A 288,358-nucleotide genomic window follows, 5' to 3' on the forward strand; every position below is an offset into this window, starting at 1 on the left:
AAACAAAATCAAAATCAAATCAATACACAGTACAAAAGAGAAATCAGGGAACTACAAGATCAGTTGACGTAGGTAATACAAGAATTACATATTTCAGAGGACACTCGCGCTCCAACACGGGAAGAGGAACTTAGAAATACGGAAAAGCCACAAAATAATAGCACAGGGCATTTCGGTAATTATGAAAGGAATTGGCAAGGTGCACCGAATTTTGAGATGGAACCGCCAAAATGATGTAACAATGACCCACATGCGACTCGCCGACATGATGATTTTGATTATAAGCTGTTCATTACTACACGTAAATTCAAAACGTTTAAGAAGTCTGCCAACGACATTCATCCACAAGCGTGGCTCCATCAATTCTCTCATTGTTTTCCTCCCAACTGGTCATTAGAACACAGATTAGAATTTATTTGTGACTACTTGGAGAATGAACCAGCTGTAAGAATGCGATCGGTCATTCACGATTGTCACAGTGAAGGAGAATTTTATCATGCCTTCCTCTCAGCGTATTGGTCTCAAGCTACACAAGACCGAGTAAAACATAGCATCATAATGATGAAACGTTTCGAACAATCTGAATTTTCCAGTCTTATGAAATAATTTGAAGACATGTTGCATAAGAATCAGTATCTTTCAAACCCACACAGCCCCTCAGAACTCATTCGCATCTGCTTAATCAAACTGCCTGAACATTTAAGAAATATTATTTTGGCAGGACGTTGCAAAGACGACATTGAAGCTTTTCAGGGACTCTTACAAGAATTAGAAATTGACACAGACAGTCGCGGGACGCGAAAACAGGAACACAACAACTACAGGTCACATCCGTCTCAATTCCGTGATGAAAGAAATAATAACTGGACACGAAAAGGTTATTCTTACAACGCAAATCGTGACCAAAACAGACACCACCCATATGACAACCACTGGTAGAGTAATAGTTACAGAGAAAGATCGCATTTCCGTAGTAATGAATATGACAGAGATAACCATAGAAACAGACAATATGGTAATCAGAACTATTATTATCAAGGCAGACAGAATAATTTCAGACGCAACAGTTCAGCGTGCAGTTACGATTCAGGGAGAAATTCTCCACTACGTGACCGACACGAAAGAAACTGTGTAAACTACCGACAAAACGACAGACCTGAATTCCATCAGAACTGGCGAGCTTTAAACAGAGCTGGGCCCTCTCGACGAGGCGAATTTGTGGAAGTTAGGCCTCCTAATCCCAGTAACGACGCACGCCAACAAAGAAACAGACAATGACTCACACCGCAGGCAGCCGCGTGCGCCGGCTGGGTCAGAGAAAAATAACATTGACGCTAACCTTGAGAAAAATTCCAGTATTCTTTATGGACGAATACCGCATGATAATTGCATTCAAGTCGAAACTCTGCGTACTAGGAAGAGTAAAGGTTTACACCACATTTCACATGTAAAACCGTTTATTGAAAGATAATCTGCTTTTTAACTTTGTCTTTGCCATAAAACGTTTCACTTCACGTTGCTAGTATGCTTTAGAAACTGTTACCATGCAACAATGTTTAAAGTTAAATATCCAGTCAAGAACAAAGAGAACTTATTTAAACAGAAATTACGAATGCATTGTTATTGTGAACAGACGACACAGTGTTATTGTGTGTGTACATACTTGCTTGTTAGTTGCACGATTACGTAACGACTATAAGGCTCACATACTTAGAACATATACTGGTACTGCTAATGAGATTTTAATGCAACGTTTTGGTTTACTTGAAAATACATTCTGAATTAAAGTACTTTCTGAGAGATACCAGATGACACAGTGGTTAGTTTATGTGACAGCTACACGATTATATCACGACGTTACTAATGTGTGACACAATTGACATTGTTGCTTTTGCGGAGTATCTGTTTTATATCTGCACGGTTTTTCTGAATTCTTCTGGAAAGCAAATTATGTTTTAGTAGTAACTTTTGTGGTATAGCTACAAGGAGACAGCCTTTTCCGTAGCACAACAATACGTTACAGCACAATAATTTCTTCATCACAACAATAAGCGTAATAAGTAAGATATATATACGCAAAGCATTCCACTTTTGTTTATCATGAGGTAAGTACATTGACTTCTGCAGAACTTAGCTTTCGGAGGACAATAACTACGACACTTTCACAGAGATTATCTTACAGCAAGACGCACATTTAGCGCTACAGGACACGTATTTGAGTGATTAATTTTGTACTTAAAACATTTATTTTTAAAGATTTTTGAATTACAAAGAAAGTTTTCCGTGATACATTTCATTCCATTGCTGTAATCTGTAACGGCTGAGGGTATAATTACAATAATCCTCAGGGGGGTACACGCTTACTTTGTGTACCATGTGTTTGGCAAGCACAAGGAGCCCTAGCTAATATGGTATTTGCTTACATAACTTTACACATCGGTACCATATTTCTCTAATACAAATTACACAGCTATCTGATCATTTAACTGAGAGAGACAAACTTTTTTATTACGTCAGTGACAGATGTTTCGTGATTACACCGTTGCATAGCTTCACACTTACGAAATTGTATTTTGTCTACTTTGTGAACTGTTCATATTTTTTCAGAACCGTTGTGATACTATGAGAGCTTTGAATGATGTATTTGGTATGAGATCATGATTTTTAAAGTACGTTTGAGGTAGATGACACTATTGAAATGAGCAGAGAATTTTCTTTAGGTTTTGAAATTATTGCAGAAAGCTACGACGTTTTTGAGATTTGACTGAGGTGTTATGATATTATTACGACGACGTTGGGTATTATGCTGCTGAGGTATGTTTATGATTAATAAGCTGAGGCTATACGAGTTATTTGATTATGCTTCATATTTATACTGATGAAATATTGAAGGGTGTCGATGGATATGTATATGTATAATAAGGTAAGGAGTAATGAATAGTGAGTAGGAACTCTTGACTTGTAAAAAGGATGTTGGAAACCAAGAATCGTACTTTAAGAGTTATGAAATGTGTGTAAATGCGTGAATGTATTACAATGCCGAAGAAAATTTTTGGACACTGTTATATCAATAGCATTTTGTTTCTACACATTTGCAACGTAAATTCTTGACCTGTGAAATATTTTTATTTGAGACTGTCACTGTAGCGGAAACTGCTGTCGTAAATATTTCCGTAAGAAAGTTAAGTGACCACCTGCACGTGCGTCGTGGGCACACAGCTGTGTCAGACACCTGGAGAACAAGCCTTTTCAGATGCTCAGGTAGAAAAGAAAAAAAAAGGGAGGCCATTATCCTCGCTTTTGGCATACCTTTGTAGAAAGCACCGCAAACGCGACACGCTTACATCTGCACACCTGATTATGACAAGCGTCTTTCTCTAGAATTGAGGGAATTTTTACTGCGTTATGAAATGCCATATGGCTAATGAATGATGTTTCATGCCGTCCTTTGTACATATTTGCTCATTTTCTTTAATATCTAGTTTCTAGCTGCACTGCAGTATTGGTTCAAATAAAATTTAATATATGTACTAATATAGTCATTTTATGCCTACACATCCAGTCAATAAGAAATTTATGATCTACTTCCAAGAAAACGAGGGCACATAAATAGGCATTTCCCTTTACAGGAATTGCATAAATAATTTCTTTACGATTTGGTAACTTATCTGCTAGTGTAAGTTCTCGTGATGCATCACTTTAGTGTTGAGATGTGACATAGGTATTAAACATGGCCATTTTTACTATAATATTTTTTCTGCTTGAGCTTTGTCATGTATAGATATAAGTTAATACTTCTGCTGCTGCTGTTTGCCAGGCATAGTGCTACTGAATTTTAAATTGTGTTACTCTGTTAAGCTAGTTTTACTATTGATTTATTTTTATTGCTGCTGCACATTGGCCCATATTATTTGTAATGTTGCATTGCTTGGTAATTTAGATTTACTGTAGCTTGCTTTGCGATTTTCCATTTTTTTTGTCATTGCTGTTTGCGTTAATTGTTTTGCGCTGCTGCATTGCCTCGTCCCTTATTTTAGCATCTGAGCTCAGTAGATTTAAGTTAGCTTAAGAGGGGGTAGCCGATAAGAGAATGAGTTGCAATGAATTGGACGAAATGTATTGAGAAGTTATACGAAAAAAGTACAGAAAGCAGGTATAGGTAGGACTTTTGGGAATAATGATGAACCAAGGGAGATCTCCATGCAAAATACTGCAGTAAAACAAACCCTGTCCTTTCCTTTTGTGTTATCCCACTATGTGTTTGGGTACCCATGTGTAATTATGTTCCTCCTGTCTTTATATGTTTATCTGATAAGACTTATGTTGTAGAATTTTTCTAATACTAAGCTACATTCACTATGATGAGGAATACTGTTCTTCTCAAATATAATTGGCATTAATACTATGTTATTTACTTTGTAAAGATGTTGAGACATTATTTATTCTGTTTTGTTTTAATGCTCATATGTGAAGTTGATGTTTCGAAAGTTATTCTGATCTTTATGTATTTACTTATGTCATAATTCCTGTAACCCTGATGTATATGTTTATTTCTATTCTTTTGTAAAGCTTGTACTACAAATGTTATCTGTATTGTTATGTTCTTTAATGATGTATTTTGTATCTTTGTAATTGTATTCTCATGTTATAATATTGTAATTGACACCAGTTCATCAAATTAAGTAACTTGTAAGCATTCATTTCACTGCACACATTTCTGTGGGTCATAGTAATGGACAATATGTGAGAAGTAGGGACTGTTAGTGTTTGCACGTGTGTTCATAATTCAGCAAGGGACTGGATAACAGCATTGCTGGTTCTAAGGACAATTCCAAAAACTTTGTGAGTGCAGAAGTGGTGGTTATGGACTTACTATATTACCCGCAAGACTCTTCAATGGTGATTGTGCACCTGCACAGTCAAACAGATGGTTGCTGGCCATCTCTACAAGGACTACAGTGGGCCTACACCTTTGATGACCCAACAATACCATTATTTCTACAAGGACTACAGTGGGTCTACACCTTTGCTGACTCACCAGTACCATTATTTCTACAAGGACTGCAGTGGGTCTGCACCTCTGGTGGCCCACCAATACCAATACTCTCTACCAGGACTACAGTGGGTCTGCTCTGTGATGACCTACCTGCCAATATTCTTCAAAACTTCGACTGACTCTGCTGTGGGTTTGCTCTGTTGTGGCCCATTACCTGTCTGCATGTCAAGAGTCAGCACTGTCTTTCCGTTGGAAGGACAACATTACTTCTACAATACTGCATGGAAATCCAGTACTTCCGTGTGCATTTTCATTTACTGCTCAGACTTTGGGCATAAAATGGTAATTAATACTGTGATGAATGATCAGGACTATCTTTATGGACTGTGAGAAAATTTTAGCTTTTGATCAACATTGTATTAATAAGTGTGTGCATTTGATATCTTTCTTACTGTAATTATGAAAAAAATTTTCAAATCTGTATTGGCCACTGCCCAAAAATATTTGGTAAAATTTTTTGTGGAGAGTATGGGGGCTATGTAAGTAGGCTGTTTATGTTTTCTTATTGGTAATGCCATGTAGCGCTCTGTATGAAAATCACTGGCTGTGCTGTGTGCAGTATGTGGCTAGTTTGCATTGCTGTCTGCCATTGTAGTGTTGGGCAGCGGCAGCTGGATGTGAACAGCGCGTAGCGTTGCGCAGTTGGAGGTGAGCCGCCAGCAGTGGTGGATGTGGGGAGAGAGATGTCGGAGTTTTTTAATTTGTCATGAACTGCTATATATATTATGACTATTAAGGTAAATACACTGTTTGTTCTTTATTAATATCTTTCATTTGCTAACTATCCCTATCAGTAGTTAGTGCCTTCTGTAGTTTGAATCTTTTATTTAGCTGGCAGTAGTGGTGCTCGCTGTATTGCAGTAGTTCGAGTAATGAAGATTTTTGTGAGGTAAGTGATTTGTGAAAGGTATAGGTTAAAGTTAGTCAGGGCCGTTCTTTTGTAGGGATTTTTGAAAGTCAGAATGCGTTGCGCTAAAAATACTTTATGTCAGTTTAAGCACAGTCGTGTATAAATTGTTTCTAAGGGGACGTTACAATATTTGCGTTTTTCCCATATTTGGTTAAGGTCATATTTGCGTTTTTCCCATATTTGCGTTTATCCCATATTAAGTTTTGTCCATATTTGTGTTTTCCCATATTTGCGTTTTCCCCATAATTGCGTTTTTCCCATATTTGCATTTTTCCAATACATGCGTTTTTTCCATATATGCTTTTTTTGGCCTATATGCGTTTTTCCCATATTTGCGTTTTTCCTACATGCATTTTCCCATGTTTGCGGTTTTCCCATGTTTGCGGTTTCCCCATGTTTGCGGTTTTCCCATGTTTACGGTTTTCCCATGTTTGTGGTTTTCCCATGTTTGCGATTTTCCCATGTTTGCGGTTTTCCCATGTTTGCGGTTTTCCCACGTTTGATTTTTTCCTGTATTTGCGTTTTTTTCATATTTGCGTTTTCGCGATATTTGCATTTGTCCCATATTTGCGTTTGTCCCATACTTGCGTTTTAACAGATTTGAGTTTTTCTATATTTGAGTTTTTCCCACATTTGCGTTTTTCCCATATTTGCATTTTTCCCATATTTGCGTTTTTGCCATATAAGCGTTTTTCACCTTCGTGCGTTTTTCACCTATATGCGTTTTTCACCTATATGCGTTTTTCCAATATTTGCGTTTTTCCTGTATTTGCGTTTTTCTTATATTTGCGTTTTTCCCATATATGCGTTTTTCCCATATTTGCGTTTTTCCCATATTTGCATTATTTCATATTTGCGTTTTTCCCATATTTGTGTGTTTCTCGTATTTGCGTGTTTCCCATATTTGTGTATTTATTATATTTGCGTTTTTCCCATTTTTGCGTTTTTCCCATACTTAGGTTTTGTCCATGTTTGTGTTTTTCCCATATTTGCGTTTTCCCCATAATTGCGTTTTTCCCATATTTGCATTTTTCCCATATTTGCGTTTTTGCCATATTTGCGTTTTTCCAATACATGCGTTCTTCCCATATATGCTTTTTTCGCCTATATGCGTTTTTCTCAAATTTGCGTTTTTCCCATGTTTGCGTTTTTCCTACACGCGTTGTCCCATATTTGCGTTTATTCCATATTTGCGTTTTTCGCATATTTGGGTTTTTACCATATATGCGTTTTTCCATATAAGCGTTTTTCACCTAGATGCGTTTTTCACCTATATGCATTTTTCACCTATATGAGTTTTTCCCGTACATGCCTTTTTTCCATATATGCGTTTTTGCCATGATGCGTTTTTCACCTATATGCGTTTTTCCCATATTTGGTTTTTCCCATATTTGCGTTGTTCATATATTTGCGTTTTTCCCATATTTGCGTTTGTCCCATATTTTCGTTTTTCCCATATTTGGTTTTTGCCACATTGGCGTTTTTCCATATTTGCATTTATCCAATATTTGCGCTTTTCCCATGTTTGCGTTTTCTCCATATATGCGTTTTTTCCCACATCTGCGGTTTTCCCATATCGGCGTTTTCCCCATGTCTGCATTTTCCCCACATTAGAGTTTTCCTCATATTTGCGTTTCCCCCATATTTGGATTTTCCCAATATTTGTGATTTCCCCATATTTGCGTTTTCCCCATATTTGCATTATCCCCATATTTGCGATTTTCCCATATTTGCGTTTTTCCCATATTTGCGTATTTCCCATATTTGCATTTTTCCAGTATTTGTGATTTCCCATATTTGCGTTTTTCCCATATTTGCATTTTAGCCATACTTGCGTTTTACCCATACTTGCGTTTTACCCATACTTGCGTTTTACAGAGCTGCGTTTTTCCCATATTAGGGTTTTTCCCAATACTCATGAACCCATCCTACCAACCGTTACCTTCTTCTAGTGAAGGTTTGCCACAAACGTCTCTTCTCCCATATTTGCGTATCTCCCATTACTCATGAATCCATGCTACCAACTGATTCCATCTTTTAGTCAAGTTCTGTCGCAAAATTTACCTTCTCCCACATTTGTCAATGTCCCATATTTGCATTTGCCCCATACCTGCGCCCCCCCCCGTACCTGCGCCCCCCCGTACCTGCACCCCCCCAGTACCTGCGGCCCCCCCGTACCTGCACCCCCCCGTACCTGCGCCACCCCGTACCTGCGCCACCCGTACCTGCGCTCCCCCCGTACCTGTGCTCCCCCCGTACCTGCGCTCACCCCGTACCTGCGCTCACCCCGTACCTGCGCTCCCCCCGTACTTGCGCTCCCCCCGTACTTTCGCTCCCCCCGTACTTGCGCTCCCCCCGTACTTGCGCTCCCCCCGTACTTGCGCTTTTCACATATTTGCTTTCTTCCCATATTTGCGTTTTACCCGTATTTGCGTTTTTCCCATACTTACGTTTTTCACCAATTTGCTATTTTCACAAATTTACGTTTTTCCCATATTTGCGTGTTTCCCATATTTCGTGTTTCCCATTTTTGCGTTTTCCACATTTTCGTTTTCTTCATATTTGCGTTTTTGCCATATTTTCCTTTTTTTTGCTTTAATCAAAAACCCAGCCTACCAAAGGAGCCTTTCTTCTACTCAAGTTGTGCCAAAAAATCCTCATCTCCATATTTGTGATTTTCCGATATTTGCGACATTCCGATATTTCCAGTTCTTCGAATGTTGCAATTTTCCCATATACGCGTTTTTCCCATATATGCGTTTTCCACCTATACGCGTTTTCCACCTATATGCGTTTTCCACCTATATGCGTTTTTCCCATATTAGCGTTTCTCCCACATTAGCGTTTCTCCCATATTTGCAGTCATCCCATAATTGCACTTTTCCCAGATTTGCATTTTTCCCAGATTTGTATTTTTCCAATACATGCGTTTTCTCCATATATGCTTTTTTCGCCTATGTGCGTTTTTCCCATATTTGCGTTTATCCCATATTTGCGTTTATCCCATATTTGCGTTTATCCCATATTTGCCTTTTCCCATATATGTGTTTTTCCCATATTTGGTAGGATGGGTTCATGAGTATTGGGAAAAACCCTAATATGGGAAAAACGCAGCTGTGTAAACGCAAGTATGGATAAAATGCAAGTACAGGGAAAACGCAAGTACAGGGAAAACGCAAGTACAGGGAAAACGCAAGTACAGCGAAAACGCAAGTACAGGGAAAACGCAAGTACAGGGAAAACGCAAGTACAGGGAAAACCGCAAGTACAGGGAAAAACGCAAGTACAGGGAAAAACGCAAGTACAGGGAAAAACGCAAGTACAGGGAAAAACGCAAGTACAGGGACAAACGCAAGTACAGTGACAAACGCAAGTATAGGGACAAACGCAAGTACAGGGACAAACGCAAGTACAGGGACAAACGCAAATATGGGACAAACGCAAATATGGGACAAACGCAAATATGGGACAAACGCAAATATGGGGCAAACGCAAGTATGGAACAAACGCAAGTATGGAACAAACTCAAAATTGGAACAAACGCTAATATGCAACAAACGCAAATATGGAACAAACTCAAATATGGAACAAACGCAAATATGGAACAAACTCACGTATGGGACACACATCAATATGGGACAAAGGTAAATATGGGACAAACGCAATTATGGGACAAACCCAAATAAGGCACAAACCCAAATATCAGACAAAAGCATGTATGGGACAAATGCAAATATGGAACAATCGCAAATATGGGACAGTCACAAATATGGGAGAAGATATATTTTGGAAAGCGACTAAGAGAAGGAATCTGTTGGAAGCATGGGTTCATGAGTAATGGGAGAAATGCAAATATGGGAGAAGAGGATTTTGTGCATACCTTCACTAGAAGAAGGTAATGGTTGGTAGGATGGGTTCATGAGTAATGGGAAAAACGCAAACATGGGATGAACGCAAATATAGGAAACACGCAAATTAAAGAAGAATGCACATATGGAAAAAACGCAATATGGCAAAAAGGCAAATATGGCAAAAAGGCAAATATGGGAAAAACGCAAATATTGGATAAACGCGAATATTGGATAAACGCAAATATTGGATACACGCAAATATTGGAAAAACGCAAATATTGGAAAAACGCAAATATTAGAAAAACGCAAATATTGGAAAAACTCAAATATTGGAAAAACACAAATATTGGAAAAATGCAAATATTGGAAAAACGCAAATATTGGAAAAACGCAAATATTGGAAAAACTCAAATATTGGAGAAACGCAAATATTGGAAAAACGCAAATATGGGAAAAAGGCAAATATTGGAAAAACGCAAATATGGGAAAAAGGCAAATATGAGAAAAACGCAAATATGCGAAAAACGCAAATATGGGAAAAACGGAAATATGGGAAAAACGCAAATATGGGAAAAACGCAAATATGGGAAAAACGCAAATATGGGAAAAACGAAAATATGGGAAAAACGCAAATATGGGAAAAACGCAAATATGGGAAAAACGCAAATATGGGAAAAACGCAATTATGGGAAAAACGCAAATATGGGAAAAACGCAAATATGGGAAAAACGCAATATGGGAAAAACGCAAATATGGGAAAAACGCAAATATGGGAAAAACGCAAATATGGGACAAATGCAAATATGGGACAAATGCAAATTAGGCACAAATGCAAATATGGGACAAATGCAAATATGGGACAAATGCAAATATGGGACAAATGCAAATATGGGACAAATGCAAATATGGGACAAATGCAAATATGGGACAAATGCAAATATGGGACAAATGCAAATATGGCACAAATGCAGATATGGGACAAATGTAAATATGGGACAAACACATATATGGGTGAAGAGAAATTTGGGGACACAATTTGACTAAAAGAAGGAATCGATTGGTAGCAAGGGTTCATGAGCAATGGGAAAAACGAATTTATGGGAAAACGCAAATACGGGAAAAACACAAATACAGGGAAAACGCAAATACGGGAAAAACGCAAATACGGGGAAAACGCAAATATGGGAAAAACGCAAATATGGGGAAAACGCAAATATGGAGAAAACGCAAATGTGGGGAAAACGCAAATATGGGGAAGACGCAAATATGGGGAAAACGCAAATATGGGGAAAAAGCAAATATGGGGAAAACGCAAATATGGGGAAAACGCAAATTTGGGGAAAACGCAAATATGGGGAAAACGCAAATATGGGGAAAACGCAAATATGGGGAAAACGCAAATATGGGGAAAACGCAAATATGGGAAACACGCAAATATGGGAAACACGCAAACAGAAGAAAAACGCACATATGCGAAAAGCGCAAATATGGGAATATCGAAAATACGGTAAATACGCAAATATGGGGAAAACGCAAATACGGGGAGCGCGCAAATATGTGGAAGACGTGAATATGGGTAATACACAAATATGGGAAACACACAAACATGGAGAAAACACAAATATGTGGAAATCACTAATATGGGGAAAACGCAAATATGGGGAAAACACAAATACGGAAAAACGCAAATATGGGAAAAACGCAAATATGGGAAAACCGCAAATATGGGAAGAACGCAAATATGGGACAAACGCAAATACTCGACAAACGCAAATATGGGACAAATGCAAATATGGGACAAACGCAAATATGGGACAAACGCAAATATGGGACATCCACAAATATGGGACAAACGTTAGTATGGGACAAACACAAATATGGGAGAAGAAAAATTTGGGGACACAATTTGACTAAAAGAAGGAATCGATTGGTAGCAAGGGTTCATGAGCAATGGGAAAAACGAAAATATGGGAAAAACGCAAATATAGGAAAAACGCAAATATGAGAACAACGCAATTATGGGAAAAACGCAAATATGGGAAAAACGCAAATATGGGAAAAACGCAAATATGGGAGAAGAGAAATGTGGGGCACAACTTGACTAAAAGCAGGTATCAGTTGGTAGCATGGGTTCATGAGTAATGGGAAAAACGCAAATATGGGAAAAACACTAATATGGGAAAAACGTAACTTTGTGAAGAAAGCAAATATGTGAAAAACGTAATTATTGGAAAAATGCAAGTACTGGTAAAACGCAAATATAGGAAGAAAGCAAATATAAGAAAAACGTAAGTACGTGAAAAACACAAGTATGGGAAAAACGCAAGTACGGGTAAATTGCAAGTACTGGTTAGACGCAAGTATGGGTAAAACTTAAGTACGGGTGAAACGCAAGTACGACTAAAATGCCAGTACGACTAAAATGCAAGTACAGGTAAAACGCAAGTACAGGTAAAATGCAAGTGCGAAAAAAGCACAAAAACGACTAAAACGCAAGTACGGCTAAAACGCAAGTGCAAGTAAAAGGAAAGTACGGGTAAAACGCAAGTAAGGGAAAAATACTAGTACCAAAAAGACGCAAATATGAGAGAAACGCAAGTACAGGAAACACACAAATATGTGAAAAACGCAAATATGGAAAAAACGCATATATGGGGAAAACGCAAATATAGGAAAAACGCAAATATGGGAAAAACGCAAATATGGGAAAAACGGAAATATGGGAAAAACGGAAATATGAGAACAACGCATAATGGGAAGAACGCAAATATGGGAAAAACGCAAATATGGGAGAAGAGAAATGTGGGCCACAACTTGACTAAAAGCAGGTATCAGTTGGTAGCATGGGTTAATGAGTAATGGGAAAAACGCAAATATGGGAAAAACACTAATATTGGAAAAACGTAAATTTGTGAAGAAAGCAAATATGTGAAAAACGTAAGTATTGGAAAAATGCAAGTACTGGTAAAACGCAAATATGGGAAGAAAGCAAATATAAGAAAAACGTAAGTACGTGAAAACCACAAGTATGGGAAAAACGCAAGTACGGGTAAATTGCAGGTACTGGTTAGACGCAAGTATGGGTACATCTTAAGTACGGGTGAAACGCAAGTACTACTAAAATGCCAGTGTGACTAAAATGCAGGTACATGTAAAACGCAAGTACGGGTAAGATGCATGTGTGAAAAAAGCACAGAAACGACTAAAACGCAAGTACGGCTAAAACGCAAGTGCAAGTAAAAGGAAAGTACGGGTAAAACGCAAGTAAGGGAAAAATACTAGTACGAAAAAGACGCAAATATGGGAGAAACGCAAGTACAGGAAACACGCAAATATGTGAAAAACGCAAATATGGAAAAACCGCATATATGGGAAAAACGCAAATATTGAAAAAACGCAAATATGGGAAAAACGCAAATATGGGAAAAACGGAAATATGGGAAAAACGCAAATATAAGAACAACGCAATTATGGGGAAAACGCAAATATGGGAAAAACGCAAATATGGGAAAAAAGCAAAAAATGGGAAAATCGCAAATATGGAAGAAACGCAAATATGTAAAAAACGCAAATATGGGAAAAACAACAGAATGGGAAAACCGTATATATGGATAACGCAAAAATGGGAAAAACCTAGATATGGGAACAACGCAAATATGGGAGCAACGCAAATATGGGAATAATGCAAATATGGGAAATGACGCAAATTTGGGTACAACGCATATATGGGAAAAACGCAAATATAGGAAAAACGCAAATATGAGAACAACGCAATTATGGGAAAAACGCATATATGGAAAAAACGGAAATATGGGAAAAACGCAAATATGAGAACAACGCAATTATGGGAAAAACCCAAATATGGGAAGAACGCAAATATGGGAGAAACGCAAATATGTGAGAAGAGAAATGTGGGGCACAACTTGACTAAAAGCAGGTATCAGTTGGTAGCATGGGTTCTTGAGTAATGGGAAAAACGCAAATATGGGATAAACACTAATATGGGAAAAACGTAAATTTGTGAAGAAAGCAAATATGTGAAAAACGTAAGTATTGGAAAAATGCAAGTACTGGTAAAACGTAAATATGGGAAGAAAGCAAATATAAGAAAAACGTAAGTACGTGAAAAACACAAGTATGGGAAAAACGCAAGTACGGGTAAATTGCAAGTACTGGTTGGACGCAAGTATGGGTAAAACTTAAGTACGGGTGAAACGCAAGTACGACTAAAATGCCAGTATGACTAAAATGCAAGTACAGGTAAAACGCAAGTACGGGTAAAATGCAAGTGCGAAAAAAGCACAAAAACAACTAAAACGCAAGTACGGCTAAAACGCAAGTGCAAGTAAAAGGAAAGTAGGGGTAAAACGCAAGTAAGGGAAAAATACTAGTACGAAAAAGACAAAATATGGGAGAAACGCAAGTACAGGAAACACGCAAATATGTGAAAAACGAAAATATGGAAAATACGCATATATGGGAAAAACGCAAATATTGGAAAAACGCAAATATGGGAAAAACGCAAATATGGGAAAAACGGAAATATGGGAGAAACGAAAAAATATGAGAACAACGCAATTATGGGATAAGCGCAAATATGGGAAAAAGGCAAATATGGGAGAAGAGAAATGTGGGGCACAACTTGACTAAAAGCAGGTATCAGTTGGTAGCATGGGTTCATGAGTAATGGGAAAAACGCAAATATGGGAAAAACACTAATATGGGAAAAACGTAACTTTGTGAAGAAAGCAAATATGTGAAAAACGTAATTATTGGAAAAATGCAAGTACTGGTAAAACGCAAATATAGGAAGAAAGCAAATATAAGAAAAACGTAAGTACGTGAAAAACACAAGTATGGGAAAAACGCAAGTACGGGTAAATTGCAAGTACTGGTTAGACGCAAGTATGGGTAAAACTTAAGTACGGGTGAAACGCAAGTACGACTAAAATGCCAGTACGACTAAAATGCAAGTACAGGTAAAACGCAAGTACAGGTAAAATGCAAGTGCGAAAAAAGCACAAAAACGACTAAAACGCAAGTACGGCTAAAACGCAAGTGCAAGTAAAAGGAAAGTACGGGTAAAACGCAAGTAAGGGAAAAATACTAGTACCAAAAAGACGCAAATATGAGAGAAACGCAAGTACAGGAAACACACAAATATGTGAAAAACGCAAATATGGAAAAAACGCATATATGGGGAAAACGCAAATATAGGAAAAACGCAAATATGGGAAAAACGCAAATATGGGAAAAACGGAAATATGGGAAAAACGGAAATATGAGAACAACGCATAATGGGAAGAACGCAAATATGGGAAAAACGCAAATATGGGAGAAGAGAAATGTGGGCCACAACTTGACTAAAAGCAGGTATCAGTTGGTAGCATGGGTTAATGAGTAATGGGAAAAACGCAAATATGGGAAAAACACTAATATTGGAAAAACGTAAATTTGTGAAGAAAGCAAATATGTGAAAAACGTAAGTATTGGAAAAATGCAAGTACTGGTAAAACGCAAGTATAGGAAGAAAGCAAATATAAGAAAAACGTAAGTACGTGAAAACCACAAGTATGGGAAAAACGCAAGTACGGGTAAATTGCAGGTACTGGTTAGACGCAAGTATGGGTACATCTTAAGTACGGGTGAAACGCAAGTACTACTAAAATGCCAGTGTGACTAAAATGCAGGTACATGTAAAACGCAAGTACGGGTAAGATGCATGTGTGAAAAAAGCACAGAAACGACTAAAACGCAAGTACGGCTAAAACGCAAGTGCAAGTAAAAGGAAAGTACGGGTAAAACGCAAGTAAGGGAAAAATACTAGTACGAAAAAGACGCAAATATGGGAGAAACGCAAGTACAGGAAACACGCAAATATGTGAAAAACGCAAATATGGAAAAACCGCATATATGGGAAAAACGCAAATATTGAAAAAACGCAAATATGGGAAAAACGCAAATATGGGAAAAACGGAAATATGGGAAAAACGCAAATATAAGAACAACGCAATTATGGGAAAAACGCAAATATGGGAAAAACGCAAATATGGGAAAAAAGCAAAAAATGGGAAAATCGCAAATATGGAAGAAACGCAAATATGTAAAAAACGCAAATATGGGAAAAACAACAGAATGGGAAAACCGTATATATGGATAACGCAAAAATGGGAAAAACCTAGATATGGGAACAACGCAAATATGGGAGCAACGCAAATATGGGAATAATGCAAATATGGGAAATGACGCAAATTTGGGTACAACGCATATATGGGAAAAACGCAAATATAGGAAAAACGCAAATATGAGAACAACGCAATTATGGGAAAAACGCATATATGGAAAAAACGGAAATATGGGAAAAACGCAAATATGAGAACAACGCAATTATGGGAAAAACCCAAATATGGGAAGAACGCAAATACGGGAGAAACGCAAATATGTGAGAAGAGAAATGTGGGGCACAACTTGACTAAAAGCAGGTATCAGTTGGTAGCATGGGTTCTTGAGTAATGGGAAAAACGCAAATATGGGATAAACACTATTATGGGAAAAACGTAAATTTGTGAAGAAAGCAAATATGTGAAAAACGTAAGTATTGGAAAAATGCAAGTACTGGTAAAACGTAAATATGGGAAGAAAGCAAATATAAGAAAAACGTAAGTACGTGAAAAACACAAGTATGGGAAAAACGCAAGTACGGGTAAATTGCAAGTACTGGTTGGACGCAAGTATGGGTAAAACTTAAGTACGGGTGAAACGCAAGTACGACTAAAATGCCAGTATGACTAAAATGCAAGTACAGGTAAAACGCAAGTACGGGTAAAATGCAAGTGCGAAAAAAGCACAAAAACAACTAAAACGCAAGTACGGCTAAAACGCAAGTGCAAGTAAAAGGAAAGTAGGGGTAAAACGCAAGTAAGGGAAAAATACTAGTACGAAAAAGACAAAATATGGGAGAAACGCAAGTACAGGAAACACGCAAATATGTGAAAAACGAAAATATGGAAAATACGCATATATGGGAAAAACGCAAATATTGGAAAAACGCAAATATGGGAAAAACGCAAATATGGGAAAAACGGAAATATGGGAGAAACGAAAAAATATGAGAACAACGCAATTATGGGATAAGCGCAAATATGGGAAAAAGGCAAATATGGGAGAAGAGAAATGTGGGGCACAACTTGACTAAAAGCAGGTATCAGTTGGTAGCATGGGTTCATGAGTAATGGGAAAAACGCAAATATGGGAAAAACACTAATATGGGAAAAGTTCCATCTAGTATTTAGGGTTACTTTGGATTAGTCTTAAAATCTTATATGAATGAAATTCAAGATATGCCTTGTGACAGCTGAACCCAAAAGAAATAAAACTAAGACAGATTTCACTGTAATCTCCTATATACTTCAAAGGCATTGAAAGTGAATAACTAGTTCCGACTGGGTAAAACAGAGAAAGGAACACGCCAGAGTGCTATAGAAAGCTGTTTTGATTGTTTACATAGGCACTGTGTTGAGTGCGTTTTATTGATATAATTTTGTTTTCATTTTATTTGTTGCCATGCAGATTCCTAAGACTGATAAAATTACACAATAAGAACATCGTTAATTGAAATTTGTCTAAAAATTAAGTTTTTAAACCATCAGTAGAAAGTTTTCTTTTTTGCTTCATGATTTAGATATGTGTCTATTGTATACAAACGACTGCCATTGCTGAAGAAACTTAGAACTATACTATTCTCTTGCACTTATCTCATTTACTTTTGTACATTTATATTTATTAAAAACAGACTCTGTTGACTTTATAAATTTACACTACTTTTCTTTCTGCAGCTCTGGGATTCAAGCCACCTTTAGGAGGTATGTATCGTCCACATAATCAAACTTTTTGTTATTGTTGCGGATATGTTCTCAGTTGTGCAACAGTGTCTTTACAGCATTATTTATTATGTGAGATGTTATATCAAAATTCAGTTTCAATGAGCATGCCATGTAATCAACTGGCATCAATTGGTTCAAATGGCTCTGAGCACTATGGGACTTTACATCTGAGGTCATGAGTCCCCTAGGACTTAGAACTACTTAAACCTAACTAACCTAAGGATATCACACACATCCATGCTCGAGGCAGGATTCGAATCTGCGGCCGTAGCAGTCCCTCGGTTCCGGACTGAAGCGCCTAGAACCGCTCATCCACCGCGGCCGGCTCAACTGACTTCAAAAGTTTTTATGTATGTCTACTGAATCATTACTTCAGAATGTCTTGGCCCATCGTTCTGTTCTTCTACCTGAGGTCTCATTCCAGAACAGTACTCACCCAGTACGCTGGACATGATGATTGTACAAGAATTATGCTGTAATAAATAATACAAAGGAACTGTTAACATCATGACAATTGCTATTCTTATAAAATTCTCGTTACAAAATGGACAGAATTACCACAGACTCTGAAAAGAAGCAAGAGGTTGGCAATTATTAAATTAAATCTTTAATGCTTGTTCTAATTTTTTATTAGAAAATAGTCACAGATGCGACTGTTGGGGTGAATGTTAGTTTGACACTCTTTGAAAGGAGATGAAAAGAGACATTTCTCCCTTCTGTGGAAGAGTTGTTGGATTCCTTGATAGAGTAATCCCCCACCCCACTGTGTCCCAGCATTGCCAGCTATTGAACCCAGCAAGGTGGCGCAGTGGTTAGCACACTGGACTCGCATTCGGGAGGACGACGGTTCAATCCCGCGCCCGCCCATCCTGATTTAGGTTTGCCGTGATTTCCCTAAATCACTCCAAGCAAATCCCTGGATGGTTTCTTCGAAAGGGTACAGCCGACTTTCTTCCCTAATCCGATGAGACCGATGACCTCGCTGTCTGGTCTCTTCCACCAAACAATCCAACCCAGCTATTGATATTACTTTCTACATAAGACGCAGTTGGGAATTCGCAGGCAACATTTTATGTAAGGCTTTTCTGTGACAGTTGCTAGTCTCTATTGAAACTTCAAGTTTCCAGTACACAGTCACAATAAGTTTTACATTATTTCCACTCTGTGTGGGCCGCCCACTTCGAGGTGCCATGTCCCGAATTATGCAGCCCCTCCCACTGGAGTTTCGAGTCCTCCCTCAGCCATGGGTATGTGTGTTGTTATTAACATAGTTTAAGTAGTGTGCAAGTCTAGGGACCTCACCAGTTTGGTCCCATAGGAATTCACACACACACACACACACACACACACACACACACACACACACACACATAACGAGAGAGAGAGAGAGAGAGAGAGAGAGAGAGAGAGAGAGAGAGAGAGGGAGAAAGAGACACTATGATGTATTAAATCATGATTTGTAAAGCAGTCAACTAAAAGAGGAAAGGTACAATGAAAGATTTTAAATGGAGCAGCAGGAACTGCAGCTGACTAAAGGTTGTACTGGTAAGGGATGAGACACCGCTCTGAAACTCGTTCAACCTAACAGCTTAGAGTGTAATCTGGTCAGTTCAACGAATTTCAGAAATGGAGAAAACGCCACCCACAAAGAGCAACGTCCAGTACGGTGACGAGTGACAAGCCACTCACCTTCCCATTCACGCCTGACCTTCTGGCTCAACGGTGACTTCACAGGTTCCAAGGGAATGATGCTTTCTTCAACTGCCACTCCCTACAGGCCTCCTTCACCTCTATATCTACCTGTTGGTTTCCAGCCCAGGTACCTGGCAGAACACCACCATCTATCCGCAATGTGGCCGCAAGAGAAATGCGGTTCGTATATTTTACGAAACATTTTCACCTAAATGCCTGTAGAGCACTAAGGGTATTGGATCAGTTTAGAAACATGTTTCCTTTGTATCATCTCATACGATACAGAGCCTTCCAAATATCCTATAGCTCAGCATGACGGATTGTGAAAGCATCTGGTAGGCAGACTCTGAGGACACAATCAGAGAAAACCATTGAGCACCCAAGGGATCCTCTCTGTCTAGATACATTTCAATAAACAATCTTAATATTCATGTGTTCATGTAAGACGTTAGTAAATATACCTAAAAAATTACGATCTTTAAAATCAGTCAAATTTAAAATAAGTAATGGCTTCTAAACGTAATATAGTGGGGAATTACTCCACCTGTGTTGTAAGGCTTAGTATTCGCCACAACCACTTTTAAAATACAGCTCTTTGTTCGGTTCCCAAATGGTCCCACTCCTCACAGACGATTATCGAAAAGCCACTCTGTGAGTGGGAGAGAATCAGTATGGTATGCTGGCAATTAGATTTTACAAGACATTTTGTAAGCTTGTTGCGCAGTGAGTAGCTTCTTTTTTTCTTTTTATTTACAACGTGATCCATTACAATATTTGTAATATTCCATTTATGTATTGTGTGTGTGTGTGTTTGTTTTGTATGATGATGACAGGGGAAAGGAGAGGGTGAAAGCCAGTGCTGGCACATGGCCTGCTCCTCATGATTGGCACAAAGGGGGCCACCAGGCTAAACATCCCCATCCAGCAGATAAACCACCATCAACAGTGTTGCATGCCCCCACTTCGTGAGACACTGCAGACAGCTTTGGTATTCAAACGCGAACACTGGCGTAGAGCCTGGTGACCAGGAGCTTTACGCCACCACCTCTCCTACCCTCGCCGCCCAAATACTGGCAGTAAAAACTTTTTCCGCCACCAGAATCCGAACTGCATTACCATCTGGTCAAGCGCCACTGCACAGGATTGCAATAGCGACCTCAGCCGTGGAGATTTGTTACGGCGAGCAGCTGTCATCAGATTAGAAGTGGTGGCTGGCGAGCTTCGGTGAAGAGGCTCTAAATGCACCTGTTGCCAGTCTAATGCCCACCCACTGGACCTCCAAATATGATGGTCTAGAAGGTCTGATCATCAATCCATCATGAAGCTGGGACCAGACAAACGCTCTTCAAAACTGGATCAGGCCTGCTCGATCTTCTTCCCAAACACTGTGTGCCGCACGCTTTAAAATTCCAAGGGCTCTGATGGATCGAGGGCAAAAGTTCCTCAGATGTCGCAGGCACTTGAACGCCTGATGAAAATGGATGCCCATATACCTCACCGACGCCTTCAAATTTAAAATGATGTCCCTCAGTTTCAGTTCTGGAAGACGGAAAGGATGACGGGAACTGTTAACAAGCAACACATGCAGTTTATTTTCTGACAATTACTTGAATCCAGCCAGGTCTGTGTGGCCAGTTCTCTAGTCATCTGCAGTTGGTGCGTACTTGCTGCAATTGTGAAAGATGTATTGAAAACTGGAAAACTCTCCGCAACTAAAGCCCCCGAACAGCCCATTGAGGTATTGTTAGTTATAGCCATCAGACACCACGTCACAGTTGAAACATCTCCTTGAGGGATATAGTTTTCGTCCATAAAAGTATTCGATAAAACTTTACTAACTAGATACCTAAACTAATGTGGGGAGAAGAAACGTGTAAGAACATGAAGACGTTCCAGTATGTCTTTTCTGTATAAACATGGGACAACCTCTAGCACTGTCTGGTAGCAGAAGACAACGAAGCACAGCTTCAGTACAGGTTTTATGATGAACTTTGATTGCAAATGTCAATGGAAATTCAAATATATTCAGTAGTCAACGCTCTCCTGAATTCAAATATATTCAGTAGTCACGCTCTCTTCCCCCCATGAACCATGGACCTTGCCGTTGGTGGGGAGGCTTGCGTGCCTCAGCGATACAGATAGCCATACTGTAGGTACAACCACAACGGAGGGGTATCTGTTGAGGGGCCAGACAAACGTGTGGTTCCTGAAGAGGGGCAGCAGCCTTTTCAGTAGTTGCAAGGGCAACAGTCTGGATGATTGACTGATCTGGCCTTGTAACAATAACCAAAACGGCCTTGCTGTGCTGGTACTGCGAACGGCTGAAAGCAAGGGGAAACTACGGCCGTAATTTTTCCCGAGGGCATGCAGCTTTACTGTATGATTAAATGATGATGGCGTCCTCTTGGGTAAAATATTCCGGAGGTAAAATAGTCCCCCATTCGGATCTCCGGGCGGGGACTACTCAAGATGATGTCGTTATCAGGAGAAAGAAAACTGGCGTTCTACGGATCGGAGCGTGGAATGTCAGATCCCTTAATCGGGCAGGTAGGTTAGAAAATTTAAAAAGGGAAATGGATAGGTTAAAGTTAGATATAGTGGGAATTAGTGAAGTTCGGTGGCAGGAGGAACAAGACTTTTGGTCAGGCGAATACAGGGTTATAAATACAAAGTCAAATAGGGGTAATGCAGGAGTAGGTTTAATATTGAATAGGAAAATAGGAATGCGGGTAAGCTACTACAAACAGCATAGTAAACGCATTATTGTGGCCAAGATAGATACGAAGCCCACACCTACTACAGTAGTACAAGTTTATATGCCAATTAGCTCTGCAGATGATGAAGAAATTGAAGAAATGTATGATGAAATAAAAGAAATTATTCAGATAGTGAAGGGAGATGAAAATTTAATAGTCATGGGTGACTGGAATTCGAGTGTAGGAAAAGGGAGAGAAGGAAACGTAGTAGGTGAATATGGACTGGGGCTAAGAAATGAAAGAGGAAGCCGCCTGGTAGAATTTTGCACAGAGCACAACTTAATCATAGCTAACACTTGGTTTAAGAATCATGATAGAAGGTTGTATACATGGAAGAACCCTGGAGATACTAAAAGGTATCAGATAGATTATATAATGGTAAGACAGAGATTTAGGAACCAGGTTTTAAATTGTAAGACATTTCCAGGGGCAGATATGGACTCTGACCACAATCTATTGGTTATGACCTGTAGATTAAAACTGAAGAAACTGCAAAAAGGTGGGAGTTTAAGGAGATGGGACCTGGATAAACTGAAAGAACCAGAGGTTGCACAGAGATTCAGGGAGAGCATAAGGGAACAATTGAGAGGAATGGGGGAAAGAAATACAGTAGAAGAAGAATGGGTAGCTTTGAGGGATGAAGTAGTGAAGGCAGCAGAGGATCAAGTAGGTAAAAGGACGAGGGCTAGTAGAAATCCTTGGGTAACAGAAGAAATATTGAATTTAATTGATGAAAGGAGAAAATATAAAAATGCAGTAAATGAAGCAGGCAAAAAGGAATACAAACGTCTCAAAAATGAGATCGACAGGAAGCGCAAAATGGCTAAGCAGGGATGGCTAGAGGACAAATGTAAAGATGTAGAGGTTTATCTCACTAGGGGTAAGATAGATACTGCCTACAGGAAAATTAAAGAGACCTTTGGAGATAAGAGAACCACTTGTATGAACATCAAGAGCTCAGATGGAAACCCAGTTCTAAGCATAGAAGGGAAAGCAGAAAGGTGGGAGGAGTATATAGAGGGTCTATACAAGGGCGATGCACTTGAGGTCAATATTATGGAAATGGGAGAGGATGTAGATGAAGATGAAATGGGAGATACGATACTGCGTGAAGAGTTTGACAGAGCACTGAAAGACCTGAGTCGAAACAAGGCCCCCGGAGTAGACAACATTCCATTGGAACTACTGACGGCCTTGGGAGAGCCAGTCCTGACAAAACTCTACCATCTGGTGAGCAAGGTGTACGAAACAGGCGAAATACCCTCAGATTTCAAGAAGAATATAATAATTCCAATCCCAAAGAAAGCAGGTGTTGACAGATGTGAAAATTACCGAACAATCAGTTTAATAAGCCACAGCTGCAAAATACTGACGCGAATTCTGTACAGACGAATGGAAAAACTAGTAGAAGCCGACCTCGGGGAAGATCAGTTTGGATTCCGTAGAAATATTGGAACACGTGAGGCAATACTGACCTTACGACTTATCTTAGAAGAAAGATTAAGGAAAGGCAAACCTACGTTTCTAGCATTTGTAGACTTAGTGAAAGCTTTTGACAATGGTGACTGGAATACTCTCTTTCAAACTCTAAAGGTGGCAGGGGTAAAATACAGGGAGCGAAAGGCTATTTACAATTTGTACAGAAACCAGATGGCAGTTATAAGAGTCGAGGGGCATGAAAAGGAAGCAGTGGTTGGAAAGGGAGTGAGACAGGGTTGTAGCCTATCCCCGATGTTATTCAATCTGTATATTGAGCAAGCAGTGAAGGAAACAAAAGAAAAATTTGGAGTAGGAATTAAAATCCATGGAGAAGAAATAAAAACTTTGAGGTTCGCCGATGACATTGTAATTCTGTCAGAGACAGCAAAGGACTTGGAAGAGCAGTTGAACGGAATGGATGGTGTCTTAAGGGAGGATATAAGATGAACATCAACAAAAGCAAAACGAGGATAATGGAATGTAGTCGAATTAAGTCGGGTGATGTTGAGGGTATTAGATTAGGAAATGAGACACCTAAAGTAGTAAAGGAGTTTTGCTATTTGGGGAGCAAAATAACTGATGATGGTCGAAGTAGAGAGGATATAAAATGTAGACTGGCAATGGCAAGGAAAGCGTTTCTGAGGAAGAGAAATTTGTTAACATCGAGTATAGATTTAAGTGTCAGGAAGTCATTTCTGAAAGTATTTGTATGGAGTGTAGCCATGTATGGAAGTGAAACATGGACGGTAAATAGTTTGGACAAGAAGAGAATAGAAGCTTTTGAAATGTGGTGCTACAGAAGAATGCTGAAGATTAGATGGGTAGATCACGTAACTAATGAGGAGGTATTGAATAGGATTGGAGAGAAGAGAAGTTTGTAGCACAACTTGACCAGAAGAAGGGATCGGTTGGTAGGACATGTTCTGAGGCATCAAGGGATCACCAATTTAGTATTGGAGGGCAGCGTGGAGGGTAAAAATCGTAGGGGGAGACCAAGAGATGAATACACTAAGCAGATTCAGAAGGATGTAGGTTGCAGTAGGTACTGGGAGATGAAGAAGCTTGCATAGGATAGAGTAGCATGGAGAGCTGCATCAAACCAGTCTCAGGACTGAAGACCACAACAACACAACGCTCTCTTTCCTGTCGTTTGAATATCAGACACACTTTCTATTGGCAGAAGTAAGCAAGAATGCCAGTTAAAAAGGCCAACAATCTTCTAAATCGCCATCGTTTCTTTTCGTTGATCAATGTCCCTACAGGTTTTCCAGTGGCCGCAACGGTTCCCCCTCCTGTGCCAACTTTTCGTCCCAGAGCAGCAGTTGCGCCCTCCGTCCTCAGTTGTTCTTTCCGTATATATTCCAATCTCTGTCTTGCCCTACGATTTTCATACTCTGTAATTCCTTCAAGCATCATAAAAGTTATTCCTTGATTCTTAACACATGAGCCATCATCACGTCTCTTCTTTTTGTAAATGTTTTTCATATAATCTTCTTCGCTCCCCATTCCGTATCTTATCAGTCCTCCTAATTTTCAACATCCTTCTATAGCACCACGTCCAAACCGCTTTGACTCTCTTCTTTCTGGGATTTCCTCGTCTGACATTCGGTTCCACACAAAGCTACAGTCCATGCACACATTTTCAGAAATATCTTTCTCAAAACAAGGAAAATTTTTTTGATAACAATAGACTTTCTCACAAACCACGTTTCTTCCGCACCTCACTATTTTCGCCTTTCTTCGATTTACTCTCAGTCCATTTTCTGTGTTCTGTAGACCATTCTATTCAGTATGTTCTGCAAATATTCCTTGCTCTCACTGACATGAACAATGTCATCTGCGAATCTTATCCCTGGTGATCTTTCACTCTGTGGTTTAACCCCACTCCTGGACCGACCTGTCACTGCTTCTGCGATGCACACGTTGAACAAAATGTTCAAATGTTTGTGAATTCCCAAGGGACCAAACTGCTGAGGTCTGGGGTCCCTCGACTTACACATTACTTAAACTAACTTATGGTAAGAACAACACACAGCCCCATGCCCGAGGGAGGACTCGAACCTCCAGCGGGAGGAGCCGCGCAATCCGTGACACAGCGCCTCAAACCACGCGGCCAATCCGCGCGGCCACATTGAACAGTAGACACGAAAGATTTCATCTCTGTCTTATACCTTTCTTGATACGAGCACTTCGTCATTTGTCTTCAGTACTAATTGTTACTTGTTGATACTTATACATATGTATATTTCACGTCTTTCCGTAATGCTCACTGTTATTTTCTCAGAATTTCGATAATCCTTCACCATTCGACATTCCCTAACGTTTCTCCTGGGTCTGCAGATCCCAAAAAAGAGCCTTAATTTTTCTTAAGTCTTGCTTCTTCAGAACTGCCTTTACCTTTTCTAAAGCAAAACCAACTATTTTTGCATCCTATGCTGTTTGTTTCTGAAACTTGCATTCTTGAGCTACTGTACTAATTGTGCAATAAGTCTCGCATCTATTTCCCTTTACTACCTTTGGAATTGTACCGATGATATTTTCGAAAGTCTCCACCACAACATGAAAAGTCGTTTAATCCCAGCGCATTTAGGAATTGCAAAACTTGAGTATCTATGTCTTTTACCTTATTCAAGCGCAAGTCCTCCATAGCTGTGTCAGACTCTGACTGTGATAATGAACCCCTTATTGACGTCTTATTCTTCTTCCAGCTCATCACTGACAGCTCTTTTCCCTCCTAATGCCATTAAACACCGTCTTTCCACATATCCTCTCTCTCCTCTGCGTTTAACATCATAACTCTTTCTGCACTATCAATGTTGACACTCCTCCATTTAATTCAACGGATGTGGTTTTGGTTTTTCTGTATGCTGAATTTATCTTTTCCGACGATCATTTTTTTTTCGATTTATTCACAATTTTCGTGCAGCTTTCTTGACATGGTATCCCTGTGCTTAGTTCCTAAGTACATATTGCTTTATTCCTGTCTTTTCCGGAGTATTTTCCTGCTTCTTTCATTCGAATATCAGTTTAAATACTTCTTCAAATGGTTCAAATGGCTCTGAGCACTATGGGACTGAACTTATGAGGTCATCAGTCCCCTAGAACTTAGAAATACTTAAACCCAACTAACCTAAGGACACCACACACATCCATGCCCGTGGCAGGATTCGGACCTGCGACCGTAGCGGTCGCGCGGTTCCAGACTGTAGCGCCTAGAACCGCTCGGCCACTCCGGCCGATAATATTTGTTCCATTACAGAAAGTTTTTTCTCAGTTATTCTACTCGTACCTACACTGATCAGCCAGAACATAATGGCCTACTATCGATATAAATCCATCCAGACGATAGCGGCGTCAGCCGGCGAGATATGCCTGCTGAACAGACACTTACGGTGCATGTGGTATCAATGAGTGTGCTGCCTGTGTGTAGAATTGTGAAGGCTCGCGTTCTGTCTGAGTTTGACCGAGGGCAGACTGCGATGGTGTGGCGGTTAGGTACGAGCATTTCAAAAACTGCAAGGAGAGCTGTGGTGAATGTCTTCAACGCCAAGGACAAACCACTTCCAGACGTCGTAGGGTTGGGCGGCCATGTCGGATGTAGTAGGCTGGGCGGACTGGCAAAACAGGACAGGCTGCCAACTGTGGTGGAACTAACACGGGACTTTAATGCTGGACAGGGCACAAGTCTGTGTGAACTCACAGTGCACCGAACACTCCTAACGATGGACCTCCACAGCCGGCGACCCATGCTTGTGCTAATATGAACAGCACGACACTGACGACTTCGCCTGGAATGTTCAGCACTGGGCAGTGCAACAGTGGCAGAGTCTTGCATGGTTGTGTGAATCCCGATACCTTGTCATCCCGATAGCAGGGCGCGAATCTGTCGCCTTCCAGCGGAACAGCCCCTTGACACCTGTACGGCCGTCCGGAGACAAGTTGGCGGCGGCTCCATTATGCTCTGGAAACCATTGACGCGGGCATTCATGGGTTGAATGGAGCTCGTGAAAGGCACCGTGACGGCCAAGGTGTATCGTACACTGGATGGCACAAGTCATACATCCCTTTAGAACGAACATGTTTCCCGACGGCAGTGGCATTTTTCAACAAGGTAATGCCCCACCTCACAAGGCCAGGACTGTGACGGAGTGGTTCGAGGAACACACTTCCAGCTTCTTTGGTGACCCCTTTCCCTTTAACTGAACTACCTACTGTGATATTCACTACAGCCCATCTACCCTTTTTTTAGATTCTCCTCGTTATTGCCACGTTTACTGTTCTTGACAGTTCTCTTTATATTCAGCTTATTCTTCATCCTCATTTCATTGTGGTCTTAGTCTATATCTGCCCCTGACTAAATCTTACAATCCATTATCTCATTTCGGAATCTCAGGCTATCAGTAACGTCATCGAGCTGATATCTAGCATCCACTCCAGGCTGCGTCTTAGTATACTTCCTGCTTTTATGGTTTTTCAGCGGTGTATTCGCTACCACTATCTAATGTTTATCACTGAACTCTAGTATTGTCTGGGCCCGTCAACACCGACATTGGACTGTTGATGACTGGAAACATGTTGCCTGATCGGACGAGTCTCGTTACAAATTGAATGTCGTTTGAAATGGACGTGTATGGGTATGGAGACAACCTCAAGAATCCATGGCCCCTGCATGTCAGCTGGGGAGTGTTCAACCTAGTGGAGGCCCTGTAATGGTGTGAGGCGTGTGCAGTTGGAATGATATGGGAGCCCTGATACGTCTAGATACGACTCTGACAGGTGACACGTACTGTATGTAAGCATCCTGTCTGATCACCTGCAGCCATTCGTGTCCATTGTGCATCCATACGAACTTCGGCAACATGCGACATCCCACAAGTCCAGAATTGCCACAGAGAGTGGCTTCAGAAACACTCTTCTGAGTTTAAACACCTCCGCTGGGCACCAATATTCCCAGACATGAACATTGTTGGGCATATCTGGGATGCCTTCCAACGTGCTGTTTAGAAGAGATCTCCATCCCTTCTTACTCTTACGGATTTATGCACAGGCTTGCAGGATTCATGTGTCAGTTCCCTTGAGTACTAGTTCAGACATCAGTCGAGTCCATGCCACCGCGTGCTGTGGCACTTCTGCTTGTTCGTGGGGGCCCTACACGGTATTAGGTAGGTGTACCAGTTTCTTCAGCTCTTCAGTGTATTAAAGCAACTGTTGGAGCTACCCTACATTCCTCTGAACACAAATCCTCGTCGTTCCATTTCACTTCGCTGACTCCCACTGCATCGAGATTCGGCCTTTGAATTTTTCCTTTCGAGATTTTCTAGCTATGCTTATCGTCGTTCCACTTCACTTCACTGTGTATCCAGAGTAAGCCTCTGCATTTCTGCTTTCAGGCTTTGAAGCTTGCCTTCCAAACTTCTGACATTCCACACTTGGCTCATAGAATGTTACCGCTTCGCTGATTTTTCAACATTTTTCAATAGTTATCCCGCCATAAGATGATTTTGACTTAACTGTATGCTGATTCTGTCCTTCTGATGATCATTTCTTTTTCGATTTCTTCTCATTTTTCCTGCAGCCGTTTAGCCTTGACTGCTCCTGGACTTCCTATCTGTTTCGTTCCTAAGTGACATGTTGCTGTACTAGCTGAGTAGAAGACGTCGGTCGGATATGTGTTTGTTCCAGTCAGCCGAGGCAGGCAGCTAAAAGAGTGTGCTTCCATGTGGTAACAGCAGAAGCCAGAAGACACTGCTAGTAACAGCTAGCGCCTCGACAGCCATGCCAACGGACGACGTAGGGCGATATATTCACCAACCATTGAGTATAGCTGGGGTATCACCTGTGGAACTCTACAAGGACTTCGTCAGTTTCCTTCAAGAACCAAGAATGTTCTTGTTGTTGCAACAAACGAACTGACGTAGAAAGTATCCACACGGGCTATGTTTCGGTCCAGGTTACTTGGACAGATAGAAGAACTGCGAAAGAAAAATGAAAGATTACACCAAGAAATTTCCATATGAGATTCGGGAACACCGAAAGCCCGTGTTGAGCTTCTAGGGCAGCAGAACTGCAAGCTGACAGACTACGTCTATTCCTTTATATGCCGCTGTCGCAGCTTCGCAGAATCCAAACCTAAGTACAATAGCTAAGGTAGAGTAATCAGCAAACAAAAAAACCAACACGCTCTTTCTTAGATTCACCGAGAACGAGGACGCTAAAGACGTAAAGAAGGAACTTCAATAAATCCGAAGATAGGTAATATTAGGATCAAACCAATCAGTACAGCCAATCGCGTTGTCACAGGGGAAACGGAAAATGACGGTGACTGCAAGAAACTCAAGAGAAAGCAAATCATATGCGTGACATTAAATGTGAACCACCGGCAAAGGAGAGGCCTCTAGTAGTTGTGTACGATGTGCCAAAGGAAGTGGAAGGGAAGGAGCTTCTCGAAGAAATTTGTGAGCTTCACTTATCTGAGCAGATGCAAATGAAGGAGTCTGCAGAAAAGTTATGAGAACATATGTCAGCCACGTAATAGAAATCACTCCTTGTGCTCGTAAACTTCTGCTACAAAAGGAAAAGCCGTGTCTCTGTTTTCGTTCTTTAGGAATAAATGATTACGTGGTGGTACCAAGATTTTATAACTGCTGTGGCTTAGGTGACGCCAATAAAATCTGTAAGAGTAAAGAGCGGGTGTGCTCCCACTGTGGAGCAGAGAGACACCAGAAACGTGCATCCTCCAAAAACCGGTGAAAAACTTGTCTGCACCCCTTGTTGCAACAGGAACAGAAAATGTGACTCACCTGGTGAAGACTATACAGTTTATGCAATGCTTCCAGAACGTGAAATAACTAGAAAAGACTGTAGACCCACATAAAATACAATTAAGCGTAGAGTGGTCAACCCCATATCAAATCTACGTAAATCAAGCAACAGAGGATATGTTGCAGAGGAACGGAAGCACAAGTCGCCGTCGACAGTACACAGGAATTGGCACCGTGCCACAACCTGGCGTCAGCAACTTGGGCTTGTATTTCCAGGGAGAGGAGTGTCACATTTTCACTATATTCCAGTACCAATTGCTACAGAGTTTATGGAGAAGCAGCATATTGACCTCATGAATATCTTAGACGACATGATACTGCAGAAGAGATTAGAGACAACAGTTGCGATGGAACTTAGAAGGCAGTCTCTTAAATGGGTAATAACCCAGACAAAGATGTGTTGCATGAGAAATTAACTTGAGCTACAGTAGTTTTGTGCAAGTGAAGCTTAACATTCAGGAAGCCTTACCGCAGACAGCACAACTCATAATGACCTGAGAAGAAGTCACTTCCTCGTCACGTGCGAAATCACAGCAGATGAAGTTCGTGAACTTCGTTCAAGGACAGACCCGTTGGCAGCACCTGAATCAACCCACGCTGCAGAGGCTGCTGTCAGAAGAGATGTTCCTGGTGCAGCAACGCCTGTAAGAGAGGCTTCCCCGCTTATCATCTGCCCAATCCGACGTCGCATCTACATGGAACTCCTGCCAAAGCGTATGATAAAGATGGTGATGATCATGACGACATCGACACCGCATCTGCAGTAGCAGCAGACACCCACGCAGCTTCGATGTCATCTCCAGAGTCTCCCCTGTAGAGTGAGGTGACCGTAATAATACAAGAGTCGCACTACAGTGAAGTGCAGTGAAAACTAGGTCCTTCTATCAAACACAAAAAAATATTTCTAGCATTTAGAGCCCTACCAAAAATGGGTTTCAGTCACTTCCAGGCCAAATTTATATAATAATTTAGTTCATGTCCAGCGGCTACTGCCCCCCAACCCCCCCCCCCCCCCCCCAACGGAGGTTCGAGTCCCCCCAACGTTCAGCCGTGGGTATGTGTGTTGTCCTTAGAGTAAGTTAGTTTAAGTTAAATGTTCAAATGTGTGTGAATTCCTAAGGGACCAAACAGCTGAGGTCATCGGTCACTAGACTTACACACTACTTAAACGAACTTATGCTAAGAAAAACACACACACCAATGCCCGAGGGAGGACTCGAACCCCCTGCGGGCGGGGCCGCGCAATTCGTGACACGGCGCCTCAAACCGCGCGGCCACTGCGTGCGGCTAGTTTTAAATTAAGTTGTGTGTAAGCCTAGGGACCGATGACTTCAACAGTGTGGTACTACCACACTACTTACCACCACCACCTCCAGTTCAGTCGATTGGAGGATCTCGGTGTACTTCAATTTGCTATGAGGCATATTACGAGTTGGGCATCGTAAAGGGAAATATATTATGCACCCTACACCCGGGGCATTGAACAGGATGCTACTGAGAGTAAATAATTTGCCAACAGAGTTTAAACCATTATGTGATCTCCTTCGGCAGGCGTTCACGGGAAGAAAAGAATCATTAGATGTAAAGCATTTATATGTGGATTTTGTAAAAGCATATGGACGCGTTGTCTTTGACCCAGCCCACCCCTCTCTGAAGGTTTCACTCGAAACACGTAAAAGGGTAAAGATACTACAGGTAAATGCTGCTTGAAGTAAACTGCCAGTCATTGAGATACGAGAACTAATTGACGAACTGAGTGTTGATATAGTCTGTTTGCAAGAACCATACAGTAGAAACAATAAGCTACCACATATGTTTGCGCATATGCTAACATTTCCTGGCCACGATGAAGTAATGTCTGCCATGGTCGTTTCAAGTAGGAAATTCACTGTGACAGAGGTAGCATAGCTGTGTGACAAGCACGTGGTCGCAGCAGAAGTGAAGGTCGCGCAGGCGCAGTGGGTTGTAGTAAGCATGCACATGCAGTATTCTCATCCCATTGTACCTTACGTAGAAGAAGTCTGGGAAATTACTCTACATGAGCGAGGTGCGTGTCTCCATCTCGCAACAGATGCGAATGCAAAATTCTCTCTGAGCCACAGTTGGCAAAACTGACGAACGAGGTGAGATACTACAAGACGCAATACAGGGAGTGGACCTCATTGTTTTAAATCTAGGAGGTCTGGCGAGCACATTCGAGGGACGAGCAGGTGCGGCCACTAACGCAGATGTCACTTTAGCAAACAGCACGGCAGCGGCTAAGATTAATAGTTGGCAAGTGCTCCAGTACCTAACATCCAGTGACCATAATGCACTTGTCATCGAAGGGGGAAAAGACAATAACACAGGAAGCCAAGCAGTGGAAAGCAGGATTGGGTTAGACATCAGGAAAAACAGATTGGGATGGATGGTTGCCTACCTTGCAGCACTGCCAATGGAACTGCTTCCAGTACACGTAGACTAGCGTGTGTCCTAATCAACTGAGCTCTTGCAAAGGTAAACGGTCGAGCTACAGTTCTTTGGAGCCCAGAGTTTCCACGCTGGGGCGGAATGTAGGATCCAGAAGAAGAACTCATCAACGTGCTCTAGGGCAATCAGAGCGCACAGCTAGGCTCCATAATACAGGAAAATTAACATTTCTTCAGGAAATTGAAACAACACACTGGTAGAAATTTCTACAAAGGCACCTGCAATTTGACATATGGAGAAGACCGTATAAATTACTGACTGAGAAGATTAAGGGACCAACTATCACTTCCAAAACTCGTAAGGAGGATGACTCAATGACGGATGGATGGAGGGAGTCAGCAGAATATCTGCTAATTGCCTTTCTTCCTGGTGATAACACATACCCAAATACTAAACTAGATAATGAATACGAGAATCAGGCGTTGGTGACATCTTTCGCTCAACAAGAACCTATCTGGCCCAGATGACGTCTACCCAGAGGTCGTGCTGATGGTAAGTCCACTGATACCGTCATGTTTGAAAGCATTACTAAACAAGCCGTTACGTATAGGTAGGATCTTAGCGATATGGAAAACAGCTAGAGCAGTCCTCAATAAAAAGGGAAGGATAAGGACCCGGCATCACCAAAAAGCTAAGGACCTGTGCTTTTATTAAACGTCTTGGCCACAGTTCAGGACCGTTTGCTCTGTGACAGTTTGGAGGTCCACAGGAAGCTCGTCGATCCAAACAGTGTGGATTCAGTAAAGGGAATTCTATAGATGATGCGGCTAATAGAGCCTTCATATTGTCCAAAATTCGACAACGAAATATCCAGTCGCGTTCATGATTGATATCGCAGGCGCGGTCGACAATCTGTGGTAACCTGCGCTGTTCGCACGCTTTCGAGATCTCATCGTCTCCAAATGTCTGTATGAGATGGTCGGTTGGTTGCTTTGGGGATGGGGACCAAACAGTGAGTTCATCGGTCCCATCGGATGAATGAAGGATGGGGAAAGCCGTGCTCTTTCAAAGGAACCATCTGTCATTTGGCTGAAGCGATTTGGAGACATCCCGGAAAACCTAAATCGTGATGGCTGGACGCCAGTTTGAACCGTCGTCCTCACGAATCCGAGTCTAGTGTGGTAAGCATTGCGCCACCTCGCTCGGTCTGTATAAGATCTTCATGGATTATTATAGTGGACGTAGCGTCCAGTGGCTTGTGGGGCAGAGCAAGGTAGTCAAAAAAGATTACCAACGGTTGTCCTCAAGTCTCCATAAGTGGTCGACTATACTGGGATCCTATTGCTGAACCCCTATTACGTCTGTTAGACAGGGCAGATGCTATTGACGATATTGTCGCATGCGCAAATGACATCCTAGTAGTTGTCTCTGCAGACTCGAGGGCGAGACTTGAGGAAAAGGCAAATGAAGTGCTTGTCCAGATGCAGAATTGGTGCAAGAGCAAGAAACTAACAACAGCCGTTCATAAACCACATACATACTTCCTCAGAGAAGACTTTCTCTTGCCAGAAATCCTTCCCTGGTGCTTGACGTAATACCTGTCATAGATATTTAGGCACTAGACGAGAAAATAAACTTTCTACAACAGGTAAAATCTGTTTCTCAGAAAGCAGTCAAAATCATGCATAAGGTTGCCCATGCTGGTACTGCTGATTAAAAATTACCGTTGCATGTAGTGCGGCCATATTACGAAGCTATCATCAACGCGATTGTGGGCTTTGCTGCCAGCGTCTGGGCGCATCGTTTTAGACTAGGCAGGTACAAAACAATACTGTGGCGAATTCAGCGGAGCGTTCTTCTGAGGCTCGCTGCTGTCTTTTGCACTACACCTGTAGAGGGTTTAGTTGTGATCTTCGGGCTACATGACGTGTATGTCGTGGTACGTTACAGGGCACCGCTATATTGGTAGGGACGCGAGCAATATGATCGAGTGTACAAGAACGTATCTTCCTGATAAAAGACATTTAGGACCCTGGAACTGAATGGCAGTCTGACTGGGACCCTAGGAGCACTACAAGACATGTTGACAGCGTATCCCCAAGCACCTGGAACAGGCTCAAACTGCGCGACGTTACCCCTACTTGAGGTATGGTACACCTATTAACAGGTCACTGTCCATATCCCACACATCATTGTCGAATAGGATGTGGTAACGCACCAATCTGTGAGTGAGGTGAGGAAGGTTCGGCTAGTCATGTCGTTCTGAGATGCCCCTTTTTCAGGTAGAGAGAGAGACAGCAAACAATTAGACTGCAATCTGCAAACAATCGTAGGTGACCAACACTTGTGGACTAAAGTCAATATGATAGCACATCAGATATCTAAAAGGCAACTGCTTAATTTTCGGTCTATAAGATCAAGTGGACCCTCTGAGTATCAAAATAATGTCAACAGGTCAAAGAAGCGTTACCTTAATTATAGGTCATGATAGGCACATATACATTTAATTAACAGAGACATATATATATATGAACAAATAAGAAAAAATAAAAATAAAACAATAACAAAACGAAAGAATTCTACAGTCAACCACATCGGTATGCACAGATTCGAGGATTGCCGAGCCAAGTAAGTGCCAGTGTGGGTGATGTAGAATAGTGTAGCAACAATATGTTTGGAAGTACGTGTAGTAGTTATTCGGTAAACCTCGAGTTGTTCTGAGTCTGCCAGTAACATATCTAGTAATGTAAGATGGAAGTTATTCACTTGGAACTTCAGTTAATTCCCTTTATTTTATGTTATTTTTTAAATTTATTCTTATTTTTCAACTGTTCTGTTTTATTTCTACATTAATACTACCAATCGTTGCTGTTAACATACTTAAAACATTGTACGTCACCATGATTAATGAATATGTACGACCTGTTTAGAGTTTCCAGATAACAGGTCTGAAATTCGTAGTAAAATATTAAACCAAATAGAACTGAATTTTTCCAGTCTTCTATTAGTCCATCTCCTCCTTGTTCCTCTTTCTCCATTTTCTTTACCCCCACCCTCTCTCTCCCTCTCTTTCTCTCTATCTCCTTCACCCTCAACCCTCTGTCTGCTCCTGCTACTCCTGTCCCAGTTTATGTGCTCTTCCCCCTCTCTGTTCATTTGCTAGTCCTTCATCTGCTCCTTCCACCAGTCTTCCATGTCCACCTCCCTCCATTTATCTCCTCCTTCACTTCTCTTTGTCCATCTCCTCCTGCCCTGATTCTCTGTCAACCACTTCCATCCCTCGCTCTGTCCATCTTCTCCTCCCTTCTTCATGTCCATCTCCTCCAACTCTTCTTTCACTGTTCATCTCCTCCTCCCTCTGCTCTCTCTCCATTTCCTCCTCTTTCCTTATCCTGTCCATCTCCTCATCCCCCCTCTCGCTGTTCTGTTCATTTGCTCCTCCATCCACTCTTTCTCCTCCTCTTTCCTTTCTCTGTCTATTTCCTCCTCTCGCTCCCCTCTATTCATCTTCTCTTCCTCCATTCCCCTGACCATTGTCTCCTCCCCCTCTCTCTGTCTGTCTCTTCCTTTCCCCTGTCAAGGTAAATCTCTTCCTCTTTCCTTTCTCCATCTTCTCACCCCCCCCCCTCTTTGTCCATTCCCTCCTCTTATCATTCTACGTCGTTCCCCCTTTTTTTTCTCCATCTCCTCACACACTCTCTGTCTGCCAGTCTTCTCCTGGCCCACTATCACACCCACCCCAGCAGGATGCTGCTGGCTCACACTGCCACAGTATTTATTATGTAGAGAGTAACTAACAAGTGCATCACACTTGACAGCAATAGTTGCAGGGTTTTAGGATAAACTTTCCACCTATGGCTTTTGCTTGCGTACATTCAAGTCAAATATGTTACAAGTATATTTAAAATTTTCCACGTGTATTTGCAGACGTATTTCACTTGTATCTCTAGTGAAATTCGCCCTGCACTTTCATTTTCCCACGGCTCAATGTTTGTGACGTCGTGTCTTCGTAACTGACGGGAAAAAGTCGCAGCAGCACAAAATAATTAATGTAGAGATATGAAATCTTGGGAATAAATTTCTTTAGATGAAATATTTAAATGATTAACTTTGCAGTATCACAGTTTGATATAGGTGCAAGGAAAGCAATTAGAAATGTGAAATGCTGAAACGCTGGCATACAAATTAACTGGTGTAAGCCCCTAGGATGTCGAATGTAAGCATGCAGACGTGCATGTATTGTATTGCACAGGTTCTGGATGTCAGTGTGTGGGATGAAATTCCATGTCTGTTACACTTGGTCAGTCAATGCAGGGAAGGTTAATGCTGTTTGTGGATGACGCTGGAGTGCTTGTCCAATGATGTCCCATATGTGTTCGATTGGAGATAGATCTGGCGATCAAGAAGGCCAAGGAAACATTCTGACACTCTATAGAACATGTACGTGGGCGAGCGTTATCCTGTTGGAAAACACCCCATGGAGAGCTGTTTCTGAATGGCCACACAACAGTTCGAATCACGACACTGACATGCAGTTTTGCAGTCAAGGTACTCGGCATAACCACGAGAGTGCTCCTGCAGTCATAAGAAATCGCACCAGAGACCGTAGCTCCAGGTGTAGATCCAGAATGTCTAGCACACACACAAGTTGGGTGCTGGTCCTCAACTGGGCTTTTTTTTTCTGTCAAAGGCATTCTTGACTAACACTACTCACCACGTCCAATATCAAAGGTAACTAACACTCACGACCGTCACGGCGTGTATTTAAAGGAAACTTGATTTGAAGCCTCATAGTGACGCTATTAGTGCCACTCTAATGCGACTGGCTCGAGATCCGATTGGTTGGTTAATTTTGGGGACGGGACGAAACAGCGGGGTCATCGGTCCCATCGTATTAAGGGAGGATGGGAAGGAAGTTGGCCATGCTCGCCTGACGCGATTTAGGGAAATCATGGGAAACCTGAATCAGGATGGCTGGACGCGGGTTTGAACCGTCGTCCTCCCGAATGCGAGTCCAGTGTGCTAACCAATATGCCATCTCGTTCGGTCCGAAATCCGAATAGACGTCATTGTTCAGATGTCTAAGCACGGCTGCCAACTTTCGTTTAGCTGGCCAGTGTGGACGAGCGGTTCTAGGCGCTTCAGTCTGGAACCACGCAACCGCTACGCTCGCAGGTTCGAATCCTGACTCGGACATGGATGTGTGTGATGTCCTTAGGTTAGTTAGGTTTAAGTAGCTCTAAGTCTAGGGGACTCATGACCTGAGATGTTAGGTCCCATAGTGCTCAGAGCCATTTGAACCAACTTTCGTTTATGTCGCACAACTGTTTCTTGGTGGAGCGATTTCTTTTTTTCTTTTTTTCTTTCGGCGGTGTATTTCTGTACTTATATTCGGTGGCATATGAACATACTGTCTGCGAAATGAGTAGAGTTAATAGGATAACAATAATAAATTAAAATGTCGTGCATGATGCGACAGTTTGTCACTCATCTTTGTATTTGACGTCATATCTCCTCAACGGCGTGTCCTAAATTATACATTTTTGTAGGTACTTTCAACAGCATGCGTGTTTATTATTTGGGACGTGTGTTGCGAATAGCGGTAGTAGTAAACAATTACTTAGCTTGAAACTTCATGATTTAGGTGGCACTTTTTCAGCGTGAATTTGGAAAATGTAGGAAGCTACCAACTTTTTACTATCATCATTACAGCGAGAAAAGGTTTGAGAAAGGTATGAGAAAGGTTTGAAATTATGTGTCATGTTTCTTCGAAGTCGCTAACTGTTCCCATTCTGAAATACCGGTGAATAAAGAATGGATATTCGCGCATAACGAGCTACACTTCTTTTTCACGCGTATCTCTTTGACAGGTAGGTGTTTCTTAGCCCTACAGAGATTATCTCAAGGCAATACCTTGTATGTGTGCAAAGTTCGGTTGACATCGGTCCACTATTTTTGGCGGGTATGTGGAACATACATATATCTGTACGTCCATTTTTATAGTATGTATGGATTCCTGTCTTTCCATGAACAGTTTTGTACTTCCTCCTTTCGTTTGTCAATCGAATTATTCCTTCTGTTACCCAAGGTTTCATCGTAGTTACCTTCCTTGTGCCTATGTCTGACTGCGCAACATGTGAGATTGCCGTTTTTAAAGATGTCCACTCCTCTTCAACTGAACTGCGTGCTGTAATGTTCCTGATCGCAGTACACGCCTCCTTAGCGAACTTCAGACGAGTGTCATCACTCCTGAGTGTATCATATCCCACTTCGTTCTGCTCAGACTCTTCTGTGCGAGTCTCCTAAACCTCTGTCGACTCTTCATTGTTACTAAATTATGATATAAGTCCATATCTGCTCCTAGGTATGACTCACAATTCAGTTTGATTTTGGAATCTCTGTCCGACCACGATGTAATACAGCTGGAATCTTCATGTATCTGGATCTTTTCCAAGTGCACCTCCTCCTCTTGTGAACGTTGAAAAGAGTATTCGCTGTCACCGTCTGAAATTTATTGCAGACCTCAATTAGTCTTTCCCCTCTCTCATTCTTATTGTCTATCCTATATTCTCTAGTAAACCTTTCTTGTACTCCTTCCCCTACATGCATATTCCAACCCCCTATGTTTCTTATATTTTCATCTCCCTTTACATACTGAATTACTCCTTCAATATCCTTATAATTATAGAGCCTCTGCATACTCATTTTTCGATTGCGACGTCGGTATTTATACATAAACTACCGCTGTCGATATTGATTTGCTGTCAAAACGGATGAGAACAACCCTATCACCGAACAGTTCACAGTAGCTCACTTCCTGCCTACTTTCCTATTTACGCATAATCCTTCTCCCTTTACACAGTATTCTGCTGTTGTTCTATTATCATGTATTCACCTGACCAGAAATCCTTACCTTCTTTCCGTTTCACCCCTGTGACCCATTCAGAGTTTTTACATTCCTCTCCTCAACTCGAACGATGTTACTCGTTCGTTGATTATATCTTTTTTTTTTTTTTCCTTATGGTCCCTCCCACAGGTTCCGATCGGCGGACTAGTTCAGAATCTTGGCGCCAATGTAGAGGTCATGATGAGACTTTTGCAGTTAAAAGTCACATGTCCTGCAGATATACATCATGCGTCTTTTGCCCAGTGGTTTCCATTGCTTTCTGATTCCTCATGCTGTTGATCATCGCCAATGGTTCCGCCTTTTTGGGGGCATTTTCCCACCCAATGGGCAAGCGAGTGCCCTGAATCTCTGTCCGCTACTCCGTCAGTTTTGATAAGGCCATTGGCTGAGTGAGGGTGACTTGTTATGCCGGAAGTCTTCGGCCAACTTTGCTGATGATTTTTAACCGAAATTTATACAGCGGCTGGATTTGAACAAGTAATCGAAGACGTTTTGACTACTAGTCAAAGTCGCCACCCCTGGACCACAGGTTCTAGAGAAGATGGGTTCACGTGTTCCACATCGACTTCCATTTTTTCTATCACATCATGAGACATGTCCACTTCTGCACAGGAGCCTTTACGTAGTATTTCCACCTGTCCGCTAACTCCTCGGCATTTGACCGTGGGATTCTTCCTGCCGTGTTAGTGTTGACGACTTTCCTTTTAATTCCATCTGCGTTTGTATTTGTCTTTCAAAATGATGAATCAGTCTTTTCGACGACAAGTTCTTTTTCGACTTCTTTCCATTTCTCATGCATCCACTTCGTCTTGGTATCCATGCATTTCCTGCTTATTTCATTACCAAGTGACTTTCACTGCTGTATTCCTGTCATTTCCTGAGTGTTTATATTCTTTCTTTCATTCCTCGATCTGATGTAGTATTTCTTCTGTCACTCGAGATTTCTTAGTATTACCTTCTTTGTACCTTTATCAGTCTCTAGAAGAACCAATCACTTCTGTGATTGCCCCTTCTAGAGAGGCCAGTTCCTCTTCAACTGAGCGACTTATTCTGGTATTCATTATCGAAATATTTGCAACCTTAGAGTCCTTCAGTCGTATCTAATCATTAGTCATTGGTTCAGTATTCCACTTTTTCCTCGTTGGATCTTCTGGACGATTCTCGTAAAGTCAGGCTACTCTTCATCCTTACGGATTTGTGTTCTAAGTCTACATCTGCTCCTCGGTACATCTTGCAATCCAGTATCTGATTTCGAAATGCTGTCTCATCTGTGCGTCTGGGTATTTTCCAAGAATATCCGCTCGTTATTTTTGAACAGTGTTCCAGGTATAATTATCTGTAAACTATTGCAGAATTCAATTAGTCTTTCTAGTCTTTCATTCCTACTACTGAACCAACATTTTCCCGTCAATCTCTCTTATATTTCTACGGTTCCTCTTGCTTCTCAGTCGCCCTTAATTATTATATTTTGAGCGCGTTTACACACTGCATTACCTATTCAATATTTTCATTTACTCTTTCTGTATCTTCATCTTCTGCATGTGATGTTAGCATGTATACCCTAATAACTGTTGCTGATGTTCTATTAGTATGGAGCCTGTTGTGAAACTCCTACCACTGATAAAGACAGAAGCTGAAGTAATGAATTAAAATTTTTGCTAAAGCCGGGACTTGAATCCAGATCTCCAGCTTACTATGCAGATGTGTTACTCACGTCGATGGTGGCTACTCCAGGTGCACAGTTAACCATAGTTCAACGCCCTCCCTAACACAAACTTCAGTCCATTTTAATTTTCCCTTCCTTAAGTCGTCGGTATTGCTGAGGCTCTCCGATATTGAAGTAGCACCCCAGCTTTGTATATAACGGAGAAATACTGCCCGTACCCCATGTGGCAAACCGCGGTTCAAGTCCCAGCCGTGGCATAAATTTTAATTCATTGTCTCGGCTTCTATCCTCGAGACTCAATATATCTCCACGAAAACGTAATTCCGACAGATCCCCGCATTCAACTGCGCACAGTAGCTCACTTTCTGCCTACACAATTTTATGCTAGTGTTAATATTAGCCTTCATTCGTCTGACCAGGAGACATCTTCTCTCCATCTCACTTCATTGACCTCCACTACGTCTAGACTGAGCCTTTGCATTTGTAGTTTAGACTTTCCAACATCCCTACCACATTCAGACTTCTGACATTCTACACTCAAACTCCTACACTGTTAACATTTCGTCGGTTATTTAATCACATTCTCAAGCTCAACTGCCCCTTCCCAGTTTGGAAAAATATCCCTCACACAATTCCGCAAAATGCAAGAGCTAGCAAATATGAGAATTGTAGCACAATCATTTTGACAGCTCATGCATCCTATGTTGCTGACAAGAATAACATGCAGGAGAATGGAAAAGAAAATTGAGAATGTGTTAGATGACAATCAGTTTGGCTTTAGGAAAGGTAAAGGCACCAGAGAGGCAATTTTGACGTTGCGGTTGATAATGGAAGCAAGACTAAAGAAAAATCAAGATCTTTTCGCAGGATTTGTCGATACGGATGTAAGATGTTCGAAATTCTGAGGAAAATGAGAGAAGGTTCAAACTGCTCTAAGCATTATGGGACTTAACATCGGATGTCATCAGTCCCCTAGACTTAGAACCACTTAAGCCTAACTAACCTAAGGACATCACACACATCTATGCCCGAGGCAGGATTCTAACCTGCGACCGTAGCAGCAGCGCGGTTCCGGACTGAAGCACCTAGAACCGGCGGGAGAGAAGGGTAATATACAACAGTGACAAGTGCCAAGAGGGAATAATAAGAGCCGACGACCAAGAACGAAGTGTTTGGATTAAAAAGGGTGTAAGACATGGATGTAGTCTTTCATCCCAACTGTATATCAAAGAAGACATGATGGAAATAAAAGAAAGGTTCAGGATTAGGATTACGGTGAAAGGGTATCAATGATGCGATTCGCTGATGACGTTGCTATCCTGAGTGAAAGTGAAGAAAAATTACAGGAGTTGTTGAATGGAATGCGCAGTCTAATGAGTACGGAATATGGATTGAAAGTAAGTCGAAGAAAGACAAATGTAGCGAGAAGTAGCAGAAATGAGAACAGCGAGAAACTTAACACCAGGATTGGTGGTCACAAAGTAAATGAAATTAAGGAATTCTGCTACCTAGGCAGCAAACTAACCAATGACGTACGGAGTAAGGAGGACATCAAAAGCAGATTAACACTGGCAGAAAGGGCATTCCTGACCAAGAGAAGTCTACTAGAACCAAACATAGGGCTTAATTCGAGGAAGAAATTTCTGAGAATGTACGTTAGGAGCACAGCGTTGTATGGTAGTGCAACATGGGCTGTGGGAAAACCGGAACAGAACAGAATCGAAGCATTTGGGACGTGGTGCTACTGGCGAGTGTTGAAAATTAGGTGCAGTGATAAGATAAGGAACGAGAAGGTTCTGCACAGAATCGGAGAGGAAAGGAATATGTGGAAAACTCTGAGAAGAAAAAGGGACAAGACGAGAGGACATCTGTTAAGAGATAAGGGAATGACTTCCACGGTACTAGAGAACAAAAACTGTAGAGGAGAACTGAGATTGAAATACATCCAGGAAATTCTTGAGGATGTAGGTTGCAAGTGCTACTCTGAGATGAAGAGGTTAGCACAGGAGAGCAATTCGTGGCGGGCCGCATTGAACCAGTAAGAAGACTGATGAATAAAAAAAGAAGTAGTAAATCGGCTCTGTCCTGTTCCAGGGAAACATGCCCACAGTATGAAATGAAATGATGTTGGTTGGTGGCCCTCAACTACGCGCCCTCCGACTCAGAGTTGAAACATTAAAAGTTTTGGCCGGTTTCGTTGTCTAGGGGCTGGGATACGTAGTCGCCGCATTGCTTGCCACATACTGCTGAGTCTACAGTACACTACAAGAATACACACACGAATCGAATGGTCGAAGGTTTCTATCACTCGGCAATTGCGAATTATGAAGGTAACATATAAATTTATAAATGAAAGACTGCAATTAAATAAAAACTGCAGGTACTATCTTAACGACTTTAAATGATGAGTACGGTAGTAGAAGTACTTTTGAGAGTGCGGTATATTTCTGCAAAAGACTTATTGGTGTCGTTGGTCCAGCAATTAAATAAAATATAAGTTGAATAACAGGGAAACAATAGATTCCTACTGCACGTAATTAGTTACGAACAACGGCATAGCTCGCGAGATACTCACTTCTAAGCGCATACTACGTCTTCACTGTAGAAGGCACGGAAATCTCACAAGTGCACAAGTGGCCACTACGGAATATTTCTATCTCTCGTGACCAAGCGCAGACCGCTGCACACTCTCCCAGTCTTTGCCACGACTGCGCGCCCGTCGCCGTCCTGTTCCGAACTGCCGTCTCCCGTGCGACCGTCCCTCGCGCCGCACCCTTCACCAGCTGCCCCATGTCCTCTCCGGAGACGACGCCCCCATCCAGTCTCCCCATCCACGAGCGCTCGAGCCATGTCTGCAAACCGACGCACACACACACATATTTAAGCACGTACGAAATACTGGCTTTACATTTAAATACTTGAAATTAAATAAATATTCCTACGGCTGGACCATAAACACGCTCTAACACACATTATTAGATACATAAACAAATTAAATAAACATATATCAAAGTAATAGCAACAAAAGGTAGGCCAGTAGCCTAATGTCTATGTGCTTCCTAAACCACAGTAAATATTTAAGCAATTTCTTCATGAATAGTATATATTGGACATAAACAAAGACATAGATGAATAAATATATTTATAAGCATGCTGATACCGTTTATTTGTCTAACTGTGGAGTACTTATGGCCTGACGCGATCGATAGTAATCGGCCACTTTGACCTCCAATAACTCATGTACTATTCAAGTTACGTGCCTGTAAATCATACCAATTTAGGTTTACACTCATACCATTCTAAAGACAGGGCGATCGACAAATTCGGAAGAAGCATTTATATTTTGGAAATTCGTTACTGGGTGTTACGTGTATAATTTACGGTCGGTACTGAACTTTAAACTAATAAAGATATTGAAATTCCGATCACACCATCAGAATCGACGTGCAAATAATAGTAATGTACATGTATCTTTTTGACGTATCATGATTCATCTGGCTACTATTAATTTCTATACGAACTGTGAGATGTGTGCCATTAAGGTTTCACGAAGTGCGCCATCTTTGGCCCTCCCGGCGCAGAGCGTCACCAAGAAATTCCCAGCCACGCGGCTGGACCGGCCGCTGTGAAGCATACGCGGTAGCTAAGCTAACGTTTGCGACCACGTGGCTGCTGCCGGGCCGCGGCTTTGACGAGCATCCTGTGCGGCCGCGCCAACTCCGACCATAGAATATTTCCAGGGCGCCGCAACTCGCCCATTACTTCACAAGTTGAGTCTGGATGCCATGGCGGAGACTCAAATGGATGTGATCATGGATGCGACCTCAATGTCGCTTAATTCTCTGGTACAGGACTTTTTGGTAGTAACGGCATATGTGCCCGAACTTTACAATTTTGATTTTTAAAATACATACCAATACTCGTTGTTTTAATAAGGGAAAAGTTGCTACATATTCGTCATTGTAAATGCATACGTTGTTTACAGGTTCTGCATGGGGCCGAGGGTGATCAGCAGGTACTTCAGCAATGGTTGTGCACGGATAGTGGCCTAGCGTAGCATCTTATGTACAGCTGAAGTAAGGAACTACAGTGTATTCGCTTTATAATAAATAAAAGTTGATTCCATTGTTTTCAGTGCTGCTCCAATCCCACAAGCCACGATGTTTAAATTCACAGTCCATAAAATGTCCTACGGATTCCAAACACCAGAAAGATTTGTAAAATTTAAATTATTGATTGCCCTTCATGAAGTTTACAGTGTGTTTATGAAGGCGTATATACGCATTGAAAAAGTTTCTGACAGGTTTATATAAGTTCTTTCTTTCAAAACATTGGACAATACACTATGTCATCAAAAGTATCCGGACACCCACAAAAACATACATTTTCCATATTGCATTGTTTTTCACATATGCATTTTGCTGCCACCTACTGCCAGGTACTCCATATCAGCGACCTCGGTAGTCATTAGACATCGTAAAGGAGAGCAGAATGGGGCGCTCTGCGGAACTCACGGACTTTGAACGTTGTCAGGTGATTGGGAGTCACTTGTCTCATACGTCTGTACGCGAGATTTCCACACTCCTAAACATGCCTAGGTCCACTGTTTCCGATGTGATAGTGAAGTGGAAACGTGAAGGGACACGTACAGCACAAAAGCGTACAGGTCGATCTCGTCTGCTGACTGACAGAGACCACCGACAGTTGAAGAGGATCGTACTGTGTTATAGGCAGACGTACATCCAGACCACCACACCGGAATTCCAAACTGCATCAGGATGCACTGCAAGTACTATGACACGCGGGAGTGGCTGCTCATAAGCCACACATCACGCCGGTAAATGCCAAACGACGCCTCACTTGGTGTAAGGAGCGTAAACATTTCACGCTTGAACAGTGGAAAAACGTTGTGTGGAGTGACGAATCACGGTACACAATGTGGCGATCCGGTGGCAGGGTGTGGGTATGGCGAATGCCCGGTGGACGTCATCTGCCAGCGTGAGTAGTGCCAGCAGTAAAATTCAGAGGCTGTGGTGTTATGGTGTGGTGGTGTTTTTCATGGAGGCGGCTTGCATCCCTTGTTGTTTCCTGTGGTACTGTCACAGCACAGGCCTACACTGATGTTTTAAGCACCTTCTAGCTTCCCGCTGTTGAAGATAAATTCGCGAATGGTGACTCCATCTCTCGACACGATCGAGCACCTGTTCATAATGCACGGCCTGTGGCGGAGTGGTTACGCGACAATAACGTCCATGTAATGGACTGGCCTGCACAGAGCTCTGACCTGAATCCTACAGAACACCGTTGGTATGTTTTGGAACGCCGACTTCGTGCCAGCCCTCACCTACCTACATCGATACCTCTCCTCAGTGCAGCACTCCGCGAAGAATGGGCTGCCATTCTCCAAGAAACATTCCAGCATCTGATAGAACGTAGGCCTGCGAGAGTGGAAGCTGTCATCAAGGCTAAAGGTGGGGCAACATCATACTGAATTCCAGCATAACCTATGGAGGGCGCCATGAACTTGTAAGTCATTTTTAGCCAGGTGTCCGGACACTTTTGATCACATTCTCTAGTTTCATTCTTTTTACCCTTCCCAGAAGATGTCGAGACACCTAGAGTGCCGTCCACATTGACAAGTGATTTGTAAATAAGCATTCGCCGACGGCGACGAAAGCAACGTTTACGCATCATTGTAAGAAGCAGTGCCTCAGTGGCTATTCCCTCAAACCGAGTGAATGCGCTAGACAGAACAGTGTGCTATTTATAGCATCAGTCCTGGCGCACGCAGCGGATGTGGACTCTTATCAGCTCCCGCTATCGCACCGCAGTTTGATTGTTCTGCAACACGCTCCTAGTAATACTAGGTAGCGTGTTGCTCAGACCAATTTGAATCGCGGTATTTTGAACTCACATCGCGGCGGATATCCACTCCTGAGCTTAATTACTGTTTATTAGTTTTTCGTTCTGTCTCAACCGATGGTCTCTGGAGTTCTTTCCCTATTTCCTCCAGACTTGCTTACATTTTTAGCTCTACCCATGTTTCGATGATTACTTTACTCTCCTGTCTTGTAAAAATTCTTGTAAAATTTAATTCATTTCAGATGGAATTCAAATGGAATTTCTTAACAAAAATACCAAAATAATTCTCATGCATAGAAAATATTGGCGTCACATTTCATATCCATCAAGGCAGGATCGCACAATTAATAAAACTCGAACTACGTTCTACTGGAGAGACGAACAAAGCAACAGGAGACTGGTAAGCTTTCGAGAGTACAATAACCTAGAAGCTGGTTGAATGTCGTACACGAAGGATGCCGACATAGTCTGTGAATGAGCTATACACATTATCAAGAAATATCAGCATAATTCCTGAAATGGGCCTCCAACACATAACGAGGAAAAGCTTAATCACCAGTCATTTAAAATACGATGGCACATCAGGCAGCCGAGCGGTTCTGGGCGCTCCAGTCTGGAACCGCGCGACCGCTACGGTCGCAGGTTCGAATCCTGCCTCGGGCATGGGTGTGTGTGATGTCCTTAGGTTAGTTAGGTTTAACTAGTTCTAAGTTCTAGGGGACTTATGACGACAGAAGTTGAGTCCCATAGTGCTCAGAGCCATATCAGGCATGTAACTAGAAAAGATTTGGAACTGAAGACAAACATTCCGCCAAAACGATATGTTTATTGGCTCTTGTAATTGAGACATTATCTACAACTTGTTTTAGTTCATTGAAGAAAGGGTCCACACTAACACTGGGTGATTAAGACATACGTAAAATAACTGATTTCTTGTTGATGTCAAGTGTTGTTAATTCAGAATCAGATTTTTGAAAGTGTTTCTGTTCACTTACGGTATCAAGTTCGTTCCTTGATATAACTGTGTTCCTTTTCTGATAGAAATGAACCATCCTCCAGCTCTTGAAGCAGATTTACAGGAAGACTGTCATTTCATACAATGATAATGCTATACAGGGCAGTACACTAACACTAACACATTCTTCACTTGCAGCGTTATAGGACAAAGTAAAATGTGTATCAAACAAAACCGTCTGGCAGGCAGGGAAATGCTTCTAACAGCAAACTGATGCTTCCCTTCAGCAACTGCTATACGACAGATGATCCATAATGACAATAAATGTCTGGAAGTAAAAGAACTACACACAATTCATTCAATAAGTACTTCGTAACAGCTGAGGAAATGAGTTTTTATCTTATTCATTTCTTTGTGAATGAAATCAATGGAACATATGGATAACTGACTGGCTGTCCGTAATACACTGAGCCATAGAAACTGGTATAGGCATGCGTATTCAAAAACAGGGATATGTAAACAGGAAGAATACGGCGCTGCGGTCGGCACAGCCTGTATAAGACTACAAGTGTCTGACGCAGTCGTTAAATCGGTTACTGCTGCTACAGTGACAGGTTATCAAGATGTGATTTTGAACGTGGTGCTATAGCCAGCGCACGAGCGATGGGACACAGCATCTCCGAGGTAGCGATGAAGTGGGGATTTTCCCGTACGACCATTTCACGAGTGTACCATGAATATCAGGAATCTGGTGAAACATCAAATCTCAGACATCGCTGCAGCCAGAGAAAGATCCTGCAGGTAAGGGACCAACGACGACTGAAGAAAATTGTTCAACGTGTCAGAAGTGCAACACTACCGCCGATTGCTGCATATTTTAAAGCTGGGCCATCAACAAGTGTCAGCGTAGCGTAATCAACATGGCCTTTCGGAGCCAAAGGCTCACTGTGATCCCTTGATGACTGTACGACACAAAGCTTTACGCCTCGCCTGGACCCGTCAACATCGACATTGGTCTGTTGATGACTGGAAACGTGCTGGCTGGTCGGACGAGTCTCGTTTCAAATTGTATCGAGCTGATGGACGTGTAGTGGAATGGAGACAACCTCGCGAACCCATGGACCCTGCATGTCAGCAGGGGACCAGGTTGGTGGAGATTCTGCAGTGGTGTGGGGCGTATGCATTTGAGGTGATACGGGACCGCTGACACGTGCAGATACGACTCTGACATGTGACACATATGTCATCATCCTCTCTGATCACCTGCACCCACTCATATCCATGGTGCATTCCGACGGACTTGGGCAACTCCACCAGGACAGTGCGACACCCTATACGTCCAGAATTGGCTCCAGGAACACTCTTCTGTGTTTAAACACTTCCTCTGGCTACCACACTCCCCACACGTGAACATTACTGAGCATATCTGGGATGTCTTGCAACGTGCTGTTTAGAAGAGATCTCCACCCCCTTACACAGCCCTGCGGGACACGTGGTGTCGGTTCCCTTCAGACATTAGTCGAGTCCCTGCCACGTCGTGTTGCGGCACTTGGGCTTGCTCGCGGGGTCCCTACACCATATTAGGCAGGTGTACTATGGAGATCTTCCAGAGACGTTCGTTCACTCTAATAACGCAAGTAATGGCTGCTCAGTAAAAAAAAATGTTGAAGCTGGTAGGCTTTCAAGGGCACTGGACAAAATGTTAGTGACCCCCGTAGACTCATAGCCAATACTGTGTGGCACCACCTCATTTCGTCAAGGGAGAGATTCCAGGAGTTTCTTCGGGTGCACTAGATCAAGCTAGAGACATTCACTGATGTTTGGGAGCCAAAAGCTGTGAGACTGCGAGAATGATGATTGCACAAACAGCTACAGACGTGTGTTATGGGACAGCTATCGTGTAACGTAGCGGACAATTCGAGGTACGACACACTTCCGAACTTCAAGTAACCAGAAAACCATGAGCCTGCCCTGGGAAAACAGGTGTTGCCGTATTGGAATATGCAAAGGTGAACCATGTGCTCATCATAAGGTGTAGGAGAAAGTGCAAAACTTGGTATCGATAATGTTGAAATAAAGATCAGCGTTCGTGTTCGAGGTAATGTGACTGAATGGTCGCAATCTATGGTTCGAGAGACACCCATAAAACATCACACAACCACCTCCGGCCTCAACTATACCGTCCCCACGCTGCAGGCTACACGCCTCATAGAGCCGTCGGTCCAATCAACGGCCTGCATTGTTTGAAAAGGGGCAAAGTCGAAACTCGTCGGAACGTGCTACTCCCTACAGTCATGTGACGTCCAGTTGCGCCGTTGTGTGGCAAATCGAAGACGTGCAGCTTTACATGCCGTTGCGAGGGATGGACTTTATGGACTTTAGCGAGGTTTCCTACTCCAGTTTGCCACTGCGTGGAGTTCCCTTCACAATCATGGCTCAGAAACTGACTGGGAAGGACAAGCATTGACTAACAGCTGACATTTCTGTCGGGTTTGTAGCAATTTTGTGCCGTATTACATGTTTTCGAGATGGAAATCATTCGTTGCAGACATGTTGTAAAATACGCCTTGATACGTCAACAAATCAGGCAACTTCATTCACCGTGTAGCTATTGGCAGCTCCAAACACGGCAGCAGCTTTCTGTCACATCTCCACGCAAACAGATCTTTCGGTGTTCATTCAACACAATCGAGTGGCACATATCATCGACAGTCGCGTCTGCACGCTTTGTATCGCTTCTGTTGTGTGCGCAAATCGGTAGGAGTTGTCGCTATGATACAACGTGACGTCACAGCACTGAAGAGTCTCTGACTAGAAGATGTCTCCGAGAGTGGGCTCGAATTTTTGTACCCATTATACAGTGATGGTCCAAGGCGTCACACCCTGCAGTCGTTCACACTGGTGGGCCCTCGCCTCTGAGTGATCGATGAAAAGAATTTCTGAATTTCGTGAGTATCTCTACTAGAGCGTTGAGTAGATTCGTATCTCGTTACAGACTTAGAATTCTTTTATTTTTTAATCTTTATTGAAATCACTTTGATCGTTATTTTTATTCAAATAACAGTTTTAAATATAACATTTTTTATTCCTTTGTAACGTCAATTTATTTACACTGTTCATTCTTTCAATTGCTCTCATTTTATCTTCCTAAAATTTTCTACCACTTGGGATAATTGTGCATGTGAATTTAATTATTGTGATTTATTGGTTACGATTTAATTTCTTTCCTTTTATCATCCTATATTCTCGTCCATGTTATCGCCTTCATTATTTTTATTCCTGACTTTGCTACATACAGTTTTACTTATAACCCTTCTTTCGTCATCTGCGTTGTTTTGTGCATAGTACAATAAGAATTTTTTTGTCAATGTCAATGTGGCACTTGCCATCCAAAAAAGCTATGCACCTTGTAACAAAAAATATGTTTTTGACACCATACCACAGTCAATAGGAGTAGGTTTTTTTCGTCTTTTGTTTTTTTGAATGATAAAATGGCATTTTAAAGCGTTTAAATATTATGATAGATACATTGAAAATAATGAAATTCACATCCACAAAGATTCGAAGTGGAAAAATAATGATGAGAAGAAGTAATTACAACTGAAACAATTAATACACTGATTAAAGTAACGTGATAGTGGAATAAAAATTTAAAAAATCACTTTCCTTCCAGTTAATTGAATAAAAATAACACTCAAATCAATACTCATGTTAACAAATTTCTCTTCTTCAGAAATGCTTTCCTTGCCATTGCTAGTCTACATTTTATATCCTCTCTACTTCGACCATCATCAGTTATTTTGTTCCCCAAATAGCAAACCTCATTTACTACTTTAAGTGTCTCATTTCCTAATCTTATTCCCTCAGCATCAGCCGACATAATTCGACTACATTCCATAATACTCGTTTTGCTTTTGTTGATGTTCATCTTATATCGTCCCTTCAAGACACTGTCCCTTCCGTTCAACTGCTCTTCCAAGTCCTTTGCTGTCTCTGACAGAATTACAATGTCATCGGCGAACCTTAAAGTTGTTATTTCTTCTCCATGGATTTTAATACCTACTCCGAATTTTCCTTGTTTCCTTTAATGCTTGCTCAATATACAGATTGAATAACATCGGGGAGGGGCTACAACCCTATCTCACTCCCTTCCCAACCACTGCTTCCCTTTCATGTCCCTCGACTCTTATAACTGGCTTCTGGTTTCTGTACAAATTGTAAATAGCCTTTCGCTCCCTGTATTTTACCCCTGCCACCTTCAGAACTTGAAAGAGAGTATTCCAGTCAACATTGTCAAAAGCTTTCTCCAAGTCTACAAATGCTAGAAACGTAGGTTTGCCTTTTCTTAATCTACCTTCTAAGATACGTCGTAGGGTCAGTATTGCCTCAGGTGTTCCCATATTTCTACGGAATCCAAACTGATCTTCCGCGAGCTCGGCATCTACCAGCTTTTCCATTCGTCTGCAAAGAATTCGCGTTAGTATTTTGCAGCTGTGACTTATTAAACTGATAGTTCGGTAATTTTCGCATCTGTCAACGCCTGCTTTCTATTGGATTGGAATTATTATATTATACTTGAAGTTTGAGGGTATTTCGCCTGTCTCATACATTTTGGTCATCAGATGGTAGAGTTTTGTGAGGACTGGCTCTCCCAAGGCCGTCAGTAGTTCTAATGGAATGTTGTCTACTCCCGGGGCTTTGTTTCGACTTAGGTCTTTCAATGCTCTATCAAACTCTTCCTGCAGTATCATATCTCCCATTTCATCTTCATCTACATCGTCTTCCCTTTCTACAACATTGCCCTCAAGTACATCGCCCTTGTATAGTCCCTCTATATACTCCTTCCACCTTTCTGTTTTCCCTTCTTTGCTTAGAACTGGGTTTCCATCTGAGCTCTTTTCTCCAAAGGTCTCTTTAATTTTCCTGTAGGCAGTATGTATCTTACCCCTAGTGAGATAAGCCTCTAAATCCTTACATTTGTCCTCTAGCCATCCCTGCTTAGCCATTTTGCACTTCCTGTTTATCCAGGTCCCATCTTCTTAAATTCCCACCTTTTTGCAGTTTCTTCAGTTTTAATCTACAGTTCATAACCAATAGATTGTGGTCAGAGTCCACATCTGCCCCTGCAAATGTCTTACAATTTAAAACCTGGTTCCTAAATATCTGTCTTACCATTATATAATCTATCTGAAACCTGTCAGTATCTCCAGGCTTCTTCCATGTATACAATCTTCTTTTATCGTTCTTGAACCAAGTGTTAGCTATAATTAAGTTGTGCTCTGTGCAAAATTCTACCAGGCGGGTTCCTCTTTCATTTCTTACCCCCAATCCATATTCACCTACTACGTTTCCTTCTCTTCCTTTTCCTGCTATCGAATTCCAGTCCCCCATGACTATTAAATTTTCGTCTCCCTTCACTATCTGAATAATTTCTTTTATCTCATCATACATTTCTTCAATTTCTTCGTCATCTGCAGGGCTAGTTGGCATATAGACTTGTACTACTGTCATAGGCATGGGCTTCGTGTCTATCTTGGACACAATAATGCGTTCACTATGTTGTTTGTTGTAGCTTCAAATGGTTCAGATGGCTCTGAGCACTACGGGACTTAACTACTGTGGTCATCAGTCCCCTAGAACTTAGAACTACTTAAACCTAACTAACTTAAGGACATAACACACATCCATGCCCGAGGCAGGATTCGAACCTGGGACCGTAGCAGTCGCGCGGTTCCGGACTGGGCGCCTAGAACCGCTAGACCACCGCGGCCGGCTATGTTGTAGCTTACCCGAACTCCTATTTTTTATTCATTATTAAACCTACTCCTGCATTACCCCTATTTGATTTTGTATTTATTCCTCATAGCACTGATGTAAATAATGAAACATGGCAGTTCACCATTGCCGGCCGCGGTGGCCGAGCGGTTCTAGGCGGTACAGCCTGGAACCGCGTGACTGCTACAGTTGCAGGTTCGAATCCTGCTTTGGGCATGGATGTGTGTGATGTCCATAGGTTACTTAGATTTAAATAGTTCTAAGTTCTAGGGGACTGATGACCTCAGAAGTTAAGTACGATAGTGCTCAGAGCCATTTGAACCAGTTCACCATTGGCACGTGACAACTTCACTACAGTGACCCAACAAGACAATGCGTTCATTCTTATACTGTTCCGAAAACTCTGTGTTACATCTACATCTATGTACATAAGTCAGCAAGCCACTGTATGTTGTATTGTGGAGGATACCATGTACCACTACCAGCGATTTCCTTTTCTATTCCACTCGAAGCGAGGGAAAAAAAGATTGCTTACATGCCTCCGCAAGAGCTCTAATTTATTTGGTGTTTGTAATATTTATGCAAAATATATCTTGGTCACTGTAGAATTTTCTGCAGGCAGCTGTAGCTATTTCATGGGAACTGTGCCGTCTTCCCTTTAGGGATTCCCATTTGAGTTTATGAAGCGTCTCAGTAGCAGTCTCACGATGATCAAATCTACTGCTAACAGATCTACCAGAATGCTTCTATATTGCTTCAATGTCTTTCTTTAATATTACTTTCTGAGGATACCAAATACTCTAAGAGTACTCAAGAATAGGGTTGCCTTAGTGTTGTATATGTGGTCTCCTTTTGTAGGTGAGCTACACGTTCCTAAAACTTTTCCAGTAAACTGTAGCTGAAAATCCACCACCTTACTGCTGTTTTAATGTGCTCATTAGATTTCACATCACTTTGCAATGTTATGTGTAGATATTTAACCGATGTGAATTTGTCAAGTAGCACAGCACTGTCACTGTGCTCAAACATTACAGGATTTTTCTTCCTACTTATCTGCATTAATTTACATTTTTCTACGTTTAGAGAATATGGCCATTCATCCAGACAAAACAGAAATTCTAAGTCACACTCTATAACTCTTCAGTCACACAAGGAGAACATTTCCGCATATACTACGGCTTCATCATACGGTGAGGAGTAAAAATTCTGCAAATTTTTTACTAAACAAAGGCAATTAATAACAAACTCCATTTCTTATTATGAAACGAAAGATGTTCCAGCTAATAAACCCAATATCCACCAGCCAAACAGTTTCTTTTTCTCTAAATATTATATGCACCTGCAGATATTAATGGCACTGTATCACTTGGAAGCGAGTCTGTACAGCCAAACAACTTACCGTGTTTCCATCCAGCTCGCATACTCAAAGTGTAACTACACTCCTGGAAATGGAAAAAAGAACACATTGACACCGGTGTGTCAGACCCACCATACTTGCTCCGGACACTGCGAGAGGGCTGTACAAGCAATGATCACACGCACGGCACAGCGGACACACCAGGAACCGCGGTGTTGGCCGTCGAATGGCGCTAGCTGCGCAGCATTTGTGCACCGTCGCCGTCAGTGTCAGCCAGTTTGCCGTGGCATACGGAGCTCCATCGCAGTCTTCAACACTGGTAGCATGCCGCGACAGCGTGGACGTGAACCGTATGTGCAGTTGACGGACTTTGAGCGAGGGCGTATAGTGGGCATGCGGGAGGCCAGGTGGACGTACCGCCGAATTGCTCAACACGTGGGGCGTGAGGTCTCCACAGTACATCGATGTTGTCGCCAGTGGTCGGCGGAAGGTGCACGTGCCCGTCGACCTGGGACCGGACCGCAGCGACGCACGGATGCACGCCAAGACTGTAGGATCCTACGCAGTGCCATAGGGGACCGCACCGCCACTTCCCAGCAAATTAGGGACACTGTTGCTCCTGGGGTATCGGCGAGGACCATTCGCAACCGTCTCCATGAAGCTGGGCTACGGTCCCGCACACCGTTAGGCCGTCTTCCGCTCACGCCCCAACATCGTGCAGCCCGCCTCCAGTGGTGTCGCGACAGGCGTGAATGGAGGGACGAATGGAGACGTGTCGTCTTCAGCGATGAGAATCGCTTCTGCCTTGGTGCCAATGATGGTCGTATGCGTGTTTGGCGCCGTGCAGGTGAGCGCCACAATCAGGACTGCATACGACCGAGGCACACAGGGCCAACACCCGGCATCATGGTGTGGGGAGCGATCTCCTACACTGGCCGTACACCACTGGTGATCGTCGAGGGGACACTGAATAGTGCACGGTACATCCAAACCGTCATCGAACCCATCGTTCTACCATTCCTAGACCGGCAAGGGAACTTGCTGTTCCAACAGGACAATGCACGTCCGCATGTATCCCGTGCCACCCAACGTGCTCTAGAAGGTGTAAGTCAACTACCCTGGCCAGCAAGATCTCCGGATCTGTCCCCCATTGAGCATGTTTGGGACTGGATGAAGCGTCGTCTCACGCGGTCTGCACGTCCAGCACGAACGCTGGTCCAACTGAGGCGCCAGGTGGAAATGGCATGGCAAGCCGTTCCACAGGACTACATTCAGCATCTCTACGATCGTCTCCATGGGAGAATAGCAGCCTGCATTGCTGCGAAAGGTGGATATACACTGTACTAGTGCCGACATTGTGCATGCTCTGTTGCCTGTGTCTATGTGCCTGTGGTTCTGTCAGTGTGATCATGTGATGTATCTGACCCCAGGAATGTGTCAATAAAGTTTCCCCTTCCTGGGACAATGAATTCACGGTGTTCTTATTTCAATTTCCAGGAGTGTATGTTCTGACAATTACGTCAAATGCATTTTCATCTTTAGTATGGAATGGAGATGTAGACGAAGAGAATTTTTAACGACTGTGCAGTGGCCAATAGCCAAGTAGTGCTTTTCGCAACCACACTTCTTTCATAGGTGTGGCCCTGGTGGAGTCGGGGCAGCTTTGCCCTCATCTGTAGTGTGCACAGGATCACACGGACCCACTGTCCCACCCGGACTTGTAACACTGGTCTTCTTTTCTTTCAGTGTTCAACCCTGAGGTTGGTTTGCAGCAGAGCGCCATTCCTCTCTTCTGTCTGCCTTTGTCTTCATTTCCACGTATGTGTTACATCCAACGTCATTCATGATGTGTTGCATGTGTGATATCCTTGGTCACCCCCGCCGAATGCTTCCCTCAGTAGCTCCTTCTGCTATTGTTCCAATCATTTTGTTGTGTCGTAGGACGTGCCCTACAAGTTTGTCTCTTCTTGTTTAGATGTGCCTCCACAGACATCTGGTTTCCTGTACTCTTCCAAGCACCTCTTCATTTGTTACTTTTTGTCTCTCCAGCTGATCTTCATCGTCCTTCTATAGCACCACTTCTCCAGGGCCTCTAGCCGTGTTCTCTCTACTCTTCCAATTGTCCAAGTTTCTCACCCTTATAGGGTCACACTCCAAACGAAAGCTTTCATGATACGTTTCCTCATTTTCAGACTGATGTTGTTGGTGGTGAGTAAGTTCCTCCGCCAGTTAAATGCAATTTTGGCCTTTTGTATTCTGGTCGCAATTTCTTTCCAGCTTCTACCATCCCTTGTGATTTTGCTTCCCAGGTAAGTAAATTCCTCTATGACTTCCAGCTCTCTCTTTCAATTCTCATTCTCAGACGTTCATATTCTGCTCCTGTACTGCATACCATCACTTTGTTTATTCTCATTCCACACTGATTGCATAGAATTTTTTCCATTGTTCTGAGGACTTCCCATAGATCTTCTTTTGTCTCCATGACTATAGCAATACCATTTGCATAATGTACCATGTCTATCTTCAGCCCACTAATTTTGATACCCACCTTAGTAGTTTCTCGAACTTGGTCTATACCTTCCTAGATGCAAGCATTGAATATAAGAGGAGAGAGAGCACATCCTTGTCTTACCCCTTTTCTAATATCTGCTTCTTGTTCTTGGTGACAGTCCCTAATCTCTGCCACCTCATTCTTATAGAAACTGAGTATCACACGGATGTCTTTGTACTTTATTCCACTTTTCCTCAGCACTCTGAATATCTCTTGCCAGAGAACGTTATCAAACGCATTTTCCAGGTCTACAGAGGCAATACAAGTTGGTTTATTTTTCTGTCATTGCCTTTCGATAACGAGTCTTAGTGTCAGAATCGCCTCTCTTGTTCCCAATCCCCTTCTGAAACCAAACTGATCTTCACTCAGCATATCCTCCACCTTCTCTTCAATTCTCTTCGGAACTAATTTTATGTGAATTTTTGATGCATGTGATATTAGACTTAGAGTTCGGTACTGTTCACATTTTGTAGCTACTGTTTTCTTTGGTATAGTGCAACGTAACCTTCCAGTACTGGTGGTGGTAAAAGTCTACCTAAGTAGGTAGGTTACCGTCGCTTTGACCTGTCCAACCGCTCCTGCAAGCTACCGTCTGCAGTAAATGGTTTCTTAAATTCGTGTGGACCACAAAATTACTGGCTCCTGCGAGTTATTGCTGGGTATTAACAATTTCTAGCGGAAGGTTTTAATGAACCGGTAAAAATTGGAATGCAACGGATAACGCATTTTTTTAAACCACTACAGAAGGCACCTATACAGGGCTTAATAGGCAGTATACAGCTTTTATTTGCTTTCATGACCCAGAATTCGCCTGGGGTACTCACTGCCACCTATTTTTTATGATGGACGGAGTAAAATCAGTGGGCATTAAAATCCGATACTTTTCCTAGTGGCACGAGTATTTTACTTAACGCACAACATCGCCAACAAATCAGATCGCTATGGGGGTGCACAAGAAACATCACTGCAACGCAGTTCAACCCACATGGCCAAGTTTCAGTAGCCAACAGAAACCCAGAAAAATATGGACACACACGATTATTCTTTCCCTATTTTACACTCGCTCACTATCGTATGATTATTCATCGTGTACAATATATTTTCAGACCGAAACTACAATTTATCAATGCGGCGGTTGCTCCAACCGACCACGTGGTGCGAAACCAATTCACAAAGAAAACATATGGAAAATAAATAAAAATCCCAAAAATATTACTGTAAATGGAAGAGCAGATTAAAATACATTGAATGAGTGAATTTCCGTTAAGCACAGAGCAGTAACGTGACCGTGAGCTTATGGCACATGGTGCGTTGCCTGAACAGGGCACTGACGCAAGGTCTACTGAAATTCGAGTAAATTAAGAAAATCCATTCCCTTATGGGGTTCAGTGGTAATCTCGCACCTGATTTCAACATCTGGACTTCATTACAGAGCAGATTTGAGACAATCTAATACCTATGTTAACATTACCAAAACGGGAGCTGCGTCTCCATGTCTGTCCCGCACCTCGACCCAGGAACAAGTGCTCTTCCAACCGAATTCACCTAACCGTTCCGCTTACAAACGTGGTGTGGGTGGCGTGTCAACCTGACAGAGCCAATACGCGCGCCTCCGTGTCATCTTTGCCCTGACCTGCAAACTTGGTCTCTGTTAAACTTGTTCACGCTTGGGGGGTTGGTACTACCCTAAGCCAGGACGACCATTCGTGCAGTGTTACAATCTGTGCCTAAAGCTCTGTGCTAGTTCACACATTCACTCATTTATACCGTCCAGGCCGCACTAAGGAAAAGAAAATGGGAAACGTGGTACACAACATAAAAAAATTCAATAAATAACACTGTTTAGTCCATTCCCTCCTTTTGGACACCAGCTATTACCTGCAAGAGAAGAAACTCTTGTTAGTAATTTCTGCGTGCTAGCAATTTAGTAAAACATTGGAACGGTACAACAAGTTCCGTTTCAATAGGAACAATGATACATTTGTGGAAGTCTGTTGGTATCTCTCCTGTGTTATAGATGGACCTAATAAGTTTAAGCAGCATCATTTTCGTGCTGTCACCAACGTTCTTTATTAGTTCTGCAGGGATGTCATCAATACCCGTTGCTTTGTTGTCTCGCAGTTCTTTTAGAGCTCTGTAAAATTCTTCTTGCAGAATGGCTTCTCCCTTGTCACCATCTTCTTGCTCTTCTCTTCCTATTACTTCCTCGGAAAGAGGTGCTCCGGCGTACAACTCCTCTCTGTATTCTTTCCATCTCTTCACTAAGTCTTCACCAAACAGCAATTTCCCCTCTTTATTTTCTATTGTGCCTAAGAGTGTTGTTTTACGTTTGTTAAAAAACTGATTTGCCTTTCTGTAGGATAAATCAGTTTCTTCCGTTTTGCATATTTTCTTCCACTTCCCTGCACATTTCTGTAGAGTGAAAATTTCATTCCAGAAACGTCCACCAGGCTGCGGCTAAGCCATGTCTCCGCAATATCCTTTCTTTCAGGAGTGCTAGTTCTGCAAGGTTCGCAGGAGAGCTTCTGTAAAGTTTAGAAGGTAGGAGACGATATACTGGCAGAAGTGAAGCTGTGAGGACGGGGCGTGAGTCGTGCTTGGGTAGCTCAGATGATTGCCGGCACGGTAGCTCAGCGTGTTTGGTCAGAGGGTTAGCTGCCCTCTGTCATAAAAAGACTGAGTGAATGGAACAATACCGAACTTCAATGGGCGTCAGGAGACGTCCGCCACGAACAATTGCAACTAACTATAACGAACAAAATGAGATTAAAAAAAAACAAAAACAAAAAAGATGGTAGAGCACTTGTCCTTGAAAGGCAAAGGTCGCTAGTTCGAGTCTCGGTGCGGCACACAGTTTTAATCAGCCAGGAAGTTTCAAATTTTCTTTTGCTTTCGTAGATTCTCTATTAACTTAATTCCTTAGTCTTCTGCATTCAGCTTTTCTCTGTTCATCAGTGCATTTTTGTATAATCTCTTGTTTTCTGTAAGCTCAATAATAATACAAGTAGTGCTTCATTTAAAAAAAGAAACAGAAAAACAGGGGAGACTGGTAGTGGTCAAAATCACATATACTTGTCTGCAATTGCAAGTCAAACCCTGATACATGAAATCAGTCCCTTGAGTATGGAGCATCCAAACTGACAACGTACAGACATCTGTTTGGATGTCTACCACCAGTGCTGGTGCTATGGTAATGAACTGCTAACTGGTTTTCATCAGTCATTTTTAGCCTACCATGCAGTCTCATTATCATTCTATATTTTGTTTGACCAGTACTTTAATTAACAGCTAGTCGTCTCATCGTTTCCAGTGCGAGAAACCGCCTGCTCTAATCCAATAGTTTCTGAGTCGCTGAGTTACTTTTCTGTGATTGACATTTCTCTTGGTAATTCCGCACCTCTGTGTGATTGGCTGTTAAGAGGCGGTTAACTAGATTATGTGATCAAAAGTATCAAGATACCTGGCTGAAAAGGACTTACAAGTTCTTGGCACTAGCCATCGCTAATACTGGAATTCAAAATGGTGTTGGCCGACCCTTAGCCTTTATGACAGCTTCCAGTCTCGCAGGCCTACGTTCAATCAGGTGCTGGAAGGTTTCTTGCGGAATGCAGCCCATTCTTCACGGAGTTCTGCGCTGAGGAAAGGTAGTGACGTCGGTCGGTGAGGCCTGGAACGACGTCAGCGATCCACAACATCCCAAAGGTGTTGTATAGGATTCAGGTCAGGACTCCGTGTAGGCTAGACCATTGCACGGATGTTACTGTCGTGAACCACTCCGCCACAGACCGTGCATTATGAACAGGTGCTCGATGGTGGTGAAAGGTGCAATCGCCATCCCCGAATTGCTCTTCAACAGTGAGAAGCAAAGAGGTGCTTAAATCATCAGTGCAGGCCTTTGCTCCTTTGCTGTAGGAGTACCACGCAAAACAACAAGGGGTGCAAGCCTCCCCTCCCGCCATGAAAATCCCGATCACACCGTAACACCACCGCCTCCGAATTTTACTGTTGGCACTGCACACTCTGACAGATGATGTTTACCGGGCATTCGCCATACCCACTCCCTGCCATCAGATCGCCAGATTGTGTACTGTGATTCATTACTCCACACAACGTTTTTCCACTGATCAATCGTCAAATGTTTACGCTCCTCACACCAAGCGAGGCCTCGTTTGGCATTTACCGGCGTGATGTGTGGCTTGTGAGTAGCCGCTCGACCGTGAAATCCAAGTTTTATCACCTCTGACCTGACTATCATAGTACTTGCAGTGGATCATGGTGCAGTTCGGAATTCCTGTGTGACTGTCTGGACAGATGTCTGCCTATTACACATCACGACCCTCTTCAACTGTCCGTGGTCTCTGTCAGTCAACAGACGAGGTCGACCTGTACGCTTTTGTGCTGTACGCGTCCCTTTGCGTTCGAAAACATTGGACTTAGGGGTGTTTAGGAGAGTGGAAATCTCGCGTGCAGACGTATGACACAAGTGACATCTGTCACCTGACCATATTCGAAGTTCGTGAGTTCCGCTGATATGGAGTAGCTGGCAGTAGGTAGCAGCACACTGCACCTACTATGAGAAACGTATGTTTTTGGGGGTGTCCGGATACTTTTGGTCACATAGTGTAGCAGCGCTGGCCCGCCGCGGGACCGAATGACGTCATCTGGAACGAGGGGCCGGCGCCACGTTTGAAGCTGCCACTCCCGTCTCTCTGAAAACGTCGAGCGTCCACCGTTGTTTCCTTTCAACATACAGTGCCCGCCCCCACGCCCGGACAACTGTGTTCCCCTCGTCTCTTTTAAAACTGTTGCTGTCCACTCTAATCTCATTCAAAAAATGGTTCAAATGGCTCTGAGCACTATGGGACTTAACTTCTGAGGTCATCAGTCCCCTAGAACTGAGAACTACTTAAACCTAACTAACCTAAGGACATCACACACATCCACGCCGGGGGCAGGATTCTAACCTGCGACCGTGGCGGTCGCGCGGCTCCAGACTGAAGCGCCTAGAACCACTCGGCCACACGGCCGGCTAATCTCATTCATCTCTTTTATAACGGAATCCCAGTATGTTGACGCGTGAGCTAGGACTCTCGTGTTTTCGAACTGTAGTTCGCGTCCGTTTTCCAAGTAAAGGTCAGTTATGGTCAACTTGACAAGCTCCCTGTGTTTAATATCTTATGCTCAGTACAACGCTCTGCAACTGTGAATTGTCTGACGCATGTAAATGCTGCCACATTTACAAGGAACGCCGCACATACTGGGCACATGAACAGCTGTGCTGTCTTTAAGGGGGTAGGACGTCAAACGGCCCGACTTGTAACAGGAGAGGCACCATAGGACATTTTATTCAGAAATCACACTCATAGCAGTGGAAGTTCAAAAACATAAAATAATTTTCTTTTTACATGTGCAATTTCAACATTTTTCATCCACTATTGGCTGCATTTGTTGCTATAGGTATACTTTTCTTCATAAGTAAGAGAGATTCTACTATGAATTTGGCAAAGCATACAAACCATACTTACAGCTGTATGAAGCTCTAGAGTTTACTTAATTTATGAAAAAATGAGTAAGCTGTTACATTTTAAACTTTATGTTTAGATAAAAAATCTATTTTTATTGTCAATTATCACAGTTTTTACCAGAGTTTTTATAGATTTGGAAAATTCTAGATTTTCATACACTTGTAAGCATGGTTTGTACGCTGCGCCAAATTAACCGAAGAGTCTGTCTTACCTATGAAGAAAAGCCAATAGCAAGTGAAAAAACGATGAAATTTAATTACTTTATTTTTTTGAATTTATCAGCAATAACAAAATTGGGACGACAGTCTTCGTATTAAATTCGCATGTTCTGCGCGCGGCCCCTGGAAGCGAGGCAGACTGCAGTTGGTACCTACCGGCCTCGCAGCCGTTGGCAGCACTGACTGCGAGCCACAGCCCAGGCGTCTGTCGCATTTGTAGCGAGTCGTGTCCAGTGTGACGTTCCGCGTTGGGATTTCGTGCTGCTGTTTCTGCGCCGAGAATTTCTTCTGCTACACCCACACCCTTAATAAGGTAAGGACGACTGTTTTCATGCGTTCCCGCAGTGTTGAATTATTTTCTTTGTTTTCTTTTGGTTTGTTTCTGCAAAGTCATGGCAGCTGTAAGGTTTCATTTAGGTTCACTATGGAGACTATCGCGTATAAAACAAACCGCGTTCGTTTATTACGCTCTCAAAATACTAACGAATTTCGTATTACAAATCTTATTATTTTAAAGTCCTACCGACGTTCCTATTAATTCTGCTGTTCTACGGACTTTAGGCATGAGTGAAAAGCATAGGCTCGGACGAGATTTATACTCGTATTCGCGCCATTTTGTTGAATTTTTTTTCCCGAAATGTAGGTTCGAATTTGTACACATGTGATCCATAAAAGGATTATTCTGCTTGTTAGGAATAACAGAACAGAATGATGGAACACTGCTTGTGCAAGTAGATAAGGTGCTATGGCAACTTCGACTATAGAGGAATTAAACAATTACTTTCCGTCAGGATAGTGCGTAGACCTTGGGACAGTCTGATCCTACTCCTAATGGCTTGATATCAAACCAAGCGAGACGCATTTTGACAGTTCCATAGTGGAGGATTGAATCAGATATTTCCCGAAGCAGTCGGCTCCACGAAAATTGCCGAATTTAGTACAACTAATCTGTTGGCGTCTTTCCCCCAATCCTGCATTAGCAATCGTCAGCACGTCAAGTCACGCAAATGTGCTTTAATACAGAACGCTGTTCCATTGAATTTCGATATCTTCACTTTTCTAGAGAAATGTTTTTGGTGACAAGGTAGTCTGTTGGGTAGTCAGTAAGACAGAAAATTTTATCGTCCATTTCGTCTTTGTTCTATATGTGTAAGTGCAGAAATCAATGAATTCTTACGTTGACCTAAAATTGATCCTCTTGCTGGAAATGTTGTCAAAATTCCCGGCGTTAGGGGCTTAGTCTTCACTTCTGTTAATAATCGTGCATCTCCAGGCAGTGACTGTGCCGTACACTTACCAAAAAAGTAGTCAGTTTTCTGCTAAGGGGGTATCTGGAAGAGTGAAGCAGTATCCCACGTAAAGGACCAGTACTCAAACATTTTTGCAGTAAAACCAGCCATCCTCAGAATCCTTTCTGACAAGTGTTTGTCATTGCTGAGAACGATATCAAGATACAGAGTAAAAGTTACAAATCTCACTGCAGAACTCGACTATTATATATATTCTTGATGGAACAGTCCATAGCTGTACTTTCGGTTCATAGCGTGCCCGTTGGACACTACGAACAGGCAGTTCACCTGTGGACTGTTCCATCAAAAAAAAAGTAGGGGGAAAATGAAGATTCACACACATGTTCTTGTCAAACCAAACGGGTGCTGCTGAGTAATACTTTATTAGGACAAATAAAGAATTATTAAACTGTTGTGGCTTTAAGAACGCATTGTTACATCTGTAGTTGCCTACAGTATAAAGTGTGTTGCTGTTGCGTAGAGAAAGGAATACACAGTTTATATCACAGCAAGCGGATCTCTTGACATTAATACGTTAAGAGTAATTTCATTGTCTTTTGTGGAAGTAAATGAAAAATAGCAATGCAGGTGGTTGTAGACAAACTTCCACAAAGAAGGGCTGATAAGATAGCCACCTCATCACCTCCCTGAAATATGGGTTGTGTTGGCAAATTGGTCTGCATACATACATACATACGTACATACATACATTGATCCTTGTTGCATAGAGCATTAATACATTTCGTAATGATGTGGGATGTGTCACTTTAACATAAGTTTTCTGTATACAAAATAGTAAATATTTTTATAGTTAATACTTCATGTCTAAAGATTCATCTATTCAGTAGGAGCTGTCATTCAGGAATACTTTTATTTTCTTTTAAATGTTGTTTAGGTATCTGCCGGATTTTTAATGCTATTTGGCAAATGACCAAATACGAGTATTTTTGTGGCAGCATAATTCACTCCTTTTTGTGACAAAGTGAGATTTAATCCAGAGTAGTGAAGATCTTCGTTTCTTCTAGTGTTGTAGCTATGCACTTTGCTGTTATTTTTGAATTGGGGTGAGTCATTGACAAATCTCATAAATGAATATATGTACTGCGAAGGTACTGTGAATATCTCAAGTTAATTAAATAAATGTCCGCAAGGTCATCTTCGGTGGGCTCCAGCTGTTAACCTGATGCTATGAATACTTTTCCTCTTAGTGACGAATTGCCCCCAAATAAGATACCATGTGTAAGCAGTGAATGAAAGTAGGCATAGTAGGCTAATTTAATGATGTTCATCACCAATATTTTGCAATAACCCCAGTAGCATAAGTAGCTCAACCTAATCATTTCAGCAGATCATTGATGTTTCTTCAAATTCAATTTCTCATCAGTGTACACATCCAGAAATTTTGAATACTCTGCCTTAGCAATAGACTTGCTTTCATAGCCTATATTTATCAATGGTGTTACGCCATTTACTGCACAGAATTGCATACACTTTTTCCTCAAAATTTAATGAGTCCATTTGCAGAGAACCACTTAATAATTTTGTGAAAGACAGTATTTACAATTTCCTTGAGTGTGATTACTGTACTTGTATCATTAGCAAAAAGAACTAGCTTTGCATGCATTAATATATATTGAGAACAGTAAGGGACCCAAGACTGAACTCTGTGGGACACCATTCTTGATACCTCCTCAGTTAAAGGACTCTGCTGATTTTTGCAGACAATCTGTTGTGCTAATTTCAGCCTTCTGTATTCTTCCAGTTAAATATGAATTAAACCATTTGTGCACTGTCCCACTCAGTACACAGTACTTAAGCTTGTGTAGAACAAATTCATGATTCACACCATCAAAAGCCTTTGAGAGGTGACCAAATATCCTAATGGGTGATGTTTGGTTATTCAGTGCATTTAATATTTGATCAGTGAAAGCATATTTATAGCATTTTCTCTTGAAAAGCCTTTCTGAAAACCAAATTGACATATTGTTAGTACTTCATTTTTACAGGTACGTGATGCTACTCCTGAATACATTACTTTTTCAAGACTTTTGAATAAATCTATCAGAAGTGAGACTGGCTGGTAGTTGTTAGCATCAGACCTATCCCCATTTTGGAAATACGGAAGCGTCCGATCCCGCCCGTCTGCTTTGACGTCACAAATATGGCGGAAACGACCATAAACCACGATTCCAATATGGCGCATATAAAGTCGTTACGTACACATTATGAGGACGAAAATACATCGAAAAACACACACACTTTCCACAAAAAGCCTAATGAGACTAACGGGACAAGCGCGGGAAATGGGGTGTTTTTGGGTGGGGGCAAACTAAATATAAACTAATTTAGACACCCACCCCAATACAAAACAACACAACTCTCCAGATACCACTAAACTCAATATCATCTGGAATCTGACACTTCCCTTGACCTATATAGCTCAACAGCAGCTCCCGATCCCATAAATTAGGATCAAACACTTTCCTTGGCGTATATAGCTCGAAAAACATCTCCCGATACCAATACCAACACCAACATACGCAGCCACACATTGGGATCGAACACTTCCCTTGACCTGTGCACTGTTAATTTTATCCGTCATATCCATTCCTGAACAAAAACAACAATCGATTAATTTTACTAAAATTACCGCACGATGTACAGCGAACACTAAATTAACTTTCACACAAAATCGTTAACTCACTGAAACGAATTCCACCACAAGCACAGCCGACACTCGAACAATTCTGGATAATGATCAAAAGCAAACTGAGCCCATTACACCACACGAACGAAACCCCTGAACATACCACCAGAGAGCACAACAAACCACAACACGACGTCGTCTACAAACACGCCACACTCACAAACCAAACTCTGCGCCGTCGTGACGTCACACACGACACCCTTACGTCACGGGTCAAAGCCGACGCGTGGGATCGGACGCTTCTGTCGACCCCTCATTTTTACGCAGTTTTTGAACAACAGCGTATTTCAGTCTATCAGGAAAAATACATATCTGGCTGAGACTCCTACTTATTTGTTGGGAACAAGCTTTCAGTACTCCGTAGCACAGCGAGAGGTCTAGGTTGGTGTGGAGTAAGGTGGTATGGCTGTGAGACGGGTAAGAAAATGAACGTGAATGCGAAATAAAGGGTGGGGCTACGGGGTTCGTATGTAGCATGTACTTCATCATAAGAGCGAACCAGATGTAAACAAACGCAAGCGGGATGATTGGTCAGCAGCCGTAGCTCTCTTAAACTGGTGGTGTTCCGCTCTTGGAAGTAGGTCCAACTTAAGTGTTCGGTAGCTTATTAGTATGTCATTGCGGAAGAACCTTTCAGACATTCTGACGTATTAACAGCCATCAACGTCTATCTTAATCGTATTTTACCTACGTAACTTTTATCTTAAATTGTGTACAGTCAGTGTCTCTGTAACCAGTACTTGTGCTCTGATTGTCTCGCTGTTCATACGTACCGCGAAAATGGACGACACTGCTTCCTGCTTCGTAGTGAAACACGCTCGTGGAACACCGTTAATGGCGAGAAACAAGTAGTTAATGTTCTTCACAAGATTACAGACAAAAATCAGCTTTTTACTTTTTTCGAGTAGGACTATGTATCAGAAATAAGGGAGGTGTTAACTACATGCGTGGCGTGATGGACAGGGTCGTAGACTGACCATCGTGTGTGCCGGCGGGCGGTGGTTCTACGCTCCACGTGGTGCGTAATTTTCTTTGTTAGGTTTGAATACCTAAAGCATATAAATATGAAACTCATCACATGTACATATACATCTATATGGTTACTCTGCAGTTCACTTAAGTGCCTGGCAGAGGGTTCATCGAACCATTTTCATACTACTTCTCTACCATTCCACTCTCGAATGGCGCGTGGGAGAAAGGAACACCTAAATCTTTCCGTTCGAGCTCTGATTTCTCTTATTATAATATCATCATCATTTCTTCCTACGTAGTTGGGTGTCGACAAAGTATTTACACATTCGGGAGAGAAAGATGGAGATTGAAATTTCGTAAATAGATCTCTCCTCAATCTAGACTGCCTTTGATTCAGTGACTCTCAGCCCAACTCGCGTCTCATATCAGTTACACTCTCACCCCTATTTCGCGATAACACGAAATGAGATGCCCTTCCTTGAACTTTTTCGATGTCCTCCGTCAATCCTACCTGGTAAGGATCCCATACCGCGCAGCAATATTCCAGCAGAGGACGGACAAGTGTGATGTAGGCTGTCTCTTTAGTGTCCTGCCAACAAAGCGCAGTCTGTTTCGCCTTCCCCACAATATTATCTATGTGATCTTCCCAATTTAAGTTGCTCGTAATTGTAATTCGTATGTATTTAGTCGAATTGACAGCCCTAAGATTTGTGCGATTTATCGTATACCCAAAATTACTCGGATTTCTTTTAGTACCCATGTGGATGACCTCGCACTTTTCTTTGCTTAGTGCCAATTGCCACTTTTCTTACCATACAGAAATTCTCTCTAGGTCATTTTGTAGTGGGAATTGATCGACTGATGACTTTACTAGACTGTAAATTACAGCGTCATCTGCAAACAATCCAAGGGGGCTGCTCATATATCTCCTAGATCATGTATGTAAATCAGGAACAATAGAGGGCCTATGACACTACCTTGCGAACGCCTTATATCACTTCTGTTCTAGTCGATGATTTACCGTCTATCGCCACGAACTGTGACCTCTCTCGGAGAGGAAATCACGAATCCAATCACACAACTGAGACGATACTCCATATGCACGCAATTTGATTAATAGTCGCTTGTGAGGAACGGTATCAAAAGCCTTCTGGAAATCTAGGAATATCGAATCGATATGAGATCCCTTGTCGACAGCACTCAATACTTGATGGGAATAAAGAACGATATTTTCTGAAGCCGTGTTGGTTATGTATCAATAAGTCATTTTCTTCAAAGTGATTCATAATGTTAAAGTAGAGTATGTGCTCCAAAATCGTACTGCAAATTGAGGTCATTGATTTGGGTCTGTAATTAAATGGATTACTCCTATTTCCTTTCTTGAGTATTGGTGTGACCTTTGCTACTTTCCAGTCTTCAGGAACAGACCCTTCGTCAAGTGAGCGGTTGTATATGATTCATAAGAAAGGCGGTGTTGTCTGCATACTCTGAAAGGAACCTGATTGCTACATCATCTGGAGCTGAAGACTTGCCTTAGTAAAGTGATTTGAGTTGTTTCGCAACACAAATCTACTTTTGTCACTCACGCTAACAACTGTTCTGGTTTCGAATTCTGGAATATGTACGTCGTCTTCTTTCGTGAAGGAATTACGGAAAACTGTATTTAGTAACTCCGCTTCAGTGGCGCCACCATCGGTAACTTCTCCATCGCTATCGCGCAGTGACGGTGTTTACTGTTTTCTGCCACTGGTTTACTTTACATACGACCAGAATCTCTTTGGGTTTTCTACCATATTTTGAGACAATGTTTCATTGTGGAAACTATTAAAAGCATCTAGCATTGACGTCCGTACTATTTCGAACTTCCGTGAATCTTAGCCAGTCCTCGAGATTTTGCGTTCCTCTGAATTTGGCATGCGTTTTTCGTTGCTTATGCAACAGTGATCTGACGTGTTTTGTGTACCATGGTGGATCAGTCCCGTCTCTTAACTTAGGCGGTAAGAATCTATTGCTGTCGATACTGTATCTGTGAAATTGAGCCATATCTTCTCTACACTTACATAATTAGCTTGGGAGGAATGGAGACACTCTTAGGAAAGCATCAAGCAGAATTTTTATCTGCTGTTGTAAATAGTTATATTTTGCGTTTGCTTTTAGTGGTTTTGGTTGATATGGTTTTGCGCTATATATGGCAATTAACTCATGAGTCACCAATTTTAAGAGAAATGCAGATCTTGCAGTTCACAATTACGTATCACACGAAAATTTCTGGTTTTCATTGCAAGTATAAATTCTCAATTACCGATATTTTATAAAAGATTGTAAAAGATGGTTGAAGATAAAACGTTATATAAATAAGTTTCTTGGAGAAAAATTGTAAAGTCAAGTACGCTCTTCGCATATGCCCATTGTTTTGTAGGACAGATGTGATCTAACATGAGCCAGAGTGATAAATGGCGCAGGAACATGGAAGACAATTTTGACGGCGTCGAGCACGCTGTACAAATGGATTATTTTTAGAGTTGTGGTCGTAACACTGCAGTCTGAACCCGGCAGAATTGATATGGAGCCAAGTTAAGGGATTTGTCGCGAGAAATAACAAGACATTACGCTGTCAAACGTACTGCAACTAATGCGCGAAGCTTTGTGACACGTGACTGCCTAACGATGGCGAACTGCAGAACAGCACGTCACGAAAGAGGAGGAGGAAATGTGGACATTTTTGTGGCTTGGGATTCTGTCTCTGATAGACTCGTTATCAACGTAGCTGTACTGAAGTGTGTTCAGCGGTGGCCGATGTGGAAGGAGTTCAGAGATTACCAGACAACTGACTCCGATACCTTCAGTGGCTTAGTATTTTACTACATTGCGCTTTTACGCCACACACAGCTCATGTAGAAAAATTACCCTCGTTAGTCACGAATTTTCATCACTCCTGCTTTTAATTAAAATTCTATGTTCGCTAATATCGATGGCATGTTATATTTTCCGTCCGGTCACCTGAGGAGAAAACACCTGACTTTTACCATATATTATTTCCTTCTGTTTAAAAATTCACATCCAAAGCTGTATTGTCCTCTGCTCGTCTCTGTTTACGCCTGAACCGCCACTGCTCACACCAGTGCACGTTAGCTGGACCACTTGCCCGGCCAGCGCTGTCAGAGCTAAACGCGCCGGTAAAGCTGTTGCCCCGTATTACAGCACAAGTCGATACGCACAGCATAAAAGGAACCCTCATCAATGTACTTAATTGCACTGGTGACCGCTTGGCATCTGCTCCTCCTGAAACTAAATCCAGTGAGTTTCCAGCAAACGCGGAAGAGTACATAGTCTAATGTTTACATGAAGTTTATTGTGATGAACGGACTATAGGCCGATGTCCAGATTTGCAATATATTTAATGCACTTTGCCGTATATATCATGCCTTCCAAATTAAAACCCAACACTGCTAGGGCACAACCACGTACCGTAAAACAGACTCCCCACCGAGTGTCCTAGCGATGCCACACACTGGCTTTGACCTGTGTCGTGATTTCACGGGACTCTCTTTCTACTCCCAGTGCAGAGGCAGAACACAACACTGACGTTTGTTTCCCTCCCACATTGTTGCTTGGAAGGCAGGGTGTGCTGACATTATTCTGCAGCTGAGACTGAAAGGGCAGTTCGTGATTTGAAGTGTATGAATGTGCTGTGATGGAAACAAACTAAATAGTCCTTGTTACTACACGTATTTTACGCACACTGCATTTTGGTTATTGGCTTATCCGGCATTTTCGTCGTCGGTCAAAGAAGATTGGCAGCGGTAGCAACAGGTGCGGTATTTTCTTATTCCTAGTCTGGACACATCTCGTAGAGTACTGGTCCGTATATCCTTTCACGAAATTTGTGTAGCAAGAATCGTCATGTGCTGTTAAATGTGCATTCAGTCTGTGTCGGAAAACATCTTTCTGTTCACTCTTTAGGTGTTTCTGATCATCTGATCTTCTGATGCAAAGCTGTAAAGTGTCATATGGAACCCAGAATTCAAATGATGGTTAACTCATCAGTATGCAAATGAACAGACAGTAATAAATTGGTCATCGGGATGGAAATTTCATTTTTAGCTACGTAATGCATACGAAGTTGTACGGAGAATTTTCCCGTCATTTACAATTAGCGGAAAGTCAGTGAATTCTCCCATGACTTCAGTTGTGTCGTGTCGTGTTGTGGTTGGTTGGAAACAGCAGTCGCAGTAGGCGCCAGGTTACATTCAGTTTCCTCGAAGCTTAAGTGGTGCATTTCGCAGTCCTTACTTACTAAATTGCACGCCACGAAACTCTTAGTGATACATTTTACGGTACATAGGTATTGGAAAACTGAAACGCCCTTCGCAAGTGTGCAGTCCAGGCATGCAGTACGGAGCATTGGACAGCGTTTCCAGTACTTGGAACTGGAACAACGGTTCTGCTCGCTTGGTCGGCTGTGTTCCTGTGGAGACAAAGGAAATGACGGAAGTTGAGGCTTGATGTGGGCCGCCAAGACTGGTTAAAAAAAGAAACTTATCACACTGTTACTCCGTGAGTTGACGACATTTGCACGTGACTGTTATAATTATTTATGCATCAAAAAGTAGTCATTTGTCATGGCTGCTACTGGATATGAGGTCCTGAATTCCGTATTATGAAAAAGCACCGTTTCAAGGCAACAGTACATGGAAGATATGTAAAAACACGTCACTTTCTTTCGGATGTGTTATAATCAGACGTCATGTAAGGACGTATCGGCTGCTAAAGCCTTCATTACATTCAGTTTATGGTGCGGGGGCTGATCTTCCAGCGGTTGATTGTGAGGCAGCGGTTGTAAGCGTTGAGTTACAGAGCAGAGGGTGGCTACGGAGGTGACTCGCGTCCTACCATATCACCTTCACGTTTGCAAAGGTTCCGGGACTTCTTTATTACGTTAATTGCAGTTAGTTCTTAAATATTCGATATTGTGTACATATAGTAGTTCCCTTTCTCTGCCGGCCGGAGTGGCCGTGCGGTTCTAGGAGCTTCAGTCTAGAACCGCGTGACCGCTGTGGTCGCGGGTTCGAATCCTGCCTCGGGCATGGGTGTCTGTGATGTCCTTAGGTTAGTTATGTTTAAGTAGTTCTAAGTTCTAGGGAACTGATGACAGCAGTTAAGTCCCATAGTGCTCAGAGCCATTTCAATCATTCCTTCCTCTCTCTCTCTCTCTCTCTCTCTCTCTCTCTCTCTGGGCGTGTGCGTATCAGGTCTGCGTTGTCATTGTCAATAATTTACAAGTCTACATATTAAGTGTGAAACTCGGAAATGCGAATAAATATTCACACGTTGATCATCTGGCAAAGCTAATTACCATACAAAATAAGCATAGAACTGACTGACACATTTGCAACAGAATAAAACGGTGGCGTAGTCTCAGCTATACATATAATGTAGCCATATGTGAAGTGTACAAAAGACAATTTACGGGCTAGTTTTTCTAGGCCACTTCTTTCCCAGACAAAAATCTCCCATTAAAGTACCTCTTCAACCACTTATATTACGCTTTTCTTGATTTTATTACACCAAATGTAACATATAGTGACGTGTTTTCGAGAGATGCTAGCTGTGTTTCGAAACGGCTTTGCTTACTGGACACAAGGTAAGTGAGCTGATGGTTTACCTCACTTGTTAGAGTGGCTGCCCCCCCCCCCCTTTTTTCTGACTACGGACCAACTCCAAACATCAGTTTTCAGATGTTTTAAAAATTTTATTTTGTTGAAAAACTTGAATGAGCAGGATATTGGATTCTGTGCTGGCTGGCTTGAGATTCTTTTTGCTTGTAAGTCAGTAAGTGGTCTCACTTTTGATGTTAACGAAGGTGTATTAGCAAAAGCAGTTGGCACAACTTTTTCAGTATGTTTCAGAGCTAATTCTTGCCAACGTTTTAATCTCTCTTATCCACAGCCCGGTCCACATGAATGCAAAACTACTGGCGTCAAAAATGTCACGTTTGCAGAAACTCGTGTGAACTGTAGGTTGCCCTTAACACAGCTGCAAGATCACACCACAACGCTATCTCTGCGGAAGACGAAATATTAATATTAACCTCATAGTTTTTTCAGATGATCCTGTTATCTATGATGTATTGTCTGAAAGAAGCTGCATATTCACTCAGATCTTGATAAGATTTCAAAGCGGTTGAAAGACGGCAAATTGATTTAAATGTTCATAAATGTAAAACTGTGCCTCCAGAAAATTAAAAGTAGTATTCTAGGACTATATCATAGTAACTGTTAGAATCGGCCGACACATATAAAGTACCAGGTATGAAATGGAATGACGACATACGCTTAGTTGTACGTAAAGCAGGTGACAGACTTCCGTTTACTGGTAGAATTCTGGTGGAGAGCGGTCAGCCTACAAAGGACTTTGCTTACAAATCACTCGTACCACCGGTTGTAGAATATTGCTCAAGTGTGTGGGACCAGTACCAAATACGACTAACAAGGGATACTGAACGTATACAGAGAAGGGCAGCACGAATTGTCATGGATTTGTTTGACCCGTGGGAGTGTAACGGAAGTACACAAGTAACTGAACTTCCAGACTCAGACAGACGCAAACTATCCCGAGAAAGTGTATTAGCAAAGTTTCAAGAACCGCCTTTAGATGGTGATGCTAGGAATATACTTACAACCCTCTACGTACCGCTCACATAGGGATCGTGAGGATAAGATTACAATAAGTACTAAGCGTACAAAGGCATTCATTCTTCCCGCGCTCCATTTGTGAATGGAAAAGGAACAAACCCTGACAACTGGTACTGTGGGACGCACTCTCTGCCACGGTCGCTTGCAGAGCATGTAGATGTAGATGCAAATGTAGGTGCTGTTTAGCATCGTATTATCACAGCGTCTTCCGTAGTTTCAGGCAATTCTCGTTGTCATTTTCTTTTATTTTTTCATCGCAGTGCATCATAATTTTCGTTTCATCACAGACACAGGAATTCTGCTGTAGATTTCTTCTGCACTTTCTCGAGCTGGCCTTTTCATCCACAGTTGTTCCTACGTGTACTTCGGTGGATTCAAAGTTGAGCTCCCATTTCTCTTTCAAAATTACCTAATGTTTTTTCTCATTTCAGCTCGCAAGTACTGTGGATTCCTATAAAATGTTAATGATTCCAGTTTAAGTGGACTGCCTGTAGGTATTTGTTATGATTTGCCTAAGGCCTCTGTGCATGTACTGTATTTGCAACATCGAGCGTTCCCTTACCTGTACTTTCCAGTTGGAAAACTCCTGCTGTTTATTCGCTCCCAAGTGTCTCGATAATGTCCGTACTTAGCGTACATACAGGGTGGCGCACGAAATGTGTTAACATTTTGTTTTTGAATATAAACTTTCTCAATACAATCTGAAAGAACATATACTACAATGAGGAGCCGTCCATGGAGATTTGTTCTGAGCACATGCTCTATATATCCGCCATTGGGGAGCCAATTTTGTCCGTCATTGAAGCGACCTGGAAGCCTGAGTGAAATGATCCTCACGTCGAAATGCTCGTGTAAAAACTCCAGTAGTCCAGACCTCAATCCATGTGACTTTCTTCTTTGGGGGTTCCTAAAGGAAAAAATTTCCCCGAAACGTCCACGTGATGTAATGGAGCTCAGAAGACTTATTCTTCAAGCTTGCACTGAAATTACGGAAGACATGTGCTGTAGGGTAATCACTAACTTCAGTATTCGTTTGAAGGAAGGTCGGAAACGAAATGGTGGACATATTGAGTATGCGCTGAGTTAGAACAAATCTCCATGGACGGCTCTTCATTGTAGTATATGTTCCTTTCAGATTGTATTGACAGTAAAGTTCATATTCAAAAACAAAATGGTAACACATTTCGTGCGCCACCCTGTATGTTGCCAGTGAACATGGGCATTTGTTTTAGTAGATTAAAGAATTCCCTATGATCACAGTCAGTCACATCTCCCATACTCCTGTTCTAGCCACCTGGCAAACCAGCCTTTCCCGCTCACTCTTTCCTGTTCTACTTCTATCCCACTTCACCGGTTTCCTACCTCCTCAAGTGACGATCGGTTTGAGGCGCCGTGTCACGGATTGCGCGGCCCCACCTGCCGGAGGTTAGAGTCCTCCCACGGGCATGGGTGTGTGTGTGTGTGTGTGTGTGTGTGTGTGTGTGTGTGTGTGTGTGTGTGTGTGTGTTTTGTTCTTTGTATAAGTTAGTTTACATTAGTTTAAGTAGTGTGTAGGTCTACAGACTGATGACCTTAGTAGTTTGGTCTCTTACGAATCACACACTCTCACACACTCTCACACACTCTCACACACTCTCACACACTCTCACACACTCTCACACACTCTCACACACTCTCACACACACTCTCACACACACTCTCACACACACTCTCACTCACACTCTCACTCACACTCTCACTCACACTCTCACTCACACTCTCACTCACACTCTCACTCACACTCTCACTCACACTCTCACTCACACTCTCACTCACACTCTCACTCACACTCTCACTCACACACTCTCTCACACACACTCTCTCTCTCTCACACACTCCTGACCTCAGTGATTCTACTGTAGTCATTGAGGTGCCATATTTGGCAACTAAATCTCAGTTCAGCTCCTCCTTTGACGCCAGCAAGTCTGCAGTCTGCCTTTAACTCTTCGCTATGTGCTTATTCTTTTTATCAGCGTGGCCAAATTGGCCAATCATGTTCTGCTCAGAGCTACATGCTCTGCTGCCCTCTGTTCACTTATCGTTGCTTCAGCCTCGCCCGCACTCACGCTTAGTAAGTTGTGCACTCGACCTGAAACACTGCTAGCTGTGAGTGGAGCAGGCTGTGCACATCCTAAATCTAAACATCTCCGCTGCACCACTGAAGTCTGGCTCACTCATTTGCCTCGCATCGGAGGAACCTACTGTTTCATTTTGCACATTTTCGTGGCTAAAAGTGGGGAGAATCCATCTCCCACACGTCTCTGTACCGTCGCAGTCTCTTTTTTGGGCATTTCGTCTACTGACTCCTCACCACCTTTTTTCTTTTCTCCCCGTACTGCTTTTGGAGCGACTACACGTAACTATTTTCTAATAACACAAATGAAAATTTTATACAGAAAAAACACTACCTGAAACAGTCACTTAAATAACATGCTAAATTTTTACCAAGTTCATCACACTGGCTAAACAAGAGTATTCATCACAAGCAACCTAGTAAAATGAAAATGAGCTTCACACGCAATTCCCAGCGCAAAATCATCGTCACACGAGCATTAATTACATTTAAAAAACTCCCCACTCAAAAGGATTACAACGAAAAGCTCCCAAACTACCATAAACACACTTCACACAAAATTCAAAACAGACATCAAAGACGACACTGTTTCATAAATCAACCACAATGAAGAAATTGTGAGAGATCTGTAGAAAATAAAATTTACGTGTTAGTACACCCTAACAATGTCACAGCATCAACATGAGATCCCTGGGGTGACCGAAATCCTGTGCAAAAGGGTCTCGCCATTATGAAGGCTACCTGTTCTCCGCAAAATTCAGACTTAATGGCAAAGTCGGTGTTCCAAATGAAACCTGTTGCTGACTTCAAATACCAACAGCCACCAGGCAAACAGAGGTTATTTTCGTTTCATTGAGCACGCACCAGACACACAAACTTAGATTGTGGCTGAAATTCGTTCATGTGCTGGAAAAATAGCAGAGAAAACCACCACCTGTCAGGCTGTTGTATGAGCTAAGGAATGAAATATCCTCGTACTGGATACACAAGACAACATATTACAATTTTGTTGGTTCAAATGGCTCTCAGCACTATGGGACTCAACTGCTGAGGTCATTAGTCCCCTAGAACTTAGAACTAGTTAAACCTAACTAACCTAAGGACATCAGAAACATCGATGCCCGAGGCAGGATTCGAACCTGCGACCGGAGCGGTCTTGCGGTTCCAGACTGCAGCGCCTTTAACCGCACGGCCACTTCGGCCGGCTATTACAATTTTATTGATCGCTATTAAGGGAGGATAAGAACTGAATGATTTTAGGGATCTTGACTAGGAAGCAGAGTGGTGCTGTGAGGTGGTATGTAAAGAGCCACTCGACGTTTACGTCTGAATTAAAACACACGAAAATATTAAATGGTGCTTCAGCTTCGACATAGGGTACGTGTCTCTCGAATGCAGCCTCCAAATGTGGAACTCAATCTGCCAAATATGGAGTAGGATTTACTTGATGCAGACACTGACCATCTCCATACATTATATAGTTCTGAAGAATGCTTGCTTATTCTGCTTTTAAGTACACTGGGACAGAGAGCAAAATACTTTAGACAGTCAACTTCTGAGGACAAAGGCCCATTGCAAGAATTCACTATAAATCCAATAATTAGACAGTACAGTTACTGAATAAGAGCACCTCTACTCTGTACTTGACAAAGAATTTTATGTTCGTTTTTGGCCTCTAATATGAGACACACTAACACGTGTGGGGAATGAAGTGGTTCTAGCACTACACATTCCACCCTCCAAAGGGAACTTATAATTGAAAATATTCTTTCCACAACAATATTTGTGTATAGTACAGCAGGAGCAAAACTTACAAGCGTGTCTATATTTTTACATGAAGTACCTGTACTTTTAAGTGTATTGAAGACATCGCACAGTCTCATCTGTTTCCAAATTAGCTTTTTCCAATTCCTCAAGTTTCTGGGATACAAAGTTGTTCACGCATCCTTCTCGTCTGAAATATTGCACATGTCTACGGCCTTAAGAATTATCAGAAAATTTAAAAGTTCAGCCCAAGAAACAGTATTTTTTTTGGTGTTATCCAATGAGATGATTTCAGAGGTTGAGGTGGAGAACTCTACTTTCCCAAACAAGTCACAAAAGTGTCTTAGAATTGGTAAAAGGCTCGTATTTTGACTGAGTGAAAGTATCTTCTTTTCCAAGTTAATTAAAATGGTATTATTTCTTGAAGCAAGCTGAAACCGTGGTTATTTCCAACTTTTGGATTGAATTTAAAAAAAACATTTTCAATGGGCATTGTGTGAAATGAAGCCAAAGAAGTGACTGTGGGTTCTCGAAAATTTGTTTCAGCAACGTGGGACACGTATTCTGAGATAGAAAACAAGATTTCAAAGGTTCATACATATCAATAACTTTCGTAACTCCTGGCAACAATGACAACCATCTAGTTTTAATACTACCTAGAACTTTGCCGTATCGAGTATCAACGAAATCACAGAATGATTTCAGTTGGTCCACACGTTGAGGGTAAATGTGTGTCGTGCCCAGTGTAACTTATTTTAAGTGAAAGTAGTACGTGAGCCCAGGCACCGATGACCTCAGCATTGATATCCCTGTAACGTTCTTTAACGAAAACTTGTCACACTCGTCCGTCGTTTCTGGAGTAGCAAATGATCGATACGAATCGCGAAGCTCGCGCGTAAGTCACTGGCACTCAGCACGATGACGGAAGATGTTGTGTTCACACCTCTCCTCATCCCGTGACCAAAATGCAGCGTGTTTGTTCCATCTTTGCGTTCACCAAAAGCGGTACTGGGGAATCGGTTTACGAAATCCGGTTTTTGGGGCGCCAGGCGAAGGGTGTGTGTTGCCAGCTGTATAGCGCGGTTCGAGATAACGGACTGTGGCGTGGGTGGGACGCAGGCGGTCCGGCAGTGCCGACACAGACGTAGACGCCCTGCTGCAGCCGTTCCCTCGCCTGCCGCGCGAGCTGGCAACGCCGCCCCGTGACGTCAGCGCTGAGGGGGGGGGGGGGGGGCAGCCGGCTGTCTGTGCGGTCCAGTTGTGACGCAGCAGCCTGGAGGGAAGCAGCGTGCGACGTTGTCCTGCCTGCCCAGACAGAGCTTGTGTATCTTGTGTCTGCACGGGAATACCTCAGAAAGGTGAGGCAGGAATTTATGGGAGCGGCGGATGTTCTGCACGCTTTTGTGTGGTTTTTGTCGCGTAACTCACTTACTGCTCTTGTCTAATACTTTGTCTTACTTTGAAAAATTACGACCACTACGAACAAAGGGGGTGGCTAACAGTGTGTTAAATTACCGTCTTGAGTGTTCAGTGATTTATTGGTCGTTACGTGTGGCCTTGCTCCAGTCTGTGAAAACTTGAGCGAGAAGAACGTGGAACGATTGGAAAATAACGCCACATTCAGTCGGCTAGTGTTTCGATGTGCCAGTGTAGATTTCCACGGAATTCACGTACAACAGGCATTTAAAATGAAAACCTCGCGTTCTTGATTATGTTCGTAGGACGCAAGTTTACGAAAACCATGAAATGCAGAACTTTGTAGTAAGCGAGTTTTAGTGCGACCAGGCGTGTAGCGGCTTGCAGGCGCGGCAGAAATTTATTTTTTAATGTTTCGCGTAATGTGACCAAATTCAGACATCTAAAATGTTGTCAAGATGTACTCATTCAGAGGTATAATCTTAAATTGCGGTCGTCACACAGTAAGAGAAGTACCGCAGTTGGAAACATTGCGCGTCGCGAGGTAACGTGACTAAGGGCGCCGAAATACGCGGACGTTAGTCAGACAGTATTTCAGAATGAGGGCAGTTACCGACTTCCAAGAAACTGCACGCAAGACTACGAGAACTGGAGAGATTTTTCCGCTACCCCCCTACTCCGGCCACGTTGCCGCTGTTCATGGAGTCAACTTAGGCATCAGACGTATCGTTGTAGTTTATCGGTACCTAGCGATTCGCGACGCAGTTTACAGACAGTATCCCCACACCCCGTAGCGTATCTGCAAAACTTACATCGTCGTACGGCCCACAGATCAGTAGACGTGACGTGTCAAAAATTTAGACGCGCGATAAACGGGCTTTTATTTAAAAAGCAGCGCAAATTAAGCAGACTGTGCTTACTCAGTATTTCAGAATGAGCACTTGCTTTCGAACACACATTAAGAACAATTTCAAACCGTTTGTAAACTTTTATCTCGCTTACATGCTTAACGTCAGATGTTACACACGTAAACTCGTCCGCAAAGTAATCAGACGTCGGAAGCTGTTTCGTGCGTGGGCGTTGCGGATCCTGAAGTCCATTCGCGAATCACAACTCGTGGCGTGACGCCGACACGCTTGTGGCGATGAGACGCAGCACTCGCGTTCATTTCAGTATCTTCACAATTTTCTGGAATTAAGGTTATGGTCAACGAGCAATCTGTAGCTTTCCCCAACACCCTCATTACAAACAGGCGACCATCTGCGTAGTAGTTGGCGAATTCTTGAGAATTTATCGTAATGTTTGTGCTTCACGAAATAAACATTTCGTATTTTTTATCGCTCTGTCACGTCTCCTCGTTTGTGATGTGCTCATGAAATTTTTTTTAGCACTCTACAACGCTGCATCGTTTTGTTGGGCTGTTCTCGTGTTACTATTTGTCTGATTATGATGAGAGAGCCCGGTGTGTCGACAAAGGAACGCGTCAGCGATCTGTGAGGCGCGCCGTGTTGTGTGCGGCCTGCGCTTCAGTCGTGTATTATGTGAGGGAAGGATGAAGGTCGGTGATTCTGACGCCGTCACTTACCAGCTTCTTCATTTCACGTTCAAATTACACCATTAAAGTGCAGTGTAGATTTCTATGTGCAGGCACTAACGGCGGCAGAATCTAGATTTAATTTGTGCCATTTCCAGTGCAACAGTTGCGAGAGTCAAGGTAGATTTGTTGTTAGTTTCCGTCAGAGGGTTGAATCACGTCAAAATTATAACATTTGTGGGGGCATTTTCTAATTATGTTTGACAGTAACCAACAGTAAACATTATTTCGTTTAGCCAGATACTGTTACAGAAGCCTTACCCGTTATTCATGGTAAGTCAGTTTCGTAATCGTTGGTGGCCACTGACGTCGCATTTGCAGACACTTCGGCGTGACAAAGTACTGAAGACGACCCGTCTTGAAGAGTTCAGAAATGCCATGTGTCAGTTAGACTGCACATCGTCGTAAAACGCAAATTTGAATACCAAAACCATAAAATTGACAATTTTATCTCCGGAAACAGGTAGATCAACACGACTGTTCAGTGTGCTCCCCCTCATCCACTGCAAGCAAAGAACGCGTGACGTCACGGAAAAGTGACTGTCGTCACACGTGAGGGACACGATGATTTGATAAAAGTTGCGCGAATTTTATGTATAAAAAGCAACCCGGAATCGGTGCTCTAAATGCCCTTCACTTTCGTGACATGGAACTGTGTGTGGTGGTTTTCGTATTTATACTCGCCTATCACAAAATATACAACGCAATTGATGCACGCCGTATTAAAGACCTGTTCAAAGCGTATCGTGTGTAGCGAGATAAGATTTGCTGAATTGTAGAAAACTGTGGCGTTCACGGATGAACAGCAGCGGCAGCCAAAAGTGTTTCCTAAAAAGGTCGCGATTGTGTGGAATCAGCTCTTTAGGTCACACATAGATATCCAATAATAAGGGAGTAAGGTCACTCGTGACTTGGGAATGTGTACAGTGTTTCCGGGTGCTTTCAATTCATTAGGTGTTCTGTCCACCAGTAAAATGTGATAGCCGCATAAAATTTCACATTGTGGTGTCTCACATGATACTTGGGCCGGCAGTAAACGTGACTCAGCGTGGAGACGGCGGCGAGGTGTCGCCCTGACACGTGGCTGAGGGTAGCCTGCGTGCAGGAGGAACCGTGCCCTACCACTGGCTGCTTGTAGTCTCAAGTTGAGCCACTCTGAGGTCCATCGTGGGCTGTGACTGCTGTATGGCGGCGAAACTTGGTGTGCTAATGCGCCCTTGCGGAACCTATTTACACTGGAAGGAATGTTCCCATATGTAATGGATTGGGAACGGAACGTGCACAGGAAGGGACAAACAAGTGAGAAAGGCAGAATGTCGATATTATTAACCGCCACTTGCTGAACTTGTTCAGTATGAGCACCGGAGACTTCCGCGAGGTGTTGCACAGTGACAGATTCGCACCTGGTATTGGAATTGATTTCCTCCGGCGCCAACTGGTTTCGCGTTAACGCATTAGCATGTCTACAGTGTTTCGCTGCCTTACCATACTCACAGACCACAGTCGACTTGGGTCAGTAGCTTCATTTTACTTACAAGCACCCGCTACTTGAATGTCTCAGACGGAGAAAAAAAAAAGTTCGTGAAAATTTCGCTGTCACCTTGGTGGCCCATGTGGTCATAAACCATTTAGTAGTTAATCAGTGAAGAAATCTGCAGTTTTCTCAGACTTCCGTCGTGTGTTTCACTTTTCTCAAAGCATCAAGGCTCTGCCAGTACCCGTATTTTTAGTACAGGCGGCTGCCTAAACTGGAGCAGCTCGCAGCTGCTGATAGCGGCCGTCGACATTGACCCGTGGCGTAATGGTTTGCTGCGTGACGTCACACACACACTCACGGATACAACAGAACGCGTGGCTGCTATATTATTTTCTGTAAAGAGTGTTGTGGTGGAAAAGTGATCCGTTGCTTGGCCAGAGTTCTGGTACAGGTTGTCAGGTTACAGTATGGTTGTCACTCAGCGGAGCCAAAGAAACGGAATGCTACAGTAACAATTTTTGTGTGGCACGTATTTCACGCATGTTAGCTTTCGAAGAGTGTTGTATGTCCGTTTTGGTGACGCACAGTTGGAATCGGCAGGTTCAGTGCTGGGCCCGCTTGCCCCTAGTGTGGAGGCAGGTCCACACCTGTGCAGCCGGCCGGCCAGCACGGCGCCCCGCGGCACCCCCCACTCTCCGGACGAGTACAGACCGCGCTCTCCCGCCCGCGGTGTTTTTCTGTCTGTTTTTTGTACTGCGTCTCACGGTTACGTTGCTGTGTTTCGCGCCCTTTCAAATTTTCGCAAGCCCATTGGCCGAGTGGTCTAAAAAGATACAAAATGGCTCTGAAGATCATCGTGCATACATACCTGTGGCGCGAGTTCTCGGTAACATCCAGTATGGCCTCTATTTTGTGTAATCAGTGATCGAGTGGTCTTCTGCTAATATTTCAAGTTCATTTGAGTCAGCCACAGTGCAATGAAACCCTATTTTAATCGCTAGATTTTCGAAAATAAACATTAAGAGAAACAGGGCTGTAGTACAATTATAAACATTATGACTTAAATATAGGAGACAACCGCAATTACGATACACACACACAGTTTAATTACACAAACCCGTGATCAGCTTCAGATTTTCAAACATCCCTTGTTAACTGCTTTTACAAGCTGATCAGTACTTGCGTTAACCGCCTACGGCCAATCCAGCGATGCGAAATTTCGTCGTTTAGGTAGCAACAAACATCGATGCTCCCTGAAGGAATGAGTAGTCCAAACAACCACAACTGTAACATATCGAGGTAAGATGTATCCGGCACAGTTGTCTCTCAGTATTAAAACGGCCCATTCAGCTTCGCCTGTCACACAGCACAGGATACATTAACCCTCGGCGAATCTCCTTCATGCGCCGAAATTACCTGAGGTTTTTCAGTACGGCACACTCTCACATTGCGGAGATAAACTTTTTCAGTAAAGTGTTAGTTGCTTTGTCGCTGAATATCAGCGTGGGGGCGAAATGTCCATCCTCAATTGATCCCTGCAATGTGGCGCAAATGTGGAGGCGCCGGCCGTAACAGTCCGCTTTTAATTGTTGTAAGGGATCCAGACGGTACGGTTTGGAGTGTAACCGCCGACGCACTGTCTTCCACATACTTTGCTGCGGTGTTCAGAGTTCGTGGCTTTTGCGTGCTGTTGACTTGTGTGGACTGCGTACATAAATCTCGTTCAGCCCCCCCCCCCCCACCCACGCCTTACACGGTTTTTTGCACCTGCCACATTTGGTCAAATACCTCGCATGTTACAACACACGAAAAGTCTTCCCTTGCCTTGTCGGCATTTTGGCAAGGCGCTGAATTCGTAATGGCATGCAATCATATTCGTACATCTAATATTGCGGAAAAATTCGAATTCTGGAAACGAGTGAATCGTTCATGGTAGCCCTCTGTCTCGCCTTTTACCCGTCGTCTTTAGTTTCTGCACCAGTACGGTGCTGAGCAGTCCAACTCATGATCTCGATCCCCTTGCTCATTTTACACAAGGCCAAGAAGTCTTTAAATTCTTAGTCTGGTTGACAACATTGCATTTACGAATTATTTCAATAACGTACGTAATATCTGTACACGTAATGTGCCTCCAGGAACACCCGCGAAATGTTAACCATCAAAGTACTTCTGTGCCCTAACAATGAATCACTGCAGCGCCTAATATTTAATTCACAGAATCTGGTACTTTCTGAACACGCTTGCTTACACTTCACGTGCCGACTTTAATCCCAGTACATACACTGTGTACCTTAGTCGCGAATCTTTCCGTAAGCAATGAAAGATAATGTACGTAAATGATGAGTATATGCCTACTTCTACTGAACCCATATTACTCCTCTGTGGTACACAAGTTAATTATGTACGTACATGTAAACGATGCAGTTCCGCGTGTAACTGACGTATACAAAGACGCAGGTATCGTTAATACGTCGAGTGTGTTTGAATTCTAAAATTGGATGTTGAAGTTCGTTATGTGGAGAGCCAAGTACGGAAACCACTGCATCAGTGGCTTTATTCTTCTTTCAAAATAATGCTGAGAAACTTATACACAAGTGCGTTTTAACGCGTAAATACCTAGTGTATGGTGAGCTGTCAGTGTTGCTGTTCATTAACTTGTAATTCACGCCCTACCTACCCTTAGTTCACTTACAGTATCACTGAAGCGTCATTCCTTTCCGTACGTAAAATTCGTAGTACAAGTTACGAAATGCCACAGTAGGTGAAGTAACGTTCTCTAAAGCACTGCAGGACCTTTGCTTGTCTCTGAGTTGCACACCAGATACAATGAATTTTCGTCTCTTTTATTGACGATTAAAATGCGTAATACTTGGGCAAATCTGCTGATAGCAAATGTCGTTCTGCTTACTGTTTATCAAAATATGCCCCCGACCTTCATGCCTTCTTTCTTCTGTCGTGTAAATTTTGCCAACTCCAAGGAAACAAGACGACCGGCAAGTCAGGGATTTTTGTCTCCTTATCTGTGAGTTTCAAACAGCTGTTTCTCTTTCTTTTTCTCCTACAGAAATTAGTATTGCGTATTTCTTTATACTTACCGCGTGTACAAATTATTTCCTCTTTTTTACTTATTTACATAAAAATATGCAAATAATAGTTACCACCTAGATGGACGTAGAACATGAAAAATATATCTATGGACGGTTAGTCTCTAATTTGGCTAAAAGAGAATTACTACCATCTTTGTAGCCTCTTTCATGTAGGTGCTTTAAAAATATATTCATTACATGATGAACGGTGCAGTTTTTTATAAACTCACGCAAAGATTTATTAACGTGACTTTTCTCGACCGAAATATTTCAGACAGGACTAAAGAAAACGATGGCGTCCACTCTTGGCAGTTTTTGTGTGGTGATCCACAGTGCGGACCTTACTGTAGTTAGTTTCTTACTGTGCTTAGTTTGAAGCGTCAGAAATTAAACTTGGTATTTGAACCTAAAGTAATTGCAGAGTGCGGGGATGACGTCATATAACGATATTTTGCGCGGTTAGATTGTAAGAATTCGTATATTTAACTAAGGGATTTCGAGGGATTTTTTTTCCTTGCTCTTTCTTCAGTACAAAGCCACTAAATGTGGCACCAGTGTAAAACCGAATACGGCGACCGGTCAGTCTCCTCTGCATCAACGAATCAGAGCGCAGACAACAGCCACTTACTGGGAACTGTCGAAAGTGAGCAGCGCAAATATATAAGGGTTACTGCAAAAAACACCCAGTCCAGGGTCAGCCGATGACGTCACGCGGCGAGGCTGGTGGAAACCGGCTGCAGTGAGAAACACAGCGGCAGGAAAGGGGGGGGTGGGGGCAGCAGCGAGACTGACGTCACGGCGCAGCGAAGAACGGCTTCGGTGAACAAAGTACCTCCCTCTATATTCCGCAAAGTCGTGTGAGGTTTGAATCTGTAGGTGGTTACTTAGTTTTACTGCATGCCCCATCAAGACATTAATTTTGTGGTGCTTATGTTTAGATTTTATTCATACATGAGAAGTGTGTTGGAAAAGAGCACTATAACGTATTACGGTTATGCACATGAGGGTATACAGGTACATTCATGGCGGTGCATTTTGTGTGGTTCATATCGTTTGAAAGATGTTTCACGCTGATACGGAAAACACTGGGGCGTAAAATGTGTACGCCACAGGAAGTTTTCAGGCAGAAGAACGTTTCCTTCAGCTTGTATAAATCATACAGAAGTGTACATGTTGGCATTATTTGACAACAGTAATTGTATAAATTTTTCGTTCCTGTTTAGATATATAGTAAAAGTTGTCTGTGGACTGGCGCGGACACACACACACACACACACACACACACACACACACACACACACACACGAGTGGTCCTACAAGAGTTTAGTTTCTACCGACTGAGCTGCGGAGCCATGGAAACAGAATGAGGTGGCGGTGTTGGCCGGGAGGTTTGCTCCCGGGGTTGCTCGGCCGGTGGGTGAAAGCCGTCCCGTTTCACTCGACTTGGCCCATCTGCTCGGCGGTGAGATGAGCCGAAGTTACGGGGGCGGCGCAAACACCCAGACCCCGAGAGAAGGAAATTAGCGACTCTGTCGGGAATCGAACCTGGGACGCTAACCACGGACTGCGGACACTGCTGCACCGACCGTGAACACGAGTCGGTCTGGGATACGCTGTGTGGGGCTCACCGCCTCTCTTTCCTGCTAGAAGCAGTCAGTGTTCCGAAATTCTTCCGTTCATTACCGCCTTAACAACGTCGCGTTTTGTCTCTGTGGGGGGGGGGGGGGCGCCCAGGGGGGGGGGGGGATGTGAAGATGTTCTACAAAACAAAAATCTACTCGCATTTTGACCTAGAACATGCGAATTTCTTCTCAGGTGGGTCTCTGATAAGAGCCGTGCTGTCCGTTCAACGGAAAGAAAGATTGTGTTTTGCGGCATCGAATATCCGCTGACAAGCTTCGGGGTCACGTTAGTCTGTTTACACTTGTTAATAAATGAAATGGCCATGCTAGTACTCGCAATTATGTAGGAAAATTATATTACAAATCGCCTACTTTCAAAAAGAAATTCATAGCTCAGATCCTCAATAACAGAATTGCGGAATTGTATACAAAGAAAGATCGGTTAAACGAGAAAGCTTACTTGTTGTATCTTGAAATATTGATGCACTATTCGAAGTCTTAAAATTATCGAATAGATGATTTTTGGGCACTGGCCAATGATTTCATTGGTAAGCAGAAAGAAGAAACACGCTGCAAGTCATGCGAAAAAGCGTCAAATTTGTGTAAGGGTGTTATCAGAGGTAACCAACAAGGATGTTCGAATAATAAAGTTTTAAACCCACGTTCTGTGAACGTGTTATTAGTAAAACTTATATAATATTTCCAACAGCTAAGACCCAGTTACTGTCCAAAGGGCTGAAATTCAATATCGCACCTGCGATTAAAGAACCACACGTGGTAGACAATTTCATAGCAGGCCTTAAACTAGGTTTGGAGTGTACCAAAACGCCAAAGAATGTTCAAACGCGGTTAGGCTAAGAATTCTGTGAAATCTTAGGAAATGAATTGTCTGTCGCTCAATCAAAGTATTACGTTATAGAACGGTGAAAAGTTTTAATCGTAAACTGGAGAATAATGGCGCCCTAGTTACGAAAGCTGATAACGGGAACTCGTTAATTATAGCTTGCGTATTTCGGTTACTTCGGCCGGCTTTAAACATCTAAAATGTTGTAATGTACTGATTAAGAGGTATAATCTGCCACGCAGTAAGGAAAGTATCACATAATCATCTTGTGGTGCAGCTCTTCTTGTTGTCTCCGTGCTTGCTAAGAAAATGGGATGGGAAGTTCCGCCTTATGCAAGACACCTTTCTTCTTTGTTTCACACATGCATGTTTCAGCACTTTTGTGCTATCGTCAGTGGGTTCTATGTCTCCTTTTAACTGTAAATTTGTTCTTGACGTATTAACATTTGTGTCGTTTACAACATTATGTAACAGTTGCATTTATAACTTAATTGGCGAAAAGTGGGTGTAATCATGAGTAACATGCGTTACATGATATTATTGTCCACTTATTTTGGCAGCTGTTCTGCTACACAATATACAACTTGGTTCAAATGGCTCTGAGCACTATGGGACTCAACTTCTGAGGTCATTAGTCCCCTAGAACTTAGAACTAGTTAAACCTGACTAACCTAAGGACATCACAAACATCCATGCCCGAGGCAGGATTCGAACCTGCGACCGTAGCAGTCTTGCGGTTCCAGACTGCAGCGCCTTTAACCGCACGGCCACTTCGGCCGGCAATATACAACTTGTCATCTGTAAACAGCAAAACGTAATTTATTTTAAATGCGAACATTTTTAGGTCAGGCTTTACCGTGACTGTTGCTGACATTAAATGAAACAACAAGTTCACTGTTACCAGTCACCGTTTTATTTATTTCCACGACGCGTTTCGAAGGTTTAAACCTCCGTCATCGGGTGGATTTATATTAGTAAGTATTACATTTGTGTGTTGTCTTACGATTTTTTGTTTGTTATGCATTTACGAACAGAAATAAGACTGTATCGCGTTTTCTTTCCGTAACTTACAGTTTTGAAGTTGTGGTACGTTTCCCTGTATGGTTGAAGTAAATAGGCTTACTTCTGTGCCTTTGTTCGCGTGGCAATGCAGTTTGTCAAAACATGGGCGGAGTTTTCGCTGCCATTACGTGCTGTTGTGGCTGTGTGGCGTTCATTTGTTTCGTAGCGTGTTCTGCTGGGTGAGGCGCGCGAGCTTCAATTACATTTGGCGTGTGTGTGTGTGTGTGTGTGTGTGTGTGAGATGAGTACTGGAGCGGATATATATATATATATATAGAGAGAGAGAGAGAGAGAGAGAGAGAGAGAGAGAGAGAGGGAGAGGATTGTGTGTGTGTGTGTGTGTGTGTGTGTGTGTGAGATGAGTACTGGGGCAGAGATATATATATATATATAGATATATATATATATATATATATAGATAGAGAGAGAGAGAGAGAGAGAGAGAGAGAGAGAGAGAGAGGATTTTGTGTGTGTGTGTGTGTGTGTGTGTGTGTATGTGTGATGAGTACTGGAGCATATATATATATATATATATATATATATATATATATAGATAGATAGAGAGAGAGAGAGAGAGAGAGAGGATTTTGTGTGTGTGTGTGTGTGTGTGTGTGTGTGTGTGTGTGTGTGTGTGTTTTACTTGTATAGTTCTTCTATTGTAGCGAAGAGGGTTTTGTTGCACAGTGATGTGTATTCATTGAGTACTTTGCTTCCTTGGGCTCTTGATTTTTGGATGTGGTAGTTTTCCTCTGTAGCTAATTTTTGGTGTAGGCTGCTGCTAGTTTTTAGGATGTGAAGGTCAGTTGTTGGGTGGTGGTTGTGTGCTACCAGGTGGTCTGCAAATGTTGAGTGTGTGCTATTGCTTTTCAGTGCTCTGAGGTGTTCATTATATCTGGTTCTGAAGGTCCTGCATGTTTGGCCCACATATACAGATTGACAGCAGTTGCAAGTAAGTTGGTAGATGCCGGACTGGCTGTATTTGTCAGTGTTGGCAAACAATCTAAACAAGAACCCTAAAAAGTTTTGGTCATATGTAAAATCGGTAAGCGGATCTAAATCCCCTATTCAGTCACTCGTTGACCACGATGGCACCGAAACAGAGGACGACCGAAGAAAGGCAGAAATACTGAATTCAGTGTTCCGAAACTGTTTCACTGCGGAAAATCGTAACACGGTCCCTGACTTCAGCCGTCGCACGGACGCCAAAATGGAAAATATTGAAATAAACGATATCGGAATTGAAAAACAACTGCTATCACTTAGTAGCGGAAAAGCATCCGGACCAGACGAGATACCCTTAAGATTCTACAGTGATTATGCTAAAGAACTTGCCCCCTTTCTATCAGCAATTTATCGTAGATCGCTGCAAGAACGTAAAGTACCTAGCGACTGGAAGAAAGCGCAGGTCGTTCCCATTTTCAAGAAGGGTCATAAATCAGATGCGAATAATTATAGGCCTATTTCGCTTACGTCAATCTGTTGTAGAATAATGGAACATGTTTTGTGTTCTCGTATTATGACGTTCTTAGATAATACAAATCTCCTTCATCATAACCAACATGGATTCCGCAAACAGAGATCACGTGAAACTCAGCTCGCCCTATTTGCCCAAGAAATTCACAGTGCCGTAGACACTGGCGAGCAGATTGATGCCGTATTCCTGGACTTCAGGAAGGCATTTGATACGGTTCCGCACTTACGTTTAGTGAAAAAAATACGAGCTTACGGAATATCGGACCAGGTTTGTGATTGGATTCAGGATTTCCTAGAAGAAAGAACACAACATGTCATTCTTAACGGTTCAAAATCTGCAGATGTAGAGGTAATTTCGGGAGTACCGCAGGGAAGCGTGATAGGACCTTTATTGTTTACAATATACATAAATGACTTAGTTGACAACATCGGTAGCTCCGTGAGGCTATTTGCAGATGACACGGTTGTCTACAAGAAAGTAGCAACATCAGAAGACTCGTACGTACTCCAGGAGGACCTGCAGAGGATTAATGCATGGTGCGACAGCTGGCAGCTTTCCCTAAACGTAGATAAATGTAATATAATGCGCATACATAGGGGCAGAAATCCATTCCAGTACGATTATGCCATAGGTGGTAAATCATTGGAAGCGGTAACGACCGTAAAATACTTAGGAGTTACTATCCGGAGCGATCTGAAGTGGAATGATCACATAAAACAAATAGTGGGAAAAGCAGGCGCCAGGTTGAGATTCATAGGAAGAATTCTAAGAAAATGTGACTCATCGACGAAAGAAGTAGCTTACAAAACGCTTGTTCGTCCGATTCTTGAGTATTGCTCATCAGTATGGGACCCTTACCAGGTTGGATTAATAGAAGAGATAGACATGATCCAGCGAAAAGCAGCGCGATTCGTCATGGGGACATTTAGTCAGCGCGAGAGCGTTACGGAGATGCTGAACAAGCTCCAGTGGCGGACACTTCAAGAAAGGCGTTACGCAATACGGAGAGGTTTATTGTCGAAATTACGAGAGAGCACATTCCGGGAAGAGATGGGCAACATATTACTACCGCCCACATATATCTCGCGTAATGATCACAACGAAAAGATCCGAGAAATTAGAGCAAATACGGAGACTTACAAGCAGTCGTTCTTCCCACGCACAATTCGTGAATGGAACAGGGAAGGGGGGATCAGATAGTGGTACAATAAGTACCCTCCGCCACACACCGTAAGGTGGCTCGCGGAGTGTAGATGTAGATGTAGATGTATTGTGTTGATGGTTCTGTATGCTATGTTGAGTCCTTGTTTCTTTAGTATATTACCCACCCTGTGTGTGACCTTGTTGCAAGTCATTATGTGCCATTTGTTGCTTACTGCCTGCTGATTTGTTGTGTGACGTGTGTGTTTGATGGTTATGTGCTGTTTGTTTCTGTATTTTCTGGTTTATTTTGTCTACTCTCTTTGCGTCATATCCATTCTCCTTTGCAATTTGCTTTATCGTGTTCAGTTCTTGTGTGTAGTCATGCTTGTTTGTGGGTATTTTGTTCAGCCTGTGAAGTAAATATCTGAAGCTGGCTTGTTTGTGAGATATGGGGTGATTGGATTAGTTATGAATAATGGTGCTGGTGGGGTGTGGGTTTTCTTTAGATTGTGAATTCATGTTTGTTGTTTCTCTTGTGTATAGTGAGATCTAAGAAATGAAGTTTTTCATCTGTTTGTGTTTCTATGGTGAATTGTATTTGTGGGTGGATGGAGTTTATCATGAAGTTCTTTTATGCGAGACAGTGGTTCATCTATTAAGCAAGTTATGTCATCTATGTATCTGTACCAATATACACTCCTGGAAATGGAAAAAAGAACACATAGACACCGGTGTGTAAGAGCCACCATACTTGCTCCTGACACTGCGAGAGGGCTGCACAAGCGATGATCACACGCACGGCACAGCGGACACACCAGGAACCGCGGTGTTGGCCGTCGAATGGCGCTAGCTGCGGAGCATTTGTGCACCGCCGCCGTCAGTGTCAGCCAGTTTGCCGTGGCATACGGAGCTCCATCGCAGTCTTTAACACTGGTAGCATGCCGCGACATCGTGGACGTGAACCGTATGTGCAGTTGACGGACTTTGAGCGAGGGCGTATAGTGGGCATGCGGGAGGCCGGGTGGACGTACCGCCGAATTGCTCAACACGTGGGGCGTGAGGTCTCCACAGTACATCGATGTTGTCGCCAGTGGTCGGCGGAAGGTGCACGTGCCCGTCGACCTGGGACCGGACCGCAGCGACGCACGGATGCACGCCAAGACCGTAGGATCCTACGCAGTGCCATAGGGGACCGCACCGCCACTTCCCAGCAAATTAGGGACACTGTTGCTCCTGGGGTATCGGCGAGGACCATTCGCAACCGTCTCCATGAAGCTGGGCTACGGTCCCGCACACCGTTAGGCCGTCTTCCGCTCACGCCCCAACATCGTGCAGCCCGCCTCCAGTGGTGTCGCGACAGGCGTGAATGGAGGGACGAATGGAGACGTGTCGTCTTCAGCGATGAGAGTCGCTTCTGCCTTGGTGCCAATGATGGTCGTATGCGTGTTTGGCGCCGTGCAGGTGAGCGCCACAATCAGGACTGCATACGACCGAGGCACACAGGGCCAACACCCGGCATCATGGTGTGGGGAGCGATTTCCTACACTGGCCGTACACCACTGGTGATCGTCGAGGGGACACTGAATAGTGCACGGTACATCCAAACCGTCATCGAACCCATCGTTCTACCATTCCTAGACCGGCAAGGGAACTTGCTGTTCCAACAGGACAATGCACGTCCGCATGTATCCCGTGCCACCCAACGTGCTCTAGAAGGTGTAAGTCAACTACCCTGGCCAGCAAGATCTCCGGATCTGTCCCCCATTGAGCATGTTTGGGACTGGATGAAGCGTCGTCTCACGCGGTCTGCACGTCCAGCACGAACGCTGGTCCAACTGAGGCGCCAGGTGGAAATGGCATGGCAAGCCGTTCCACAGGACTACATCCAGCATCTCTACACTCGTCTCCATGGGAGAATAGCAGCCTGCATTGCTGCGAAAGGTGGATATACACTGTACTAGTGCCGACATTGTGCATGCTCTGTTGCCTGTGTCTATGTGCCTGTGGTTCTGTCAGTGTGATCATGTGATGTATCTGACCCCAGGAATGTGTCAATAAAGTTTCCCCTTCCTGGGACAATGAATTCACGGTGTTCTTATTTCAATTTCCAGGAGTGTATTATTTTGTACTGTTTTGGTATTACTATTTTGTCAAAGATTTGTTTTTCCATCTGACTGAGGAAAATGTCAGGTAGGAGGCCACTGATTGGGGATCCCATGGGTAGTCCATCTTGTTGAGAGTAAAATCTGTCGTTGAATGTGAAGTAGTTTTGTTCTGTGATGAGCTGGAGTATGGCTAATATTTCTTGTATGTTTGTTGTGGGTATGTTTCCTTGCAGTTGGAGGTTTCTTTCTATTATGTTGATGGTTTCTTCTGTTGGGGTGTGTTTGTGTACATTGAAATTATATCAAATGAAACCAATGTTGCTGTGTTTGGTATGTTTTCATTTCTTACTTTGTCTAAGACTTCTTTTGTCAGTGTATTTGTATATTGTCTGTAGCAGAGTGCGTTTGGTGAAGTGGTATTTTGTGGCTTTATTGAAGTTTATTAAGACATATGGGTATTCTGGGTTTGTGAACTTAAGGCAATGATTTTAGGGTGGGGGCCTTGGGATTTTACTGTATCATTTTTTTAATCTGTGTTTCTGTGAAAATTGTTTCTATGTTTCTCAGGGTTTTCTGTAACTCACTTTGGTATCGGTTTGTTGGGTCACTGGTTAATTCTGTGATGTTGTTGCTTTGGATGAGTTCTAATATTTTGTGAATGTATTCCTGTTTGTTTATGACTACTATTGAATTACCTTTGTCAGATTTTGTGGTGATGGCATTTTCTTGTGTTAATTTATTCTGTAGTTTTCTGTAGGTTTTTTCTTCAGGAGTCCTAGTGTTTACTTTTATGGTGGTTTTGTTCTCTTTGATTATGTTTATTTCCTCAGCAATTAGTTCTCTTGTTAGGTTTGCATTGAATACAGGTGTGTTTAGTCTTTCTTGTTGCTTTATGATGTTTTCAGCTTCTGTTATATTTTCTACTGTCCTGTGTGACACCACTGTGTTAATGTTATGTTTAGGACGCTTTTCAAGTAGGCTGCTTTCTTGTTCAGATAATTTAATGTCTGTTAGATTAATCACTCCTTTGTGAAAGGTGTGTTTGTTGTATCGGTGGTGGGAATGGTGGGTGTTTGTGTGATTTAACATTTTTGTGAGTTTCTTTTGTTGGATTGTCTGTTTCCTGCCTATTATGGTATCTGTGTATGCTCTAACCCTGTACATTAGTTCATCAAAAAATGGTGGGTGTGTTATGTGATTAGCTAGTTCTATATGCAATCTGTATAATTCAATATTCAGAGTCAGTTTTTTGGAATACAGAGACCGGATTTCTTGCTTTATTCACATGATCTCTGCTTTACGTTTTGTCTGCTGTGCTGCTGGTGACATGTTGTTTACAGTTATTGTTATATAGTTAGGTACAATTTTATAAGCCAAACATAGTTTATTGAACTTAATGTTGAGTATGGTTTTATGAAATCTGATGGTTGTTCTGATATATGTTGAAGAGCTGCGATGGAAATACCTGGCTTGGTGTAGAAATAATCATCTTGTGGTGCAGTTCTTCTTGTTGTCTCCGTGATTGCTAAGAAAATGGGATGTATCACAGCTGGAAACTTGGCGTGTCTCGAGGTGACGTAACTCACAGTTCTGAAATACATGGTCGTCATTCCCCCAGTACTTCAGAATGATGGCAGTTAGCGACCCGGAACCAACTTCAGACAACATTTCAAACACTTGAGATAATTTCCCCTAATGTCACCCCGCCCCACACACATACACACACGCACATAAACATGCGCGCGCACTGGGAGATCGGCATGTCGAACATTTAGTCGCGCGAGACACTTCCTTTTGTGTAAAAAGGAGTGTCAACTAGCCACACTGTATTCACGCTGTGTTTCAGAACGAGAGCACTTGCCCACCTCGAACACACGTTAAGAATAATTTCAAACCGTTCCCAAACTCCTCTCATACATGCGTAACGTAGGATATCACACGCGTTAACTCATTTATAAAGCAGCCAGTCGTCGGGCGCTGTTTCGTGTGTTAGCATTGCGTGTCCTGTAATCGACTTGCGAATCAGAACCCGTGACGTCATGCCGACACGGTTGTGGTGCTGCATTCATTTCAGTTTGTTGTTGTTGTGGTCTTCAGTCCTGAGACTAGTTTCATGCAGCTCTCCATGCTACTCTATCCTGTGCAAGCTTCTTCATCTCCCAGTACCTACTGCAACCTACATCCTTCTGAATCTGCTTAGTGTATTCATCTCTTGGTGTCCCTGTACGATTTTTACCCTACACGCTGCCCTCCAACACTAAATTGGTGATACCTCGATGTCTCAGAACATGTCCTACCAACTGATCCCTTCTTCTGGTCAACTTCTGCCACAAACTCCTCTTCTCCCCAAATCTATTCAATACCTCCTCATTAGTTACATGATCTACCCATCTAATCTTCAGCATTCTTCTGTAGCACCACATTTCGAAAGCTTCTGTTCTCTTCTTGTCCATACTGCTTATCATCCATGTTTCACTTCCATACGTGGCTACACTCCATACAAATACTTTGAGAAACGACTTCCTGACACTTAAAACTATACTCGATGTTAACAAATTTCTCTTCTTCAGAAATGCTTTCCTTGCCATTGCCAGTCTACATTTTATATCCTCTCTACTTCGACCATCATCAGTTATTTTGCTCCCCAGATAGAAAATCTCCTTTACTACTTCAAGTGTCTCATTTCCTAATCTAATTCCCTCAGCATCACCCAACTTAATTCGACTACATTCCATTATCCTCGTTTTGCTTTTGTTGATGTTCATCTTATAGCCTCCTTTCAAGACACTGTCCATTCCATTCAACTGCTCTTCCAAGGCCATTGCTGTCTCTGACAGATTTACTATGTCATCGGCGAACCTCAAAGATTTTGTTTATTCTCCATGGATTCTAATACCTACTCCGAATTTTCCATTTGTTTCCTTTACTGCTTGCTCAATATACAGATTGAATAACATCGAGGAGAGGCTACAACCCTGTCTCACTCCGTTCCCAACCACTGATTCCCTTTCATGCCCCTCGACTATAAGAACCATCTGATTTCTGTATAAATTGTAAATAGCCTTTCGCTCCCTGTATTTTACCCCTGCCACATTTAGAATTTGAGAGAGTGTATACCAGCCAACATTGTCAAAGACTTTCTCTAAGTCTACAAATGCTAGAAACGTAGGTTTGCCTTTTCTTAATCTAGCTTCTAAAATAAGTCATAAGGTCAGTATTGCCTCACGTGTTCCAACATTTCTACGGAATCCAAACTGATCTTCCCCGAGGTCGGCCTCTACCAGTTTTTCCATTCGTCTGTAAAGAATTCGCGTTAGTATTTTGCAGCTGTGACTTAAACCTGATAGTTCGGTAATTTTCACATCTGTTAACACCTGCTTTCTTTGGGATTGGAATTATTATATTCTTCTTGAAGTCTGAGGGTATTTCGCCTGTCTCATACATCTTGCTCACCAGATGGTAGAGTTTTGTCAAGACTGGCTCTCCCAAGGCTGTCAATAGTTCAAATGGAATGTTGTCTACTCCCGGGGCCTTGTTTCAACTTAGGTCTTTCAGTGCTCTGTCAAACTCTTCACGCAGTATTGTATCTCCCATTTCGTCTTCATCTACATTCTCTTCTATTTCCAGAATATTGTCCTTAAGTACGTATAGACCCTCTATATACTCCTTCCACCTTCCTGCTTTCACCTCTTTGCTTAGAACTGGGTTTTCATCTGAGCTCTTGATGTTCATACAAGTGGTTTTTTCTTCTCTCGAAAGGTCTCTTTAACTGTCCTGTAGGCAGTATCTATCTTACCCCTCGTGAGATAAGCCTCTAAATCGTTACATTTGTCCTCTAGCCATCCCTGCTTAGCCATTTTGCACTTCCTGTCGATCTCATTTTTGAGACATTTGTATTCCTTTTTGCCTGCTTCATTTACTGCATTTTATATTTTCTCCTTTCATCAATTAAATTCAATATTTCTTCTGTTACCCAAGGATTTCCACTAACCCTCGTCTTTTTACCTGCTTGGTCCTCTGATGCCTTCACTACTTTATCCCTGAGAGCTACCCATTCTTCTTCTACTGTATATCTTTCCCCCATTCCTGTCAATTGTTCCCTTACGCTCTCCCTGAAACTCTGTACAACGTCTGGTTTAGTCAGTTTATCCAGGTCGCATCTCCTTAAATTCCCACCTTTTTGCGGTTTCTTCAGTTTTTAATCTACAGTTCATAACCAATAGCTTGCGGTCAGTCCATATCTGCTCCTGGAAATGTCTTACAATTTAAAACATGGTTCCTAAATGTCTGTCTTACCATTATATAATCTAGCTGATACCTTCTAGTATCTCCAGGATTCTTCTATGTATACAACCTTCTTCATTTCGGTATTTTCACAATTTTATGGAACTAACGCTGTGGTGAGCGAGAGACCTGCTGCGCTCCCCTGCACCTCGGTTAGACTGAGGCGAAGGCTGGATTAGCAGCAGGCGGATTCTCGAAGTTTTGTGGTGATGTTTTGCTTCGTGAAATCAAATATTGCATATTTCTCTTTTCGTCTGTGACGTCACGTCTCCTGCTTTGAGATTAGCTGATGAAAGGGAAGCTATCAGACACAACACTTTTTTTGTACTATGCAACGCTGCAGTGCTTTGTTTGGCTGTTCTTGTGTTAAAATTTGCGTGAGAAGTCCATGGCGTGCTGACAAAGCAAAGCACAAGGGATCTCTCCGAAACGCCTCGAGTTCTGTGTGGCTTTTTGTGCAAAAAATTTGCCGCAGTCGTGCTTGGGCGTTAATAGCATCCTTTGTTACGAAAGAATGGACGACTGACGCTGTCACTTACAAACTTCTTTACCTGAGGTTCAAATGACACGATTAAAGAGTAGTGTAAATTTTCACGTCCAGTCTACAACGACGGTAGAATTTTGTCATTTCCAGTGCAATAACGGCAAGATTAGGCGTAGACTACTCTGTTATTAGTTTTCCTGAAGGGGCTGCTCCCCACATCCAATCGTGGCAATATTCAGAACATGGTACCTCTACTTCAGCAAAAGCACTTTCCTCTGGGTTTTGTGCGTAAAACGTGCTTGGTGGTGCGTAGAGCTGGCCGCATCTTCGTCGTAAGTAGTTACAGAGTACACAGCAGGCAGGCACCGCATTCTGCATATTTTCTGTATCAATTTTTAAAGGACTGGAATGTGGAAGAGAGAGTCGGAAACACGTTCTCCACAGTTCTTCGACAACGGGATTGGGGATAATAGCAAACCACCTTCTCAGAATTTAGTACCTTGATAGGGATCAATAAAATCGTGCCTTACGCAGAAGGCATTTCTCCTGCAAAAACATACGGCAGTTTGTGACCTATGACACAAGATTCACACGGTATTCTTAACTTACTTTTCTTCGGTTTGTTGCAAAATACTGTGTTTCGCACAACGCCACCATCAGGTATCCCGTCATTGGTTCCAAAGCGTCCATAGTGAACTCGTAATTTGCGTTTACTGTTGCAAGCAGCACCATGTTGCAGTAGCCATTGTAGTTACCACTCTCCAGGAGGAGGGACGATTAATGCGCACGTGTTCGCCGTCGATATGATCAAGACATTTCGGAACTCTTTTGCATTGTAAATCCATCCATCCTGAGACCTTGCGAACTGTAACATAGGAAGGAAAAACACAGCTACATATAACGTCAACCTTTTTTTTTTTTAATTTACAACCTACCTCCATGTGTTCATTTATCAAAGCATAGAAAATTGCGGCACAAGTATCTGGCATAATTTTCGATAGACCCAGTTGTGAAATAGCAACACAATGCTGCAGATGACGGTATGTAGGGCCAGTAGCTAAGTACCTTAATGTTGGCGCTGATTTCTCATGCGGTGCCGCAGCTCTCCCCATCTGTGTCTCCCGTCTTTGTAGTAAAGGGCTCACGAAGGGGGAGCAAGTGCTGGTAAGTTTCTCCATCCATTCTTAGGTAATTGTCGAAATCACCACACTCTAAAACTGGCAACATTTCTAGGTGAGAGTCTCTCCTCTCTTCTTTGCAGCCATTTCTTCGTCGAAAATGTTGGTGTCCTCCTCCTCTTCTTGCTCAAGCAGCCGTATAGTTTCAGAACCGGAAGTGCGCACAGCGACAGCCAAACGACGTCGTCGTCCACCCTGTCCCGCTCCACACAGCAGACTGACAGTCGGTTCTGCCACCGCAAATCCGCGCGTTTTCTGCCGGGAGAAAGTGTCCTGTGGGACAGCGCTTCGTACGAACAATTTGCCCGCGGCGGGAAATGCGCGCGCTCCCGGCTACGCCCTGACAGCTTCCCCTGCCGGCAAACCGCGCATTTTCCCCCGCGGTAAAACGCCGTGTCGCATAGCGCCGACGGGGAAACTGCCCGGGACGCTGAGCGCAGAGACGTGGGCGGGAGGGAGGGAGTGGGAGCCGCTCCACGCCCTCAGGAGTGGAGGGACGGCAGTCGGGCTGGCAGAGGCCGAACCACGCAGTGGGGTCGCGAGTGCCAGTTTGTTCAGCTCTTCCAGGCGAATTGCGCTGCTGAACTCACGGATAGTAATATTCCCGTGTCACGACAGGGTGGCGAGCGAGAATGTTACCGGATCGCTGCTGAGTGGCTGTTTCTGAGACACTCGCCACTGGCCAATCTCTATTCTCAGAGTGCGTGTGTCCGTGACGTCCACAAATGCGCCAATACTTTGTCAGTTGATTTTGATTCATATATTCTGCTAGGAAAACATTATCTCATGTCTTCTTCAGTAGCGTTCGTATATGAGCAACTTACTTTCTGGAGTTCAGGTTTAAGAGTGCCGTTGGCGACTGCCCCACAGGTGGTACAGGGCGGCGCGAGGCGCACACAGACTGTTTCTGCAGCGTCGTGGCGTGTCCCCAGTCCAGACCAAATGCTGCCGAAGCTGCCGACACAGGCTGCTTGTAACACTGCAACCGGTTGTACGTAGCGTGTGCAATCATACCAAATTTGGTATATTACGTGCTATGCCCCAAAAGAGCAAACAGTCCTGTCCCGGAAAAGCCACGTATAACACTTCTGTCAAATACACCTACTGTCATACCGTAACCTCAAAACTGGACGCAGTTCGTATAATGAAATTATTTTTATTCAAGCAGTTGTAGTATAAAGCAACGGAGCAGTGTTACCTTCTGACAGGAATTTTGTTATGTTGACCGTGTTGTACCTAACGGAGGTGGTTTATCGGAAGTGAAACACAAAATTACGTAAATATTTAAACAGTAACAAACAATATCTTACCGATCTACACTGTTCAAAGAATAAAGAAAACGGTCGCCAGCCTAATTAGGCAAGAGAACGATTGACATTCTTGTTCAACAAAATAGGTGTGAGTAACTTCACGGGACAAACACAACCTATACTTCGCCACACGCGAGTGCAATGAACTCTGGCACCTGAATACAGCACGTTCACGTTAAGGCTGGAGCTACCAAATCAGAACAAACCATTTGCATAAATATAACAGATAACAAAACACACTATTACCTTGAAGACTGTAGAATCGTAAATTGGACACAGATTTAATATTACTTTTCAAACAAATTCCTATCTGACATGAAATATGGATATGGTCCACAGCAAATTTAGTTACTCTGCGTAGATTAAGTCTTTCGCTACTAAGCACCTTTCTACTTAAAATGAAAATTAAATGGAATTAACCAACAGATTACTCCTCACTGTCTTTTGAACAAAGAAATTGTTTTAAGTGGACTTTCTATGTATCGTTATCTAGCATGAGCACAATAGACAAACTGTTGCTCCTGTTACACCATTAACGGTCACTTTCAATACACAAGAGGAACCCAGTATTGTACAGAATTTCACTTGAATAGCAAGAGTAGTAGAAACTACTTTGAGTGGAGAGGGGCCCTTAATCATGACCACTGTAGCAGAGCATACTAAACACAATTTCAATACACTAAAGAAACAAGGCCTTAACAAGTATGAACACGTAACCTTCAATAGTATTAGTTCTCAACTCTTACTGCAGTAGAACACAACTCGATGTGGTTATAAGACAATAGCTCGCCTTTGGTTGATTTTCAACAGACTGCACTGTCATCATTTACTAAGCAAACTTCATAAGCCGCAGTTTTGAGGACTTTCACTTTAGAAGTTGGCAATAAAATTTTGATAAGCAGTTTTAATAGAGAAATTACTTTCAGCAAGCATTATTTACTATGTTACTCAGTTGTGCTAAAACACAGAGCTTTAATGTTCTTTCAATAAAGACACTCCGTAATCACTTTAACATGGGAAGGACCCTAAGAGGTTGTGTGACTACGGATAAAAAAATCAAGGTAGGTATAAGAGAGTACCTTGTATTTGTCCGCACTAAAACATCCAGTGAGCTGATCCTTCACCATACACTTCTACTATTCCTTGGTTCCTTTTCAGTGGCTGCGCAATGTGGTGGCGATTGCATGTAGGTAGGTGGATTTGCAGGTAGAACTGCTGGACTCTGTCATTTCTTGGTGGAGATGATACATATCAATTCAAAATTAGCTCCAGCTCTTTATGCATCCATCCATCCGAGGCATTGGAAAGCGCCACGGAAAGCCTCTCTCGGTACCAGCAGAATACACAACTTTTACATGAGCAGTTGACAGTTTGGTAGCTCGGCCCCGACTGACTCTTGGTTCCACCTTTCTGTCCATGCCCACCACGTTTAGCGCGTGCTACGGAGTTCCGTTCCCGAGGGGAACCACAACACCTTTTACATATGAAATAACTTAAGAACCCTAAATGAAGGTCAGTAGTTTACATAACAGCAAACAAACGTTTAAAAAAACAGAACATTAGCATATATTGACATTTCTACAAAAAATTATTTAAACAAAATTACAATTATATACATTAAGTTTCGTCTCCCTCCGAATGAGACAAAGAATTTAAATGATAGATACACTACATTGCATAGAATCAAACCATGACATCAGAGTTTTTACAAAGAAAGGACTATACAGTTTTGTCATCGATTCAATCAAACATCATTTACAGAAACTCGACGATCTGACATTAAATAAAACAAAAGGCAAAATGAATCAGTAGAGCATTAGAGCTATGGTGTTAGATGCTGCATATCGGCGGGCACACTTCTCTGTACGACATGCAGCCCGTCTTGTTCTCTCTAGTGTGTTAACTTTATTCGCAAAAACGTGATACCTCTTTTCGGTAGTTATATGCAGACATCAGTTTAAATACGTACAAGCAGAGACGAATTTCAAAACTATCGACATGTGCTGTGTTTTACCTGTAAGGAAGACGCAGTTTTCACATCGTTTAAGTGACATCAGAAGACATCAATGTGTGCGACACCGCCCTGCTAGCGTCATTCACGAGTGCAGTTTGCTGCTGAGCTCGGAATGGAAATGAAAGAAAATTACAGGTTGCCTTAGAAACGTCCTTCCTTCTGTGCAAGGAATGACAGCTGAAACTACCGCTCGCGAAGCAGACAGCGTAATTTCGAAGTAGAGACAAATCGCTATCAAAGTACAGGTGGGCCACGTCACAGACGTATGCGCTTGTTCGCGCCCTGACAAGACTGCTGTGGGAAATCTTAACCCAATAGTCTCCGTCTCAGTCAGTGCACGATAGTTCCAACTGCATATTCCAGTGTATTCAACTAGATCCCTAATCGAGCTAAAGTAACGCCTAGATATTCTGAAACAAATAGAACTCGATGGTTACAATGGCTGTGTCAATACCGTCTCTGTATCACATTACACTGCCCTTGGGAGATGCATACACTCTCGTCTCACGATTACAGCTGCGTAAATAAAGCGAAATGGATTCGCATTTCACGAATCTGGATTTATGTGAGCCGTTTGTGGCACATGGAAGTTTGGGCGGGATTTGGGTTCGAGTCCCGCTCCGACAAAAAGTTTCATGTTTCGCAAATAGCGGACGTCAATTCGGATTCGCGAAATGGGAATAAATTTCACAATAAATGTAAAACTCTTTCCAAGCTAGATGAACCACAGATCGGTGGTAACGTTTCTACTGAGGTTATGTTTCTCACACGCAGACAGATTGTCTATCGGAAAAACATCACAAATTGCAATTTTGTAAGTTTTTTTAGTGTGTCAGATGTGACGCTTGCATATCTTCCGTATAAAGGAGGTAACGGAATGAACCGTGAACGCTTCAGGGTTGCGTATACTGTTGTAAAACTTGCTGACATTTTAATTTTGTGACGCACGACAGATGAATCTTGCGTATCTGGACATGTTTAAAGTTGTGTCGTACGGCGTGGGCGGCTAGCTCAGCTGGCAAGAGTGAAGCTTCCGCGCTGGAAGCCTCTTTCGGGGCACAAACGACACAACAGCCAGAATACTCGGGTGCGGCTGGCGTCCTGTTGACAGACAGGCGCGGAAGTAAACACTGTGTCCGCAAGCCTGGACACTGGGGAGACACACAACACAGCCGCCGGGAGAGAGCGGTCTGCCGCCAGGGAGCGGCCGTCCGCCGGTGGAGACCTCTCCGTCCGCTGCGGCCAGCCCGGGCTGCACAGAGGCCGGGACTTCCCCGAGCAGCTGACGCAATGCGGCCACACCCGCGGAAAACTACTGGCAGTAGTGGGTGAAGGAGGGAGGGGGGGGGGGGGGGGAAGGGGAATGTGCGGCAGACAAGGCGGCGCGCCGGCGGAGCGCAGAAAGGCCCTGGTGCTGAAAGTACCCTCCACCACACACCGTAAAGCGGCTGGAAGTAGGTTACTTTCTCCTTTTGGATCACACCCCAGCTGTGCCGTCGGATTAGAATTTTCTCAGGTACTTGCCAAAGTGACTTATGACATGGAAGTTGTATGCTTTGGGTTTTCCGCAATTTTGTGATTAAACTGCCCTTAATCCACTCACTTGGCTCGTACTGCTTCAGAGCGCAATTTCCAATTATTTTACACCTTGTCCATAATTCCTTCACGTCCATCACATCGAAATTAAATGATGCCTATTCATTGCCTTAAGATACTAATACCTGCTTATCTACTATATCCATCATAGATATTCTCCTAGGCTTCGTGAAGCATGTATTAGCTTCAGTAAGCATCGTCCCTACGTTGAAACAGAGATCATCAATTCCTGTCCTTACAGTTGCAATATCTATAAAGTCAGGTCACTTTGTAGTTTCATCGTCTAAAACATTCCCAATGTGTGTGGGTTCCCGAAATAGCGGCTCAAGACAGTTCTCAGAAAAAGCGCAGTAGCACTTTCTCTTGCGATTCCACTTGGTTTTCTATCACATGGTCGCATCTTTCGATATCTGCTATTTTGACGTTTGTGCGATTATTAAAGGCGGAACTACGGACTAATATTCGTCAGTGAAACAGTTTTGGAAAAGGACGTTTAGTATTTGGGGCTTTTCTCTGTAATCCAAGTTTTTGAGGTTTTCTGAGGAATTGGATGAGGAGTTAAACGTAATGGACAGTGTCGTGGAAGGAAGATACAAGATCATCAACAAAAGCGATACAATGTAGCCAGATTATATTAGGCGATTCTGACGAAATTAGTTTAGGAAAAGACGCTAAAAGTAGTAGGTGACCTTTCCTAGTTATGCTTAACTGATGGTAGACAGAGTAGAGAAGATATAAAATGCACACTGGTAAGGGCGAAAAAAGCGTTTCCGAAGAAGAGAAATGTTTAAAATTCAAATATAAATTTAAATATTAAGAAGTCTTTCCTGACAGTATTAGTGGTAGCCTTTTCTGGAAGTGAAATGTCGACGATAAAAAGTTCAGACAGGAAAGGAACAAAGGTTTTAGATTGCAGTGCTACAGAAGAATGCACAAGAATTGATGTGTAGATCACGTAAGTAATGAGATACTGAATAGAATTGCCGCGCAAAGAAATTTGTGACACAACCTGACTAGAAGAAGGCATCAGTTGACAGGACACATTCTCAGACAGCAAGGGATCCCCAATTTAGTAGTGGAGGGAAGTGTAAAACAGGAGGGTTGGGGTGGACAGATGGTTTCGACCTATTTATTCACTTAAAGCGGGACTAAAACTTCCTGGTACCAGTACATCCTGTCAAGTTCGTAGACAGGATTTGCCTTCTAAATTCGTTGAATGCTGCACATAAGGCTCTCCTTACTCTAATTTAGTTCTGCTGTGGGGTTTTGGCCGCGCGTAGTTTCGCAGTGGAGCTGTGTTTGCCTCCTAACGCTGGTGCGGAACCTCGGCGGGTGTCGGCCCTCCGTCACCACTCTGGCCGGCGCACCCGTGCCGGAAGCGTGTCGCACAGTGCTGCCGAACTCTGCCCACTGGTGCTCAAGACAGCCGCTGGTGATATTTTCATGCTGACCCCCACATAACCTGCCGGCCTCTGTATGCGTATTTACAGCCGTCCTGAGTGATGCTGAAGGGTACAGTTACCAGTTTGATCTCTTGCTTCAGACGTTGTTGTGGAACACAACAGTGCAGTGATACTTTAGAGGTGATTAATCTTCTACTTGTTGAATATTCTACTTTGGTAAAGTAATTAGTCAGCATCAAGCCACGTCCGATGAACCCCGTACAACCACTCACACGAAGAAACATACGTAGCTAAAGACGGGGAAGTCGCACCGTTCACACCAATACTCAAGAAAGGAAATGAGAGTAAAGCGATGAAAAACAGCCTCACATCACTGGAATCATTCTGCAAAATAATTTCGAAAATGAGTTACCTCAAAGAAAGCGATTTGTTCAGAATAAATTTCTTGTAAAGCACAACTAGCTCTTTTTTTCACACCAAATAACGAGCGTTGTCGACAGAGGATCTCAAATCTATTCCATATTTATGAATTTCGAGAAGGCTCATGACAGCGGGCCTCACATGCAACTTGTAATCGAACTGCGTGTCGCCGGCCGCTGTGGCCGATCGGTTCTAGGCACTTCAGTCCGGAACCGCGTTGCTGCTACGGTCGCAGGTTCGAATCCTGCATCGGGCACGGATGTGTGTGATGTCCTTAGGTTAGTTAGGTTTAAGTAGTTCTAAGTCTAGGGCACTGATGACCTCCGATGTTAAGTCCCATAGTGCTTAGAGGCATTTGAACCATTTGAAACGGCGTGTCCAGGGAGTGCCTTCCCAGTTGTGCGACTGGATTCGTCATTTCCTCGCAGAAAGGTCGCAGTTCCTAGCCATTCGAGGAAAGTCATCGAGTAAAACAGAAGGTACATCTATGGTGCTCCGAGGAAGTGTTGAAGGTCCTCTGCCGTTCCTGACGTACGTAATTGCTCTACTAGATAATCTGAGCAGCCATTTTAGACTGTATAAAATTATGACATTTACCGTCTGGTAAGGTCAGCAGAACATGGGAACCAAATGCAAAATGATTTGGAGACGGTAACTTGTTTGTACGGATACTGGCAACTGATCCTACATAATGACGTGTTAAGCTTTATGCAAAACCGACTGAAATTTCCATTACGGACAACTTAAATTTGAAAGAACACACAGAATATCTTGTTGTGAAGGCGAACCAAAGAACGCATTTTATGGGCAGAACACTTAGTAGATACAATAGAGCTACTGGAGAGACGGCCGACACCACGCTTGTACCAAGTTACTAAATTACCAAATTGGTGATTCCTTGACGTCTCCTCGTTCGGAATGTTTGCTGTGGTGAAGGGATGCTTACCAGATGCGATTGACTGAGAACATCGAAAAAGTCCAAAGGAGGACAGTTTGTTTTGTTTTATTACTAAGTAGGGGGGAAAGTGTCACGGATATGACACGCGAGTTGCGATGACAATAAGTGAAAGGCCATTTCGTCGGGGCGAGATCTTTTCATGAAATTTAGTCACCAGTTTTGTCCTGCCAATACAAGAATACTTTGCTGCATAGTGAAATGACCATCTCAATAAAACAAGAGAATTAAAGTTGTCGTGGAACGTCTTGAAGTGTGCATTTTTCTCGCGCGCTCTTGGGAAAGTATAACGGGAAAGAATTAGTCGCAGGGTAATTCGATGAACCTTCTGCCAGGCTCTTAAGAGTGAATCGCGCCGTAATCATGTACACGGTGAAAATGTTGTGTGGCATAAATTATATGAATGACTCATCTGGAAAACTTTGTTGCATATTGCATGGTAAAATGTAAGTAAGTTCTTGATGCGAAATTGGACGAGAAGTGTATCTATACTTTAGGGGTATCTTCGATGTACATCACCTGCGGAAGTACGCAGTCTTACCTGTCGGCTCAGAATTAATTGGGGTGAAAGTCTGTCTACTTGATATGAGAATAAGGAGCTGATTTTTTATCTTTTTATTAATCAAATTTTTATTTGATGTTTATTATCTTTATAGCAGTTTACCGTCGGCTGAGAACGAGTGGTAGCAAAGCTAAACAATCGAACCAACAACGATAGTGAATAATAATGAAAAATGCAAAAATAATTCTCAGGCCCGTCCTGTGTGGCCGCGGTCCAGCAGATACCGCCACGTTCTTACACACCACGGCGGGGCGCGGATTTCTGAGCAGGAAAGCAACTGCTGGGAGAGAACCCACGACCCCTTACGCCGGTCCAGTAGTCAGGACTCTGTAGAGGACACGGCAGTCAAATACTGTCTCGACACGAGCAGAGGTCACTGGGAAGGTCTTGAAAAAAGTGTAGTAATTGGTGTGGTAGGGTCTTTTCTCGCATTATGAGATGCAATACCCACTCTTTACATGACGAATAGTACAGTGTTTCCAGCTGATGCCAAAGTTTATGAACGTGGCTTTTCTGGAACGAAATTTTTCAGGCAGGACTATACAAAACTACTATGACGTCAACAGTTTTGTGCGGTGATCCACAGTGTTGGCCTTACACTGAAGCGGCGGAAATTAAACTTGGTATTTGACCCTAAAGTAACTGCAGCTTACGGGGATGACGTTTTGATATTCGGTTATTTTGCGCCGTTGTATTGTAAGAAATTGCGCAGGTATATCGAGTGTTCGGTGGCCTTTTCTGCTTTGGACGTAAGTTTCAATACAAAGTTAGCAAATGTGGCACCAAAGCGCCGATAGTATGAAACCGGATACGACGACTGCTCAGTGTGTTCTGCCTCAGCCAATCACAGCACAGATGACACCCTCTTATTACGAACTGTTAAATATTACTACCGCTTACTGCGAAAACTGCTGCTGCAAAATAAACATTTCGACCGTCGTACTTTGCGCAGTACATAGGAGCAGACAGGAAATTTTAAGCTGTTGCATGGACACCAGGGCAGCAGGCAGTCAACTGAAACGCTATAAGATGAATGGCCAGATCATGCGAATTAATTACGTTATGTACTTGTGACCTATGAGCTTCTCGGTTAAGACTGAAATCAAAATAACTACGGAAAATACAGGCGATGACGTAGGGAGAAGCCGGCCGGAGTGGCCGTGCGGTTCTAGGCGCTGCAGTCTGGAACCGAGCAACCGCTACGGTCGCAGGTTCGAATCCTGCATCGGGCATGGATGTGTGTGATGTCCTTAGGTTAGTTAGGTTTAACTAGTTCCAAGTTCTAGGCGACTGATGACGTCAGAAGTTAAGTCGCATAGTGCTCGGAGCCATTTTTGAACGTAGGGAGAAGCGAGCGACGGAGATGTTCATTCGTTAGGCAGCGTTCTGTCGCTAGCGTTGCGTGTGCTCGCTTCTCGGAGAAGGGAATGAAACGCTGCCACGAAGCGCCAAGGTCGTGGCGTTGCTGGCGGCGGAGGGGTCACGTGACCTGAGAGCCGCTGCCCCGGGCCGGCCCGCCGCTTGTGGGACAGCGAGGCGGCGCTCAGTCGCTTTCCTACGGGAGGGTGGGCGAGTGTGCGTGTGGGCGCAGCAGCAGCAGCAGGTGGGGACGACGCGCAGTCGCCCCGTGCTGTCTGAAGGGTGCGAGATTTGTTTGCAAAAAATGTTGCAACTATTGCCGGTACTAATAGTTGAGTTCAGTATAAAGAGCGGCAAAGTGCAGACAGCTGTTACAATTGACAGTATGTACTCAGTTTAATCTCAAAACAAACAAATTTTTTCGTTGTAGTGATCTGAAAAGGCAGCAACATGCATTTCACAACTCATTTAGGTACAATAAACTCGGCTTGCTACTAAGTGACAGAATAGAAATGAAAGAAAATTACTTGCTCCCTCCGACACGGCCTCTCGCGAAACAAATTTTATTGCACGCAACTTCCTGGCAGATTAAAACTGTGTGCCGGGCCGAGAGTCGAGAACTCGGGTCATTTGCCTTTCGCGGGCAAGTGCTCTGCTGCGGAAGTAGAGCTATGAGCAGATGTTTTGAGTTGTGCTTCGGTAGCTCAGGTAAGCCGGCACGGTAGCTCAGCGTGTTGGGTCAGAGAGGTGTTTGGCCTCTGTAATAAAAAAACTGAGTCCAAGGATCAACAAACGAACCTGACCGAATGTCATGTGACGTAGTGACGTACACAACGATCAACAACGAACAAAATGCAAAAAAAAAAAAAGTGGTAGAGCACTTGCTCGCGAAAGGCAAAGGTCGGGAGTTCGAGCCTCGGTCGGGCACCCAGTTTTAATCTTCCAAGAAGTTCAATATCAGTGCACACTCCGCTGCAGAGCGAAAATTTCACTCTGGAAATTTTATTCCATGTTTAGAAGTGAAACTCTGACTGAAAGTACTCTGGTGAAGTAAGTAGGATACTTCGGACTCCGTCTTTGCTAAATAAAATTCGTTTATATCGACAAGCCTACATCAAACTAGAAATAGGCCACGTCGTCTGTACAAGCCTCTTACAAATAGTTACGTAGGTGAACCTATTTCGTTAAATAAGGCGCCTCAAACGACTTCTGGAGGCAACAAAAATTTTATTCTCAGTATTTCGCGCTGTTATCGCGCGAATTTAAAAGTTATGTCGTAAACTGCTCGCTAAGAGTGTTTAAAGCCCTCTTACAGCGAGACAAGTATTACGCTGAACGAGACAGATACGGAGATTGCCATCGCATCTCGTGGAGCCCAAATAACCCACGATACGTTCGTCCATTGTCTGGGAATGACAGCACTTGGGAACTTGCAACAAAGTTTCAACATTATCTCAAACCTTGTCAAAAGTTTCTCTCGCTTCCATGCATAACGTCAAATATTCGAGACAGTGGCGCATTTGTAAAGTAATAGATTACACATGTAGTATAAGTGCGAGTTGTAGTCTTGACAGAATCGGGCGTGGCGTGGGGTTTATACTGGATGTGACTTGTGAGACTCTGCACTATACCTCATGCCGCTGTAGGACTTTCAGCAAACTTTAACACCTAAGTCTGTATGTACGTGCCGGCAAGCCGCGTGGCAGTGTGTGGCAGAGGGTACCACTGACTGCTCCCTTCCGCCTTGGCTGTGCCGCTCGCGAGTGGTACGTGGCTGGCGTCATCGGCGGTAAGCCCGTGTGTAGGCTGCAGTTTCTCGTATTTTCTCGTCGCGCTCATTTCGCCGCAGGCCTGAAAGCGTCGAGGAGACGCGCTTGCACTGCGGCACTGCGGTTTGTCGGCAGGAAGCGGGCGTCCGCGCGGTGGGTGCAGATAAGTGCGCGTCGCCAGTCCAGGGTCGGCAGCGGCGGGAGGTGACGTCACGCGGCCACGCTGGCGATAGTCGGCGGGGGTGGGCGGGAAGCCAGCGAGGCGCAGAGTAGAATGGCCTCGGTGCACGAAATACCCTCCACCACACACCGTAAAGTGGCCTTAGGTTTGAAGATGCAGGTGGTAGCTCATTCCTGCTACATTATGCATCGCAATATTAGTTTTTAGTACTTCATGTTTAGATTTGATTGCTACGGCTAAGGGGCGATGTAACGAATTAACAGTTATGCAGATGAGAGTATACCGGTACATTCGTAACAGGAAACACTGGGACCACTTAAAATTTACCGTTTACGGGTGGAACAACAGTTTCCTTCAGATCGTATAAATAATACAATTGTTGACATGCTGGCGTACTTTGACAACACAGATTGTACGGTTTTGTGGTGAATGTGGTTCGTCGATTGGCGGTCGGCGTCCTCCTTCCTGCTCCACGCTTCCGCAGTGCGTTCCTGCCGCCACCGAGTCCGCGGCACTCCCACCAGAGCCCCGCTGGTGCCAGCCCGCCCGTTGCTGAGGAAGGGCCGTCTTTAGGCCTGGGCGCGACACGACGCTACAGCGCGACGCGCACGAATCACGCGTGTCCAGCGCAGGTCGAGACGCGTGCACGTGTTTTGCACGCGCCGGCTGACGGCGCTCCGCGCTGACAGAAACGAAGCGCGCGCACACTGTAATCTTTCTCAAACGATTTTACAGAAACTACTCGGTAACATTATTTCATTTTTTACTTGCTTGTTGCGTTATATGGCAGCTTCGTGGCCAAGTGCCCATCATCTCGCTAATTGTCATACTTATTTCGATATACACATTATAGTAAGAACTTCGAAAAGCCTGCAATGAAAAATAAGGGTCGCTATGATTTTGCGTTTGGTTAAACCATATGTTGTTGCGTTTGAAATTTAGCCAACATGCTGAATTTTTGTTTAGACTTGGGAGGAGGTCTCTATCTGCCTCCGATCTCGAGAAAACGGATCCTATGTAGCGCGCTCACTTCCAGTCTCACGCCCGCGAGAATGAAATACGCGCAACATCTCTCGTATCTCCTAAACCGCTCGAGACATCGAAACGAAAAGTTGGCGAATGATAGCACACAAGGAGAATATTTTGCTAATTCGTAAACACAGGGAACTTTATATTTGGCGATATATCAGTACTTATACTTACCTTCTTATTTTTTTGACTCCATTGGTACTAATTTGAGTTATCGACAGCTAGCGAAACAAGATTTTCCTTGTTGTTGTTGTTGTTGTGGTCTTCAGTCCTGAGACTGGTTTGATGCAGCTCTCCATGCTACTCTATCCTGTGCAAGTTTCTTCATCTCCCACTACCTACTGCAGCCTACATCCTTCTGAATCTGCTTAGTGTATTCATCTCTTGGTCTCCCTCTACGATTTTTACCCTCCACGCTGCCCTCCAATAGTAAATTGGTGATCCCTCGATGTCTCAGAACATGCCCTACCAACCGGTCCCTTCTTTTAATCAAGTTGTACCGCAAACTCCTCTTCTCCCCAATCCTATTCAGCACCTCCTCATTAGTCATGTGATCTACCCATCTAATCTTCAGCATTCTTCTGTAGCACCACATTTCGAAAGCTTCTTTTCTCTCCTTGTCTAAACTATTTATCGTCCGTGTTTCACTCCCATACATGGCTACACTCCACACAAATACTTTCAGAAAAGACTTCCTGAGATTTAAATCTATACTCGATGTTAACAAATTTCACTTCTTCAGAAACGCTTTCCTTGCCATTGCCAGTCTACATTTTATATCCTCTCTACTTCGACCATCATCAGTTATTTTGCTCCCCAGATAGAAAATCTCCTTTACTGCTTTAAGTGTCTCATTTCCTAATCTAATTCCCTCAGCATCACCTGACTTGATTCGACTACACTCCATTATCCTCGTTTTGCTTTTGTTGATGTTCATCTTATACCCTCCTTTCAAGACACTCTCCATTCCGTTCAACTGCTCTTCCAAGTCCTTTGCTGTCTCTGACAGAATTGCAATGTCATCGGTGAACCAGGAGAACAGTTTGTGCCGAACATGCGTGTAAAAGTCGACGGTTTGCGAAACTGTTAGCGCGTTACGGAGATGATAGATAAACTCCAGTGGAAGACTCTGCAGGAGAGACGGTCAGTAGCTCGGTACGGGCTTTTGTTTAAGTTTCGAGAACATACCTTCACCGAAGAGTCCAGCAGTATATTGCTCCCTCGTACGTCTCGTGAGGAGACCGTGAGGATAAAATCAGAGAGATTAGAGCCCACACAGAAGCATACCGACAATCCTTCTTTCCACGAACAATACGAGACTGGAATAGAAGGGAGAACCGATAGAGGTACTCAGGGTACCCTCCGCCACACACCGTCAGGTGGCTTGCGGAGTATGGATGTAGATGTAGAAAGAATTTTCTACGCGTAACATTTTTTTCTGTTACGCAAATTAGCCATGTGGAAAACAAGGAGTAAAATTCTACAGAACGAAAGCAACATTCATTTAACGCTAAGTGTGTGTGTGTGTGTGGGGGGGGGGGGGGGGGGTCAGCGTAAACACCACTAGTCCTGCACATTTGGTTCTTTTTCCTTTTTTTAGTCCAAAGTGAGTTTGTGAAAACGTGCCTTCACATTTTTGAGGAAATAAAATTACTATTTCCGCTGGATGGGCAACTAGTTTAAATGTTAAGTCATTTTCTATTACTTTCAAAAAATACATTTTCATTAAAACTTAATCTCCCTTTGTACTGGTTAAAGAAATCTACGCCAATTGGCATTTTTATACATCGATCAGCGATTATAAGGAAGTCATGGAGTACACGATTTATTTTCAATCGCAACAGAACTTCCTGTTTAACAGGTTTTCAACTTTTCCTGTAGCTACAATTATCTGCAGCCCCGTTACTGGCATTATTACAACTTCATTTCTATTTGGCAACGATCCTAACAAACTTTTACCCACAGCACGTAAACCACTGCCACTATCTGCCAAGCACTGCACTTCTTCGTTCCACACTTGCAGACTGATTACTGGCTGACTCAACACCTTCCCTTCATTGCTGGTGTCAGAACCCTGCTCCAAAAAATCGTTCACAACCTCTCTTCTATCGAAATCTTCCATGTTTCCAGAAATTACACAGATTTTTGCAGAATTACCCACATCACTTTTCTCCCCCATACTATTTATTCTGTTCACTAATGAGAGCTCAAAAATTTTTTTCCGGCGTTTCGCCATTCTCCGTGTTCTCCTTCCCCACCCACCCCCCCAATCTCTCTCTCTCTCTCTCTCTCTCTCTCTCTCTCTCTCTCTCTGTCTCTCTCTCTCTCTTTCATGATTAGTTGGCTGACCGCCATTTTGGTCACAATTTTCCTGCCTCTCCCTTATAGCCTCACAAATGTCATTTATAGACAATAGTATTTCTTCTATACTGACATCACCAATCTCTTGTAATTCTGCAGCTTCTGTACTTATTCCTTCCCCAGAACATGACTAGACTTCAACTTGGTTGCTAAGGACGTTCTCCGCTAATTCATCACCCGTTTCGTCTGCAATACAGTGCTTATTTTGTGTCTGTCCAAAAAATCTCCTAGACCTCCGTTAAATGTACAGATGTGTGTATATAGCTCGTTTCGTCTGTTGTTACTACCTTCTTCTGCTCCTCACTCACAGTCCCAGCCTGTTTAGTTCTAACACGTACAAAGGGTTTTGCTAGCGGGTTCAAATTACTACTTCCCATCTTGTAAACGCTAGCCCTTTCACAGACGGCATTTAGTTTAACGGATTCTGTACCATTTCTTAAGTTTACCACCATTTGCTGTCACCTTGGCGCATCATCATCCTCTCGCACCGGAGAATACGGCCGATAATTGAGCACCTGCTCCCCATTATTTCGCCTATCATTTGTTGGGTAGCGCCACCTCCTGCTGTTTCCGGGGTTCACACCAATTCTGTTAACGTTTGCATTCTGCCGCGGTTCTGCATTATTTGGTGGTCTGATGTTACGATTTGCATGCTGCTCCTCATGGAACAACTTGTCAACTCTCTCCAAACAGCAATGAATTTATAAACGTCATCCCTAGGCGCTGCAATAATTTTGTTTCGCCAGTTCATGGGCAATTTACCTTCCAGGCCCATAACAATTTCTTCTGTCTCGGCTTTGTTGTTTAAATATGAAAAGTTTGTCGTCCATTTTAACGCAAACTTTCTTAAGCTTTCCTTCCTAGGATTAAACGTTTCCCTAGCCCAGAAGCTATTTAGCAACTTCATTTGTTTTTGCTTGCCCCAAAATTCTTTAAAAAACGCCTCTTTAAATATATATAGAATATCGTACTGTTTAGTAGCAATAACCCCCCAAATTCTAACCTCTTCCTAGAATTGAGAGGTAATGAACCCTATTTTTTGTCTGTCTGGCCACAAACTAGGTAGAACTCCTTCGAAGTCATTCCAAAATTCTTTTGGATGTACATTTTCTGTTGAATCAAAACTGCCTGTTAGCGACGTATGATATTTCAGATAATGCTGCTACAAAACTACACCCACTACTGTTTGTTCCATATCTGAGGTTAGTTTCAACTTGGCATAATCTACTGCTGTACTCACCAGACTTATTTTCAACCTCTTCTACCTGGTTAGTTAGCTGAAGAACATTTTCTTCTGTCTCGCCCATTCAGTCGGACACACTTCTTACTTCAGTCATACATTTGGCATATTCAGAACTGATTTTACTGCCTAACAGTTTGTGATCTTAAAACACACACACACACACACACACACACACACACACACACACACACACACTACCGCCGTTATTTTGACCTAGTTTCTGCACTCTATCTTTTATCACATCTGCCCTTTGTTTGTTTCCAATAGCAACTTTTTTCAAGGCATCTGTTAATTCTTTCTCTACAGTTCTAGTGGATTGTTGGCAGTTATTCTCAACTTCAGAAATTTTGCCATCCACTTTACTTTCTAACGACTTCAGATCATTTTCCCACATATATTTTAAAACCGCAGTCTGCTTTTCAAGTTTTCCATTGATGTTCTGATCAGTTGTTTCAGCCAAATTAGTATGTCCATCTTTCATAGAATCCATTAATGCTGCAAACATATCCTCTTTGTTCTATTTTCTGCTTTACTGTTCCCTGTTTATCTTTTTCCTTCGGTACCATTCCGAATTTGGTATCCACATTTGATTCAGTAACACTACCAATATTGTCATCATGCAATTGATTTTTACCGATTTCATGCGTAATGTGACTTTTTTTCAAATTGCTCTGAGCACTATGGGACTTAATTGCTGTGGTCATCAGTCCCCTAGAACTTAGAACTACTTAAACCTAACTAACCTAAGGAAACCACACACATAGATGCCCGAGGCAGGATTCGAACCTGCGACCGTAGCGGTCGCGCGGATCCAGACTGTAGGGTCTAGAACCGCTCGGCCACTCTGGCCGGCTTAATGTGACTTTCAGGATCTTCATTGTCTCCACTAGTTACATCAACTGACGTACTTGAAGCAAAGTCTACTTCACCGTCCGTAAGTAACAAAGAAACATCCTCAAAAACCTCCTCTTTTACTTTAACATCTACTCCTCTCTGTTCAAGCGTGCTAGTTTGTGAAGCACTTCCACTGAATGAGAATCCTTCTTTTTTCGTATTTACAAAATCTTTATCACTTACCATGTTACTCAGTCTGCAGCTCGCTCGCGCGCGCACACACACACACACACACACACACACACACACACACACACACACACACACACAAAACAGTTCTAACAAACTCATCTTTCGTCGAATGCTGCAGCCTCGGCGTGCAGAAACTGAGTGTCAGACCTCCTCCGTCTGCCGCCGTCCCAGTTTCAGGGTCCCCGCTTGTCGTGTAAGTTGGTAGCGCTGCCCTGCCGTATTGCTGCTCGTTGATGCCGCTATGAATGAATTTATTTACCTTCACTGTAAAGCACTTTTGAGACATGTAGCACATGCAGACATGAAACTGGCAAACGACTACTTCCTTCGGAGCTCATACTACACACGACCGTACCATTGAAAGGCTGGGCTCTGACTTCTTGGATTGCTGTAAGCATTCTCCATTTGCAAGAGAGGAGATGCGTGAAGAATACTCTGTTGTGATTGCTCAGTCTGCATTAAGGCCAATACAAAAATATTATTCTCCTGTGTTAGCGCGCTTTTCTCATGACTAACAAATCAATAAACAACACACTCGAACTGTACTTTTTTCCAAAATATTTGACATTCTGATACTTTATTTATACTTTACGTTATTAACTGTTTACATTTACACTGAAATTAGCTTCCCTTTACCATAAACATACTTGACACACTATAATACAAAATTCCCCGTCGTCTTAATTCACAGTGTATTAAAAATTTCTCACGTTACTTCGTACGGCGTTTGTCACTATAACAGTGATCTACATATTTACTTTAGACCACATTCACACATCATCCACACTACTAAAAACATACACAAAACTGTACAACCATAAAAGAAAAATCCTTCAAGAAATAAACAGTACAATTCACTGTTTCTTGAATGTGTCTGTCCGCTACTGTACCCTGGTGGATGACAATTTGAACTACGTACTCGGCTGAACCCACTTCACGACCTTTCACGGTGAACGCACGTCAGTCTCCCGACGCACGGGCTTCATCCCCTGTGTGAAGCAACTCCTGCAAGGGTACACGCATGACTGCTTGTTAAATGACGAATAATACAGATTCAGGTCATAAAACAGTGTTGTTTTCTTGAATAACAGGAGAAGTAAAGAGAACATCTCGTTGAATAGAGTAATACTATAGTTCTGTACAGCCTATTTAGTATTTTGGTAGACGTCTATTTCAAACCATTTCCATACCAAATAACATTGCACTGTAGAAAAAAAGATGGAAATAATGTCCTTGCCGCTTCTGGAGCTTGTTCTCCAAATGAAATATGCTGAAAGAAAAGGTAAAGCTTGAAAATGGTATTATTAAAGATCTGCTGTTATTCACCAATGGCATCAGTCGGACAGAAAGGGTGTGATACTGCTGGAACCGACTAAGGATGGACTGTACACGGTGAGTCACCTAACGTTACCGCTGGATATATTTCGTAAACCACATCAAATACTGACGAACCGATTCCACACACCGAACGTGAGGAGAGGGGCTAGTGTAATTGTTTAATACAAACCATACAAAAATGCACGGAAGTATGTTTTTTAACACAATCCTACGTTGTTTTTTTAATGGAACCCCGTTAGTTTTGTTAGCACATCTGAACATATAAACAAATACGTAATCAGTGCCGTTTGTTGCATTGTAAAATGTTAATTACATACGGAGATATTGTAACCTAAAGTTGACGCTTGAAACATTGTCCCCACTTCATTGCAGGGGCCCAAACAGCTGCAACATACATCGCGTTTCTACAGAATGATCTGCCAACGTTCCTCGAAAATGTCCCCACTGGAAACGCGTCGACGTATGTGGTATCAGCATGATGGTGCACCTGCACATTCTGCAATTAACACTAGGCTGGCCCTTGACAGGATGTTCGAAGGGCGTTTCATAGGACGTGCAGGACGCATAAATTGGCCAGCCCGTTCTCCTGATCTTACATTTCTGGACTTCTTTCTGTAGGATACGTTAAAGGAGAATGTGTACCGTGATGTGCCTACAACAACTATGAAACAACGTATTGTGGCAGCATGCGGCGACATTACAGCAGATGTACTGCGGCGTGTACGACATTCATTACGCCAGAGATTGCAATTGTGTGCAGCAAATGATGGCCACCACATTGAACATCTATTGGCCTGACATGTCGGGACACACTATTCCACTCCGCAATTGAAAACGGAAACCACGTGTGTACGTGTACCTCACCCCTCATGGTAATGTACATGTGTGTCAGTGAAAAAGACCAATAAAAAGGTGTCAGCGTGTGGACGTAATGGGCTGTTCCAGTCTCTTCTGTACCTATGGTCCATCACTGTTCCCTTTGGATCCCTACGTAATTCGGTGCTCTCCAATACAGACGATTGAACAACAGAGGAGTGGTATTCAAGCGTCAAGTTTAGGTTACAATATCTCCGGATGTAATTAACATTTTAGAATGCAACAAACGGCACTGATTACATATTTGTTTGTATGTTCAAATGTGCTAACAAAACTAACGGGGTTCCATTTTTAAAAAAAACGTAGGTTTGTGTTAAAAAGCATACTTCCGTGCGTTTTTGTATGGTTTGTAGTAATAAATTACACTAGCCCCTCTCCTCACATTCGGTCTGTGGAATTGATTCGTCAGTACTTGATGTGGTTTACGAATTATATCCAGCGGTAACGTTAGGTGACTCACCCTGTATTTGTCAACTGTCGCTGGAGACAGATGTGGCTGTCACTCGTAGAAGTATTGTCAGTCACCTGTATGCTGAAACGGCTGCTCCGTGTTGCCGTGTTTCAGAATCGTCCGCAATGGAAGCAGTTAAGGACATCACAGAGACGGTGGCTGTGGACCTGGGGGACCTGCTGGACGCCGGGGACGACGCCATGGTGATACTCGAGGCAGGTGAGACTCGGCTGGTGGTGCACAGGGCCGTCCTGGCGGACAGGAGCCCTGTGTTCGCGGCCATGTTCGCCCACGACACCCTCGAGGCGAGCACTGGCGTGGTGAGGATTGCCGACATCGGGGGCCCGGTGCTGAGGCAGCTGGTCTCCTACCTGTACACCCAGCGGGCCCCCCAGCTGCCCGGCACGGCCCCCCAGCTGCCCGGCACGGCCCCCCAGCTGCCCGGCACGGCCCCCCAGCTGCTGGCTGCAGCAGATAAATACGGGGCGTCGGGGCTGAAGGCGGAGTGCGAGCGGCAGGTGGCCGCTCAGCTGACCGTGGAGACCGCGGCGGCCGCAGCCGTACTCGCAGTCCGCCACTCCTGCAGTGACCTCAGGCGAGCCGCCATCGAATTTATTAAGGCACGTACCCACGAGGTGATGGCCACTCAGGGTTGGGCAGATGCCATGCGGAAGCAGCCGGAAGACTTGATCGAAGTGAGCCGGTTGCTGTACGATCCACCACCACAAACCAGGTAAGTGTGAGACAACCCACTGATTAGTGTCTCTCGGTTCTAGGTGTGTGTATTTCCAACTGTGTAATTTTTCCCACTGAATTTTCGTAGATGTGTGTCTGCTGTAAAATACACCATCATAGACAGTCATTTCACGATAGCTCACAATGCTATCATTACCCTCGTGTAGCAGTTTCAGTGAACCCCTAAACTGAACAGTGTTCATTACCAGGTATGTTAGCTAACAAAAGCCATCAAAGAGCCAGTTTGTGGGCATTATATTAAACTACATGTATACAGAAAGTGGTTGTTTAGGTTTTAGCATCAACTGTCATGACAGAGGGTACACTCACTGTGTGAATAGAGCATGAGGCAGACTGCTGTGGACACAAAGCTGTATTGCCCAGCACAGGCTCAGACACAGTGACGGGTGTAGTTTGCAACCGGCAGCCTGTACTGGTTGCTGTAGCCCTGTTCCCATGAAGTGGTCTCTAAAGTTGTCCATTGGTTCTGTGGCTGATGACAATGAGACACCTTTGAATAGTGCCACACTGCATGAAGATGATGACCGAGTAAGTCACTTACAGCCGACACCTCGAGCAAGGTAGTGTACTGCAGAATGATTAGAGGAGGGCGGCAACTTATCTACAATTTTATATTGCTGATGTTGACCTGTGGAATTTTCTTTGTGTAGTAAAGGAGACTATCCGAGTAATCGTTATTCACACCTTAGTATTACAGCTTTGGCTGTTACATAGTTGTCTGTCACTTTCTTTCCACGTGCAAGCCATATGCCAGTAACTATTCCAAGATAATTCTTAGTTCTCTCCAAATCCAGACAGTACACGGAAGATGTTAATTGCTCTAAAGGCACATTATATAAAAGAATGCTCTGCTGTGAGGGCTTGTATGGAAGATGTTCAGAAAACCAGGTGAAGTAAGCATCGGTGCTCCAGTGTCTGGCTGCTCACACCTCTTGCAGCGCAGTTCCAGCTGGTCCCATAAAGTTGAGTCTTCCCACCTCATTTTGTTCGCCTCTGTACTCAGCATTACGTAAAGCTCACGCAGTTCTTGGATACGTTCCCTTCTGTGACACACAGAATACCGTGCTTTACTGTGTATTCGACAAACAGGTGTCCACCCCTGTGTGTGTGTGTGTGTGTGTGTGTGTGTGTGTGTGTGTGTGTTTCAGTGGATCTATGGCTTTACTAAAGCCACCCAGTGAACACTACAGGCTTCCATTCTCCTGTGGCACACCTTATGACATTATCTATCCCATCCATTGTTGTTGCTATTGTGCCTCTGATTTCTGTGAGCATTGAAGTCTCTCTGCGTCGAGAGTTACCTTTATTCTGCACCATTTTACAATTGTATATGTCCATAAAAGTCTACTAGCTACTAACACTGATAAATGATCATTTATTTTTCATTTAGGTTTTAATACTTACGTAATATTTTATGTGCTATGTGGCATATAGTCTGTCGGTAAACTGAAGAGCGAGCGCGCGAGTCCCCACTCTGCCTACCCTGCTACGTCACAGGGCGCTTCTACAGGCTGTTCCACAACGTAGTACCGGCCTTGCCGCGGCACGCGCTTAAAATCTGTGACGACGCCGTGTACACATACGTCCCGTCTGCGTTTATTTTTAGACAAATGCGTTAAGATTATAAGGAAAACAAAACATTATAGAGTAAATAATATTAACGTAAGAACGGAAGTCAGGATTCTACTACAAACATAGAACCGAATGCCTATTCATATGAATGTATGTTCCTCTATTCGTAAGACGAACCAGATATAGTGCATCAGTCTGTAGAATTTAAGGCTTGTTCTTACTTTGTGTTTCTACTAAAAGGTAGAAGTTTTCTTTGAAGGGCTGCCTTAAAACTTAACAATTCTCGCAACACGAAGAGTGCTTAAAAAGTAACCAGAAATTTATAATTACGTGTGTTGTATTAGTTCGATTCGCACTGCTTTTTTTGTCATTGTCTTCCTAAACACGTCTGAAAAGTATTTCCAGGTAAATCCAATTTCACGCAATGTCTTGTGTAAAACATCTTTCTGCAACGAAAATGTATTTTTTGTTTCACGCTCTACCGTATCTTCCTTCGCCGTCGGCGTTGTCGTGGTTACCGTGAGACACAGTTATACCAAGAGGAAAGGCGCGTCGATCTTGGAGAATGAGATATGATGACCTTAAGCCATAGACAACACACAACGGTCACGGTAGCACCTGATTCCAGAATAGCTGCAGTAGTTAAGATCTACGAACTATCCCCTGTTGACCAGGTCCCCAAAACTTAACTCGTAACGAGATCCCTTCAAAGCAAATTGTCATAACGATCGTCTATAAAGGCTTCGTACAACGAGAATAAATGTTACGGTTTATGGAATAATAACAGATACGACCAAACTGTCTTGTCTCTTCTGCTTTATTTAACATAACTTCGTTCACAGTTTCATTTCGCATTCACCACTCATTCACCGAAACCCTTTGATGAACAGTTTTGGTTGCATAACACCAACAGTCAATGATAATGATACAGCTTTTCTCCTTTTTATAAATTGAAGCCCGTTCTCCGTGATATAATAAAAAAAACGGTCTCAATACCGCATGCCTCGTGAGACGCCAATAGACTTATCCTGGAATTGACCACCCTGTAGGGTGTACTCAATTTAATGACCACATTTCACTGTCCGCTATTTCGCGTAACTGAATGTCCATTTGTTAGTCTGATTATACACTGTAGCTATTTAAAATTCGCCCCTATATTTTTCACAACGCACAATTAGCACTTCGTTACTTGTTTTCTTTTTTTTTTCTTCTAAGAGTAAACAGAAAAAAAAGACGCCGTATCATCGGCTTAGTCGATATAAAGCAAAACACCTTAATATGCCCAATTTTACCTCTTCTTATAGGATCGGCTACCTTACTCATTAATTTATTACATATTATTTCCAATAACGCTAGACAGGTATCGCCGTTATATTGTAATTGTATTCAAAAGCATGTTACTACTATTATGACCGACCAAATCGTAACAAATCGCGCGGCGTGCGTTTTTAACGATAACTTTACGCTATTGAAGTTCCGTTACAGCTGTCTTGACTCGTAATGTTACAACGCCAGTGAGTAATTTCCGTAATGTGGGCATTATTTTTCGGTTTATGTAAAAGTCCTCCATCGTTTGTCAAATGACCTTTGCAGCGATTCCAATAAACCAAGCGCCTTGTTTTCGCGTACCTTCCTTATGCGTCCTATTTTGGCGAGGCTGACGTGTGCATAAACTGCAGCCCTTTGATTGGGACTGGAAATATTAGCCAACCGTTCTTTTTGTGTAGCCTCCTTTAAACACAAGCTGTAATAACGTTAGAGACGATCGAACTCTCGTTCTGCGCAAGTATCTTCTTCGTATTCTGCACATTTTCTTGCAAATGCAGGGCGATTATCCGTCACTTCCGGATACTGAAGTATATCGGTGAGTTCACAGAGTCAACTGACTGAGATTGGCAACTAAGATCCCACGAACAGAAACGACGTATATGACTGCACGCCGAAGTAGACTGCTAGATAGGTAATGGGCAACTGATTTTGGGCTGCCCTGTAGGCCAGTGGCAGGTTTCTTCCGGGAAAGGCCACTTCCCCCACCAAAAGTGCTGCTCGTTCTTGAGTTTACAGACAGACTATATCAGAAATCTTGTGTTTGAGATGACACTATGTGCATTCCCTGAACCAATTGTAATGAACATAGAGCCAGTGTTGTAAATCATTCAGTGTCTTTCTCTTTTATTCTATAAAGATTAACATCAAAATTCATTGTTCAAGCAATAAACATATTACAATTGTTATTTACATTCTTGAAAAAAATGTAAAACATTACATTATTCCAAACTCGTTATGCACGCTGTGGGAAATGACTCAAACTCTTATGTTTGAAAAAATTTTTGTTAACGGGAATCTTTTTACTAACAGTTATCTTTGTGTACATTTTAAAAATTCTCTTGATGATGTATAATAGATTCTTGTCGTGATCTTCACCTAGTTCACTGCCTCATACTTCCCACACTATTGGGTGTCAGTTACAGACAGATATACAATGTTTGGTTCTGGAACTGCCTCTGTCTTTCACTGATTCCACTTGACACCCCCCCCCCCCCCCCAGCCTCTCAAAATTATACATAGTATTACACACAAATTTTATACACCACAGGTACATATGATTTTAATAATTAAAATAAGACGTATAAAACCACATGTAAGCAGAATTATTTTTTACTTCATACAGTGTCCACTTCACACAGTGAAGTGATACAGTGTTTTCCCATTTTTTGGGGAGGATGTCTCACTATCCCATGTTCATCCTACTCCCCCTTGTACCCATGCCAGCCCTTCTAGATAGACTTCAGATTCTCACGGAATTTACCATTCATACCTACTGTTTGTGGAGGACAAACTTAATTTTATTTCAGTAGCAAGTTTACAGCACAACTTACATCATCAATCACAAACATTGCTCATCACCCCCCCCCCCCCCCCCCACACACACACACACATTAGTGTGTGTTTTTCCATCACTGGGGAATGACACAGCTTACTTTAACTACCCCATGGTTTCATGTGTGCTTACACTGTGAGGATGCTCACTTGAAAAATACTTAAATTCCTGTCAACCGTATTTAATTAATGAAATTGAGATGAATGTGGTAATACTGTTATGACATGTAACTGTTGCACACCCACAGCCTCTTTCTGTTGTCAAATCACGAGTTTCACCGTGCCTTACTGCCCGCTGTACTGATTTCCTTCTCCAGCTCAATTTGAAACACGCTGTCAACCATTTCATTAGCTGTACCTTTCAAAGACCAGTTTTAAGACAGGCTTTGAACGATGTCTGATGATCAAAGTATCACATTAATTACAATACGAAATGTTTGACAATCAGACGAGTGTCGTGCCTGTCAAATTTATATGCGTGTGTTACCATGCTCAGAAGCAGCCAAATTTCCTGAACCGCGTTCCACCTGGTTTGTATGCAGGCACATAACTTTCTTGCACTTCGTCTATTATCGTCCATATGAAAACCAATACCACAGTAATGTAAATATCAGAAAGCCCTTTACCAGAGATGACGGTCCTCAGTGCTTGTAAACTGAAGTGAATTACAATAAATGAGATTTCAAAAAGCAAGATTCAGCTTCAAACTACATGCTTTTGTATTGGACTGCGATCCAGGACTCCAATCCGGTCACTACAGATCTTAACTATCATTTTAACTGCATGTGACATCATATGCACTTTTTCAAACTTGATATGATGGGGCATAAAGTTTTGTTTTGGGCAGGGATTGTGAATGAAGCACAATAAACTGTTATAATTTTATGTATCGAAATTTTTCACCGCTAGAGGGATGATGTAACTGAAATGATTATACACCAAAGTATTCCCCTGCTGCGTTTCGAACCCAGCATATATCATGTTGTTTTCTAGCCACATATAGATACACAATGTCAGTTCATTTCACCACCAGTGAGATATGCTCATGTCTGAACTAGAAATTATGCGAGGAAAAGTTCTGTGCTGACTGGGACTCTTAACCCTGTATGTGCTATCACCACTGGCTACGCACCTGTCAAATACTTTTCCACCAGCCACTAGGAGTGGAATTTATAAATCTGAAATGATAGGATAAAACGTTCTCTGCCTGTTTCATAGTCAAAATTGGCACCAATTGTTATTGTTGATGTTAGCATGCACAAATGCTAAAAATCGTAATTGCTTTCCACATGTTATTTGCAGTGCGAATGCTACAACGTGAAATCACACAGCGAAAATTTTTGTACCCAACCAGTATTTAAAACCAGACCTTCCCCTTTCATTGAAACCTCGATAACTATGGAATGTTGGGGACCCAACAAAACGATGGAACTGTATTGTCCGAAAAGTGTTAAAGATGGCAGAAAGAGATATCCAAGTTAGATTCCCAGTTCAGCACCAACATTTTCAACATTGCAAGTTCAAATAAGTGTGCTGTGACTTTACATGACAATTGTTTCAGGGATGAAGTAAAATTTCTGGTGCAAGAAAGGTTAATGGTGAGCTTCCACTAGCCGGACGTCTGCCTCTGTCATGGCCCAACATACACCGACTCTCCTCCAGCAGGTAGTGAAGGAGTGTCGGCTTTATTGTAGATTAGGAAGGAAAGTGGAACCTTATGTTGTTAAACAGAAGTCACTGGAAGCAAAGTGGGTCTGTTAATACTAGTCAAGTGTTTGGCTGATCAGTGACTCGAATATAGAGCTTAAGCAAATGAAGCCAGAGCAATTTTAACAGACCACCAAACTACTTTCAATGCAGTGCCACTGTTTTGCTGTTAACGAAGGATGCTCGTCACTGGATGAGCGTTCCGTTTCCCTGGAGGTTCATTACAGCCTTTACAAAACATTCTTTTCCTTGTTAATCCATATCAATGGTCACTAGTTGCCTCAGCTACCTAATGTGTACTTGAGTTGTTTTTGTAATCACTGAAATAAAATCGCATAATTGTCAGCTGCACTACTGGCATTATTGTAGGCTACAGAAATTTCTGCAGGAAGTGTTTTCTCCCACCTGAGCTGCTGTGATCTTGTAAGAGTTTAGGTTACACCAACATTAGATCGTACAAAATAAACTCAGCGACAAGTATCAATCAAACTTCCAGAATGTTCTCCATTGTCACATTTTTAACTGCAGTAGTGTGCCATTGTGTCAAGGAACGTTAATTATTTTCTAGCTCTTTATTATTGTGATAGAGGCTTATAATTTTACTAAAAGAAGAGAGGTCATTTGATATATAAGGAAGTCAATCGTAGGCAGTGACTGTTGTTTGAGAATGCGTCAATTGTTATTCTTGAAGTGGCTTCCCTTTATTATAATTTCAGAAGGAATTTATTTTTTACTTTAAAGTGGTATTAAGCTACTAAGCAGCCATGTTTATCCACTATAATAGTTTTTTGAAGAGATCATTCATTATTATAATTTCTTCTGTTATTATTAACACCGTCAATCTTGGCAAAGATGAGGCTTGTCTTCAGTAAATGTAGCTTATGTAGCACAGATAATCCCTCCATATAAATTCCATGTGGAAAAAGGGGGCCTAAAAATGTACTGTGCAAGTGCGTAAGAAAGTCCATCATTTTTCCTCATGTAGCATACTACATTGATGCATGTAGCCTAAAAGGACCATCCATAATTTAATTGAAACAAGTAGATTCATGCATAATATCATAGACTTTTGTCTGACGTGTTGTCATGCAGGTTGGAATAAGTATATTTATCAATCATAATTTTTTATTTGTAGCTATAAAATATTCTTGGAGTGACTTATTGAATATTGTACACTTGAAGGTCATAAGGATTGTTGTTTAAACCTTCGAAAATGCTGCATGAAGTATTTTGTGCATCTCAGTATATTCATAATTTTTACTTATGGACCATCTGACAGCAACTGAATAAAACACAATTTTAGTGCCATACGCGTTTCGAGTTTATTTTCTGCAAGGTGTTATCAGTGGCCTGGAATATGTACATATGCTAGCTATTTAATTTACATTTTTGTCACTGTGCCTATAGGTTATAAACAGTTCTGGTGGTTGGTATTTCCTATTAAGTAGTAATGTTTTGAACTGTACTTACAGGTTGTGTGGACAATTTCTTACATATTACACTCCCATTGCATTTTTGGTGTTCTTCTTATGAATGCCAATTTGCAGTTTTTCCCACATTCCACAGCACTATGAACTGAAAGATTGTTGCAATGCAATGTTTTGGTTTCTGTTGCCGACTGTCAAATGTTTTTGCCAAATATCGAATGTTATTGCGAAACTTTCGAGTGTAATTATTGAAGTATCTGTGATCTGTTTGTGTACGCATTTGTGCGTGCATGTGTGTGTGTGTGTGTGTGTGTGTGTGTGTGTGTGTGTGTGTGTGTGTGTGTGTGTGTGTGTTATGGTGTGGTATTTTTTTTTTTTATTTTGGCTCTGCTTACGTGTGTTAGTTTGTGTGTAGGTCATGGTGTACCAGCTGGTTCTTTTCTGTGTGGTGTTGTCAGTGTGTGTGTGTGTGTGTGTGTGTGTGTGTGTGTGTGTGTGTGTGTAAGTTTTCAGCTTGTGAGTCCTTTTGTATTCTGGAAATGTGTTCGTTTTGTTGTATTATTTTGTGTGTGTGTATGTGGTAAGTGTGTCAAAGAAATTACGTCAGGAAATAATTTTTTCATTTGCAGTTGGTTTGTTTTGATGTGGTGGTTTACCAGTATGGCTCAATAGATCACTGCCAAATGTCATGAAATGTGACCAATTAGCCATCATGCGGCACTTTAATTCAATAGGAAATGTTGAGGAAGAAAGAAAGAAGTAATTAAGTGTCAAACATCCCATCGACTGCAAGACCATTAGAGACAAAGTAGAATCTACAGCTCTCAAATGTTAGAAAGGAAATAGATAGTGCCATTTCAAAGGAATGGTCACAGTATTTGCATTGCTTAGTTTAAGAAAATAAAGGAAAACTTAACAGGATGGTTGGATGGACATTTGAACTATTTGGCTCCACCTTCATAAAACAAAAATGTTTGGTCCTGACAAAAAACTTAAAATCAAAGGCTAATGTGAGTCCACAGAATGTAACAGTACACATCTGGTGTAATGAAGCTCTTTTGTGTTACGAAGTTCTTCCCACGGATATGTCCATAGTTATTAGCATCCATTGTATTCATGGTTGTCTGCAAAGATTTTCATTGTGTCATGCACATAAAACCAGAGGAGAAAAGCAATTTTGATTTTTATCGCCTCTGCATGTCTTGTCAACTATGACAGCTGGTGTCGATTTCAAGTCTGTCACACAAAACTTTAAATGATTGCTTGAAAAGTTAAAACATGTACCTCGTAGCAAGTGGCGAAAAAGAATTCGATAATCAACATTATCTTGTGTGCAGTCAACAACGATGGTGCATGCAGCATGCAGGGATAGATTCCCACCCCACACAGAATGTTCCGTTAGGTTATTTCCAGTTCATATATGGGCACATCCTGCTACAGCTAAACTAAGCAGATGTTTAACATGTATTTGTGGTTAGAAAACAACGGGAGGTGGTGGATTCAGATCCCAGTAAAGGAACAAAATACTTTTTCTCGACAGTTCAGATTCTCATATTGCTATATTTGGATATGTAATGTATTACTGCACTTAGTTAACAATCCTATTAGTTGCTAGGTTTGAATCATCGAACACAATGCGAAGCCATTTCAACATTCCAACATGCACACATACACACATGCTTACCTGTGGCTGAAATGATATTTAAGATCTTTCGTACTTAGTTAACAGAGACAATAGGTGCTCAGTTGGAATCCTGGATGGTAGTCTTAATACAAATGTTTTCGTCACTTAATTTCAAGTTGAAACTTAGTTTCCAAAAAGTCATTTATTGCAATAAACTTGAGTTTACAAGCTGCCATCTAATTATAACAGGTTTCGATATTCACATTATCGTGATATTAGTCTGATTGTGGACTCAGTGTTACAAATCAGTTGCTTCAAGTGGGGTCTTTTAGTAATCGTTTTGTAGAGTGAAATGCCCATATCGAAAAGAGATCAGAGGAACTGCAAGACAGTAACATTATGTGGGTGCATTCGTCGTTCCCCTACACTCTGTCAAGGAATATGGGACTTCATCATCATCATACAATTTAGGTGGAGTGGAATTCAGGCCGTTTGGATAGTTTCGATGGCGACAGCACCTGAGCTGACCTGTCCAGTAATTCTGTAATTATGTTTTGTGCAAGTATTGGGCGTTGTATGTACCTTCTGGCTGCACTTAGATTTGAACTACCTGTTGTACGGGGTTGAGCGACTGCCGTGGAAAGCTCGGATGGTACAACTGATTGTTATTAGCTTACTGGTAATTCATTTGTATTAACTGGAGCCCTATCCCCTGTGTGGATGGTCCCTCAGCAGTGCTGGCCATAGTGAGCCACCTCCACATCCCCACGAGGACACGCCTAGCCAGCTCACACCCTGCCTCTCTGTATGTGCAGTGCACCAGTCGTTACAGAGCCGAGAACCACCACCACCAGCACCACAACCATAACGAGAACCACCACAACCACAACCAGAACCACCACCACCACCGCTGCCACCGCCGCCTCTGCCAGCGCACCTCGCCAGACACCTGCTGCTGCGCGGCCCACGACTCCTCCACCTGATGAGGCCACTGTCTCTCAAATGCGGTGAGTTCCCTCAAAACACACACGCACACGCGCGTGCACACAACATTATATGGTAGATAAGATATAAATACTGAAAAGCAAAGTGTAAATGCTCAGTCTAGATTTAATGAGGGTCAGCAAAGTGAACTGGGAATAAAATCAAAACATACAATCAGAGGTGGTATCCCCACGACTAGATCATAGTACCATGGAAGAGAGGTTAGTTAAGAATAGGTTGGTAGGAAAAATAGTTATTGTCAACAGTTCAGTGTCTTATTCATAAAGACCAGCAAACAAATGCCAACAATAATTCAGACTGAGATTTTCACTCTGCAGCGGAGTGTGCGCTGATATGAAACTTCCTGGCACATTAAAACTGTCTGCTGGACCGAGATTCGAACTCGGGATCTTTTCCTTTCGTGGGCAAGTGCTCTACCAACTGAGCTACCCAAGCACGAGTCAAGCCCAGTCCTCACAGCTTTACTTTTGCCAGTACCTCGGCTCGTACCCTCCAAACATTACAGAAGCTCTCCTGCAAACCTTGCAGAACTAGCACTCCTGAAAGAAAGGATATTGCGGAGACACGGCTTAGCCACAGCCTGGGGGGTGTTTCCAGAATGAGAGTCGTGCTTGGGTAGCTCAATTGGTAGAGCACTTGCCCGCGAAAGGCAAAGGTCCCGAGTTCGAGTCTCGGTCCGGCACACAGTTTTAATCTGCCAGGAAGTTTCAATAATTCAGACAATGTCATGCCCAGAAAATTTAGTGATGGGGAGAGTATGAGTGCACTGAATGTGTAACACTGTCAGATGAGATAAATGTCTATTACTTTAGATGCATTGGAATGGTCTAGCAGAGGTCACACACACACACATTTATGAGACCATTTTTGGTGCTTGTCAGGAATGAGAGAGGAGAAAGAACCCAATAATTTGCTATAGTTTCTGTTAGTAACAAGAAATATACTCGGCAATCACCAAACAGAAGCAAACGCCAGCAGAGCCTCAGCTTGCCAGGGTGTGCACCACCTTGGTTGCCCCACTGTAGTCTGCTGTAACAGCCAGTCTCGGTAACCACAGACATGCAAAGGGGAAACTCTGCCTTCTGTTGACAATGTGTCTGTCTGTCTGAGCAGCAGAATTGCAGTGCCATGAGCTCCCAGAGTCCACAATTATTTATGACATGCATTCCTATCTCTGTCTTTCCCTACAGTTTTTAACCTCAGCAACCACCTCTAGTTCCACAGCGGTTATTCCCTGATGCCTTCAAATATAACTTACTCTGCTGACCCTTGTACTTGTCACAGTTTTTCACATATCACACTATCCTCACCTATTCTGCAGAGATGTTCGATAGTTCTTCTGTTACGAGTTCACCTAGTTTAAACATCCGTCAATAGCACCGCATTTACAATGCTCCGATTCCCCTCTTGTTTTTTCCATAATCCATGATTAATTTTTATGCAGTACTCTGCTCCAAGCATACATTCAGGTATGTCTAACACAAATTAAGGCATATCTTTGATATTAGTAACTTCGTTTTGCGGGGAATCTCCTGTTTTTCCATGCTACATTATTCCTTATAACAACCGTGCTTTGACCCTCAGTGTAAATTAGCATCACATGTACCAGAGTCTGTACAAGTGGTCTACTGTGTGGTCCTTAATTCTGTAAACTTTGCCACCAATGTTACTTCTGCCACACCCCAATACTTTCCTCTTTCTTCCATTCATTAATCCTGATTTGGCACTCATTCAACTGTTTATTACATTCACCAATTCTGGTGATTCAGTTGACTTTCGGTGAACACAGAAATATCACCAGTGAATTTTATCAATGATATCCTTTTCAACTTCAGTTTTAATTAAATTGCTATAAGTTTCTTCAGTTCCACCAATGATTCTTCAGTGTTCATCTGAACGTGTGTGGAGATTACCTGCATCCTTATCTTTAACAATCTTTAATTCAGAATACCAATTCTTGTTGATTATTGTACATATTCTATGTTACCTGCTGTTCAATATATCTTATATGTACCTTTTAAAAAAATTTCACACACTTTCATTATTTCATGCTGTCAAATGTCATGTAAAGATCTTCAAATCCAATAAAGATGCCTTGATTTTTCTTACACATTCCTTCCACTATCCCTGGATCCTTTACTCCAAATTTATCTTCCTCAAACAGATAATCACCTTTGTCTTCCATTCTTCTTCATGTTGTTATTTTTTCAAAAAGCTCTATTCATGAGCTGTTTAGCTATTGCACTTACAAGTGCTTGGTTGCTTCTGTAGTATCTGGATGGTGTTTCTCTGGCATTCTGTTGCTATGACTCCTGTCTCACGGATTATGCAGACAAATGTGGATACTCGCTTGATTGCCGTTCATTATCACGTTGTCTAGAGCCTCGTAGAAGTTAAAATTCCCATTCCATTCCTGGGTACTTCACTATCCTATTTATTTACACACTGAATTCTCATAACAGTTCTCTTAAAATTTAGTTCACTCATTATCATACCTGAATTGTGCTCCGAGTGCACATCTGTTGCTGGATACACCTTACAATTCAATACCTGATTCCAGAGTGTGTGTCTGGTTGTGATGTACTCCAGCTGGAAATGTCTTTACCAACTAAAGCTCTGCCTTCCTCCTGAAGAGCTGAAAATGCCAAGATACCGAAGCAGCCATACAAATGTCACAGAATACGGGGCACAGCCTTGCAGAAAGTCAGCCACCCACATGTGGTGGAATTGTGCAGGAGGGCCCCTCCAAAGGGACTGCTTTTAACGGTAATGTGGCCAACCATAAAAGGCAATCAGTGCTAACCTTAAACCGCTGTGAGGAATTTTTGAGAAAGTTGTGACCACAATATAACCTAATGGGAACAGGACAAACAGACTGGGATTCGTTTCCAAAACACTCCAGCAGAGTATAACCAACACTTAACATTTGTGTGAGGAACAGATGTTCTCCAGCACAAAAGCAAGTCTTATTAATTACATATTAGTTATGTATTAATATCAGTCGCCAGCCTAATTAGGAATTCTTGTCAAACAATGTAATAAAGCAGAAGGCAGTGCTAAGGCTAACCTAACCTTCCTTGACACACACACACACACACACACACACACACACACACACACCTGTTTCATTATATCTGTTCACATTACACCAGAGCAACGTAACCTTGCAGATAAATGTAATACTAATTTGGAGGTCAAACAAATGGCCAATAAGATTGCAAACTGTAGCATATGCCTAACAACAACATGTACCTTGAATCAGGGCTTAATTTTGGCCACAATGCATTCTGGCACCTCCCAGAAACTCCCTTTCTTCTAATTCTCTCTTTTCTCCCCCCCCCCCCCCCCCCCTTTTTTTTTTAACAGTACAGTACCGGAGATTTGAAGTAGTACATGTGTATTAAATCAAACCGTAACCGTAATTTTCCGCTGCACCAGCACAAGTGAACATGACAATGGCTCGCCAACATGATGTGACGGGCAGGAGGTAGAGAGAGAGAGTGTGTGTGTGTGTGTGTGTGTGTGTGTGTGTGTGTGTGTGTGTGTGTGTGTGTGTGTGTGTGTGTGTACGCACATACAGTATACCCAAGATAATTGGAGTATCATTCTAAAGTTGTGATTGGTGCATATTGCCTTTTGTATACGACTGCCAACAACCTCGGCAATGTAGTAGCAAGGCAACATCTCATGTTATGTGTGTTAATGAGAAATAATGTAAGCCATGTTTGAATGTGAACGTCTTTATAATGTGCTTTCACGAAATCATTTTATTCCATGTTGTAATTTACGTCACAGCTAAAAATCATATGTGCGAATGGAGCAAAAATGACTAAAAGTTGGCAGCCTTGCGACCCGATATGTCCCTTTGCCCACGGCACTCTTGACCTTTGTCTTTATCTGCCCGCACCCTCGTTAGAACATGGTTGACGCTATACAGTAGAGGGGAGCTCCCACAGGGGGCAAATTTGAACTCCCAATGCAGAACGGACATGTATATGTTTGACCCTTAAGTCTGTCTGTCTGCCCCAGCATAGTCCTCAAACGAAAGTTCCAATTTTAAAGCCGTTTTTTTATTTGAAAGCTGGTTTAATGGGGACGGTTCTTAGCTATATTTCTGAAAGTCTGTTCAGCCGTTTAAATGTCATCAGCTATGTGAAGTAAAAATGTTTTCTGCCAGCATGCTCTCTTGAAATACATTACATAATCCATAAGAACTATATCACGTTATGTAGTACCAAACTGTAGAGCTCAAAAAGATGTACCTAAATAAAAGATTAAGGTTGAAGAATAATGATGATTTTTGTCTTCTGAAGTCAGCTGTTTAAACACCCACAAAGCAGAAAAATTGAGTGTGACTCAACTGTGAAAGACAAACATATGCTCTTGCTGACTTTTTGTGGTTCTTTTTGAGGTCTACAATTCATTAAAAAATCAATGATTTTGCTCTAATAGTGTAAGGAGCACGACGGCAGCCCAGTTTCTTGCGACTTGACTTACAATTATAGCCACAGCTTATTTCTTGTGCTACCTAAAGTAGCTAAATATATAATAATAGATAGTAAATGAATATATCTGTGAGTTAAAGAAAGAAACAAGTAAATCCCATAAGTGGTTCTCGCATTACAGTTGCCTGTCTGTATGTCTATGTGAATTCAGTCTTTTTAGTCCACGATTCAGACAGGTCGTGTCTATGGCTTTTTCAATTTGAATCAGTTTACCTTGTTAGCCATCGCTGCCTCACAGAGAAGCCAACAAACAATCCAACAGGCACTTCAGGAATTCACGTTCAACAATATTACTCAATCACTCTCTGTACGTCAATCGCTTGCAGTGCACTTGTTCTGCTCAGAACCGACAGCATTGTTTTGGTTTGTTCGTAGTGTTTATTTACACATTGTGACTCAGTGGACAGGAGAGTTTAATAGTAATGTGTATCTCTACAAAAATTAGTGACTTCTTTAAACCTAAAAGACAAAACGTTAGTGAGGGCAATGAAAACCACAGTTTAGATGTAGAATCCATGACGTCATCTGTGGCTGGAGAAGAAGATGCAAACAACAAAGCAGACAATCCTTCTCCTATGTCATTGTTGCAAAATGAAAATTTCTATAAGTTGGTGGATATGGATACAGACAACACATCTATAGACTGTATTGATAATTGTAATGATGATGGAAAGCCAGATTGTCGGTCTGTCGAACAATGTACAGATTATAAAGCTAAAAACCCGTGGTTGATTATTAAAAAAAGGCCAAGTTTGTAGATATACACTAGGTGCTGAAAAAACAAAACGGTTAAAACTGAGTGAGCAATGGCTTTTAGGAACTGTAAGCTCATGTGGGACATGATCCAATAACGTCTCTTAGGAAAAAACTGTTTGATCACTGCACATTTGAAGCTCACGGTTTAGCAAACAAAATCCAGACTACGCAGAAAAATATCACATTCAGAACTCCGTCGCTTCCACAGTAAAGGAACAAGAAGTTGTTACTGAGCGTATTTTTGGACAACTTATAAGCAAGCAAAGTTAAATAGACTGTTTAATGAGTTTCAGACAGAAATTGATCTCCAAATTAAAATTGGTTTGGATATGGGCCGAATACTATGTTCAAATGTTGCTTGATCTAATATAGTGATTCATATTTCTGACCAGATGACATCAGATCTAATAAATAAATTAATAAAAAGTGACTCCCAATTTTCACTTCTTTTGGATAAAGCCACTTCACTTTCACACAAAAAAGCTTTGATTGTCTAGTTCAGAACATTGTTAAAAGGGAAAACGCCATGACAATTTCTTTGCGACTTTTTGAGCTAAATGACACAACAGCATCTGATATCTTGAAAGAACTTTTAAAGCAGTTAGAATCACTAGGACTAGGCTGTGAGTTTTTGAAAGACCATTTAATCGCTTTGACTTGCGATGGAGCTTCTGTCGTGTTAGGAAAAAAGTCTGACCTTGCAAAGCTGATGTTTCCAAACTTATTCATCTGGCATTGTTTGAATCATCGTTCAGAACTCACCATGCATGACACGATAGAAGAAGTGGTGGGAATTAATCACTTTAAAATATTCATGGATAAAGTTAGCAATATCTTCAGCTGCTCCCCGAAAAACAGCAGTGAGTTGGCAGTTGCTGCTAAAGGTTTGGAGCTAGAAATTTAAAAATTGGTCATGTGTTTTGACACTCGTTGGGTGGCCTCCAGTTCATTGGCAGTAAAAGCTGTGTGGAAAGATTGCAGGGCTCTGTACAGTCATTTTTTAGAAGTATCAGAGGACACGAAACGAGACTCAAAACAACGGTCTTCTTACAAAGGGCTTTGTAATACATTGTCATCTACAACTTTCGTCTCCAACCTAGCTGTAATCTCTGATGCCTTAGAAGAGTTGGCCGATCTATCCCTACAGCTTCAAAGATCAAGTGTTAACCTTGCTCAAGCTCACGACGACATTACACTTTTATTAAAAATGTTTGAAAGTCTGTTTGATGCAATGGGACAACATGCAAATGTAGCTAACATTGCACTGGAAAATATGAACTTTCACTGTGTTAAACTTTCTCAAAGAACAATTATTTCTAAGATTCCTGATGAACAGTTTAATCGCAGCTTGGCAAATAATTTGTGATCCAGGTTGCTATCAACAGTGAATGCATTTGAAAGCTACGATGATGATATGAACTACATGAAGGCCATTCACCTGAAATTGTGGCCTAAAAACATATCGATCACTTATGGAGAAAATGAGATTTTTCGAATGTGTGAAAGATTTAAGATTAATAGCCCTCTGAAATAATGAAGGACTTCAGGGAGTACAAACAGGGTCTGAAACCACTACTAAGTGGAGAAGTGCCAACTGTTCTTGTACAGCCACCAATGTTCAAAAATTTTGTATCAATAATAAACAGCATTGCAGTGTCGATTGCAGAGTGTGAACGTGGCATTTCTGCAATGAACTTAATTATGACACCACTGAGATCGTCACTCTACATCTGCACTGTTTGTAGTTCATTACGCATCAGACTTCTGGGACCACCTGTAGCTAGATATGAAAATGGGCGTCTTGGATGGTGAAGGGATATCATTCTGCACTTGCTACACAGTCAAAAGCACGAAGTGATAAAGTGGATAATGAGGATAATTCTGTATTATGGAAATGTTTTTCGTAATCCATCTCCATTGATTGTGTTTAAAATAATTTCACAATGCTTACTTTTTCTTCCTTTATTTGAGCCACTGAGTATGAACTTAGTTAAAACTATGAGTTCAGTTAATAATACATCCTAAAAAGGTACTTTTTAACAATAAATACACAATGTATATTCTGTATAAACTGACTCCTCATATGCCACTGACTTTTGTCAGGATAACAGATGTTTGTCATTTTAAGTTAATACACTATGTTGAAAGTGTAATAAAATTTAAAGGGAAATATTTAAACAAAGTTGTATACCCTTAGGTCAAAGATATATACTGCATGTTGACAGGACTTGTTATTTTATGAGTGAAGGGAAATTAAATTCATATTTCAAACTACAAAACTGTAATCTCAAAATTAACGCTCGGTACAATTTATTATTAATGTGATATTCTTGATTTGGAATCGTTTGTAATTTTATCATATATGAGTTAACAGATCGATACTCAATCCCACCGATTCAGTTTATTGGTCATTAGCGGTTTAATTGTTGAACGGCAAATCGAGCTAAAAATCTACTGAGATGTGGGATTCTTGAAGTTTTCAACTGCTGTTTGAAACAGTATAACATCTTCGTGCAGCCCGCTGAAGTAAAATTGTTTAAATAATGGTTTAACGTACAAACTAATTTTTTTATATACACAGTATGTTATTGGAAATGAAAAAGTAATTTTAACAGAGCTATAATGGAACTCAAGAAGCTTTGACATTTTTGTAAAATATTCGCCAAAGATGGATGATTGTTATAAGTGCGACTTTGACTGAAATGGTCGACTTCACTGTGAAGCTGATTTTAATATAAGTGCATGTTTATTTTTGTAATAATTCTCTCCCAATGCCAAATGCATTGATTGCTTTTCCTACAAGATGTATTGTACATGTAAAACATTTTTCGGTCAGATTGCAGCAAATGTGTTAACATTTATAATAACAGGTCCCTTTTGATTTTTTGTGGTTTAATAAATAAATATTCAGTTTGCAGTGGCTACCCATGAAGTATGTTTTTCTCAGTTAAGACACTATGGGCTTATGGAAAAGAACAAATCTGCCATCTCTATGACGAGTTTATCATTTCCTGATTATTATAACATAAAGAACACTTGCCCACAAAAAGCAAAGGTCCCGAGTTCGAGTCTCGGTCCGGCACACAGTTTTAATCTGCCAGGAAGTTTCATATCAGCGCACACTCCGCCGCAGAGTGGGAATCTCATTCTGGGAACAATAGTGTTTTTTCAGTTCAATTTTTACACATAGGGTCTCATGTTAATTAAATGGTAAAGACCTTTCTCTTTGGCTAGTAACATAGGAACAACTAAATTTTTTACGAGTGTAAAAGTTAAGTCATAGATATTTTTAGTCTATTAGTTACATTTTACATTCAGAAGGGAATTTATTTATTACCTGTATAAATAAAACTTGTGATTTCTTTTTCACTCACTATCATGAAAGTTTCAAATGACAAAATCTGACTGAAGAACATTACATATAGTCTTTTCCCATGGCAGTGTAACATGTGGGGAGGAGAGGAGAGGAGACGAGAGGAGAGGAGAGGAGAGGAGAAAGATTACGGCAGCCTCAGGGTGAGGAAGTGGGAGGGGGGAATGTTTTAACTTTATCTTGCATTATTATCAACTCAGGCGCGACGCAACGATCAGCTGCTATGGTACAAAATGCTCACAGAATTAACATTGCGTGAAGATGTGGGAAATCGAAATTGTACTAGACCCAGATGGAGCAGGAATATCTTAGTCATTAACTGCTAAATGCCTTGTTGATGAATACTGAACACACGTTCATAGAGCAGCTACAAAGAAACTGTTTGAACGTTGTGGCTGGCAGCATTTGAAAACGTGATGTCGTGAGTATGACTTGGTGCCAATACGTGTGAAGCAGAACTATGGAGCAAAGTGACACTGGTACGGCAGGTGGTGGAACCTTGTGGTGTTATGTTTTTGATTATAAGATATTATGGTTTAAAAACCTGAATTTCAGAACTGTATTTAAGAAAGAATTTCTCATTGTAAGTCTTATCACAAGTCTCTCTCCGTGGTCAGTGTGGGGAGTGATAGAAGGGGGCGCCTTACGGCACCTAAAAGTTTAAAAGTTAAGCCCTGCCTTGAATGAACTAGATGCAGCAGTTAATAGAACCAGTCACCAACACACATGATACTAATAGCAATACTAAACAGGGCAAAGCATGAAATGATTGATTTAAATCAGGAGGTCTATTATGATCCTACCATATAACATCATTGCTAGTACACGGTCTCTATACCTTTACGTTACCCAGCTTACATTTGAGTAGCTAATGCAGTAAATATTTCTTTATTGGGCAACGTTTGAAGCAATTAAACAGAATGCAAATCTAACTACACTGGCTGTGGAGGTACCTTTGCTTTGCTTCATTAACTAACTAGTTCAGTACATGAGGGCCTCAAAGTTTCATGGTTTGAACAGCCATGCTCATTAACAAATCTTCACAAGTGTGTATGGAAAATGGTGAGTATTCTCATCAATAATTATTCATTAAGCGAAGCACAACAAACTATAACTCTTCAAATAACAAATGTGCTTTGAAAAGTAGTCTTTTAACCTTCTCAAAATATAGTTGGGTGGGCAAATGCCAACACCATTAAATTCAAGTTCAAACACCTTCTCATGGAATGAACAGTAATAAAACTTTGTAATTCTGATCAAAGTGCATAAATGCAACAATTAATAATCTTTTTCACTTCTAATTAGTATTATTATTATTATTATTATTCTTTTAACTAACAACTTTACTATTTTTGGACAGCTTTTAAGTAAGGCAAAGTATTTAAGAAAAGTAATGCAAATCAATTTAAAAATGCACTGGAAGTGGTGTATTTCTCAAATTATTAAACTGAACTTGAAACACAATAACTCCACACATTAGAAAGCAATCACAACTATTTTTACGGCTGCTGAATAGTCTTTTCATAATTAATTAGCTCACTCGGAATTAAATTCACTAGGATAGGATTCCTGGTGAGGTTTGTGATTTGGGATAATCACAGGTGCAAGATAGAGCTTTTAGCAATACCGTGATTATTATTAAAATCAACCAAATTTCACAAATACCTGGTCCATTTACAGAGTGCCAAATATAAACATTTTGCTGGAAGGCTGGTGGCACTGCCACTGGTGGCATGATTTGCAGTGGCTGTTAACATGGCAGCGATGTAGTCATCGCAGTACTGTTGGCCCCGCCCTGTTATAGACCTTCTGAATTATATTTTTGCAGGGCCAAAAACAATGCCTTTATACATGGTATCACCAAATGCAGCATCTGAGGTCCATATGTAACACTCTTAAGTTCCTCTGCCTCAATACTCCAAAAATATGAACTACAATGTTCTGCTACTGCTAGCGAGATATTAACCACAGCACTGCTCAAGCCAGACTCCTTAGCCGTCGCAAGGGACGAGTTGCCGCTTGCGTGAACGACACCTTTTCCATTCTGCCAGGCTACTTCTGTAGCTGCAGGGATTCCCCACATTTTTTACATTCAACCCTGCATTCCCTAACTATGGACCAAGTCATTTACAGTACATTATATAATAATCATTCCGGGAGTTATTTTCATTCATAAGCATAAATTGAACATTGTTCAAAAAGTTCACATAACTGAAATATGTATACATTGTCTAAGAATTTCCGTGACAGGTAAAACACTCTGCATATGACAGATACAGCACTCTACATAAGCAACTCTACAAATAGAAATATCAATACAAAGTAGGTCAAAAATGGATGTTACATATGCCCCATGGTTCACTGAAGATTCCTGCTACGCAAACATCAATAACACCTTAATGGTGCCACGCAGTCGAAAATAATAATCACTTCATCCAGAGTTGAGCATGAAAAGAATACATTGCAAAACACATTAAAACACTATACACTCTATACACGTAATTACCAAAACAAGACATAAGCAACATTATTCAATTATTTACACCTGTCACATCTCTCATTTTGTGAAACAGTAAGTTGAGTAGTAAGCAAAATTTATCTGTATTGCCAAGAATATTGAGTAGCATTTTGTAAGCATTGAGAAATGTAGGTATACACATAAAAGTATACCCCCTACAAATATCACAAGCAATTTGACATTGTACATGCAACACATCCTATAGCATGATTTTGAATTTACGAAGGAGGAAACTATCAATGCTGATTCTAATAATAGTAGTCCATTCTTTGATATTTACATAAACAAACATATTTAAACTGAACCTACTATTCTTTTCTTACTGCCTTTATTTGAAACACAGTCCCTCTTTGAAAACTGTAGCAAAACACATACAACACTAACAGATATGAAAATAAAATGATTTTGCTACCTGCAATGGCATCTTGCACTGCATTTGACAACATTAACAAATTACATATCACATTAATCAATTGGCTGCCCATTTTGGGTTTTGGCAGTCTATTATAAACAGTTTTTTTCCCCACTTTGGCAAGTCTTCTATGCTGCCCATTCTGTATTTAAGGCATTCCACATTTCTTTTCAGTTTGGCAACATTTGCTTGTAGCCCTTTCAGTACAGGGTTTTACATATTTTACAACAGGTTTTAGAATCTGAAACTTCTAAGATAGTAACAGCAATTTTACATAGGTAACAACATTTTTATAGGAACATAAATTACAGTTAAATACAGTATGGTAGCTTCATAAGATAGATACATTTCATCTACAGCATAATACACATTTTTAGTCTGGTATGATTTCTTCATTTATTCATTCCTAGGTACATACAGTTTGAGATCCACTACATTATGGACATCAAGGAGCTTCTTCGACTCTGGGTAGATTAAATAGTAGGCATTGTTGTGAGGTGTGTCTTGTACTGTGAATGGCCCATTATATATACATAAATTTAGAAATTTCGTGGTTAAGTTCACCTGATTATTCATGGGTCTTCAGAAGAACATAGTCTCCAGTTTTGAACATGGAAAACTTCAGGTTGCTCATTTTAGATCTCGTTTTGGCTTTGTTTTTTCTTTTACCAATTCTTTCTTCTGGGCTAATCCCAAATCTGTAAACGGTGGGAACTCTAGTTTTTCCTCATTTAAACATTTGCTCTTAGTACTGAGCAGAATTTCCCCAGGTGTGAACTCAGTAAACCCATGAGGCAACGTCTTCATTAATATATTTAGTTTCTACACCATTCTGCTCCATTCCATCTTTCCAGGTTTTGAAATTAAATTGGGGCCATTATTGGGCAGTACTGCACTGGGTTTTCCAATGGTTCTCAAATACTGAATCATCCTATCGAATACTGACATTGCTGTCACCTTTTTCAGGAGATACAATTTTATAAATGTAGAAAATACTTCCGAAATCACTAAAAAACATTTACAATTACCAGAAGTTGTGGGGAGGGGTCCATACAGGTCCACAGACAGTAAATCCGTGGTATCTTTAGGTAACGTGTTCTGCATTGGGCCTTGATTAGTTCTATTGGTTACCTTAGCTATCTGGCAGATGTCACAAGACCTAATACGTTCAGTTACCTTTCGACTCGTACTATTGGCAATCACTATAACACTAGCCAATTTATCTAGACACTCCTTTGGCCCAATGCTAGTGAAAATAATCTGACATCTGTATCAAATTGGGTAGGCCAACACACCATCCATTCTTCAGTAATGAAGCCTTTCCTCTTATACAAGATACTTTTAAAAATCAAAATTTACTTATACAGATTTCCAATTTGGTTGCTCATTTTGATGATATCGCATGGTTTTGCAAATCTGTTCAGATTCATTTTTGCCTGATCTTCTTCATGTAATTAATTTGGAAAGTTCCATCTCCATTGCATTCCTTGGGTACATCAGTACCATTGGGACAATTCATTGCCACATAATTTTTTGTACCCTTTACATAGCAGATTTCATAATGAAATTGTTCCAGGTATTAAGCCCATTGGGTTAGCCTGCCATTTAGAAGGCAACAACCTTTAAGGAATGTTTGAGCTTTGTGGTCAATGTGTGAAGATCGTAAAACCCCACCAACCTATAAATTTCTTTAGATCCCATAATATGGCCAAGGCTATCTCCTCTGATATGGTATGGTTCCTTTTGTTTCCTGTCAATGCCCTGCTGGCAAAAGCTATAGTTCTATGTGCTACATTTCCTGTACCATTTATCTCCTGGAAAATTTCAATACCAATCCCATAGGTGCTACTGTCAGTATTCATATTGAAAGTCTCTGACAGTACTGGGTGATGTAAAACATTATCATGTCAAAGTTTAATCTTTAAAGATTCACAATCCTGCCGACTCTGATCTGTCCAAACAAAAGCACTAAATCTTCTTATAGATTGTTCAAGTGTGGATTGTTGAAGGGTTTCCCCTTAACAAATTTTCTGTAAAATCCACACCAACCTAAAAAGGCTTACACCTGTTTCCTATTTTTTGGTGGGGGAAATTTTTCTAAGGCACGTAGCTTTCTCCAGGTCCTTATTAATGCTGGTAGTAGTAATTACACGGCTCAAGAATTTAATTTCTAATTTTACAAGTTCACATTTCTATAATTTTAAAGTGATGCCTCCTGCTTGAAGAGCAACAATTTGGAGCTTTTTTTGCCAGTTTTCATTGTAGATAAATAAATCATCTACATAGATAGTTAACCTGGAACTCAACTCCTCTCCTAACACAAAGTCCAGAGCTCTAATAAACACTGCCAGAGAGGTATTCAGTCCAAATGGAACTACTTTGTATCGATAACATTTCCCAGTAAACAGGATTGCTTTATATTCATGCAATTCTAGACTTAATGGGATTTGCCAATAGCCAGCAGTCATGTGGAAACTGGTTAAATACCTCATTATGAAATTTTTGCAACATTTTGTCCAGATTTTCTGGCCTGTGCACCTCTCTTTTTACTTTGTTTAGAGTTTGTGCATCAATGGCCACATGTACTCCTCCATCCTTGTTTACAATGATAAGTGGACTGATATATTCGCTGTTACTGTGTTATATCACTCCTCATTCCATAATCTTATCTGTTTCATTCTGTACGGCCTGGTTTTTAGAAAAAGGTACCGAATACGGTTCCACAAAGAATGGATCTAGAGTTGCAATACAGTATCCAAAATTTTGAGCCAGTCCGGGTTAGCCGAAAATGATCTACTGTTGCTTTCTAAGATAGTAATAAATTCCGCTTTCTCAGAGCCGGCCAGAAATTCTGCACGCATGCGGTGCTCCTGCACATGTGCAACTTCCGGGTCACAGCGTGCATGCCGCAGCCGCCAGCGTTCATATAGTGCACGTTTCTATGCACAGATGTCGCTTTATCCACTTGCTGGGGTACTCTGTACCAGTGCATTCTAGTGCTCTTTCCACAGCATGCAAGCCAACCATGGGGAGGTATTTTGCGTATTAAAACATTTAAAATACCGTCACAGTCTACTCATTGAGACGTCTACTTTTACGTTACCAGTTTAACCCAGTAAGACAAGTAATACAGTTAACAACCGTGGGTTTTTATTAAGGCAGCTTGACTGACGGCACGCAAATACGTGTAATGTTTTTGATCTAGTATTTAAGAAAGAGAGCAGTCAGTGACTTCCAGCGAACCTTATTCATGATTTCAAATAACATTAAACTAATGCAAGGTTTCCTATAACTAATTCTCGGTGCCCTCAGTTACACCCACATAATTTCTGTCTCACTGACCTCTGAACAGAATGATAACCGCAGACCTCTCGATCACCTGCTATTTCAATACTATTATCAGTTCCGTCTAAAATCTGCATAATAACAGACAATTAGATGAAGGTTATTGTTTATCGACTTTAGCTGAGCGTAGCCCTTCACACATTAAAAAAACCCTAAATGTAAGTATACATTGGAACAATCGGTTTAATGAGCAATTTTCCTGATAATAGTGTACCATGGAGCAGAATGATGCAATAATGCACAGTTAGTAAACAATAATTTTTAATTATGAAAGGAATAAATCCAAACACGTTTATCACTGGTCATGAGGAATGATATAGTTAATATCGGGCGTAAAGGATTAGCTCATTGACGAACGCAAGCAGTTGTGTAGATTTTCATAACTTATGCTTGACAGAAACCTTGATTTATTCATTTTCATCACCCAGAAAAACCTTTCACAAACATATGTCAACCCAAACATGGACATAAGTCTCGTGGCATCTTTGTGCAGGCGTGGAAATTCTTGTTGTGAAAAATTTTCGTAGAATTCTTTTGAACTTCCCACTTCAAAGAACTTGTCCTTCAGTCTTGTATTGCACTGTAGGTCGATCAGTTCCCTCTGTAGAACATTCGGAGCATCTTCAACTGACAACGAGAACGCTTGAGCAAAGAGGCCAATGGCAGGAGACAAACTCGTATCATCTGCAAATTGTGCTCGAAATTGTTCCTTAATTTTTACAATTATTGATATGTATTCTTGAAATCTAGCACTTTCATGGACCAGTCCAAGAGTCGGGAAATGTGCAGTGTTTTCTGTCATTAGCTGGCGCTCCCAAAGCGCAAGCTTCCTTTCAAAGGCATTTACTTTTTCCAACATGTCAGAAATTATTTTCACCTTGCAAACTGATGTTCAGGCTGTTCATGTGAGACGTAATGTCCACAAGAAATGCAAGGTCTGATATCCAACAAGGGTCTTCCAACATAGGTTCACTTTTTCCCTTCTCATGTAAGAATGTTACTATGACCAAACGTAAATCAAAAAATATTTTCAGCATTTTACCTCAACTGATCCAGCCTACTTCAGTATAGTAAGCTATGTCGCCGTACTCCGCTCCTAATTCCTCCAAGAACCGCCGAAACTGGTGATGCTTATGCCCATGTGTCTACAGGTAGTTTATAGTATGCACAATAATTTGCATGACATTTGCTAACATTACTGATTTTGCACAAAGTGCCTCTCGATGCAGAATGCAGTGAATTTCATACGTCCCATTTGTGCGCCCTAGCTTTTGGCGCATCCGTGCTATGAGTCCTCTCCGATGGCCTTGCATTGATGGTGCTCCATCTGTGGTCACTGAGACTCACAGATTTCAATCCATACCGACACCATCAATCGCTTGGAGTAAGTCCGCACCTGTAGTAGTCCCTTTCAAAGGTACTAAGTCCAAAACGTCCTCTGTTACACAAAGTGCGTTATCGACACCTCGTATGTATATCACAACTTGGGCTGTATCTGTAAGATCTGTTGCTTCATCGAGCATAACAGAGAAAGCAACAAAGTCTTTTGCCTTATTTATTAGCTGCCTGTGCACATCTCCGGCCATTGCACTGATACGTCTTTGTCACTGTTTGTTTGGATAGACTGATTTCTTGCAACCTGCTAACGTTCGTGGGACACTCAAGTTCTGCAGCATCAGTGAGACACCCTTTCACAAACTCCCCTTCCTAAAAGGGTTTCCCAGATTGCGCAATTCTTAATGCGATTTTAAAACTTGCTTGCAGTGAAGATATAGTGTGGTTGTCATTCTGGAAAATTGAAAACAGTTCATTGTACAGCATACAGTAAAATAGACATAAATGTAACACAAGAAACTAAGAAGTATCAGCTACTCTGACGTACTGTAAAATCGAGTTGGTGTCTCGTCCATTTTCTTAAGGACATTTAATTTTGCTTGCCGTTCTTCACTGTTGAGTACACTATACTCGTCTTTGTGATATGTATTGTAGTGTCTTTCAATTGAAAACTTACGTTGGCTGCCTATTATTCGGTGGCACAGCACACACTGAGTTTTCACCAATGGCTACAAAAAAGAATTGCAGTACCCAGTCATTTTTAAACAACTGAGAACATAGATCTACATCTACATACATACTCCGCAATCCACCATACGGTGCGTGGCGGAGGGTACCTCGTACCACAACTAGCATCTTCTCTCCCTGTTCCACTCTCAAACAGAACGAGGGAAAAATGACTGCCTATATGCCTCTGTACGAGCCCTAATCTCTCTTATCTTATCTTTGTGGTCTTTCCGCGAAATACAAGTTGGCGTCAGTAAAATTGTACTGTAGTCAGCCTCAAATGCTGGTTCTCTAAATTTCCTCAGTAGCGATTCACGAAAAGAACGCCCCCTTTCCTCTAGAGACTCCCACCAGAGTTCCTGAAGTATTTCCGTAACACTCGCATGATGATCAAACCTATCAGTAACAAATCTAGCAGCCTGCTTCTGAATTGCTTCTATGTCCTCCCTCAATCCGACCTGTTGGGGATCCCAAACGCTCGAGCAGTACTCAAGAATAGGTCGCACCAGCGTTCTATAAGTGGTCTCCTTTACAGACGAACCACATCTTCCCAAATTTCTACCAATCAACCAAAGATGACCATCCGCACAACTGCCATTACATGCTTGTCCCACTTCATATCGCTCTGCAATGTTACGCCCAAATATTTAATCGACGTGACTGTGTCAAGCGCTACACTACTAATGGAGTATTCAAACATTACAGGATTCTTTTTCCTATTCATCTGCATTAATTTACATTTATCTATATTTCGAGTTAGCTGCCATTCTTTACACCAGTCACAAATCCTGTCCAAGTCCTCTTGTATCCTCCTACAGTCACTCAACGACGACACCTCCCCGTACACCACAGCATCATCAGCAAACACACACATTGCTATCCACCCTATCCAAAAGATCATTTATGTAGACAAAAAACAACAGCGGACCTACCACATTTCACTGGGGCACTCCAGATGATACCCTCACCTCCAATGAACTCACCATCGAGGGCAATGTACTGGGTTCTATTATTTAAGAAGTCTTCGAGGTACTTACATACTTGGGAACCAATCCCATATCCTCATACGTTAGTTAGGAGTCTGCAGTGGGGCACCGAGACAAACGCTTTCCCAAAGTCAAGGAATATGGCATCCGTCTGATACCCTTCATCTATGGTTCGCATGATATCATGTGAAAAAAGCGCAAGTTGCGTTTTGCAGGAGCGGTGCTTTCTAAAGCCGTGCTGATTCATGGAGAGCAACTTCTCTGTCTCAAGGAAATTCATTATATTCGAACTGAGAATATGTTCAAGAATCCTGCAATAAACCGACGTTACGGATATTGGTCTGCAATTTTGAGGATCTGCCCTTCTACCCTTCTTACATACAGGCGACACCTACTCTTTTTTCCAGTCGCCCGGGACTTTACGTTGGGCAAGAGATTTGCGATAAAAGCAAGCTAAGTAAGGAGCCAATGCAGTAGAGTACTCTCTGTAGAACCGGAATCCCATCAGGACCTGGCGATTTATTTATTTTCAACCCATTCAGCTGCTTCACAACCCCAGGGATGTCTATCACTATGTCCTCCATATGGGAATCTGTACGAGACTCAAACGGTGGTATGTTTGTACGATCCTCCTGCGTGAAAGATTTCTCAAATGCTAAATTTAGAATTTCAGCTTTCGTTTTGCTGTCTTCGGTTGTCAGGCCAGACTGATCAGTGAGTAACTGGATGGAAGCCTACGACACGCTTACCGATTTTACGTAAGACCAGAATTTCCTTGGGTTTTCAGCAAGATCTTTTGCTAAGGTATGACGGTGGTAGTGGTTGAATGCTTTGCGCACCGCTCTTTTTACAGCAGCGCGAATCTCTAATAACTTTTGCCTGTCCTCATTCTCCCGATCTTTCTTGCACCGTGAGTGCAACTGCCTTTGCTTCCTGAGCATTCTCCGAATTGCGCTGTTAAACCACGGTGGGTCTTTCCCGTCCGTAACCCACATTTTCGGCACACACTTGTCCCACGCGTGATTTATAATGTGTTTAAAATTTGCCCGTAATACTTCCACGTCCATCGTACCGGAAGTCAATGAAGTCGATTCATTTACTAAGTGGGATGCTAACAACTGCTTATCTGCTCTTTCTAGTAAGAATACTCTGCTAGCCTTCTTGACGGACTTTTTAACTTTCGTAACCATAGTCGTAATGACAACATCATGATCACTAATCCCTGTCTCAACACTGACACGATAAATAAGGTCTGGTCTGTTTGTGGCTACCAGATCTAAAATATTTCCATTACGCGTTGGCTGTCGATTCAGCTGCTCAAGACAGTTTTTGGATAATGTGTTGAAAAGTAATTCACGCGACGGCTTGTCTGTACCACCTGTAATGAATCCATAGAGATCCCAGTCTATACTACGTAGGTTGAAGTCGCCTCCGACTAATATTGCATGATCCGGGTACTTCTGCGATACAGAATGTAGACTCCCTTTGAATGATTCTAGAACTGTTATGGTTGGACCTGGTGGCCGGTAATAACACCCCACAATTACCTTTATTTCCCCTAGCCCTGTTAAACGTGTCCAGTAACTTCACTATCACACTCTACTTCGACCTCGGTAGACACAATATTTTTGTCAACTGCATTGAAGACACCACCTAGTATGGTGTCTAATCTGTCTTTCCGATACACGTTCCAACCCTCACTAAATATTTCAGAACTTTCTGTCTTGGGGTTCAGCCAGGTCTCAACCCCGAGAATAATTTGCGTGCCACACACTTCCTGGAGGGCAGTAAATTCAGGAACTTTATTCTGAACACTCTGAAAACTTACTGCTGATATCTTGATAGCTGAAGTGTCTTTACACAGAGCGCGTCCTGATTTCTCTGCCTGCACGTCGACTGGTGAGCGTTCATCAGGACACCTCGCACTACTGCCTAGCCTAAACAAAACCCATGTGCATGCCACAAGTACTCTGCTACCCGAGTAGCCGCTTCCTTTGTGTAGTGCACCCCTGACCTATCTAGGGGCGTCCTAAAATTCCCCACCCAAAAGTGGAAGTCTAGAAATCTGCAGCCAAGACCGTCACAGAGTCGACGAAGCCTCTGGTTGAGACCCTCCACTCGGCTGCAAACAAATGGACCCCAATCCACTCTGGGAACGATGCTGCAAATAGAGAGCTCTGCTTGCACCCCGCGTGCGAGGCCAGCGGTCTTCACCAAATCCGCCAGCCGCCCGTACGAACTGAGGATCGCCTCAGAACCCTAGCGACAGGCATCATTGGTGCCAACGTGAGCAACTACTTGCAGGCAACTGCGCCCCGTACGCTCGATAGCCGCAGGCAAGGCCGCCTCCACATCTCGGATGAGGCCCCCCGGCAGACAAACAGAGTGCACGTTGGAATTCTTTGCAGCCCTGTACGCTGCTTCCGTAAGGGGCTCCATCACCCGCTTAACGTTGGAGCTCCCAATAACCAGCAAGCCTTTGCCCCCGTGTGCCTGCTCGGGCCCTGCTGAAGGAGCGGTCACCTGCCCACTGACTGGACGAACGGGCGAGGCCAGCCTCCACATTGGCCCTCCGCCTAGAGAGACGCGAATGCGTTGCAGTCCGCCACTCGCCCTGAGGTGAGTCCTTTGCTTTTTCGCAGTACCTGCCATTTCTCAGTACTTCTGTCAAGGTTTTGGACACCAGGGGTAAACGGGACTGGGTGTGTTGCCGTCTTGCTTGTACCACATAAACAGGGAAGTGGAGCCGCCGCCGTTCATTTAGGACACACGTCTAATAACAGATGTGACTGTCGTTTGCTGCCGCACATGTGCGCACATGATCAGCACATCCGCATGTCTGCACACTCATTTCCACTTTGACCTTTTTAATACATGACACATGGTCGTGTGACTGTTTTCATTTCTGAAGAAGTCCAAAGTACGATACATGTGAATGTGATGCTTTCAGTTTATCTTGTTCTCATCGTGACAGCTGGTTAGTCCAAAGACTGTGTTTATGCATACATTTTCTGGGAATTACCTTCTTTTTGAGTAAAGAGGTCCACGTGACAGTTTTAGATTATGCTCCGGTAGCGCCGAAAATAAGCTGTTGCGATCCCGCAGTTGCTATACTCAAATTCCTATGTTTCATGCTGTCCATCCACCCTACACTTTTCGTCAAACTCTTTTTCCGCGCCCTTTATAATGTTGTTGGATGGCAAACCTCGCTCAACCAGCACTGCTTAAATTATTCATTTCTTAGGTGCGTTATGAATTATCACTGAATGACCGCCAACCCGGGCGTCAGCCTGTATTCCGCCAAGCGTCAGCAGCTCGTGGTCTTGCCGTAGTGTTCTCGGTTCCCGCGCTCGGAGTCCCGGGTTTGATTTTCGGCGAGGTCAGGGATTTTCTCTGCTTCGAGACGATGTTGTGTGTCCATCATCATGTCATCATCATTGGCGTCAACTAAAAAGGATTTGCAATACGGCGACCCAACTCCCACGCGGGGGCCTCCCGCCCAACAATGCCAAATGATCGTATCATTTCATTCCGCCATGTCACTAGAAAGCCAGCACACTATCTACAAAATCACGAAACCAGCACCATACTTGAATAGTGACACATTACTGATTGTGAGCACATTCAGAGATTAATCACAAATTCACGTGGTAGTAATGCAGAAGCCGAGTTGACTTTTCCGTTAATTCCCCGTGTAATGCAGCCCACAGACCTTCGTCGCTACCTCAGCGAATGATTGTTGCCGCTAGCGCCGAGGAAAGTTGAAATTTTAAACTCTCCCGCAAGGACCAAAGACACTCTAAAGTTAGTACATACTCACAGCACTGCGTTGGGCGAAGTTCGAACATAATGTACGAGGTAGGACTGGCAGCTTGCATTACCAAATACAATTTTTTCTTCTGTTTGACACAGTTGCACTCAAAGATTTTGATTTGTGGGGGCAATTTCTACATAACATTGTCCATCTCAAACACGTGCCTGCAAACAGTTTATAGCTGTTGATGTGATCTTCACAAAATGTTTCATTCCAGAAAATATTAGATGTTTCCCATTAGTGTAAATAACATTGGACTCTGTCGTTGCAAATACTAATGTACAAAGCAATTAGGGCACGCGTATATAATAGCAATAACTGGTATTTTTATATTTGTACGGATTAGTAACGCTTATTCAGGTTCCAGTAACGTTGCTAAGACAACTGGTGTAAGTTTCATCTAAACGTACTTGTTGTACAATATACTGAATACGACACTGCAGAGCCCGTGTTATTCCGAATCACAGTGCGAAGTTCCGCTGCTTAAGCTTGCGTCTCCAGTGGAACAGGCACTACGGCGGCTACAGCCTGTGCTCGTACATCTGTACAGGTGAGACATTTTACCTGCAAGTCGTTTGCCTGATGTCGGCGAATAAATACGATATTGCGACCGGTCGCGATAAGCGGGAAACACGGCTTCGAGTCCCGGTCCGACACAAACTTTCACTGTCGTCATTCCACTGTACATCTGATGGTTGTCCGTATTCGCGACTGCGGAAGCGTTTCTCGTATTTCATAGCACCTGTAGTCGCCGCTTCGCCCGTTCCTTCGGAGGTGCACAGGAACTTTGCATCGTAATTCTGAATACCACAGGCACTGTAATAACGCAAGTAAATTCAGTGTTAGTGCGTATCTGTAAAGATAAGATTGTGGCGGTAACTCTGTCATTGACGCAAACTTCCGATTACCCTTCCAGGAAAAAAAGTCAAATGTAAATACAACGCATCGAAAGAAGCAGAGCAATGGGCAATTCCGTTGAGTTTTTAGTACTCAAAGCGACATCAGTGAACCCCTGTATCGTAGATCGTATCTCTGCGTAGCAACGTAAACAGAGATCGCAGTTTGGTTCGCACTGCTAAATAATTTAAAAATATATTTGGATACGGACAGTTGTACTTTGGGCGGTGTCCATTATCGTTCATAGCCTTTCGACAAGCAATTACACAAAAGTTTCGTTTGTCTGGGACCAGAATAGCAGAATAGCGGCTTTTGCGGCCGTCCTGAGCGCGCGCGCTGTGGCGCTTCTGTTTGGGTTTTACGACTTTACGTTCAGTCTCCGCGTTACAGTGTTGTATAAAATTGATTCTGGTGATGCAGCATTTTAGTTTCCTTGTTTTCCCGAGCTGTTAACTGCTGACATGGCAACCACGTTTCCCAGAAAGCTTACCCCAAGATTTGGATTTGACAAAGCAGGCCGTAATCTTCAGCCAAGTTAACTGGAAACTCACGACTGGATCAGACGCACACTGCTTATTATAACTTGGAGCAATACTGCTTTTTTGTGAAGCTGCTTTCCTCGTTGGTGCTGGAACGGATTTTGCAGAAATTTAAAGGAAAAGCCGAATTCCGCCATCGCGATAATTCGGTGAGTAGAGTTACCATTTCAAATGCTGATGTTGATTATAAACAAGTCAGAGAATTTAATTTCCCCCCTGAGGTAGAAAACTGCTACTTAAAAGACGTATTATCTAAATAAGGTGACATCAGGCAAATTTGTAATGAACGATGGTCAAGCCAGCATAGATTTGTTCTGTCGATATGCATGTCAAACAGAACATTCCATCTCCTATTTTGGTTTGTGGCTACAAAGCGCACGTTATATACAATGGACAGACTTTGATTTGTCACATATGAAAGTGGGCAACTCTGGCAAAACTGTCCAAAAAAAGTGTTTGTATTGCAGAATAATTTACTACAGCGTAAAAGGTTATCACTGGCTGATCTTGTGACCGAAAATGAATGACGGGCGGTCACCTTTCCAGCATTACGGGAAATGTGGACGAAAGGCCACAAAATACTCTTGAAGCATTTCCACCTTTACTCAGGAAAGACACTGCAGACAATCCGGCTGGAAAAAGTAGTATAGCCACTAACAAGAGACGTCGAACTTTTAACGGCAGTAGCACAGATGAAGAAGATACCAGCCTGTCGCTGAAAGCTGTAGGTGACGTTCAGAAAACAGTACTGGGAACTACTGTTTCAGACAATATTGTCAGCATAGATTCAGACTCTTGAGTCAAGTGCATCAGTAGACAAATCGAACCCGCCACCATCACCGGAACAGGTCAAAGTGACACTACAGCCCCACTCTGTAGCGCTGGGCGCGCCGGTAGATGGCAATGCGCTCGTCTCGGTGACGCCACAGCCCCGCGCTGCAGTAGCCGTACGTCGACCAGCGCAGACAGATTCACTCGCAGATGCAACTGAAAGCAAACGTGACGAGGTAGCGAGTGATTGTCAACAACAGGCGACGTCACAGCCCAAATCCCAAGACGAAGAAGCGGAGTTTTGCAGCAATAACACACAAACAGCAAACGAAAGTGATCATAGAAGTGACGGGGCGTTGGAAGAACGTTCGCAAACTGCGTGTGCGCCGCCTTTGGCAGAGGAGACGAGATGGTGGCACACGACTGCCCCTCAGATCCACCGACACCGCCCTCAGTGGAAAACTGCTCAGGGGGTGGGCAGAGCAGACATTCGGTGAAGGCCAGAGTCAATGCAAATCGCAAGAAAAGTATAAAGAAAGGTTCTAATGCAAACCGGGACGGTGGTCTCCAGTCAGATTCTCAGGAAGTATCCGGCATGGAGTGGCATCAAATGATAGACTAGCGGGAAAAGAGGTCACTCCCCTAAGTTTGTCATATATGATTACCACGCTAAAAATTAATAGGATACAGTCGGATGTTAAAATAGCTGCTCTGAAACAGTTTCTGTATGAGTCAGCGACGGATATTGCTTTCCTACAGGAAGTGGTATTCCCACAATTAAATTTGTCCAGTTACGTCGATTTTTACAATATTTCCACTGAAACGAGTGTTGCACGGCCATTTTAGTTAGAGAAGGCATCCCCGTACATGCTGTTGTTGTGGTCTTCAGTCCTGAGACTGGTTTGATGCAGCTCTCCATGCTACCCTATCCTGTGCAAGCTTCTTCATCTCCCAGTACCTACTGCAACCTACATCCTTCTGAATCTGCTTAGTGTATTCATCTCTTGGTCTCCCTCTACGATTTTTACCCTCCATGCTGCCCTCCAATACTAAATTGGTAATCCCTTGATGCCTCAGAACATGTCCTACCAACCGATCCCTTCTTCTAGTCAAGTTGTGCCACAAACTCCTCTTCTCCCCAATCCTATTCAATACTCCCTCATTAGTTATGTGATCTACCCATCTAATCTTCAGCATTCTTCTGTAGCACCACATTTCGAAAGCTTCTATTCTCTTCTTGTTCAAACTATTTATCGTCCATGTTTCACTTCCATACATGGCTACACTCCATACGAATACTTTCAGAAATGACTTCCCGACACTTATATCAATACTCGATGTTAACAAATTTCTCTTCTTCAGAAACGCTTTCCTTGCCATTGCCAGCCTACATTTTATATCCTCTCTACTTCGACCATCATCAGTTATTTTGCTCCCCAAATAGCAAAACTCCTTTACTACTTCAAGTGCCTCATTTCCTAATCTAATTCCCTCAGCATCACCCGACTTAATTAGACTACATTCCATTATCCTTGTTTTGCTTCTGTTGATGTGCATCTTATATCCTCCTTTCAAGACACTGTCCATTCCATTCAACTGCTCTTCCAAGTCCTTTGCTGTCTCTGACAGAATTACAATGTCATCGGCGAACCTCAAAGTTTTTACTTCTTCTCCATGAATTTTAATACCTACTCCGAATTTTTCTTTTGTTTCCTTTACTGCTTGCTCAATATACAGATTGAACAACATCGGGGAGAGGCTACAACCCTGTCTTACTCCCTTCCCAACCACTGCTTCCCTTTCATGTCCCTCGACATCATGTCGAGGGACATGTCCCTGTCCCCGTACATAACGTTGATAAATTAGAATCAGGGTGAGGTATTCGAATAAACGCAGCAGGAGTCACTATAGTCAGTTTATATGCTTCTTCTGGCAGCAGTAATAAAGCTGCAAGAGCCACATTCTTTAATCAAAGCGTAACTTCTTTACTGAGGAAAAACCGCCTCCAACTTAATAGGAGGAAATTTTAATTGTGTATTGAGTCGAAAGGATCAAATCCACAACTTCACTTACTCAAGAGACTTGAGACGTCTCGTTGTTGAAAAAAATAAACAAGCTACGGCCGATTTCGCTTTTAAATTCGGATTATAAAATTATAGCTCGAGAAATTAACAAGCACTTTACACCATGCACCGCTGCCGTCATAGACCAACAGCGGATTTGTGCTTTCAGAAGGACGATTTTACAAACTGCGGCTTTGTATCGCGATGTCATTGCGCTAGCGCAGGCAAGTAACATAAAATGTGGACTGCTTTTCATAGACTTCCATAACGCGCTTTTCATAGACTTCCATAACGCGTTTGATCAAATTAATCACAAATACCTGATAGAGACAATGCGTCGAATGGACTTCCTGCCAAAAACCATCGACATCCCCGAGAACGTGGCTATGGGCGTTACTGCACAAATCTCTGTTGGCTGTCAACTGACAAAAAAAATTGAAATAAAAAGGGGTGTTACCCAAGGAAGCCCCTTATCCATGCTCCTGTTCGATATACCGCTGGAACCTTTCTTGAGACAGCCACAGCACAGGCTGACAGGCATTACCATGACCGTGGTAGGCGCTTACGCTGACGATGCAGGCGTAATCATCAGAGACCAAACAGATGTAACACAACTAGAGATGGTAATTGCAAAATACTGTTCCGCATCAGGTGCCGAGGGTAAATGGAAACAAAAGTAAATTTCTAGATATAAAGCGGCTTGCTAACTTGCGCATTGAGTGGGCGAACCATGTTAATGAAAGCAAAGCCCTTGGAATAGCATTGACAACTTCCCTTTTAAAAATGATCGCAATAAGTTGGCGGGAGGTGGCAAGAAAAATCAAGGGAGCTTTGATTGAAAACTGTCAACGTAGCATAGACCAGTTCAAGAGAATACTGTTTATCAACACGTATATTTTATCCAATGCCTACTACGTAGCACAGGTTCTCCCCATTCCATCAATGGTGGAGAAGGCGATCATGTCCACTTTAGCAAAGTTCTTGTGGATAGGGGAATTGTTTAGAGTGCCGGTGAAGACAGCAGTTTTGGATCCAAGCAATGGAGTAATGGGTCTGACATAAAGTTTAAAGCGATGGCATTGTATGTTAAACGAACATGGGGCATAATGTGTAATGATCCAGGGTGCACTACAGCAAAACTATACGACATTGTCAGGCCAGAAAGTATAGATCATCATCATCATTTAAGACTGATTATGCCTTTCAGCGTTCAGTCTGGAGCATAGCCCCCCTTATACAGTTCCTCCATGATCCCCTATTCAGTGCCAACATTGGTGCCTCTTCTGATGTTAAACCTATTACTTCAAAATCATTCTTAACCGAATCCAGGTACCTTCTCCTCGGTCTGCCCCGACTCCTCCTACCCTCTACTGCTGAACCCACGAGTCTCTTGGGTAACCTTGCTTCTCCCATGCGTGTAACATGACCCCACCATCTAAGCCGGCTCGCCCTGACTGCTACATCTATAGAGTTCACTCCCAGTTTTTCTTTGATTTCCTCATTGTGGACACCCTCCTGCCATTGTTCCCATCTACTAGTACCTGCAATCATCCTAGCTACTTTCACATCCGTAACCTCAACCTTGTTGATAAGGTAACCCGAATCCACCCAGCTTTCGCTCCCAAACAACAAAGTTGGTCGAAAGATTGAACGGTGCACAGATAACATAGTCTTGGTACTGACTTCCTTCTTGCAGAAGAGAGTAGATCGTAGCTGAGCACTCACTGCATTAGCTTTGCTACATCTCGCTTCCAGTTCTTTCACTATGTTGCCATCCTGTGAGAATATGCATCCTAAGTACTAGAAACCATCCACCTGTTCTAACTTTGTTCCTCCTATTTGGCACTCAATCCGTTTATATTTCTTTCCCACTGACATTACTTTCGTTTTGGAGATGCTAATCTTCATACCATAGTCCTTACATTTCTTATCTAGCTCTGAAATATTACTTTGCAAACTTTCAATTGAATCTGCCATCACAACTAAGTCATCCGCATATGCAAGACTGTGTTCACATATCTTCATCTCACCCAGCCAGTCTATTGTTTTCAACATATGATCCATAAATAATATGAACAACAGTGGAGACAGGTTGCAGCCTTGTCTTACCCCTGAAACTACTCTGAACCATGAACTCAATTTACTGTCAACTCTAACTGCTGCCTGACTATCCATGTAAAGACCTTTAATTGCTTGCAAAAGTTTGCCTCCTATTCCATAATCTTGTAGAACAGACAATAACTTCCTCCTAGGAACCCGGTCATATGCCTTTTCTAGATCTATAAAGGATAGATACAATTCCCTGTTCCACTCATAACACTTCTCCATTATTTGCCGTAAGCTAAAGATCTGGTCCTGACAACCTCTGAGGCCTAAACACACACTGATTTTCATCCAATTGGTCCTCAACTAATACTCGCACTTTCCTTTCAACAATACCTGAGAAGATTTTACCCACAACGCTGATTAAAGAGATACCTCTGTAGTTGTTACAATCTTTTCTGTTTCCATGTTTAAAGATTGGTGTGATTACTGCTTTTGTCCAATCTGATGGAACCTGTCCCAACTCCCAGGCCATTTCAATTATCCTGTGTAGCCATTTAAGACCTGACATTCCACTGTATTTGATGAGTTCCGACTTAATTTCATCCACCCCAGCTGCTTTATTGCACTGCAATCTATTGACCATTTTTTCCACTTCCTCAAATGTGATCCTATTTCCATCATCATTCCTTTCCCATTCTACCTCGAAATCTGAAACATTACTAATCGCATTTGAGCAACTCTTCAAAATATTCCCTCCATCTGCCCAAGGCATCCACAGGATTCACCAGCAGTTTTCCTGACCTGTCCAAAATACTTGTCATTTCCTTCTTACCTCCCTTTCGAAGACTGCTAATTACACTCCAGAATGGTTTTCCAGCATCTTGACCCATAGTCTCCAACCTGTTTCCAAAGTCTTCCCACGATTTCTTCTTGGATGCTGCAATTATGTTTGGCTTTGTTTCTTTCTTCAACATAATTTTCTCTGTCTACCTGGGTTCTGGTATGTAGCCATTTTTGATACGCCTTCTTTTTCCTTTTACAGGCTGCCTTGACTGTATCATTCCACCAAGCTACATTTACACACTACTTTTCCAAGACATTCTTTAGCCACTTCTAGTATTGTGTCCCTGTACCTTGTCCATTCCTTTTCCAATGACTGTAATTGACTACATTCAACTAACTGGTACCTTTCTGAGATCACTGTTATGTACTTGTGCCTGATTTCCTTATCCTGAAGTTTCTCCACCCTTATCCTCCTACATATGGACCTGACCTCCTGCACTTTCGGCCTCACAATCCCAATTTCACTGCAGATTAAATAATGATCAGTGTCGTCAAAGAATCCCCTGAATACACGTGTGTCCCTCACAGCCTTCCTGAATTCCTGATCTGTTATTATATAGTCAATGACAGATCTGGTTCCCCTGCCTTCCCAAGTATACCGGTGAATGTTATTATGTTTAAAAAAGGAGTTTGTGATTACTAAGCCCATACTGGCACAGAAATCAAAGAGTTGTTTCCCATTCCTGTTGGCCTCCATATCCTCTCCAAATTTACCCATTACCTTTTCATACCCTTCTGTTCGATTTCCAATCCTGGCGTTAAAATCACCCATGAGCAGAACACTGTCCTTGTCCTTTACTCTAACAACTACATCACTGAGTGCCTCATAAAAACTATCCATCTTATCTTGATCTGCCCCTTCACAGTGCGAATATACTGACACAATCCTAATTGTCTTGCTAGACACTGTCAAATCTATCCACATCAGTCGTTCGTTTACATACCTTATTGCAACTACGCTGGGTTCCATTTCTTTCCTGATGTAAAGCCCTACACCCCATTGTGCTATTCCTGCTTTGACTCCCGACAGGCAGACCTTGTATTCTCCCACTTCCTCTTCTTTCTCACCCCTCACCCGAATGTCACTAACAGCTAAAACGTCCAGCACCATCTTACTTGCAGCCTCTGCCAGCTCTACCTTCTTCCCAGAGTAGCCCCCATTGATATTAACAGCTCCCCATCTCATTACCATTTGTTTGCCAAGTCGTATCTTAGGAGTCCCTGGTTTGTCAGTTAGAGGTGGGACTCCGTCACCTCCAAAGGTCCGAGGCATTTTGGTCTGATTGTTGCCAGCATCATATTTAAAGTACCAGGGAAGCAGGTTGCTAGCCTTACTTGCCCCGAGTCCCATTGGGTTTTACCGCTAACGGCTGAGCGACTTACCGGTGGATTTGGTAGTCTTTTCCGTATGAGCACAAAGGTGACCACGACTCAGAATATGTCCGAGACGCCCAGCCTTATTCCAAAGTAACTGGTATCCCGACTGTCGGGACCACTTACTTGGCCACTCATACGTTGCCCGTGGTTCATGGACTAGGACATGACTACAGGAACCCACACCATGAACCACTTAAGCCGCCGATAAATATACAAAAAATAGGTTTTAAGCTAAAACACATTAGGGAGTATAATCTGTAACTAAGTTCTCAGCAAAAAGCTTTTAAACTCCAAAAAAGTTACAGCAAAGGCGATTTTAGCTGAAAGATGGAAACATGAAAATATGGAAAATGAATTCGAGAAAATACTGAAATATCAGAATCACAATAAGAAATGTGGTAACATGCTCCGAATTGTTTTCAAAAGAATGGGTATTGGTTAGAAACTGGATTCCTAGTAGAGAGGGAATGGGTTGAGTTCACGTTCCCAACCTCACCTGCAAGTCGCACATGAAAAATAAATCAGTAGTACAGCAGATACAAGAATATGACGGCAAACATCTGGTGTCTGATACAAAGAAAGATCTTGAACTCCCCAAGGATGCGTTTAGAAGGCTGGAACTGACAAACATAAAAGGCAGTGAAGGACTTTGCGATGTCGCTGTTCGGGACTGCTCCTCTGTCCACGTAATTTACTCTGGAAGGAACACACGTCAAGGATTTGCCGAATGATTAATTTGGGTCTGGGAAATGAGGAACCTCAGGCTGCAGAAGAAGAAAATGTGCACGCTGAACTGCCGCCAGCTGAAGGCGACAGTGAAGGTGCTGATTTGTGCTACTGCTAAAGACTCATTCTTTGAACACTGTAATTTATGACTGGAATTATCTGTCACCTCATTTGTCATTTCTTTCATTTTGTCCAACAACACAAATCATGGCAGTGGATTTTCCATTGTAAAGTATATGAGGAGAAACATTGGTTTTTTAATCAGAATAACAAAGTCGATTGGGAAAAATTCAATTCAATTTTTATACCTATAATAATGATAAACAAGAACCACAGTGGTAATTATCGTAAAAACAAACAAAGCAGTAATTTTGCGACATCTTGCGCAACATATAAAAACGGGCGTTTGCAATAAATCTGTACAAAAACATGCCCCATTAACATTTACGAAACTGTTCCTAGTTTGATAATTTTGAGGGAAACCAGTCATACTGAATCATGTCTCGGAATATTGGTGACGATGATTGATGGAGAATTATAGAACGAATTTTGATGCAATCTTCCCGGGAATTATTTCACTTTTCTCCTGTTAAAATGCGCTGCAATTTTGCAAGCGCTTTACGAAATTTTTAACTTGCCTGTAAAAGTAAACATCACAAGGTTGCACCAAAGAAGTGCATTTTTGAGGTAAGACTTTGAGACCAAGTTGGCATATTTTCGTCATCTTGAAAAATTGCATCATATGTCTCCGGAATCGTTTGAACTCCCCAAGAGTCAATGAGAAGTAAATATTTACTCTCCCCGACGAAAGATTTTTAAACATTTGCGGAGAAAATCCATGTATAAAACTGTTGTTCCTTTCCCGGACTGCGATGATGTTACGATGACGTTCGTATAAGTATTGCCATAGCCATCTATTAATTAGTGAATACGAGGTCCGAAACGACGGGTCGCTTCTTGTAAGCATATGAAGACATGTGGCAGCAGTTTTCCGGATAATGTTATTGAATATTGTGCGGTGTACGAATGCGTCACTTTATTCAAATCCGACTTTTTCACGAAAACTGTTTTACTTACTTTTTCAGTGAGATTGATATTGGTATCCTAAAACAATAGTATTTTAACATTAAACAATATTCGAATGTGTATGTAAATATCTTTTTCTATAATTAAATTTGAATTGATATATTTTACATCGGTAAACATTTTGTACGCAGAAAACATGTATTTACCTGTTTGGTCAGTATTTATCGCATGATCCTCGTCGTGGTATTGAGGGATTAACCGGCACGTCTGCCGACGAAAGGCATCCGCAGACGCCTGGATGGCCTCCATTGACGCCGCCTCTTTTTTCGAAACCAGTTTCGTGAGCTTGCGTTGTGAAATTCTGTGCTTCTGTTTAAATGCCGTGACCTATCGATCAGACGCCTTGAATTTGAAATCGACGAATTGTGCAGCCGCAGCCAATGTCCATTGCCGTAAATTTTTTGTCGCAACTTGCTGATATTGCTGTCTTGCTTCCACAGAATTCACGACTTTGTGGGCAAAGGGAATCATGTCACTTTTAAATCTTTTCGGTGACGGTTTATATTCGTCTGGAGACGAATTATTTTGTGGCACTTCGAAATGTCGGTCGTTCTCCTCACATTCTTCACAATCCTCTTGAGCGTGAATTAATTCCTCTTCAGTTACGAATGTTTTTGCACCCAAACGTTCCAGTGTATTATTATAAAGTTCTCCGGCCAATAACATAGCATCGTGAGAGATTTCTTCCGAAGATGTCGATGCAATTAAAATATTTTCCGTCGACAGCTTTTCATAATACATCACTGCGCCCTTCAATCGTAATTTTGATAGGTCACTATGAACGGATTCTTCAGGAATTTCTTCTCCTATTCCAGATGAGCCAGCAACTTCTTCAGTCGACGTGTTTAACCGCGGATCGGAATAACACGTCGAAATTTGAAACGGGCATGTCTGTTCACGACGAAGTCGAAAAACAAACTGCCGTTTACTTCTCACGGCTCGCGCACAGTCCTATGCCCAGATGGCCGTTACAATCCCAAGGGGGCCCTTACAAAGCCCCTCTAAACCTCGAAACCCCATGAAACGAAATAGAATAACGAGCACGAATATTTTTCAGAATGAAAAACTTTACATTCTTGAGCTAAAATAGTGTAAGTTTGAGAAACTTTTTGAATAATTGGTGGAGTAACAAAAGAAAATGAATCAGAAGAAAAAGAACCCAAGGCCTCTGGCATAAGAGTGCGAGCCCTAACCATTTTTTAAAATTGGTCATAACATTCCACAGTAGTACATAATTATCAACTAACATTTAAAAGTAATAAAACAAACGAAAATTAATTACAGGTTCCTTGACATTTTAGAAGAAATCAAGGCCTAAACCAGATAGTGATGTTCGTCACTTGATCGTATTTGGTTTTCAAAGATCAAATTGTCTCTCGTTTCTTCATGTTCTGAATCGCATAATCGAAAATAGAGTTCACATGACGCTTCTTCTGAGGAAGTTGGCGTATGTATCATAGTAATTATTTATGTGTAGTAGCTTGTGATGCTGATCGGAGATTAACGTCCAAAAATCTCCTTTGCTCCTTTCTTTACTGGACAGCAGGTAAAATACCGCGTGTCCCTTCAACCAGTTGGCGGCATTTTTCTTTGAGGTGGGGTATAATTCTTTTTCCGGGTGTAAAAGGCACGTTGGCGTTATCAAATACGGCGGTTTTCTCTGCATAGTTGCTAATTTTTTTCTGATTGACAACCATATATTATCTGCATTTCCACAGACAAATTGATGTTCATCTCTGTCAATCAGGTTGCAAGTGGTACCCGAAGGGGAATCAGCCAGGTGAATGGAATGTAGTCTGGAGTTCGTAGAAAATTTCCTATTCACAAAATAATACCACAATGACTAGGCGAAACGGCGGCTCGGCACTGGACCAACATTTTATACTCATAAGGCACCTGAGAAACTTTGGATCGATTTTTCACGGGATTTTCCGAGTAGTGCGTTCTAATATTTTAACCACGTGAGGTGTTACGGGTCCACGCAAAATTTCGGACAAATCCCCGACCCCGTGGTCGTGCCGTCTCCTTGTGAGTTGTGGTGGGCAGGTGGCTGACCTCCACGTGGCCTGCGTTTACGTTTAGTGGTTTTGCTGTCTCCTCTTCGTTTATTGCTCTCACGTCAAACGAAAACAAAATTGATTTCTGTGGCCGCGAGCTATCAAGCGAAGTAAAATACACTGATGAGAGTACAGTAGACTAAAATATGTTGTTAGTTTCAGATTTTATTTTATTTTCACCTTCCTGACAGTCGGGCCTTAATCGCCTTGCAGAACAATACTTATTTGGCTTTTATTAATCTTCCTCGCTGAGGCAGTGAAGTTATTTTTTTAAATCCACATTATTGGCTAGTTTCAGCTGTTTGCTGCATCTCAAAAGTGCACGTTTTCATCCAACCAATTATTATGTTACTAGCACCTGCAAACACGATTTAAGTTTTGACAGAAACTTGTCCAGTTTTTAGGTATAATCTACCCTGGTTGCTTACATGCTTCAGTACTCTCCCCATAAAATTCAGCAGGAATGCAATTATGCGAGACGAAATGCAATTTCGAAACCAAAGACCAGAGTATGTTCGATATCTGGTCTTTGGGTTTACACAAATTTATGAATAGACCCGAAATACTATGAGCGTAGAATCGCAAGTGGAGAGACACATCCTGCAGAAATCTGCGCACTATACCGTGTTGCCCGTTCGTGGTTGGTTGGTTGGTTGGTTGGTTGGTTTGGGGCAGGAGATCAGACAGCGTGGTCATCGGTCTCATCGGATTAGGGAAGGAAGTCGGCCGTGCCCTTTCAGAGGAACCATCCCGGCATTAGCCTGGAGTGATTTAGGGAAATCACGGAAAACCTAAATCAGGATGGCCGGACGCGGGATTGAACCGTCGTCCTCCCGAATGCGAGTCCAGTGTCTAGCCACTGCGCCACCCCGCTCGGTGCCCGTTCGTGCAGCTGCCTCTTAACGTGATCTCATTTCGGCGATAACAGAACCAAGTCAGGAGCACGCCTTAGGTAGCCAAGGTGGCCAGTGACTGTCGATATGGACCAACAAAGAAATGTTTCGAACAGCTTGTAATCGACCTCCATGGAATCGGAATTTTCCATTAGTGTGCAAAGGCCTACATAAAGACAGTCATGAACCAATGCTCTGTCCAGACGGGTGTTCATTTCGAATGATTCTTGTGATGGTCGGGGCTAGGTTCTCACATAAGGCAATCAATTTAAGAAGTACAAACAGCACATCTTCACCTCTGGTGACGGCATTCGAAAAATGTAGTGTTGCACTGTGGTTCCAAACGGACATAAGAGACGTCACTTTGCTACTTGTTGCGCGAGAGTCCTTATAGGTTGGGCCATGGCGGAGGCCTAATCATGCCAGGTTGAAAGCCAGTCACCAGTAACCTTTCTTACGCGAGAGTGTTTTTTGATGAATGTGCCACTCATCGTGCAAGATCACTGGGCAGCTGATTCTTATTTTATTTCGGCATGAGATGTGCAAAATATCGGTGCTGGACTGAGATTCGAACTCGGATCTCCCTTTTCGTCACGTCTGATGCCTTGGTGTTGATACTTTCCACCGTTCGCCGCGCGGTCTGCGCGGCTGCCCCCGTCAGAGTCCTCCCTGTGGTATGGGCGTGTGTGTCGTCCTTAGCGTAAGTTAGTTTCAAGTTAGATGATGTGGCGGAGGGTACCGTGAGTACCTCTATCGGTTCTCCCTTATATTCCAGTCTCGTATTGTTCGTGGAAAGGAGGATTGTCGGTATGCCTCTGTGTGGGCTCTAATCTCTCTGATTTTATCCTCACCGTCTCTTCACGGTAAAGGTATGTTCTCGAAACTTCAACAAAAGCCCGTACCGAGCTACTGAGCGTCTCTCCTGCAGAGTCTTCCACTGGAGTTTATCTATCATCTCCGTAACACTTTCGCGATTACTAAGTGATCCTGTGACGAAGCGCACTGCTCTCCTTTGGATCTTCTCTATCTCTTCTATCAACCCTATCTGGTACGGATCCCACACTGCTGACCAGTATTCGAGCAGTGGGCGAACAAGCGTACTGTAACCTACTTCCTTTGTTTTCGGATTGCGTTTCCTTAGGGTTCTTCCAATGAATCTGTCTGGCATCTGCTTTATCGACGATCAACTTTATATGATTATTCTATTTTAAATCACTCCTAATGCGTACTCCCAGATAATTTACGGAATTAACTGCTTCCAGTTCCTGAGTTGCTATATTGTAGCTAAATAATATGGGATCTTTCTTTCTGTGTATTAGCAGCACATTACACTTGTCTACACTGAGATTCAATTGCCATTCCCTACACCATGCATCAATTCGCTGTAGATCCTCCTGCATTTCAGTACAATTTTCCGTCGTTCCAGCCTCTCGATATACCACAGCATCATCCTCAAAAAGCCTCAGTGAACTTCGGATGTCATCCACAAGGTCATTTAAGTATACTGTGAACAGCAACGTTCCTACGACACTCCCCTGCGGCACACCTGAAATCACTCTTACTTCGGAAGACTTCTCTCCATTGAGAACGACATGCTGCGTTCTGTTACCTAGGAACTCTTCAATCCAGTCACACAATTGGTCTGATAGTCCATATGCTCTTACTTTGTTCATTAAACGACTGTGGGGAACTGTGTCGAACGCCTTGCGGAAGTCAACAAACACGGCATCTACCTGGGAACCCGTGTCTATGGGCCTCTGACTCTCGTGGACTAATGGCGCGAGCTGGGTTTCACACGATCGTCTTTTTCGAAACCCATGCTGATTCCTACAGAGTAGATTTCTAGTCTCCAGAAAGTCATTATACTCGAACATAATACGTGATCCAAAAATTCTACAACTGATCGACGTCTATGTTCTGCACATCTGTTCGACGTCCCTTCTTGAAGACGGGGATGACCTGTGCCCTTTCCCAATCCTTTGGAACGCTACGCTCTTCTAGAGACCTACAGTACCACGCTGCAAGAAGGGGGGAAGTTCCTTCGCGTACTCTGTGTAAAATCGAACTGGTATCCCATCAGGTCCAGCGGCCTTTCCTCTTTTGAGCGATTTCAATTGTTTCTCTATCCCTCTGTCGTCTATTTCGATATCTACCATTTTGTCATCTGTGCGACAATCTAGAGAAGGAACTACAGTGCATTCTTCCTTTGTGAAACAGGTTTGGAAAAAGAAATTTAGTATTTCGGCCTTTAATCTGTCATCCTCTGTTTCAGAACCATTTTGGTCGCAGTGTGTCTGGACATTTTGTTTTGATCCACCTACCGCTTTGACACAAGACCAAAATTTCTTAGGATTTTCTGCCAAGTCAGTATATAGAACTTTACTTTCGAATTCATTGAACGCCTCTCGCATGGCCCTCCTCACATTACATTTCGCTTCGCGTAATTTTTGTTTGTCTGCAAGGCGTTGGCTATGTTTGTGTTTGCTGTGAAGTTCCCTTTGTTTCCGCAGCAGTTTTCTAACTCGGTTGTTGTACCGCGGTGGCTCTTTCCCATCTGTTACGATCTTGCTTGGCACATACTCATCTAACGCATATTGTACGATGGTTTTGAACTTTGTCCACTGATCCTCAACACTGTCTGTACTTAAATCAAAACTTTTGTGTTGAGCCGTCAGGTACTCTGAAATATGCTTTTTGTCACTTTTGCTAAACAGAAAAATCTTCCTACCTTTATTAATATTTCTATTTACGGCTGAAATCATCGATGCAGTAACCAGTTTGATAGTTGATTCCCTGTTCTGCGTTAACTGTTTCAAATAGTTCGGGACTGTTTGTCACCAGAAGGTCTGATATGTTATCGCCACGAGTCGGTTCTCTGTTTAACTGCTCGAGGTACTTTTCAGATAAAGCACTTAAAAAAATTTCACTGGACTCTTTGTCCCTGCCACCCGTTATGAACGTTTGAGTCTCCCAGTCTATATGTGGCAAATTAAAATCTCCACCCAGAACTATAACATGGTGGGGAAATCTAAATATTTTCCAAATTATCCTTCAGGTGCACAGCCACAACAGCTGCTGAGCCAGGGGGCCTATAGAGACATCCAATTACCATGTCTCAGCCTGCTTTAACCGTGACCTTCACCCAAATTATTTCGCATTTCGGATCTCCGTCAATTTCCTTCGATACTATTGCACTTCTTATCGCTATAAACACGCCTCCCCCTTCACTGTCCAGCCCGTCTCTGCGGTATACATTCCAATCTGAGTTTAGGATTTCATTACTGTTTACGTCTGGTTTCAGCCAACTTTCTGTCCCTAGTACTATATGGGCATTGTGACCGTTTATTAATGAGAGCAGTTCTGGGACCTTTCTATAGACGCTCCTGCAGTTTACTATTAGCACATTAATATTGTTATTCCCTGTTGCATTTTGCCTACTCCTACCTTGTCGCGTCTCAGGAGGCGTCTTGTCGGGCCTAGGGAGGGAATTCTCTAACCTAAAAAACCCCCATGTGCACTCCACAGGTACTCCGCTACCCTTGTAGCCGCTTCCTGACGCCTGACCTATTCAGGGGGACCCTACATTTCTCCACCAGATAGCGGAGGTCGAGAAATTTGCACCCCAAATCTCCGCAGAATCGTCTGAGCCTCTGGTTTAAGCCTTCCACTCGGCTCCAAACCAGATGACCGCGATCGGTTCTGGGAACGACACTACAAATAGTTAGCTCTGATTCCACCCCGCGAGCGAGGCTTTCCGCCTTCACCAACTCCGCCAACCGCCTGTACGAACTGAGGATGACCTCTGAACCCAGACGGCAGGAGTCATTGGTGCCGACATGAGCAACAGTTTGCAGTCGGGTGCACCCAGTGCTCTCTATGGCCGCCGGCAGGGCCTCCTCCACATCTCGGATGAGACCCCCCGGCAAGCAGACAGAGTGAACACTGGCCTATTTCGCAGACCTTTCCGCTTTTTCCTTAAGCCTAACGTTAGAGCTCCTAATAACTAATAAACCCCTCCCCCCGTGTGCCTGCTCGGACCTTGCTGAAGGAGCAGCCACATGTCCACTCACAGGCAGAGCGGGCGATGCCACACGGCCAGCCTCCACATTGACCCTCCGCCTCGTGCGCCGCGGACGCCGCTGAACCCGCCACTCCCCTTGGGGAGAGGGTGGCCCAACCGCGCCCGGTACCCGCGAAGATGTCTCGACAGCAGGGACAGTGGGTGACGCTTGTGTAACACCTGGGGTGTACCTTGCGACACACCGGAGTCCCCACTGCCGCTACACTGCGAGGCAGCAGCCTGAAGACGGCTGACCGCGGCCATCAACACGCTCAGCTGTTCGCGGACAGTGGCCAGCTCCCCCTGCGTCCGTACACAGCGGTCACACATCCTATCCGTCCTAAGGAATCAATTTACTGTAGAGAGTTAATCAACTTTAACTAGACTGCTAATTCACTAATGGCGGCTGATAGTTGACTTAACTGTGGTTACCAGACACCTCTTGTAGAAAACAATGAAAAAAGCCCTACCTGTCTAAGGACTGTATTCAAAACACTAGCACTGCTGGCACTATGGCTGACTAAAGGGACTCGTGAGATCAGTTACTGCCCTGAATGGTGGTTACAGATAATGCATGAGGTGACTGGCCCGTATCGAACTACGGTGGGTAGAGGCAGATAAAGTATTCAAACTGTCCGTGAATATAGCGACATGGTAGCTGCGGCACATGTTGTCACGCTCGAGTGCGCCGTAATGTCGCTCGATTTCGGGAATGCTTTCGATAGGGAGAGTCACCAGTGCCTTCGTGAAACAATGACCGTACTGGATTTTCTGCAATATTTTGTCAAGGTAATTGGTATAATGTTGAAGAACAGCAGTTTGCAAGTCATGATCAGTGAGTGGTCGGCTAACCAGGCAGCTCGCACTCAAAGAGTTGTGTGCGCCGAGGTGGTCCTGTGTGGAGGGCCTCGTTCGCCACTGCCGCTGAGGCCCTGCTAGCCGCTCTGCAGAAACTGCTACGGGGGCTGCACACACACGCACACACACACACACACACACACACACACGCACACACACACACACACACACACACACACACACACACACACATATGTCGCCAGAATATCGTGTGTAGGGCGTACACAGGTGACGGGGTGTCGTGATCTCCGGCGAGAGCGAGTCGCAGAAGGCACTGCAGGTCACCAACAAATACCAACTTGCGTCAGGTTCAAAGCTAAGCAACACTAAAGCACACATCATGAATGTGGGGTGCGGAATATCTTTGCGAAACACGCGAGACCTCAGTCCAAGTTCTGGCTCTGGACTACAGGTCTAACGTAAATCGTACTGCAGCTGCAAACTCTAAGAAAGTGCTTGCCAGCGTGCCAGTTGGAGTCAAAGAACATAGAGAAGGCTTGACGACATCCAAAGGCCACACTTTGCACATATGTAGATGGTCTCTAAAGTCAACTGTGTGGCACAAGTTTTACCCATAACAGGTGAAACAGCAGCAAGATTTCTGTCAGCTTTGCGCCATTTTGTAACTCGTGGTAATATTTTTAAGATAAAGTTTGACACGTTGACCATCTCGGGCGGAAACGGGGGAGATTAAATATCGCCGACTTTGGGAGAAAGTGAGAAACTATATTCGTGTGTTCGACACACTAGATGCGGAAGAAGACACACACACGGCCCTCACGCCGCACTTACCAGACGAAATTACTCCCACTGTCTGGAATCCACCGACACTTGTACGGCACGTCGCCAATGGCTTTTATCGTTTTGAACAATTTTGATTCCAACTCAGTTATACTCAAACCAGAGTTGGCCGTCGAATATGGTAAAAGTCAAGAACATGTACGTGGAATTAATGAGAAGCAAAAGCGGAAACGTGACTGTACAAAAGTAGCCGCACTACGGCTGGAGGGCCATCTGGACAAACATCGGCACCCCTCACCTACCAACGAGTGTGAAAACTACTCGGTAGAGGGCAGTAAACAGGAAAGTAGCAACCAAAGCGAAACTTGAGGCAGTCCACCTGGGTGGTCGGCAGCACGTGAGAATTACTACCTGACAGCAGGCGAGGTTGGTACTCGATCAAGTGAAGGACATCTGGTGAGTTATCGCACAATTGTTAGCCACAATAGCACGAACTCTACTCCCAGTACCTTGCCTTCCAATTTTCTTGAATCATAGCGACGTGCCGCGTGAATAAAGGAATGCTGTAAACTGGCTAAGAGGACAGACAACGCACCACCTGCCAGCAGAGGGAAGCGAGACGGGCGGGCGCTGGGTGGGTCGCCGCACGCACGCCGGGCACAAGCGGGCCACGGGGCGGCGCGTGCGTCGCTGAGGCGGGAAACTGCGAGAGGAACTTCGCAACATGTTTCAGTACATACAGTTACGTGGTACAGTGTGCAAAGTGAATAGAAAAAGGCGTGAACGCAAGAACATCATAATGAATCGTCCTTAAGCTCTTTTGTGTTAAACGGTGTTTCTTACTGCCTTATTTATTTTTAAGGAAACAGAAATCTAATTTGAAATACATAGGTCAGAAGCACTCTATTTTGTGTTGAAGGAATCTCGGAGGAAAAGCTGGTCCTCACGACAGAACACGTGGTACTTTTTAGTACACTTTATTTCACTTCATTCTGTATGTTAAAACTCCTTTTAGCCAGAAGCGACTGCGCTGATTTCTGCTGTTCTGCGTTACATTCATCGTCACCCGCTGTATCAGGAATCTCAGCACGGAGCTTCCAGCGCGTGCAGTGCTCAGTGATGGCAGAAGACCAGCTTTCCAAACGTGCCTCGGGAACTGAGGCATTGGGCGATTTACAAGATGTTGAGAAATAAATCGGAAAGCAAACCATCGTGAACACAGCTTGGAAGGCGTCGCTCTCAGCTGAGTTAGTTTGTGTGCAAACACGGTCTTTCAGATGAAGTGCTAAAAATAAAAAAAATTAGAAATAAAAAAATAAAAAATAATGCGCGAAAATAGCGCAGCGACTCGGTGACAGGTATGGGGGAGGCGTCGTGGCCAGACCTCGGAATGGTTAAAAAATTAAATGAAATAAAGGGGTTAAGGGCGCGAGTTTCTAGTCTGCGTGTACTGGATTCGAATACCGCAACTCGCATGAATTTTAATTCGTGGTAGTAGTTGCTAGTTAGGAAAAAGTTGAAATGATTCTTGTTACATATGCTGAAGGTCTGGGTTCGTTTCTCACATCCGGCAATCATTTTTACCAAGCATAAGCAGCATCTCTCCCACCTCTGGTAGCCTGGAGGAGAGTCGCTACAGGTTGGGCCCTGACAGAGGCGGAAGTCACGCCGGGTCGAAACTCTGTCACCAGTCACCTTTCTTAAGCGATATTTTTTTTAAATCATTGAGCCAATTGCTGTACAAGTCCGCAGCGCACTTGACTCTTACTGTATTCGAGCCTGAGACGTGGAAAATATTGACGATGGACTGGAATTCGAACTCGGATCTCCCTTTTCGTCACGTTTGATCACTTTCAGATGATGCATTTCCACTGCTTCATTGTCTCCACTTGTCTGCAAAGTCATAAAGACGTTCACAAGAGACACATCCCTGGGTTCGAATCCTGGCATGTCACTTTAAGTTGCAACATGAGCTCAAAAAAATACATGTGAGAAATTATTCTGATTTTACCGATTCTCTGGACTTTGTTAACAATAATGGTGGTACTGGTTTCGAGTCCCAAGTCAGACGGGCAGCTTTTCGTCCCTTTCGTGCCACTTTCAAACATGCCACTCCTAGCTACTGGTGAAAGAGAATAGCACAGTCGAGGTATCTTTGTATGTAGTCAACAACTGTGTGTCCAGGGTTCGATTGCTAGTCAGCAGAAAATTTTCATAATTTTATTTACAATACAGAAATGCGCACATTTCGCTGCTAATGAAGTAAGTCATTATATAAAGTCTACACGTGACTAGAGGTCCGTGTCGATAGGTGTTGGTTTCGAATGCCCATAACACAAAACACTTTCGTCTCCTGGTTTCAGTTTGTCATCTCATTGCTGGTTAAAAATGACGGTTTCTGGCGTTTCATTCTGCTTAGTTAACCATCCGATTAAGTGCTGCGTTCGAATCTCCGGGAAGCAAAACTTTATGGCAGATCATTTCAAGTTTCAACTTGGACACTCTTTGTTACTTGTGACTGAAACCATACTTGAGATATTTCGTCTTTACTTGCTGGATTGCATTCCCAGATAGTAGCGAAGTGAGAAAACTTTTGTCGTGTCATTTAAAGGAGGATGCTGCTTTCTGAGGTTTGATTTATTACAATAAATTTGAATATGTAAGCGTAATGGCTGTGTAATGTACAATAACACGATTCCTGGTATTTGCATTATCGAAGTGTCAGTTTGCATGTAAACCGATAATGACACAGAGCAGTTTTCTCTTGTGGGCTCATGTAGTGAACATTTTGTACAGGCAAAGACTGCATAGAACAACAACAAAGAATGAAAGAAAATTTCCGTTAACACAATTAATTAAGTCTCCAGCAACTATAAAATCTACGAAGCCAACAAAGCACAAGTGTAGCTGTTCTGTGTGTGGAAGTGTGATTCAACGTACACATCTGGCACAGTTCTTCTTCAATAAGACAAGAAATTTTAAATGTCATTCATACTGAAGTAATTAAAGAAAATAGAAATACTATAATTACGCAAGAAAACCAGAATTACACTCTAATACAAGAAGACAAGCCAGATGCTTTGTTGACTGAACCTGTAATGACGCATTATTCAAGACATTGAAATAATGAGAAAAAAAAGCGAGTTTTGTTACCTTCATATATATTGATGAAAAGCACTCTAATCATTACAATATCTCCATTAGAACAACATCTGCTGTCTAGCCCATCAAACAACTGCATAAAACATGGAACAAGCACTCCCTACTAAAACATCTCAACACCGACTCGCTACTACCACATCTCAACAAGCACACTCCAGCACGACCTCTCGACAAGAACTCTTTACTACGACATCTCAGCAAGCACTGACAACTGCCACATCTCGACAAGAACTGCCAGTGGAGGCGGCGGAATAAAACTCTTTGGTGCAATCTCTGGCGCTGTGGCTCAGTGTAGCCACCTTTCAACTTGCAGGAATGAGTGTGACAAAATGTGGTAATGAAATTCTTTCAGAGGTTGTATAATGCTATTTGTAATGGACGATGAAGGAAGATTTTCTTATGAGGGGGGTAGAACAGATTTGCTGTAATTTAATACATACACAAAACTGCGCACTGTTTTGTACTGTGGGAGGGGGAATACGGTAGGTTTGTTTCAGGACAGATTTGTATTCGCAACAGTTGTTTCCTCGTGTGACTGTTGTCCTCGTTCTGTGTGTTGTGTGTTTGTAGCAGAGAGTGGCAGTTTGTGTGTTTTGTGCAGGAGCCTCTCTGCAGAGGAGAGGGGCAGGAGGCTGGTCCAGGCGGCTAAGCAGCGGGCAGTGGGGGAGCTGAGGGCGCTGATCGCCGCAGGGGCCGACGTGGTGGTGAGGGGCAGGTGGGGGCGGACCGCCCTGCACTGGGCAGCGGTCAGGGGAGACGTCGAGGCGGCGAGGCTGCTGGTGGGGGCGGGGGCGGCGGTCGACGCCAGGGATGATGATGGGTGGACGCCGCTGCATCACGCGGCAGTCAATGGCCACGCAGAAGTGGCGGCTGAGCTGCTCGTCGCGGGGGCCGACAGGGGGGCCACAACTCGTCGTGGGCAGACAGCGCTGGACCTCGCCAGGGAGTCTGGCTACAGGCGGCTGGTGGAGATGCTGTCATGAGGCAGGCAGTCCAGCGAACTCAGTGCAAAAAAAACAGGAACTGAAAGAGTTTGTACGAGAGCAATATTCATAATTTTTTAAATAAAGATCCAAAAACTCAATCCTATTGTGACTCACTAATTTCAGTCCTCCTCAAGTAACATACAGCACACACATAAGGAACGTTGTAGCAAAACCCAGACAACGCCAGATAACAGCAAAATAATTCATATAACAATGGACAATCCTCCTCTCAACAAAAATGTCTCGAGTAGACTTCCAGACTAAACATGGCAAAAGTCATCAGTTCATTGTGAACAAACACAACTGCTCTATAATATCTTATCGCTGAAAAGTATTTCACACCAGTCTACAAGGTTCTACATCAGACTATTCTAATTTGCAACATACCGAGATTAACGCTGTATCACTTCTATCACCAGAATTCTCGCTCCTGATATCAGACTCAATTTACTTCTCCATATTCAGCAAACATTCTACTCTACCGTACCTGTTGTGTTTAATAACAATGACATAGTAGTAGCGGTATTCACACCACATAATGCGACTATCATCTGGAACCATACAGTCAGTGTACATTGAACTAAACACAATCAGACCACAACATGACACGCATACAAAATGTGAAGGAAATCCTCTCTATCTGGTACTGTTGTCTCTACTTGAGGTAAAGGATTGCAACGAGCAAAGCAATCCTAGTTGTATTGGAGACAGAACACCGAGGCCAGAGTTTCAGCACACGAAAGCAATTTCGCAACGACGCACACGAGTCTCCACACTCATCGGTCACAACGGCACAGCTGAGACGGTGACGCAAGTCATGGAGCTACAGGTAATAAAATTACACTTACTTTGACTCGTACAGCCCGCATCTCGTGGTCGTGCGGTAGCGTTCTCGCTTCCCACGCCCGGGTTCCCGGGTTCGATTCCCGGCGGGGTCAGGGATTTTCTCTGCCTCGTGATGGCTGGGTGTTGTGTGCTGTCCTTAGGTTAGTTAGGTTTAAGTAGTTCTAAGTTCTAGGGGACTTATGACCACAGCAGTTGAGTCCCATAGTGCTCAGAGCCATTTGAACCATGTGCGAAATTGTTGAAATTTGATATCGATATGCGTAAATCTCAATACAGTGCAGCAGAACTGTATAAAAATGTATGTGAAGGACACGCTACACGATGCGAAATCCCCTCTAGCCAGTTCATCAAACGATTTGCCTGCGAGAGAGCAGGCCGCTTTGAATGTAATTTATATACGCAACTTCTCTACAAAACTAATGACTTAGATTAAAATGTTGGCCCTGGATACTGTTAATCCTTATCTTTAGACATGGAAACAATGACTGTACCAGAACTGCTTTTGTATTTATAATGCAAATGAACATAAAATTTAACACATCTGAGTTTGTGTCAAACTGCTTAAAAATTCACAAGATAACATATTTCTGAAACAATTTACCGATCAGAAACGTCTGAAATGATATGATATCTTCACAGATCCATTCTGGTGTGTGATGGAGGATACTCTGAGTACCACAGGAGTTTCAGCCTTTTCCTGTTCCAGTCGCCAATGTGTTGTACTCTCATAAAAAAGTTTGAAATCGACTGAAAAACTTCCACGTCCACAAGAGTAAACAGCTTTCATAAGTTTTAGCTCAAAGTATCAGTTCCAATTACGATTAGCAGAAGTGCCGAGCGCATCCTTCACGTACTTCCGTTCAAAATTTAACTTTTGTACAGTTCTGTTGAACTGTATTGAGATTATGAAATTGCATTGTCCTCCTTTTCCAAAAAGCTGCTTCACAACTGTAGTGGACAAGGTTCATTCTGACGCTAGGCTTACTGTAACTCAGGAAGCAATCGAGAACGGAGCTGAAATTCTGCCGTTTCTGTTGACATGCTTCCCATGTATCAATGATTCGGAACGGAGGACTGTAGAATATTTGGTAAGTGAAATGCTGTGGCAGGTTAGTCCTCAGGGACGGTGCGAGAAATATCTTCCGACTACTCGTCTGTTAAGAGCTCTGTCTGGTTTTTCGTCCTTTGGCGACAGACCGACGTTGGGTGGCCATTGCTCCCAGAATCCACTCAACTCGTGACGTGTTTATTACAACCGATCCAGCGCCGTCACGCATGCAGCACGCTATAATCTGGAGAACTTGGCCTTGAATTGTTCTCACTGTCTCAACGTGGTATTAGTTAACTGCAGGAGCGTCTGCGGAAAGTTCTCAGAACTAATCTCGCTTAAAAGCGGTAACAATGTCCACATAGTAGCAGGGACGGAAAGCTGGGTGAAACGCGAAGTCAGTAGCAACGAGATTCTAAATTCCGGTCGCAACGTAGGTCGTTAAGAGAGGTCGATCGCTGGTGTTTAAAGCAGTGAGAAGTAGGATTACATTAGAGAGATCAGTGGAGATCCCGAATGTAAAATAATTTGTATCGACAGAAGTGTTAAGGTTGCCTCAAATGTGGTAGTGAGATGCTTCCATAGACTCAGCGGCAACAGCGGCGCAACAGTTTGAGGGGAACCTGGAGAATGTTTCGCGTGAATTTGCTGGCCATTTTAGGTGGAAACTTTATCCTGCCATCTATACAGGGAGACAGGTGGCTAAAACTGGTGGTAGGGCCAGAAAATCATAATAAATTGATCCAAGTACTTTACCCAAAAACTACCCCGAGCCATTAGTCTGAGAACCGACTGGTGAAGATAACATCTTAGGCCTGCCGGTAACAAAGAGACTCGAACTTTTCGAATATGTTGGTGTAGAACTGGGAATCGGCGATCACACGGCCGTTACAGCATCACTGAGGATGACTGTAAATAGGAATACAAAGAAAGGTGGGAAGGTCGTTCTGCCTAGCAAGAGCGACGAGAAACAGGCTTCAGACTACCTGAGCAGTCAGCACTAAAATTTCCTCTGCAGCACAAACAGCGTGGGTGTCAGTGGGAGAAGTTGAAGAGCATCGTACAGTACGCTTTAGGATCACAGCGATGAGTATAAGGCACCGATTTCCATACAAGTGCGCGTCGGCGCACGCCAGAACACGAGAGAAGAGTACAGAAGTGACAGAGATCCGAATGTCAACAATGGCACTCGAGCCAAAGAAAGAGTTCTTTGTGGTAAGCGATCCACACCTGTAACTTGCTGCGTTACTCTCTACGTGACGAAAACCTGCGTAAACATTCGGTCTGGTGGTTTAGGCAAAAACGCTTACAGCACTTTTATCCACGTACAAGTAGCTGCAGGGGGCGACATTTACGCCGCGCGGGGAAAGTCGTAGGTGGGGGCGCGACGCAGAATGCGGGCAGCGAATCCGGCCGAGGGCCGCGCATGCGCAGAAGCAGCAGGCGGGGCGGGGACAGGCGGTAGGGGCGCTGCGAGCAGAGAGAGGGAGAGAGAGAGGGAGAGAGAGAGAGAGAGAGAGAGAGAGAGAGAGAAGACCGGCCACGCGACGGGGAGGCCGAAACTAAATCGGGATTATCACTTAGCATATAAAATCTGCAACACTGTTTGGCGATTCGAGCTCCAGTTCTACTCAACAATTCAAAATTCAGCCGTGATCGCAGACACCAGCGTCCGGCTCGATGTTAATGTCACGATATTACAAAGATATTTTCCCCCGATCTACCAGTAATTTCGCAGTTGTATCTCAGCAGGTTACATCTACCTAATGGCCGTATACGGTGTACCAACACTAAACACTATTTGGACGACAGTTGTTTCACTTACGAGACAAAACGTTATGTTGCAATATGAAATTTCTTCGCCCGCATCTCGTGGTCGTGCGGTAGCGTTCTCGCTTCCCACGCCCGGGTTCCCGGGTTCGATTCCCGGCGGGGTCAGGGATTTTCTCTGCCTCGTGATGGCTGGGTGTTGTGTGATGTCCTTAGGTTAGTTAGGTTTAAGTAGTTCTAAGTTCTAGGGGACTGATGACCAAAGATGTTAAGTCCCATAGTGCTCAGAGCCATTTGAACCATTTTGAAATTTCTTGTGCAAACTTCAGCCGTACGCAGTGTCATAACAATAACAAACTACACAGTTACAAGTATGTGAAATACGGACATGTTTTCATTACTCGACGTATGTCGGTACAAAGTCCCCCTGATCTAACGCTGTCTCCAGCACACGGCAGGCCGAGTACACAGCCAGACCGCCCGACACACACACTGCCTGCTACTGCCGTGAAAGGAAGCAACACGTGTGGTCTCGGCAACACACCTACAACGAATATGGTTGTACCGATACTACAGAAATTGAGTTCATTTATCAAATTCACAACTTCATTCAGATTTGTGGCCCAGACGTCTAGAAAATTGACACAGAAAATAGGACACCCCGTTTCCATTTCTCATTCAAGTGCCAACACGAGATATTTCTGCATTATGGGCATTTTCAAAAAAGCGTGAGCGTCCAGTTTAGCGGCAGTATCATCTCCTGAATCCAATCGGGGGTGGAACGGAGTGGAGTACAGTAGAAACAGACCAACACTTGACCACCACTTACACACGTAACTTCATTACCGCATCCTACACAATGCAGGGCGGCCATCCTTGCATAAAATATTGCCCGGTTTCGGCCGACAGTTGTGAGTTCTGTATGTCTGGAGAGACGCCCACACGGATGTACCTCTCTGAATACACAGATTCTCGTCCGCCGACCCTAGTTAAGCTACTCTGGATGGCGAGCGCCTGTTGGCTTTAGTCTTGTTCTTTCGCGTCCTCTCATATTTATACCCAATATTGCGGTAGTAACTGCATTACACATTTCGTACCACGTCGCACGCAATCTTCCACACCGTCGCCGTGGTGCTGGACACCCTGTGTAGAGGCGACAAGCGCACTCCTGTACCCAGCTGCCGGCTGTAGCGAGGTGTGAGAGGTTACGGCAAAACACACACCGTGTCCTCCAGAACTGAAAGTAGTGCCGTTAAGTCGATCTCACGTCGTACACAATTCCCGCCACGCCCACTGCTTACACGTTTCGTCATTTATCCACAGCCACAGCTACACAACGCCCAGCAAAGAATAAATCCGCACCATCACCTCATGAGCGTAATTCGTGTTAAAAAAATTCTTCGCGTTCAGTCTCGCCACCCAGGTCATAGTGAGTGCCGTGAATGTTTCGCAGCTTGTTACGGAGATTTAGGATTGGCGCCAACTGAATGCATCAAAATGAAACACTCATCAAAGGCAAACGCCTGTGAGGACTGTGTGAAGAACAAAATTGTAGTTAACCTCTCAGATGAGCGTTTGAATAGTGCAGCATGTGGTTCGTTGGGACTGAAATGCTCGATAAAACCGACTGCTGGTTCTCCGAAGTGAAGAAATCGTAGGCAGTTACTCTCGTAAAGAAACGGCCAACGATAGTGACTTAGATGACCAGCAAATGTTTCCGAAATAAATTTAAGAGTTAAAATTTCCATGCCGCAAGTACAGAAAGCGTTGGTGTATGGGATGAAAGAACGTGCTGAGAAGTGTGTGGTAAGGAATGCTTACATACTGGTAGCCCTGGTGGAAAGCAATCCGATGAATAGGAAGATGCAGAATAACGTGAAATCCGGTCGTTAATAATCGCGACGTTTAATATACACACTTTGGACCTATTGCTATGAAGCAATAGAAAAGCCAATCAGTGACAGAAACACCATCTTGCATGACATGATTTCCGATATTGCTAACGATATAAGGAGTGAAAGAATTTGTAGCTTCACCAAGTTGGACTATCCGCTCCCAAAACATCGCAGAAAATCACGTCCAGAAAGATAATAAAGAAGGTACCGCGAAGAAGGTCTTAAAAGTATATAATTCATATTTAGCTGTTGGTACGTTTTGTTTGATATGTAAAGAATAGGACCGCTGTTCACAGTGAGTCTACCGTGAACAATGAAACCAGTCTCTGAATTTGGGATAAAAGGACGCTTTCATTGAGAGGCGTTAAGAGGCGGATACAGGGTAATACACATTATCACTGTGGGTGGGTCAGGTGTTCATTGTTACCTGTGTCAATCGGCTGGAAAGTGCAGGTCTTGTGGAAAGGTCAACGTCACCCACACACAAAGTAGTGATAGACTCATCGACATCTGGAAAAATGGCAACATGAGTGTTGTCACAGTTGTAATGCGTCACGCTTTCCTTCCGCTTTCACGAACCAAATCCCTCTTCTTTCTAGATTTGTGTTTAGCTGAACGGAATGAAACTAAAAAGCTACCGTCTTTCCCAACCAGAATTAATCATCGAAGTGTTGCCAGAAAACAGTTCCACTCTTCCGCTAAACAGCTACTTTGTACATTCCGCCTCATACGCTGATAACAATTAAATTAAGTTCAGCCTGTGTCACATCTGTAACGGAAAAGAGTATTTTCTATTTCTGGCGACAATTTTGTGGGGCCTTTCGTCTCGCTACGGCTGCTTACGTCCGTCTGAGCGGCTGCCAGGGAGCGCCAGGAAACAGGCGCCACTGCGCACGCGCGGCGGCGACTGCGTAGGACGCCCGAGGTTCCTGTGAGCAGCTGCCAGCGCGTTCGTGCGCATGCGCAGAGCTGAATTCGCGTACGAGCAGTGCCTTCTCCCGCTCCTGGCTACTTGAAACGCGGCTGTTTGCCGTATGAGCAGCAGCAGCGAGTAGCCAGATGCTACCCAGAAATTTTTTTTAATAATGCCAGATTCGCGCATGCGCAGAGCAAGCTGTTACAGTGCGGGGTCATTCTCCACGTGACTTGTGTATGTTTCGTGATATTGCCGGTCTCTCTTCCTTTACAGCTTCCACATCAAATGAAAACGAAACGGATTTCTGTGTCTGGCAGCCATCAAGTGAATTAATATACATTCTCATAATAATGAAAGACTAAAATAAGTCAGTAGTTTCAATTTTCTGATTTTATAGTATTACCACGTTATTAACAACCAATCATTAATGTCTTAATGAAGCAATTTCCGTCAGTTCTGTGGAGAACTTTGCTTCTATTAATTTTTTTCGTTTGAGGCAGTTAGTTTATTTGAAACGAAGTGTTTCGTTCCGCACTATTGGCGATAACAGGTATGAAGCTGACTAAGCAGGCAAATTTGGTCAGTAGTTTTGAACTAAATGTTTTGTTTCAAATACACACATCAAATAAAGTTTTGCATCACCCCGCTTCACAGATTTCCTGAAGACAGACGTCGGCTGTGGATATTGTATCACAGACACGGTCCCTTTGACTGTCCAGAGATGTCACTAAACCGTCCCAAAAGATCTAAACAACCATGCATGAGCAGCGCCTATTAGATGGAGCGGCTCCGACAGCTGATCAGTTTGAAATGTCTCTTGCAGCGGTCTCTCCGCGATATTTTCAGAAATTTTATAAATTATATAACTCAGTGCATATCTCGAAATATCTCTTCTTATCTTACCGATTCCTGAACTTTAATATACGATGATTATCAATGCAAAGTAGTTTCAAGTCCTATTATTCCTTGGAGCGTGCATTTACTCCATGGAATAGCTCCTCTGCTGTCTACGTTTTCTCTTATGAAAAGAATGAAGGGGTGCTTGCCGATTAGCCGTGAAAGAACGAAGATGTATATGTATGTATTGTTGAGTTAGTCGCCATCTTGATGAGATTCTGTATGAGAAGGAATTTAGTACACGAACTAAACTAAAGTAAGTGTGTTCGCGTGTTATTTAACTGATTATTACTGACAGTGTCTGCTTACTACGCTGTGTTGCACGGGATCGGTGGGGAACGTCTGATTCACACTGGACGAACCTGCCGTTTTGTACGCTCAATATATCCAGTTTATTACTTTCAATAAATGGGCCAACACCGTCTTACCAGCAGATCTCCGGTCTTCCCCATGTAGTCACCGAAAGTTAATAATTATTACAAATGTTTTCAGGAGATGGACTGACAATTTTCATCGCACCGAGACTTCGAAATTGCTTCACTGCCTTATGCAATTTAAGTTAAGCTCAATTTAATCAGGATAGAACAGTATTGAACTGTGTGAATGTGATAAGCCTGCTTTGTGAATGAAAATTCCCTTAATATACGCATGTTTTTTACTATCCCGATCAGTGAAGCTGAATCAGGCCGGTGTGAGAGAGGTTTTTAAATTTCAGATCGCACAAAAAATATTAAAAGTTCCAGTCATTCCACCAGGAAGGAGGTACACGGCTCGTGTGGTCTGTAGTTCAACTACGCCTAGACGGCCGACACCGCGGTTCGATCGCGTCAGCATTGTTACTTTGTGCCAGGGAGGTCTCTCAGCAAGGGGAGTGTCCAGGCGTCTCGGAGTGAACCAAAGCGATGTTGTTCGGACATGGAGGAGACACAGAGAGACAGGAACTGTCGATGACATGCCTCGCTCAGGCCGCCCGAGGGCTACTACTGCAGTGGATGACCGCTGTCTATGAATTTTGGCTCGGAGAAAAACCTGGCAGCAACGCCACCATGTTGAATAATGTTTTTCGTGCAGCCACAGGACGTCGTGTTACCACTCAAACTGTGCGCAATAGGCTGCATGATGCGCAACTTCACTCCCGACATCCCTGGCGATGTCCATCTTTGCAACCACGACACCGTGCAGCGCGGTACAGATGGGCCCAACAACATGGCGAATGGACCGCTCAGGATTGGCGTCACGTTCTCTCCACCGATGAGTGTCGCATACGCCTTCAACCGGACAAACGTCTGAGAGGTGTTTGGAGGCAACCCGGTCAGTCTGAACGCCTTAGACACACTGTCCAGCGAGTGCAGCAAGATTGAAAAGGCTGTTTATGGACGACGTGATCCACCAACCACTCTGAGGGATCTACGCCGAATCGCCGTTTAGGAGTGGGACAATCTGGACCGACAGTGCCTTGATGAACTTGTGGATAGTATGCCACGACGAATACAGGCACGCATCAATGAAAGAGGACGTGCTTCCAGGTATTAGAGGTACCGGTGTGTACAGCAATCTGGACCACCACCTCTGAAGGTCTCGCTGTATGGTGGGACAACATGCAATGTGTGGTTTTAGTGAGCAATAAAAAGGGCGGAAATGTACAGTTTCCGGAACTCTCGGAACCGAGGTGATGCTTTCAATATATAGAACGTAATAGTAAAAATGTTAACCAGATGTAATTACTTACCGAATGAAAGAAGGAGGTACTGATTCCTGTGTGTTTAAAAGCCTTCTTTCGGGCAGAGCATCTTCATTTTGCAAATAAAACACAGTTGTTGACAGAAAAAATAGTGGCAGCCAGAATAAATTCATAAATGTGCTGAAAAACAACAGGAGGACAATGGTATTAGTGCAGTTCATAAGGGAATATGTAGACAGCATTCGAGATAGCAGGATGTAATGTTAAAAACGTAGCCAGATGTTATTACTTACCAGAGTAAAGAAGGAAGTAATCAGTTCTCTACATTTGAAAGCCAGCTTTGCAGCAGCGCGTCTTCCCTTTGCAACTAAAACGCAGTCGATGGCAGAGTAAGTGGCGGCACCCATAAGATGCTGATAAAGAGAAGGCGAACAAAGCCATTGCTACATTTCATACAGGAATCTGTAGACAGCATTCGAGGTTCCAGGATGTAATATTAAAATCGTCAATAAGATGTAATCGCTTAGCAGATGAAAGACTGAAGTACTTATTTGGCCATATGTCAACACCAGTTTTCCAGTACCTCATCTTTATTTGGAGTTAAAGCCCAGCAGGTGGCAGAGTAAATGGTGGCAGCCAGAACAGACAGCTTAACTTGCCGAGAAAGAGCAGGAGAACAAACCTGTCACTGGACAGGTCTACTGGGAGTCTGTTATTTGCACTTCTGGATTTTGTACCTACTACGTATGGCTAAGCCGCTAAGAGACACTTCTGAATCGCTTATTATTCGCTCGCTGTCTTTGCTCAGAGCAGCTATGTCGCTGGAAGGTGTGTTCGTCTTTGTCATCGCTGCTGGGATAAAGGAAACATTTTTTTATTTGGTGGCACTGCAGTCGCGCGTAGTTAGATTCATTGTTGAATTAGACAGCCATGTGAAGGGAATTGAGATTTTTCATTAAAGATTGTTTAATTTTCACTGTAAGGGTTTTTTCATGTCTGTCAATTATTTTTCTAACAATTGTGAGAGTAAGCATTTGACATCAATGTTGTCCTTTTTCAATGTCAGTGCATGTTGTAACATAAATTTCATACAATTAATAATATATCAGATAATGTAAAAACTGTTTGTTAAACGAATATTTCACCTAAGAGCATTGTCCACATCGTCGGTCCAAGTCATTTTTATTTAAAGGAGTCCCTCACTCAGTTATGTCTATAAAATAGTTTACTTGCTGGCTGGAGCATCGGCAGTAAGCTCTCAGCAACTGTAGTCAGAACTTTGCAACTGGCACGCGGAGAGCAGCAAGCACTGCGTTTCCAAGCAACTACATTACGAGGTGAGACATTTCCATTTCACGATCTGTTTGCTACGAAAATGATCAGCGCACAGGGACCATTTCATGTACAACATTATTTGGCAGATCATTAAAGCACAGGGACAACATTGTTTAATTCAAGAGATTAACAGTAAAGTTTCAGCAGAGCATTTCCATCGAGGAACAGGAAATTAACAGATTGGAGCTTTTTTCACACACAAACAATACACAATGGTATACACAATTTTTCACTGACCCATCTTTTGTTCTCGACAATACAGGGGAAGAATCAAAGCCAAGGTAGACACTTGTGAAGCAGCAACAGACGAACCAAACAACACACTGAATGGGGCAGATATTTCAGCACACCGTTCATAGAATTCCTAATGATTCAACTTTGCTCTCGCCACATTTAGTTTTGAAGAATAAAAATCCGCCAGGCAAAATAAAAGAACTTGTTTCTCTCCCCAAGTCACAATGTTTACGTCATCGTGAATTGATTGACATTGCAATTACTAATACAAAAAAGGCAGCTGAGAAAAGGAAAATGCTAATAAAGAAGGTAAGTCACAATAGAAAATTCAAAGTTGGACAAAAAGTTTTAGTTCGAGCACACTCTGTCTTCTAAAGCAAAGAACAGGTGTCAAATATTTGTATTCCTGTATAACGGACGATTTCGGAGTCGACGAATCCCACTTCCGAACGTAGTACATCTTGAAACACTCAGAACGAAAGTTTCCAGAGGTTTCCATCACCTCACCAATATAAAACCTTTCATTGTATAATTATTTGACTTTCTACTCTTCCTTGAGATGACTACACCATTCCAATATACAACACTTATGTTCTGACAACACGTATTTCACTCTCTTATGACGTCAAGCGTTTGCGAGTAGCAGTTAAGCTTTTTCTAGAGGTTTTCTTTCACTGACATGTATGTGTACATGAAAATAACAATTTTTTCTCATACAGTACTATACGTACAAGCCACTTTGTATGTTAATTTTCACTGTCATTATTTTTATGCAATAGATACAACAGAACACACATCACGCAAGCTCTAACATAACTCACCCCGATCTTTACACTACATCATTTTACAAGCAGAGATTACGTAAAAGAAGGCAGCAATGATTTTTTTCGTCAATGACAAAGGCATCACAGAAGATAAAAGCAACACGAGAAACAATAAATCGAATTTTGCGCGTCATAAAGCATTTTCTCTTACAAGCTAACGTACAGAAGTATGCAGCTTCGGATTCCAGACAGTACTGATAAAACAGGTAGAGTATATATTTTTTCACAGGTATACCACGTACTGTCAGTAATCGGAGGAGATATTCAATTTAAGCGTCTTGCACTGAGATACTCAAACCCTGAGATATAACCAGGATTTCTTCATTCACTATAAGAATTTTATTGTCGGTGTCGTATGTGAAGTGAAGACTTAAGCCTTCATTATAGATGAAGTATGTGTAGCAATGATTTATAGATTTTTATAATGAGAATACGATGAGATAATAGGAAGTGAGAATAGCGATCTTTTTATGATTATTTTGCAGACGTTTATTATTTGTGATATGAAGTGTCATATTGATGTTTTCAGGGACTATCTGATGATTTTACCCTTGTTGCGTGCTTTGTTGATTATGTTTTGATGTGTATCTCTGACGAGTAGTACTTCTAATGGTTTGAGAAAAGATGTTGCAAAACGATAATACAAGGCTATGAATTTACAGGAAGATAAACTCATTGTTTCAAAAATATGCATTTTTTTGTGAACAGCAATGAGAAGGGTTGAAGACGCTTATTACGATGTACTTGTTTTGATGAATTTCTGACTTTGCTTGCGCTAGTGTATTTTTTTTTTTCATTTACAGGATAATACCATTTCTCATTCTTTTTCGCCTCTAGATAATAGGCCTAACCGGAAAGAGATAAATTCTTCATTGTTTCCGTTCTGCACCTTGACTTTACTTTTTCATAGATATTAAGTACTCTTCCTGGTACCACTTAAATTTTTCATTTGGGGCAGTTACTTGTAATTGGCACGTGCATAGGTTAAGGTCTCGTGAACACATTTTCATTTGCTTTATGTTTTGTGACTCAGAGGCAAAAGACAGATGTAATAATTTCTTTTTTTTTCCCTACAGAAGTAAAATATTGTTCACATTTCATTCCTTTCCCTCCCTTTAGCCTGTATCCTTATGGGCATCTACTCGAGTATATAAAAACATACACGCTGCAGAAATCAGTATTGTGCGCTTGCATAACAACACGAGTGGCAGACGCATGCTCGTGTGAACAGTAAGAAGGCAGACGGCAATGTTTGCCTACTGATATTCTCACAACGCATTGTGGTTACTGTATTTTAATGTTTCTTTTCTCTCACAGCGTGAAGCCGATTTCCATTAAGATTATTCTGTCTGACATGTCACTGCCGACACAGCAATGTATATCGTAATTTGAATATTCGTAAGAAATGCTTGTTATTCTTTATTTTTTAATCTGAGAATTCACCATAATTTATGTAGTTTTAGATAAATGTAAAAGATTCATTTTCTTTCACTGCGTTGTAGCAGGATACACGTACTTTGCGAAAACAGCACATCGATGGACTCGAGTACAGATATTCTCTGCACTGTGAGACAGTTGGACGTATTATGGACGTTTTCCTTACGACGGCATGCCACATCGATTATCGTGATTTTAGATGGCTTCACAGACATTTTGTTAAAGTGACGTGGAGGTACCTTTTGAGAGCGGTCTGGCTCTGAGTTGTCACTGGGTTCATTGTGGACAGGCACAGCACCCACCGAGTCCGCCCTCAGCCGCCTCCCACGCAGTCACGGTACGACGCTCTCACCTGGTCAGATATTACAGCGTTGTGAGTGCTGGAAGACACTCCAGCATGATCTGCACAGCGTACTGTGTACACTCGTGCCAGCAGCTTCGTGTACGAAAACCAGGAAAAGACATTGCTTCGATACACATTTGCTACGACAAAAAGACGACGTAATCACAGCCAGTCTCACGACATTTTGTGCAAAATAACGACAAAGAAAAATGCCGTCAGTGTCATTTTTCCCACAATTAATGACTTTATAACTAGGGCACACAAATCTAGTGGACAATTTTCTTTAAATTGTGCACACTGCTTTCAAACGAAATGTAGCGCATTCTAAATACACCTGAGCACCAATGTAATCAGCTTTATATTTGGAGTGCAGCTGAGCGCGAAATGTACGATGATTTTTGCAAATTAATTTATGAGCGACAGAGCACTGCTACTTACAAAACTTCTTTATAGTGCATATATGCACTTAACATGTATATATTGCATATTCTGTTATCTCTACATATTTCTTTATAGTATACTCTTCCACTTCCTAGCTTACTACTATTTTCGTGTAATATTACGTAGACGAAGTTTCCAGTACAATCTTTGGCATGTGTAAAAATCCTCCTGCAAAGTTCTGCCCAGAGAGGCTGTGAAGTAGTGAAATAGATCTACTATGAGTTTCTTCTTCTTCTTCTTCTTCTTCCTCTTCTTTAGAATAACCAATTTGGAGGGTACGATGAATCTTGTTCCTCCTGCCACCGAACTTCACTAATTCCCACTATATCTAACCTTAACCTATCCATTTCCCGTTTTAAATTTTCTAACCTACCTGCCCGATTAAGGGATCTGACATTCCACGCTCCGATCCGTAGAATGCCAGTTTTCTTTCTCCTGATAACAACGTCCTCTTGAGTAGTCCCCGTCCGGAGATCCGAATGGGAGACTATTTTACGCCCGGAATATTTTACCCAAGAGGACGCCATCATCATTTAACCATACAGTAAAGCTGCATGCCCTCGGGAAAAATTACGGCTTTAGTTTCCCCTTGCCTTCAGCCGTTCGCAGTACCAGCACAGCAAGGCTGTTTTGGTTATTGTTACAAGGCCAGATCAGTCAATCATCCAGACTGTTGCCCCTGCAACTACTGAAAAGGCTGCTGCCCCTCTTCAGGATTGAAGTGCAGTGTGGATTTCGGCCTAGTATTAACTGAATGAAGGCTGCTAATTCTCGGGCACGACCTCGAGTTGTTAACAACAAACGACGTCAAACCACACACTTAGAGGCCAGAACTCCCATAATCCGGAACAGGGGTCGACCACAGTTTCGAGAACTTGCTCCACATTCTGCTCTAATTGCCGTTTTCCGAGCCAAGAAGAGCCTTTGAGAACGAGAAAAGCTACATGGGATGTAACATCGTAAATCATAAGCTAACCAGAATAATCAAAGTATACTAATTCTCTTGTGGGGCTATCGCTTATTTCAGATACTCTTCCAGTGATAAATACATCGCTATTAAGTCTTTGAACAAGATACTGAACATGCGCTGTCTATGTCAGCTTACCACCTACCAGAACACCTACGAGTTTGGATTGTTCGGACTGACTAATCGTACGCCTATTATGTCAGTTTTACTTAAGTTGTTCGCTAGAAACTGTAAAAACTGAGTCTTACTTTGATTTAGCATCAATTTGCTTTCTACAACCCATGAACTTACGCCTACTGTATTTGGTACAGTGCTACCTACCTTCACTACCAAGAAATCTGTCAGAAAACAGATAGATCTTAGAATATGCCGTAATATCCACATCAACATTAATAGTCCGCAAGCCACCTGATGGTTTGTGTGTGGCGGAGGGTAATTCTGGTACCCCCGCCCCCCCCCCCCCCTCACGTTCTCCGTTCCACTTCTGAATGGCGCATGGGAAGTGTGATTGTCGGTAAGCCTCTGTGTTGGCTCTAATTTCTAGAATTTTCTCGTGGTACTTATTTCACGAGACGTATGTGGAAAGAGGTAATATGTTGTCCGACGCTTCGTCGAAAGCGTTTTTTCCAAGTTACAGCAGTGAACCCTCTGCGATGCTTAACGCCTCTCTTGTACCGCCTGCCACTGTAGTTCGTTGAGTATCTCTGTAACGACCCCGTGGCGAAACGCGCCGCTCTTCGTTGGATGTTCTGTACCTCTTCTGTCACTCCTACCTGGTAAGGGCGCCAGGCGCAAGAATGGCTGGAACAAGCGTAGGTTCTTGTATCTGCGTCCACTCATTGTCGCTTCTCGGTATGAACAAAGAATCCCGTGATCAGCTGCTGCGGTTCCTCGTGACGAATACACAGCAGTCCTTTTCGGATCTGTTTTCATACAGCAAGGCTTAAAAGGCTACTCTCCACTGTTGTAACTAGGTGACATAATTGATTGACCTACCGTGTTATTACTATTTGCTATTGACTAATGCACCTTATGAACCCTCCAGTTCCAGCCAATCCCGATACGAAGAAAGTCACGTATGGAAAAACAAGAACTGCATTATCCGTTTAGGAACCGGACACGGAATCTTCGCACACGAACCACGTGTCTCCATTACTTACCTAGCGCCGCTTTCGCTGGAGCATGTTTACCTTCATGCGTGTGAAAGAGGCAGTCGTAAAAGATTCTTTTCCTAATTTCTAGGAAAATGTACGTTTTCTGGCAACATATAAGATGATGAAAAATGCTGACGTGACAATTATTTCTGGATGCACTTAATTCTGAGTCGATTTAGTGTCATTAACTTTAAGGGCGATTTTCTCATACTGTGGTAGGTAATGGGCGAATGTATCTTACATTCTTTACTTTCGTTTATGCTCAATACCTGTCATTTCGATGTTCGGTCGGTGACTGAAAGGTGGGTTCGAATTCGGAACCTTCCGCAGTGAAACAATTTTGGAAGACCGAATTCAGTATTTCGGCCTTCTCTCTGTTTTCTTCCGTTTTGGTGCCAGTTTAGTCTCTGAGTGAGTGAATAGATGATTTCGAACCACTTACTGTTTGCAGGTAAGACCAAAACTTGTAAGGGCCTTTAGTCGAATCGGTTGCCAAAATTTTGCTGTCAAATTCATTAAAAGCCTGACTAATTGTCCTGCTTTTCCTCACTTTCGCTTCGTTCAGCTTTTGCTTGTCAGCTAGATTTTGACTTGTTTTGAATCTGTGACGAATGTCTGTTTGCTTATGTAGAAGTTTTCGAATACGGCTTCAGACCTCTGGCAGGATACTCGGACAGTGGAGCCGGACTACTGAGTTAAGAAACACACGTGTGTCCCGTCACAGAACGATATGCAAGTGTGTGGGACGCATACCAGGTAGCACCGACAGGGGCTGCTGGACGTATACAGAGAAAGGCAGCACGAATCGTCGCAGGTTTATCTGAACCGCGGCAGAGTGTGACGGAAGTGTTGAAGCAGCTCTGTCGGCAGGCGCCTGGAGAATGACGGGAGCTGTCCCACGACAGAACGCCCAGAAGTTGGGCAGACGGCCGCTGATGCAGAGCGAGGAGTCCAGAGGCGGCCCCGGCAGGTAGGCGGAGCCAGGCCGGCCGCAGCGCCATCTAATTGCCTGCCAGAGGCAAATGTGAAAATACTAACCAGTACTCAGAAACTGAACGTATTTAACACAAATCGAGCGAAAGTGATAGTTAATTCTGCCAAGGGAGCCATATTTCTAACGTTTCGCGTCGTTTTCTTCTTATCTGTTGCGATATAATGGGGGGCACCCAAAATGACCTAGCCATTGAGAGACAAACGGCTTTCTAACGTTTATGCCGCTATGTCAGTGATCGGAATGTCCTCCGCCCATCTCGTGCATCTGTCTACCATTGTTAACAAGTATTTATAGCCATCGGAAACGGGGAGTGGGCGCATTAAGTCCAGATGGACACGGGCAAATCTTGATGGAGACCGTGTGAAATTCCCATTTTGCACGTGAACGTGTCGTCCTACTTTGCAACACTGACAATGCAGGCATGCGCGAGTCCATTCCCTGGCGTCCTTTGTAATTGATGGTCAGGCGAAACGTTCCGTCAGTAACTTGATCGTGGCTTTTGCCCCTGGGTGTGGCAGGCCATCAACACTGTCAGATGCCGCCTTACGAAATGGTTGTGGAATGTATGGGCGCGGCTTCTGCGTGATATATGGCACCATAACTTAAGCCTCCTACTTGGCACGAGTATCCGCTGTAAGTGTAGCCCTGCTGTGCGCTCCGTCAATTACTTCTGTAGCTCCAGATCTGCTTCCTGTGACGTTGCGAGTTCTTCGCAGTTTATTGTGCTGGTCACACCGCAAACACGAGTAGAGTAATCTGCAAAGTGGTTCTCCGCGCCTCTGGTGAATTGACTGGCAAAGTCTACGCTCCACCACTGCCTTGGCGAGCACTTATCGCAGATGTTGCTGAAAGCTGACGCTATGACTTTATGATCAGTCGAAATTGTTACTGGCCTGGCTTCAACGTACGGGCGGAAATGTCTGGGTCTTTCATATATTTGAAACAACTCTATGTCGTATACACTCCATTTTGTCCGTCGGAGTTGTAGCTTCCTTGAGAAGAAACTAAGAGGTTGCCAGTGTCCATCGTCCTGTTATTACAAGGCTGCACCAATTGCGACCTGGCTGGCGTCTCCTACAATACTCAACGGTGCTGCAGGTATGGGGTGCGCGAGTGGTACTGCCTCCTCCAAGCTTCTCTGTAAGTCGCCACAAGCTTCTGATGTCCATTGCAGCTTTCCCTTTCCTGTGGTATTATTGCCAGCCAGTGCATTCGTAAGCGGGGCCTGTGTTTCAGCGGTAATTGGCAAATGAAGCCGGCAAAAATTCACCATACCGAGATAACACCTAAGCTGTTTGCAGTCTGTAAGTTTGGGTAGGTTACGTAACTTGTCTATCTACTCTGGGAATTACTGTACACTGTCGGCTGAGACGATACAGGGTGGTCCATTGATCGTGACTGGGCCAAATATCTCACGAAATAAGCTTCAATCGAATAAAATACAAAGAACGAAACTTGTCTAGCTTGAAGGGGGAAACCAGATGGCGCTGCCATAGGTCAAACGGATATCAACAGCATTTTTTAAAATAGGAACCCTCATTTTTATTACATATTCGTGTAGTACGTAAAGAAATATTAATGTTTTAGTTGGACCAATTCTTTCGCTTTGTGATAGATGGCGCTGTAATAGTCACAAACCTATGGCTCCACAATTTTAGACGAACAGTTGGTAATAGGTAGGTTTTTAAAATTAAAATAGAGAACGTAGGTACGTTTGAACATTTTATTTCGGTTGTTCCAATGTGGTACATGTACTTTTGTGAACTTATCATTTCTGAGAACGCGTGCTGTTAGAGCGTCATTACCTGTAAATACGAAATTAATGCAATAAATGCTCAATATGATGGCCGTCAACCTCAATGTATTTGGCGATACGTGTAACGACATTCCTATCAGCAGCGAGTAGTTTGCCTTCCGTAATGTTCGCACATGCATTGACGGTGCGCTGACGCATGTTGTCAGCCGTTGTCGGTGGATGACGATGGCAAATCCTTCAACTTTCCCCACAGAAAGAAATCCGGGAACATCAGATCCGGTGAACGTGGGGACCACGGTATGGTACTTCGACGACCAATCCACCTGTCATGAAATATGCTATTCAATACCGCTTCAACCGCAAACGAGCTATGTACCGGACACCCATCATGTTGGAAGTACGTCGTCATTCTGTCATGCAGTGAAACATCTTGTTGTAACCTCAGTAGAACATTACGTAGGAAATCAGTATACATTGCACCATTTAGACTGCCATCGATAAAAAGGGGGCCAATTATCCTTCCTCCCATAATGAAAATCCATACATTAACCCGCCAAGGACGCTGATGTTCTACTTGTCACAGCCATCGTGAATTTTCCGTTGCCCAATAGTTCATATTATGCTGGATTACGTTACCGCTGTTGGTGAATGAAGCTTCGTCGGTAAATAGAACGGGTGCAAAAAATCTGTCATCGTCCCGTAATTTCTCTTGAGCCTAGTGGCAGAACTGTACACGACGTTGAAAGTCGTCGCCATGCAATTCCTGGTGCATAGAAATATGGTACGGGTGCAATCGATGTCGACGTAGCATTCTCAACACCGACGTTTTTGAGTTTCCCGATGCTCGGGCAATTTGTCTATTACTGATGAGCGGATTAGCCGCGATAGCAGCTAAAACACCTACCTGGGCATCATCATTTGATGCAAGCTGTGGTTGACGTTTCACATGTGACTGCACACTTCCTGTTTCCTTAAATAACGTAACTGTCCGGCGAACGGTCCGGACACTTGGATGATGTCGTCCAGGACACCAAGCAGCATACATAGCACACGCCCGTTGGGCATTTTGATCACAATAGCCAAACATCAACACGATATCGACCTTTTCCGCAAATGGTAAGCGGTCCATTTTAACACGACAATGTATCACGAAACAAACACCGTCCGCACTGGCGGAATGGCATGTGATACCACGTACGTATACGTTAGTGACTACTACAACGCCATCCATCCCAAAGCGAAAAAAGTGGTCCAACTAAAACATTCATATTTCTTTACGTACTACACAAATGTGTAATAAAAACCGTGGATCCCTATTTAAAAAAATGTAGTTGATACCCTTTTGACCTACGGCAGCGCCATCTGGCGCGCCAACCATAGCGCCATCTGGTTTCCCGCTTCAAGCTAGAGAAGTTTCGTTCTTTGTAGTTTTTTCGATTGAAACATATTTCGTGAGATATTTGACCCAGTCACTATCAATGGACCACCCTGTATAGCAGAGACAAGTTACTTGACTCTTGTTTATGACGCATTTGCGTTCATTTAACACACTCCATATGTATCGAGCCCCTGTCGTACCTCTTCAATATGTCTATCATGCGATTGCATATCCTCTGAATATACCAAAATATTATCCAGATTTGCGTAACAGAAAGGTAATTCCTGGAGCACTTAATCAATGAATCTTTGCCAGGATTGGGCCGTATTTTCGAGTCCGAATGGCATAAACAGAAATTCTCTAACGTTCTGCGTGGTGTCTATTTGTTCTATATCGCGTCTCCCTACCACTTTCGCGCAACGACGCTCTGAGCGTGTTTTTTAGGGAATTCACTAGTTTGAACCTGGGACCTGTTGCGGGTAAGTAGACGCCAGACCACACATGACATGTAGAATTCAGAAGAGTTCAGTGAGACTAGCGATAATATAACCAAATACTTAATGATTTCAGCGTCAGCTCCACTGCGCTCCCTGTAAAAGAAAATACTAACTAAATTTAGTGGAAGGGGTTCAAGGCTTTCCTATTTTTAGTTAGCTGGTAAAATAACGTCGAAAAAGCAGTTAAGTTTACCATTGGAAATTTTATTCTAGTGACAAAACATTGTTTATAAATTGCACTATTGATAAAAGGAAATGTTTTAATACAGGATGGTAAAAACCAACTGCGTTCAACAAAAACGTGAACGAATATTCCCTGAATGGGTTTCCAAGTTCTACAATGGATCGAAGGATGACCTATACCACATCACATCTATAATCTAGGTTTAAATTAAGTTTCACAAAAGAGAAAACTATCAAAATGGTCTACAGTGACCCTCAATTATCTTTAATTACTTATCTAACTTGTCGTAAATTACAGTGGCTGATGTGGCTTCTCAGTAACCATATAACAGAAAAATCATCGCCTTTCAGATTTTTACTTCAAGTGGCAAATGTGAACACCATGAGCTTTAATTGACGATCGACACTAGTATTACGCAAAAAGGGGATGTAACAGATGAGACTTCTGCAGTTCTGAGTGAAGCTTTATGCGCTGTTATGCGGCATCGTGTGCGTTCATTACCTTGTCGGTGTTCGTCAGGGGGCGGTGGACAGCACAGCTCGCCGTCTCGGAAGCAACTCCCTCCCAACTTCTCCTTACTACAATTTACCGAAGTTGGTTTAAAAAAACTATCTGGCTGTGTTTTCATCTGACCAATCAGGGTCTCAATGTTAACCTTAAGCTCTGCCTACAAAAATTCTGTCTATCCAATGAGAAACGTTATACTTTTCGTGGTGGGGCAATGTTTTTAAAGTTTGCAACGTAACAGAGACGCGAAAAAGTCTCACGCTAAAACTTGCAGCTGGTGTGGTCCTTTTAGTGTTATCGTGAGATCTATACTGTTCTTCTGGAGGGCTCTATCTTTTAACATGGGCTGGGGGGTTGTCCTAGCAGTTAGCTGGCAACGTGGGTGTCCGTCCATTATCGTAGGGCCTTCCAGCTTAACATGGTTCTGCTCTCGGCTTCTGTTCTCGTTTCTCCCCTCGGAACCGCGTCTGTCTCACGGTGGGAAGGTATGACATGCATTTAGGCCTTCTTGTGTTAGTCTGTGGTATTCCATTTGCTCATTCGTTACTCGTATTACTTTGGTTAATTTAACGTCACGATTTATTCGGAACTATGTGACATATTACTAGATTTGCTTATCATGTCAGGGTTTTCATGGAAGGTGTTGGATTTGCCTGACACCTTACAAACACTCCATATGTATCGAGCCCCTGTCGTACCTCTTCAATACGTCTATCATGTGATTGCATATCCTCTGAAAATACCAAAATATTATTCAGATTTGCGTGACAGAATGGTAATCCCTGGAGCACTTAATCAATGAATCTTTGCCAGGATTGGGCCGTATTTTCGAGTCCGAATGGCATAAACAGAAATTCGAATAGCGCAAAGAGTGTGATCACCACCGTCTTTGTCACGTCAGCCGGAGCCTCAGGAATCTGACTGTATGCCTTACGGCACTCCATTACCGAGAAGACATTCGCACCTGCTAGAGCGTAGTTAAACGTTTGAATGTTTGGTGTGGGGTATTTGTCTGGGATTGTTCTCGCGTTCAATCGGCAGTAGTCGCCAAAGGGACGCCATGTGCTGTCTTTCTTGCGTACTAGGTGGAGAGGGGACGCCGAAGAGCCTTCAGACCTCCTAATTACTCCAGTCTGGAGCATCTCCTCAAATATCGCTTTTGTCTCCGCTAATCGATACTGTTGTTGTTGTTGTTGTTGTGGTCTTCAGTCCTGAGACTGGTTTGATGCAGCTCTCCATGCTACTCTATCCTGTGCAAGCTTCTTCATCTCCCAGTACCTACTGCAACCTACATCCTTCTGAATCTGCTTAGTGTATTCATCTCTTGGTCTCCCCCTATGATTTTTACCCTCCACGCTGCCCTCCAATACTAAATTGGTGATCCCTTGATGCCTCAGAACATGTCCTACCAACCGATCCCTTCTTCTGGTCAAGCTGTGCCACAAACTTCTCTTCTCCCCAATCCTATTCAATACTTCCTCATTAGTTATGTGATCTACCCATCTAATCTTCAGCATTCTTCTGTAGCACCACATTTCAAAAGCTTCTCTTCTTCTCCAAACTATTTACCGTCCATGTTTCACTTCCATACATGGCTATACTCCATACAAATACTTTCAGAAATAACCTCCTGACACCCAAATCTATACTCGATGTTAACAAATTTCTCTTCTTCAGAAACGCTTTCCTTGCCATTGCCAGCCTACATTTTATATCCTCTCTACTTCGACCATCATCAGTTATTTTGCTTCCCAAATAGCAAAACTCCTTTACTACTTTAAGTGTCTCATTTCATAATCTAATTCCCTCAGCATCACCCGACTTAACTCGACTGCATTCCATTATCCTCGTTTTGCTTTTGTTGATGTTCATCTTATATCCTCCCTTCAAGACACCATCCATTCCGTTTGATCCGGTTGTAAGAGTTATTTGCCAAGTTCACGGTGAATGCAAAATGAGACAAGAAAACTGCGCCTAAGATTGGCTGTAAAATATCTGCCACTACAAAATTACACTTATAACGGGTAGACAAACCAACATCTATCGTGAGCTCTTTATAGCTGTACGTTTCTATACTTGAGAGTATCAACCACTTGTAACCTGTGCGATGTTAGCTTACACTCCCAGGTTGACGCAGAGTGGCGTAAAGGTACAGCATACGGGAAGCCTTCAAGAGCCTCACCTTGACTGTGCGTGTTGCTGCCTGCAGCTGTCAGCTGGTTCCTCGTTGGTGTACGGCGCCGTTCGTGAGTGCCGCAGCCCGTGGCGCCTAGAGCGGGCTGCCCTCGCCATTTGGCACATCTCGTAGCTTGTGGCCCGAATCATCCGTGATACCAGCAAAAACTGTCAATGTGAGCTTCATCCTGTTTGGAGAGAGACTTCTTGTTACTGGTGGACGTCTGCAACTCCAAGCTATGTAGCCGAGTAGCCATATTTTCCATTGCAGTTTTCTGATCCCGTCAGCGATGCCTTGTTTTTGTCTGTAACCTGCGGCTGCACAGATTCACTTCGATTCTTCTACCCATTCCGATGAGTCATCACTGGCTTCCGTTGCTGAAGTGGCAGGTGACATTGCTACGGACGCTACGAGCTTCGACTGTAGAGTAGCGAAAGCTCTGTCAGCTGTTTGCAGTTGCTTGTCGAGAGGCTGTCCGTCGTATGCAATCGACGTCAGCGGAACTTGACTAGGTAGCTGATGTCGCCAGGCGTGGAGCAACAGTTCCCTGGACATCATGCCGGCGTCGACGATAGTGCGTAAATGTCTCAAAAATTCAGATGGCCTTCTGTCACCGCGTTTCTCCTGACACATCACCTGGGAAGGTCGTGGTTCAGGTAATTTCTTGCAGCGAGCGGTCAACGCCGTTTTAAGTGTGGTGTTTATGACGGTTGGAGCGGCGGATGTGTGACCATATCAGAGACTATCGCTTTTGGCCCCTGGTCCAGGTTGCTAACTGCGAGAGTGGTTTTCGCGGTCTTTGGTTTTGTTGCTCGAAGATATTCTCTGTAATCGCAAACAATACGTCTGGTTCGGCAGGCGTGAATGGAGGCGCTCTTAACTGCAACCGTGGCGCGGTTGATCGAACGGCGCGCTCGTGCGTGAAAAATCTTCAGCGTGTTTCTGCTACTAGCGGAGTTTGCAAATTCATAGATTCCGTTTTGCTATCATTCTTCGGCACTGCAAGCTACAAAAGCTCAATCTCATGCTGTAGCCGTCGTATCTCGTCGTTTGTTGCTTGCAGAATTTTGTTGGCTTCTTCCATCTTTGGCGAAACTGTCGCACAATATTAAGTTTCGAGAGCTTTTCGTACTTTTCCCGGGGTCTCCAGTTATGTAGGAAATAAGTTAAACCCACATACAGCTTTGCAAAAAAGGAAAAAAAAGGAAAACTGTCTCAACTAACAATCAAAGATTGAAAACTTATAACTAGCGTCCGCTGCACTTGCATCGAATAATCCAAGTACACATCACTGACTACTGCCACGTTCCGACAAGTTTATTAAATCGTTATTTGGCAACAAACAGCACGAACCACCGCTGAAAACTATAAAATTTAGTAACTCTATAACAGCGCACAAATAACTTTGTCGGTACTTAGCTTTGTAGCCGCTACAGCTGCAACTGTACGCCGCGGGATATAAACATACTACTGAGGCGTCAGGCTTGGCTGAGCGACGTAAGCACACTCACGACCAACAGACCACTCGAGTCAATAGCACAGGAAGAAAGACTGAGGTTAATGAGAATCCACTAATAAGTTATTTTTACAGCAAATATTAACACAAATAAACTGTAAAATGAGTAACTGAAGACAAAACCTTTATAAAATACTGGCGAGCAATTTCAACAACAGTCCAGCACGCGTGACGTCACACTTAAAATGGTTGCATCTAGTAGGAAAGAATTGAACAGGCGCAACCCGTGCAATTCTTTTTATTAAAAAGGGAAGCCACAACGAATTTCCTTGAAAGTGTATGTTTGCGAATACGTATCATTATACTGAATAAAATTAAAAATATACAAGAGATCTGATGGTGCTCGTTGGTTATGTTCATGGTATCTGTTATTACGTGGATGACGTATGACTGTTATTCTACAAATTTTTGCTGAGAAAAATCATTTACCCGGGATCGCGCTGTCTGCCCTCTAACTACCCATACAGCAGATTTTATCAAGTAGGCAGCGTGTCAGCTCCTACACACATTTCACCTTTCATTAACCTTACATCACTCGCATTTTCTTTTCCTATTCCGTTTATCTTATTTCGTCAAAAGCGATACGTCTGCGATGTTGATCGTTACCGCCAAAAAATAATGAGGCAGCCTTCACAGGCTGGGGTCGTTTGTTCGAGTTCTCTTCAGTTCCAGCTTGTTCGCGCGAATCGTGTGGTAGTGCCACTGGCGAACTGCCTACATTTCGCGTTCGCCTCCATTCGCCGTGGTGGACAGCTGGTTTAATATCGAAGCGACGGAGACGTGTTCTACTGCCAGATACAGACATGCGTGACGTCATGGGTCCTTAGCGGTGATTGGTGGAAGGAGCAAATGAGCAGACGTCGTAATGCACTACTTCTTTCTGTAGGTAAATTTCCATATTCATTAATTTCTGTAATGAAATTCGCGTGCTACGAGAACACGCTGGATCGACATAATACTGCATTATTAATGAATATAAATCATGTCGTTGTTGATACGATCAGTTGTACGAAAAAAGCCGGCGACGATCCGCTGCCTATAATAAAAAGCTGAAATTTTCGATATTACTGTTTCCATTCGATACTCCTTAAAAGTGTGATCACATTTACATACGTGTTGAATGGAATTCACATCAAAGTCATTGTGAGAAACACAAAAAAGACACTGAACGCTTAAGGTACACCTTAACTGATTTATAAGTTCAGTTTCCACGCTCTTTAGTCACAATTGACTACTCTGTCATTTGTTTGGGAGAGTCTTAGCAGCAGCCGTCTTGGCTATAAGAAAACAGATACAGGCCAACTTCCCCGCCAAGTTCCGCACAGCTTCATGGACGACAACTTGACGTTACGAATGCGTTAAATAAACTGACATCTGTATCTAAATCACTACCGGACAACATTCTTAATTGTGAAACAATGCTTTTCAAATTCTTCTAACAAGAAATACAATTCGCTATTTAGATATATCTGTTCATGCGCAGCAGCTCAACTCATTTACACAACGAAATCTATTCGGTATATCACGTATTTACCTGGATCCAGTAGTTACTGTTAGTTGTGTGTAGTTCACAGGCTACGTACTAATGATATACCGTGATGGCATTGACTTTCTCTGCATAATTATGCTGTACAAATACAGGTGATATTCTAATTTTAACTACTGACGACGCGCTCGGCACGATTGTTTCATGTATCTACACTGCAGGATGTGATTTTAGTGTATTTTTGTTTCTGGTGAATGTATATTTAGATATACTGAAACCATGGTCTAGGATTTCAATAAATCTTATCCTATAACTGTTTAGCTGTTATCATTTACCGTGAAGTGAATTGTCTATAAGTAACGAGACAAAGAATCTGATACTTAATGAGCACTAACACTGGGTTGTAATTTCTTAATTTAAGCGTCCTGTTAAGCTTCGCTACAGCAATAAAGTGCAGACACTAAGCAGTTTATCAACAGAATTACTGTGGTAACTGTTGAAATTAAAATTCTTTGTTTACATCGCGTGCTAATTGCACTGATTGTCACAAGGGATTGCAGTGGCAACCTCTTCTCATTCTTTGTTATTTACATTTAACAGATGACCATCCATCGTTTTTTCCATCACATTAGGGACATCGACATATCGACAGTGACTTCGAAAATAAGTTCGCGGCGGTATGAATAATTCTGGAGCCCACACATACACAACGCTCCTTATTCGTCATTACTGCAGCAAGGCATCTGTGACCGAACAGTAGTTATGGCGCTACTAGAATACGTAATGGGCCTCATAAGAAATTAAAATGACTTGTCACATCGAAACGAAATGTTTGGTACGCTGTTAACATATCGCAGAACTTCGACGGATGTGTTATCTGTCGCTCTAGAGCTGTTTCAGTATGACCGAGAGCACTGCAACTGCTGTTTGCATACCAGCTGTAACGGTGTCGTTCTGAACTTGATTCTGAGTGCTTCCTGTGGTAATCCGGTCTTCATATCATTTTCCTCATTTCATCGGAAGTCTATTTATAGCAATAACAGATTAGAAGCACAAAATATTGAAAATTTTTAGAAACTTTTCGTAACAAAAAATCTGCACGTGTAGGTGTTCATGTTTTCACACGACAATAGCAAGTGAACTGAAAGATGAGGCGATATTGGAGTTGCTCTAGGAACACTTTCCATCTGGTACTGACACTCCTATTCCATGAACGAATTTCTGTTTAAAAACTACTAGCATGAGTGTGGTTGCACGAGCGGGACTACAAAATAATGCGTCCATAATTTGTTCCACATCATTGTGATACGAGAATCGTTCAAATGAGCTAACTCTACATCCATAATCCGCAAATCATTGTGAGGTGCATGGTAGAGTGTACATCCATTGTACCAGTTACTTCAGCTTCTACACGTTCCATTCATGTGTGGGGACACGGGAGGAATGGTTATTCAAATACCTCCATCTGTAACGTAATTAATCCACCCTAGTCCTAACGATCTCTACGGGAGCAATATGTGGGCGACTGAAAGATGTTCCTAGAGTCGTAACTATAACTTCGTTAGTAGGCTTTCTCGAGCGAGTTTGTGTCTGCCAGTTCAGTTTCTGAAGAAATTCTGTGATGCTCTGCAATGGGCCAAACAAATCTGTGACCATTCATGCGGCCCTTCTCTGCATGCACTCAATATCCACTGTTAGTGCTATTTGGAACGAGTCCCACACACTTTCACGATATTCCAGAATGGGTCACCCAATGTATGAAAATGAATTACTTTATAGAATGTTTTACTCTATGTTATAGCCCATAAGTATTAGTTCTCAACGTACAGTTAATTTTTTTTAAAGAAGCATTTGAAATCACGAAGTATTGGCATACTTAAAATTTATATCATTAACTATGCAATACTGTACTGGCCATTATGTTTATTTCTGGATTCATTTATGAAATAATAATGGAAAGTAATAATGTAACAGAAATTAGTAGAACTGCGTTTATCAAGAAAACTTGTAATCCCTTTGTACTATAGTTATTTTCCACAGAGTCAGAGCCGTAAGTATGCCTCTGATACAATCGGATGTATTTTTGTATTTTGTGGAACAATGTAATTTCGGCTTTGTCAATGTGACCAAAAGACTATATGATAAACCAAAATCCGAGGAAATAGATTTACGTAAAAATTAAAATTCGCAATAAAAATCTTCAAATTTATTTACATCAATCGAACCGTGAGGACCTAAACTGTGATATTTTCAGCTTCAAATATGAGACCCCTAGACAAGAAGAACAGGCGCCAACTCTGTATGACAAGCTAAGTAAACAGAAAGTTTATAGTAATCTTCGACCCTTTCAAATTTTTCATAAAAGACTTTGCTTATTGTGGACAATTGCTGCAAGTAAGATAGAGGGACGTAGATTACAAGTCGGGTGAGAATAAAACTGGATTTTCATTTACAAATGAACATCTGAAAGTGAAAGATTCCTACTTTTATTTCGCTACTCTCAATTTCAGCCTCTTTATCGTGTATGAGTGGTTGGACAGTAAGTTTGGTACCATTAACAGTCTTTACATGTATGACCAAAATTTTTTTGGGTTTTGTGAGAGATCTCTTTCAACGTTCCGCTTCAGTAGGCGTTGAAAGCTTCATCATTGCCCTCTCGGCAGAAATGTGTTTCATTTAGCAACTCTATCTCTAGCCCGAATCTTTGTTTAACGTTTATTATGCAGTAGTCTGTTTATTTAGAAGTTTTTTTTGCTGGGGTTGTATGCTATGGAGTGCGTTTCCCACGATGAAACGTTTTACTAGGTACATATCTATCGAACACATGGTCAATTAATCTTATAAACGTGAGCCAGAGTGCTTCAACATGCTTAGAGTTCCTAATTGAGATACAACGTTGCTATCCCACCAACTGTCAGAGATCGAAAAAGGACGTGAGTACTCAGGTATTAAATTCCAAAGAAGTCTGCCCTGAATGTGGTGTAACAGTGGTCATGACTCTAACTCTCCAGAGGACCTCAAAGACTATCTGATGGAAAAGAAATTTCACAGTGTTGAAGAGTACTTACCACATTAAATTTGTGTATATTGTTATTAGTAATCATTGATGTTAGAACATAGGGAAAAAGGTAAGGAAGTACATGGTAATGAATGTTTTCTTTTTTGACATAGGCTATATTACGTATACACCTTGTAATCCTACAGGATAAAATAAAATTCGATACAATTCAGTTCCCCCCCCCCCCCCCCCCCCCCCCATGAACTATGGACCTTGTCGTTGGTGGGGAGGCTTGCGTGCCTCAGCGATACAGATGGCCGTACCGTAGGTGCAACCACAACGGAGGGGTATCTGTTGAGAGGCCAGACAAACGTGCGGTTCCTGAAGAGGGGCAGCAGCCTTTTCAGTAGTTCCAGGGTCAACAGACTGGATGATTGACTGATATGGCCTTGTAGCAATAACCAAAAACGGCCTTGCTGTGCTGGTACTGCGAACGGCTGAAAGCAAGGGGAAACTACAGCCGTAATTTTTCCCGAGGGCATGCAGCTTTACTGTATGGTTAAATGACGATGGCGTCCTCTTGGGTAAAATATTCCAGAGGTAAAATAGTCCCCCATTCGGATCTCCGGACGGGGACTACTCAAGAGGACGTTGTTATCAGGAGAAAGAAAACTGGCGTTCTACGGATCGGAGCATGGACTGTCAGATCCCTTAATCGGGCAGGTAGGTTAGAAAATTTAAAAAGGGAAATGGATAGGTTAAAGTTAGATATAGTGGGAAATACTGAAGTTCGGTGGCAGGTGGAACATGTCTTTTGCTCAGGTGAATACAGGGTTATAAATACAAAATCAAATATGGGTAATACAGGAGTAGGTTTAATAACTAATAAAAAAATAGGAGTGCTGGTAAGCTACTACAAACAGCATAGTGAACGCATTATTGTGGCCAAGATAGACACGAAGCCCACGCCTGCTACAGTAGTACAAGTTTATATACCAACTAGCTCTGCAGATGAGGAAGAAATAGATGAAATGTATGATGAGATAAAAGAAATGATTCAGATAGTGAAGGGAGACGAAAACTTAATAGTCATGGGTGACTCGAATTCGAGTGTAGGAAAAGGGAGAGAAGGAAACATAGTGGGTGAATATGGATTGGGGGTAAGAAATGAAAGAGGAAGCCGTCTGTTAGAATTTTGCACAGAGCACAACTTAATCATAGCTAACACTAGGTTCAAGAATCATAAAAGAAGGGTGTATACATGGAAGAATCCCGGAGATACTAGAAGGTATCAGATAGATTATATAATGGTAAGACAGAGATTTAGGAACCAGGTTTTAAATTGTAAGACATTTCCAGGGGCAGATGTGAACTCTGGCCACAGTCTATTGGTTATGAACTGCAGATTAAAATTGAAGAAACTGCAAAAAGGTGGGAATATAAGGAGATGGGACCTGGATAATCTGACTAAACCAGAGGTTGTGCAGAGTTTCAGGGAGAGCATAAGGGAACAACTGACAGCACTGGGGGAAAGAAGTGCAGTAGAAGAAGAATGGGTAGCTCTGAGGGATGAAGTAGTGAAGGCAGCAGAGGATCAAATAGGTAAAAAGACGAGGGTTAGTAGAAATCCTTGGGTAACAGAAGAAATATTGAATTTAATTGATGAAAGGAGGAAACATGAAAACGCAGTAAATGTAGCACGCAAAAAGGAATACAAATGTCTCAAAAATGAGATCGACAGGAAGTGCAAAATGGCTAAGCAGGGATGGCTAGAGGACAAATGTAAGGATGTAGAGGCTTGTCTCACTGGGGGAAGATAGATACTGCCTACAGGAAAATTAAAGAGACCTTTGGAGAAAAGAGAACCACTTGTATGAATACCAAGAGCTCAGATGTAAACCCTGTTCTAAGCAAATCAGGGAAAGCAGAAAGGTGGAAGGAGTATATAGAGGGTCTATACAAGGGTGATGTACTTGAGGACAATATTATCGAAATGGAAGAGGATGTAGATGAAGATGTAATGGGAGATATGATACTGCATAAAGAGTTTGACAGAGCGCTGAAAGACCTGAGTCGAAACAAGGCCCCCGGAGTAGACAACATTCCATTAGAACTACTGACAGCCTTGGCAGAGCCAGTCCTGACAAAACTCTACCATCTGGTGAGCAAGATGTATGAGACAGGCGAAATACCCTCAGACTTCAAGAAGTACATAATAATTCGAATCCCAAAGAAAGCAGGTGTTGACAGATGTGAAAATTACCAATCTATCAGTTGAATAAGTTACGGCTGCAAAAACTAGAGCGAATTCATTACAGACAAATGGAAAAACTGGTAGAAGCCGACCTCGGGGAAGATCAGTTTGGATTCCGTAGAAATATTGGAACATGTGAGGCAATATTGACCTTACGACTTATCTTAGAAGAAAGATTAAGGAAAGGCAAACCTACGTTTCTAGCATTTGTAGACTTAGAGAAAGCTTTTGACAATGTTGACTGGAATACTCTCTTTCAAATTCTAAAGGTGGTAGGGGTAAAATACAGGGAGCGAAAGGCTATTTACAATTTGTACAAAAACCAGATGGCAGTTATAAGAGTCGAGGGGCATGAAAGGGAAGCAGTGGTTGGGAAGGGAGTGAGACAGGGTTGTAGCCTCTCCCCAATGTTATTCAATCTGTATATTGAGCAAGCAGTAAAGGAAACAAAGGAAAAATTCGGTTTAGGTATTAAAATCCATGGAGAAGAAATAAAAAATTTGAGGTTCGCCGATGACATTGTAAGTCTCTCAGAGACAGCAAAGGACTTGGAAGAGCAGTTGAACGCAATGGACAGTGTCTTGAAAGAAGGGTATAAGATGAACATCAACAAAAGCAAAACTAAGATAATGGAATGTAGTGGAATTAAGTCGGGTGATGCTGAGGAAATTAGATTAGGAAATGAGACACTTAAAGTAGTAAAGGTGTTTTGCTATTTGGGGAGCAAAATAACTGATGATGGTCGAAGTAGAGAAGATATAAAATGTAGACTGGCAATAACAAGGAAAGCATTTCTGAAGAAGAGAAATTTGTTAACATCGAGTATAGATTTAAATGTCAGGAAGTTGTTTCTGAAAGTATTTGTATGGATTGTAGCCATGTATGGAAGTGAAACATGGACAAAAAATAGTTTGGACAGGAAGAGAATAGAAGCCTTCGAAATGTGGTGCTACAGAAGAATGCTGAAGATTATATGGGTAGATCACATAACTAATGAGGAGGTATTGAATAGGATTGGGGAGCAGAGGAGGTTGTGGCACAACTTGACGAGAAGAAGGGACCGGTTGGTAGGACATGTTCTGAGGCATCAAGGGATCACAATTTTAGCATTGGAGGGCAGCGTGGAGGGTAAAAATCGTAGAGGGAGACCAAGAGATGAATACACTAAGCAGATTCAGAAGGACGTAGGTTGCAGTAGGTGCTGGGAGATGAAGAAACTTGCACAGGATAGGGTAGCATGGAGAGCTGCATCAAAAACCAGTCTCAGCACTGAAGACCACAACAACAACAACAACAACAACAATTCAGGCTAATTTACTGAATATATAAATACTTCCTCTCGTTCTAGACACCCTTTGTACTTTGGTAATAAATGTTGCTGTAACAGCCTCATCAGGACTGATCTATGTGGACATCCTCAAAAAAATCAGGTCTATTTATTGTCATTAGATCTAACGTCTTTTGTGAATGGGATTCTGAACCATCACTTCACAGTTGTTTACAGAAAAGGCATCTAGCAGTGTTTCACAGGATGTCTCGTCATGCTCGCCATTAACAAAAGTGTAATTATCTCAGCTGATTGCTGGATGGCTAATGTCTCCTCGGATGACTACAGAGTGATTGTGAAAGTCATTTAGTAGCAAACTGAGGATATTCCTTAACGTTTTGTTACAGCATGAAGTGACTACCTGTGTTATACCCACACTTGTTATTAAGTCTTGGCTAAAGAGTCTCCCATGCATCTTTATTTTCTGTATTGATGGTTTTATGCTTCTTGTCTACGTCAACATTTACACAACATCCATCTCTCATTAGCCTATCTTTTCGATATACGCTTGAATTTTTTCCACAAATCTCACTGCTCTGCGGTTCGGTAGTAACCAGTTATCTGGACCCAATATTAGACGTGTTTTACCGCTTTTTAAAGGCGCATCGAACTCGGCCACTTTGTTAAGAATTCTTCAGCAATTAACCTACGTGTGTTTGAAAAGAGGGACAATACAGGTACACAACCCAAACACAAGGAAAGGTGCCTGTACCGTAGGGGAAACCACACAGTAGTCAAGATACCTTAATATTAATGTCCAACAGCCTCCACACCGTAAGACATCACAGCGGACTTATCCTCAATCGTCGTAAGTATAGAATGGCCTGAAATTGAAACAGTAGGTATAGTCAGCTAGTCAGGCACCATATGTAGTGTTGCCACAATTACATCCTTTTCTCTCATACCATGCATCGTTGCCAGATTTCCTCCTTCCCTGTCCCCCCTCCTCCTCCTCCTCCTCCTCATCCTATAACATAGGCAAATTCCTCCATGTATTAAATGGCGACAAATTCAAAAAAGGGAGCTAAGCTAAAAGATGGCGAGAAATTTAAAAGTAGTGACGTTCAGCTAGTAGGTTTGCCCATCCCTCCTCCTATGATGTCACTGTGGAACCAGAACTCTTGTCCTAAGTATAAATGGGCAGGAAACTGTAGATGAGGCATTGTCAACCGCCATTCAATGTCGTTCATCTCTGATACTGGCACCATCCAAATCGTTGCAACATTTCCAAAGTTCTCCCCAATATTCATGCCAGTCTTAGCGTGTGTTGGATGCTATACACAGCCAGGACAAAAGGTGTTTCTTCCTCCTGTAGCTCGAACCCTGTCTGTTAGACAAGATATATTTTGCCCCTGCTGGTCTGAGCCTGTTGGGTACTTCCAGGATATGTAGATAAGTTTTTCATGCAATGGGTTGTAACCAAGGTCAACTTGTCCGCACTCCAACTTCCAGTTCAGATCCAACTCAGTTCAGATTCGACTCAGCTCAGTTCAGATCAGATTCAACTCAGCTCAGTTCAGATTCATCTCAGCTCAGTTCAGATTCATCTCAGCTCAGTTCAGATTCATCTCAGCTCAGTTCAGATCAGATTCATCTCAGCTCAGTTCAGATCAGATTCATCTCAGCTCAGTTCAGATCAGATTCATCTCAGCTCAGTTCAGATCAGATTCATCTCAGCTCAGTTCAGATTCATAACAGTTCACTTCAGATTCATCTCAGCTCAGTTCAGATTCATCTCATTTCAGTTCAGATTCATCTCAGTTCAGTCCAGATTCATCTCAGTTCAGTCCAGATTCATCTCAGTTCAGTCCAGATTCATCTCAGTTCAGTCCAGATTCGTCTCAGTTCAGTCCAGATTCGTCTCAGTTCAGTCCAGATTCGTCTCAGTTCAGTCCAGATTCGTCTCAGTTCAGTCCAGATTCTTCTCAGTTCAATTCACATTCATCTCAGCTCAGTTCAGATTAATCTCAGCTCAGTTCAGATTCATCTCAGTTCAGTTCAAATTCACCTCAGTTCAGTTAAAATTCATCTCAGTTCAGTTCAGATTCATCTCAGTTCAGTTCAGATTTATCTCAGTTCAGTTCAGATTCATCTCAGTTCAGTTCAGATTCATCTCAGTTCAGTTCAGATTCATTTCAGCTCAGTTCAGATTCATCTCAGTTCAGTTCAGATTCATTTCAGCTCAGTTCAGATTCATCTCAGTTCAGTTCAGATTCATTTCAGCTCAGTTCAGATTCATCTCAGCTCAGTTCAGATTCATCTCAGCTCAGTTCAGATTCATCTCACCTCACCTCAGATTCATCTCAGCTCAGTTCAGATTCATCTCACCTCACCTCAGATTCATCTCACCTCACTTCAGATTCATCTCAGTTCAGTTCAGATTCACCTCAGTTCAGTTCAGATTCATCTCAGTTCAGTTCAGATTCATCTCAGTTCAGTTCAGATTCATCTCAGTTCAGTTCAGATTCATCTGAGTTCAGTTCAGATTCATCTGAGTTCAGTTCATATTCATCTGAGTTCAGTTCATATTCATCTGAGTTCAGTTCATATTCATCTCAGTTCAGTTCAGATTCATCTCAGATCAGTTCAGATTAATCTCAGATCAGTTCAGATTCATCTCAGCTCAGTTGAGATTCATCTCAGATCAGTTCAGATTCATCTCAGCTCAGTTGAGATTCATGTCACCTCAGTTAAGATTCATCTCACCTCAGTTCAGATTCATCTCACCTCACTTCAGATTCATCTCACCTCACTTCAGATTCATCTCAGTTCAGTTCAGATTCACCTCAGTTCAGTTCAGATTCACCTCAGTTCAGTTTAGATTCATCTCAGTTCAGTGTAAATCGGTATAATTTCAGATGGAACATGCAGCTTTTCTTTCCCTAAATTTAAAAGACTTCTAACCCAGCTGACCAAAGTTGAAACAATTGAGCCTTTGACATTATAAATGAAGCAATTTAACCCACTGCAATAACCTTATGTTCAGAGCGCTAGAGCTCATTCCTCCAAAGTTTTAAATGGTGAGATGATTCAAATTTCACTTGTTCTAAAATTATAATGATGAGAAATTCATTTATCCTAAGTTTAATATGACTGGGAGGCCTCTGGTTGTCGGAACTAGATCACTTATCCCACACTTAAAAACTACATAGCTCACTTGTGCAGCTAGTACAGTCGGCTCACACGAGACACTGTGGGTCAGATGGGAATACGAGAGTTGGGCACTCACACCTTTATTTAGACAATGAGAAGGGCCTCCAGGTCGCAGTCTCGGGATGCATCAGAAGCCACGCTGTGCCTGTGTACCCACCGAGTCGTGCTGCTCCACTGTAGGAACCTCCCTGACTGTCAGAGGCAGCACATGCTGCATCCCCACCAGTGTGAGGCACCACTCAGGCCAGCTGCCTCTGTGCAACAGAGCTGCTGCTGCCACACAGAACCTCCAGCATGCTCTGCATGGCTTCTCATAGTCTACTGGCCAACAGGCAGGAAGGAGTCCTGTGCTAACAGGAGTATCTCTGCAGTCTGCAATGTAGGTAAACACCTGTTTGGGGACAGGCTGAGTATAGTGCCACAGTAGACTACACAACTCAGAATTTCAGATCCAGACAGTTTCTCACCTCTTTTTCCTCTGGAATGCATCGCTTTCAGACACATTTCTTCTGATGTCTCAACCGAGTCTCAGTTTTACGAGTAGTGTGCAACCAGAATTGACGATTATGGCTGCACACTACAGAGCTGCAGCCAAAGAGAGAATCTTCAGCACTCAAGTGGGTCGCGTGTCAAGTCGCATAACAATATGTCATCTAGGTGCCCACATTAGTACACCTATTGTGATGAAGTGGCACCACACACTAACTCTAGGTGCATGCCATGCTCTTAATCCAATTACTTGTCCTTCTGACAGAAACCGTATTAACCTCAAAGAGATTGATTTCAAGTTAGTTTTACATTTTATTTCATACATTAAACTGTCCACCAGCGTTCCATATGAATATTCCAGAAGAATTTGAATATGTAAATACACTTTAGCAACGACTTTCAAGCAGCTATAAACCATGATTTTCGATTGTGAGGCTAGCTCGCCTTCACTCATTCTTCCCATGCACCATTCTTGAATAGATCAAAAGAGAGTGTGGGGGCAGTAGCCACCCTAAGTCAGCATATGCTGACTCTCCCATATGCTGACTCTCCCATCACTACCTTTTCTTCAGTACTACACAATGCCATAGTGCTACCGCACTGCACCTGCTTGTACTACAGGAGTTTCTGCCTGTCGATCTATTGTAGACACCCCTTTACAAGATAGGCTGTGCCATCACCTCCTAAGTATTTCTCTTTCCCTGAAAAGTCCCTAAACCCGATGCTAGCCTCAATGTTTGTCAGTGTGAGAAAACTTCATCGTTCCAATGGCCTGACAGTGAAATTCATCATACTTTGCTCTCATTTCCCAGTACGTAGATGAAAAGAACACATTGAAGGCCTCTATGAGGGGTAGGAGTTGTTGACTGATTAGGTGATAGAAGAAGAAGCAGGAGGTGATATAGATGAGAGGGGTGATAAAATATTAGAATCAGAATTTAAAAGAGCTTTGGAAGATAATCTCTAAAATCACTGGGGGAAGTGGCAACAAATCGATTGTTCACACTGGTGTGTAGAATGTATGATACTCACGATATACTGTCTGACATTCAGAAACCGGTATCCACACCATTTCGAATTTCGCAAGAGTCAATAACTCCGAGAATTCACCTTAACAGCTCATGTGTCCAAGTTCTCAACACGAATAGTATACAGAAGAATGGAAAAGAAAATTCAGGATCTGTTAGATGGTTTATTTTTAGGAAGGATAAAGGCACAAGGGAGGCAGTTCTGGTGTTGCAGTTGATAAGGGAAGTGATACCGAGAAAAATCGAGATATTTTCATACGATCTGTTGGCCTGTAACAGGTATTCGACAATATAAAATGGTGCAACATACTCTCAATTCTGCCAAAGATATGGACAAGCTACATAGAATAACAGGTAATATACAATATGTACAAGAACCAAGATGAAGGCTAAGTCTTGAAGACCTAGAATGACGAAGTAAACAAATTAAAAAGGATGTAAGACAGGGGTCTAGTATTTCATCGTTACCGTTCAATTCATAAATTGAAGAAGTAGTGAGGAAATAAAAGAAAGGTTAAAGAGTGGGACTAGAATTCTAAGTGTAAGGATAGTGATAAGATTTGCTAATGGCAGCGCTATCCTCAGTGAAACTGAAGAAGAATGACAGGATCTGCTGAATGGAATAAACTGTCTACTGGACTACAAGATATGAATTGAGACTAAATCGAAGAAACGCGAATACAATGAGAAGTAGCGCAGATGACAATAGCAAGAATTTGTTATAACAAAGTATATGAAGTTTAGGAATCTACCATCTATGCAGCAAAATAACCAATGATGGACATAGCAAGGAGGACATAATAAACAGACCGGCACTGAGAAAAAAAGACATTCCTGGACAAAAGAAGTCTGCTAGTATCAAACATAGATCTTAGTTTGAGGAAGATTTATGAGAACGTACATTTCGATCACGCCATTATATGGTAGTGAGGCATGGACCGTTGGAAAACTAGGACAGGATCAAAGTATTTGAGAGGTGGTGCTACAGAAGAATGTTGAAAATCAGGTGGACTGATAAGGAATGAGGTGGTCATCCCCAGAAAATACAAGCAAAGTAATGTATGAAAAACACTGACAACATGGAGAGGATGATAAGACATCTGTCAAGATATCTGGCAGTAATTTTCATGATACTGGGGGGAGCTGCAGAGAGTTAAAGCTGTAGAGAAAGGCAGACCTGACTAATCCAGTAGGTTGCGGTTTCTACCTAGTAGGTCATAGGTTTGATATGGGTACCACTCAGTAAGGGTGTGCAGTTTGAGTGAAGCAAATCAACATTTGTGACTTTTACTATGTGGAAATTTTTCCGACAGCTTGTTTCAGTTATCTAGTAAACGAAGAGTTCATGTGTAGGACACGCTTACAGCAAACAGTCAACATAATCCAATTAAGGGACACAAATATTTCAGTCAGTTATTTTACAGTATTTGATGGAGTGACACTGCTCGCCATAGACCAGAATGCAGATTTGTGGAATGTAGAGGTGAGCGTGTTCAAATAGAGAAAAATTAAACCACCCAACCTAGCCAGATGTTAGCTCTGGCATGCCTTACATGCCCATAGCGTTCTTGTTGCACATGACATGCCTCCATCATGGGGATAAAACCATTGTTCATGTAGACTGCCAATAAAACTGTAGTAAGAGATGACTAAACCACCTAGCGCTTCCATCATTCATTTGACGTTCATTTCCTACCCCGTCCATTATTTTGGTTCATATTGGTTCCTCAAAGTGAATTCTATTGGGCGAGTGTCACAACTGCCCACCCTAACGGACCCCATACAAGCTGAGCTCTCACTAGCAGGGTCCAAGAATCTATCACTGGATAGACTGTTGTAGCTCCTTCGTCACTTAGCACGGTTTTATGAGCAGTCTAAGTGAACAATGCTTTTACCCACATGATGGAGAAATTGCAGGTGTTCAATCGAAAATTCATTCAATCGAAAATTCATTTTAAGACCACATTTAATAAGGAGTCACCATATTACACCCTGGGATGGTTGTAACAAAGCTTTGGTTTCTTAATGAGTCATGAGTTTTGACACTTTACACGTTCACTTTACGCTCTAGAATTCAGAGTTAAGCTAATCTGATAACATTTCCATTGGTTATACAATTGGTCAGTTTACAACTTCAATGTTGGTATATCGTACATCGTCTCTAGCCTTATGCAGTGTAATTATCACTGTACATTAGACCTATAATGGTTGTTGTGTTGTCTAATAAAAGAACCTCTATACAGCTAATGTGACCCTGAGGCATTTTCATCCCTTCTCAGAACAAAATTTTAATCGATTTTTAAGATTTTGGAGAATTTCTGTAAATTTCTTTACACTAACAATGTACGAGCATAGCTAAAGCTGTTGTTGCTCCGACTACAAAATATTACGACTCTTCAATATTTGACTGAATGTCCAATGACTGACTACATGAAGGACATCAGTGGCATGGCTGTATCTAGGCGCTGAATTAATGAAAGGCACATTAATGCTGTTGGTACTTGAGTCGATATGGAATACCTGCTCTTTTATGTAAGTGCAGAAGTTTTATTTCATCTAAAGATTTGTTTTAGTCACTGAAACTGTGCAATTACCAGCAATAAAGGAATTAACGAATTGTATAAAGTAAGATTATTCTATTTGTTGGAACCCCCTCCCCCCCCCCCCCCTCACACACACACTTATTACAGTCATTTAATTGATTTCTGAGCCAAAGTTTATGTAATTTGTTACTTGTACTTTCATGACTTGCATTACTGTCTCCCCAGTATCATTCTGTCTGGTAAATGTCAAGTTCCATGAGTGGCATTGTGAAGTCTGTCTTAATATGTTGTGCTCGAAGTTGACTGTCACTCTTCTGCCTCAAATACGAGTAATTTGATGGATGTAATTTTATCATGCAGAATATGCACAATGAAACTATAAACATAGAATTTTCTTTTGTTTTCTATGAGCCATTATTGATTCCTTACTATATCACTGGGCACTGTATCAGTAGTTTGAATGTAATCAAAGTGGATCTTAAAAATTAAGGGATCTAAAATGAACTCCCTGTAAATTCTATAGTTAAATTTCCTACATTCTGGCATGTTTACAGACACTTCAAAGAAACTTTCGCATCAATTCAGTTCCGAGAGTTCCGGAACCTGTACAGAAAACTTGAATAGAGAACAACATAAACATCATTTCCACCATTTTTATTCCTCATGAAAACCACACATTGCATGTTGTACCACCATACAGGAAGACATTCAGAGGTGGTGGTCCAGAATGCTCTACACACTGGTACCTCTAATACACAGTAGCACTTCCTCTTATATTGATGCATGCCTGTATTCATCATGTCATACCATCCACAAGTTCATCGAGGCACTGTTGGTCCAGATTGTCCGACTTCTCAACAGCGATTCAGCCCACATCCCTCAGAGTCGTTGGTGGGTCACGTCGTCCATAAACAGCACTTTTCAATCTATCCCAGGCACGTTCAATAGGTTTCATGTCTGGAGAACATGCTGGCCACTCCAGTGAAGCGATGTCGTTATCCTGAAGGAAGTCATTCACAAATGGTTCAAATGGCTCTAAGCACCATGGGACTTAACATCTGAGGTCATAATTCCCCTGGAACTACTTAAACCTAACTAACCTAAGGACATCACGCACATCCATGCCCGAGGCAGAATCTCAACCTGTGACCGTAGTTGTCGCGCGGCTCCAGACCGTAGCGCCTAGAACCGCTCGGCCACTCCGGCCAGCAGTAACAATGCAGACGCGATCGAACCTCAGTATTGACCGTCAAGGCGTGGTTGAACTACAGACCACACGAGCCATGTACCTCCTTCCTGGTGGAATAGCGAACTGATCAGCTGTCAGACCCCCTCTGTCTAATAGGTGCTGCTCATGCGTGATTGTTTTGCATCTTTGAGTAGGTTTAGTGACATCTCTGAACCGTCAAAGGGACTGTGTCTGTGATACAATATCCACAATCAACGTCTATCTTCAGGAGTTCTGGAAACTGGGGTGATGCAAAACATTTTTTGATGTGTGTATTATACTGTCATGATATCAGAACTTGTAAAGTAAGCTGTAGCTGCCGTCTGGTAGTCGTCTGAAAGTCCCCCTTGACAAACGAGACTGCCAACCATATTGTTTCCTCATTTCTGCAAACTGGCAAGTTCTATCTATCTGCATAGCTATTCCATAAAATGTAACAAGTACAATTTTCTTCCTTCTTTTGGATTGGGGTGGCATATGTATCTATTGTGAAGTGCTCCTTTTCGTGACCTATTTGTCTACAGAAGTAAGTCACATTCTGGTATCGGCTGTAGAATTCCTGCAATCTGTAGTTACAAAGACTGCCAACTGGGGCAGTGAGGGTGCTGTCAGCAATGGCACCTGTCTGTCCAGAGTTGCTACAAGCGCTCATCTGACGATACCTGGATAGGGGAATGCACAGAACTTTGAAAGAAGGGAAATGTGTAAAGTAGTGAGATTTGCCAAGGCATCCCATACGTGGGGGTATTCAACACTGTCTGTCAGATCGTAGCATGTCTCATGTTAGCAGCATTACAACCAGATGAAGATCATGAGATCTGAGATTGTGCTTTGCTTCTCTGTAGTTAAATAAGAACTGCTTTTACAATTACAGATGACCAGCACATAAGGTAATGCGATTTATGCTACCAGTATGACACACTAATAAAATATATGAACTATTCCATTATTGCGGCAGATGCAGAAATAGATACCGTCTTATATCAGAGAAACATATTCTTATCTTTTAATCTGGAAAGTTGGCTGTGTCCTTTTCTTTTATAAGAATTTAACTGATTTTTATTCTATTGACGATGATGCTTCAGCTGCATTATGACATAGGACCATGAACAATTATCATTATAACAGTTGTATGATTGTGCTGTATAGAATTGCTTGTCTAATCATTTGTGTGTCAAGTCTGTGTGGCAGGCACCTTGCATGAATGGCTGCTTAACCCCAATTGCCTCGCACACCCCAGAATACGAAGTTTAAGATAAAGAGACCACTGTATTTGAGTCCTACTTAAAGGTGAGTACGAATGATGGACTGTAGTATTCACTTTTGCATTCTTTATTTAGAACAATATCACAGACAGATGCAGAGAGTCATTTCAGCATTATTGCAGAGATGTTTGTTGAACTGAATGCTTCACGATAGCATCTCCACGAGCTGCTGCTTGCCGTTCTGCCTGGCGATGAGCCAGGGTTCGTGCCCGTGTGCGTCCCTGGCCTCAGTGTCAGCCCCTGCATCGAGCAGCACGGCCGCCACCTTTGTGTGGCCGCATCTTGCTGCACAGTGCAGCGGCGTCCACCCATACTTATCCCTGGCATCGGGGTCAGCAGAGGACTCCAGCAATCGCCGTGTCACAGCCACGTGACCGCGGTATGCAGCCCAGTGCAGTGGCGTGTTCTGCCTGCTGTCCCCGACATCCACCTCTGCTCCACCTTCCATCAGACACGTTACTGCTTCCAGGTGTCCCCTCTCAGCTGCCCAGTGCAGAGCAGTCCACATGTCCTCGTCCCTCACCCCCACTTTCGCCCCTCTCGCGAGAAGCATCCTGAGCTGCTCCACCGCCCCCTCCTTAGCTGCCTGGATCAGTCCTCGGCTACTCTCCTTTCCAGGAAGGCTCCTGCACAAAACATAAAAATTCTCCTGAAAACACACACTTAATAAAGAAAACATACAACCAAAAATGTATACATATGTCCAACAACGACCCTACTATATTCCCCTTCAATGATACGAAACTCGTATATTAAGGTATAGTGGTTCTGTCTTCAACCACCATCCATTAAAAGTTTCTTTATGTAACCTGTCGAATTCCGACACGCTGATTCCTGTAACTCACTTTCTTTCAACTCAGGGTACTGTTTCTTAGCAGTCATTATATCCACTAAAATAGATGCTTCAGGCAGCTAATACTAGTTCTCTGTGAAACAGTCAAAGATTATACACAAAACAATTTACATTTGCATGTTAAAGACTTTCCTGACATTAAAGCAAAATCCTTCAAACCTCTTATTGGTAAATTTGGTGACCTTACCAGCAAATCTTGCCAGCTTCTGTTTCACATAAAAGAAATTCATTGAAACATTTTATATGTAACAATGGCATGTAGTCTACTACTTCTCCATTGTGTGTGTGTGTGTGTGTGTGTGTGTGTGTGTGTGTGTGTGTGTGTACAACTGAAGCCTGTAACAGTGTACAGTCTTCTACATGAACATATTTGAAAAAAAAAAAAAAAAACAGGGAAACACAGACACACAGACAAAGTGTCACTTGTATCTGACAAGTTCTACAGTCATCCTAGAAAAGAATACATATTGCATAATGTGTGTGGCATGTGCTGGTAACTAAAATGTGGCAACTTCTGGACAAACAAAGCAAATAAATGATATGTACTTTTCATATTCTGCCAAGACATTTATTACAACTTATCAACATAATATTCATCTTCCATATGTCCAGATCCATTCTGTTAAAATATCAGATGCGCACTAAAATGGTAATACGACTGTTCCAAATTAAAATAAATCCATGAAATGGAATGAAAAATTAATGAACTCTTACATACATCATGTACTCTAGATGAATAAGTTTTTTGAAAATTTATGTAACATTCCATAACCTGTCCTATTGAATAATGAGGTAGACAATACGAATCATGAACAAGTTTACAATATTTAACAGCTTGCAAATCGTGTTGACCCCCATAGTGCTTTACTAGGTCCACCAATGGTTGTGGTTGTGGTGGTGGTGGTGGCGGTGCTTGTGCTCCACTGCCTACCTCTGTGGTGTCCACTGGTTTACAGAGACCAACAGTGACATTTACTACATAGTAGCAATGTTGCTACTTCATTTTAGAACACATAGTGCACAGAGATACCAAAATCAAGTTAAAGCATCGTGGGACTGTGTATGAATAGACCCTGTTGTTTCGAATCCGAGGCTATGGTAAAGAGCAACTAAGTCGCTTCATCTATGTCTACATGTACACCATAAAATGACATGTCATGAGTAAGGGCAAAACAACTCATTTTTGCCTGATCAACTGACGTAATAAAACCATTTAAAATATTTACAAATACATTGCAATAGCATTACTAATACCACAAAAGAGCTTGGATCCCAATTCCTATCAAATTTTTGCAGTTTGTTAAAATGTTTGTCCGAAAGACTACATGCCCATCATGGGATAAATAAGCCATGGAAAGGGCCATCAATATAGTAAACAAGAATTAAATTGGCTGATTGAGAGCAGCCAGACAATTTGGTGTATCACAGGTGACTTTCAGAAGTCATGCCACAAACGAAAGGTCAGAGGTTTCAGTCTACATTTGACGAAGGGTTTATGCAGGATATAGTGTCCCAAAGAAACTAGCTTACTAAGCCGCAGAACAAAATAGTATCTCTCAAAAATTTAATAAGGAGAGGAAAATTGCTGGCGGGAATGACTGAAAGGATTTATGACACACAATCCTTATTTATCTTTAAGGGAGCTGGAAGCTGCTACTTTGGCTCATGCAATGGTATTTAATAGAGTTCAGGTTAACAGATTTTACATGGTATATGAATGTCCTCAATAAAGAAGGAATTTCACCAGTATGAATTTATCTGTACTTTCATGTGTGGACATGAGTCAAAAAATTTTTGCAATGACTGGAGAAACAAGTGGGGGCACTTACAATTGTTGAAAGGAGGTTGAACATTACAACATTAGTGTGCATGAATTCTGATGCTAACTTTATACCTCCAGCTTTACTCTACCCCAGAAAAAACCGAAAGAGCAATTAACTGAGGCAGTACCTATAAGAACTCTAGAAATAGGGCCAGAAAGTGGATGAATGGCTGGAGAAATTTTTCTAGTTTCATTCAGGTAAGCAAAGAGAATAAAGTGTTTACCACTGATGACGATTGCTGGAATCTCAAACATGTTCAAGTGCTGAAATGTGCCAATGAAAATGGAGCGTCTCTATTTTGCCTACTATCCCACTGTAATTGCCAACTTCAGCCAATACACGTTTGCATTTTTGGGCCCATGAAGACCCATTATAAAGAAAGTTTCAAACCTCCTAGAAACACACCCAACGTCACCCAGTGCCAAATGCGTTAGCTCTTTGCCACTGCATAAGGTATAGAAGCACGTGTGGTTAATACTAAGAGTGGATTTCCTAAGGTTGCTTGACTCACTCCAGGTCACACTGTTGCTGCCCTCTCGTTCGCCTGCATCACTTAGCTAGCTGAAATATCCACATGCAAAGAGGGAGGCTAAGTCAAGGGAAAGTGAAAGTACCACTGAAGCAGGGCTGGGCTTCAGTTCCTAGTCAGCAGAATCCACCCTCTTTTGTGCAAGGCTACCTATGCAGAGCCTGTGGGTGCCTGGGCACCATTCTACCTCGCCGCCGTCATTGAGTACCTAGCAGCTGAGTGCTTGAACTGGATGAAATCGTAGCCTGCAACAATAAGACATACGTAACCCTGCACCACTTGGACCTGCAATCTGCAACAATAAGATGCGCAACAAGCTGCCCTCTCACATCACCACAGAGGCTTTTGTCCAGACCAACATCCAAGCCATCCTGTTGCCAAAGGAGAGTGAGAAGAAGGCATAAACGGCGGCCGCCTCTCTGGCTCATGGGACACACAGTGCTTCATGCTACCTGTATGCAATGGGCTCAGCCGGCAGCTTGGGCGAAAACAATCTTTGCCTGTACATGGTGACCAAAATTCACATCCACCTAGGCGCAAAAACGAATATCCCAATTTTCCTACATGTTCACATGTTTTACAGAATATTTCACCATCTGAAGAGGAATACTTCCACAAACAGCTTTCACACTTGTAAAAGATAGCTCTAGATGACTCAAGGCACCATTTGATGAAGTATTTACAGTTTGTGCTGCAGTACAATGCTCATTAAAGAAACGTAAAATAACTCTGGTTTCTTCTGGCTTTCTGAGCAGCTGTACCAACAACAAGCTTCTAGAAGAGAAAGTGCACCAGTGAAAATTAACTGAGGATTGACAGATATTTCGACAAGCTTGCAAAAGAATATAGTTAAGCAGGGTGGAAGCCTATAACTCAGATCTCAGTGCAGATGAAGATGACTGTGTTTGTATGTACTGCACTATCTTCTCCCATTCAAGACCAGGGGAATCGTGCATTAAATATACTAGATGTAAGGTATGGGCTTACAGTATGCTGATATCCCAACTACAGTTATGAATTTTGTGAGAAATCTCTTCAGACCTTAGAAACATATGCATGGATATGTATTAAACCCTCAAGAGGTTTTGGCTTAGGGTGTTTACTTTTTCTGAAAATTGTGCACTATCATTTTGTCCCTATTGTAATTATAAAATGACACATGGGCATAGTTTTTTGTCTTAATTTTTTCTTAATATTGTAGTTTCATGTTTAATGATTTCTAATCATTTTTGTGTATGTCCTGGATTTTGAAGTGTTTACATAATAAAAAATAATTAAATTTATTGAATAAAAACAAAACATTAAAATAGTATGTCATTTCTGGAACTCTTCCCTACAGCATTACAGGTCGCTAAGAAACCAATGAAAAAGGAAGTTCTGTAAAGACAAAGCAAAATGGTTGCTGGAAAAGTGTGAGCATTCAAGATCAAGAGTTAGAAAGGAATTCCGTTGTTAAAAGCAGAGAAGAGCAAGGATGGAAACATAGTGAAGACCTCTATGAATGAAAGGAACTATCAGATGACATGGCAAGAAAAAATGGTCATCAAATAACAAAACATAGGGGACTCAGTATTAGAACTTAAGAAAAGCTTTGGAATACTTGCACACAAACAAGACAATCTGGTTGGATAATATTACTTTGGAATTTCTATAACGTTTGGTGAAAGTGACACCCATATGACTGTTCAAGTTGGTTGCACAACCTATGACAAGGGACATACAAGCACACCTTCAGAAAAAAAATGTCATGCAGATACTATAGAAGCAGGCAAAGGCCAATAAGTGAAGACTTCCACACAATCAGCTTGACAACTAATGCATCCAAATTTATGACGAGAACATCATACAGTAGAATGGTAAGGAAAATTTAAGAGCTATTATAGTCTGATAAGTTTGGATTTAGGAAAGATAAAGGCCTCAGAGAGGCACTTGCACTTGGTAATGGAAGCAATATTTACCAAAAATAAAGGAATGTTCATTGGATTAGTCTATCTTTAGGAAGCTTTGGCATTGTAAAATGGTGCAACTCGTAGAAAATCTTGAAAAATAGTTTAATAAATAGGGGAAATGCAGGTAATATATAGTTATATACAATAATCGACAGGGAAAAATAGGAATGGAAGAAAGAGGAACTAATTCAAAATATGCTAGAAATGGTTCACTCTAATCGTTTAAAACGAAAATCGAGGTATCTCTGCTGCAACTGAAGAGATTCAGGAATAGAATTAAAATTCAGAATGAAAGGATTTCATGATAGGATTGGCTGATGGTATTGTTATCATTAGCAAAAGAGAGAAAGAATTACCAGAGCGGTTGAATGGAATGAACAGTTTAATGAATACAGCATTAGGATTTACAATCAAAAGAAAGATGAATGTATTGGGTAGTAGTATAAACAACATTGATAACAAAGTTATGAAAATTAAGGACCACACTAGCAACAAACATAGACATGAGGGACAATGAAAGTTGCTCCAGCAGGGTAATACGACATTCCCTAGAAAACAAGACTAGAAATACCAAACACAGGCCTTAATCTGTAGAAGAAGTATCTGAGAATGTACATCTGGAGCTGAGTAGTGAATGAAAATGAATCGTGGGCTGTGAGAAAAGCAAGAAAAGAGAATACCACATTCAGAATGGGAGGCTATAGAAGGATGTGAACTGATAAGAAAGGAACTGTGGAAGTTCTCCAAAAAACAGGTGAGGGTACTCATATGTGGGAAACTGTGACAAGAAGAAGGGACAGGGTAATAGTATGTGAAGACATCAGGGAATAACAGCCATGGTACTACAGGGAGCAGTATTGCTACTCTCATGTGAAGAAACTCAGTTCCTCCCCCCACCCCCACATCTCACATAAACGTAGGTGGTGCTATCAGCACTAAATTTCTTGGAACAGCCAGAAAAGTAATCTATAATGGGTAGAGTTTCTGCTCTATATGTGTGTCAATGCTGGGACATGCTGTTATGCAAAACTGCAGCGGTGCGACCAAGGTGCTCTATATCTTGAGGAGCTGAGGCAGAAGAGGCCTTTTCCACTTTCTTCTGATTTTACTCTTTAGGATCATGTTTATTGTTACCAGTAGATATTTAATTCAGAATTCTAGGAAACTTTCTCCTCTCTCGTTCTTTCCAATAATCTTATATTGTCTATTAACTATGTCTTTTTACCTTCCCCTATTACAGCAAACCAATGATTATTAGATTTCTCTCTTTTTACATACAGAGATACCTATTCACTATTGTTGTATACTCTCTTCCTGTCACTTGATTTTCTGGGAGTGACAATGGCTTCCAAAACTGAATTATTGTTGCTATTGTTTTGCTAATTATGACACAAATAAATCACTGAACTCTTCAAAATTACTCCTGGGTTGCTATTCAGCGTTGACCTTTCCCTCAACTTCCTCATCCTGTTGATATTATCACATTCCTCTAACAGGCCATCCTTCTTTCCATTTCAATTCACTGGTCACGTTAAATCTAGATCCAGGCATCATATTTTCTTTTTCATATTTCCCAGCCTTCCTATAACTCCCCCCTTTCCCCCTCACCACTCCAATTGAGGATCTTTGGGACTACCTCGAGTGTGCTGTTCATGCCATGGATTCTAAACTGAGAAGACTAGTGCAGCTGGCCTGTCTGTACCTTCCAGAAACTCATTGACTCTCTTCCCACATACGTTGTGCTGCCAAAGGAGCTTATTCAGGCCTTTGACAGGTTGTCACATTAATGCGATTAGATAGTATATTCATGGGTGATGTGTTTCGAAAACAGCTTCTTTAAAGAAAATGTAGAGCAATTTTAATATATTTCGTGTTTCAAACATGAATTTTCATGTCATGCTAACCAAAAAAGAGAGAATCAGGCTGAATAATTAACAATAGGGGCTTGAAGTTAATTATCAATGATCTAGGAAGTGCAGCCAATTTAACCAAAAGAGAAAATTTCTAGTAAGTAAATATCACAAAGTATTGCATAAATATTTAAGTGTAGCCAAAAATTTTATTAGCTATCAGAAATTCAGGGGAATATATAAGTAAGTGGTGTGGAACAAATGGAAGTTAAATATCAGTGACTCTTCAATGTTCTGGTTATCGGAGAAGGTACAGAAGCAGCAATGGGTAGGGTGGAGAAGGCCGTCAGCAGCACCCTAACTGAAGGAAATCCTGTGGTATTTACTGGACAGTTTTGTGAAGATACAGAAAACTTGAAAGACAGGCAAACAAATATGACGCCTTTTCATCAAGGATGCAAGCAAAGCATGTTGACCACTACACCCCTTCTGTGGGAGCCAGTGTTACATGTGCTGTGCATGATGGCTGAACAAAGAGAAACAATATGGGGAGACTCCACACTGTATGGGAGCAGCCAGAGCTGCCGTTAGGCCTGGGTTCTTATCCTTTGAGCTGGTCACAGGTTGCATGCATAATGATCAACCTCACGTGGGTGCACAGACGCTCACTTCACCTTTTCTGCGAATCTTCTATACAAGCCATTAATGAGGAACTGTTTCATCTGCTGAGCCTTAAATGTAGTTAAAAAGTTTTCCTATACCGTCTAAAGACAATAAAAGATTGCGCTGAGAAAATTATTTTCAGATTGTAAACACCGAGTTGGGAATAGCAATTGCTCTGACCATCTACTTTACACGAACTGATTTCCTCAGGTCTATATTAGCTGCATCATCAATCGAAAACTGTTAATATATTGTTGCTCAACATGATCTTTGCTGCAGTACGATACTTTGTACCAGGTGTTGGTTATGAGTGACACACTTAGTCCTCATCTTTTCTTGTGTTTACGCAGCGTGACACTATTGCTAGGTATTTTACTGCAAGTAGCAGTTGAAGAAGACACACTAAACCGCTTTAAACTCTACTTTACGCAAACAGGATTTTAGTGACCTGCACAGTGCACAGAATGAGGCCTGAGGCACAGCTCGTCTTGGCCCCAAACTAGACACATCACTGCTTCGGCTTATGTGCTGAGCAACGCATCTTTGTGCCCACAGCAGAATGACTGATGCTGTATACAAAGGGTTTGTACCTTTGTTGAGATACCTGATGCAGAAAGCTATAGGGCAACGTTTTGTACACATGCAATTTAACAGTGACAACAAATAAGGAGGGACTGTGTAAAGGTCAAAATGTTTGAAGCTATGAAAACTTGGGCTGTTTCATGACATCTGCAGCATGAGTGGCTGGCATTGTCAAAGCTTCACCCTCCATTGCCGGTGATGAATTGGAGCCGAGCTCACAGCCACAGACCATATGTACCTGTTGCCCCAATGTCTGAGGGCTTTTCCGCGGTCATTTCCGGTGCAGTTGTACTCTTGCTACCTGCGACGGTCGTTCGCTGCATTACAGGAATCCAGGATCCGTTTACCTTAAGGCTTTCCGCTTTCTTGTTGGAGCCATTCACGTGTTTTTCTATTTCTACAGCTTCTCTGAATAAGCGGCTGATTTCTCAAGCTGGCCCAACCTGCACTGTCTCTTATGTTCTTTCATCCTGGTAATGATTGATCATCCAGTCATCCCGTCTGCGGCAGCGAGGTGGGCTCCAGTTCACCACTGGCAGTGAAGGGCGAAGCTTTGACAATGTCAGCCACTCGTGCTGGCGAAACGTCAGTAAAATCATCAGACGAACATCGGCCAAATGACCCGAGATAGAAGCCAGTAGGCAGTTTGTCAACAAGTGGCGACGAAAGCCTTAACAATTCTCTTTGAATCTGCCGGGCAACAAAAGTATTCTGAGGTACCAGCAAATGGCTGTTGCAGGCATCAATGAAGCTGTATTTTACAGGACAGAGACATCTATACAAACTCAGTGGCAAACATTATAGCCTTGAACACACACACACACACACACACACACACACACACACACACACAGACACACACACACAGATATCTGGACAGAGTTTCACACTTAACAATGGTAAATGCAGGTGATCATCTTGTCTCACACTTACCTGGTTTCTGTTAGTGGCCCACCGAGCAACTGACTCACTTTGACCACCTCATCAGGGTGGTTGAGGACCGCATCGGCCCAACCCGCTGTGGCAAACACCAGCGAGTTGGCTTTTATGAAGGCGACAGCGACCTCAGCGAGGCTGGGACAGGAGTACCTCACTGCCAGCACCGCCGTGCGCGCCGCGTTCTCTGCTGACAGCTGACTGGCCAGCTGCTCCTCACACTGGACCTTCAGCCCCCACACGCCGTACCTGTCTGCAGCTGCCAGGAGTTGTGGGGCCATGCGGGGCATCTCGGGAGCATGGAGGGAGTTCATGTAGGCCAGCAGCTGGTGCAGCACCGGGCCCTCGACGTCGGGGACGGTGACGACACTGCTGTTGGCCTCCGGCGTGTCCTGGCAGAGCATGGCGGCGAACACGGGGCTCCTGTCTGCCAGGACGGCCCTGTCCGCCACCAGCCGCGTGTCCCCGGCCACCAGAGTCACCGTGGTCCCTTCCCCAGCATCCGTAGCAGCAGCCTCTTGCACCTCCCTGGCGGCTGCCATTGTGAATGTTTCTGAAACAAGGCATCACTGAACAGCCATTTGCCCTTACACAGCACCGTAAATTCATGTATTAGGCATAGGTGATCTGTGCTCAGCAGCAGCGGGTAAATATCGCCAATTACATGTCAATCACAGCTGCATGACATCCTTCCCTAGCCACAGGTGATAGCCACGTGTCTTCAACAATACAATATCAAACACCTGTATTTCCCACAAGAAGTCGACAGAAAGGGGTGAAGACACTATTTCTGTAATTTCTAGTCGCAGTACAGTGTTACAAAACAATGAAGGTTTTAAATATGGAGATCAGGAGCAATACAAACAAGGCCTGGCGAATCTATAGCTCATAATCACTCCCGGTATTTAGGAAACTGCTAGTAATTACCTTTCCCGTTCCACTCCCAAGTAGAGCGACAGTGAAACAAGTACTAAAATGTAGACTTTCACGGGCGGAAATATCATGTACATTATAATTATCCGGGCTGTTATGCCATGGTCGGTTGATGAATTCTGTGTCAATTCCCAACGTTTCGTCTCCGACTGCGGGAGACATCTTCAAGGGGGTCAGTAGCTTGATGGAAGGTCCAACACACCCAGTACAGTCAGTAGCGAGCCAGTGGGTGTGTTGGACCTTCCATCGAGCTACAGACCCCCTTGAAGATATCTCCTGCAGTCGGAGACGAAACGTTGGGAATTGACACAGAATTCATCAACCGACCACGGCATAACAGCCCGGATAATTATAATGGACAGTGAAACAAGTGTCTATATGCCTCCTTATGAGTCCTAATTCCTAGCATCTTATCTTTGGGTCCTTACGCGAAATGTACGTTGGTAGCAGCAGAATCGTTCTGCTGTCAGCTGCCAAAGCCAATTCTCTACGTATTCTCAATGGTGTTCCTTGAAAGAACATCAGCTTCCCCCCAGGGATTGACATTTGAGTTTCTACAGCAGCTCTGTAACATTTTCTTCAAACCTATTGCTACCAAATGTTAGAAGCCTGCCTCAATTTCTTTGATGCCATTCCTTCAATCCGACCCGGTGACGATCAACACTCACGCAGTACCCAAGAATGAATCGCATTACTGTTCCGTAGACATCTACTTTACAGGTTATTTACACTTCCCTATTTACGTGCTCGTTCCATTTCATATCGCTTTGCAGCTTTACTCCAGGATATTTAATGGACGTGACTATCAAGCAGAACGCTTCTAATGCTGTAGAGGAGCATTACTGGATAGTTTTTCCTACTCATCTGCCATAGCTTACATATTTCTACGTTTAAAGGTAGCTTTCATTCATTATACAAACAAGAAATTTCGTCTAAGTCACCTTGTACACTGCTAAGTCACTCAAAAACACCACCTTTCTCTACCTCAGCATCATCAGCAAATAGTCCGCCCCGGTAGCTGAGTGGTCAGCGTGACAGACTGTCAATCCTAAGGGCCCAGGTTCGATTCCCGGCTGGGTCGGAAATTTTCTCCGCTCAGGGACTGGGTGTTGCGTTGTCCTAATCATCATCGCGCAGGTCGCCGAAGTGGCGTCAAATCGAAAGACCTGCACCAGGCGAACCGTCTACCCGATGGGAGGCCCTAGCCACACGACATTTCCATTTATCAGCAAATAGCTGCAGATTGCTGCCCACCCTGTCTGCCAGCTCATTTATGTATATGGAGGATCACAGGGATCCTCTCACACCACCCTGCCGATACCCTTGTCACTGATGAACGCTCTTCATCAAGGACAGCATATTAGATTCTATTATTGAAGAAGTCTTTCAGCCACTCACATATCTGAGAACCTTTTCTGTTGCTATCTCCATTAACAGGCTGCAGTGCGACAGTTGCAGATACTTTCCGGAAATCTAGGAGTATGGACTACCTTTTGCCCTTCGACCAGAGTTCGCAGTATAATCATGTCAAATGACAAGGCGAGATTCACACATGCAATTATTTCTGAATTTGTGCTGATTTGCACACAGAGGCTCTTAAATAAAGGAAATTTATTTTCTTTCAATTGATAACATGTTCAAGGATTCTACAGCAGACGAATGTTGAGAACATTGATCTGCAATTTTGCAGATTCGTTTTTTTATTCTGGTTATATGGATGCACTTTTTTCCAGTCGCTTGGAATTTGGTGCTAGACAAGAGATTCGCGACAAATGAAAGCTAAATTAGGGGCCTATGCCGTATACCGGGTGTCTCCAAACATTTTAGCCTAACGGCCACACTGGCTGTTCTGCTAAATCCCAAGGGCAAAGACCTGGCTACAGCCTCTAAGTTTTCCTGAGGCCTGATACAAGTATTGCTCGGCTCACCTCGGTACAATTCAGTTTTTGTGACGCTTATCACTGTCGTCATTCTTTACGAGCTGACAGTGGCACTGCAGTTGCCATTGCGCAGTGAACAGCTATTATTGCATGAAATCTGGGAGGGAACAAAATGTGGAAGACTCTGTGAGTAATCACACTGAAGTCGGAAACGAAATATCAAGCAAAAATTGGAAAAATTAACGGAAAGGAAGAAAAGCTGTTAAAAGTGTTAAAAACAATATAGCAGGTGGCCTTGGCTGGCTGACTGCAGTAATAAAAATGGATGAGCCAGCCACTGCCACACACTAAAATACCCATCCTAAGAGCAAAAGGCAAGAGAAACACAAATGCTGAAAAGATGAATACCAAGTCGAATAGACAGCACCAGAGGTGGCGGGGATGAGTTAAAATGCAGGTAGGGTGAAGGGATGGAAGACAAGGCCACATGCAAACCCTTAGACTGAATGTTAAAATCCTCCTCTCGAACAAAACTTGAAGCTAGATCGGCTGTTCAGGCACTGCCACCCAACACTGCAGGCAGTGCGCCAGGAAGGTTAAAGGTCTGTCTCAGGGCGGCTAAATCTGGACAGTCCAATAAAATGTCAGACAGTCAAGTGTGAACCACAGCGACACTTTGGTGGGTCCTCGCAACGTAGGTGACCGTGAGCCAGCCATGTATGTCCGATGAGGAGCCAGCAAAGGACGATGTAGTCCTTGTGAAAAGCTCGCATGGAGGACTACCATACATTCGTCGTCTCCTTTACCATTCGTAGCTTATTCAGCAAAGTCAGGGAACAGCATTCTGTATACCAGAGCCCTAAAACTAAATGAAACAGACAAAAATATTTACAGATGTAAATTAAGTGATGAGCAGCATTCGAAGTCCTGCTGATGATTTCCACTAGTGAACTTGATTCACAACCATAGACAATTGTGAGTGGTGGTGGTGGTTTGGTTTGTAGGGCGCTCAACATCCATCTTTTTCACATTCCAGTCTCCCCATTTTTCTGAATGATGAGGAAATGGTGAGGAGAACACGAACACCCAGTCTCTGGGCAGAAAAAAATCCGCCGATCTAGCCGGTAATCGAACGTGAGACCCTGTGATAGACAGGTTCCAATACTAACCACTAGACCACGAGCTGTGGACAATTGTAAGTGGGATGTTACAGTTACGTAAATTTTATTAATCATAATTACAATGCTTAATTTCATTATGTTTATTGAATTACGTTACTTGGGCACAGTAAAGTTTCAGGAAGTGTCATAATTAATTACAATTAAAGTGTTCATTTACACTATATATACTATATGTCAGTAGTTAATTTGTAGTTTAATTGGTGGTAGAATAAAAGTAACTGATTATTACACGATTAAGTTCCATCGTAACTTCGCTTAATGAGCATGATGCACTTCTAAATCTTACTCAATTAACCCTCTTTAAGTGCAACAGTTTTTCGTAGGAATCCATGCAGAATAGGTCAACACGTTCCATTCCGAAAATATAGGTACCCAAAAAGACATAACATAGTAACATAATTTATTTGTAGTACAGTATATCGTGTTTCAGAAGAATGATGTCTCAAGATATTTGTTAGTGACTGTGGCTGAAAACTTGTCGACAAAGGGAAATAGCATGTTCATACTTCGCATAGCTACTGTCTTGTGGTTATCTTAAATGAATTCGTGTCAGTTAACGATCAAAAATCCTTGCCCTTGCATCGTAGCAGAAGCAGTCCCAAACATTGGCGCATCGCGACCGCTACTTCTGGCTGAACGAAAACAGGCGGCACCGTCGGAGCTTCCATCCACTTCACAGAGCGCGGTGGTCTGCAGGTACGGCTGCCATCCGCCCCGATACGTCAGGACCGTCCCTGGTACGGACCTCCCCCTCCCGACACCCCCGACAAGAGGAAATTATGTCCCCATTTTGCAAAACACTCTTAACGAGCTTGGCTGACGTACTGACGCAACACCATCTCTTAGCGCAACATGTAAATGCAGCCTCAGCTTTCTCTGTGTCAACAAGTTTATGTTGATAAGATCATCTCACAGATGGTGTTGCATGTTGCGTATCCTCTGTTTCCGATGCAAGCACCTTCTGGATGCAGCACTGTCATTCGAGAAAATACCAGAAATCTCCAGCACTACGTGGCTGGAACTATACAAGCAGCGCCACACGGGAAAATCGGCCAGTTCCCATTTGCAAGCTGATAAGACGGTTCTTCCTAAACGTAATACGAACAACGTGTGCCAGTTGGTAATGTATAGTCACGTGTACGGTGACGAAAGTGTTGTCGACTTTTTACCGCCTAATTAGCTTATCACAGCTAAAAAAGTCTGGAAAAAGTGTGTCACTTTTCGAATGATTACACAAAGAAGCGGTCTTTTGTCAAGAAAGGACGTGCAGATCAGGCAGAGCTGAGAGGTTCGTTGCTGTTTCATCTCAGTAACTCACGGAGGTAAGCCAGAAGTGAAGCATCACATTTCTACGAAGAATCTTCTACAGACGTTAAAGTAACCTCTGGCGTGCCACAGGGGAGTGTTATGGGACCATTGCTTTTCACAATATATATAAATGACTTAGTAGATAGTGTCGGAAGTTCCATGCGGCTTTTCGCGGATGATGCTGTAGTATACAGAGAAGTTGCTGCATTAGAAAATTGTAGCGAAATACAGGAAGATCTGCAGCGGATAGGCACTTGGTGCAGGGAGTGGCAACTGACCCTTAACATAGACAAATGTAATGTATTGCGAATACATAGAAAGAAGGATCCTTTATTGTATGATTATATGATAGCGGAACAAACACTGGTAGCAGTTACTTCTGTAAAATATCTGGGAGTATGCGTACGGAACGATTTGAAGTGGAATGATCATATAAAACTAATTGTTGGTAAGGCGGGTACCAGGTTGAGATTCATTGGGAGAGTGCTTAGAAAATGTAGTCCATCAACAAAGGAGGTGGCTTACAAAACACTCGTTCGACCTATACTTGAGTATTGCTCATCAGTGTGGGATTCGTACCAGGTCGGGTTGACGGAGGAGATAGAGAAGATCCAAAGAAGAGCGGCGCGTTTCGTCACTGGGTTATTTGGTAACCGTGATAGCGTTACGGAGATGTTTAATAAACTCAAGTGGCAGACTCTGCAAGAGAGGCGCTCTGCATCGCGGTGTAGCTTGCTCGCCAGGTTTCGAGAGGGTGCGTTTCTGGATGAGGTATCGAATATATTGCTTCCCCCTACTTATACCTCCCGAGGAGATCACGAATGTAAAATTAGAGAGATTAGAGCGCGCACGGAGGCTTTCAGACAGTCGTTCTTTCCGCGAACCATACGCGACTGGAACAGGAAAGGGAGGTAATGACAGTGGCACGTAAAGTGCCCTCCGCCACACACCGTTGGGTGGCTTGCGGAGTATCAATGTAGATGTAGATGTAGATGAATCTTACCAATAGATTCGCGGTAGCATCAACATCAAAGCCCATGGCTACATTCATGATGAAAGAAGATACCCAGAAAGAATTACCCGTTGCTGCTGCAAAACTAACAGCAGCTTACGAAGTTGTCACGCTTCGTCAGTCCTTCAGTTCTCTTGACTGTGACGTAAAAGTGAATGCCTCAATGTATCCCGACTACAAAGTCGCAGCAAAGCAGTCTACAGCCAGAACCAAAGCTATAGCGATTGTTAAAAATATTATCTCACCACACTCCGTGTATGACCGCACAGAACATTTGCAGACAGTTTCAGTTTAGAACACTGGCACCGACGCATCGAACCAGGAGGCCGAAAAGGTGTTTCCTTTAGTTGACCACTACTTAGCTGAATCTGTCAGAATCCAAAAGAAGCTGTTCAAGTTTGAGTCACGTAATAACGAAACATCGGAGACAATTGCAAAGTTTTCTTTAGACCCTTTAAGACAACTGAAAATTCCATCAGATAAATTAATCGCTTTACTGGAGGCAATACCAATAACTTCGGAGACCTTCATCGACGCGCTCAGCGGAATGTGTTTCACCAAATTAAGGAGCGACTACGAAACAGTGTAGAGGGAACTGGGTTGCCTGCCCGTATTCTCCACAGTACTACTATCAAGCGCTGCTGCAATCTTGACTCTAGACATTGAAACAACCGTCATAAAAATACGTAATTGTGTTTCAATACACTCTGGGAGGACAAGTTGAGAAAGTTCTGCTTATACGTTGATGTAAATCATCAAACTCTTCTAGCTCATTGAAAAGCAAGATGGCTCTTGTTAATGCCCGCAGTTGAGAGAATTCTTAACCTTTGGACAATTTTTTGACGCCAAAGAGGCCACTTGAAATAATTTGATTTTTTCAGTAATCCCATGCGCGAAATTTATTTCACGTTACTACAGTCAAACTTGGCTCTGTTTGAAAAATATATAGAAAACGAGAAGAGTAAAGTCTCGATAATTGAAGTAAGAAATATATCAATTTACACTTAAAGGTATATAAATGAAAGGAAATCAGTCAATTTTACCGGCATGCAAACAAACATGTATTTGAAGAAAATAAAGAATGAGAACCCTAGCCAAGAAATAATTTGATTTCAGAATTTGAACTTGAGACAATAGCTTTCTGTACCATAACATTTGATTAGTGAGAGAAATGGGATAGTTGTCTTCATAAAGATCAGGTATTTGATTGGATGACGCCATCTGAAACCACAGAATGCTTGACGATTGAAAACGCTGCTATGTACCTGAATAAAAATTACGCGAATATTTCAGGCGACAATTGTTTTCGGTAATATCATATGAGAGAGAGGTCGGAAGAGCTTTTAGAAACTCAGGGGAGTCAAGTGTGAACAGTCCGTGGAAGAGGCGTGGATTTACTTTCTTAAGGAAACCCAAAATCCTGAACACAAATGCCGACTACTAGAATCTTGCGAGTATTTTTGTTCTATTCCCGCACACAATGCCACTGTGGAAAGAGCATTTTGGCTGACATCGGCCCAGTGCACTGACGAAAGAAGTCGACTGCTGACAGGGACTGTGGAGTCAATCTTACAGTGCCAGTTTAACTACAAGCTGACTTGCATGGAGTTTTATAAATACGTAAAGGGAAAAAAGATTTGCTGAAAGAGGTGAAATCTTCAGAAATATGTGGTGTACCAATTATTTCTCCGCAACAAATTACTTGTAAATGTGTTCTAAATAAAAATAATTATAATAAATGAATTTCTTGCTACATTTCTAGTGCCCTATATGAAGAGTGTCCCAACTAGATAGAGCAATCCTAATCATACAGGAGATCGAATTTCGTACAACATACAGACACAGTCATGAACGTAAGTATGCATGATAAGCGATGCTACGTATATACGAAGGACGCACGGGAATAACGATCGAGGTCCATCAAAATCTTAAATTTTATTCGCGACGTCGTCTCAGAAAGGAATGGAAGTACTGCAATATGCCAAAGTTTTTCGTGAAATCGATCAAGTCAACTGAAAATCCGCGTCCAAGTTTTGATGTACTTGAGAAGAACGATGTTGGTCCATTCTATGCCGAGGAAGAACGCCCTCCGCCCTCTGTGGTTCGTATCGTGTGCTGCAGCTTCGTGCTACTGGCGTAACAATACTTGACCGTCACTCACACAGTGAGAACCGAGTTCGAATTGTTACGTTGTTTAGTAACAAAGCACAGACAAGTGAAGTGAAATGAAAGCCACAGAAACGCAGGAGGATGAAGAACGTTTCGGTCCTGTGCGGAATGCAGGGAAACCAAGTGCTGAGGCGTATTTCTGGTTCTTCAAAGTGATTATGGACCTCGAGTCACGTTACAGTTACGACTGTAACTATTTACGACTGATATCCTTTTAGAATGTTCCGCTGATGGAAAGGTATAGATTAACGGACGAATTCAATCAAATGGCCTCCTATGTTACGGACAACTTACCTGATATTTCCCTGAAGAACTTAATATTCAAGAGTTATGCCTATTATACTCAGAGAAAAATCCTCGAAACCCTGTGTAGTACGAAAGAAACAGACGGATTTTTGTGACAAACCATAGTGTAAGTTTTGTGTACGCCAGAACTGTCATGTTGAGTGTGACAGATTTAGAGCGACTTTCTAAGAGTGATTTACAGATAAATAACGAAAAATACGCAACTCAGATTCAAAGTCTGAACAAGCAGGAATAGCAACTTGAAATGAACTACGTAAGTGGAAAGGAGGGAACTTTTATGAGAGAAAAAAGTTACGGACGTTTGAAATTTAAAAAAAAAATCTGATTACTAAAGCAATGTATGCGGACTACTAGAAGACTCTTCCGTTTCGTAAAATTTGAACCAACAAAGCATATTACAGCAGACAGATATCATTTTATTCGTTCAATATCCATTTGCTTTCTTCTGGGCAATCCGTTCTACACATTTCTTCACGTGATCAGAATGAGTAGTACATCCATAAACGACGCCATCTGGCATTTTTCATCAGACAACTTTCGGAGTTTTTTTCTAGCATTTAAGATGGCGGACGTCTGAGGAAGAGGACATGATTGTGTAACGTCACGTGGACAACGCGACCATTAGAGACGGAGCAAAAGCTGCGGTGAGGAAACGATGGAGAGTGGAAAATGGTCGTGCCCTTCCGAAGGAACCGTATCGGCATTTGCCTTCAGCGATTTAGGGAAATCACGGAAAACCTGAATCGGGATGGCAGGACGTGAGTGTGAACCAGCGTCCGTCCGACAGCGAGTCCAGTGTGGTAACCACTGCGCTACCTCACTCGATGCTGACGTCGTCTTGACGTTTTTAACGCCATGACAACTCACTTTATTTTTACCTCTATGCGTAATGACAGATTCACAATCACTGAAACTGAAACACCACCTCTGGATTTACGCGATGTAATCTACTCTGTAAACGTTAACCATCACAACTGTCAATAAACACCATGTAAAATTATCTAAACTCCAATAACGAAAGAAAATATGTGGTTCGTAACAACGACACGTTACAACACAGAAATCTCGCTCTAACATGCATTAGAGACGTAATATAACACAGAAAATGCATAGACCCTCATACAGTACAACAATAACATCCCACATAGACGTAAGCACAATCTAATGTAATACTAGGTGGGAAGTACAAAGACGTACGTATAGTTCAACAATTATCTGAAGAGGAACACTTGAAAATGGCAATTCCGCCGAAACGAGCCCGTTGTGAATCAATGTAATGAACAGACGTCAAAACAACTGACAGCTAATTAGAGCAGTTGTAGGAGAATGCCATTTTTACCTCATGTTCGCTGCAGTCCCAGTAGAGAAGGTTTTATACTTGTGTCGGAAAAAGCAGGTAACACAAATTCAGTTTAGGGTCTAGTTAAACATCCAATACTAATCATGGTGAACAAGCGCCACAGACTCACTGTGCACTACCTCGACTTCCAGCAGTTCCACGTAAACAGTGGGTGACCAAAAAGCTACCGTTCGCATTGCTGCTACGTGTATGCAACGGAGCGCGACTCCGACGCACGTGTGTAATAAATAAGCACGAATACGTAGGCAAGGCATCACCAGTGTGGCATTCCTGTCTCTCCGGCGTGCGTTTGGTAAGTGCGAAACCGAGGACTACGTCGATGTTGCCAAACGTCTCGACAGGGGACCGACGTGCTGTTATTCTGTTCTTGGCTGCCGAAGGCCAAACAGCAGCAGACATCCACCGGAGAATGAGGAATATGTATGGGGCGACACGTCTGTTGAAAACGACCACTGTTATACAAGGGGGCAGGGGGTGCGAGGGGGAGGGAAAGCACGTCCCCATATCACAAACGACGTAACTCTGAAGTTACACCAACAGAAGTGGGAGAGACGAGGTGGTCTGACGGGTTATGAACCCCTGTGTTCAAAAGATCGGATCTGATGTGATCCCTGCCTTTTGTCTGATGATGATGGTAACGAAATGATGGGATGAAAACGTCGTTATTGTATGTTTGTGAGTGTGTGTATTTTGGTATTTGTCATGATGGGGAATTTGGTTCTGGGCTTGGGTGGATTTTGTCCCAGATTCCTGATGAGTAGGTGGTTGGAGTCTGTTTGGTGGACGAATTTAAAGGGCTTCTTTTGGATGATTTCTGGAATTTTTTGTATACTGTGAGTCGTATAGATGTCTGTTTGATTCATACCGGCTAGCATCAGCAGCAGTTCTTAAGTATTTGTTTTGGAGTCTCTGTACTTCTGCGATATTGCGCTCTCCTATGTAGCACTCGCGTCCTCGTCATCGTATGCTTCTCTCTGGCAGATAGGTAGCTAATACATACCTACGAGAAAAGTAGCGGCCATTCTAGTAATCTTGATAAGTTATTCTGTCTGGCATTTGTCGAGAAAAGTTGGGAATGTTCTGCTGTTTTCTTGTACGGAGAACCTTCGATACGTAGCGTTGTAAGTACGGACGATGTAATTAACCAATTTTCCAGGAAGAATAGGTGCATAGTATTCATCATTTGAGAAAGAGGACCACAATTTTACCTTTTTTTATATCATAAGATGGCACTGTCTTGTATATATGTATAATCAGTTTAAATAAAACAAACTTTGCATATGACTTTCTTATTACGGTAAAAGGAAAGGTAGCTCAAGATATCTTTTGGGCTCCTCCTTGAGGTTTTTCTGTATCCACCAATGGCACCCGCCCTATATACATCTACATGGATACTGTGCAAATCACATTTAAGTGCCTGGCAGAGGGTTCATTGACCCACCTTCACAACAATTATTTATTATTCCAATTTCGTACAGCGCGCTGAAAAACGAACACCTACATCTTTCCGTTCCCTTATTTTATTGTGATGATCGTTTCTCTTATGTATGCCGGCGTCAATAAAATATTTCCGCATTCGGAGGAGAAAGTTGGTGACTGAAATTTCGCGGGAATATTCCGCCGCAACGAAAAACTTTCTTTTAATGATGTCCACCTCAAATCATGTATCATTTTAGTGACATTCTCTCCCCTTTTTCGCGCTAATACAAAACGCGCTGTCGTCCTTTTAACTTTCTCGGTGTATTCCGTTATTTCTATCTAGTAACAATCCCACACGGCGCAGCAGTATTCTAAAAAGGCACCGACAATCGTATTATAGGCAGTCTCTTTGGTAACTCTATTACATGTTCTCAGTGTCCTGCCAATAAAACGCTGTCTTTGATTAGCCTTCCCCACGTTATTTGCATCTATTCCTTCCAATTTAAGTTGTTCGTAATTGTAATTCATAGGTATTTAGTTTAGATTTGACTGACTTATCGTGTAACCGAAATTTGACCGATTCCTTACAGCACTTATGTCGATGACTTTAGACTTTTCGTTAATTAGGGTCAATTTCCGCACCATACAGATATCTTTTCTAAATCGTTTTGCAATTTGTTTTGATCTTCTGAATTTATTAGTCGATAAACGACAGCATCATCTGCTAACAACCTAACAAGAATGCTCAGATTGTCTCCTAAATCGTTTATGTACATAAGGACCTACAACACTACCTTGGGGAAAGCCAGAAATCACTTCAGTTTTATTCTATGACTTTCCTTCAATTACTACGAACTGTGACCCCTCTGACAGGAAATCACGGATCCAGTCACATAACTGAGACGATATTCCATAAGCACGCAATTTCACTACAAGCCACTTGTGTGGTACAATGTCAAAAGCCTTCCGTAAATCCCGAAATACGGAATCAATTACAAATCCCTTGTCAACAGGACTCAACACTTCATGCGAATAAAGTGTGTTTCACAGGAATGATGTTTTGTAAACCCATGCTGACTGTGTGTCAATAGACTGTTTTCTTCGAGGTAATTCATGATGTTGGAACACAATATATGTTCAAAAATCCTGCTGCATATCGACGTTAACGATATGGGCCTGTAATTTAGTGGATTACTCCTACTACCTTTCTTGAATATTGGTGTTAGCTGTGCAACTTTCCGGTCTTTGGGTACGGATCTTTCGTGAAGGGTTGTATATAATTAGGTATGGAGCTAATGCATCAGCATACTGTGAAAGGAACCTAATTGTATACAGTCTGGACCAGAAGACTTGTTTTTGTTAAGTGATTTAAGTTGTTTCACTACTCCGAGTATATTTACTTCTACGTTGCTCACGTTGGCAGCTGTTCTTAGTTCGAATTATGGTATGTTTACTTCGTCTCCTTTGGTTAAGGAATTTCGGAAGGCTGTGTTTAGTAACTCTGCTTTGGCAGCTCTGTCTTCGATAGTATTTCCATCGCTATCGGCCAGACAAGGCACTGATTGTGTCTTGACGCTAGCATACTTTACATTCGACCAGAATATTTTGTGCCAGGTACACTTTGTTCACCATAAGAGTAAACCCGGTGTAAACAAACACAAGCTGGACGATCAGTCAGCAGCAGCAGCTCTCCCACACTGGCGCTGTTGCGTTCTTTCAAGTGGGTCCAACGCACGAATTACGTATCTTATTACTACGCCACTGTCAATGAAACTGAGACATTCTTATCTACTAACAGCCATCAAAGTTTTTTCTAAATCACACTTTAACTACGTAATTTTATTTCAAAAACCGTGTTCTCTCACAGTTTCCATAAACGCCACTTGCGTTCTGTTTGTCGTGCTGTTGATACGTATCGTGTAAGTGGATAACTGTTTCCTGCTTAGTGAAACACGCACGCAACACCGTCAGTGTCGAGAAACAAGTTGTTCTTAATGTTTTTCACGAGCTTACGGAGGAAAACCAGCTCTGACGTTTCTCGAGAAACACTATTTCATAAAAATAAGAAGGTGGCTCATTTATATGCGTGATGTAATGTATAGACTGATGGTTACGTGTACTTGCGGGCGGCGAATCGGAAATCGTAATTTAGAGTGTTTTTCTTTGTTCGGTTTGAAAAACTAAATCACTTTAACATGAAATTCATCAAATGTGTGGTAATTAATTCATACGTAATAACTTTTTCAAGAAAGTGCACATCTAGTTTCCAATTACATATCGCATGAAAAATTGTACTTTTCTTTGGAAACACACATTCTTAGTTGTCGATATTTTAAAAAAGATTCTTAAATATTGTTGAAGTTAAGAATACATTACACAATTAAAATTTTTCGAGGAATATGAAAAGTGAAATACTCTGAATGTGCCTATTGTTTTGTAGGACAGATGTCTCGCCAGCCAGAGCGGTGAATCTCGTAGAAAAATTGCAAGCAATAGTTTTCACGGCGTCGAGCTCAGTATAGCAATGCCGCAGTTTTGCACTTGTCACCTTAACGCCGCAGTCTGAACGCAACAGAACTGATCTGGAGCAGAGGTAATGGATTTGACACGACATTTAAGCTTCCAAACGTACTGGAACTAAAGCAGGAAGCTTTGTGACACGTCATTGCTGAACGAGGAAGAAATGCAGAACAGCACGTCATAGAAGAGGGGGAAATGTGGACCTTTTGGTGGTTTGGGATTCTGTTTCTGATCGCGTCGTTATCGCCGCAGAAGTACTGAAATTTATTCCTGTTTGTGCGACAAGGAAGGAGTTAGATGACGAGGCGATTGACTGTAATACCATCAGTGACTTCAACGTTTAACCACCTGGGAAATCAGCAGTGCGCCTCTACGCCACACAGAGCTCACGCAGGCAAATTACCCCTGTTAAAGCCAGGAATGTTCATCACTTGTTTTTCATCACTATACTATGTTAGCTAAGATCGGAAGCATGCTGTGTTTTCCGCTCGGCCGCGTCTAACGAGTATCACACAAGTTTTACCACATTACTTCCTTCTGTATAAGAATGAAGTGACATTCCAAAGCTGTATTGTTCGCCGCTCGTTTCTGTTCGACGTCTTTACCGCAACTGTTCACATCACTGCAGGTTAGTTGGATCAGTTCCCCAGCAGGTGCTGTCCACGTTACATGCGCCAGTGAAGCTGCTGTCCCGTGTCATCGCTGTTTCGGTGTGCGCGGAAAGCACAGCGTAATACGTATCCTCATTATCGTGCTTGACGGTACTCGCAGCAGCTTGGCTTCCGCTCCACGTGGAACGAAATCCAATGAGGTTCCAGCAAACGGGGAAGCAAACTTAGTGCAATGATTCCACGAGGTTTACTCTGACGGTGGACGGAGTGCAGTCGCGATCTCTCCCCGAAGCTTCTTCGATTCCTGTCAGGCGGCGGTGTACCGCAGTCAGTTAGCGACTTCTTCACGCAGTAGGTCGCGGTGTGTCACCAGACGGTTATCCTCAACCTGGTGCGTCGGTGGCATCACTACCTCAATCATACAATGAAGGCTCTCGCGACCGGACGTTTCAGCTGCCTAGAATTTTTCTGGGTTGGAAATTCTTCTGTCCCTGACGTCTCCTCCTAAACTACGTTGGACATGTTCGGAGGTGCTCCTGGTTGTGCTGAGTCTTGCCGACTGACGAGTCGGACGTCGAAGAACGGCCTAAATACCGGGAAAAGTGGGCGTGGTCTGGATTTCACGTGATAGAGATGAACCTTGCGAGGATAAAATATAACTATCGATCATAGTAGGTCAACGATAAAGACTTCTCATAGATTCTGTAACGCCTCTGCCCATATATCGATGAGTGCCACAACTTCTTTTCTGTTAAAATTACCCCCATGTTTATGTATTTCGATGCCTTCTCTATATAGCCGTGGATAATAGTCATAGTACACAAAACTTCAGTTTCCGTATGTTTCACTACGTGGTCACCCGACTGAAGACCATGTTCCGCCACGCCTGACTTGTCTGTTTTCCATAGTGGGCAAAGACTTTTATGTTCCTTCAACAGTGTATTCACACTTCTCTTTGCAGTTCCAATGTAGATCCTACCGCGTGTACACGAAATCTTGTATACACCTCTTGCAGACAGAGGAGGACGTTTATCCTTAACGGAACGTAGTGCTAGACCTATTTTCTTAGTTGGTCGGTCTAACGTTATGTTTCCTTAAAATCTTGCCGATTTGATCCGTTACCTTTTTGATGAAGGGTAGAGAAACCGTGTTCTTCCATCGCTGTCTCCTATCGTTGTCCTTAGACCTCGTGAAATTCGGCCGCAAAACTATTTCCTTAGTAGCGTACCCATTCCTCTCAAACGCCTGCTTTAGATGTTTTAACTTGGCCTCCAGGTATCCCGGAGCACAAATCCTTTTAGCTCTGTCCACTAGACTTCATTACACCTGTTTTCTCTTGTGGATGATGATTGGAATCCTTATGCAAGTTTGTCGGTATGTGTAACCTTCCGACAGACTATCTTTCCAGCTGCCATCAGTGTCTCATAACGAAGACATCCAACAAGGATATTGCATTGTCTTTCTCCATTTCCATGGTAAACCGCATTTTACGATTTATACTATTTAAATAACAAAAGAATTCCTCTGAAGCATTTTGTGCCATGTGACCAAACGACAAATGTATCATGCATGTACTGATACCATCGACATGGTTTCTTATTCGCTTTTTCCAGAGCTAATTGTTCGAATTTTTCCATGTAAAAATCGTCGATTAGAAGTCTATCTTTGACGTACTATGATCGATAGTTATATTTTATCAATGGGTTACCCATGGTCACACCATCAACCTGCTCATGAAACTCATCCTCCCACTGGAACTGACTAGAGGTGACACAGTGTTTGAAAAGAGCAGTCAAATCTGCTGGGAAAACATCCGCTATGTAAAGCATAACTTTGTTAAGCGGAATCATCGTAAATAAAGACAATGTGTCAAAACTGACAAGAATGTCCTCAGGAGCGAAAGTTAGTCCCTTCGGTTTCTCAATGAAACGACGTGAGTGTTTCACATAAGAATCAGTTCGGCCAGTATGTGGTTGTAAACAAGATGCCAGACATCTTGCTACTGGGTACGTTGGGGAATTAATAGCACTGACAACGGGTCTCAGAGGAAAGTTAAACATATGAACTTCAGGTAGGCCTAAGGACAACGATAGGACACAATGATGGAAGAACACGGTTTCTCTACCCTGCATCAAAAAGGTAACGGATCAAATCGCCAAGATTTTAAGCAAACATAACGTTAGACCGACCAACTAAGAAAATAGGTCTAGCACTTCGTTCCGTTAAGGATAAGCGTCCTCCTCTGTCTGCAAGTGGTGTATACAAGATTCTGTGTACACGTGGTAGGGTCCACATTGGAACTACAAAGAGAAGTGTGAATACACGGTTGAAGGAACATAAAAGACTTTGACGACTAGGGGAAAACAGACAAATCAGCCGTGGCGGAACATGCTCTTCAGTCGGGTGATCACGCAGTGAAACTTTCGGAAACTGATGTTTTATGTACTATGACGAACTATTATCCACGGCTATATAGAGAAGCCATTGAAATACATAAAAATGGGATAATATTAACAGAAAAGAAGCTATGAAACTCAGCGATATACGGACAGAGGCGCTGCAGAATCGATTAGAAGTCTATCTTTGACGTACTATGATCGATATTTATATTTTATCCTTGACAAGGTTCAACCCTGCTATCGCGTGAAATGCAGACCACGCCCACTCTCCACGGTATTTAGGCCGTTCTTCGACGTCCGACTCGTCAGTCGGCAAGACTCAGCACAACCAGGAGCACCTCCGAAGATGTCCAACGTAGCTTCGGAAGAAACGTCAGGGACAGAAGAGTTCCATGGACCACGGCCATACAACCCGGAAGAATTCTCGGCAGCATTACCTCAATGCTCACGGCGGTTTTTCCTGCGTGATATCCGATTCTGGCCTGTACGGCCTCCGAACGGAAACTGATCGTTCCTTATGCACTCAGCGATGCACACATTCAGCTCCAAACTGAAGGAACGTAGGTAGTCATCGCTGCGAGTGTGAACCGGGCGCGCCCTCATTTCGGCAAAGGCCCGCCTCAGTGAGGCAGTTTTGCTCAGCGAAGCCGCACTTCAAACCGTGCCGTCTGTTCCGTCAGGAGTGCTTTAACTTTTCCGAAATATGAACTGACTTTTTTTACAGAGGAGGGCATTTCGGAGAGAACCTTAATTTTTTCTCCCTACTATTATATATATTAGTAGCAAGCCGAACTGATTTCACGTAAATGGCACCAATACAAAGACTTCCATTTTCCTGTCTTCTGACGTCACTAAAGTAAGCAGGAAACAACTTAATTACTAATTTAAAAAAATGGTTCAAATGGCTCTGAGCACTATGGGACTCAACTGCTGAGGTCATTAGTCCCCTAGAACTTAGAACTAGTTAAACCTAACTAACCTAAGGACATCACACACATCCATGCCCGAGGCAGGATTCGAACCTGCGACCGTAGCGGTCTTGCGGTTCCAGACTGCAGTGCCTTTAACCGCACGGCGACTTCGGCCGGCAATTACTAATTACCCCTCTTTGAAATCCTTGTAACATATTACTACCGCGAACAGTTAAAACACCAAAAATAAAGAGAGAGTACTCCAGAGAATAAGACAGGATACACAGTGACGAGCCATAGAAACTGGTAGACCTGGCTAATATCGTGTAGGGCACCGCGAGCACGCTGAAGTGCCGCAACACGACGTGGCACGGACTGGACTAATGTCTGAAGTATTGCTGGAGGCAGCTGACACCATGAATCCTGCACGGCTGTCCATAAATCCGTAAGAGCACGATGGGGTGGAGATCCCTTCTGAACAGCATGTTGCAAGGCATCCCAGATATGCTCAATATTGTTCATGTCTGGGAGCCTTGTGGCCAGTGGAACTCAGAAGTGTTCCTGGAGCCACTCTGTAGCAATTCTAGACGTGTGGGGTGTCGCGTTGTCCTGCTGGAACTGCTCATGTCCCTCGGAATGCACAATGGACATGAATGGATGCATGTGATCAGACAGGATGCTTAAGTGCGTGTCACCTGTCCGAGTCGTATCCAGATGTATCAGGGGTCCCACATCACTCCAGCTGCACACACCCCACACCATTACAGTGCCTCCACCAGCTTGAACACTCCCATGCTGACATACAGGGTCCATAGATTCATGAGGTTGTCTCCATACCCGTACACCTACATCCGCTCGATACAATTTGAAACGATACTCCTCCCCCCATGAACCATGGACCTTGCCGTTGGTAGGGAGGCTTGCGTGCCTCAGCGATACAGATGGCCGTACCGTAGGTGCAACCACAACGGAGGGGTATCTGTTGAGAGGCCAGACAAACATGTGGTTCCTGAAGAGGGGCAGCAGCCTTTTCAGTAGTTGCAGGGGCAACAGTCTGGATAATTGACTGATCTGGCCTTGTAACATTAACCAAAACCTCCTTGCTGTGCTGGTACTGCTAACGGCTGAAAGCAAGGGGAAACTACAGCCGTAATTTTTCCCGAGGGCATGCAGCTTTACTGTATGATTAAATGATGATGGCGTCCTCTTGGGTAAAATATTCCGGAGGTAAAATAGTCCCCCATTCGGATCTCCGGGCGGGGACTACTCAGGAGGACGTCGTTATCAGGAGAAAGAAAACTGGCGTTCTACGGATCGGAGCGTGGAATGTCAGATCCCTTAATCGGGCAGGTAGGTTAGAAAATTTAAAAAGGGAAATGGATAGGTGAAAGTTAGATATAGTGGGAATTAGTGAAGTTTTTTTTTCTTTTTTCTTTTTTTCTTTCTTTTTTTTCTTTCTCTTTCAAATTTTTTTCTTTTTTTTTCTTTTTCTCTTTCAAATTCTGAAGGTGGTAGGGGTAAAATACAGGGAGCGAAAGGCTATTTACAATTTGTACAGAAACCAGATGGCAGTTATAAGAGTCGAGGGGCATGAAAGGGAAGCAGTGGTTGGGAAAGGAGTGAGACAGGGTTGTAGCATCTCCCCGATGTTATTCAATCTGTATATTGAGCAAGCAGTAAAGGAAACAAAAGAAAAATTCGGAGTAGGTATTAAAATTCATGGAGAAGAAGTAAAAACTTTGAGGTTCGCCGATGACATTGTAATTCTGTCAGAGACAGCAAAGGACTTGGAAGAGCAGTTGAACGGAATGGACAGTGTCTTGAAAGGAGGATATAAGATGAACATCAACAAAAGCAAAACGAGGATAATAGAATGTAGTCAAATTAAATCGGGTGATGCTGAGGGGATTAGATTAGGAAATGAGACACTTAAAGTAGTAAAGGAGTTTTGCTATTTATGGAGTAGAATAACTGATGATGGTCGAAGTAGAGAGGATATAAAATGTAGACTGGCAATGGCAAGGAAATCGTTTCTGAAGAAGAGAAATTTGTTAACATCGAGTATAGATTTAAGTGTCAGGAAGTGGTTTCTGAAAGTATTTGTATGGAGTGTAGCCATGTATGGAAGTGAAACATGGACGATAACCAGTTTGGACAAGAAGAGAATAGAAGCTTTCGAAATGTGGTGCTACAGAAGAATGCTGAAGAAAAGGTGGGTAGATCACGTAACTAATGAGGAGGTATTGAATAGGATTGGGGAGAAGAGAAGTTTGTGGCACAACTTGACTAGAAGAAGGGATCGGTTGGTAGGACATGTTTTGGGGCATCAAGGGATCACAAATTTAGCATTGGAGGGCAGCGTGGAGGGTAAAAATCGTAGAGGGAGACCAAGAGATCAATACACTAAGCAGATTCAGAAGGATGTAGGTTGCAGTAGGTACTGGGAGATGAAGAAGCTGGCACAGGATAGAGTAGCATGGAGAGCTGCATCAAACCAGCCTCAGGACTGAAGACCACAACATCAACAACAACAACAACAACAACAACAACTCCTCCGACCCAGTCCAAAAACATACAGGGTCCTTAGATTGATGAGATTGTCTCTGTGGTGTCACCGCCAGACACCACACTTGCTAGGTGGTAGCTTAAATCGGCCGCGGTCCATTTAGTACATGTCGGACCCGCGTGTCGCCACTGTGTAATCGCAGACCTAGCGCCACCACCAAGGCAGGTCTCGTGATACGAGAGAGCACTCGCCCCAGTTGTACGAGGAGATTGCTAGCGACCATACGGACGAAGCCTTCCTCTCATTTGCCGAGAGCCAGTTAGAATAGCCTTCTGCTAAGTCCATGGCTACGACCTAGCAAGGCGCCATTAGCCTTACCTACTTTGAGAGTTATAGTATAAATGTCTCAAGAAGAATGCTGTAGTCATCAAATAATAAAGTTAAGTATAAAGCAGCTACGTACTTTTCTTGCTACCATTCAATAGTTATCCTGTTCCAGAATTGACGCCCGTCGGCGTGAGTGTGTACGCGTGCCTTTCTATCGGCTACCCGTCACTGTGGACTGGCTGCCTTGTCAGTCCACTTCATTGGCGACGAGTCTACAAAGGATCTTGTGTTTTGCTTTGCCCTAATTTATTTGTGTCATGGCTTCGCCAGATGTACTGTCCGAATTTTATCGCTTGCAGAATCAGCAGACGCAGGCGTTATTGGATGCCCTCGGACAGCTCGTCCAGGGTCAACGTGCGCTGCACACCGATGCGGCCGCCGCCGCTTCACCGCTACCGCAGCCACAACCTGCCGTTGCACCGCCTTTTAGGCACTACGACCCGAACCAAGAGACCTGGCAAGAGTGGTCCCGTCAGTTTGCCTTCCACCTCGCTGCCTACAGAATTCAAGGTAATGAGCGGCAGCCGTTTTTGCTTTCTTGTGTCGGTGTGTCCACCTTCCGTGTGATAGTGAAATTGTTTCCCCGACGAGACGTAGCAACTCTGTCCTACGAGGAAATTTTGTCTGCATTAGATGCCTATTTCAAAGAAACAGTTAATGTGGTTGCAAAACGGTATACGTTTTTTCGTACAAAACGTACGGCCGGTCAAACTAATAGGGAGTGGGTAGCAACATTGCAAGGACTTACTAGGGACTGTGCCTTTGAATGTGACTGTGGTCTTTCTTATTCAGATACAATGGTGCGTGATGCAATTGCACAGAACGTTTCTGATGTTCGCATACGGGAGCAAATTTTGAAACTAGTTAATCCCTCCCTTCAACAAGTGATAGACATATTGGATAGACAAGACACACTTGACTGTGCTCAGGAATCTTTTGAAACTTCGCCAGCAGTGTGTAACATTAACCGGCCCGCCGGGCGCGCTCGCGCTCCGCGGCCCGGTCAACTGCCCTCGCATACGTCCGCACAGCTGCCGCCGCGCGCTAAGCCAGGTGTGCCGCGCCAGCACACCAATGTAGTGAAATCATGCCCGCGGTGTGCTACTAGACATTCGCGTGAACATTGCCCGTCACGCCAAGCTATTTGCTTTTTCTGCAATAAGAAAGGACATGTTCAAAGTGTTTGCCAGAAAAAGCTCAGATCGGACAATCACAATCATTCCAGGCCCTTTGCTTCGCGCCGGAATCGAACCAAGGACACTCAGGCTCGTGGACCTTCGCCTATGGACATTCATGTCGTTAATTCCACTTCGTCCAGTGACACTTTCTCTAACAGTGCCTGTGTTCGTCCCACAAAAACTGTGCGTCGACGTCGCCGGAAATCACGTCAATTAGCAAGTGATTCTGTACCAGTGTCTGTTCAAATTGCACAAAACAGTCGCTCTTGTCGTCAGCGGAACAATAAACTTTTTGTGGACTTAGACTTTGAAGGCAAAGTGATACCATTCCAGCTCGATACCGGAGCTGCAGTTTCATTGCTCAATCACGACACGTACAAACAACTGGGCAAACCTCCGTTGCGTTCCGCAAATGTTAAGCTAACCACATATTCAGGACAGACAATACCTGTGTTAGGACAGTGCAGCCTTCTTGCCACATACAAGGGACAAACAAAACTGGTGTCATTTTACGTTCTTCGTTCTTCTACGGCAGTGAACTTGTTTGGCTTAGATTTATTTCAGTTGTTTAACATGTCTATTGTAAATCAGGTCCTCTCAGTGAATCAGACTGTGCCTTCAGACAGTGTTTCTCGCTTATGTGACGAATTTGCAGACGTTTTTGCACCGGGTTTAGGTTGAGCTAAAAACTATGTAGCACATTTGGAACTCAAAGTAAACGCGCAACCGAAATTTTTCAGAGCGCGCAATGTTCCCCACGCATTGCGTGATACGGTCGCACGACCGTTAAAGGATATAGCATCACAAGGTGTAAGTGAATGTGCGCAATGCCTCTTCCATTTCAGCTCCGCTTCCTCGCTTACGCCGTAAAGGTGTTCCGTTCGTCTGGACGACGGAATGCGAACGCGCCTTTCGCCAGTTGAAATCGGCGTTGCTTTCTAATACGTGCCTTACGCCATTCGATCCCCAGAAACCCCTTTTGTTGATGGTAGATGCATCTGATTTCGGGATCGGTGTTGTGCTTGCGCACAAAGTTGGCTCCCATGATCGCCCTATTGCCTTTGCGTCCAAATTGCTCTCGTCTGCGCAAAGAAATTATTCACAGATAGAGAAAGAAGCTTTGGCTCTCGTGTTTGGTGTTACTAAGTTCCATGATTTCTTGTATGGTCGTCACTTTACCATCATCACAGACCACAAACCTTTGACATCGCTTTTTCATCCGACCAAGCCTGTACCTCCACGTACAGCGCAGAAATTCATTCGCTGGTCTATTTTCCTCTCGCAGTACCGCTACGATATCTTGTATCGGTCCACTGCTAAGCACGGAAACGCCGATGCGTTGTCCCGTTTGCCTGTTGCTGAGGATAAAGCGTTCGATTCTTCCGAACTTGCTTGCATGTTCATTGATTCGGAAACCGATGAAGTGGTCGAATCGTTTCCGATTGATTTTCGTCGTGTCGCTACAGCCACAGCTGCTGACCCTGTCCTTGCTACTGTTTTACGTTTTGTTGCTACGCAATGGCCTTTGTCAAAGTCTCGGATCGAGGATCCGTTGGTTCGCCGATTTTTTGCTCACAAGGAGAGACTTTTTGTTCGACGTGGTGTTTTGTTGTTGCGTTCTGATAATGATCAGTCCAGAGTCGTGGTCCCACGTTCGTTACAGTCCTCTGTTTTACGGCTTCTTCACCAAGGACATTGGGGTATAGTGCGAACGAAACAACTTGCTCGTCAGCACTGTACTTGGTTCGGAATCGATGCTGCGATTACGAATATGTGTTCTTCGTGCCCGGCGTGTGCCGACCAACAGTCCGCACCGCCGCGGAAAGTCTTTGCGTGGCCAAAAGCCACTTCCCCTTGGCAACGCTTGCACATTGATTTTGCTGGTCCATTCTGGAATGCTCGATGGTTGGTTCTGGTCGACGCCTTCAGTAATTTTCCTTTTGTTGTCCGGATGTCTTCCACGACGTCCTCCGCCACCATCCAAGCGTTGTCTGCTATTTTTTGCATTGAAGGTCTGCCGCAGACTATTGTTTCCGACAATGGCCCACAATTCATGTCCGCAGAATTTCAGTCATTCTGCCAGGCCAATGGTATTCAACATCTGACATCCGCGCCGTTTTCGCCTCAGTCTAACGGTGCCGCTGAACGATTGGTCCGGACTTTCAAGTCACAGATGTTGAAATTGAAAGAGTCGCATTCTCGGGAGGACGCATTGTTGCTCTTTTTGTCTTCGTATCGCTCTCAGCCCCGAGATGGTCGCTCGCCGGCTGAGTTGCTCCACGGTCGTCCTCATCGCACCTTGATGTCTTTGCTGCATCCGCCGCATCAGGTTCCTGTGCAGCGGCAGACTCCTGCTTTTGCTCCAGGCGACGTTGTTTTCTATCGTAACTATTGCGGTTCACAGCGTTGGCTCGCAGGGCGCATTCTTCGCTGCCTCGGCCGCGCGATGTATTTGGTTTTGGGGGCCTCTGGTGAGGTGCGTCGGCATCTCAATCAGCTGCGCCTCTGTCGTCGCTCGGGTTCTGCCGCTCCCCGTCTGCTTTCAGCGACGGTGCCGTCCGGTCAGCGCCCTGGGGACCCATCTACTGGCTCGCCTCATCCCCAGGTGTTACCGACGATGCCTTCCATTTTGCCCCATGGCGACGCGCCGCCGCCGCCGCAGCAGCAGCAGCCGCCGCCGCCGCCGCTTGTTCTCCCGCCGGCGCCGCCCGCATTCGACGCTTCGTTGCAGCCGCCAAGCGCCTCCCAGGGTCACGCGCCGCCGCGATCGCTTCCCGTGACCAGCTGTCCTCCGCCATGGAACTCCCGCCCGCTCCGGACCACATGACGTCATCGCGCGTCGGCTACCCCGACGCAATGGAGGTTGATCCTTCGGTCCCTCCTGTCTCTTTACGGGCGCATACACCGCATGTTGACGTGCACCCTGGGCTAGTTTTTCAGGCGTTTCCTAGCTCCCCTCGGACCGAATGGCCGGGTGCGGGTGGCACAGCCTCGCCTGTTGTTAGGCTCCCCACCTCATCGCATACGTCAACATGTGGTCCTCCCCACGGCGGGCGGAAGCCTTATCACACGACCGTTCGCCGATTTGCGGGGGAGGAATGTGGTGTCACCGCCAGACACCACACTTGCTAGGTGGTAGCTTAAATCGGCCGCGGTCCATTTAGTACATGTCGGACCCGCGTGTCGCCACTGTGTAATCGCAGACCTAGCGCCACCAGCAAGGCAGGTCTCGTGATACGAGAGAGCACTCGCCCCAGTTGTACGAGGAGATTGCTAGCGACCATACGGACGAAGCCTTCCTCTCATTTGCCGAGAGCCAGTTAGAATAGCCTTCTGCTAAGTCCATGGCTACGACCTAGCAAGGCGCCATTAGCCTTACCTACTTTGAGAGTTATAGTATAAATGTCTCAAGAAGAATGCTGTAGTCATCAAATAATAAAGTTAAGTATAAAGCAGCTACGTACTTTTCTTGCTACCATTCAATAGTTATCCTGTTCCAGAATTGACGCCCGTCGGCGTGAGTGTGTACGCGTGCCTTTCTATCGGCTACCCGTCACTGTGGACTGGCTGCCTTGTCAGTCCACTTCAGTCTCCATACCTGTAGACATCCATCCGCTCGATATTATCTGAAACTCGACTCGTCCGACCAGGCAAGATTTTAACCAGCCATCAACAGTCCAATGTTAGTGTTGCCGGGCTAGGCATAAAGTTCTGTGTCGTGTAGTCATCAAGGGTACACGACTGGGCTTTTGGCTCCGTAAGTCCATACCGATGAAGCAATTTGCGGAAGGCTTGCACTTCTGTCACGTTGAGCGATTCTCTTCAGTCGTTGTTGGTCCCTTTCCTGCAGGATCTTTTTCCGGCCTCAGTGACGTCGGAGATTTGGTGTTTTACTGGACTGCTAATATTCACGGTACACTCGTGAAAGGGTCGTATGGGAAAATCCCCACTTCATCGCTACCTCGGAGATGCTGTGTCCAATCGCTTGTGCGCCGAGTACAACACCACATTGAAACTGACTTAAATCTTCATAACCTGCCATTGTAACAGCAGTAACCGATCTCACAACTGCAACACTTGTAGTCTTATATAGGCTTTGCCGACGGCAGTGCCGTATTCTGCCCGTTTACATATCACTGTATTTGAATAAGCGTGCCTACACCAGTTTCTTTGGCGCTTGAGTGTGTGTGTGTGTGTGTGTGTGTGTCATCCAGAAATACTGCAGACATTCCTGCGACAAGTGTGTTCCTTATTAGAAGGCAGCCATTTTATGACATTGTCAACTGTGGCAACATCTGATTTTCCAGCACTTTAGCACAACTTATCTCCTGAAACATGAGAATTTTGCATATTTCTTTCACATTGTACAGCAATTAAGATGCATCTTTTGTGGTAAACGAGAGTAATTTCGAAAGACACCACATACAGATCAGAATCACACTACTGAAAACCCTGCAGTGCATTGCTTCCGGGCTAATTACTAACGTTCATAATATTCGTACATTTTGCTTTAGACCATGCGATCGCTCATGTCACGTTCAAATAAACAATGTATCCTGAGCTATGATTTGCTGACAAGCAGACCGGGAAGTCTTTACATTAAGTGCAAAAAGTATTCGTCTAGCTGCATATTTTTTAGTCTTTGGCACGTGAAAAAAAAAAAGCGAAGATAATATCTGAAGAGCGGAATTCTGTGGAAATTACATCAGCAAGTCATTTTTATTGATAAGCATGGAACAAAATAGGTTCGTACAGATAAAGTTTACAAGTGTTTCTTCGCCACCTGAATACGCCTAAAATTCGCGCCCAGGGACGAGACCTTAACGCTGCCCCATGGCGCACGCCAGCGTCAACCGCGCGCAACCACGATACGGTACGTCTGCCACCTGTTTCGAGCGGCGCCCAGACACTGCACTTTGAAACATGGGCGGTAAGGGTAGGGGTTTGTGAGACTTGCACGGACAGGGAACGTTTTGATAGCTGCACGGAGCCCAGGGAGCTGTTAAGTAACGGACAGTGTGTTCAATCTGGGTAAGGCCTAAGTCCATTTCCTGCACGAAGTTCGCCCTCCCTGCACCAGTTCGTAGTGTGTGTGTGTGTGTGTGTGTGTGTGTGTGTGTCCCTCAGTTCAGTACTGCAGCTGACCTCTGACTACCAGGTAGTGTTACGTGTTTCAATGCTGAGATAACAACTGACCGAGACCACCAAAGGGAAGTCTTTACTGATTTTGTGGTGTCACCGCCAGACACCACACTTGCTAGGTGGTAGATTAAATCGGCCGCGGTCCATTTAGTACATGTCGGACCCGCGTGTCGCCACTGTGTGATCGCAGACCTAGCGCCACCACAAGGCAGGTCTCGTGATACGAACAAGCACTCGCCCCAGTTGGACGGACGACCTAGCTAGCGACTAGATGTACGAAGCCTTTCTCTCTCATTAGCCGAGAGACAGAATAGCCTTCAGCTAAGTTAATGGCTACCAACTAGCAAGGCGCCATTAGCCTTACAGTAATTGTAATTAAAGTCTCCTGTGTATCGTCAAGAGTGACGTACCACAATGATTGATTAAAGATAAGTATTAATCCAGCTACGTACTTTTCTTCATAGCATTAATTACGTAGCCTGTTCCAGACTTGACGCCCGTCGGCGTGTGTGTACGCGTGCCTATCCTACCGGCTACTTCAAGTGGCGTAACAGTCTTGTTACGTCACAACAGATTTACAACGGGCAACAGTATCTGGTGGATCATACGAACAACAAAGCCCCTTACAGGCGTTGTGTAAAGTTTAAAAAGAGCAAATGGAAACGAATACTACTCTCAAGAAAATAACAGCTTTAGCGGAAAGTAGACATGCTTGTATTCAAGATGAAGCAGTAAATTAAGTACGAAAACATTTCGTCAGCGAAAAAAAGCGGGCAAAAGAAACAGACGCGCCAGCTTCATCAGTTTACGTCTAAGCTTTTCAATCGAGGCTACGACTCCATAGCATCGTTACCCTCGAGCAGAAATGCGAACCGATCGCTACCATTGAATTAAGCGAAAATATGAGGACTGTACAAGATCTCATATTCTGGAGGAATATTTTTCCAGAAAATAATTTACTGGTGAATGTTGGCGATAAAATAACAGACACTGCTGTTTGCCACTGAAAATGGAAAAGTGTGTTTATTGAACTGCAAATCATTCCATTTAGATGGAACGTTCAAAGTTCGAGCAAGCAGTTTGGACAGTTGATTATACTCTACGCTGACCTTAATTGTTCTAGGGATAAAACAAACACCATTCAACTTGTTTATGCTTTGCCGCCAAATAAAAAGCGAGAGACATATGAATGGTTTTTTAAAGTATTAAAACTAATCCTGCACCTCTGCTGGAATTAGCAGCTGCCATCGCGTAAGCAGCTTACAGTTTGTTCCCCGGAACAGAGATTACTCGTTGCGATTTTCGTTTTAATGAATGTTTGTCGGAACAAGCTCAGTATTGAGGCCTCATTCCAGTCTATAAGGAAAGCGAGGAAATACGATGTCACATAAGAATGTTTACTACTCTATGAGATCTTCCTCTGGAAATGTTGAATGATGGTTGGTCGTGTATTCAGGACAGAATGCCGGAAAATCTAAAGCTTCAGGAGTTTTACAACTATTTTGTGGACCAGTGACTCGATAGCGAACATATGCCAAGGGAGATGTAGGGCTGCAGTGGAAGGCGGCATCGCAGTAACAGCGTCTCAAAAGGATGGAAAAGAGGAATAAGTACATCAGTATCGAACGCTCATCTGAATGTTTACTCATAAGTGAAAAATCTTCCAGAAGATGCAGAATACCACGGCCACCAGTTTGACCGACTGATCTTAAATTTTGATGGAAAAAGAAAAAAGAAAAGCGTCAGCAACGAAGACTGACGAAACGGTTGCAGAGGCCAAAGGAACTCCAAACGGATGGAAACTTTAAATGATTTCTGACTTGTGGCCTACGCACGGAATTTGCAATGACGGAGAAAATGTCGGAATCATTGGAAAAAATTGTAAATGTTGGAAAGGAGTTTACTTGTTTGCAACCTTGTAAATACAAGTACTTAATAGGGGACGAAAAAAGACTACCCCCTCCTAGCTTTCCCTCTAAACAACACAAAATCGACTACATGTCTCTTGAAATTTGTAAAATATTCTCTAATGAAGACTGACAAGACTATCTCTAGGACCAAGTCGTTTCTAGGCAATAATCGCAGCACTCGCCTTGAGAGGGTCTTTTGAATCTAAATCTGTAGGGTCAGACACCGAATAAAAAGTCTTTACAGTGAAAACTTCAGCAAAAGACTTGGAATTAAATCCATACCCCCTCCCTCTGTTAGAAGATGAGCAAACCTGCATGAAACTGGTGAGGACGAAATAATCATAAAAAAGCGCCAGGTCGCAGTTTTGCAGCCTTCCCACACTTGCTGAAGCTAGTTTCCAGTAACACACGTCGTCGACTACAGAAGGCCTGTTCAGGATGTGGTTAGGCGCTCGCTCGCCGCAAAATGGGACGACCAGACGATGTTACGTAGCGCATCTTTTGCTTGTGATTTTTGACTTATGGCGTTGAGGGTAAGTGTTTTTTTTTTTTGCTTATGTATTTTCACTTTAATTCCTTTTCCACAATTTTTGCTATATTAACTGTTAAATCATTCGCTTCAGTCCGGAACCGCGCTGCTTGTACGGTCGCAGCATCGAATCCTGCCTAGGGCATGGATGTGTGTGATGTCCTTAGGTCAGTTAGGTTTAAGTACCGTAGTTCTAAGTCTAGGGGACTAATGAGCTAAGTTGTTAACTCCCATAGTGCTTAGAGCCATTTTTCTCAGTTCAAAAAAATGGTTCAAATGGATCTGAGCACTATGGGACTTAACATCTATGGTCATCAGTCCCCTAGAACTTAGAACTACTTAAACCTAACTAACCTAAGGACAGCACACAACATCCAGTCATCACGAGGCAGAGAAAATCCCTGACCCCGCCGGGAATCGAACCTGGGAACCCGGGCGTGGGAAGCGAGAACGCTACCACACGACCACGAGCTGCGGTTCATTTCGCTTTCTAGTTCACAGGCTTGCCATATCAATTGCTACTTTTGTAGTGGCTATTACGAGTATGTGTTTTAAGGAATTTGTGTAATTGCAAGTAAACGATGCAACTGCAGTAAAAATCTGATAAAGGAAGTTTTACGGTTATAATCAACCTCAATGACCACAAGGTTTTGATATTTTTCGAAGCTAACAACATCACAGAAGTACCAAATAAACCAACAAATATACACCATAACTAAAGAAAAGTACTAAACATTGTAATGCAATACTAACGGAATACGAAAAGAAATCATGTACTTTAATGAACCCAAGCACACTAACGTTATGTGCTCAACCGAAGGTACATAAATTCGACGCAAACCCGCTCGACTGTCAATTTGATAAATAGCCCAATATATTTCATAAGAAAAAAGTGAACAAACTACTAACAGAGCTGTATGCATATAACAAGAAATATACCGGTACCACCAAAAATTCTCATACTTTTGCAAAAGCAATAAAAGACACGCAGATTTCACCTAATGTGAAATTTATCCCTTTTCACTTTGCAACTATGCCAAGATACCAGTACAGGAAACAATACGAATTATGGAACAAAATCTATTACAGCAGAGGAAATCTACTGTAGAAACTTATGAAATCACGGATCCCTTTAAAACGACTTTGTGAAAAATTTATTCTGAATGAAATGGAAAGATCTGCACTCAAGCATTGGAGTAGCTATAGGAAATTGTGTAGGTGGCACAACTGTGAACATTTTTCTCAACACATTAGAAGAAAACGTTTTCCGCTAACAGTGGCCAGTACTTAATAAGATCGTTTACTATTATAGATATGTTTATGACACACTAATGTTCATTGATGGAAACAATACAGACAATATTATCCTGAAGTTACTGAACATCCTCCATCCCAATACCAAGTTTACTGTGGAATTGGAAATGGACAATTTAGTAAACTATCTTGACCTAAAAAATTAGCAATGACAATAATTGCCACACATTTGACATATACAGAAAACCGACCACCAGAGATAATGTAATAAATGCTAACTCTAAGCATCCCAAAACAGAACAGCATAGCTTTCTCCACTGCACGATTAATATAATTTACATCTAGAAAAACCAGCTATATAGAAGGAACTAAAAACACTGTTACATACCCCACAGAAATGATTTTGATCCAGATAAACTAACAAAAAAAAAAAAAAAAAAGAAGAAACCGAAACCCACCACGATACATAACAAATCTTACCAAAGGAACCTCAACAAAACATAGAATCTACATACTCACAATTTACTTAGGACGAATATCAAATAAAGATAAATTCACTATGTAAATCCAAAAACATAGAACTGGCTTTGCATACAAACAACAATGTTACATCGAAATTTCGTTCAAGTGCAACCAAAATCTCAGAAAATGCCACTTCTGGAATATACGAAACTAGCTGACGACTGCAACAGTTTCTATATTGGCCAAACCGCACGAAATTAATACCAGATTTAGAGAACACACTAGAAGCGGTAACAGTGATCCATCACGCTTCAGTTTCCACCTGAAAACTCAACACCACGAAGTGGAGCTGATTGAAGCTCTGTTAGAAATATTACACCAAATACTATGAACATTCTCTAAGAACTGAAAATTTATATTCTTACACGGAAATGTCCACACGAAACTCTAACTGAACACAGATTTTAAACAGAAATACTATCTAGAAAACTGACAAAACAGAACACGAAAAGACAGTCAAATGTTAAACAAAATGTACATGGACCATAGATAAACTTTAAAGGAAAATAAGTACACCGGTAGGTAACAATCTCCAGTAAACTGTTATTTACTTTGTAAACACACAATAAAGAACTGTCAAAACTGAATTGTCAAAATATCTGACAAACTTATTTTTACGTTTCGTAAGTACAAGATCTATTACACTTTATGAGACATGACAGAAAGACTAGTATATATGCTGTATGGTCGTCACTTCCAACTAGACGTTTAAGTACCAGTGCAAATGAATAAGCGAGTCAGCCACAGTTTATGTACAGTTACTCTTACTGATGTTATTTCGCAGGTCACTTGATAGCGGCAGTAAGCTGAAACAGACCTGTCGTGAAAAGTATTTAAAAAACCAACCTTATTGCAGCTAGTTTGGAGCATTAATATGTATAATGTCTTATACCTACTAAATATAAATTTTTGTATTTAAATTTCGTTCTAAAACAGCAGTCATCATAAGGCTGCCCCCATTCTTTGCATCTTCAAAATGTTAAAAGAGACGTTGAATTTCACTGTCGGTAATCATTACGCTGAATCCTAGTGACTCAATAATACAACAGACCTAAAACTAAAATTCACCACGGGACGTGATGACGGGCCCCCTGAAGCGACACGCGGTTGGCCGCTGCTCTTGTGAGCGCGGGCCAGGTCCGCGCAGAGCCGCTGGACGCGTCAGCCTGTGCGCCTGTTGCTGTGGAGAGCCAGCCAGTGTGTCGCTCCGGGCAAGTGTCGCAACCCCGAGGAGAGCGACACGACCGTGACTCAGAGAGAACGTTTCACACCTGCATAAACACTGCTAAGGTAATCGGCAGACCTACATCGACGGATAAGTTGGTAACAGATCGCCTCTGCATACCGAAACATTGAGAAACTCAGCCAGCGACCGGACACCCTTGCTCACTGACCGATGAAGGTGTCAGGCTTACCGCGAGGGAAATCAAAATTTTAAAATCAGCGTGCCTAATATATCTGAGGAGTTAACAGCAGAGGCACGAAACAGTATGTGCCAACAGAGAAGTAGAGATATAATGACCAGATAGCTCGAAAGACATGGGTTTCAGCATAATCTGAAGAAATGTCTTTATTTTGCTTGGAAACAAGAATTGAAGAAGGTGAACTTCTGAAATACTTATATTTTGTGGCGAAGTAAATATAGCTCAAACAGATTGGGTGGCAAGCAAATAGGGTGGCGTACGAAAACACAGATATTGTCAAGGAAGCTTGTACCCACTGCGAAACATGGTGGGGGTTCCCTGACGGTGTGGTTGCTGCAGGCAGTGGAAACTATACTTTATAGAAGGTACAATGGATCAAAACATGTTTACATACATCTTGAAAGAATATACTGCAACTCCACATTTCTTCTCAGGACACAGACACTACCACTGAACACTTTTGGAAACTGCTTGAAGGAAACATTAGCAAAAGACAAATGTCTGACAAGGAAGACGTAAAACAAGCTCTTCAAGAAGAACAGGACAAAATTCCATTCTACAGGCAGCAAACAGTAACAACTACAAAGTAAAACACCACAAATAATACTTTTTTTAAGTTTAAAGATTGTTTCCAGGGCAGTACAGACGCGTCCGATTCCATTCGTCTGTTTTGACCCATGACGTCACCAATATGGCGGAAACGACCATTCTCAACGTCTACAATACAGCGCGTACGATCTCGTTACATAAACACGACAACAGACACGAAAATACATATAAAACCAACAAACACATCTCCCTCCAAAAATATAATCAAACTAAAGGGACCAGCACGAAAAACTGGGGGTTTTTGGGTGGGGACAAACTAATTATAAACACATACACACAATACGATCCCACACAAAAACACCACAAAATTCCCAAATTCCGCTACACTTACAATATCGACAGGAATCGGTCGCTTCCCTACATAGCTCAACCGCAATTGTCGATACCACAAAATAAAAAAAAAAACAACTATTCCAAAGGTTATAATCACACCACAACTGTCAATACCACAAAACCAACACCTAAAACAACAGAAGTGGGAATCAGACACTTCCCTTGACCTATATAGGTCAACAGCAGCTCACGATACCAAAAGACATACATAACTACGACACATTGGAATCTGACACTTCCCTTGACCTGTATAGCTCAAATAAAACTGACTAGAAAAAAAAATTGAAATTGAGTACTTCCCCAACGATACATAAATCAACAACAAGTGCCGACACCAAATCATCAACCACCAACACATGCAGCCAATATCATTGACCCAACAATACATAAAACCCCACAAAACATAACACGCGCACAATAGAAAAAAAAAAAAACGATTACCCACCACAAAAAAGCTCCAACGCTATACACTAGGTCAGCTACCCCAATCACACACACACATTCACACAGAGACATACACAAACAAACAAACAAACGAACACAACCAAAACAAACCCCCAACTCGCAAATTCTGCTTGCATGCTCTGCATTTCACTATCTCAGCCACAAGCCCAAAAAGTTGCAGAAACTTAATGACGGACAACATGTCGTCCTCCATTTCAGCCCGCATACGTGCACTATCAAATTTAGAAGTCATATCCATACCTAACAAAAGAAGCTGCAAACTGAATTAAACGACTTACCGCGCGACCAAAAGCAAACCAATAACATCAAACGACACCACAAGAACATAAACACAACGGAAACTTAACTCACTGAAACTAATTTTCGTTCTTGTATAAGAGCCACAGTTCAAGCACCGACACCCAAATGAGCAAACCACATAACGCGCGGACCATACACACACCCACAGAGGACACCACCAACCGCACAAGACGACGTCTACAAAGACAACACACTCAAACTAACCTCCGCGCCGTCATGACGTCACACCACAACACCCTTACGTCATGGGTCAAAGTCGACGGGTGGGATCGGACGCCTTCGTTGACCCGTTTCCAGGCTCTTGAGTGGACGAATAATTTATTAACTAGCTTTAGCATGAAATTTTATTATTTTATTAACTTGGTTATCGCTACGAACGTATTCTGTTCCTTGTTTTTCAGTAAAATCTTTTATTGAAGTGTCCGCCTGGTAGGTGAGTGGTCTGGGCGACGGAATGTCATAGGTAACGGCCTGGGTTCGATTCCCTGCTGGGTCGGAGATTTTCTCCGCTCATTCACTGGGTGTTGTATTTTCCTAATCATTATTTCATTACCGTCCACAAGCAAGTCGCCGACGTGGCGTCAACTCTAAAGACTTGCCCCAGGTGACCGATCTACACGACGGGAGGCCCTAGCCACACGGCATTTACATTTACATTTATTGAGCTACTGTCCTTTCCGCAGCATTGGCTCTTCAGATCTTGTATTCACTTCTTTTCACATTACATAACCTTACTTTTTTTAAAATATACAGCTAGATTGAGTACGTCTTGGAGTCACTGTACGCTGGTCCGTGTGCTTGCGAAGCTACTATGCCGTATTTCATACTTCTGCATTCGCACTTACATATTACGACAATGTGCAGTTTAACTGATACACCACGTTAAGGACGCCTTCAAGATAAGTCAGAGTTCTACGTTTCCTTACGCTAGTGTCGGGAAACGGGATGTCAGAGGCTGCCCATGTTTCAAGAACCATGGCTTGGAATCACTAGTACTGCTGACGTCTCGTAAGATTAGTATTTGGCTAAGCAAAATCTGCTCAAACGTATTTAACAAATGCCTCTATCAATTTTATAATTCCGACAGATTTCAGTCCTCTAATGGAAACTAATAACAGGAGCCAAGTCAGTTCATAGAGTTCTCGCAATGGAAATGAACGTGGCGTTTTGGGCTCAAGACGTTTCTATCGTCGGTAAAGGGGACACACAAATTTATGCTGCACTTCCATCGTGACATTTTAACATCGAGGGCACAACTTCGTAAGCGATAGCGTCGTGTCCACTAACATTCGCTGTTTTGCAACGAAATATACGACAAACGCACAGTCACGACTGCAACAACCTGCCTGCACAACACGCCACACGGAAACCGACGCCGTTCAGGTGGACCTAACATGAGCTGCGTGACGATACGTCACGCTTTCCTGTCACGCAGATTTGAGTACAGCAAGAGCCTGACAAGCGATGCAAGGTTTATAATGCCGCCTCATCCGTTTACTTACATCAGCAAATCACACAACATAACATTCTACGTCACAGAGCCATGTGACAGAGTCCAGAAAAGGCAAAAAGATCGTAAGGTCGGGTTGTAACCGTATATTTGTTTACGTTTAGGCACAACTAAATCCGAGAATCCAGCTTAATTGTTCTGCTTCTCTTTACAACAATTTAATTTGAGGGTGTCCGTTCACTGTTATGTTCGTATTTCCCAAAAGTGGCGTAAATCTTAATTTGTTTGATATAGAATCTTTCGCACTAGTGGGTTCTTTACGTGCAGTTTGCGTACAATGAAGTTACATTTTATTCTGATTAAGATAATTTAGCGAATACTACAGTTGAGCGAGTGCTTAATTATTGTTGCAAGCGGTAATACCATTTCACGTTATATCACACAGCTAAAGCGCTAACCTGTAGGCCTAATTCTTGCTGCTCGTAAGTAACAAAACTTCGTGTAGCGAAACGTGTGGTAAGTGATTTAATTCTATTTTTAAGCATGTAATCTGTTGCCAGGCGTGACAAGTGTGGATGGATACTCCTCAGTGGAAATCACTTAGAATAATTAATGATTAGAGGGCAAATTCTTTTAGGAATAGTGTACAGTAGATGGCACGGGATGTAATTTATTGTGAACCAAATGCTAACAAAAAAATTTAATGTATTCCATGTTAAACTCATATTATTTGAAAACAGCTCTCTACACAAGCTAATCAGAAAGGATACTAAACAGCCATGTAAGAATTCAAGGATCACTACAGCAGTCAAAGTACACTCCTGGAAATGGAAAAAAGAACACATTGACACCGGTGTGTCAGACCCACCATACTTGCTCCGGACACTGCGAGAGGGCTGTACAAGCAATGATCACACGCACGGCACAGCGGACACACCAGGAACCGCGGTGTTGGCCGTCGAATGGCGCTAGCTGCGCAGCATTTGTGCACCGCCGCCGTCAGTGTCAGCCAGTTTGCCGTGGCATACGGAGCTCCATCGCAGTCTTTAACACTGGTAGCATGCCGCGACAGCGTGGACGTGAACCGTATGTGCAGTTGACGGACTTTGAGCGAGGGCGTATAGTGGGCATGCGGGAGGCCGGGTGGACGTACCGCCGAATTGCTCAACACGTGGGGCGTGAGGTCTCCACAGTACATCGATGTTGTCGCCAGTGGTCGGCGGAAGGTGCACGTGCCCGTCGACCTGGGACCGGACCGCAGCGACGCACGGATGCACGCCAAGACCGTAGGATCCTACGCAGTGCCGTAGGGGACCGCACCGCCACTTCCCAGCAAATTAGGGACACTGTTGCTCCTGGGGTATCGGCGAGGACCATTCGCAACCGTCTCCATGAAGCTGGGCTACGGTCCCGCACACCGTTAGGCCGTCTTCCGCTCACGCCCCAACATCGTGCAGCCCGCCTCCAGTGGTGTCGCGACAGGCGTGAATGGAGGGACGAATGGAGACGTGTCGTCTTCAGCGATGAGAGTCGCTTCTGCCTTGGTGCCAATGATGGTCGTATGCGTGTTTGGCGCCGTGCAGGTGAGCGCCACAATCAGGACCGCATACGACCGAGGCACACAGGGCCAACACCCGGCATCATGGTGTGGGGAGCGATCTCCTACACTGGCCGTACACCACTGGTGATCGTCGAGGGGACACTGAATAGTGCACGGTACATCCAAACCGTCATCGAACCCATCGTTCTACCATTCCTAGACCGGCAAGGGAACTTGCTGTTCCAACAGGACAATGCACGTCCGCATGTATCCCGTGCCACCCAACGTGCTCTAGAAGGTGTAAGTCAACTACCCTGGCCAGCAAGATCTCCGGATCTGTCCCCCATTGAGCATGTTTGGGACTGGATGAAGCGTCGTCTCACGCGGTCTGCACGTCCAGCACGAACGCTGGTCCAACTGAGGCGCCAGGTGGAAATGGCATGGCAAGCCGTTCCACAGGACTACATCCAGCATCTCTACGATCGTCTCCATGGGAGAATAGCAGCCTGCATTGCTGCGAAAGGTGGATATACACTGTACTAGTGCCGACATTGTGCATGCTCTGTTGCCTGTGTCTATGTGCCTGTGGTTCTGTCAGTGTGATCATGTGATGTATCTGACCCCAGGAATGTGTCAATAAAGTTTCCGCTTCCTGGGACAATGAATTCACGGTGTTCTTATTTCAATTTCCAGGAGTGTATCTTATGAAAGGAAATGGAAACATATCTTTTTGCAAGAACAAGTAGGAATCCTGAGTAGTTGCACACTCTGAAGATACTTAAAATTACTAAGTAAGGTTATTAAAAAATCAAAGAACATGTACATAATGTTAGAAATCAGTATTTCTGACACCAGACCCAAGACTATGGAATTTAATGATATGACAGACAGGGTAACCAGCCATAAACAAACATCACTATTTAAACGAATGAAAGGGCTATAAATGAGTCACTGGTAGCAAATGCATTTAATAATCATTTCTTATATATAATAGAGACGGGTGGGGCAGACAGTTAAAGAGCAAACTCAGAGCAGTTTCTTGAAAACATAACTTCCATAAAATTCAATCATATGAATGTATCCCAGCTTCGCCTTCTGAAATTAATAAAATTACACATCGTCTGAAAAATAAACACTCTTCTGATTTTGATGGTGTTTCCAGCAGAGTATTAATTTTTTTCCCATTTAATAAGTGCAGTCTTATACGAAGTATGCAATGCATCACCAGCTCCAGACCATTTTTTCGAGCGACTGAAATCTGCAGTTGTTAAACCTCTGTTGGAGGAAGGTAATAAGACAGATGTCACCAACTACCAACCTTTTTCATGGCTCATAATCTCCAAAATTTTTGAGAAGATGATGTATTCTAAGATATCATCTTACCTTAGCGCCAATAGTATCCTTTTCAAATCACAGTTTGGGTTCCAACAAGGCTCCTTTACTGAGAATGCCATTTACAAGTTCACTCACCAGATTTTACAAACATTAAATAACAAAACTTTGCCAATTGGTATTTTCTGCGATCCCTCTAAGGAATTTGACTGCGTGGATCACAGTATTCTCCTAGATAATTTAAAGTCTTATGGGACTGATGGTATAGGCTACCAATGGCTAATATACCTAAGCAAAAGAATGCAGAAAGCTGTACTTCGTAACTCAAACAATATAGTCCAGGGAAAGAATTCTGACTGGGAAGGAATCACTTATTGGGTTCCCCAAGGTTCAGTCTTATACCCCTACTATTTCTAATATATGTAAATGATCGTCTATCGAGTATACAACAACGAGAATTGGTTCTTTTTTGCAGATGACATTAGTATTGTAATCAATCCAAGCACACATACAGAAACAAAAGAAATAGTAGACGAAGTCCTCAAAATTATTAACGGCTGGTTTTCTGCAAGTGACAGAAGATATTCAGCTTCGCACATCTAGAGGTAGTACAGCAATGACGAGTAACATGGCGAGAAAATATACTGTATATAGGAAGAGAATTTCAAAATTCTTAGGGACCCATACTGATGAGAACTTAAATTGGAAAAAAAGTTTTGGGACTCCGAAAACTTAGTTCAGCTACATTTGCACTTAGAATCACTGCAATCTTGGCAGGGGACAAACCAGCAAGTTGACATGTTTTGCATATTTTCATTCAATAATTTCCTGCAGAATAATGCTCTTGGCAACTCATCTTTGTTGTAAATAATTCACTAGAATTCAAAAGGAACAATGACGTACATAATTACAATACCAAAAGTAAAAATAACATTCCTACCCCACATTAAGTGTGGTGCACAATGCTGTAACAGAAACTTTTGATCACTTACGCAGTGATGTGAAACGTCAGATAGCAAAGTAAAATTTGATAATAAACTGATAAAGTTTGTCCTTACAACTTCTACTCTGTAGAAGAATTTCTATTACCGTAATGCATAAAAGGAGGGAGGTACGAATTACCAACTCGAGTCTGTATAATTTATTTTTTTTTAAATAAAAAGGCTATCAAATCTTCAGAATTTAACCTATATTCAAAGTAAGTTGCCATTTAAATGTGCAATGAATCGTTCCCCATGATTACGACATATCATGGAAAATGATCAATTGAACACGTAAGTAACAAAGTATATAGAGCGCTCTTTCATAACACACAAACATTACACAAACTTTTTGCGAAATCCCGAACTCCCAACGAAATTTTCGCCTCTCAACCTAACCAGGATATTGAGTAATGCCACAGATCATTCCTTCACAACCTAAATACTACAAAATTTTAAAAGTGTTGAAATAAAGATGAAGTGTCATTGTTATATGTAGCGATTGGGTAACAACCTGCAAAGACAATGAATTTGGATTAAAAATTTTGGAAGACAAAGTATGTAACGAATTTTAAGCATTGCATTGTCAAATACTCAGTTGTATTCCCGTTTTTATTGGGACCAATAGATTTGTGTCCACCATCTGATCATCTTCGGGTACCCAGTACCAAAACAAGAGGATCAGGTAAATGTGTACAACTCCAATATGTAACTAGCTTGTGCGTATACATTACATGCAGCCCATTACTCATTATTGTAAAATACTTACAAAATCCAGCTCAGCTATGCACCTTTACAGATGCAATAACGAACGTAGCTTGCGTGATGTTGCATTACTATAACTAATTGTCTGCGGGTAACAGTGGTGTCCTGACAACGAACCAGCGTCCTATGCGCACGGGGTCACACTGAGGCACGGCTGGCACTGCAATTTCGCAGGACGAGACACCTGACACATCGCAACACTAGCCATGTGAATCGGGCGCCATTTTCCGTTCACAACGTTGTTCTCACTCACGTTTTTCTGCGATTAAACATGCAATAGCGGGCGACAAATGTCGATCAATAAGTTATCAAAGGCTAGAGTCCCCTGTCATTTGCTCGTAGCGGTGCTACTTCTTGGTTAAAGCCTAATTTACACGTCCTCACTGGGTTGCGCGCAAATACGCTACCGCCCACTGCGCATGCGCGGCACGCGTTAGGGCAACTCGTTGGTGAAACTAAACATTTTCGGCTTCTGTCAGCTTGGCGAGTAGTGACGAGAGTGTGGAAGTTAGGTCTGACGATAGGGTATCAAATTGGAGTATGAAGTGAGGAAGGGAGGAAATGGTTCGTTTATTGGATACCTATGCTAGGCATAGGTGTTTGTGGGATTTAAATGGTGTTTACCAAAATAACAACCAGCAGCGTTGTTGTGCATCAGAGCGTCATACGCGATTTGAGCATGAATGGGTTGACAGCGTCTCAGCTGTGAAGCAGAGTTCATTCGATTAGGAGTGGATACACAATGGAATTAAGAAAAATACAGGCACGGAAAACATCTAGATGTGGAAGAGTTCACTTCTACAAAAGTGAACCCCCTTGGTTCGAGTTGGCCTATTCTTTAACGAAAACTGTTAACAGGAGGAAAAGTTACACACATCGCTATTATTTATTTATTTAAAAGCCAGAGCAGTGTTCATTCAGAAACGTATTTGAACTTTGCAATGTTTCCATGATTACTGTAGCTTTTCATTTGTGTTCGTCCTTGTTCCTAACTCAGTTATCGAAACGCTCCTGGTCTGCTAGCTGTGGTTGTACAGACTGTTGAGGAGCTGCCTTCTCTGACAAACCAGCGTACGCAGCACTGACAATTCTGTCCTCTAGCAGCAGTGGTACTGGTTTTTCATATAAGCGAAAGTGGGAACCCGAATTCCAAATGCATTTTTCACAACACAGCGAGCCACATGCTTTCTTCGAAACTTAGAAGCATGTGCCGAGAAAGGCTAAATTAAATGTTGTGTCAATGCAAACACGTCAGCACCTATTACATCTGGACCTTCTAGCAGGACGAGAGTTGTGGACGGTATACAAAGTGATTTGTAATTTCAGTTCTGGCGACACTGCTTCACACACTACAGTATTTTTCCTTTGTTACTCCAGTACTGACTATTTAGGGGAAACATAACCTACTCTGGTAGCGTTCTACGATAACTTTAAGGGTTTTGCATTACAGTTCCCTTCTGCAAGATCGCTGAGCAACGGAGCTGACGAGTTTTCTTTAATGACTCACTGACCCAAACACGTTACTTATTTCTTTTCTCATGCAGTGATTTCATGCAAACAGGCATTAATTAACTCCGCCACAACTCGTGCAGTTGTCAAAACGTTCAGTTTATAAACACGACTACGGCAGTCACAAAACTATGAAACTTATGTGAACACAGGTTGCTGCTGACGTTTCGTTTCTGGGTCGCTCACCTGCGCGGTTATCGGCGCCCGTACAAATTGACAATCTTTACTCAATCTGATCTCACCATTTTCATAAATGATGATGAAACGATGAGGACGACACGAACACCCAGTCCCCGAGTGGAGAAAATCCCCAACCCGGCGGGCAATCGAAACCGGTACCCTGTGATACAGAGGTAGCAACAAAAGCCACTAGAACACGAGCTACAGACGTGAACACCGGTGTCGCCGTGTGTTCTTTTATTATGAAACCACCTGCGTGCGACTCGTTTCACACAAGGAGTCGAGCAGCGCAATGCCGTAGTGTAAACTAGCCTTAATGGAACAACCGCCACACAGACACTAACTAGTAGTTCGCGAATCAGAGAACCAAATAAACGAGCTCCGAACATCGGGCCTCTTGGACATTCCAGCAGAGTGCAGCTGGCCGCCTTACCCATCTCTCTCTCTCTCTCTCTCGGGTGTTCCAGCGGACGCCACTGCGCCCCTGGCTGCCTTCTCTGTCAGGACTGAGCCGGGCGAGCGGCGCACACAGCTGAGAGCCGCAACGGCAGCCTGCGCTGACGTCACGGGGCGGCGTTGCCAGCTCTCCCCCCAGCAGCAGGCCGACGGCCGGGACCGCACTGCGCGGCAGGGAGGCTGGTTGCGGCGCACTGTGTAAGCGGCGCCGGCTGGGGTTCGAGTCTGACGTCACATCAGACACTGAACCATCATCCGGACTCAGCTGTACTGTGTAAACGCTATACCTGGATCCACCGGAGCAGATTCAGGTGTCATCTAAGCTAGCACGTAACACGCTTTGCAACACGGCTCAAGTCGCCTATCGACACGATTATTGCGCTGCCGCACGGGATTAGCCAAGCGGTCTGAGGCGCTACAGTCATGGATTGTGCGGCTGGTCCCGGCGGAGGTTCGAGTCCTCCCTCGGACATGGGTGTGTGTGTTTGTCCTTAGGATAATTTGGGTTAAGTAGTGTGTAAGCTTAGGGACTTATGACATTAGCAGTTAAGTCCCATAAGATTTCATACGCGTTTGAACATTTGATTACTACGCTGCGACCGCATATACAGGGAGTTTCAAAAAGAATATTCGTATTTCGATTGCATATATTTATTAAACTTTAAGACATACGAATATGAATCATTACACACATATTTACGAACCTCTCAAGTTCAGATTAGAGATGTTCAATATGTCCTCCATCAGGGACACGAACATTATCACATCGATACTCAAATTGCTTCCGTACTCTCGCATGTCATTTATCACTGTTGTTATGGCAGTATGCTTCCGGTTCTTCAACTCTTCCAGGTTCTGTCGGAATGTTGGAACATAAACGTTGTCTCTAACGAAACCTCACAGGAAAAAGTCAGAGGGTATCAAATCCAGTGACTGTGGAGCCCAGGTGACACACGCTAAGTCGCCAGCTCCTTGGCGACCAATCCAGCGGTTCGGTAGAGTTTCATTCAGATACGCACGCACTCGGCGACTCCAATGGGGGGGGGTGCCCCATCTTGTTGAAAAATGAAGTTGTTTTCGTGCAGCCTCGAAAACAAACACTTTGTAACATAGCGAGATACTGTTGACCGTCAACATGATCGGGATATAGAAAGAAAACACATTGACTTTGGGCAAACCTCGTACATGTTCAATAGCTCCTTATAGGTTCTGTAGGCCCCAAATTCGAACGTTGTGTTTGTTTATCTGACCACTAACATCATCAAAAATGTCGTTTCGTTATTGAACACGGTATGCTGTGCGAAAGTGTTGTCATTGTCAATAGCATAAATAATCTCGTTTACAAAATGCCACACTTTTGCGTTTGTCGTCGCGACGCAGAGCTTGTAACGGCTGTAACTCGTATGGCGACACAACCAACCGACGTCTCAAAACACGCCAAGTTGTTGCTGTAGGCAGTTGTAACTCCCCACTGGCACGACGAGTTGATTTTGAAGGACGAGATTGCAAAGTAGTCTGAAGTCGTGCAACATTTTCTTCAGGAACATGACGGCGGGCAGGACTCTTTCCTTTACATACAAATCCTGTATCCAGAAACTCTCGATGCCATCTGGGAATGTTCCGCCCATTCGGATGGATCAATTTGGAACCTCAGGCTGAAACGTTTTTTCACTGTAATCACGGAACTGCACTCGAGAACACAAAATGATTTCTGCTGCGGAGTAGCCATTTTAAACATATGTCGGTTACCAAGCAAAACAGAAGACAACTGACATCTAGCGGCTATTAACATAAACTAGACTCTGTATTCCTTGCTCCAATAGCCAAGCCGAGGCGCAGCGATCGATAGTTTGCACAAAATAATACTTTGTAATATGTATATTCTTTTTGAAACACCCTGTATTCATCGTACATCTTACATACACAGTATTTATTATCGAAGATGTCGAGCTATAACCGTGGAGACAAGCAAACGGAAAAAGATCATCAAACTTTTCCTAAATACAAGCAAGATTTGCTGCTGTAAATTGTGTTAGACCAGTACAAAGATACAACTGGAAAGAAAGGAAAACTCAGATTAAACCCATTGCGACCAACAAGGTAAAGGCATGAAGAGAAGTTGCTGTTGACTTTAATTCTCGTAACATCGCGGCAAATGGTGACTCGAAGAGCCTGAAAATGTGTTACCAAAAAGCTAAGAAAAGGATCAACAAAGCATTCACACGTGACGAGGTCTAATTATGTATGTGATACGTAAACTGGAGCAAAAATGATGGCTGAACTCTTCAAGGCTGAAATGTGTAGAACAGGAGACAGTAATTTCCTAAGGCTGTAATGGAAAGTGGAGCTCCTGAAGCCACAATATTTTTTGTGCACTGATCTGCAAGTTTTTTGCAACCAATTTTGCTGTTTAGAAGATATTTTATAACCCCATTCGTTATGTTCTTGTTCTGATACAGATTTGGATAACACAGGCTGCCGTTCATTCACATCATCAGTAAACTAGGAGACAGCTGTATCTTCACGCGAAATTATTGCTCTCGTGGATGACAATGAAAATGAAAATGAAGGAAAGGATGTTTAGTCGAGCTGGTAACAACGATACTAAAATAATGTACAAACTTTACTGTAACAGCACAACGCTACGCATTTTGCACTGAAAATAACCTCTAGTTAAATGAAGATGAGCAACACACAAGCCAGTATTCTATCATACAAGGGTGTGTAGTCTCCTTGGTCCAACGATGTTCCAGTGCCTTCATCACATCTCGAAAATGAGTTTCCTCCAGGCCTGCGAAATAGTTGTCAACTCTGGCTATCAGTTCTTCGTTTGAAGTGAATCTTCATCCTCTGAGACAAATTTTCAATTTTCAGAAGAGATGGAAGTCTGACGGAGCCATATCAGGTGAATTAGTTCGCGTAATTTAGCCACGGCGACGGCACATGTGAGTGGGCGAGCATTGTCTTGATGGAAGATGATTTCCTTCCTTGCTAAACCTGGCCTTTTTTAGCGTAGCTTTTGTTGTAATTAGACCAGGACGTTAGCATAGTATTCTCCAGTAGTTGTTTGCTCAGTGGGGAGATAATCTACAAACAGAATCCCCTTCGCATCCCAGAACACGGATGCCATAACCTTTCCTGACAAAGGAATTGTCTTTGCTTTCTTTGGTGGCAGAGGATCAGCATGTTTCCACTGCTTTCACGGTTGTTTTGTCTCTGGGATATAGCAGTGCACCCAGGTTTGATCTGTGATCACAAACCGACGCAAAAAATCTTGTTAGTTTCTCCTGAAATGGGCCAAGCACTGTTCCGATATGCCCATTCTCGTGTGTCTTGGTTCAAATGGTTCAAATGGCTCTGAGCACTATGCGACATATCTTCTGAGGTCATCAGTCCCCTAGAACTTAGAACTAATTAAACCTAACTAACCTCAGGACATCACACACATCCATGCCCGAGGCAGGATTCGAACCTGCGACCGTAGCGGCCACTCGACTCCAGACTGTAGCGCCTGGAACCGCAAGGCCACTCCGGCCGGCTCGTGCGTTTTTGACCCAGCGTCGAGAGTCGCCGCACCCATCTTGCAGATATTTTTTTTTTCATATCTAATTCGTCAGTTAAAATGTGATATACCCTTTCAGATATCTGGCAAGTGTGAGCAATTTCACGCCCTTTCAATCGGCGATCCTCCGTGACCATTTTGTGCACTTTTGCAATGATTTCTGGAGTAGTGACACAATTTGGCCGACAACTGCACGGATCATCATCTAAGCTCTCCCGACGAAATTTAAATTCAGTTTTCCACTTGGCAACAGTTGAATATGAAGCAGCAGAGTCCCTCAGTGTATTCTGGAAATCGGCACGAATGTCCTTTGCTTTCACACCTTTCTTTAATCACTGCTCGAATCTCGATTCTTTTCCATCTTCGCAAATCACTGCGCCGGAACAACAACAGAGCCACGTCGCCGCCACAGCTCTCTTCAGAGAGCGCAGACATTTAAGGCGATTTTTGCTACTACCATCTTTTTCGCCTTAATACTTCCTGTTATAACTTCTCGCTCCATAATACCACTGACTTGTGACACTGCAAATTTCTGTAAGCGCGGTTCTAAGCTGAGTAGACTGGCCTTTATTACACCATTACTTCTTATTGGATAATTGGCAGTTTTGCTGAATAAAGATAGGGCAAAAGTTAAATGTTCAGAAAAATGTGCATTACACAATCTCTGGTACACCAAACGTCAAAAATGGATGATGATATATCTAAATGAGATATTTTAGTATGCATAATCATTGTTGTCATTGTTTTAACTAACCTGCGCCATACTTTTGTGAGATCCAAGGAACATGGTGCAATCAAAGTGGTGCGAGAGACGGCAAAGATTAGGATTGTTTGTGTACTCTCTGCTAAAAATTTAGCGTTAACTGATCCTATGAACCAGTGTTCATCTGACCATTTCTATGCGTTTGACTTTACTATTTATCATATACACATTCCTGTGTTTGTATCTGTAAATATTTTAATATTTTGTTTTGATTTTTAATTCGTAATGAAATAAAAATAATCTTTTACTTTTTGAAGGCCGCCAAAGTGCCAAGCCTGCTCGCACTGTTGGTCCTAATGTTAGAGCCCTGCACAGGCCGTGCGTTTCCGAGTTCTACTCAGTCTAAAATGAGTCCTGGGGACAACTCTGGGACAGCAGCGATCCACTGACCACGTGTCTGCCCACACAGAGGCCTCTGTGACAGACCCTGGCCTGCAAAGACTATCGTGGTAGTGGGTTTAGCTTACAACGATACGTTACTGTAACGAATATTCTCGAAATATGTAATTGCATAATTATAACAGTAATCGATTCTTCCTCTGTTAAATTATTTCTCTTTTTTAAACTTTTACTTCACTAACAAGATAACAGTTATATCTGTATCAGGCATTGCTAACTTTAAACAACTCACATGCACAGTGGCTGTAAGAGGCAACAATATTATCAACACATTACTAAAAGAATATAACACATTCATACAAATCAAAATGAAAAAAAAAACCTTATAAATTAGGTAGTTTGAATTTATTGGAGAAAGAACTATAAGATTTATTTGTTGACAGAACTACAAAACAACTCCGTTTACATACCAAATAATAATCATGACATATTAACTTTCAGTATAAAACATTTTCCTTCTCAGGTCATTTGCACATATGAATTTGTTTGAAATTTTGGTACTATCAATATTTTAGTCATTTCTTTATCAACATGCAAAAATTGCCCAATCATTCAATCTCTATGTATCATCGTTGACAGAAAAAACGTTTTCAGTCGTCTAAGTGCTGAGAACGACTGCTCAGAGGTACAAGCAGTAACAGGTATAGTTAAAATTATCCGAACAAACATCACAAATTCTATGAGCATTTCACGCATGGGACCACTGTTTCCCCCACTTAAGATATTCCTAATGTCTGAAAGTTGGCCACTTCATCTTCCTTCATTCTGCACACATCTAGAAACATGCCCCCTATGCAGTGTTAGCTTATCTTCATCGAAAGTCTCATCCATAGAACTGCACGATTCGATCAGCACCAATTTGAGCGATGGCAAAAGCTTCAAATTATAAGTTCCAAAACATTTGAGTCAAATCTACGATTTAGCGAATCCACATCCACGTCAATTATTTCAAAAATTATTCGTCTGTACATTTCCTCTGGCGTTTGACAAGTACGAGAATCACTATCTTCTTCGTAGAATTTTTGGCATCTTCCTTCTGTAGTTTTTCCTCCTATCTATGTAATTATGTACTTATGTAGTTCTCAATTCGTTCGGGCAATCAATTATTCATAATAGGAAACACAGTCATAACTCAGTCACTCAAAATGATTCGGAAATTTTACTTGTTAGAACGAAATCAGGCGATGATCCTTCTTCTCTGCAGGCTCGTGCTTTGCGGCAGTCTGCTAGTCCGTAAAAATAAAATGCCTCGTATTTTGGGAGCGTTGTATAATCAGTCGGGAAACCTCAGATCAAGCGGATATTTGGCTTTCATGAAGTTTAATCTTCCGAAGAACTAATGGAGCTCTTGGATTATTAAATGCAGGTTCGTATCCAGTCTTTCGGAAGTTCCCTTCTGATTAACAACTACGCAATATATCGATGAATATCATTAATTCTCGAATGTCAAATAATGTAAATTGTTACACACCTTTTGTATGAAGGAGCAATATATATATATATATATATATATATATATATATATATATATATATATATATCCCTTGTAATCGTACAATTTCGTATCAGTTATCTTTTGTCATAAATCTCAATATTCAGATTACAGTTCTTCAAACCAAACTCAGGCTAATCGGCACGAAGACAATGTCGGAAGCTTTTTTTCTAACAACCACCAGAGAGAGTACTACAAAGAATAATTATGCGCTCATGACATTGCTATTGTATGAAACTACTTTGTGCATGGATTCTGCGAGTATGAAGATAGAAAATTGGTAAACGTCATTCAAGGGTAGAATTGTATCAGAATAATTCATCGAATATAAAGAGATATTACACTTCTTCTGAGCAAAACTGGTTCATAAATGTTACATTCATTCCACACCTCAGAAAATATATTCCTTTGTGAAGCTACCCTTGCAGACAAAGTTCCCATCGATGTTTTGATTTCCCAGTATGACAACGGTTTCTTCTGAAAGGAAGAATGAGTTTCCTCAATCCTCCCAAAAGCTGAAATTAACATTTTCATGGAAATAAAAAACTGAATTGATACAAGCCTGAAAAGTATCTGCTAGCCATTCCACCTACTTAACTGTTTCCTTCTGACACATCCTCCAATAATTGCGAGATATCGTCATAATTATTATTCAACGATTTTAGTTAATTGTACACTGACACACTACCTCATATGACAGAATTGTCACAAAGTCAGTCTGAACACTTTCTGCAACACCATTTTCCTTGTCTTCTTGTAGAAACTGAAACACCACTAGTCTTTTTGGCTTATGTCTTACAAATGATATTAATTCAGGAAGAATCATCAGAAAGATTCGCACACGACTAGTACCTAGCATCGCATCTGGTACTACCAAATTCACATTATGCTGTGAACAATGAACAAATATACCTCTCGGCTGCAACTGAATAATCCTACTTTGAAATTCAGTTAAACGTCCACTGGCATTGCTCGCGCCATCATAAAATTGACCACGACTCTATTTTATGCCGAGGGATGAACGTCTTATGACATCCTGGACGACTTCAAACAATGTCCTGGGACTTGCTGAAGCTACTCAATAGAAGCCTGTAATTTTTTTTTAATTTGAAGATTTTTATCGACATATCCCAAACATTTGGGTAGTTGTTCCTTCACTGATGTGTCGTAAGGCTCATCTACAAGAAGAGAAAAGTATAGTGCCTCCTTATTAGTCTTCACAATGTTTTGCTGTACATCGCTGGATAGTAACGAGACAACTTCATTCAATATATGGTGAGAGGCCCACTTATTTGAAGTTCTCTACCGCTGAGATTCCAAGTCAGGACCATCTTCTGCTCTAACAGCAGCAACTGACGAATATTTGATGCTTCATCGGTGTGACCACGAATTGCTACTCCTTACTGACTTCAAAACTGGAGGGTTGATATCAGCTTTAAAATTGCCTTGCATGAATTTTTCATATCTTCTAATTTTTATGTTGAGTTAAGGGATAGCACGTTGGTACCTTGTTCTCCAGCTGCCAGAGCAGTCACGGACGTTTCTCATGAACTCTGAAACGTTCAATTGCCTGTCTCCACGGGGAAAATTCATTTCAAACAAATGCATTACACTGTCTGCAGAACTAGCAGCTGCCAACGAAAGCACTACACTCGAATCAAAAGCGTTCTTTCACACACTGCTGAACATTTTGTCTATTCTTTCCCCTAGTAAATGGAAGGAAATGTGATTTTTCATCGTTCATGGCATGACATACCTGACGGTTTTTTGAAATTTTTGGCTGACGTACTACGGCAACTCGAAGAAGACATATTCTTAGGTTCCTTATTTTTTGGTTGATCATGCCTTTCACTAATGTCGGTGTCAGTAATATCCACTTACGATGAGGACGGCGACAAACATACGACGAATTTATCCATAGCGACAAGGAAACTGTTCATGTTCTAAAGTGTGTGTAGAAGCAATATGTTATGTTTCAGCTTTCCACACGCGTCCAGTAATCGCGCAACTCTTGGAAACTGTGAAAATTTCTGCGCGACGACGAGCTTTTGCTCCAGGCATCCCATCAGTAGACCCTCTCCCTTGTACTAGCTATTAGGGCAGTAACACCACATCAGTCCATAATTTTAAGTTCCCGCGTCTTTCAAAGCCATTGAGTCACAAACGAAACGATAACAATCCACATTACGTGAAAACAATTTCGCTGAAATTTTAAACCACAGGGCTGTTACGTTAAAAAAAAAAACTTTTCAATTGGTTTGTAACAATCAACTTCATTGGGTCTCGGATTAGTGTTTATTATTGCTCCATATCGGCAAGCAGATATTTTAAAGCAATTGTTCACGAACGGAGTTGGCGTATTAAACAGCGTGTCCCTTGCAAGGAAACACGAAAGCAAGCAGCCTATAAAGGTAATAGCGGAGACTACAGCCGAGAGTGAGTGACAGCGACTGCAGCATGCCCTCTTGGTTGGAAATGGATACTAACAGATTGGCGTGTGTAAACAAACGTAGGAGAGATTATTTGAAAGATGGCTTCTGTTTGTTCATGAGCTGAAAATGGCTGGTAGAGGTGTTGTTCGTGCCATGTATGTTGCAATAATTACCGGTAAGCCTTTTCACAGATTCTGGAGGAATAAAGCAACGAAAGTATTAATGTTAATTTGTGATTAGTGTCTTTCAGTGAGTTAGTTGTACTTATTACATTGGAGAAAGTTAATCTTCCTAACTTGGCTTTTGTTATTTCAGGAAACAAAAAGTGAGTTATTCGTAGCAGGAGGGCAGATCTTGGCGAAATGTTTAGAAAACAAGGACCAGAGCATTTAAATAGGAGTCATGTAGTATGCTCTGATCATTTTGTAATGAAAAACTTCAGGAACAAGAATTTACTAAGCCAAGGATAAGAACTGTTTGTAAAGCAATAAAATGGCTATATTTAATGCTTGTCCAATGATTTGTTACATGTAACAATTTTTCTCCTCATTTCAGTATTTGGCCTGGCTCTGTTCCTTCAGTTTTTCCCGATAGAAAGGAAAGTAATTTCAGACCACACCCAAAAAGAAGGAAGAGAGAAGAGGAAGTTGAGCAACAAGAGTCAGTCGCTGACATTCAGGCTGAAGTGGACGATAGCGTCATCTACAAAGTGCAAAAAAGTGTGGAAAATGTTTCCCATTAATTTTAAAGCGAAGAGAACAAGGCAAAAATGATGATTGTCACTTTTTTGTAACTTTTGAGGGCGACGAATTTTCTGCTCTAGTCTCTCACATATCATAAACGTACACCGTATAATTATCACAGCAACATTTTTATTTTTCTATATCTATTTGTTTAGGTAATAAATGTAATACAATAAACACATTTTCAATTTCAAGGTACTTTATTAATTAAGAAGTTAAATAGGTACGCAAAAAACATGGTAAAAGTGATGGCAGTCATTAAAAACTTGGTAAAAACGTTGAAGGTCCACTATCTTTTTGTGCTTCTTCAGCGGATCTTGTAACCCATAAACAGATTCTGAATACTGTTTATTTTACAAAATTTGTAATATTCTAGATTTTAACACATTAAGCCCATATGGATTTTATTTTAATACTGTTACTTACAACTTATGTTTTGTCAATGAGGAAGTTCTTCAAAGTACTTTTGAGCAGATAGACTGCAAGACTTCTTCATGTACTGCAGGTCATGGTACTTTCCAGGTTTTATTTTAATCAGATCTGGAAATAAGCAAACTTTTGGGCTAAAACAAAGGAACCTGCTGGTGGTTTTTGTCATATAATAGTAACCTACCTACCTACATAGCGTATTATGAATTTAACTAATAACCGAACTAAATATCTGTGGCAGTAATCGCAAAAATATTTCCTGTGCTGATAAGTTTTCATTACTTTCAAGGTTACACTATTGTTATGCGGTATTATTCTGTAACTTATTATAGGTCTATAGATTATTGCTATGTGAAAGCAAAGGTAAAGTGTTGAGTCATTTTCTCTTACATTCACGCGGAACTGGTGGTAAAGAGAAGGACATATCATCAGCAGGGTCTTCTGTCTCTCTTGAAAGCTTGGTAAGTTGGTGTTGTGTTAGGATCGATGACATACGAAAGTACCCAGTGTAAGATGATCTGCGTTCAACTAACCTGGAATGGTATTTTGAAAATTTTATTTCACGAATTGGTCGTGTAGCAAATGGGCATTTCTTGTGATAGTGATTTTCCAAAAAAGCAGTCCATTTTCTAAATAGGTTTTGGTGAGCTTCAATCACAGTGAAAGGCGAAGGCTTTACTCTGGCGTTCTTTATTTCATTCACCCAATGTTGTGGTATCTCTGCGGGAAATTTGGCATTGGTCAGGGCCATATCTCTACCGCATTCTAGGTAAGAGTGGCCGCGAATAGGGAATATGATTGTTAAGCAGTCTAGTTTTTTTAGGATTTGTGTCACATAATGACAGAAGCGAAACGTGGTGTTCAAATGGCTCTGAGCACTATGCGACTTAACTTCTGAGGTCATCAGTCGCCTAGAACTTAGAACTAATTAAACCTAACTAACCTAAGGACATCACACACATCCATGCCCGAGGCAGGATTCGAACCTGCGACCGTAGCGGTCACGCGGTTCCAGACTGAAGCGCCTTTAACCGCACGGCCACACCAGCCGGCAAACATGGTGTGGTGCTTGTTCTGTCCGCTACAAGAATCGCAAAATATGTACAAGTTTTTGACATTGGACTGTAACATGGTGAAGGTATAATAGTGCAACATCGATACTACTTCGACTGCACCATTACCCCCTTCTGTTTCTGCGTAAGCAGAGAAGAAATTGCATTTCCTGTAGATAGACTGTTGACATTGAAGAAATACAATGACAGCTGACGGCGGTAGTAAATGTCATTTGTGGTCAAATTAGGTAAGCTTAAATTTTTTAGAGAATCAATGGTAAGTGCCTCAGTACCCTACCTTTTCCTTGAAATTTTTCTACATTTTTCTTTGCGTCATGAAACATGTTAGCTTTCCTCAGGTGTAGTTCATTCTCACATTATTTTGTCGTAATGCTGCTTAAAATATTTGCTTTTTCCTTGTCATCATTAGTCTGTTCCAGCTGGAGGTTTAGAGCTTTCATTTCTGCTTGGTACCTGTCACATGCACTGCAGGTGTCGCTTCTGGGATATCCAAAAACTATGTTAAACTTAGATACGAATATCTCTCTATAATATTCATAGGACACAATCTTACCACTAGGCCTACCTGTATTGTACAATGTGTACATTTGTTTCAAATTTAAAGTGTCTGGCAAGTATGTTTTTTTTTATTTTTATCAAAACTATAATGGCTTGCACAGCCCTTAAACGATGCAATGTGATCATTGTTTAACTTCTTCTGAGATCCTAAAATGTTTGTGGTCATACTTTCCTCACTTGGCTATTGGGGGTTTACCTGTTTCTTTCAGACTCATTTGAATAGTTTGAACCCTTCTCCCAGTTACATCAAAAATAGACAAAAATGCTTTTTAATACACAGGGGTGTCAATAAAAGTATCACCATGCTTTATTCTTAGTTTGTAGGTGTAGCTCTTATCATTACAACATGATTCATTTTCAGGCTTTCTTGGTCTGCGGTTTTTTACGCCATAAACATTGATAAGCCCAGCCAAGTATGTGGACTGATCATCATTAGATTCTAAACTATTAAAATGAGAAATTAATACTTTTCTTTCACTTTCACAAACTCTATCAAAACACTGTAGTCTTTTACATCTGCAATCGGGCCCAGTTTCGTGAGTACAGACTAAGTTTTTTCATCACATCTCTTACCCTTCTATGGGATTTTCTCTTCTTTGTGCTAGGTTTACTGACGTTTCCGCAATCTTCATTCACACTAGAGATCACTTAATTCACTCATTTTCACAGAAACTACTACCAAGAACACAAGCTATAAACTTTGGCAACTTCCTAACCACAAACACAAAGTAAACAAAAGAATGAAGACAGCATGTTGAAATACTGATCAAGCAGATCTTACCAATCTTATGAAATGACTCGCATCATATGTGCCGTGAACACAGACGACATTCATCGGTTTTACCATGCACAACAAAAATAAAATGGCAAATAACTTCGTAGCCGCCAGCATTCTTGCTGCGTAACCCCCCCCCCCCCCCCCGCCCCCCTATAAACTCGGCTGTATTTGAGCTACAAATTCCTGTCCTAATCTGAAAATGGGAAAAAATTGACTATCATCATTTTTGCCTTGTGCTCTTCTTTTTTTTAATTTTAAAGTGGAAAATGTAGCAGAAAAGAGTATCGAGACAGAAAGGAATGATTCGTGCTCTGAGATCCGAGTTGTGTATTTTAAAATGCAGAGTAATGAAGTGCATCACTGCTAAAAGCAATGTTTTCCATGATGTGGCAGGCAAGTTTATCAACCTACAGGAAATTATGAAAACTGAGAAACATAAGGAAAGAAGATATACAGAACAGGACAGGAGCTTTGCTTTGGCTCTTTATTTCTGTTCACTAAAATCGTACAGGTTTTGGACAAAATATTTTTGTTTACCTACTCCAAGGACACTGAGGAGCTTGTTGAAAAATTTGGAGGTTAAGCCAGATATTAATAGCTTAGAGTTTGATTTGTTACAATTAAAAGCTGAAAAAATGTAACCACAGGAAAAAATTGTGTCAATAGTATTTGATGAAATGTCACTTAAGTCACTGTTGACTTACAGTGCACAGAATGACGTATTTGAAGGTTTTGAAGATACTGGCGTAGAAATTTGTAGTGATTCAAAGTTAATTGAGTGCCAGTTATGTAACAAAGTCATTGTACTGATGGCCAAAGGTCTGTCCTTAAATTTTAAACAAATAGTAGATTATTATTTGTTCTGAGAAATCATGTCAGGGGAGATAATAAAAGATATGTTGATTAACATTTTCGTTCAAATTCAGGATAGTGTTCTATAACCTAAAACTGTACTTTGTGAACAAGGTACAAATAATGTTAAAATGAGAAAACTGTTAGGGATTAACTCATAAAATCCATTTATTGAAGTGAATGGGGAAAAAGCATTTTTTTTCTATGATGCTCCTCACTTATCCAAGTCACTGAGGAATGATCTCAAGAAACATGACTTTCAGTGGAAAGCAAAAGTCTGTAGTTGGACTCACAGTGAAGAATTTTATAAGAAAGACTCAGTAGTTGTACCTAGACTTGCTCTGAAGCTCACAAAACTATGCACCACACTCCCTGTATTCACACCAGTGAGGGTGTGTTTAGCTGTGAGAACCCTAAGTCACTCTCTTGCATGCAGTATTCAGGTACGTATGATATTTGGCTGTTTGCCACCCTCAGCTGCTGTTACAGCTTATTTCCTTGAAATGTACAATAACCTGTTTGACAGTTACAAATCACCAAAATGTAGCAATCCCAAACAGCATAAAATAACACTTTGCAGTGATTCTAAACATTTACAGAAACTGTTGCAAATTCAGGAAAACTTAAAGCAGCTATTTGTTCTTATTGATGGAAAAAATCCACAGTGGATTCAAGCTGCGACTGATAATATCACTCCTCTAAAGTCCTTGTGTTCAGAATTAAATGAAAGGTTTAATTGTCCACCATGGAGGACGACCACTGTTGCATCAAATATGTCCCGATCTGGGCCAAAAATAGCGACTGAATGTGTCTGGAGATATGCCGAAGGCTGCTGGTGGTGTGCGATTTGTGTATTCTGGCGCCACAGACCATGCCCCGGATCACTTCCGACCACTGAAGTTAAGGAATGCTGGACCTCATGAGTACTTGGCACAAACGTTTTGTCCCTGTCTCATGTTGCAGTGTTACCTGTTCAGAGAGAGACAATAAACGCCGTACTAGATTAAGGTCACAATCGCCCTTTAGAAAGATGCCCACATCTTGAGTATATTCTGTTAGGATACTTTTGTTGTTTCTATTGAAATACGATTTAGTGTTTTGTGGAACATCCTAAGAAAAGGACCCAAGGTTGACCCATACAGAGGCACTGACAGCGGATAGCGATGCCTGAGAGATTTATGAATTGTCATAAGATCTGTTTTCGACTCACTAGTAGATATTATACAATTTGTACTGGTTAATAGCTTCCACATGGAGTTCTTTCCGTGGAGAGCAACATATCTTAACGTGCTGCGTAACTGCCTGCGTAATGGACGCCTGTACAAACATTCGGTCCTCTGTTTTAGGCAAAAATTGTAGACCTTTTTTATTGACATAGATATAGCAACAGGGGGCGTCATTCGTGCTTCACATTTCCTGTCGTCGGACTGCACGCGCAGACGGCCAGTGCAGTCGCCGAGGGGAAACTCGCCGGAGGGGCGCGACGCCGGATGTGGACGGCGAATCCGGCTGAGGGAGGAGTCGTTGGCGCCAGGATTTCGCCAGGAGTAGATCCCGCCCATTCAGCCCCCTCAACAGTGAGGAACAAGTACTGGAACAAGCCCCGCCCTTTCACCCCCTCTGCAGCAACTATGCATATTATTTGGGATCTTCCCATAGAGTCTTTGCTCTTGATCGCATGTTTCCAGTTGACCCTAAAATAAATTAGTTACACTGCAGTGAAGTAACCATATACAGTGCAGTAGTACTTTTCAGTTAGTAAAAAACTGATTTCAGGTCACAGTTGTGAAATTACAATACATTTAGAAGTTATGCAAGTGCACAGAATTTTAATACTTTTTTGAGCGAATGTTAAATTAGTAACTTGCTAGCTGGTAAATTTTGCTACAAAACTACGAAACACATTGCTAAACCAGTGCTGCACTGGCCTCAGCTGTGCGACTTACTTCCACAGCAAAGGCAGGTGAAGACAGCTTAGCACTGAATTCTGTACTCAGTATTTGGGGGAATATCCTATGAAGAAACAGACTCCACTGTGAGAAAAGTCACCCAAAGTTAAAACCAAAAAACGTTCTCTCAAAGAACAATTTGAACTTAGAGAAAGTGGAACGAGAGCATAGTTGAAACTTATGTTCAGAATTCAGACAGTATGTGTGAAACAAACACCAATTTTGACTGTAATTCCAAAAGGCAGCCAAATTACTTTGTTCTTGCTGGATTGATACAAGCTGCTTTCATTGTATTATTCACCGAGCAGCACTGCTGAAATGTTTCAAGGTTGGAAAAAGAAATAGCATTGATTGAAGAACATACATTACATCCATGAAACACTGTAGCATATATTTCCTGAAAGCCCACACTGCGGCTACACATCACCATTACCAAAGAACAAGGGAAAAAAGAACTGGTTTTAATGATACAAAATTGCATAAATCTCTTGGTTGACAGTAGGCACTACAAATTTTAGCAACAAGCTATTTTCCTGAGATATTTGCAACAGCACATAGGAGACTAAATTGTCGCATAGCAACAGCCACAATTCTTTATAGTATCTAAATTAATCGCACTTATAATGCACAGGAAGGGCACTGGTAGAATTACAAGTTAAAATTCACCCATTAGACAAGCAAATATTAATGAAGTCACTCATATACAGAAATATCTTACTGCTTTCATTAGGCATTTCTACTTTATGTTATTCTTATATTCTTTAGTTTTTATAAGCTAATTGTACATATATAAGCAAAACGACTTGTCTGTGTATAATGTTGATTTTAGACAACCGAATCAACCGCCTGCATCCTTGGCTTACTACCAACATAACAGGCCCAAGAGCGTTTTTTTAACATTGTATCACTACGTTTATGTGCGATACATTTTCAGAAAAACGAAAACTGAATTTCGCAAACCTTTCTTTGCTGTCATGTATACATGTTAAGATGTGAGGCGGATTTGCTACATCAGTTAAAAGTAACACCTGGAAAACAGCTGTTACAGTTTCTGATTTAGTCAGCACAATCGCTGTTTCTCTTCAATTCTCGTTATCGTTCACTGTACGAAATGCCACACCGAACATATTAGCTGAAAATTTTTAAAAACAGGACAAAACCCAACAGCCTTAGTACGTTTCAAAATCGGCGTTTACATAGGATCGAGTCGTTTCCGGAATCGGAAAACCGGCAAAAAGAAACGGGAATCGATTTTGAAGTGTTTACATTACCCACAAAGCAATCCTGGGAAACGTCTTTATGAAATCTTGTTTTCGGTGCCGCATGTAAACTGGGTGTATGCTACCTCTGCTGTTTCCCTAAAGGAACATATTAAACCAACTAAATGAAAATTTGTCCTTATTGACATTAACTAACATGACATTGATTTTTTGTTTCGTGTTGGTGGTAATGTTTTGAGTTCACTATATATATTTTCATTTACTGCAATATGCACTCATATTGTATTAACAGACTTAAATTTCTTACTTACTTCTGAATATCGCAACAGTCCTTGGAGGAATTGTCTTCGACTGACATATTTGTAACGCTATTTGATTTAACTTGCAGTGGGCGGAAATAGTGGCAGGTCGGGGGCGGAGCTTAGACAATGGATATGTATGGAGGGGGGTGAATGGGAGGGACTTGTTCTGGGTGAAATCCTGACGCTGAGGGCTCGTGGGTGAGGGACGCGCGTGCGCAGAAGCAGCGGGCAGGGTGGGAACAGGCCGTAGGGGCGCTGCGCCCAGAGCCACCGGCGGCGGCAGAGTGGCGGTCCGAGCGCGGCGGCGGAACGCAGGAGAGGCCGACCACACGACACAGAGACCGAAACCAAATCAGGATTATCACTTCCTATGCTAAATTCGTAATGCTGTTTAGCGATTCGAGCCCCAGTTGTACTCAACAATTTAAAATTCAGCCATAATAGCAGAAACCAGCGTCAAGCTGCCAGTAATGTTACAATATCACAAAGATAT

The 288,358-nt window shown here is 42.6% G+C and overlaps 2 protein-coding genes across 3 annotated transcripts; one reads left to right on the forward strand and one right to left on the reverse strand.

Annotated features, from left to right (window-relative positions):
- Window positions 1–63,853: 63,853 nt before the first annotated feature.
- On the forward strand, window positions 63,854–176,834 carry LOC124554034. Of its 2 annotated transcripts, none has more exons than XM_047128068.1 (4): window positions 63,854–63,986; window positions 121,050–121,668; window positions 131,717–131,908; window positions 176,397–176,834. In XM_047128068.1, the coding sequence occupies exons 2-4, from the start codon at window positions 121,061–121,063 to the stop codon at window positions 176,776–176,778; spliced, it is 1,182 nt and encodes a 393-aa protein (XP_046984024.1). In that variant the 5' UTR covers window positions 63,854–63,986; window positions 121,050–121,060; the 3' UTR covers window positions 176,779–176,834. The 2 variants fall into 2 exon arrangements, with proteins under 2 accessions (XP_046984024.1, XP_046984025.1); XM_047128069.1 differs by lacking the exon at window positions 63,854–63,986 and adding an exon at window positions 80,440–80,571.
- A 42,563-nt stretch (window positions 176,835–219,397) lies between these two features.
- Window positions 219,398–269,258, reverse strand: LOC124553828 (serine/threonine-protein phosphatase 6 regulatory ankyrin repeat subunit C-like). Its single transcript, XM_047127814.1, has 3 exons — window positions 269,173–269,258; window positions 228,531–229,086; window positions 219,398–219,974 (listed from the first exon to the last, which is right to left on the reverse strand). Exons 2-3 carry the CDS (start codon window positions 229,073–229,075, stop codon window positions 219,494–219,496), a joined length of 1,026 nt encoding a protein of 341 aa, XP_046983770.1. The 5' UTR covers window positions 229,076–229,086; window positions 269,173–269,258; the 3' UTR covers window positions 219,398–219,493.
- Between the last annotated feature and the right edge of the window lie 19,100 nt (window positions 269,259–288,358).

Source organism: Schistocerca americana, chromosome 11 (assembly GCF_021461395.2).
Source record: "Schistocerca americana isolate TAMUIC-IGC-003095 chromosome 11, iqSchAmer2.1, whole genome shotgun sequence".
Classification (NCBI taxonomy): domain Eukaryota; kingdom Metazoa; phylum Arthropoda; class Insecta; order Orthoptera; family Acrididae; genus Schistocerca; species Schistocerca americana.

Excerpts from the sequence above, each read along its gene's own strand:
- LOC124553828 (XM_047127814.1), bottom strand. The coding sequence starts at position 229,075 with ATGGCAGCCGCCAGGGAGGTGCAAGAGGCTGCTGCTACGGATGCTGGG. Across the intron at positions 219,975-228,530 it reads GGGCCACTAACAGAAACCAG|GAGCCTTCCTGGAAAGGAGA; the intron begins GTAAGTGTGAGA and ends TGTTTTGTGCAG.
- LOC124554034 (XM_047128068.1), top strand. The coding sequence starts at position 121,061 with ATGGAAGCAGTTAAGGACATCACAGAGACGGTGGCTGTGGACCTGGGG. Across the intron at positions 121,669-131,716 it reads GATCCACCACCACAAACCAG|TGCACCAGTCGTTACAGAGC; the intron begins GTAAGTGTGAGA and ends CTGTATGTGCAG. Across the intron at positions 131,909-176,396 it reads GCCACTGTCTCTCAAATGCG|GAGCCTCTCTGCAGAGGAGA; the intron begins GTGAGTTCCCTC and ends TGTTTTGTGCAG.